This window comes from Sciurus vulgaris (genome assembly GCF_902686455.1).
Source record: "Sciurus vulgaris genome assembly, chromosome: 16".
NCBI classification, from domain to species: Eukaryota; Metazoa; Chordata; class Mammalia; order Rodentia; family Sciuridae; genus Sciurus; species Sciurus vulgaris.
Window position 1 is genome coordinate 17,579,371 of NC_136477.1, and position 270,572 is coordinate 17,849,942.

A 270,572-nucleotide genomic window follows, 5' to 3' on the forward strand; every position below is an offset into this window, starting at 1 on the left:
GACACAGACTCATCGGAACCCCAGTCCTGCCGACCTCGGCAGGAGTGAGCAGAACCGTGGCGTTTTCCAGTGGCGTTAAAGGGCACCTTGGAGGAAACCTGGGGTCTCTCTAAAAATGCATTGACTACTAGGGCCACGGGAACCCCAATACTCCGCTCGCGCTTGTGATTCCAGCAGCTGGGGAGACTGAGGCAGGGGGATCTGGAGTCCAAAGCCAGCCTCGCAACTTAATGAGACCTTATCTCTAAATAAAAATAAAAAGGGCTGGGGGCGTGGCTCAGTGGGAGAGCACACTGGGTTCCATCCCCAAGGACCCCCCCCCCCCAAAAAAAGGAAAAAGATAACCCATAACCCCAGTGCTTGCTCCCACTCCCCACGGCTGGGCTTGCTGACTGAGTTGTAGTGTCCTCAACAGAAGCATTTTGAGTGCCTAAGATTAAGACCCGGTTTTGACAAGAGGAAGTTTGCAGAGGAAGTGTGGGGGAAGGTGCTTTCCAGGAGGGGCCGGGGGAGGGAATCTGCTGTGGGAGGTCCCGACAACAGCTCTACAAACAAGTAGCTTAAAGCAACAGAAAGGTACTGTCTCGTGGTTCTGGAGACCAGGAAGTCCACAATCCAAGTGTTGGCAGGGCTGCTTCCTTCTAGAAGCTCTGCGGGAGGATCTGTTCCGTGCCTCTCCTGGGCTTGGTGGCAGCTGGCATCCTTGGTTTGCTGGCACATTCTGCAGGACCCTTCTTCCCTCTGCAGCCCTTGGGCCCAAACCACCTCCCCCCTTTTTTGCAGTACTGGGGGGGGTTGAACCCAGGGCTTCACACAGGCGAGGGAGGGCTCTACCCCTGAGCCACATCCCCAGCCCTTTTTATTTTGACACAGGGTCTCACTGAATTGCCCACTCTGGCCTCAAACTTGCAATCCTCCTGCCTTAGCCTCCTGAATTGCTGGGATATAGGCATGTGTCACCATGCCCCACTCACATGCCTCTTATGGTAACCAAATGTTCCTTGGTCTTAACTTGATCACATCTGCAGAGTCTATTTACAAGTAAGGTCATGTTCACAGGTACCAGGAGTGAGGATTTGAGGGGACACAATTCAGCATCGACTTTCTGAATTGGACAAAGAAATAGCTAGTGTGGCATTCACCAAGGCCAGGTGTGGAGTGAAGAGACGTGGCCATTAGCTGTGTCCAGAATAACTAACTGGCTGTGGTTTGTGAGAAATGCAGGAGACTGAGGCGCAAGTGGCAGGAGAAGGGCACGGAGCTCAGCAGTGCAGGATGAAGACAAGGCGGGGCGGGAAGGTGACCGGCGTGGAGGAGGCCCCGGGCTCTGTCCCCAGCACCACCACGCGGGAGAAGAGACCCATCATCTTATCCTGAGCACAGGAGGTCATTCCGCTGGGGGACCTTAAACTGAGGATTCTAGAATGAAGGCGATCCTTGATTTGTAACAGCTCGACTTGGCGATCTTTCAGCACATTGTTTTCCAATTGCAAAGGAAGGACGGGAGGGTTCGACGGAGAGGTTGGGTCCTAGCACTCACTCCTGGGGGCGTGGGCTGGGATACGATGGAGGGCCACCCGGATCTGAGGCGCTGGGGCGCAGGACAGGTGGCCTGCCACAGCGCAGCAGGACTTCTCCAGATGTTCGCCAAGTACATTCCTTTCCTTTACAACCCAGGCCGCTGTCTCCAGGTCCTCCCCCAAGGACTAGAGAGAAGGGCCGCAGCCGGCGCCCCCTCCCCACTCTCCCGCCCCCACGGCCTTTGGAGACCTTCCTATCTGGCCGCAGGCTTCCAGGGCACTGATTAGTCTTCAACCCAACAGCGCCGGCACCCGCCTCCTGTGACTTGAACCTTCGTAGAGTCCACGTGGGAACAGGATCAGGCCACACTGGTCTCTGTGCCTGCTTTCCCTCGCCACAGTGTCCTCTGGCTCTCTAAAGTCCATGACCTTAATTACATCTTCAAAATCTCTTTTGCTAGACAACAAATTATTCACGGTATCCAAGGATACTGAACATTTGGGGGAGCTCTTCTGCTGACTATAGAAATTGCCCAAACATACTCATTATTAATTCAGTGACATTTTTCTACTGTCGACCTAAAGACTACATTTTCAGCAAACTCATAAAGCTCTCATGATTTATGGTATCATGAAACCATAAAGTGAAATGCTCTCAAAATAAATCTAAGCTTGGCTTGGTGCATAGATCTGTCATTGACTAGGAGGCTGAAGCAGGAGGATCACCAGTTCTGGGGCAGCCTCCGAATCTTAGGAAGATCCTCAGCAACTTAGCAAGACCCTGTGTCAAAGTTTAAAAAAACGAATAATGAAGTTCTGGGGATACAGTTCAGTGGGGAAGTGACCCTGGGTTTAGCATCCAGTATACAAGAAAGAAGGAAAGAAAGAGAAAGAAGAAAAGAGAGAAGTCTATCATGCTGCACACTTTAAATTGTTTACGATGGTAAATTTCATGCTATGTTTGTAACCACAATGAAAAATAAAACTTAAAAAGGGATCTGTTGGGGAGCTGGGGTCGTAACTCAGTGGCAGAGCGCTTGCCCAGCATGTGTGAGTTACTGGGTTTGATCCTCAGCACCACAAAAAAACAAAGGCATGTTATTCATCTACAACTACAAAGAAAAATTTAAAACTCTATTGTTATCAGCTCACTTTATTGAACGTAACTTCATACTTTCATAACTTTTAAACAAGTTATTGAAAGTCAATGAAGTACTGATAATTCGCTTGATTCCTAGAACCAAATGGAGATTTAGGAAACAAATCATGAGAAAACTTAGCTCATACAAATTAAAATATCACATTGGCATTTTTGTTTAGTTGGTTAAATTTTAAACACCCTTTAAACAATGCCAAAAGCTCTTCTTTTCTCTTGCACTAATTAAACATCTGAGGTAAAAGGTTCCCAGCCCAAGGTGTGACTAGTCTGGATCTTTATCGGAGAAAGGATTATAAAGGTTCGTTGAGCCCCTTCTTTTTTGCAGCCCTGGGGATGGAAGCCAGGGCCTGGCCAGAGCCACACCCCAGTCCGATCCCCCTCGGTATTAAACACCTTCTCAGGTGCACAGACTCCACCTTCCTGACAGCACAGCCCTCTCAGAGTCCAAAAACAACCCGACAGGAACATGCCAGGCAATTTCATAAAAGGGGGCTGGTGCGGGAGGAGCGAGGGCAAATGGGGACGCCAAAGGAGCTAAAGTGGCGGGGCAGGAGTCTTGAGGGCAGTGGGGATCCATGGTAGGCTTTAGAGCAGGGCAGGTGGGTCGACTGACTTAGGTCCCAGCAGCGTCGCTGGAAGGATGCCTTTTGGAGAACAGATTCTCTGGTTCACTGGTCCTGCTTGTACTGCCCGCTTCCACAGCCAGGCCTGGTGTAACCAATCCTTAATATTAGCATTTTTACGCATGTGGATACTGAGGCTTAGTAAATGACACATAGGTGTCTAAGATAAACTGACGCCCCAAGCCTAATTACTTAGTAAAATGACAAAGGTGCCTGCCTGTAATCCCAGTGACGTGGGAGGCTGAGGCAGGATCACAAGTTCAAAGCCAGCCTCAGCAACTTAGCGAAGTCCTAAGCAACTCAGTGAGACCCTGCCTCTGAACAAAAAATTAAAAAACGGGCTCGGGATGTGGCTCTGTGGTTAAGTGCCCCGAGCTCAATACACATTATTAAAAAAAAAAAAAAAAAAAAAAAAAGTAGACAAAGGAAAAATCCAAATAAAGTTAAAAAAACAAAAATAGAAAAATAAAAATAAGGGCGGTAGAGTCGATAATCCGGGAGGAGAGGTCAGTAGGAACAAAAGAAGAGGACTTTGAACCGCTCGGGTTACATTTCAGCCAAATTCAATCCCTGATCTCTCAGCCTCAGTTTTCCAGCTGCACAGCGGCGGAGGGTGTTAATTTCTACGCCCGCCCCTTTCTCTCCTGTGCCCTAGCGTGGCGAGTGGGACGAAGATCTTGGACTTGGAAAGCGCTTTCAAAGCTCAAACTCTGAAGGGCCAATTGAGTCTTCCTCTAACAACCTGGATCATCTCCCCATATGGACCACCGGCGCGCCCTGGCGGCCAGGCAACTCCTGGCTGATGCCGTCGGACCGCGTGTGAAATAGAGGCCACCATCTTTCATCCGGGCAGCGGCCATCTTGGTAAAGCTAATGTTCTAGATTATACCTCATATCCACCGTCCTGGCTCCTCAGTATGTGAAATGAGAACAAATAATGAGTATTTACGAAATATCCTCGTTTATAAAATAGAAGAAATGGATGACGACTTAAGGTTGGGTGCGAGGCCCGGCCAGCATTTCCTTTACCAAGATGGCGACGGCATAAAACGTAATGAGCGCGCGCCACCGGAAGGTCAGCGCGCAGGCTTTGTAGTGACGTCACGGAGGCGCGACCGGGCCGGCGCTGGGGGAAGGAGGTAGGAGCGGCCGCGGCGCGGGCGGAGCCCGGGTGTTGGGGGGCGGACGGGCCCTGCGGGGATTGCTCGGCGCCGGTCTATTTTCGGGAAGGCTGGAGGTGGGGTGCTCGGCGACATGGGCACTTCTGGCGCCCAGTCTTGACAGCTCCGAGGGGAGCTGTGCCCATTTCTCGGACCTGGGGAACGAAAGCCAGACGGCATCGTGTTGCCACCCAGACCCACGATGCACTGAACAGCTTGCACTCCGAGGATGACCGAGCTGGATGCAGACGCCCCCTTGCAGTGGGATTAGGGGTTGGGATGGCGTGGCCCAGAGGGTACTGACTGGGAGGGCTTCTCGGAGGAGGCAGCTGTGAGCTTTATCCTCTGTTCCCTTACGTTCACCCCCAGTCAGTCAGGTGGGTCTCAGTTCCCCCTGAAGTGGATCCCACGGCCTGCCTGATCCACTCCCTGGACCCCGTCTGGCCTCCTAGTTGTGCTGGCCCTTCAGTCCACCACCTCACCCACCCCGGAGGGCCCAGTCTCACCCACAGGTGCTGCTCGAAGGCCCCCCCACACCTTCCCATCGTGCCGGAATGGAGACCCTGTTTCCCGTGGTGTCTCCTGCACACCTCTGCAGGCTCAGGGTCCCCTACTTTAGCACCTTCTCTAAGAGGCCATCAACCCAGGCTGGGTCAGAGAAGCCCCCTCCCGGTGCCCTGAGCAGCACGGCTCTGATCATATTATTATTATTATTATTATTATTATTATTATTATTATTTTGGCGGTGCTGGGGATGGAACCCTGGGCCTTGTGCGTGCCAGACAAGTGCTCTACCACTGAGCCGCAGGCCCAGCCCACCTAGTCGCATCTTGTAACTCCAGCCAGCCCTCTGTCTTCCTGCTGGGCAGGGGAGTCCCATGCACTCGGGAAGCTGGTGTCCAGCACTCTGCACAGCATCCCATGCCCACTAGTTGCTCTGTGTGTTTGTTGAATGACAGGTGTGAGGAGAAATGACCACGCAGAACACAAAGCATGTGTATTAGCTTGGGCAGCCATGACAAGAATGCCACGGGCTGGTGGCTTAAACACAGAGAGATTTTCTCTGACTTGGAGGTTGGGAAGTCCTGCCGGTTCCGTTCTGGGGAGGCCTCTTCCTGCTGTGCAGCCAGCCACCAGCTCACTCCCAGCCTGGTGGGAAAGAGGGACACTTATCACATAATCATCTAACTGGATCTAAAATAGCAACCCAGATATGTGTCTCCAGGAGAAGTTTGTGGTCTGAAAGAATCAGGAGGTCTCGGAAGGCTTCCTGCAGGCGGCAACTTCTGAACTGGGCCCTGAAGTTTCAATAGGAGTTTACTAGATAAAAAGGCACAGAGGGTATCCAGGCGCGGGGCAGAGTGAGCTCAGAGGCCCTGGGGCGGAAGCCTGCATGGCTTTGAAGAAGGACCAAGAGGCCAGTGTGGCTTCCGCCCGGTAAGGCAAAAGGAGAAGCAGGGAGAGGGTGGAAAGGGCAGCAAGGGGCTTTACCAGCCAGCGCCTTGGTGACCCGTCCGTTCTCTCCTGGGGATTCCAGGGCAGGTTTCCTGCGGGGTCTCCCGTCAGCATTCGGTAATGGTAACAAGACTTACCACTTGGCTCGGGCTGAGGAGGGCCGGGAGGGTGTGGGTCAGGGACCTCAGCCTCAGGCACACTCCAGCTTCTGTGGACACTGGAGTCCACTGTAGAATGACTCAGAAAAGCCAAAAAGCAGAAACAACACAGGTGTCCATCCCCAGATGAGTGGGTGGACAATGCCTGGCTTGTCAGCGGGACACGTGACGTGTGCCTGTCATCTCAGCTATGCAGGAGGCTGAGGCAGGAGGTCATGAGTTCAAGCCAGCCTTGACAACTTAGTGAAGTCCTGCATCAAAATGAAAAATCAAGGGCTAAGCATCCGGCACAGTGGTAGAGCACCCCTGGCTTCAGTCCCCGATGCCCTAAGAAAGTGACATATCCTTCGGTGGAATATGAGTCAACCATGAAAATGATGAAGCACTGACAGGCTCCCAGATACAGGGACGACCTGGAAACAGGATGCCAAGCGCCCGAGCCGCGCGCAGGAGGACGTGCAGTGTACGCTTCCATTTGTCAGAGCAGATCGGGCCTGGGAGCAGGTGGGGAGTGGCTGCAGGAGGGGTGGGTCTCCTTTGTGGAGGTGGAAGTGCTCTGGGCCTGGGCCAAGTGGCTCTCGCCAGCTCGCGGGACACTGTCAAGTGGTTCATTCTGCGTCTGTGGGTTTCACCTTCGGGTGTGTTTCTGTGGTCCTGCAGCACTGTGTCCCTGAGCCACATCCCCAGTCCTTTTATTTTTCATTCTGAGATGGCCTCCCTAAGTTACCCAGGCTGGCCTTGAACGTGCGATCCTCCTGCCTCGGCCTCCTGTTTCTGGGATGACGCGTGCACCACCACACCTGGCTGACCTTAATAAGATACTAGAGGGAGGGAGGGAGGCCATGAGCCTCGCCTCATAGCCACTGGGGTGGGGGATGGAAGCACAGCTGTGCGTCCAGGGTGCTGCCTCCCCTCACCACTGTGCCCTCTCTCTGCAGCCTGCTGAGGGATGCCCAAGAAGTTCCAGGGCGAGAACACCAAGTCGGCGGCGGCCCGAGCACGGAGGGCTGAGGCCAAGGCGGCAGCTGATGCCAAGAAGCAGAAGGAGCTGGAGGATGCTTACTGGAAGGACGAGGACAAACACGTCATGAGGAAGGAGCAGCGCAAGGTGGGCAGGGCACTGGCCGGCACTTAACTGGTGGCGTGAAGGGGAGTTGGCCTGGAAGGCTGGAAGCACTGAACTTGCTGGGAGGGAGGTGGAGACAGCGGATGCAGTTTGTGCAAAGGCCCTGGGGTGGCGAGCACTCGCCCGGTTTAGGGAGTGGCAGGGCGGGCCTGGCTCCCTATGGCTTGTTGCTTCAGAGTAATGCCAGGGTGGCGCTAGACCGGTCAGTCCTGCTGGGAGTCTACTCCTGAGGGGCCACTGGCATCTGCTAGGCGGAGGCCGGGGATGCTGCACAACCCGTGGTGCAGGGACGGCGCCAGGTGCAGCAGAACTGCGGCCAGAATGCTGTGATGGGCTCCACTGCCGACTGCCACCTGCCCCGGTGGTGGACAGTCCCTGTGAGCAGGGCCAGGCCCAGCTGCTCGCCTGCTGTCAGGCGTGGCTCTGGGCTGTGCCCGACCTGCTGGGCCCAGTAGGTGGCGCCAGTGAGCCGCCCTGAGCCAGCCTGCGGCCACCTGTTGTGCTCGGGCTCCGACCTCAGCGAACAGCGTCACTGGTTTCCCTCCTGCCCCCAGCCCCGCCCCCACGGTGCCTGGGACCTGCGACGTCTTCACTCTTCTATGTTTTGAGTCGGGTCTCTGGGGCTTGGTGGCCCGTGGGAGGCTCTGGGTTGCCGCATCGCCCCAGCGGTCCTGACCGCCTGGCCCCACTTCCTCCGTCCTTCCTCTCATCAGTGTTGAAGACGTCACCGTTGAAAAGGCGGAAGGGAAAACCAGTATTTGCCAAAGGCCCCATCTAGACGGAGGGGCGGCCCTGGGGCCTGGGGCCTCCCACGGCCTTCGTCTTGGGGATGAGGTGCTTCCGGTTCCCCGAGTGAGGGAACCGAGGCACAGAGAAGGCAGGAAGCGCCGCAGGTCACCCTTGCCCGAGGTGTGGGGCCCGGAGCGTCGGCTGGCCAGGCGCCTGCACAGCACGTTTCGGGAGCAGCGGAGAGCAGAGGTGGCCAGCAGTGGGGCCAAGCGGTGGCCAGCTTAGACTTCATCTAGGGGCCAGCAGAACCCTGCGGCCACTAGACTTGACACTGGCGCAGAGGTAGCACAGAGGGCAGCTTTGCAAACAGGCACAACTGCCGCTGGCAAAGCCCAGTCCCCGGGTGGGCGTGGCTCTTGAAGGCCCAGTGAAGGCATCCGTGTGGCGCTCCGCTTGGAATCAGGTGGCCCCCAACTCAGGCAGGCTACTCCCACTGAGGTTTTGGGCTCGGGGATGAAGAGGCGGGAACTCCCGCCAGGCGTGCTGTTTAGAGTGGGACCTTTGGGAGTGACTGGGTCAGACAAGGTCGACGGGCAGAGCTCAGGCGGAGAGGGGAGACACAAGCGCACACACTCCTCATCTCGACCAGTGATGCTCAGTGCCACCTTGGGAATGGCCGTTACCACAGACCTGGCCAGTGGGGCCTGCCTGGCCTTTCTCTGACCTCCAGAACCACGAGCCAAATAAACCTCTTTTCTTTATGAAGTCAGCTGCCTCAGGTGCTGCGTTATAGTCGTGCAAAGTGGACTCGCGCAGGGCGTGCCCTCTGTCCAGTGCCCCTCACTCAGAGGCCCATGCTTAGTGCTGGTTCTTCTCCACTGCCGTGTGGCTTCGAGATCTATCCGCCTCCACCGACTGGTGGGTGCCGGGCCTCTCTGGAGCACACCTGGTCCCCCTTCATTCCTCCCATGAGAGCTGCTTTTAAAACACCAGGGGGCTGCAGCAGGGCATCTGCCCAGCCTGCGCACGCTCTGGGTTCGGTTCCCAGCACTGCAGAAAATCAAAATGAAATGAAATGTGTTGTTTTGATTAAAAAAAAAAAAAAAAATCTATGCTGCTCCAGACACTGAAAACCAGTACTCCCCCCTGTGGGCTGCACTGTCATCCAGAGCCCCGGCGGTGGCATTTCCCGTTGGTGATGGGCACTGCTGTGCGCCTCTGGGCTCCGGCTCAGTCCCCCGAGGCTCAGGTCTCAGGCTTTCTTATACCTGGGACTGAACCCGGGGTGCTTTCCCACGGAGCCATGTCCCAGCCTTTTTGTACTTTATTTAGAGACAGGGTCTCGCTGAGTTGCTTAGCACCTGACTTGTGCTGAGGCTGGCTTTGAACTCACAATCCTGCCTCAGCCTCCTGAGCTGCTGGGATTATGGACGCGTGCCCAGGGCCTGGCATCGGGCTCGTTTTTGACGGCTCTGAAGTATCCCACCGAGAGGACGTGCCCTCTGCACACCACCTGGGCTGCCTATTGCCAAATGTCCTGCTCTGCATGAGACTGCGTGGCTGTGAAAAATTGTGTGTGCATGTGTGTGAGCATGCAAATGTGCATCAGGTGTGTGTGAGTGTGCGTAGTGTGCATGCGTCTCCCTGGTGTGGGGCCCAGGCCTGGCCGGTGCTGGGCAGGCCCTGCCGCTGACCGACCCCGCCCTTCCTCAGTGGCTGCCTTGGCATTGAGCGGCCTCCTGTGCGGCCCAGGCTGGCCTTGGATTCCTGTGCTCAGGTGTCCCTCCTGCCTCACGTCCTGGAGCTGGGGCCACAGGCGTGCCACCACCACAACCTAACAAGAAACGATGCATGCCAAGCGCTGCTGTCGGCCCTGTGACTCTGACAACCTGGTCTTCGTGTCCTTCCGAAGTTGTTGGAACCTTCCAGAATCCATCCATTCTTTTAGCACACTTCTGTCACCACCTGCTGGACACCCCGGGGCTGGGGACAAGTGGGCCGCACAGCCCAGCAGGCCCCCACGTGCTCCAGGCTCGCTGCCTGGAGGAGGGCGGAGTCCCTGGGGTACAGCAGCCTGGGGACGGATCTTAGACCACAGGTGCCACCGGCATCCCACCTCACGACCTTGTCTAGTCTAGAACTCTCCTCAGCTGCGCCTGCAAACACCACCAGCATCCCATCCTGGGGACTGAGTTCCCAGCTCGTGGGCTTTGGGGGACACGTTCCAGCCACAGCCCTCAGCCAGCACCAGAGGAGCCGTGGAGGAGGAGGGCACTTGGGATGGGGGCCCTCGCCTGCTTCCTTGACTCGCTATGTGGCCAGCCAGGCCCAGAAAGCAGCCAGCCACAACTGAGGCCAGGGCCTCCGCCTCCAGGACAGATGAGGCCATCAGAAGGCTGGAAAATGGATCTTTGGGGCACAGAAAAGAGCCGTGTGGTGGAGGGGAGGCTCAGAGAGCCAGAGTCAGCCAGAGAGGAGGCAAGAACACTCCAGGCTAGGAACAGCCATTGCAAAGGCCCTGAGGCAGAGTGGTGTTGGGGGCGAAGTAAGTATGGACTGTGCCTGTGTGCCGTGGGTGGGTCGAGGACCCTCAGGTTGACGTCACCTCTGACTGACGGACACTACATCTCAGAGCCTAGTGGCTACGCGTAAACACCCTCCCACTTCCCTCGGTGCAGGCATGGCCTTAGGCATGAGGACCTCTCTTCTGAGACCCTCAGTTCTTCCAGGTCTGGAGACACAGGTAGTGTCCCCAGGAATGCTGCAGGTGTCTCTGGGGGAACTCGAGCTTAAGGGGCAGATGGCAGGGTCCCAGGCAGTAAGCAGGCAGGTGGGTGTCTGAGGGCAGGGCCCCGTGGGGGTGCTGGGCAGGTGGCAGGGGCTCTTCGGAGCCTGTTGTCGTGCTATGAACAGAGCAGCACCTCCTGGCCCCCTGGGTGAGTGAGGGCAGTGGCCATGGCAGGTCCCACAGACCAGCTGCATCAGGACCTACCCCCCCACTAATACGTGCCTGAGGACATTTGAACACAATGTCCCCCAGCTGCCAAATGGGCCCAGACCTCCATGGCTTTGAGTCCAAAGCAGACCCCTCTGTCCTGGGGCTCCCCGTGGCCCAGGCCCCTCCTCCCGGACCCTCTCCCTCCACAGTGGCCCCCAGCTGCCCACACCAGCTCCAAACCCATCTCGCCAGGGTCCTTCATACCTGCCCCACCCCCACCAAGGAGGGGCCCCCATCTGGTCGCCCCTCCTGCCATGCAGGTGTCACTGCTCCAAGAGCTGCTGCTTGTCCTGGCCAGGGTCCCCTGTTGCCCACACCCCTGTAGGACAGGAGCCTCTTGCTAGGGCAGCCCCTGGGCCCATCTTCCCCCCCCCCCCCCCGTGTCCCCAGCACCCATCAAGGCCACCTGCAGCTTGGCTGGGGTTAAAAGCAGGACCCGCAGTGCCAGCGGGGTGGGGTGAGGTGGCTCCCTCAGCCTGACACCCGTCCCCACAGGAGGAGAAGGAGAAGCGGCGCCTGGAGCAGCTGGAGCGCAAGAAGGAGACGCAGCGCCTGCTGGAGGAGGAGGACTCGAAGCTCAAGGGTGGCAAGGCCCCCCGGGCGGCCCCCAGTAAGGTCACCCGTGCCCAAATTGAGGACACGCTGCGTCGCGACCATCAGCACAGAGAGGCCCAGGACACAGGTGGGCTGCCTCCCACTCTGGAGTGGCCCTTTTGGCCACTGGAGGCTGAGCCCTGGGATTACCCCAGGGTCTGCAGGTCCCCCTTCACAGTGGTGGCAGCTGGGACGGCATGGGTGTGCGCATGTGGCTGGTGCTCCCTGGGGCCTGAGTGGGGGTCCTGAGGCCAGGAACCCTAGACGTGGGTGGGCGCCTGCGTGAGGGCTGGGGGCCTGGGCAGGGCGTGGGGAGGCCCCTGCTCCCTCCCGCAGCCTCCGGGCCTCTTCCGCCCCCTCCCTCCCTGCCTCCCTCCCGGCTGCTTCTGCCACGGTCTCATCTTGGAACTCTGCATCTCTGACTGTGTCTCTGTCACCACCCACCCGACCGTCTGCCTGTCCCAAGCAGAGAAAGCCAGGAGCCATCTGGAGGTGCCGCTCGAAGAGAACGTGAACCGCCGCGTGCTGGAGGAGGGCAGCGTGGAGGCGCGCACCGTGGAGGACGCCATCGCCGCGCTCAGGTAGCCGGGCCTCCCTTGGGTCTGGGGGCAGGCGGGGCGGGGCCTCCCGGGGCTTCTGGGGGCGGGGCGGGGCCTGCAGCCCCCTGATGCCACCCCGTGCGCTCCCAGTGTGGCGGAAGAGGCGGACCGGCACCCCGAGCGCCGCATGCGGGCGGCCTTCACCGCCTTCGAGGAGGCCCAGCTGCCCCGGCTCAAGCAGGAGAACCCCAACATGCGGCTGTCGCAGCTGAAGCAGCTGCTGAAGAAGGAGTGGCTGCGCTCTCCCGACAACCCCATGAACCAGCGGGCCTTGCCTTTCAACGCCCCCAAGTGAGGCCAGAACTGGGGGCGCTGCCCACGGGCGCCCAGGCCGCGACTCCGACTCCGAATGCCCTCCCTCTGGGTCAGCTCTGAGGATTACAAAGAAGTCCGGGGACCCTGGTACCTGCCCCTGGGGCTGTGTGCCATCCCGCCAACCCTCTTCCGCCAGTGGGCCCCTGCTCTGAGTGCCACCCTCAATCCCCCGCCGCACCTGTGGGGCCCTGGGGCTGAGCACCCAATAAAGGCGGTGGGCAAGGCCTGTGTGTGCCGGTAGGTGCTGAGGGTTGGCCCGAGGTGGGGAACGCAGACACAAAGGTTCTCGTTGGGTACCTGCCCTTGCCCGAGCTGAGACCATGGCTGCAAAAGGCCAGGGCCCCACTTCAGGCCATGACATGTGTCCACGGAGACCCCCGTATGACCTTCTGCTGTCTGCCAGGACATGCTGGACATGCTGGCCCGAGGTCATGTGGCATTTCAGGGCCAGCGCTCACCTGCCATCATACTTGGGGTGAGGGGATGCTGGCTTCTCCGCTGTTATCTCGACAGGGAATGTGTCTGGGATGGATTCTGGGCTGGCGTCCCACTGGTGACTTTCTCTGAGCCTCATAACAGGATGAGTCACTGCATCCTGGAGGGAGGAAGAGGGCGCTGAGCTGGCAGGGCCTGGAGGCTGCAGCAGGTGGATCTGGGTGGGGCGGGGACGGTGCGTCTGGGAAGAGTGGAGTGGGCTTTGCCCCAGTTCTGGCTTCCAGAGTCATGGTCCCCAGAGAGGCAGACGCTCAAGAGGTGGTGGATGCACGCAGTGCTTGGGTCTTGAGGCAGGAAAGCCAGCTCGGGTCCAGGCTGCACCCTCGCTCACGCGGGCTGGCAAGGGTTGATCGTCTGTAGCACTTAACCTCGTGGGCTCAGGGACAGCCGAAGGACAGTAACTGGCCCTGGAAATGGCTATGCCACAAGGGAAAGGTCCAGGCACTTGAGAGGCTGAGGCCAGATCACAAGTTTGAGGCCAGTGCAACTTGAGACCCTGTCCCAAAAACAAAAAGGGCAGAGTGTGACTGTGGTGGAGCGCTCGTGAGCACGTGCGAGGCCTTGGGTCCCGTCCCTGCACCATGCTGTGTGCCCTGTCTCAGTACTGCAGGGACTGACGTCACCAGGATGGGGCGGGGCAGGTTGGAGGATTGCCAGGTCGCCCTGGGCTCCGTCCAGGCCTGTGCCCACTGCTTCTTGACCTCAGGCTCTCCCCGGCCGTCCTGTTCCCCTCCAGGCCTTTGCCCCCTTGGTTCCTCCCAGCAGGAGAGATGCAGTTCGCCACAGATGTCCCCAGCTTAGAGGGTCAGGGCTGGCATGAGGTGGGCTAGCCTCTGCCCAGGGTAGGGAAGGCCTCAAGGAGGAGGGACCTGAAGGGTGCGTAGGAGTTCTTCACCCAGCCCAGGGACAGAAATGCAGAAGGAACCATACTTACAGAGTCTGGCAGTCGCAGCTCTTCCTGAGCAAGGGAGAGGTGCCATTAGTAATTGAGTACAGCCGAAGGATGGTCTGGAGGGCGCCGGAACAATAACTGGCATTAAGAGCCACCCAGCAGCACTGGAGCTGTGGCCCAGAGGTGGGTCACTTGCCTAACGTGCTCTAAGCCCCGGTTCCGTCCCCACCATAGGAAAGGACTACCCAGCATGGATAGAACGGGGACTTAGTTTGGAAGTCCCCAGGAGCCAACCCTGAGATCAGGCCCAGGCTTTGTGGGGTATGCTGGAAAGACCCCAAGAAGCCTCAGTGAGGATTAAGGGACAGGAGGTACAGTGCCCAGCAGGGGGCGCCAACGAAGAGGCTCCCGGGTGGGGAGCAGGGGCTGTGCGGGCCAAGAGAACTCGCAGCCCCTGGAGGGTAGGCCCCGGCTAGGCATGTGACAGCAGCAGCAGAGTCCTGGGCACAGCCAGGTGCCGGTATGGGAGCCGAGACAGGGTTGCAGGTGCCCTAGCCGGAGAACAGGTCCAGATAACGCCCCACTGTGGAGGCCTGGGTTCCAATCCCATCTCCGCCTCTCCTAAGATCTCAGGCTAGGGCCTTAATGGTCTGAGCCCCAATTTTCGCCCCTAAAAAATGGGGCAAAAGACAGTCCTGGCCCCAGGCTATCTTGAGAATCCGTGAGCTGGTGCCTGGGAAGAGCGTGTCCTAGAGAGGCGCTTGGCAAAGGAACCTCCCGCACGACTGCGTCGGGGACCTCGTGGCGGGGGGGGGGGGGGGGGGGAGTGAGGGAAGGTCAGTGGTGATGAACCTGAAGGAAGAAGCCAAGCGGCAGCGCCGGCCTCAACCGGGAACGGAGTGGGGCTTCACCGGGACGATGGGGAGCCTTGGCGGATCGCGAGCGTGTGGGAGCTGTGCCTGGCGTGACCTCCCGGAGACGTAAAGGGACCAGAATGAAGCTAAGACTCAGGGCGGGAGCCGAGAGCATCGCCGTCAGCCCTCAGCCATAAAGACGGCGCTGATGACATTCGCTCTTTTTCACAGAAAAGCCCCTTCTCACTCCGGCCCCGCCCCTGCGGAATCCCGGGCCTGCGCCTGCGCGCCGGCGACTGGGAATCCCCGGCTCCAGGAGGGGGCGTGAGAGGGGAGTTCCGTGCATTCCCAGCCCTCCCCGCGCGCGTTGCCAGGACGACCGGGCGGGGCCGCGGGACCGCCGGGTGCGCACTGCGCCTGCGTAGGGGGGGTGCTCGCTTCACGAGCTTGGGCTTTCCCTTCGCGCCCCGGCTCAGTGCGCGTGCGCCGGTCCCCCTCCACACCCCCCCCCCCGCTCCCCTCGCCCTAGGGGCCGGGGAATCCTTTCCCGCCGCAGTGCGCACTGAGGGTGGGGTGGGGAAACCGGCTCAAACCGGAGTGGGGTTTGCCGAGGGGGTGGCGGGGGAGCGTGCGAGAGCGGGGTCTTCCCGAGGTTCCCGCTCTGGCCTCCGCCGTCGCCTTGACAACCGGGCGCGCGGGCCGCAGTGCGGGGGCGGCGTCAGCTTGGGGGAAGCCGGGCGGCTCTGCGCCTGCGCGTGGCTCTGAGCCGACGGCCGGGGTTCCCCTTGGTGCGCCCTGGGGGCGGCCGGGGGAGGGAATGGAGGCGACGGTGCAGGAGGAGAGGAGGAGGGGTGGGTGCGGGAGCGGGGCGGTGGGGGAGACGCGATAGATGCGGATGTGGGGCGCGGGGTGTAGGGGAAGGGCGAGCCTCGGGTGGGGGGCAGGGGAGGGGGCGATGAGAGAACGCGGAGGGGGAGGGGAGCCGGAGCGCTGAGAGAAGGGAAGGGAACAATGTGAGAGGAGAGGAACAAAGAGACCTACGAGGGGGACACTGGGGTTGGAGGCGCGAAGGGCGGGCAGTGGGGGCGGGGAGACGTCCTTTCAGCTCCCCCAGCAGCTTGACCTGCAGGGGTGGCGCGTGGGGGGCGGGGGTCTCTGGGCAGAAAGTCAGTGGCTTGGGTGCCAGCGAAGGAGTTCCAGATATAGAAAATAAAATAATGGGCATCCGTTTAAATTTGATTTTCAGATAAAGAGTCGTTTTTTGTTATCACTGTGTCCTTCCGCGTCCTGTACCTTCTCTGGCAACCCTTAGGTTGCTTTTCTGAACGCCTAGGGGAGCCGCTTTTGTCCTCTGACTCCCTGACGCCCCACCGCCCTGCACGCGGGGCGCCCCCACCGTCTCCCCTCGTGTGGGCCTTGCACACCTGCCCGAAGTCCAGTCCTGGCCAGCCTCCCGTACACACCCCTAGGGACCTTCTAATCTTGTGCTCCCCAGGGGCCTGCCCAGCCCAGATGACTGACATCTCCAGGATTCTCTGTTTTTGTCCGGCTCCCCCTTCTCTGATTATATAGGTACATGGCACATAGTAGGGGCTCTAGGGAGTGAGAGCTGCATTTCTCAGCATAAGACAACTGAGCCCTTGGTCCCATAGGGATACATACCCTCTCTGGGTCTTTGTCTCCTTCAACAAAGCAATTTTCCTTTTACCTTTCTGTTTGGTTTCAAAAGTGTAAGATAATAAAACATTAGGAAAAGTAGCAAGAGGGGAGAGGGCAGCCCCCCAGCATCTCCCCTAACACGGTTCTCATCTTCCCTGTTCCTACTAGCCATTGGAACAGACCTTCACCTTCAGTGGTACCACCCAGGAGGTGAAGAATTCACTCCCTGTGGGTCCCTTTATTTTGGAAATGGCCTAGCACTCCCGGGTGGGGAACATGTGGCCACCTGACTTTTTAATTTTGCTGCCCAAAGAGTCATCCCTGCAGCAGCTGGGGGCTGTGGTGGATTTTCTGTGCTTTGTCCCCAAGGCACTTTCTAGTGTGGCTCCCTGGACAGCACTTCCTTATTTGAAGCAGGGTGATCCCTGGGTGGTGTGGGTCTGCAGCAATGTCCTCTGACCATCGGCCAAGCCCAAGGAGCACATAGCTCCTTGTTCCCCTAGGGGAAGAACGAGATGAATGTACAGGTCACATCAGGGGCCGAGGGCAGTGAGGACAGTAAATCGGGTGATGTGCCCAGAGAAGGGACGCTTCTAGGCAGGAGGTGACCTTGTAACAGGTCAGGAAGAGGACAGGGTAGGGATGGAAGGTGAGAGAGCAGGGAAAGGGGATCACGGCAGAGGCGCAGCAGATGCAAAGGTTCAGGCTGGACTGGTTCGTGGAGATGCTGGGTGTGACCAGAGTGTACTGGGTGGTCTGGGGAGACCACTCAGGGACTTGGACAAGAGGTGGAGTAGGAGGAGGAACCAGACTGTGGGCCTGCGAGAAATCAGTGTCCTCTTGTTTCAGAAAACAGAGAGGGAGGGAAAGGTAGTTTGCAGGACAGGGATGTGACCTGTCACACGGGTGAGGACAGAGATCTGTGTTAGGGAGAAAAGACTGTAGGGGGACGGGGAAAATGGGGCCAGCTTTGGGACTGGAGAAGGGTCAGGGGCTCCATAGGTGATGGCAGGGTGTTGGTGTCTGCAGGGGACCCCTCAGTGAGGGGAGCCCTTGTTATGGCTGCCTTTGACTTTCTCCCTCATCATATTTGACCAGAGAACGGCCACAGGGGACATAAAGTAGCCCCGTGGAGGTGTTGGGTATGCCCGTCACTCAGGCTCCCCAGACCACAGCTGTCTGCCTGCGCCGTGCCGACCCTAGAGCCCCCCCTCCCCTTTGTTCTCATTCCCTGCACACACGGTCAGGGTCAGGCCGGCGGCTCCCACTGAGCGCGTCTGGCTCACACAATGGGAGAGGGGTGCGCTCCCAGCCTCCTCCCGTCTCGCTGTCCGAGTCCCCCAGCCCCGCCCGCGCCGCGGAATCCCGGGGCCCTGCGGGGGGAGCGCAGTACCTTTCACGACAGGCTCCCGGCCGGGGGACTGAGGAGGGGGGAGGACTATTTTTAGAATATATGGAAGAAAAGCGGGGGGGGGGGGGGGGAAGAATGGAGGTTTGTAGAAGCCTCTCGGCTCCCAAGAGGAATGCCCCCTGCCCCAGACCGCGGCAGAAGGTGGGTGGGGGCTCAGAAATGGGGAGGGGCGCTGCAAGGGGTGGCTTGGGAGGGCGCCAGGCTTCCTTGGGGGTGGGGGTGGCAGCTAGAGAAGAAAACAGCAAGATGTAGCCGGCGGCCCCACAGACTCAGCTGGAGAGACCCTGGAGGTGGGCGCTGTCCTTTGGCTGGAGAGAAACTGAGGTGCAGAAAGGGGTTTGGGCAGGGCCAAGGTCACCGAAGGAACTTCCTGTGAGTTCCCCGGGCCATCCCCCAGTGATCCAGACCCCGGGAGCCGCATTGATCTAATCTGGCAGAGTGACCTTCACAGCCCTGTCGCCCAGGCCTCTGCCATTCAGGCACAGAGGGGTCTGCGATCCGGCAGGTGAAATGGGGGAGGGGGCACATCACCGACCCAAACGTAAGATAGAGAAGTTTCTGTCGTTTGTTTTCTGGTCACCTAGACTCCCCCTTTCTCACTGGGACCTTCCAGCCAGGGCAACGTCACCAGCTGCCCAGAGCCTCTAGTCTCGCCTGGACCCTCCCCAGTCCCCAGGGCCAGGGCTTCCTCCCCTGCCTTGTGCTGGCTGGGCTCCTTCCCGGGAGACTGGAGATCGGCCCCAGAGTGCGGGGTCAGCCGCGTCCTGTGCTGCGGGGCGCCGGCCCGGCCTGGGGCGACCCCTGCCCCGGCCTCAGTTTCCCCGCTTGTGCACGCGCGGCCTTGGGCCAGCCGCCGCAGAGGGTCCTCCGAGATTTGCCGTCACGCCCCTGAGGGGAGCGGGCGGGGGCGGGCGGGAGGGGGATTCCCTGCTCGTCCCCTTGCTGGAAGAGCGCGGCGGAGAGCGCTGGCGGCCGCCCGCCCTCCCGGCTCCCCGGCTCCCCGGCTCCCCTCCCCTCCCTCCCCTCCCCGGGCGGCGGAGCGGCGGGGCGGCGGGGCGGGGCCCGGGGCGGCGGGGCGGGGGTCAGCTCTGCGGCGGCGCGCGCACACCCTCGCGGCTCACACGCCCTTGCCCGGCCGTGCACTTGTCTTCGCGCTCGGGCCGGCGCCGGGCTCCGGCTGCTTGCGGCCGCCTCTGGCCGGTGAGTGGGCGGTGGGGGGTCCCAGGGCCGGGGTCCCAGCGGCGTGCCCCGTCTCCTAGGTAGGCGAACAGGCCAGGCACTTGCCCGACCCGGGCAATCCGAAGGGGAGCGGCGGGAGGGGGCGGGCGTCCCTTCTCCTGTCCCCCTCTCGCGGAGCCCTGTGTCTGCTCCGGACCCCACCCCCATGCCTCTGGGAGGAGGGGGCTCCTGCTCCCGGGTCTGGGGACGCGGAGACACCCCGTGGGATGGGAGTGGGGACCTGGGTCGCCAGGCCGGGGGCATCCTTCGTGCCGGGACTGACCCCCATTCCCCGTCCCCCCTCCCTTGCTCCCAGTACTCCCGCTTCTCCCCCGTGCGTGGTGGGGATTCCCTCCGCTGCGGAGTGGGAGGGAACCCCCAACCTTAGAGCTCGGGCAGCTGGTCTTTTCTCCAGGCTCCCCTTTCCCTCATTTACAGGAGGAAGGAGGACTGAGGCCCAGAGAGGGTTACCACCTGCCCAAGGTCACCCAGCTGGGCAGGGCAGAGCAGATTTTGAGTCAGATTCCCTAACCCTAGAAGCTGGCTGGTGGGCTATCTCTGGATCCTCTGCTTCCTGTGTTCAACCCTGACGGGGGGTGGGCTGCGAGGGCCCTCCTGGGCGCCCTGGATCTGGGCGTGTTCCTTACATTCTCGTTCTCCACATCTCCCCACCCGCTGGAGACCCAGTCCGAGCTGAGGAGCCCCGACCTGGCTCTCCCGTTGGTTCTCTGATCTCTTCCTCCTTTGTGCCCCCTGGCTCCACTCTCCTCCAGCCTCCTTGTGTTGCCCAAGACCTTGTCAAAGGAAACCCTTGAGGTGAGGAGGGTGGCAGATGAGTGAACCTAAGCTTCCCTGAGCCAAGCGGGACAGAATCTCAGACCTGAGGGCCGACCTTGGGCCACCCTGCTGCCCTCCTGGGCCAGGGTCAACTGCAAGTCCCCTTAGCTGGAAGGGGAGGCCCCTGAGCCATTGAAGTGGCCCTTGCCCCCATCTCAGATCCTGGTGAGAGAACGGATGGATGCCTGTGACGTCCAAGTTCATGGCTGTGTTCCCCTCCATCTTCCTCAAGCCAGCCCCTCCCAACGTGCGGCCGTGTGGAGCCACCTGGGGGAGGACGGAAGAGCACGGGGAGGGGCAGAGAGAGTGGTCAGTGTCCAGCACCTGGTGGAAGAAGGAGCGTCCTCCAGGGAGGGCCCTGGGTGGGTGGGGCGACAGCTGCAGGGGCTCACCCAAGGCCCCGCTGGACAGACAAAGCCACGGATTTTAAGTTTCCTTAAAACTTCCAAGGTGACCTAACTTTTAATGTGGAGTCTGCTCACTGTGGCCGGGAGCCAGCAGCATACCACTTGCCTGGGCCCTGCTTTACCCTATGCCCCGTCTCTGCTCCTTCCAGGTCCTGAGAGGAAGCGAACAGCAGCTGCAGCACCCAGCGCCAGGCAGTGACCCAGAGGACTGAAGGCTCCTGGGTAGCAAGCAGCTCGGTGAGGAGAACCCTGCACCTCAGGGTGAGTTAGTCCAGCCTCCGGTCACCTTTTGGGGTGGGGTGGCCCAGGGTTGGATAGAAAGACTGAAGACTTAAGGAAAAACTGCCAACTTTTGAAATAATAATAACAATGACAATATAATATTAAAAGTCATAGCAGTGGTTGTGTTCTAGAGACCCCCCCAAGTCACTTGCTATTTACTCGAAACACGAGTGGAGAGAACTTGCTCAGAGGGGCTGGGTGGCCCACCCAATGTCACACAGCTAGAAAAATGGCATTGAACCAGGTCCAAAGGGCCCCCACAGCCTCCACTTGCTGGCTTCTGTCCTCCCTCCCCTGCATGGGACATCCTCATAGGGATGTCGTGGTCATTCAGTGAATCAACAAATGCTGAGCAGCTAGCTACTGTGTGCCAGGCCCTGGGGTGGGCACTGGGGACATAGCAAGGACTGAGACAGGTCCTGGTCAGTCGTGTGGAATTTCATGGGGACATCAGTTACGAAAGTGACATGCATTGATAGGAAAATGGAACGTGGTGGTGTATTAGAGAATGACCAGAGGAATGGGTAGATGCACACAAGAGCTTCTCCAAGGGGAAGGGAAAGGTCCAGGTGGGCCGAGGGGCCTCTCCAGGGGGATGACCCTGAGGAAGAGGATGCGCCAACCAAGTGAGAGATAGGGGAATAGCAGACCCGGCAGAGAGAACAGCATGTGCAAAGGTCCTGAGGTGGGAACAAGCTTGGCATGTTTGAGGAACACTGAGAAAGTGCCTGTGGCTAGAACAGAATGATCAAAGGGGAGAGCAGAGGAAGATGAAGGCAAGGAAGTTGGCAGGTGGAGGCCAAGCCCCGAGGAACTCAGGGGAGCCATGGAGGGAATGTGAGCAGGGGAGAGGCTGATGTGATTTAGGATTTTCAAAAGCTCTTCTGACTGCTGTGGAGGGTAGGGACCATCAGGGCAAGAGAGGAAGTGGCAGAAGGTCAGAGCCGTGGCTGGAGAGGTGTCTGGTGGCATTAGCTGGGCTAGACCAGAATAGGTGTCTAGAACTCCAGGACAAAGAGAACTGGTGGATTCTGGGAGTGAGCTGGGGATGGAGAAGAAACTGGGACCAGGTTTCCACCTTAGGTCAAGGAACCACAGGGATGCCTTGTGCCTGGGGAAAACCGGGAGCACATCCTGGGGGAGCCGGTCTTTGAGCCAGGAGGGGAACGTAGGAGTTTGCTGGCAGCGAGGCTGGAACTGTGTGGAGGTCTAATTGTTCAGAGGCCACAGGAGCCTGGGGGGTCACCGAGCATACAGAATTAGAGGAGCACAATCCAATTTGCAACCAAGAAAGACCTTTCTGGGGGTCTGGGGGAGTCAGGCCAGGAGGCCCTTTTGCAACAGTCCCAGTGGTAATTAGACCAGTGCCAGCGGCTGGCATCCCGGCACACTCACTGTGTGCGGGGACGGGGACATGTGATGGGGATCAACTCCTCACCCCTCTGCTCTCCCAGGGGCCTCATTTCCTTGCTGAGGAAATTGAGGCTCAGGGAGGTACAGTACATGGCCCACGACCACCATATGAGTCTCCTGTGGCTGCTGTGAAGAGTGAGCACAATCTTGTGGCTTAAAACAACACGAATTGATTCTCTGACAGTTCTGGAAACCCAGAGTCTGAAATCAAGGTGCCGCAGGGTCACATTCCCTGTGAGGCTCCAGGGGAGGACCCTTCCTGCCTCTTCCTGCCTCTCTGGAGTGCATCCTGTGCCTGGGGCTGTCGCCTGGCCTCCTTCCCGTGTCTGTGTCTACACAGGGCCTTCTCTCCTTCTTACCACCCTAATCCAGTGTGACTCATCTTAATTTAACGACATCTGTGAAGACCCTATTTCCATGTGAGGTCAAATTCTGAGGTTCTTCTGGGGGAAGGACTCGAATTTTTCAAACCAGGATAGCCGTACAGGAATATGCAGGCCAGGTAGCCAGGCAAGGGGCTACCAAGTTGGGGAGGTAGAGTGACCTGGAGCATCCCAGCCTGAGTGTGAGGAAGGAGGGGACCTGGATATCTGGTCCCAAAAGCCTTGGGTGCTTTGTGGGAAGTCCTTGCTTCTGATGGCGGGGCCTCCCGCCTGCCTATCATACCTAGGCGCCTACCTCCATCCTCCAGAGACAAGCAACGTCCCCACCCCTCAGCCTCCTTCCTCCTGGCTGCAGGGTCCTGTGTGTTTATTTATTGACTCAAGATCTGGCTCACTCTGCAGCCTGAAAACTGAGTCTGGGGGAATTTGTGTGTCTTCGCCACCACGGTGTCCCCGCCTGAGTACAAACCCTGTTTCTGTATACAGGAAGTGCTTCATAAGTGCTGACAGGTTCCTAAATCCCGGAGAATCCAGGAGTGGCCTGGGCCGCTTTCTCCCCTTCCTGCCCCACAGTCCTCAGGAGCCCAGGGAGCCCAGGCCTCCATGGTGGCTCTGTCAGTCACTCGCCCAGCCCTGCAGTGGGACTCCTGCCTGCCTGCAGTGCAGCCCACGGTCTCCTTTCCCTCCCTCCAGTGCGCCCTCCTGGTCCCCAGGGCCTCGCCTGTCTCCCAGCTCTCTGGGGCCTGGCTGTCCCGGCCCCCGTCCTGTTTCTCCTCACGTCCCTGGATCTCTTCCCGATGCTTTTGTGTATCTGAATATCTGAAATAATTCTTTTTGGGGGGGGTACCAGGGATTGAACCCAGGGCACTGAGCCACATCCCCAGCCCTTTTTATATTTTATTTAGAGGCAGGGTCTCACTAAGTTGCTGAGGCTGGCTTTGAAGTCACGGCCCTCCTGCCTCAGCCCTGAGGTTCTCTTTGCTTGCTGTGGGGTGCGGGGATGGGCCTGGGGCCACACCAGGCAGGCCTTCTGCTGTGGAGATCACGGGCAGTTTTCTTTCCCTGTTTGAAGAGGATTGTCCCCTCCTCCAGGAAGTCAACCGGGGGAGGGGTGTGGTGTGTATAGGCTGGACTGTTGCCTGCACTCAGCTCTGAGAAGGAGCCCCAGACCCTCAGCCACCGCCCAGGGATTGCTGGCCCCTAGGGAAGGACTTCCTGTCCTGCTGCCTCCAGCAGCCCCCTGCCTGTGAGAGAGGACACTGAGCCAGTGTGCCCAGCCATTTCCTGGGGTGTGAGTCCCAGGGGTGTCTTGGCCAGCTACCCAGCTCATTTGCAGGCTCCTTGGGTTCAGCCATAGGCTGATGGGAGGCTCTGCCTGGAATGGAGCCCCAGTAATCCCCACCCAGGGCCCCACCCATGTCCACTCCTGACCCCAACACCCACCACCAGCCTCGTGTCCAAGGGGCGGGAGTCCAGTGGGCAGCAGCCCCGTCTCAGTAGCTCACCAGCTCAGCTGCCCCAGGCTCGTCTCCTTGAGGGGCCCCAAGGGAAGATGACTTTCTCCAGAGGGAGAACGTGGGTGCAGAGGCTGGGGACCTGGGCAAGGCCAGAGGGATGGGGGGGCCTCCAAAAGAGGTGGTGACTGACACTCTTGTGAATTGGGCATGTTTACACACCGTTCAGTGCCGCAGCCTCCACAGGCAGGCAGGGCAGGGTCAGTGGGCACAGTGTAAGTGCTGCCCCTGCAGCTGGGACCTGACGGGGGTGGACCAGGCCGTCAGGACCAGGGGCCTTGAGTTCAGCAGGGCAGGGGTGCGTTCCTGACCTGGGGAGCAGGGCGACTCTCAATGGTGCACTTTAGAAGGACCCCCTCCAGGCAGGGACTTCCAGTGCAAGGGCGATGGGGGCGGGCGACTGCTATTCAGGAGGGAGGAGGGACTCTCCTGTCCCTCTGAGGTCCCCATGGCACTCTCGGGTTTTGGGGGGTTTTTGATTCTTATCCTGGTGGCACTCATCCAGCCCCATCTATGTGGACGTGGCAGGGACCACCAGGGTCTCCATTTCCTGTCACAGCCCTGAACACTGTCACCACATCAGGGTGACCAGAAGCAGGCTCTAGAGAGGAGAGAACAGGGCCCATCTGCCACCCTGGGCCTTGAGACATCCCCTGGCCCTGCTCAGTCTCAGTCCATCAGCAGCCCACCTGCTACCCCCGGCCTCCTGCGCAGGTGTCCACTGTCCACCGGCACCTCCTTCCTTCCTTCCTCCCTCCCTCCTTCCTTCCTCCCTCCCTCCCTCCCTCCCTCCCTCCCTCCCTCCCTCCCTCCCTCCCTCCTTCCTTCCTTCCTTCCTTCCTTCCTTCCTTCCTTCCTTCCTTCCTTCCTTCCTTCCGTCCAGCTGTTTTCCGAGAACCATAGAGGAAACAAAACTGCCCTCAGGCTGTGACAAGTGCCATCTGATGTTCCCACCTAGAGCTCTAGGAAGGAAACAGATGGGGATGTGGGGCGATGGGAGGAGAGCTGCTGCCCCAGGAAGTCCTGGGCTAGGGCACAGGGTCAGGCACCTGTCACCCCCAGCTCCAGGCACCAGGGAAACCAGGTGGGAGGATGAGCGTTCCCCACCTCTGTCCCCACCTCTGTTCCCCAAGACTCTCCTGGAGCCTCCATTAAGGTCGAATGAACGCCGACCTGGGTGCCAGGGGACGAGCACTGTTTGGGGGACCCCCAACTTGGTGATCCCAACTCAGTGGGGCTCCTGCTGCCGGCCATCCTGGGCAAGGGTATTGGGGTCTAGGGCTGGAGGGCCCGAGGCGAGCAGGCATCTCTCCTCCCAGAGAAGGTGTCCTCCCAGTTGTCCCTCCGGCCGCAGACACCCCACCTCCTGCAGCGGGCTTCCAGGCACCCCCACTTGCCCCCATCCTGCCTCCTGCCTCCTGCTCCTCTACGCTGAGCCGACCACAGAGGAGGTCGTTTAGGGAGGGGGCACGCAGCTGGTCCATCCAGCCGTGCGTGTGGCGCGGATGGCCCCGAGGCACGCAAAGGTTCGAGGGGCCACTGAAGTTAGGGGACCCATTTTGGGAAACGGGTGGCTGGGCGGTCCCAAGGCAGTGGCGAGCGGGGGTTGTGGTTCTGCCAAGTCCCCTTCCTGGACGCGGGACAAGAGTGAGAACTTGACCACCAACCGCGCACGGAGGGGGAGAAAGGGCGCCCGGGAATGTGGGATCTTTAAATATAGGCGGGGCTTGCGGGGTCGTCGGGGGCGGGGCCAACAGCGATCGGCCAATCGGCGGCGCCGCTCGCGTCGCACCGCCCCCTCCTCTCCCGGCTGGGGCGGGCGTTCGCCCCCCGGCCGGGCCCGTAGACTGGGCGGCGGGGGATGCGCCGGCCGCCGCCGCCCCCAGCCCCGCCGCCCGGGGGCCCCGTGCACGCCAGCTGCTGCCCGTCCCGGCCGCGACCCCGGCCCCGGCCTCTACCCGGGAGTCCACGGCCACGCGGGACCCTCTCCCCGCCAGCCTCGTCCATCCACCGTCGTCCTCAGGTACAAGGTGGGATGGCAGGGGAGGCGCGAGGGTCCGAGATGTGCAGCCCCGGGTACCCAAGGAGGGAGCCAGGTCCCAGAAGGGGACACGGTTTGGGGTTAGGGCCAGGAGGGAGGGTCTCGGGAGTCTGGAACGCAGGGGACACGAGGAGGGGGTGACTGTGTGTGCCCTGCCAAGCGAGTGCAGAGTCCGGACCCCCGTCCTGGAGGGCGAGGGTCTGGGTCCGCTGGAGGGGGTGCAGCAGCGAGTCTCCGGACTGACAGACACGCTGGAGGTGGAGGAGCTTGCCGGGGTGGGCAGCGAGCCCGGATGACTTGGTACGGGAAGGAGGAGCCCCTCGCCACTGCTGACCCCTAGATCCAGGGACGGGGATGCCTTGCAAAGGGTCATTGAACCCAGTCTCCCAGTTCTTCCCGGACAGAGAGGTCCCTGCACCCAGCCCAGGGCATTGCCCCTGCTGTCCAGAAGGTGTGGCAGCAGATGTGAATGCCAGAGTCTGGGGGCCCAGCAGAGAGGCTGGTGGAGATGGATCAGAGGGGAGGGCGCCCAGGGAGGCTCCCTCCGCACCCCAGGGGCTGGCAGGCAGGTTCTGGCGCTGGTGATGGGGGACCAGGCTGGCAGCCAGCACCTACTGCACAGCTCCCAGGCGCCGGGCCACAGGGCAGGAGGACAGGTTGAGCCTGCCCACCTTGCAGAGTTAGGGACCCGAGAGCACCGAGGGGACCCTTGGGGTCCTTCCTCACCCTCCACAGGGACACACGGCCTTGGGGTTGCCCTGGCTGGGGACTCAAAACAGGCCTGTGCATCCTGGAAGTTTCTGCCATGGGTGGCTCTGGCTCTTTGGAAACGCTGGGGTGGGGTTGGGGACTTGAAGGACTGGTGGATGAGCAGGGGACACCACCTGATCCAGTTCTAAGAATGAAAAGAGTTGTCTCTTACTCCCTTCTGGTCAGCATGGTGTGGGGTGAGCACTATTGGGGTCCTTTACAAAAGAGCCATTCCGGGAAGGGGCAATGACTTCCCCCCTTGGTAGGGGCACCTGAGGGTTCCCCGTGGGCAGCTGCTTCACCAACCCATCAACTGTAAAAGGGCATGTCGGGGGCAGCTGGCTTTCCTCTCTCCCCACATGCTGTTGGATAGGGGCCAGCTCCTCTGCTCCCTGCTTTTCTCAAGAGCCCTCCTGGCCCCCGAGCCTGCCAGCTTCCCACAAGTCTGTGTGTGTCTCTCCTGGGATGTTGTGGGTGCCCCTACCCCAGCCTTCGGGGAGCAGGGGTCTTTCTCCCAGACACATTCAACAATCGTCAAATGCCCAGGATGCTCAACTCCAAGTGCAGTCCACAGGGGTTCCTACCGTATGGGGAATCTCCATGGTGAACCTGGGGCCCTGGAATAGAAAAACACACCCTTGCCAAGCACAGTGGCACACACCTCTAATCCCAGAGACTTTGGAGGCTGAAGCAGGAGGCTTACAGGTTTGAGGCTAGCCTGCGCAACTTAGCAAAACCCTGTCTCAACATAAAAAATTTTTAAAAAGTGGGGCTGGGAATGTAGCTCAGTGCTGGAGCAGCCCTGGCTTCGATCCCCAGTACCACAGAAAGAAAAACAAAGGAAAAAAATACCCTTTCATACTTCCAAAGCTCGGTTGGTGTTTCAGAGGAGTTTCTGGGCCTCTGGGCATCCAGGTTGCCCTGGGGGAGGAGAAGGAATACCTGGGAAGAGTGAGGGCCTCTTGTCCCCAGGGCCCTCTGGTCCTTCCTAGAAATGGGCTGCCCCTTTTTGAAGCACGCATCTCAGGCAAGGCACTCTCCTTCTGTTCATCTGAGGCCAAGGAGGGATCTAGAACTCGCCACCCCTTGTGCTCCCAGCTCCTGGCCTCTCAAGGGCAAGGCTGGGCTGATTCCCTCTTCACATGACAGATCCTGACACCTCTGAATGACACTCACCTGGTCCCTGCCCTTCCTGGCTGTGTGACCTTGGGCAGTGTGCTCAACCTCTCTGAGCTTTGTACCTCATCTGCAGAATGAGAACAGGAATACCACCTGCCCCGTTGGGTGGGTGAAATGTGATCTTCCTGATCAAGGCTTGAAACGCAGCCAGAGCCCTGCTGCTTGTCCACGTGGTGGCTCCAGGAAAGCCCTCCACCCTCTGCCCACTCAGAAGCCACCTGTCATCTGTCCGCTCCTCCCTGCCCCCTCCCTGCCCAGGGCACCTTAGGACGCGGCTGCCAGGCGAGGAGGAATATGGCAGATACACCACTGAACTTGGCCCGGGCGTCGGGTGGCTGAGTCACATCTTAAATTGCCTCTTCAGCGGTGCATTTTGGAAGGTCGTTTGCAGTGGCCCTCTGCTGGTCCCCGGCCCCCAGCCCCCAGGTCCTGCCCGCCAGGCCAGCCGCTCTCCTGCCTGCCTGTGCTCCGCAGCTCGGGGCGGTGGAAGGGCACTTGGGGTCTCTTTGTCCCCCACCCCGCCGTCAAGCAAGGGCAGGATCCAGGGCCCTGGATGAGCGCCACCCCCCATGCAAGGCGGTGGCCTTTGCGTAGAGAGCAGGGGTTTGTGAATTTGTGTAGATAGAGACAAATCAGAGCCAAGAAAATCATGAGCCTACAAAGTTCTGAGGCGCGGGGCCTCTGGAGGCCAGGCCTTTGCTGTGAAGGGCTAGGCCGAGGTGCCCGGTGACACAGTGGGAGGAGGCAGGGGACGGGCTCTTGCAGGTCGGCCACAGGGCGGCGGCACCAGTGTCTGGAGATGCATACGTGGTTGGGGGACAGACAGTGTGGGGCTCCTGGACAAGGGCACGAGTGGACTGTGACGTGTGGGGTGGCCAAGGTCACTAATGTCCCCCCAGGCAGTCTGGCTCGTCTCCGCGTATCCCGAGTTAATGGTCCCCATATCGGCCACCCCAGTGGGAGTGGGGACTGTCCTGCCTACGTGCACGGCTGCTGCCCACCTCCCTGTCCCAGGCCTGGTGTACAGAAGAGTGCTAGTCTGTGCCAGCCACAGGACAACACAAGAACGCTACCAGGTGGCCTGGGCCAGAATCTGTCCCTTCACAACACTGCACCTCTGGGGCTCCACCTGTAAGGCTGGCCAAATCCAGGGTCACTTCCTGGGTATACCGTGAGAACTAGGGTGAACAATTGAGTGGAGAATGGAGCACGGCACATAGTAGATGCTCAATAAACCCTGACCGGGGGCAGAAGGATGTACTGATGAGGGCATGAGACAGAAGGCAGGGTGGGAGGGTCTGACCCCAGGAGAATCTATCTAGACAGTGGCATCAGGGCCCTGTCATTTCAGTCCCTATACTCACATGTGACACCACAGAACATTGTCAAGGGATCAGTCTGCCCCACAGTAACCCAGTGGGGACACTGAGGCTGGCCCAGAGTCATAGGGTCAGGCCAAGCATGTCTCAGGAGGCCCTGAAGAATTGGTTCTGGGATTCTAGAATTAAATCCTGGACCCCCGCGTTGGTCCTGGACTCCCGAGCCGATGGGAACTCCCCCTGCTGAGGCAAAGGGAGCTTCCAGGGCTCCAGCCACAGCCGTGATCTCTGACATACCCCAGGCCACACCCCAGCCCGCATGAAGGCAAGGAGGCCTTTGGAAATTTTGGGGAGAGGAAGCAGAGGCTCCACCCAGAAGCCTGCCCAGGCTGACCCAGAGCAAAACCTTCTCCTCCCGGACACCTCTCTCTGCTCCCAGGCAACCCTGCTGGGCAGTGCCGCTCACTGAGTGTCGGCTGCGTGCTGGCACTGTGCTGGGTCGGGCCAGGGTCTGGTGGAAGGGTGATCGAGGCAGAGTGCACAGCCTCTGCAGGGGCTCGGAGGCAGGACTGAGCTTGCTGGGACGGGGTCTTGGGGAGGCCAGTGTGACTGAGGGGAGCGAGTCTGGGATAGTGGGGGTGGGAAGAAGCCTGCCCGCAGAGGGCCCCTCGGCCACCACCGTGAGGACTGGTTTAGCACAGGAGGGGCGTTCAGCCCCAGGCTTCTGGATGGTGACCCCACGTCAGCATTCTGGGTTGAATGACTCTTGAGGTGGCCTGTCTCAGAATGTTCTGGAATGGTGGTGCTGATCCCTGCTCCTCTGGCCTTTCTGTGACCAAGTCCCTCTGCTCCCCACAGGTCAGCTCAGGAGCCCAGCCCCTGAGCCATGCCGGGCCCCGGGCGGCCTGCAGTGAGTTCAGCCCCGGCACCCAGGTGGTCATGAACGGCCACAGCCACAATGGTAGTGTGGGGCGGCCGCTGGGCAGCGGGCCAGGCATTCTGGGCCGAGAACCTCCGGACCCTGAAGCGGGCCGCCCCCCGTACGCCCCGCACAGCCCTGGCCTCCAGGTGGTGGTGGCCAAGAGCGAGCCAGCCCAGCTCTCGCCGGGCAGCCCCCGGGGGCAACCCCAGGACCAGGAGGAGGAGGAGGAGGAGGAGGAGGACGAAGCAGGCGGGCGGAGGGGCCCTGGGAAGCCCCCAACCGTGGGCCACCGCCTGGGCCACCGGAGGGCCCTCTTTGAGAAGCGGAAGCGTCTCAGCGACTACGCCCTCATCTTTGGCATGTTTGGCATCGTTGTCATGGTGACGGAGACCGAGCTGTCCTGGGGGGTGTACACCAAGGTACGGAGCAGCCTGGCCCAGGCCCTTGGGCCTGGAGCTGGTGCTGCAGGAGAGGCGGCCGGGCAGGGAATGCAGTCCCCACCTCTGGGGGACAGCGGGGCGGCCACCGTGAGGGAGGCAGGCTCAGCCCCTTCCCTCTGCTGGCTCGAGGTGGGGAGGGCGACCCCAGGGAGGCCTGGGCTGGGGGCAGGGTCAGGCCTTCCTCCGCTTCGCTTCTCCCGGGCGGCTGGCTACCAGCCTGGCTGGGGGCCCTCCAGTGCCAACTGTGTGACCGCAGAGAGGTCAGGGCCTCGTCCCCCCAGCCCCGGGTGCTGGAGGCTCCTGTCTGTGCTCCGGCAGGCCTGGGCGCCGTGGGGTCCCCCGGCCCGTGTGGCACCAGGCTTTGTGAATGGCGAAGCGCCGGGACTCATGTGGACCGGCCGGGACAGGCGGCGCGGGAGGCTGAGCTTGGCGGGTACTGGCCCGCCAGGTGGTGTCGGGATCCCGCAGGCCGCCGGGGCCCCTCCCGCAGGCGCGTCTTCCTCCCGCCAGGACTCCCTGTTCTCCTTCGCGCTGAAATGCCTCATCAGCCTGTCCACCGCCATCCTGCTGGGCCTCGTCGTCCTCTACCACGCCCGGGAGATCCAGGTCAGTGCCTCCCCGGGCAGGGCGGGGCCCCTCGGCCTGGGCCCAGGGTGCCCCTATCAGCCAGCTGGGACCCCAGCTCCCCTGGACACAGAGGCCACATATTCTCCTGGACCAAACCAAAGTTCTCCGCGGAGCGTCACCGGAGGTCACGAAATCTCCCTGTAACGCGTCTACTTTTTGATTTTCATGCTCATTTCCAAACCAAAGCAGACAGGTGGAAGGACAGGCTGGCTGAGGTCTGGACCGTGATTTCCACGGCCCTGCTGGCTGGACCCCATGTACTGCAGTCACATGTGCTGGGAGTGTTCCACCGGGCCGCTCACCCCCCGTCACACCCGCGTCCTGTCCCTGGACTCCTGCCTTCACCTCAGACCCCACCTCCAGACACCTCAGTCAGGCAGAATACGCATGACAGAAATCCCCATCCGGCCCTGCGCAGATGTTTTTTGGGGCATGGCTGTTGGGGACAGGTGCCTGGCAGTTCCTCAAACAGCGTCAGCACTTGGTGTCCATGCGGCACTGGTTCCAGGACCCCCAAAGATACCTCAATCCCAGGACGGGCAAGCTCCTTCTGTCACATGACATAGTATTTGCATAAAACTTCTGCCCATCCTCCTGCAAACTTCAAATCATCTCTAGGTGACTTAGAATGCCTAATACAACGTAAAGGTGCGCGTGTTGTACCGTTTGGGGAATCACAAGAAAAGAATCGGTACAGCTGGGATTTTGTTTCAGAGTATTTTCAGTCCGTGGGTGGCTGAATACGCAGGCGTGGAACTCGCGAGTGTGGAGGGCTGATTCTAGCTAACCAGGAGGTAACCCTGACCCCTAACAATCCGCTCCTAGGTTTACACCCAAGAGAAACAAAAACCAACATCCACACAAATGTTTATAACAGCACCTTTCACAATGGCCAGAAAAGAGAAACAATGTACAAACTTCCCTCAGTGAAATCCCAGCAGCTGGGGAGGCTGAGGCAGGAGGATCACAAATTCAAAGCCAGCCTCAATTATTTAGTGAGGCCCTGAGCAACTCAGCGAGACCCTGTCTCAAAATAAAATATTAAAAGGGCTGGGGGTGTGACTCAGTGGCTAAGCACCTCCAGGGTCAATCCCTGGCACCCCACCCCCCCAAAAAAAGTCCCTCAATGAGTGAATGGATAAAGAAAACAAGACGTGCTGCCTCTGTAGGATAGAGAGCCATCCAGTCGTGAAGAAAGGCTGGAGTTCTGTACTGACGAACTCCAGGGCATTGCAGAGACCCACAACAGAGTGGCTCCAACACAGATGCACTCGATCAGGGTCCTGGTGGCTAGAAGTTCAAGATCAAGGCATCTGCAAGCTGGCTCCTCCTCAGGACTGTGGGGGGCCTTCCCAGACCTCTTGCCTGGCTTCTGGCACTGCCTGCAGCCTCGGTGCTCTTGGCTGGGAGATGCGGAGCTGGTCTCTTGAGGCTCCTGTGGTGCTTTCTCTGTGTGCCTGTCTGGGTCTGAATGCCGAGTCCCTCTTGGCAGCCCTGGGGATCAAACCCGGGCTGCACTGAGCCCTCCCGCCCTGCCTTGCTCCTGTTTTATTTTCATTTATTTTATTTCATCATTTTGGCACTGCTGGGAATGGGATCCAGTGTCTTGTGGTTGCTAGGCATGCACTCTGCCACTGAGCCACATCCCCAGCCCTTTTAATTTTTTATTTTGAGACAGAGTTTCGCTAAGTTGCTTAATGCCTCGCTGAGTTACTGAGGTGGGCCTCAAACTTGTGATCCTTCTGCCTCAGCCTCCCAAGTAGTTGGATTGTAGGCATGTACCACTGCATCCCACTGCATTTAAAAAAACATATTTTTAATTGTAATGGACACAGTAGCTTTTTTCTATTTATTTATTTTTCATGTGGTGCTGGGGATGGAACCCAGTGCCTCACAAGTGCCAGGCAAGCCTCTGCCACTGAGCCACAACTGCAGCCTTAGATTTTTTTACTGAGGTAAAATTCATATAACTTTAACCATTTTAAAGGAGAACAGTTCAGTGGCCTCTCGTGCATTGTAATGTTAACTGCCATACTTCTACCTGGTTCCAGAATGTGTTCATCATCCCAGCAGGAAACCCTTCCCATCAGCAGTCACTCCCCATCCCCTCCCACCCCCGCAGCCACGCATCTGTTTTCTGTCTGGATTCACCTGTTCTGGACACTTCATATAAATAGAGCCACACAATATTAGTAAGTGAATAAAATCTATGTGAGTTCGCTGGGGCCGCCATGGATCAAATACCACAAGCGGAATGACTTAAAGACATTTGTCTTCTCACAGTTCTGGCCTTGGAGGCCAGAAGTCCAAGATCAAGGGCCAGCAGGGCTGCTTCCCCTGGGGCCTCCTCTCTTCTTGCCTCATAAATGGCCGTTTGGTTGTGGTGTCCTCACGTGGTTCGGTGTGTGTTCACCTGTGGCCCCTGGTCTCCTCTCTTATCAACACACCAGCCTTATTGGAGTAGGTCTCTCTCTTTTTTTTTTTTTTTTTTGGTACTGGGGATTGAACTCAGGGGCACTCGACCATGGAGCCACATCCCCAGTCCTGTTTTGTATTTAATTTACAACAGGGTCTCACCGAGTTGCTTAATTCCTCACTTTTGCTGAGGCTGGCTTTGAACTCGCCATCCTCCTGACTCAGCCTCCCAAGCTGCCAGGACTACAGGCGTGCACCACAGCACCCAGTGGTCTCTAATTACCTCATTTAACCTTAATTATATCTAACAGTCCTGTGTCCAATTAGTCACATTGGAGGTTGGGGCTTCCACATGAATTTCAAGGGACACAGTTGGGTCTGGGGGTATGGCTCAGGGTAGAGCACTTGCCTGGCATGCAGCAAGGCCCTGGGTTCTACCCCCAGCACCCAAAAAACCCCCAAACAAACCCAAGAATAACAATAAAACAACAAGCAGCATTTCAGATAGAATAAGATGGTTGGAGTTCGCACAGCCTGGCCACATCCTCTTGTAGATTTTGTTCTGTTTGGCGCTGGGGATTGAACCCAAGGGGCTCTGCCACATACTCAGTCCTTTTTATTTTTTACTTTGAGACAGGGTCTCCCTAAGTTGCTGAGGCTGGCTTCAAACTTGCAATCCTCCTGCCTCAGCCTCCTGAGTGGCTGGGATCACAGGCTAACCTGGCTGGGCTATATCTTCTCATAGACTTTGCATCATCCCTAGATGATTTATAGTACCTCACCCAACGTGGATCTGTGTACATAGCCGCCATTCTGCATTGTCTAGGGCACAGTGACGAGGAAAAGACTGGGCACATCTAGTATAGGTGGCATGCACCCCAATATCTTCCATTCGCAGTTGGCTGAATGCAGGGATTTGGGGCGCGCTCCACTAGGTCTCGTCTCCATCTGTCCGTGGACGGGTACACGGGTTAACCCGCTGCCGTCAATGGTGAATGCCCTGCTGGGAGTGTGGCTGATGGGGGATTGTTTCAATGTATTTCTTTGTCACGCTCTTCCTAGGGGTGCGACGGCGGGATCATTAGTAACTGTGCTTAACTTTTGGGGGACACCCATCTGACATTTAGTTTGAATCTGGCCAGAGCTGGAACTAGGGAGTGTCCTCCGAGGCCACGCTTCTGATTTTTCTTGGGAAAATCTGAGGCTGGGGTTTTCTGGCGAGGCCGCCCTTGAGGGTGGGGCCCGGGGGCGACTCGGGGACCCACCGCCCCCCGCGCATCGCCCTCCGCAGCTCTTCATGGTGGACAACGGGGCGGACGACTGGCGCATCGCCATGACCTGCGAGCGCGTCTTCCTCATCTCGCTGGAGCTGGCCGTGTGCGCCATCCACCCGGTGCCCGGCCACTACCGCTTCACGTGGACGGCGCGGCTGGCCTTCACGTACGCGCCGTCGGTGGCCGAGGCCGACGTGGACGTGCTGCTGTCCATCCCCATGTTCCTCCGCCTCTACCTGCTGGGCCGCGTCATGCTGCTGCACAGCAAGATCTTCACCGACGCCTCGAGCCGCAGCATCGGGGCGCTCAACAAGATCACCTTCAACACGCGCTTCGTCATGAAGACGCTCATGACCATCTGCCCGGGCACCGTCCTGCTGGTCTTCAGCATCTCGTCCTGGGTCATCGCCGCCTGGACCGTGCGCGTCTGTGAGAGGTGCGCCCGCCGGAGGCCCGCCAGGCCTGCGATCCCCATGCCCGCCCACGACTCCCGTGGCCTCGGAGTCCCCGGGCCATCACTTCCACCCACCCCCAAGGCCGCCGTGGTGCCCCCTGTCCCCAGTTCGTGGTCTCCATGCTCATCCTGGGGACCTTCCGCCCAGCCCAGTCGGGGCCGCGCTTGGCTCCTCCCCGGCGTGGGCGGGACTCCCTGGCTCTCCCCTCCCTCCGCAGAGCTCCTTCGCTGCGCCTCTCGCCACTCGCCACTCGAGGAGACCCTTGGTGACCTCTGGCCAGGGTGGCAAAGGCCCCAGGACGCAGTGGGCCAGGGACGGCCCCTCAGGCCCTTGCTCCCCTCCCCCCACGGTTAACCGGCTTTCCTTCCCCCCTCTGCCCGCCCCGCCGGACCGTAGGGAGAACATGTGAGTCCCGCCCTTGGCCGAGCCGCGCGCTCAGAGCTGCAGCCCGCCATGGTGGCCTCGCTGCCAGGAATTTAAGATTAGCTGCCAAGAACTGAGGGGAGCTGGAGGGTCAGCCGGGGCTGCCAGCACGGAACAGGGGGGTCGCATCAGCCCCACCCCTGGCCGGAGGGCATCTTCTCTGCGCCTGGGGTCCTGTCTCCACAGGAAGGAAGGCGCCTAGAGAAGCATTCTGTTTAGGCAGCTGGCCTCCGCGGGCTCTGAAGTCACCTCCTGAGTGCTTAGAGGATCTGGAGTGACCCAGCCTTCAGGGCTTCTGTGGGGAGTTTGTTCTGGACAGCCCCGGAAGGTGGCAGGTCATCGGCTCAACTTAAAGATGGGAAAACTGAGGCCCTGAGGAGCAACAGGACTTGCCCTGGGGCTTCCTAGTCGAAGAGAGGGTCTCCCTGCTCATGCCAAGCTGGGGAGGACCTTGGCTGGATCCCCAGGCTGGGCTCACCCTCGCTTCCCATCCCTGCCAGTCACTCTATCCTTCCTGCACCCCCTCTCGGACCCCATGGCTGGTTCCCAGTGGCTAGAGCCAGCTTCTCTGGGGATCAGGGTCTGTCGTCTGGGGTCTGGGAGTCATGCGTAGGAGTCTCCTGGGACCCCTGATGTGCCCTGGGCCTGTCCCTACAGCCCATCCCCCACATCCGGGCAGGAGTGGGATCAGGTTAGGGTCTGGGGTCACTGGGGTCTCTCCAGTCAGGTGTCCCTGAGCTCCAAGCAGGGTTACTTCAGGCTTCTCCCCAGGTGGGGGTGGAGAGAGGCAGGGCCAAGGGCAGCCAGTCCTAAATTCTGAGCCCAGCCACTGCTTGCCCCCCTGCCTCGCTCCGCCCCACCCCTGCCTCCCGCATGCTCCTGCCTCTGCCCCTGGGGTTCTCTGCGCCGCCCGGTCGCTCCAGCAGGCTTGGCCACACCACCACCGCCCTCCTGGCTCCTGGGGCTGGGGTGCTGGTTTCCCGGGTCCGGGACTGGGGCAGTTTGGGACTGAGATGCCCCTGTGTAACATGGGGTTCTGTCCCGAGCACCTCATGAGCAGCCTAGAATCCCGGACTGAAGGCGCCTAAAAGCATCCAAGCCCCAGGGGCCCGGAGACTCCCAAGGAGCTGACCTCCGGGCGCTCCCTGCTCCCCTTCCCCAGAGCCCTGTCCCCAGGCTGACCTGCCGCCCCTACCAAAGCTCCCTCAGCTCTGCCGGGCTAGGGGTCCACGTCCCCTGCCTCCCCAACGGGCTTCTGACATTAAACGCCCCAGGTGCTCTCCACAGGCTGGCCAGGCTTCTGCCATCTGAGACAGGAAGGCGTAGGTCAGCTGGCAAGGCCCCGGGCTCCCTGACAGAAGTCTTGTCAGATGGGACCGGATATCTAGTTCTTCCAGGGAGGTGTCAGGATTGCTGACCCATCTCCAAGCTGCCCCTCGACCCTGAGAATCCCCCTCCAGCCTGTATCCTGACCGACCACCTGTGCACCTCTGAACCCCTGTACCTGGGCCCAGGCCTGGCTGAGACAGGGACAAAGTTCTGTCCTTTCCAAGATCTTGGGGCTTGTCCCCTGGATTCCAAACTATAGCCCTGGGCCTTCCCCCTGTGCCAAGTGACCTGCCCACTTCTCAAACCCAAGACCCCCGGGTTTGGGCACTGGGGACTCCCTCTGCTTGCTCTCTTTCCTTCTCTTAAGTCCTGGGCTCCATCCACTAGCCTGTCCAATAGTCCTCCTTCTTTGGGGCCTCATTGGCTAAGGAAGTTCTTCCTGGTGTCTGACCTAAATCCTCACCTTCACTCCTTGCTGCTTCTGGCACCCTCAGCCCCGTCTGCCTGTGTCTGTTGTTGGGAGAGAGACTGTGTGCCCATGTGCGGGTGTCCCCTCACCGGGGCCCTTTTTTGTCCTGTCACCAGGGTTGGGGAGGGCAGTAGCTTGGGTGTCGGGCTAGGGGGGTTGGAAGGGGGTGGGGAGGGAGGGCGTGGGTGCCCTCGCCTCCTGCCCCAGCGCTAGCCACATCCCCGAGAGATCCACTTCCTGTGGCCAAGGTCGGGGACCCAGGACAGCCGGTAGACCCGGGGCCCTGCAGTCCTGGCCCTGCCCCAGGGTGTGATGGAGGCTGCGATGCCACCGTGAGCTGACGGAGGCCCCTGCCCCTGGCTCCCCCAGGTACCACGACAAGCAGGAAGTGACCAGCAACTTCCTGGGGGCCATGTGGCTCATCTCCATCACCTTCCTCTCCATCGGCTACGGCGACATGGTGCCCCACACTTACTGCGGGAAGGGCGTGTGCCTGCTCACCGGCATCATGGTAAGGGCGCAGCTGTGGGCAGACCGCGGGGACACCGCCAGCTCTGCGCTCCCCGCCCTCGCGCAGCCCCTAACAGGAGCGCCCCACCCTGAGAGCTGCGAGGTCGGCCCCCTCCTCCTCCCTGCCCCTTCCCTCTCATGTCCTGTGGAACCTGCAGCCTCGGCCTCCTGGGCCTCTGTCGGGTTCTTCCAGCTCTGGATGGGTAGCTCCCTCCAGAGGCTGTGACCCCTCTGAGCGGAGTATCGTCTCTGCCCCTTTATTCTCCACCACCAGTCTAGCCACAGCTCTGGGACCCAGGGCAAGGGACTCGGTGCTCCTGTGCCTTGGTTTCCCCAGCTGTGTCCTGTGCCACTTTCTCTACTTGTTGCCAAGACTAAGCTCATTTACGCCTGGAACACCCCTCGGTGACTGGGGGTCACAGCCCCGCCCCCGTCCTTGACCCTGCGCGGCCCTGGCCCTGTGAAGCGTGTCTGTGGGCTCGGTCCCAGCAGCACCCGGTCTCTCTGGAGACTTCTCAGATCCGCCTTCGTGGATGTGGGCGTCCTGGGACGTCGGGAGCCTTCTCTCTTCCCCAGTTCCATCATCAGTTTCCTTTCTCTCATCTCCTCCTTCTGGAACCTTCTTTTTCGCCAAGTTTCTTTCATCTCCTCCTTGAGTGCTTCTTCCTCCGGCCTCCCCGCTGCTGGACGCGAGCCCGGGAAGCCCACGTCCTGGCTTCTCCCGGCTGCAGAGCTGCCTCGGCCCCTCCCCAGCTCACTGGCTTCGCAGCGCTTTTGCTAATGTCACTTTTCTTTACTTCATGCTGGAGTCAGAGGGGAAAAGCTGGAGGCTGCCCTGCCCCCAGCAGCTGGCACAAACAGACAGCTCTGACCCCTCGGAGGGAGGACTTCGAACCCAGAGGGGCCAGGATGAAATGGAGAAGCCATGTTCCCTGAATGATGTGGCTGTGGGGCTGGGGCTCCTTCTAGAAAGTTCTGTGTCTACCCTGCAGCCTGCTCCCTGCGCTTGCCCCTGATGCACATGGAACTGGTCACACTCGGGTGGGGTTTTTCACAGACTCTAGGCATCACCTGAAGCCACACCCTGGCCGTTTCAGCCAGGTTCCTTTTCTACCTCTTCTGTCAGCCTTTCGCCTCCCTCTTACTCCTGATCACTGCCTCATGGACTCCAATTTGCAGCACCATCCTTGAACTTCTTTTTCTTTTTCTTTTTTTTTTTTCGGTGCTGGGGATCGAACCCAGGGCCTTGTGCTTCCAAGGCAAGCACTCTACCAACTGAGCTATCTCCCCAGCCCTGAACTTCTTGTTTTTAAGCTTCAGGGCATCCCAGCCTGGCCTTCTGGAAGCTGGCCATCTATTGACCAACACTGCTTCTATCCTGTATCTATGCAGCACCCATGTGCTTCAGTAGGGATCCCTCAGCTGTCCCTTTTCCTGGCTGCATAATATTCCAGAGGTTTCCAGCAAGTTGCTTTTTCCCTGTTAACAGGGATTTTCCTGAGAATAGGTTTGTGGATCCTCTCTAGACCCGGGCGTCTAGAGCCCCTGCTTACTCTTGTGCCCACCCACCCAGACTTGGCATGTTAGTATCTAAACCCATCCAGGACATTTTGTTGGTGTCCTGGCCCTTCCCCCCTCCTTCCCATAAATGTTTCCTTCTGCCCCTAGACAAACGTTGAGCCATCCTGGCCTCTCACCCTCAGTGTCCCACGTTTGGCCCTTTTCCCCCTCCAGCCTGTGACTGAGCAGTGGCAGGAGGAGTGAGCTGTTGGCTGAGTTGTGGGTGCCTTCTGGGCCCCTCAGCCACCTGACCACTTGTCTCCTTGGGGCTAGGACACCCCTGGGTGTCTGAGGTTCCCTGTTCCCTGCTTCTCAGTGGCAGAACTTCGTCCTCCCCCGACCCGTGTCACTCTTTCCTGTCCGCCTCCCACCTCAGCCTTGCCCTCCCCGCCTGCCTGGCTGCCCTGAGCGAGCGCACAGGGGCACAGGCAAGTCCTCCCCAGCCACCACGGGCAGCCCCATTCCTCCTGGGCCCTTCTGCCTTTCCCCCCCTCCTGCAGATGCCCCGAGCCCCAGCCTGTCCTTCTGACCCTGCTTGGTGGCCATCCTTACTGCATGTCAGCCCCTGTCCCCGTCGCATCTATGGCCCAAAGCCTTGAACAAGACTCTTCCAAATCCTCCCGCCTCTGTGGGCGTGGCCTGACGCTTCTGTGGGCGTGGCCTGGCGGCTCGTTCCTTTCTCCCTGGAGGAGGCAGGAGTGAGTTACGGGCCGCATGAGCTCGTTCGTTCGTGGGCTGCGCACCTTTACCAGGCAGTGGGCTCGGCAGGCAGAGCGGCCTGGGCGGGGGAGTCCTCTGCCACCGCAGGTTCTGAGCAGCTCCGCGGGGGTGGGGCCAGGCTGGCCTCCTGGAGGGGGAGGCGACCGGAGGCCGAGGCTGAGGTGCCCCTCCGCTCTGCCTGCAGGGGGCCGGCTGCACGGCGCTCGTGGTGGCCGTGGTGGCCCGGAAGCTGGAGCTCACCAAGGCTGAGAAGCACGTGCATAATTTCATGATGGACACTCAGCTCACCAAGCGGGTGAGGACCCCAGCCCTGGCCAGGGCCACCCTCCCTGCTTATCAGCAAGCGAGACCCTCCCTGCCTTGCCTCTGCGCCAGCAGGCGCGCTTAGGCACCCAGGAGTCACTGCCCTGCCCCGACCGTGTCCATTTGTATGCTGTGCACAGACACAAACCATAGTGTGGCGTAGGAGCCACCCAGGCCAGGTGGGAAGTGCGACCCTGGGCCATAGGCACATGCCTCGGTGCAGTGTGCGCCCTCTGACCTTGCCAGGTTGCAGGCTGACCTGGGCCTTGGTTTCCCCCGTATAAAATGAGGACGGTCTCTGCTGGGTGTGGTGGCGCACGACCATAACGCCAGCTACCCGAGAGGCTGAGGCAGGAGGATTGGGAGTCACGATGCCGTGAGACCCTGTGTCAAAATATGAAGGAAGAAGGGTTGGGGACACAGCTCCCTGATAGAGGGCCCCGAGTGCGAAAAGAACAAGGAGAGATCAACTTATGGGCACTGCACTGAGGTCCCCTCAGTGTATCCAAAGGGCCCGGCTGGGGCCAGCCGCCCATGTTAGACACTCTCACTACCCTCCTACCGTGTGGACATGCAAACACAGCCCTGCCTTGCAGTCCAGGGACCCCAGTCCTGGAGGGCTTCTGGAGGTTTCTAGAACCTTCCATGGCTTTGTACCTACCCTGAGACTCTTCCTTTTCTGGACCCAGGTAAAAAACGCCGCTGCTAACGTTCTCAGGGAGACGTGGCTCATCTACAAACACACCAGGCTGGTGAAGAAACCAGACCAAGCCCGGGTTCGGAAACACCAGCGTAAGTTCCTCCAAGCCATCCATCAGTAAGTCCAGCACCTTTCCAGCTCACGTTTCTGAGGCTGCCTGGCCTGGAGGCCGCCGTGGCCCCCAGGAGGAGACCAAGGACCGGGCAGCTCAGTGTGGCCTCGTCACGGTCCCCCTCCAGGCCAGGTGGTCGGTTGGTTGGGACCTGCCGTTCCGGTGCTGGGGAGGATAAGATGGTCAGGGGACAGGAGTTGGGCCCCATACCCAGCCTTAACAGTTGCCTCAGATGAGTCGTGGAAGCCACCCAATATCAGTGGCAGGAAGCAGGCCTTATTCTCTGCGGTAACCAAAATGGTTACTCTTTGACTTTGAAGCTATTTCCCCTTTGCGCTTTGCCTGGCAGGAAGCTTGGAATTGAATGTGTGGTCTGATCTGTGAGGTGGCGTGGGATAATTAGAAACTACTCAATTCTGTTGTCTCTTCACCCTGGGAATTATTTAATCTAGGGGTTCCATCCGTGGCCACTCATCAGAGTCACTTAGGGAGTGGTAGAAAGATTTACATGCCACTTCTAATACCAGTTACAGTAGCATCTGGGGTGCAGCCGGGACTCAGGTTCCTCAGGTGAGTCTGAAATGTAGCCAGGGAGGGCGTTTTTCATGTAAAGGGCCAAGTCATAAATATTTCCAGCTTTGGGGCCAGATGGTCTCTGTCCTGCCATTCAGTTCTGCCATTGTATCAGGAAAACAGGGACAGGCAGCTGGCTGGATCTGACCCCCAGACCATCACGCAGATCACTGTGCTGTTCCCTAGAATAGCCTCTGAACAGCACTGATTTCAACTTTAAAAGAAAGTGAAAAGAAACAAGAAGTCAGTGTTATTTATTTATTTATTTAATTTTTTGGTTCTGGGGATGGGCCCAGAGGTGCTTCACCACTGAGTCCACCCTCAGCCCTTCTTGTTTTTCGTTGAGAGACAGGGTCTCGCTAAGTTGCTGAGGCCAGCCTTGAACTTGCAATCCTTTTGCCTCAGCCTCCCAAGTTGCTGGAATTACAGGCGTGGGCCCACCAGACCTGGCTTTTTCATATTTTCAAAAACTCAACATAATAATTGGACATATTTATGGGGTACGGTGTGAGATTTTAAGGCATGTGGATATGTGTAAAGATCAGATCAAGGTACTTGGTATATCCGACTCTTCAAATGTCTATTATTTCTTTGCCGAGTGTGGTGGTTCACATCTGTAGTCCCAGCTACTCAGGAGGATCGCTTGAGCCTAGGAGTTCAAGGTCAGCCTGGGCAACATAGCAAGACCCTGTCTCAAAATAGATACGCTATTTATTTGTGTTGTGAACATTCAAAATCCCCTTGGCTAGCTATGTTGAAGCACACAATAAAAGCTCGTGTACCAGTTACCCTACTGTGCTACAGAATATTACAGGTTACTCCTCCTGTACCTGTTATTTTTTTTTAACTGGGGATTGAACCCATTAATATCCTCTCTTCCTCTCCCTCTCCACCCAGTTTTGTTGTTTTAATATATGTATATCACCATGACACTCACCACAGCCAAGATAGGAACATATCTGTCACCAAAGCTTTCTTTATGCCCTTAACATCCCTGTCTTTCTTTTTTGGGGGAGGGTGCCCAAACCCAGGACATTCTTATTTTTAAACTAGAGAGTTTAGTCCATTTACATTTATTGTGTTTACTGTTATCATTGGACTGATTTCTAATGACAATAGTCCCTTTTCACATGACTGTGGTAAGACTTTTGTTTCTGTTTTTGTTTGAGACAGGGTCTTGCTCTGTTGTCCAGGCTGGCCTTGAACTCCTAGACTCAAGCGATCCTCCTTCCTCAGTCTTCTGAGTAGATGGAACTACAGGCATGGGGCACAGCACTTGGCTACCCTGGGAGGGGTTTTTATCTGTTTATGTTGCTTTTTTGTTTTTCCGTGGTGCTGGGATGGAACCCAGGGCCTCGTGAATGCTAGACCAGTGCTCCCCAGCTGAGCTCCCCAGCCCCTCCCCATTCTGTAAGGACGGCAGCCATATTGGGTTAGGGTCACCCTCATGAGCTCATCTTCACTAATGACACCTGCAAAGACCCCGTTTCCTATTTGGTCACATTTTAAGGTACTGGCGGTGAGGATGCCAGCATAAATTTGGGGGTGAACGTGGCTCACCCTAAACAGGGCAGTTCCAGAGCAGCCAGGCACAGTATGGCCAGTGAAAGGCCGTCTGGGTCCTGAGCAGGCCTCCTGCTTTCTCCAGGGCTCCCCAGCTCCAGCTCTGAGCTCCAGGCCTGGGGGCGTCTTTCCCCCTCTGCTTCTCTGGACTGGGGCTCCCTGGGCGTCTCTTGCTGGGGCATGCAGGGCTGGGCTCAGATGCCCCGCGGGTGTAGGGCACCCTGGCAGGCCTGGGCCCTGGGCTGATCCAGTACCAAGGGACAGTGGGAAGTGGTGAGCACACACAGGTCAGCTCCCTGATGGGCAGCGGTCCAGGGCCGAGGGCACAGAGACCATGGGGCAGTCGTGGGTTCAAGTCCTGCCGGGGTGCCTGCCCGCGAGCAGTGGCTTTGCCCCTTGGTCCTCAGCTTGTCCAGGACAAAGGCCATCTGCAGGGCCAGGCCCTGACACAGGCTGGCACCCTGGAGGCTGTGTGGCCAGGACCGGGGACCCTGCTGAGGGGAGGGACAGGACAGGCACTTCCTGAGGGGCTGGCCCTGCGCCTTCAGAGCGAGATCAGCCCCTCTGCCGCCTGGACCCAGCGTGGCCCTGGGTGATGCATGTGGGAGGCGGGCAGGGCCGGGCACGTGCAGCTCAGCTGTGCCGAGATTAAAATTGCCTCGTGGTTTTTTCCTGCTCTGCTGGTCCTGCCAGGGCTCAAAAGTAAGTCTCCGGGGGCCTTGGGGGGCAGGGAGCCTGGGTGCATGGTGGCGCTGGGGTAGGGGCACAGTGGGCATGCCAGCCCTGCCCTCAGAGGCGGACAGGGTGCACGGCCGTCCCCTTGGCGGGTGTGAAGATCCCCTGGGTCTCGGGTCAGTTCCGACGGGCTGTCCTGCAGGGTGTGGGAGCTGAGCTGCCCCTCGGTCCTGCAGACCCGATGCATGTCCCACGGGGCCACTGCAGGTGGGTGCAAGGAAGACCCCACCCCCACTGCCGCTGCCACCTGCCCCCAGTCACCCACTGTGTCTCCCCAGGCTCCGCAGCGTGAAGATTGAACAAGGGAAGCTGAACGACCAGGCCAACACGCTGGCCGACCTGGCCAAGGTGAGCCAGCTGGGGCAGAGGAGGGACAGGCCCTGGCACGGACCAGGGGCCACTGTCACCCTGACATAGGAGAGACATGAGAGGTCTCCCTGCCTGTGTGGGGTCTCCTCTTGTTAACACTGGCTGCTGGGCTTTATTTTAAAAGATCACATGTCAGGCAGTTGGCGGGTGGGGTGTCTGCAGGCCCAGCTCCTCAGGAGGCTGAGGCCAGAGGATCACTTGAGCTCAGCAGTCTGAGGCCAGCCTGGGCAGCAAGGCAGGAAACCTGCCTCAACTATCATATTCTTACTTTAAAAATTTTGCTGTGTTGGGGACGGAACCTGTGGCCTTGAGCTAGGCGAGCGCTCTGCCAGTGAGCCTCACCCCCAGCCTGGAAATCGGGATTTGGAAAGATTAGGTTCGCCCTTTCCTCTCGGCCATGAAGTCCTCACAAAACCTTCAACAGAACCTTCTTTATGCGAGTTCATGTGAGTTTCTAATTTTAAAAAAATTAATAAAGTTAAAATATTCTTCATCATTATGTTTTTGTTTTGGTTCGGTGTTTGAAACCGGCTCTCACCATGTTGCCCAGGCTGGTCTTGAACTCCTGGGTTCAGGTGATCCTCCTGCTTCAGGGGCATCTGGGACCACAGGCACCGGCTCAGTATTAAATTTTAATGTTTTTCAAGATTTCTGACTAATTTAATAGTTCTCTCTGACAAAAATAAAATGTATATTCTAAATGTTAGGGGGTTCACTCTGAGGCTTACTGTCCTCAGAGAGAGACAAAAAGAACCGCCCATGGCTGGATGCAGGAGCCTCCAGATGTCACCCTCTCACCCAGGGTGTGGCAGTGGAGGGGAGCCCATGGCGGGCAAGGTTCCTCGGGATCAGGGTGGGGTGTGCGTATGGTCCCGACCGCCGCCACAGGCTGCCTCTAGTCTCAGATCCCGGCTGTGATTGGCGTCAGCCGCGGTCAGGCCCCGGAGCTGTGTTCTGGCGCCACCTGTTGGTCAGAGTGGCATCTGCACCCAGAACCGTCCCCACCTGGTCTGCCTCCAGTGCCCACGTGAACTGTAGCGGCTTTCTGGGTCGTGGTGAAGCTCTGGAGGTGGCGGGGACGTCCCACAAGCTGCCGTTAACAGTAATTGTTCCAACTGTCATGTCCCATGTCTCAGAATGGTCACCAATCTCTTCAGACCCCTGTCCCCTCCCCAGCTCAATGTGGGGCAGGGTGTTAGGTCATAACTGAGCCAGGATGCCCCCTCACCTTGCCCTCGGCCACGACCCTCCACGGCCCCAACCCAGCGCCTCCTCCAGGTCTGGGAGCCCCACTGAGGCCCCGCCCCCTGGCTGCATTGGTCCAGCCCACCCAGGGCAGCTCTGGCTGCGTCCACCCCGGGGTCCCCAGTCCCCTGGCTCTGAGCCTGGCGTTCTTGCTGGTTTCCCCTCCTGTCCACCCCCACCGTCCCCCGGGCTCCAGCCAGAGGTCGCGGTGCTGGGGCATCCTGGGAGTCCCCTTGCCGGGTCCCCCTCTGTGTGTCTCCCTCCCCTCAGCCTCTCCTGTCTCCGGCAGACCCAGAACATCATGTACGACCTGGTGTCCGAGCTGCACGCCCAGCAGGAGGAACTCGAGGTCCGCCTGGCCGCCCTGGAAAGCCGCCTGGACGCGCTGGGCACCTCCCTGCAGGCCCTGCCCGGCCTCATCGCCCAAGCCATACGCCCGCCCCCGCCGCCCCTGCCTCCCCGGCCCGGCCCCGGCCTCCCGGACCAGGCTGCCCAGAGCCCGCCGTGCCGGTGGGCGCCCGTGGCCCCCTCAGACTGCGGGTGACGGCTCTGCCCGCCACCGGACACCTAAATCTTGGCCATCGTGTGGCCGCCGTCTCCACGCCGTCCAGGAAGCCCTGTACAGTGTCGCCTCTTGTAATTCAAGAAGCTGAAGCTGAGTTGGGCTGCGAGGATGGGGGCCGCCCGCCCACCCACTGCCTGGCGACGAGCAGGGGAGCCCGGAGCATCCTCTGGTCACCTGGCCCTCTACTCGCCCCACGCCCCCGGCGGGTGTGGGGCAGCAGGGAGGGGGTCCTTGCCAGTTCTGAATAAAGCAGGACCCACCAAACTGTGGCCTGTGGTGGTGGCTGGGGTCCCTGATAGTCACACCATGGGAGGGGCCCCAGCCTGGAGGTGCCAAGACGAGGGCGGTACAGGGAAGCCTGATCCCTAACTGTCCTGTCCAAGTGTCCCCTCTGGGCCCGAGCACCACTGGAGACAGCTCCCTGTAACATTATGCCTTCCCCATCTCCGATGGATAGACCCACCATGGGTGAACAGGGTATGCAGTTTTCACTGGACACATATTGAGCATCTGCTGTATACATGGAATACGATGTAAATGACCACAGTGACTTCACCAGCACTTGACCAGGATAGCGTGGGGGAAACTGAGGCTCAGAAAGGTGAGGCCACCCGCCTGGGGCCACCCTGCAAGGAGCAGTGGAGCCAGGACTCCAAGGGGAAAGCACTGATGTGCTGGAGGAGGGCACTGCCAAGGGGCAGCCTCAGGAAGGAGGTGTCAATGTGGGGACACAAGGTGGCATCCTTTGGGGCAGGCATGTGGATGGACTGGTGGACAGGGTTCCAGATACAAGCAGAGTCAAAAGTTCCCTCCAGACTTTGGGGTTTGGGGCGCTGTCTCCAACATGACCAGACACGTGACAGATGCTCCCCAGGCAGGGATGGGTGGGAGCCCGGGGCCCTGACAGCCTCTGATAAGGCCATTAGCCACCTGGCTCTGGGGGATAACCTGGCCCTGGCAAGACTTGCAGAGGACCAGCTCAGACCCACGAACAAGAAGGGACTGGGGAGGTGCCACAGGACTCTTCAGACCTAGGTTCCAGTGTGGCACGGGGCTGCCTGAGCAATGGCTGTCCCTCCGGGGTCCTCTGTTGCCTCATCTTAAGGTGGAGGTAGCAGCAGATTTAACCAGGACTTGCTAAAGGCTCGGGCCTCCGTTGGGGCCCCGTATTTTCCTCTGAAGGCCTAGGTGGAAACCAGAGAAGCCGCAAAGATTCAACCCGCCCATCCTCAGCTTCAGTCGCAGCCTGTGGCCTGCGGGAAACAGTTCTACGGGGAAAGCTCCATCCCCTCTTGTGCCCGGTGTTAGATCCTGGGCGTGTGGGCAGGGCGGGTGCGCAGCCTTGGGGAGCAGCCAGTCTGGTGGAAAAGGAGCGGTAAACAAACAGCCCGCAGCGGCCCCACTGAGAAATAAACAAGGTCAGGGTGACTGGGGACTGCGGAGGTGACATCTGGGTGTGGGTGGGGCAGGTGGGAGAGCGGACCTGGCATTGAACCAGCCAGTGCAAAGGCCAAGGGGCAAGATTTGAGGTTGGTGTGTTTGGGGGGCAGCCAAGAGGTGACCGAGAGGGCGTGTAGGGGGAGCAGACTGGGGCGGCGCCCCCGCCGGTTTCTGACTCATCATTGCCGACCCTACAAAAACAGGGCCCCCCTCACGCTGGGGGGCGGCAAAGTCAACAGTTAGGACACCGGACGGCACGTCCCCGGCGGCCTGGGCGCGTCACTGGGGTAGAGGCGGGGGACCAGGAAGTTGGCCGACGAAGAGCCCTCCCACGGCCCGCGGCGCCAGTAGAAGTTAACAAACCAAAAAAAGAGCGCGGGACGCCTGGGGACCCTGGAAAACTGCTGCGCGCCTGCGCCGTGTCCCCCGCCGGGCGCACGGGCACCGTCCCGGCTGCGCGCCCTGGCCGGCACCATGCGCCTGGGCAGCGTGCGCGGCTTCGCACTGGAGCTGGCGCGGGGCCCGGGCGGTGCGTACCGCGGCGGGGAGCGGCTGTGCGGCCGGGTGCTGCTGGAGGTGGCCGCGCCGCTGCGGGTGCGGGCGCTCGTCGTGGCGGCGCGCGGCCGCGCGGCCACGCACTGGCTGGAGCGTCGCAGCGTGGGCGTCAACGCCGTGTCCAGACACTGCGCGGCTGCCGAGACGTATCTGCGGCGACGGCAACTGCTCCTCAGAGGTGAGGCACCCACTCCCGCAGGACGCCGGGCCAGACGCTCTCCCCGGGTCTGGGCGCCCCTCTCCAGGTCCAGAGCCTTTTGACTTAGAGAATCTGGATCTGGTGATACTTCTCGAAGAGTGGGCCCCCCCCCCCACACACACACAGTAGCTGAACCTTCCCTCGGGGATACGCACCCACCTTGGACCAGAACCCCTGCTCCTCAGACCTCCTGCCCAGGTTCTGGGTGTCCCCTGTTCCAGGCCTGGGTGCCCTTGATTTACAGATTATGCGCTGGGGAGACCCCTCTCAAAGCAAGGGACCCCAACGCTGGCTAGGGTCTGGGGAACCCCTACACTTGGGGGCCTCGATTCTCAAAGAAGGCCCCGGCTCACGCGCTCCTCTGCCTCGGTTTACCCCGCCGTGTCTGCTGCTCTGTGCTCCTCCCGAGTGGGGTGGGGCATCGGGTGTGTTTGTGGGTAAGGGGTAAAAATGCCTTCCGGGTGGGGGGAGGGAGGGGTCACATCAACCTGAGTCTCGGGTCTCTGACATGGCCTTACCCCACTCTGAATCTGAGTCTTACCGGGGCGGCCACACACCTGTCAGGAGCTGGCCAGGGCTGCAGGAGGGAATTCGCCCCCAGCACCCTGCTCTGTGGCTGCAGGAGAGATGTGGGCCTCTCCGGGCTGCCCCGGGCTAAGCCAGACCTCACTTATAACAGTCTGCGAGACTGGCAAGGCAAGAGGCAACTCAAACTCGCGATAGTCCCCAACAGTGGTGCGCAAAACAGACGCTTTGCCAATAGCTCCCGAGCACCAGGGTACCCCTCACCTCCGCCCAACTACCGTGGAAGCCGCGGGTAGCGCGGTGGGGCGGGGCAGGAAGGGGCCCACGAGGCACCTCCCTTCCCCAGCCCTCATGCTGGAACCGCTTTTACCCCTCAGTGCCCACCTGGCCCAAGACATTCGTTGGAGGCTTCCTTAAGTCACTGGGGGGCAATGCTGGCGGAACTACGGTGCGACCTCAAGCGAGGGCCCGCCTGTCTCAGGGCCTCTGGGGGCTCATCTGTGAAACAGGCTTAGTAGGAGCCCCCCCCCCGGTTGCCTCCTCCTAAGCCTGTGGCCTCCAAGCTTCCCATGGCCATGGGGGAAGGTCCCAGGTCCTCCATTCAGCCCACGTCCCTTCCTCTAGGTAGCTCCCCAGGCTGATCGCTGAGCCTCCAGTCCCTTCTTGCCTGCTCTGACCTGTAGGGCAGATAGCAAGGGGCGGGGCCCTGTAGGTTAACGACCGCCCTCTGCTGGTGGGCTGAGGATTCTGTCGCCCCAGTGACAAACGGGAAGGTTTGAGTAAGGGGTGGTTCGACCAGCAGCGCATCCCGCTGCCACCAGAGGGCGCGAGCGCCCCGCAGGCTGCACGGAAACGATTCCCGCCGGCTAAATTCCCATGAGGCTCTTCTCTGGGGAAACTGAGGCCCAGAGGAAGGTCACGCCAACCCGAGAGCACACTGCAGCCCTGGACCCGACGGTGCCTGAGCATGCCCTGTACTCGGCTCTTTCCTTTGGGGTATTGGAGCCTGGGGATGCCCGGATCAGGCATAGGAGGAGGCTTAGGGGGCGAGGAGGAGTTTGCCAGAAGCCGGAAGTTGGGAAGAGAAAGTCGGGTGATGGAGCAGTTTGGGCAGAAGCACCGAGGCGCGACCGAGTGGCGGAGTGCAGGAGCTGGTGGCTCGATTCTCGGAGGAATTGAGCTGGGGTTGCGCGATGGTCCAGGCTACCCTCTGAAGCTGTTTTTCTCCCGGCTCTGCAGAATTGGAAACTGAGGCAACAACAGGTTGTCTCTTGACACGAGATCACGTGGCTGAGCAGGGCTCCAATCAGAAGAGGGAGGTAGCAGACCCGAGTGGACGGAGGCCCCTCCTCTTCCTTCTCCCACCAATTTGCACGGGAGGGGAAATAGGCCTGGATTGAGATAGGCCCCCTCCCCAACTCGAACTAGGGTCGGGCCCCTCTTCCCAACTCAGACCAGACGTGTCTCCAGTCACGTCTGCAAGTGGCAGCCAGTTGATGATTAAGTCGAGAGGCAGACTGCTTTGCTAGTCAATCTCAGGCCTGGGTCCCTGCCTCTGAGCCTCGGTTTCCCTTCCTTATTCTCGGGACCCCCGAGAGACTGGCTTCGGATGCCTCAATACTTCAGTGTCCCCGCCCCGCCACCACCGGTTCAGGAGCTTAGAGAGCAGCGGCGCTGAACAGGGATGTTTGTTATTTTGCTCCACGCCTGGGCGAAGCCACGCCCCTCACCGCGCTATTGGTGGATCCCCTTCCGGGGGGAGAGGCTTGCATCTCAGGCCCCACCTCCGCCCTGCCGTATAAAAGCGGCGCCGCCGAAGGACGCGGGGTTTCTGGCCGGATCGGCGACTGCGCGTGCGTGCGCGGGGAGAGTTTGCGTCTTCAGGCTGCAGCGTCCTTAGCTCGCGTTCCGCGTCGCGGGTTCGAGGCCAGGGTCTGCGCGTGGTGGGTTCGCGCCCCGGGGCGTGATGCTGTTTGACAAGGTGAAGGCGTTCGCGGTGCAGTTGGACGGCGCGACCGCTGGCGTTGAGCCGGTGTTCAGCGGCGGCCAGGTGGTGGCAGGTCGGGTGCTACTGGAGCTAGCGGGCGCGGCGCGCGTGGGCACCCTGAAGCTGCGCGCGCGAGGCCGCGCACACGTGCACTGGACCGAGTCTCGCAGCGCGGGCTCGAGCACCGCGTACACGCAGAGCTACAGCGAGCGCGTGGAGGTCGTGAGCCACCGCGCCACGCTGCTCCCTCCAGGTACCAGCCTGGGACCCCACGCCCCATCCCGATAGCCGGCAGGACACCGGGATTCCCGCGTAGCCGCTGAGCCACCCTCTCTTGCTTGCACCTACAGACACTGGCGAGCCCACGACCCTGCCTGCCGGGCATCACGAGTTCCCGTTCAGCTTCCAGCTGCCTCTGTAAGCCCCCAGGCCCGGGCCGGCCCCTTCTCCATGGGCCCCCAGTGCTGGGTATCTGGGAACCTATGAGCACCAAAACTGTCCTCTCCTCCGAGGGACCCCCATGTCTGTCTTCCTCTATGTCTTTAAGACATCCCACCTTTGTGTCTCTGTGCTCCTCCCCTGAATCCCCTTCCCTCTACCCCCAGGACCCTGGTGACATCCTTTGAGGGAAAACATGGCAGCGTCCGCTACTGCATCAAGGCCACCCTGCACCGCCCCTGGGTCCCAGCACGTCGGACCAGGAAGGTGTTCACTGTCATTGAGCCAGTGGACATCAATACACCGGCCCTGTTGGTGAGTGGCTACCCTGTGAGAGGAAGGAGGAGAGCATTGTAGGCGGGACGCCTAAGGGACCCCAATTGACTCCCTTCAGGAAGCCGGGCTCCCAGGGGGACCCTGGGGGGGGGGGGCAGGGAGCTAGGCAAATGTGGAATGAGTCAGAGTCCATTGGCGCTGAGTGCAAATCCCGGCTGCACCGTGGTTCTGTGGCTCTGGGAAAGTGCCTCGCCCTCTGTGAGCTGCAGATGTGCAGTGTGAGCATCAGTCAGTGCCCAGCGAGCGCTGGCCACACGTGCGCTCATCACACATTGCTTCTTGCAGCTTCAGTTTTATAAGAGTCATATTCCTGGCTCCATGTGAAAGATGGTCCCTGGATTATTAAAAAGAAAGTAGACCCTGTCCCAGGTTCTGTCCCTCAGGCTGGGGGTGCTTGGAAGCCCCACAGGGGTCTGGTTTGTACAAAGTGACCTGTTCGTGGCCCTTTGCTCCACCTGGACAGGCGCCTCAGGCAGGAGCCCGGGAAAAGGTCGCCCGATCCTGGTACTGTAACCGTGGCCTGGTCTCCCTCTCTGCCAAGATTGACCGCAAGGGCTACACGCCAGGTAGCAGGTGGGGACGGGACGGGGGGCGTGAGGCAGGTGTCGGGCGGCAAGCTGGGAGACTGAGGCCATGCTCCCGGGCAGGAGAGGTGATCCCCATCTTCGCCGAGATCGACAACGGCTCCACGCGACCCGTGCTGCCACGGGCAGCTGTGGTGCAGACGCAGACGTTCATGGCCAGAGGCGCCCAGAAGCAGAAACGAGCTGTGGTGGCCAGTCTGGCGGGCGAGCCCGTGGGCCCAGGGCGGCGGGTGCTGTGGCAGGGCCGGGCGCTGCGGATCCCCCCGGTGGGGCCCTCCATCTTCCACTGCCGCGTGCTCCACGTGGGCTACTCGCTCAAGGTACAGCGCCCCTTGGTCCTGGGGCAGGGTGGCTCTGCCTGCTGGGTTCCCCCCACCCACCCCCCGGGCTGAAGCTGGGGTCTCCATCGCCGGCACTGGGAGGCACTGTGGGCACAGCGGCCAAGGCCTGTTTCCTCTATGGAGGGCACCAGGCGGCCTGGGCACCCCTCCCTCATGGCTCTGCCTCCAGGTTTGCGTGGACATCCCGGGCACATCCAAGCTGCTCTTGGAGCTGCCGCTGGTCATTGGCACCGTCCCCCTGCACCCTTTTGGCAGCCGTTCGTCCAGCGTGGGCAGCCACGCCAGCTTTCTTCTGGACTGGGGGCTGAGGGCCCTGCCCGAGCACCCTGAGGGTGAGTCCCACCCCACTCTGGGGGCCGGAGGGCGGCGAGGTGGGCAGAGGCACGTCCCAGGTCCGCTGTCCTTCCTGCAGTCTCCACGTTCCTACCTCTAAAAGGTCACAGTAATAGTTGCATTGGTGGCTGGGCGCGATGGCACACACCCATCATCCCAGAGACTCAGAGACAAGGCAGGAGGAGCGCAAGATCCAGGCCAGCCTGGCAACTTAGCGACCCTGTCTCACACTAAAGTGGCCTGGGGCGCGGCTTCTGGTGGGGCACTGGCCTAGCGTGCACGAGGCCCTGGCTTCTGTCCCGGCCCCCCAAAAAATCCCTTCAGTGGCCCCAGGACCCCAGAATCCCAGTGGGAGGGCTCCAGTGGGCAGCCCCCAGCAGGCGCAGGGGGCCCTGCTCACTATGTCACCTATGTCTAGCCCCTCCTGACTACTCAGAGGTGGTCACAGAAGAAGAGGTGGCAGTCGCTTCACAGAGCCCCTTCCCACTGCTGCCAGACCCCAGGATGAGTCTGGAAGGGCCCTACTTCGCCTACATCCAGGAGTTCCGCTACCGCCCGCCACCCCTGTACTCCGAGGTAAGCTTGGGGTCCAGGAGCCCCCTGCCCGTGCCTCTCTGAGCCCTGTCACCTCAGTGGGCGGAGACAGCCCCAGGGGAGTTCAGGCCGGTGGAGCGCCTGTAGGGACCCCGATGCCCAGCCCTGCTGCTCCTGCTCTGCCCTGGGACTTCCTCCTGCCTTTCCCCGTCCAAGGCAGCTGTGACAGACAGGATGGCTTCATTAGAATGTTTCTCTCAGGAGGATCCAAATCCACCTTCGGAGGCCATGAGGCCACGCTGCATGACCTGCTGAGTGGCAAAAAGGACACCTGGAGGGGCGAAGTTGCTTAGGAACCTCCAGCCACCATGACCACGGGGACGGCTGGGCCCACGGCCACCCGCCTGACATCGAGGAAACTGAGTCTTGGAGCAGGGCGAGGCTGTGCCACTGTCACAGGACTGAGGAAGAGCCAGGATGGAATCTGGCACATCCGGACTAGCTGTCCCCAAGCATCAGGTGCCCAGCACCCGGCCCAGGAAACCATTCGCCTGTGTGTGTGCCCGGCCTGTGGGTGGCGCTGGGTCCCCCAGGAGCCTCCAATCTGAGGGAGGCAGACAGTCCAGTCTTGTGAAGTCAGAGGGGACCCAGGGCTGGGGCAGGCCAAGGAGGCTTCCCGGAGGAAAGGCCAGTTTAGCGGCGGCCCCGGCCTGGAGTGGAGCTCCGCGGCAGAGAAGCGAGGGGTGTCAGGAGCTCCCCACCTTCACCTTTAGAATTGGGGGCTCAGAGGAGAGGTGTCCTCATTGCCCGTGGGGTCCGGCCGGCAAGGGGGCCCAGGAGCAAAGCATTCAGGAGAGCAGGTCACTGGGGCGGCCAGGGCAGCCCCGGTCTGAAGACAAGTATCCCAGGACATAGAGGCCCGCGATCTGTGGCCCAGGGAACCCAGGTTCAGGGAGGGGCAGGCCCCACCAGCCACGCGACTTAGAAAATGTGACTGTGGGGCCCTTGTTCAAGGATGATTTAGAATTTCAAGACTGTGACAACAGCATTAAAGGGTCCCAAGGACTCAAGTCAGCCCAGAGGGACATATGGGACCATTGTGCTTCAAGAGCCCCCCCTCAAGAGAAAAGAGGACAGGGGCAGCCGGACCAGCCCCAGCTGCCGAGCCCCAGGCTGGGCTCTGCATTTCTGATAGGCCTTAAAATCATCCTCTTTTATACAATTATTTTTTATCAAATAAACGCGTGGAGGAAGAGACTGTCTGCTGGGTTATTTCTCCTCCGCTGCCGAGGGGGCGGTGTGCCCTCGACCACCATCCTGGGCCACAGTTGGAATGAATTTCTGGCCCTAGTCCAGAAGGGGAGACTGAGGCCCAGAGACACAGGGACGCCGAGTGGGGGTCCAGGGCCCCCGGCCCCTGTGCAGGTGAGCACGAACCCTTAGCTCATCTACCCTCAGAACCCATGGGGTGGCTGGGTACAGGGTGACCCCACTACCTGACTGGGCATTTCTGGATTTTATTGAGGTGAAATTCACATACCATAAAATTACCCATTGCAAAGTGTAAAATTCCACAGCATTCCCCACACTACATTTCAGAATGTGTCGTCAATTACTTTTATCTCATTCCAGAAATTTCCACCACTGCCCGAGGAGACCCTGCCCGCTGGGCAGTCCCACCGAAACCCCTCCCCCAGCCCGGGTGTCAGCAGGCTGCTGCTGTCTGTGACACGCCTGTCTGGAGCATTTCACATCAGTGGGCTCACGCTGTGGCCTTCTGTGTCTGGCGTCTGCCACTCAGCATGTTTTTGAGGTTAACCCACAAGCCTCATGGATTGGCACTCCAGTCTTCTTTCAGGGGACGGGTATCAGGGTTTAACCCATGGGCTCTTAACCACTGAGCCACTCCCCCAGCCCTATTTTGTATTTTATTTAGAGACGGGGTCTCGCTGAGTTGCTTAGGGCCTCGCTGAGACGCTGAGGCTGGCTTTGAACTTGCGATCCTCCTGCATCGGCCTCCGTAGCCTCTGGGATTACAGGCGTGCACCACTGCACCTGGCTCCGCTCCTTTTTGTGGTCAAATAATATTCCTTTGTCTGGACGGACCACCTAATGCCCATCCATTCATTCACCACTGGACTCGGGAACTGTGGGTAAGTGCTGGCTGTCGCAAACACTGGCACTAGGAACACCGAAGGATTTCTTGGAACACTCACTGAGCGTTCAGCGCTATTGTGGCGGATGGAGTTGTAACTCACGGAAGTGCAGATGGGAACAGCCAGCCCAATAGAATGAGGCGACTCACCCAGGGTCCCACGATCTGGAGTGATGGAGCTGCCATTCAAAATTGCTTCTTGGGGGACTGGGGTTGTGGCTCAGTGGTAGCATGCGCGCCTAGCACGCGTGAGGCCCTAGGTTTGATTCTCAGCACGGCATAAAAATAAAATAAAGGTATTGTGTCCACCAAAAATTAAAAAAAAATATATATATATATATATTTTAAAAAGCAACAATAACTGCTTTTGGGAATCAAAGTCTTCTTCGCCCCTCCCTGTAGGACTGCGTTCCCCAAAGTCCTGCGCAGGCTCCAAGGCAGATTTTGAGACCCCGCCCCCTGGTGTCCTGGCCACGCCCAAGGGCGGGGCGGGGCCAAGTTAGAGACTGATCTGTGCCCACCAGCCTGCCCAAGGCATAGAAGAGGCTGGTAAAGGGCAGATGGAACAGAAGGACATCGGCTAACAGGTCCCCAAATACAGCTGGATAGAAGGAGCCGGTTCCAGTGTTCTGCAACAATTTTTTCCCCAGGCTGGAGTTGGAACCCAGTGCCCTAGCTGAGCTACACCCCAGCCCAGCTTATCACAACTTCTGTATTTTATAAAAAATTAGAAAAGCAGCGTGTGAAGGCCCCCATCACAAAGAAATGATCGATGTTTAAGTGTCAGAAATAATCACTGCATGTGCTGTACGAGTGTTGAAGGACCGCACGCCCTGTGAATGTGTGCGATTTTTAGAATATAATATTTAAAAATTATTATTATTATGTATGTACTAGGGATGGAACCCAGGGGTGCTTAACCACTGAGCCACATCCCCTGCCCTTTTTTGTCTTTTATTTAGAAGCAGGGTCTCAAGCTGAGTTGCTTGGGGCCTCGCTAAATTGCAGAGGCTGGCTTTGAACTTGCAATCCTCCTGCCTCAGCCTCCCTGGGCTGAGGATTACAGGTGTGCACCACCACATCTGGCTAAAAAAAAAAAAAATTAAATTAACTGGCAGCCCAGGGTGACCACTGGCAGGGTCAGGGCCCAGAGGCGAGGATCAAGCGAGGGCTTTGTGTGATTGCAGGCAGGAGACATGCCCCAGTGTCCCAGTGTCCCCAGCTGAGTGTCCAGGCCACGTCTGCAGAGCCCCAGGCCACACCCCCACTTGGGCCCCGATTTCCTTCTGCTCATCCTGGGATCCACCCAGCATCAGCCCTGGACAGCTGACCTGATGCCACGCTCACAACAGGAGGTCCCTGGAGCCTGGCTGGGGGCAGATGTCCCCACAGCACGGTCCCTCAGCTTCAGGAGGGACTGAGCTCCCCGTCCGCTGGGGCACGTCCCCCACCGAGAAGGAGCTGCGGCACTCACTGTAACCACAGGGGTGTGCAGTCCCACAGACTTCCCTCCCGCGGTGGGAGGACGAGACTCCCGGTGTCCTCGGGACTCCTGAGTCTGCAACTACGGGGAACCCGATCCCTAAAGGACTTTCTGGGTCAGACAAATGACACACAGTGGAGCTGGCTCAGACAGTCCCGATTCACTGACCCCCTGATCACAGGGAGGAGCTCACGGGGTCAAATGTGAAATGATCCCAGAGATTCCCCCTCCCCTCCCTCCAGCTCCTCCTGTGTGAGCCCCCACCCACTGCTGCTGAAACACCCTGAGCAGATTCCCACCTCAGGGCCTTTGCATATGCTATTCCTGTGGCTGAAATGCTCTTCCCTTGTGACTGGCTCCTCTTTACCTCCAGGGCCTCCACCTTTCCTCACCTCATCCAGCCTCCTGACTAAAGTTCTCATCTGCTGTCCCCTTTCCCATCCCTCTGTTCTGATGTCTTCATGGTCCTCATTACCCTCTGAATTTCCCACTTCCATATTCACTTGTTTGTCTGAGACTTTGAGGGCAGAGCCAGGTCACGACTGTGTCCCCAGCCTCAGCAGCCGGCAGGCAGGAGGAAGACTGTGGACTGATGACATGTCTGGAGGACCCCACTACCTTACTGAAGCCCAGATTGGAATGGGAGGGGTGTCGCCCCTTCTCACTGGCCCCCGGACCCTTCTGCATCAGGTGTATTGCTTGTGCAGAATCAAACTCCAGGACTCTGGGCCTTGTACTGCCTCCGTCTCTCTCAGTCTCTGTCTCTCCAGTCTGTCTCTGCTCTCTCGCCATCTTGCCGTCTCTGTCTCCCCCTCCTGCTACCTCCTCCTTGGCCCCCGAATTTCTGTCACTGTGTCCCTCTGCCAGTGTCTCACTCTCTCTCATTTCTGTCTCTCTGGGTCTCTGATTCTCTCACCATCTCTGTCTCTGGCCGTGGCCCGGCCAACCCTGGGGCACCGGGTGACAGGCAGGCATGGCGCCCAGCGCTTGTTTTCCCGCCTGCACTGGCAGGGAGCCCGGCCGGGCTGCTGTTCAGGAATCCTGAGCCACCCGCCCGCCCCAGCCACCAGGCACAGCCGACTGCCTTCCTCCCGGCACATTCTGTCCTGAGCAGGGAGCTCTGGGGGTGGGTGGGAGGGGGACACGTTCCTGCTAGCTCCAGTTACAGGACAGCTTGTCCTGGTGACCCCAAACCCCTGACCCATCCCCTCCCAGCTCTGGGTTTAGACCTTCCTGAGTAAGACCACTGCCTCCAGCTCACCCCTACCTCAGGACCTTTGTATCTGCTGCTCCTGCCGCCTGCACTCCTTCTCCCTAGATGTGCCCAGACCCTCCTCAGGCACACTCAGACCCAGAGACCTGCTCGCCATGCCCCCCTGACCCTGGCAAGAGCACCCCGCTTCCTGCTTCTGCCCTGGTGTGTCTGCTTCCTGGTCTTCCCCTCTCCCTGGCGTCCCATATTCACTGGTTCAGCGAAGGCCATGCCAGGGCCTCCCTGTGTCCCCAGCGCTCCACACACACCATAGGTGTTGGTGACTCATTTACAGTTGGCATCGTTTCCTCCAGAGCTCAGCCCTGCCCAGGGCCCCAGGTGGTGCATGTGGCTCCGGGACTGGCTGACCTGCCACATGAGCCCTGCACCCCAGGCTCCGGCACCCCCAGTCTCCGCGCCCTTTCTGCTAAGAGCGGTCTGTGCCCCGGGCTCCGCGCGCGGCGATGGGTACACAGACACACGCAGCGCGCCAGGCCCCAGGTGCACATGGAGCGCAGGGCGCGTCCCCGTGCAGAGTCCCCGCGTCGCGGAGGCGAGCTGCGCCCTCTGACAGAGGCCCGCAGCGGTGACACGACCCCGGGGCTCGCCCTTGTCCAGCCAACGCCCCCGCCCCAGCGCCACCTCGCTTTCAGTGTTCAGGAAAGTCCCCAGAAAGCATCGGGCCAGGGCAAGGGGCCCAGGAGGAAGTGGTGACAGCCCGTGGCCATCGGCACTTGCACACGGGGCAGGATCTGGGCAGGAGGCGGGTTCACAGGGACACATGGTCCAGGGCAGGGATGCGGCCGCCGCCTGTGCCCGATCCCTTCGCGCTGCCGAGCTCCGTGTGCAGTGAGGAAACAGGTGCAGGGGGACCGGACGCCCTCAGAACAAGGGTCTGGAGGACTCTGTCCCCCCTGCCTGCCTGTTGGTGGCTTGGAGCCAGCCCCCTTTCCTGGCTTCGCTTGTGACTACGAGACCCCATCCGGTCAGCTAGAGCCTTTGGTTACCAGAGACATAGAGATTGGTCCAGGGATGCACAGGTGACGTGGGTGAGGCCAATCTCTCTGGGTGCTGGGGGCTCACTTGGTTGATAAAGGCCATCTTTGCCACCACAAGGACAAAGAACAGGGAGAGTCCTGGTGGGGAGCAAAGAGGGACGCAGACACTTTCAGCCCCTTGGAGTCCGGATGGAGCCAGAGGGAAGGATGGAACTGGAGGGTCCTGGGAAGGCTTCAGGCAGAGAGGACACTGGAGCTGGGGCTTTGACGGATGCAGAGGAGTTTGCCAGGGAGCCAGGCATCTCCTCGACTGCCCTCGTGGTTCTGTGGGACTGCAGCCTGGTCCTGCGTTCAGTCCGTCTTCTGCTGGGGCTGTGCTTTGACTCCGCCAGACCCCTGAGGACAGCACAAGTCAGCTTGGTAGTTTCCAGCGGTCCTTGAATATTTGTGATGTAGGTAGGTCACGCCGGGCAGGGTCTTGAACTCTGGCTGAGCGTCAGGCTTTATTTGGGAGATACACACAGGGTGATGAATAGGGGGACTGGATCCACAGGGCAAAGAACCGAGGCTGGGGAGAGGCTGGAGCAGAGCCTGGGAGCGGAAGGCGCTGGGGCCACAGTCCCCGGAGGGGTGGCTTCTCCACGGGGAGCTCCGGATCCAGGGGCGGCGCTCAGGGAGGAGGGCGAGTCAGAGCCCGGCCTGGGCCGTCCGCGCCACCCTTTCTCCCCGGAGGACCCGGGGCGCGGGGCAGCACTTCTCTGAGCCCCGGTCTCTTCATCTGGAACCTGGGTCGCGCACCGAGGTCCGTGGGGTCTGTGGTGCTGAGCAGGCCCAGCAGAGGCGACCCTCAAGGGACCGCCTCCTGCCCCGCTCTGCTTCTTGACTCCGCGGGACCCGCGTGGCCACGCGGGTTTGCAGGTGGGCTGCGGAGCGTCAGTACGCGCGTGTGTGCGTGGGGCTCGTCCTGATGGCAACTTCCGTGGAAAGCGGCTGGTCTCAGCCACGCCGGGAGGTGACGCTGCTCCATGAATGTGCAACAGCTTGCACGTCCCTTGTCCAAAATGCTTGGGACCAGAAGTATTTCTGACTTGGGGGTGTTTTGGATTGGGGGCTATCTGCACATGCATGGAAGGATGACACCACAGTGTCACATCCCAGTCACCTGACCATGGCCTCCCAAGGGCCTCCCAGCCTCAGCCCTGGTCCCAGACCTCGGTGCCTCCCACACTGTGTGAGTGGCCTGCAGAGCAGCTTGGTGCCTGTGGGGGAGGCAAAGCCCCTGCTCAGTATGGCACTGGCCTGCCCCGTGGAGCCTGCTCATTGCAACCCAAGTGCTTCCAGATTCAGACCTGGAAAAATGCCGTCTGGCACCTCAGCCCCCGGCACAGGTTGGAAATCCAAGATCCGGAGACATCCTTCCTTCCCGGGGTCCCAGCGGAGCATGGCCCTGCTCTGCTCACGCACCCTCTATGGCTCCCCATTACTCTCAGCAGAAAGTAGTCCAGCTGCTCGGTTCAGCATTTGTGATCTGCCCAGACGTGTCAGGAGCGTGACCTGATTCTCAGTCACTCTTTCCGTCTTATCTTTGTTGTGTTTGCCAGGGGCAACTGTTGACACTCCCGGGACACATTAAGTGATCAGAGACCAAATATTCTGTCTGCCTCGGACATGCCAGGGCATCAGGCGGAACGGGAGTCTGGCAAAGGCGGGGACTGGCTGTTTGCAGTGTTGGACTCGCCGGGTCGCTGACTGTCAATAGGGTCCGAAGCACAGGACGGGGCGGCGACTGCTGCGGAGCTCAGACCAGAAGTGGGCAAGCGTCCTCCGCACGGGGCCAGAGAGGAAATATTTGAGGCTTTGCGGGCTGGACGTGTGGGTCGGTCTCTGCTGCAAACGTGAGGTCCCCCGCTGCGCCAAGCAGCCGAGGCGCTGCGGGTGAATGAGCCGCGGTGCCTGGGGCCTGCACTCCCACCCGGAGGCTGGAGTTTGAATCTGTGTCATTTCCACGTGCCGCCCAAGAGGCGTCTTCAAGGTTTTTTCCCCCAATCATTGGCAAATGTGAAATCCATTTTTACGTGGTCTCCAGTTTGCGGACCCTTGGAGGAGCACGGAGTGGGTTAGAAAGATCGGCTTCTTTTCTTTTTTGGTCCTGGGGATTGAACCCAGGGGCACTTGACTACTGAGCCACATCCCCATCCCCTTTTTGTGTTTTATTTAGAGACAGCGTCTCACCGAGTTGCCTAGGGCCTCGCTAAGTGGCTGAGGCTGGCTTTGACCTCGCCATCCTCCTGCCTCAGCCTCCCAGCCGCTGGGATTAAGGGTTCTTATTTACAGAGAATCGGAGCCCTGTGTAGAGAGGCTGCCAGCTAAGAAAACATGAAGGCAGGGCTGGGTGGAGGCTCAGGGCTGGAGCGCTGGCCTGGCACGGGTGAGGCACCGGGATCGACCCTCGGCACTGCATAAAAAATAAATAAAGAGATGTCCATCTACAACTAAAAAAATTAAAAGGAAAAGGAAATACTGAGCCAGGCTGCTAGCCCCGCCCCAGCGTCGGTAAGAGCTCGCGAGGAGTCCCGGCTTACAAAGCGTCAGAAGGAGGCCAGCGCCGGTGGCCAGTCGGGTGTCAGGTCCTGGGTTTCAATGGGGGCCTGCCCCTGGCCACCAACCGCACCCCGACAGGACGCGGCCACCCCCCGCCAGGGTGCTGTTTACTAAGTATCCAGTGACAGGGGCAAGGTTCCAGGTCACAGAGAAGTCACACCGAAAGATGGGCACTGTGACAATGTGCGTCTCTGGATGCCGGCTGTTTACAGTGACATGAGACCAGCTGTTCGCAGGGGAGCAGCCAGAACCTCTCTGGATGCCCGAGTCCAGGTGGTCAGCGGGATGAGCCCCTCCGGGGTGCAGAGGGCCCTGCGGTCCATGAGCCAGGACCCTCTCCCGGGGGGCCTCCAGCCAGGCCTGGGAAAGAGGCAAGGGCCCGGCCAGGGGGCGCTCAAGGCACCAGGCCCACGTCCAGCCTGGGTCTCCCCCTGCCGTCCTGGCTGTGCTGCCCTGGACCTGTTGTTTAACCTCTCTGGGCCTCTACTCCCTCCTCCATAAAGTGGGCATGAGAACAGATCAGGGTTGCCTGATAAAACACAGGTGACCCAATTAAATTTTCATTTCAGATAAATAATAAATCCTTTTTTTTTGTTTTTTTGTTTTTTTTTTTTGTACTGGGGATTGAACCCAGAGGCACTTTACCACTGAGCCACATCCCCAGCCCTTTAAAAATTTTTTTTTTTTTTTTTTGAGACAGGGTCTCACTAAATTGCTGAGAGCCTCAAGCTTGTGATCCTTCTGCCTCAGCCTCCCAAGTCACGGGTAGCAGGCATGAGCCGCCATGCCCAGTCACTGGATCCGGTTTCTAAAGTATAAATATGTCCGTGCAATATTTGGGATATATTTATGCTAAAAGTTATTTTCCTTTTTATGATGAACATATATTAATTGTACCAATTACTGGGGTTTCACTGGGACATTTTATACCTGCATATATGGTGCACCGGTCCTGTTCATCTCCCTTCTACTCTGTCTAAAAAAAAATGTGGCTGCTTACGTGACCCTGCGCACTGAGGCCTGGTGAGTGAGATAAAGAGGGAGTCCAAAGACTGACTGAATCTGCATTGTTTATTGAGGTCAGTGATGAACACCACTTTCATTTATCAGTGCTGGGCATGGAAGCCAGGGACTCACCCATGTGAAGCACACACCCCACCACAGACCCACACCCAGCCCCTCTGTCACCCTTTATTGAGCACCTACTGTATGCCATCTTCTAGAGATACAACCATGAATCAAATGCCCTGTCCCTGCCTGCTGAGGGCTCCCGGTCAACCAGAGGCGGATATTAATGCAGACGTCACCGGAAGTGAGGAATCAGAAGCTGTATAATATGCTCCGAGGGAGAAGCCAGAGCCGGGCTCCCTCTAGGTGGAGTTCATTCTAGAGGACTTTCTGGTGGAAACGATCCCTGTTCAAATCTGGAGGAGCTTTAGAGGTACAAATTGGGGACTAGAGTCGCAGGCAGAAAGCACAGCATGTGCAAAGGTCCTGGGGTGTGAGGGACCATGATCATTCCAGGGGCTGCCTTCATGACATCCTCGGCTCTGACATTTTGCAGAACACTGAGGACAATTGATAAGGCTGAGGCTGAGTTTGGGGTGGCCAGGGTCGCCTGGCCCATTGGGTAGGACCAGGGGGGAGGATTCTAGATTCTAATGCATCCCTGGCCCCAGAGGAGGCCAGATGCCATTGGGGGTGCTGCACTGTGGCATTTCAAGGCCACCCACCAGGGGCCAGGGCCACCAGGGATGGGGCCGGAGGATCTGAAGCAGAGAGGAGCTTTGGGGTGTCCTGGCAGGCGCTCTCAGGACCAAGAACCAGCGTGGCAGCCATGCAAAGGGCCACCAACACCCCCGAGACCAGTGGACCTTCCCAGAGGTGGCCTCGACAGCCACAAAGCCCCACCACAGGCTGGTTCCAGAAGCATCACCATTTTACAGATAGGCAAACTGAGGCTCGGGAGGATGGAGCTGCTTGCTGAGGATTTGCAGGGACCCCAAGAGCATCCTCCCTTGTGTCCTTCCTAGAGAGGGTCAGCGTCCAGGGCCAGATTTGGGTCCACCACTTCCTGGCCTCAATGGCACTAGCTGTAAAGTGGGACCAGGGGCATCAGAAATGAGCTCGGTGGAGGAGCGCCTGGCCTGCTGAGGCGCTCCTTTCCATCCCCAGCACTGGAAAAAAATGGGGGGTGGCTTTGGCCACCTGCAGATGGCCATGGGCTGACCCTTCACCCCGGCTGCAGGAATGACCTCAGTGCCCTCGCCCCCGGTGGACCTGGGGCTCTGTAAGCCAGTGTGCCCGCCCGCTGTCCAGGGTGCTCACCAAGGGTGGGGGTGCTCGGGTGGGGGTGGCCTCAGGGCCTCCAGCTGCCAGCTGGGCTCGTCCTGTGCTGATGCCCACCCCCCTCCGGGGCTGCTGCCTCCGACCGCACCGTGTGTGGGTCACACCTGAAACCCGACTCAGACAACAGCCACCTGCTCTGTGTCCCCGACCCCGCGTGTCTGCGGCGAGACCTTCTGTTTTGGAAACGCGCGCGTGGCGCCGCTTGGCACGCCTGGCCCCGCGGAGGGTCTCTGCGACCCAAGGCGCCAACCACGTCCCCGAGCCTGTTCTTTTTCTTTCTTCAAAACAACACACGTGGGTGCCGAGCCGTGTAAATATTAACCTGCTGGACTGAATACAAAGCATCCCGGCCACACGGCGGGCCGCGGCACACAGGGCCGGGCCTGCGCACTGCGCCGCGGTTTCCTCATCTGCTCGGTGGGCGCAGAGACGCCCTGCCTGGGGCCCCTGCAGGGCCAGTTGCGGGGATCTGGGGCAGTAGGCACCGGCAGGAGGGGTAAGCGCAATGCCCTCATTTACTTCCGTAGAGCCCACTCTTGCTATGTTGCCCAGGGTGGCCCCGAAATTCTGGCCTCCAGCGATCCTCCTGCCTTGGCCTCCTGAGTAGCTGGGACCCCAGCACGGACGTCAGGGCGAATCTGGAGGGATTGTGTTTCCTGGCCCCGTCAGCCGAGTCTGTTTATTTCATGCTGATGTAACCCAGCCTGTAAAGGACACATCTGCCATCTCGCCATCACCCAGGTGCCAACGAGTGGCTGATCTTCAGTTGGAGTAGCCCTGCGAATGTCGGACTAGGAAGGGGGTGTCAGCCGGGTCCCATCTACCGGGGACAGAGACACAAGAGGACCCTGGGAAAGACAGGTGGGTAGAGAGAGAGACCGTGAGAGAGACAGAGAATGGAGAGAGACGGGGGAAACATGGTGACAAGGACAGAGTTAGCTCTGGAGCCATTAATCTACCCCCAGCTCTGCTCTGTGGACCCTCCGCAGCCCAGAACCAAAGGGGTCCTTGCCCCTCCCAGGTACAGATGGGAAACAGACCCCAGGGTGCCAACCTGTGGCCCCCAAAGCTGTGACACTAGCTGGGACCCTGAGGGTGGGGAGGTGCAGCTGGGGTTCCCCTGCAGTGACCATGCCTGTCATCCCAGCAACTCGGGAGGCTGAGGCAGAAGGGTCTCAGTTCGAAGCCAGCCTCAGCAAAAACGAGGCCCTAAGCAACTCAGCAAGACCCTGTCTCTAAATAAAACACAAAATAGAGCTGGGGACGTGGCTCAGTGGTCGAGTGCCCCTGAGTTCAATCCCTGGCTCCAAGAAAAAACAAAAACAAAAATTTAAAAAACACCCAAAAGGCTCTGGCTGGGGCCCAGCTGGTCCCAAGTGCAGTCTCAGGTCTGAGATGTGGGCATGTGACCTTGGAATTTGCAAGAGCCTCATGTGGGGAGGGTCTTGGCTTCAGGGTCCACCACCTGGCCACTGTTGGGACGGCCTGCAGGTCACACGCACTCTTGAGGACAGGCCAGCCGTGTTTGGTATTTCCCATGACTCAAGCCATTTAAAAATGACATCGGGGCTCCTGGATGCAGGGAGATCTCAACTCCTCCTGGAGGGTGGCCCAGAGGACGTGCCACTGACAAGCCGAGTGCCCGGGCCAGCCAGGGAGGTCTGGCCAGAGATGGCAGCTGGCCGTTCTACTCCTGGAGACCCCGCAGGGCAGACACCAGTGCGCATCCTGCCCCCGCCAACGGGGGGCTGAGGTGACTCGAGCAGATCATAGCTGGCCACACCCTGGGGGAAGGGACTTGCCGCCCACCGGTGCACCTCGCATGGGGCCCTGGGTCTGGCCCTACGTTCAGGACTCCGGGGAGATGGGCCGGGTGCTGCGGAAGCTCCTCCTCAGTGGCCGAGCCCTGGCCTTCTTCCCTGCCATCCTTTCTTGCTGCATGCTGACAAGGTGACCAGTGGCAGCAGCCCCTAGGTAGCCTCTTAAGCAGGGGCACTAGTCACTGGAAAGAGCAAGGCAGGATTAGCAGGCTGGGACCTTCGTCCCCACCTCAGCCTCAGGGAAGGGAAGAGGGCCTAAAGATGGATTTGATCACAGTTGGTTAAGAAGATCATCAGTCGTGCCTATTTAATGAGGCCTCCATAAAGCCCAAGAAGGATAGGATTCAGAGAGCATTCAGACAGGGAACAGTCAGAGGTTCCTGCAGAGTGGCACACCCAGAAACCATGGAAGCTCCCTGCCCTTCCCAGCATGCCTTACGTCAGGTGCCTCTTTTCCACATCCCTCTTATTACCCTTTATCCTAAGCCAAGAAAGGCATGTAAAATGTTTCTCTGAGTTCTGTGAGCCTCTCAAACAAATGAACTCTACCAGAAGAAGGGCCCAAGAACCCCAATTTACAGTCAAAGCACAGGGAAAGCTCCCAGGGGCTGGTGATGGGCATGGGGAGCAACAATGGAGAACCGAGCCTCAACCTGTGGCAGCTGATGCTGTCTCCAGGTGGAGAATGTCAACATGGAACTGAATTAGCGGGGATCCAGCTGGCGTCTGCACAGGACAAGCTGTGGCTGCCCCACGTTCTCATTGGTGACCAGAGGTCACAGAAGTTTTGTTTTTTTTTTTTTTTTTTTAACCAGGAAGGGATTGAATGAGCCACATCCCCAGCCCTTTTTTGTATTTTATTTAGAGATAGGGTCTCTCTGAGTTGCTTAGGGCCTCAATAAGTTGCCGAGGCTGGCTTCAAACTTTGATCCTCCTGCCTCAGCCTCCCAAGCTGCTGGGATGACAGGTGTGCGCCCCTGCGTCCGGCCCACAGAAGTTTATGTGTTGATTTTTGTTTTCCAGTACTGGGGATTGAACCCAGGGACACTCTACCGCTGAGCTACACCCCTGGCCCCTTTCTACATTTTATTTTTGAGACAGGGTCTTGCTCAGCTGTTCAGGCTCACCCTGAACTCGTGATCCTCCTGCCTCAGCCTCCCAAGCAATGTGTCGATTGTTGAGTGAGAAAATGGGGGTGGGGATCATTTTTATTCCTACCTCTGTCATCAGAGAACCAAATGGCCAGATCTGGAGACGTCCTTCTATGCACCGGGAAAAGAGTCCATGCTGTAAACCACAGCTTCCGCTAGAGGCAGACCAGGAAAATAAACAGACCGGGGGCTAAAAAGGAGCTTGACGTGCACCCCCAAACCCTAAATCAGGCAGGGGAGAGGCTGGGCTCAAGAAAGTGGGTCCTTCAAAGACAAAACAGCAACAAAACCTCAGAAAAGTACCAGGCAGGAATGTCAAGTGTGAGGCGACTTCATGGTAGAATTAGAAACACCAAGAGAAATAATTTGGTGACATGAAAATCAGATTCAGGGACCCCTGCATCAAGGAGAAGGAATAAAGGTCAGATGTGGGGGCACATGCCTGTCATCCCAGCAACTCAGGAGGCTGAGGCAGGAGGATTACAGGTTCAAGGCCAGGGTCAGCAACTTGATGAGGCCCTAAGCAACTCAGGGAGACCCTGTCTGTAAATAGAAAATAACTGACTGGGGATGTGGCTCCGTGGTTAAGCATCCCTAGGTTTAATCCCTGGTACAAAAAAAAATTTAAAATAGAACTACCATATGATCCAGAAGAAATAAAATCAGTATATCAGTTAGACATCTGCACACCCACCTTCATGACAGCACTATTCACAATCGCCAAGAAATGGAAACAATCTAAGTGTTCATCAGTAAATGGAGGGATAAAGGAAACGTAGCACATATACACAGTGGAATACTATTTAGCCATGAATAGGAACTGAATCCAGTATTTGTGGTAACATGGAGGAACCCAGAGGACATAATGTGAAGTGAAACAAGCCAGGAACCAGCAGTGTGGAACCTAAATCTGATCTCTAGAAGTAGAGATTGGGATGGTCATTATTGGAGGCTGAGAACATAGGCAGGAGCCATCCATTAACAGGAACAGAACTGCAGTTGGATAATTGGGGTAATTTCTAGTGTTCCAATGCACACAAGGGTAACTGTGGTCAGCAATAGTGTATCCGACACTTCAAAATAACCAGAGCAGAGGGTTCTGAATGTTCTCACCACAAACAACGATAAGTGATTAGGGTGATAAATATGAGTTGATCCTTACAATGTATACATGAATCAAAGCATTGCACTTACCTGATAAATGTGTACAAGTTTATGTGTCAATTAAAAATAAAGTGAAACGAATTTTCAAAAAGAGAGATTAATGAAGGGCCTGGGAGCTGAATGGCCAAGATAAAGGTGCTTCTGGGCTCAGGTTGCCTCCTCCAGGTCAGAATCCAGACTGGCACCTGCCACTCAGGACCCACCTGCTGGGGGCCACAGTGACTGAGGGACTAAGAGCTCATGGTCAACACAGTGGCATCAGGAGGAGGCCCTGACCACGAAGGAGAGGTTTACAAGCACCAACTCCACTTAGGGAGCTGGCTGGATGGAGCTGTACACTACCAACTTGAAGGCATGTCCCTCCTCATCCTGGCCTGAGTGTGTCTCATCACCTGCAGTTGGGGAAGGTGGCTGCGCATTCTTCCCAATAAAGACTTAGTATCTCTCTTCCAAAAAAAAAAAAAAGAAAAGAGATAGAGCAAACGAGAGAGAGACTAATGAGAGAACAGGGATAGTGGTATACCATGATCATGGAGACAAGGAGATAGTGGGTGTACCATACTCATGGACAGGAAAACTGAAGTTCATAAAGATATTGATTATCCCCATTTGTAGTTTCAACACAATCCCAATCAACACCACAACAAGGTTTTCCCTGGAACTTGACAAAATGATTCAATTTTTTTCCTGGAAGAACAGAGGGTTGCACATAGCCAGGACACTTCTCCAGAACAGGGTGACACTACTGGTTCTACCAGATATTAAGACCAATTACAAACCCTATAATTAAGTCAGAGAGATATTGCCAGAGGGGGAGGCACATTAACCAATGGATTGGAATTAAATGCCCACTGACAGCCCTATGCAAATCAGGAGATTTGCTGCAAGATAGACACAGTCTGTCCCAGCAGTGGACAGGAAAGTCTACTCCATAAGAAGATCTGGGAGGTGGGAATTTGTTGGAAACAAAGACATTGATTCCCTATTTCACACCACTCACAAAACTTAACTCCATGTGGCTTAAGGGGGTTACATGCAAAAATATAATAAAATAAAAATTTTAATGTCTTGGTAGAAAATATAAGCAAACTTAAGGGAAAAAAATCTTCCCAAGTAAGAGCCCATGGGCATTGTCTGTAAGTAAGTAAAGATTAGTCACATGGGGCACAGTGGTACACACCTGTAATCCCAGCAATTTAGGAGGCTAAATCGGGAGGATTGCAAGTTTGAGGCCAGCCTCAACATTTTAGTGAGACTCTGTCTCCAAATAAAAGAAAATAAAAGGGGTTGGGGATGTGATTCAGTGGTAAAGTGCCCTGTGTTCAATCCTAGTACCAAATTTTGTTTAAAATTCAATGTGCATACATTAAGAGTAGGACTTTTTGTTCACCAAAAGTCACCTTGAAGGAAATGAAAAGGTAAGCTGCAAACCAGAGGAAGACATTGGCAGTACACTTATGGTCCTCAACTCCGATGGTTCAACTTACAATTTGTTTGGCTTTACAATGGTGCAAAAAACAGTATTCATCCTGTAGAAACTACATCAAATTTTAAAGTTTAATCTTTCCCTGGGCTAGCAATGTGGGGCACATCTTAAGATACAGGGCACCAGCAATGAGCTACAGTTCCCAGTTAACCATGAGGTCATGAGGAGGGAAGACTGGTACTATGCAGGGTACTGTGGCGGATCGAGGATGTTTGGTTACATAGACTCAATACATTTTCAATTTATGATATTTTCAACTTATGGTGGGTCTACCAGGACATAGACCCACCATAAGTCAAAGAGCCTCTGTACTGAACTGACGAAGAAGTAGTATAAACCATACATAAAGAATTCCTATAATGCATCAGAAGAGCACAAAAGAACCCAGAGTCATGGAGAAGGTAAAAACGGGTGGCACAGAGATACTCAGCAGGAGCTGGGGGTCAGAAAGAATGCAAATCATCTCGACCTAGATGGCTTTAAACAACAGAAATTTCTTTTCTCACTGAGCGTTCAGAAGTCTGAAATCAAGGGGTCAACAGGATCAGTTCCTGCTGGAGAGTTGGGATAGCTAAATGAGCACTTACTACATGCTCACGGGGAAAAAAATAAAATATGTGAATGCAGAAAAGCATCAAGTAAGCATGGGCTGTTAACTGGATGAGTGATCCAGGGTAAGGGGATGAAGGCTCAGTACGCATGCTGCCTACAGGCCCGAACCTCGGGCTGCAGCTCAGCCCACACTGCCCTCCCTCCCTGGAGCCTGCGGGCCTTTGCTGCTTCCTTCTGTGCACGGATGCCACTCAAGGGTAGGGGCGGAGCAAAGCTCCCCTGGCTGCAGCAGGCGGTAGCAGCAGGATGCTACTGTTTGCAAATCGAAACCGGCCTGTGGCTTCAGTCACCAACTTGTGAAACTGCCTGTCACTACTTCCTCCCTGTGTGAAAGTCCCTCAGTGAGGCTGTGGGCCGGGAGGGGCAGGAGGGGAGCCCTGGGGAGCCACCGTGCTGCTCTGTCCCTCTCCCTCTGTGCCTGGTGTCAGCTGTGACAGGGCAGCACGGAGGATGCAGATTCCTGGCTGGGACTTGTGACCTGGGGTGGCAGATGAGCAACTTCACTTCTCCAGCCTCAGTGTTCCCTTCTGTGAACCCATGAAAAATAATCACCAGGTTCCTGCGGGGAGCACAGACCAAGCCCATTCCCCTCAAGACCCTCCCACGTCCCGCATCCCTGTTCCTTTTTTGGTTAGTAACAGGATTGAACTCAGGGGCACTGGACCACTGACCCGCATCCCCAGTCCTATTTTGAATTTTATTTGGAGACAGGGTCTCACCAAGTTGCTCAGCGCCTCACTTTTGCTGAGGCTGGCTTTGAACTTGCGATCCTCCTGCCTCAGCCTCCCCAGCTGCTGGGATTACTGGACTGCACCACACACCTGGCTCCCTGTTCCTCTTAAGGTGAAGACCGGCCCTCTCAGGGCACATGAAGCCCCTAAGGGTCCAGCCCACCGCCCTCCCACACGGCCCCCTTCCATGGCCTCCCGCACGTATCCAAGCCTCTTCCACTGGAGGCCTGTGCATGGGTCTTGGCCTCCCCAGCCCTCCCTGCATTCAGGCCTCAGCCCTGAGGCCGCCTCTTGCAGAAAGCCCTCCCTGCCGCCCTGCTGGCCCGGGTTTGCCTGTGATGCCTCCGCTGCCTGCGCCACGGTCCCCGTTTATTTCTTCAGGTGCTGAACGTCCTCTGTTTCTCTCTCTGTCCCCAGACCACGAGTCCCACAGGGTAGAGACTGGCCTCAACTGTCAGCAGCTCTGTCCCCAGTCTCTGGCCCAGGGCCTGGTGCACCGGAGGCAAAATGACCCCTATTATCAGCATGATTATTTGCGAACACAATGATTGAGCCCCGGCTGTATACAGGAACTGGGGCAGAACCATGACCCAAACGGACTCCCGATGGCAGCGGAGGGAGAAAGGACACGTGGGTGGCAGTGATATTTGAGCTGCAACCTAAAAGAAGTTGAAGAGACGTGGTCCCAGGTGGAGGCACGGAGGCAGGGGCATGGCTGACTTGGAGAGCCGGGAGCCCGAGGTGGCCTGAGGAGGAGGAAGGGGAGGAGGCAGGGGGGCAAGAGCAGGCAGAGCCTCTGGGGAGGCCTGGCTTTTACCCTGAGGGAGCTGGAGCCACAGAGGGCTGTAGACAGGACGGGTCCCCTCAGGCCACCATTTGGGCAGAAGCAAGGCGCCCCAGGAGGTGGTGCTGCTGCTTTGCTGCTTCCGGGGAGCAATATGGCAGTGGGGGGAAGGGAACAGGGCTGGGGACAATTCTGCTGGCAGAGGGGCGCCTGTCTGGGCGCATCTCGCGGGGAAGGAAACAGGCTCTGAGGACCCAGGGGTTTGGGTAAGGAGCCTGGAAGGGCCAGTGGGAAGCTCAGAGGTGTCAGCGTCCCAGGAGGCGGGCCGCCTGCCTGAGCAGGTGCCAGCTCCCTCCTGATGCAATCCTGACCTTCCAGCTCTCTCTGACTTGCTCTCTGTGACCTTGATCTTTGCCGGTGATGAGAAGCCCGAACTGGCGTCACACAGACTCACGGCCCCACCCCAAAACCCGGGACTCCAGCACCAGCGGTTCCCAGAGGGGACACTGAGGCGCAGGGTGCCCTGGGGCCAGAGCAGCAGTGGAGGATTTGAACCCAGGGCTTGACTCTGGCCCCGCCGTGGGCTCGCTCTGCCTGGGGGGATGGTGTCTGTCACCCGCGGGCCACCCTGGACTCCTGCAGTCTTCCCACCTCCCCTGGGGCGCTGGCTGTGCTGCCGACCGGGGTCTGGCTGGGGTCTGGCTCCCGGATGTACAGGAGTCATTTTTTCATTCAGTTCTTCCTTCAGTCCCAGCCTCCAGCCCGGCCTCCAGTGGGCGAGGCCCAGGGCCCACTGTGGGGTCCACGGCGGACATGGATCCCCTCCCGCCGTAGGGTCAAGGCGAGGCCGGGAGGAGGTCCCCAGGAGCTCGGGAGGCACAGGGGGCTCCCCAAGGGCAGTCGCGCTGAGGAGCCCAGAACCTCCCTGGCGTCTGTCCCCACCTGACGCCGCAGGAGGGCCTGGAGCTCCCAGCCCGAGTCCGTGCCTGGCGTCCTGCGTGGCATCTGCGCTGTCCCAGCCCCAAGCCCCCTCAGCTGCCCGCTCTGCTCCCCGTTCCTGGCCAGCAGCAGACAGCGGGCACCACTGGGCCCCCGCCAGCCCTGCGGCTGGGAAGCTCCCGGAGGGGCAGGTGCCACCCAGCCGGCCGGCGGAGGAGCCCAGGGACCGCGGGCTCCGGGCAGCCCGAGAGCCACAGAGCCCCGCAGCTGGACTGAGGTGACCCGGGAGGCCCCTGGGACTGGGGCCGCAGCCTGGGGTTCCCCTCTAGAAGTGGCGGGGGCGGGGGTGCTGCTTCCCTGCGGGTTGAGCTACGGGGCTTCCCGGGCGGGCGAGGGAGGGGCTCCCTGGCCCTTTGGGGCTTCCAGGCCGCAGTAAAGGGGCCCTGAGGGCAGGCAGGGCTGCGGGGCGCTGGGCAGGTTTGGATCTGGGTTTGTCCAGAAGGCTGGGCCCCAACGCTGGCCAGGCCTAGTGGACTCAGGGGGCCTGGCCGGGGGGATCCTGAGGTGGAGAGGGGAGAGCCGGGGAGACAGACAGACGGGAGACAGACAGACGCAGGGAGGTGAGAAGTGGGAGAGGCTGCAGCCCCCGCTCCGCGCTCCAGCAAACAGGCGGGAAACCGGGGTCAGGCCCAGTCCCTGGGCAGAGGCCCTGGAGGCCCCTCCTGGAGGCCCCTGCTGGAGGCCAAAGGAGGTGCTGCCCGCTCCCGAGTCACTCGGTGACGCTCATTATTCTTCAGGATGGGGATGGCTTCTGGGTGCCATTCCACGGGGACTGACCCTCTCCCCCACCGCCCCCAGAAGGGCCGATTGCTCCCATTTCACCAGAGGGGAAACTGAGGCCCAAGCTGCACTGCCGGCCGGAGGCGGAGTGGAGACGCCCTGGTGTGGGAGACGTTAGGCCACCGGCCGTGCGACTCCCGCAAGTGGCGGGGAGGCGCCCGGGATGTTTTTCTTCCCTCCTCTGGATTGTTTTGGTTTTGGCAGGAAGGACCCCCGGAGGGCGCAGTCAGTTCCTGCCGGGCAGGGTCAGTCCAGGGCGGGGACAGAAGCCGGGAGGGCTGGGAGCCAGGTGGGGGGAAGGCTGGGGCGCGACCTTGTTGTCCCATCCCCACGCACGGGCCTGGGGCGGGGCGGGGGGCAGCGCACGGGGCTGGCGAGCTTCCCGCCACCCTGCAACGCTCCGCGTGCTCCGTTATTGAGCATCTATGGCCGCAGCTTCGTGGCCGCCCAGGCAGGTGAGGCTGGCCCCCGAGGCCTCGGAGGAGGGCCGCTCAGCTGGGGGTGAGGTCTGAGCCGGACAGAGGGGAGGACTGGGGGCAGCGGTGGGGGGGCTGTTTGCCTTGCCTGGAGCACACAGCAAGCGAAGAACGCGGTGGAGTGAGTGGACTCCTCCCTTAGAGGACGTTTATGTTGGGTCAAAAGATGACCCACGGAATAGGAGAGGATATCCACCTTCCTAAATCTGACATGGGTCAAACAGCCAGAATATATAAAGAGCTCTCGCAACTCAACAATACAAACGATGAAGAACCCAATGGAGGACAGGCAAAGAATCTGAATGGACAGTTCTCCAAAGAAGATCCACCAACGGCCAAGAAGGACAGGAAACAAAAATGACTCACTGGCTCAACCAAATCGTCCATGAAGGAAACAGATCAAAACCACAAAGAGCAATCCGCTGGCCTCAACCCCAGCGGCTCAGGAGACTGAGGCAGGAGGATTGTGAGCTCGAGGCCAGCCTCAGCCACTTAGTGAGACCCTAGGCAGCTCAGGGAGACCCTGTCTCTAAATAAAAGAGAAAGGGTTGGGGGTGAGGCTCGGTGGTTGCCGAGTGTGTGGGAGGTCTGGACTGAATCACAAAGCCATCACACGGGGAGGATTAAAAAAAAAATGTTGCTGTGGCCACAGGGAAACTGGAAAGCGTTTACACGCTGGCGGGGATGCGCGGAGGAGTGGCGGGTGCTCAGTGAGGGAGATGTGACCTGATCTTGCAACGGCGCACCTGCACCTGGGCATGGACCACAGGGAACCGCAGGCCGAACTCCTCCACGCATGCGCACAGCGGCCCCTGCCCCAGCAGCCCGAGGGGAAACCGCCCAGAGGTGGACCGATAAGTGAAGAAACGCACGTGGCCCATTCACACGGGCAGCATCACCCAGCCACCAAAAGGAGCGAAGCCCGACATCTGTGGCTGAACCACGAAAAAACGTGACCCCAGCCAGAGACACACAAGGCCACGTGGGGTGGGACTCCGCTGATACGAAAAGTCCCGACGCCTGAGTCCAGAGGAGCAGGAAGCAGAGCAGCGGCCTCCCTGCTGGGGCCGGGCCAGGGCGGGTCACCTCCTGCAGCCCATGTCCCCAGGGAGCCTCTGGGTGCCAGTCCCATCCCAGCTCCAGGGCAGAGGCAGTGACCACACCTCTTTCTGACCAGACCCAGAAGAAGCTGCTGGAAGGGTGGAGCCCAGGGTGCCTGCAGAGGTCAGCGGAGGCACCTGTCCCCCATTCCCAGGGAGCGAGCGTCCCCAGAGCCGTGGGGGAAGGGAGAGATGGGCCAAGGAAGATAGAGGTGGAAAGGGGAGGCGAGGAGAGCAGCAGGGACTTGCAACAGGCTTCCTCCTGGTGTCCGTGGCAGACGGGAACGCTGAGGCCAGCCGGGGAGAATCCTGCCCTCCCAGATAAGCCTAACTGAAGCTTATCTGAACAACTCACAAGTCACATCCCAAGTCTCCTGTTCCATGATCACCCCGTCCCCAGAATAAAACTCTGGCCCATTGGACCTTGAGTGCCATGGGCTGGGACCTCAAGCTCTCCCCTGTCCCACACTGCAGGAGGCTCCAGCTGCCTCAGGACCTTTGCACCTGCTCCTCCGGCCCTTCCTCACCTGATGGCCCAGCACTGCCTCTGCCAGGAAATCCTCCCTCACCCTGTTCTTCACATTCTCATCTGTCCCTCATCCTAGCATGTGCCTTCTGCTGCCCACTGGGAGTCCCCCATGACAAGGCAGAGCTGACCTGCGCAGGACACAGCCTCGTACACAGTGGGCGTTCCACACGTTCTCTTTGTGGTCGTGCTTGAGGATGGAACCCAGGGCCTCACACATGTGGGCGAGCGCCACCCCAGCCTGCACTGACTTCTTGAGTGAGTGGGTAAATAGCTGAACTGAACTTGGAAAGGGGGCGCAGCCGCTGGGAGGAGCTGAGGCTCCGTTCTCGGAGGACCCCCAGATAATGGTCACACAGCCGCTGCTCAGTGCTTACCCGGTCAGGGCTAGAGGCGCCGCTCAGTGGTAGAGCCCTCACCGCGCATGTCTGAGCCCTGGGCTCCATCCCCCATGCCACAAAAATAAATAAATACGGGGCCAAGATTCTCCTAAGCAGAGTGACTCAGCCCACTGGGGTCAGGACTCGAGCCAGTATTGTGAACCTCTTCCTATTTTATAGACAGGCAAGCAGAGGCCCCGAGAGCCTCCTGGTCATTTCCTGGCAGCAGAATTAGTCACTTGCCTTAAAAAAAGGAGGGGGGTCTTGAGTGAAATGTCGGGTTTCAGGCACGGCTGAATCCAGGTGACTGACTCTCCACCTCTGCGTTTTTGTCCTCCCTGCAGACTTCTCCCCCAGGCAGGCGCCCCATGAGAGGAAAAGAGGCTCCTGGGCGCACTGCATGCCCTCCTCTGCCCACCCAGCCTCTCCCAGCGGGAGCAGGTGTCCTCTTTCCCAACCAAGCCAACAAAGTTCTAGCCAGGACAGGCTGCCTGTCCTATGGACCCAAGGGCCTGTGCCTGGAAGTGGGCTGGTGGACAACTGCACAGGCCACCAAATGGGATCCTGGGCTGCTCGGTGGACCCAGGCGGGGCTCTGCTTCCAGGTTGCCTCCCCGCCCTCCCGGCTGCCAGGGCGCTCTCCACATAAAGTCTCATCTCCTTTTGCCACAAAATGCAGTGCCTCTGGGTTGTGACTCCTCCCCAGTCTAAAACCGGAAAAGTCTGTTTTGCAAACGCCCCGGCAGCGGGAGGGGGCAGGGCGGGCTGGGCCCGGGAGGCGTGCGCCGCTGCTGCCCCCTGGTGGCCACGGCGGACTTGACGGAGCTGGGGGTGAATGTGGGGGACCCGCCCGGCCGCGGTGGCGAGCAGCGGTGGCGGCCCCTGCAGACTGGGCCGCGGGGCCGCGTGGGCAGAAGCGGGCGGGATTAGGGTGGACACCAGGGTCGAGGGTTTTGCTGCGGGCGCTGGACCCGCAGGCCAACCGGGCCACTGTTACGGGGACCGGCCAGCTCCCTCTCCACGGTCCCTTTCTCTGCCCAGTCCTGACTTGGCAGGTTCCCAACGCACATCCGGCCAGGTCTCTCCACACGGGTGATCCTGGGCCCCCAAAGGAGAAAGGCTTCCACGTGGTGGAGTGAAGGGCGAACCTTCAGCTTCCTTTTGGAGGTTGCGAGCGGGACAGTGGAACTTCCATCCGGGAGTCACCGGATGGCTCGTTTATTAAGCCTCTGCCCCTCCAAAACCTTCGTGAGGTCGGCCTGTGTTAGCCCATTTTACAGGCGAAGACTGAGGCCGGGAGCAGCCGGCGGTTTCCCCGGAACGCTTACAACCTCCCTCATCCCGTTCTTGGGCTTCGCCAAGCTCCAGACCCCACAATACCCTGGGGAGTCCGCCACGGAGTCCCCGTCCAGTGCTCTTGGAAGAGGACCCTCTGGGATCAACCTCCGCAGCCCCACCCGCCAGACTTTCCCCCGCATAACAGGCCAATGACAGGGCCTGTCCCTGCCCGCGGGGGTCAGGCCTGGCGGGGCCCAGCGGCTGGCTTCCTGGTGGTTTCTAGGGTTCGTCACAGGATGTGTGGCAATCAGTTTGGGACCGCGAGGTTAGGGTGGAAGGCGGGGCGCCAGAGGCTGGGTGGTGGGGGCAGTTTCTGGGAAACCCGGGCTGAGTTTGAGTGTCGTCCATGCTGTGTGGCATCAGGCAAGGCATCGCCCGCTCTGAGCCTCGGTGGTCACATCCCTGACCTGCCATGGCACCTCGAGGTCAGGCGGGGAATTCAAGGGCTCAGTCAGCATGGGGAGGGAGGCCCTGGATGCCGGGCCTCAGTCACTGCCATCAGTCCTCCTGTCTGGAGCACGAGCTGGGTGTCCCCATTTCTTCCTCAGGCCTCCACCTCCACCAAGAGTCACCGAACTCCGGGGGTCTCTGCCTCACGTCCTCCAGGAGCAAGGGGAGCCTAGACGCCCGGGCGGGGCTGCTACCCGGGCCATCCTGCCTGCCCGGCCCCAGGACCTTGGTCTCCGAGGACAGCGCCGTGTCCCGGGCTGGCTTTGGGACCCCCCAGGGCAGCTCCGTCTTCGTCTTCGCCTCCAGAGGCTCAGTCCCCTCGCCTGTGTTCCAGGACACCTCCACCACCAAGGTCTCTCGACGGGACACCTCTTCAGGGACATCCACTGGGATGGGCCACTGCCAGGGCTGGGCGGGAGGGCGGGGCCGGCTGTGGGTGGAGCCATTTCCAGGGCAGAGGCCGGCAGCCCTCCAGAGCGCATGCTCCCATTTCTTGCTGGGCAATGGCCCCCTCCACTTCTCAACGCAGGAGGCCCCGCCCTGTTCTAGCGAGGAGCATGTGACCCTGGCTCAGCCAATCATAGCATTCTAGTCCCTGGTTTCAGTCACAGGCTGAGGGATCAGCATGTGACCCAAGCTGGACCAATCAGGGATGACCCTGAGATCTTGGCTGCAGCTAATGGGGACAACAGTGCTTGGTCTCCACTTCTCCACTTGGGGAAGACCCAGCCTGCCTAGGAGAGGAGCCCCCATAGGGCCTGGATCCAGCTGTTTCTGAAGCCCATCACCTTGGGATTTTTTCCCCCCACCAGTTCTGTGACCTCTCTGGGCTATTACTTGCCCTTATGTAGCCAAGAGGGTTTGGGGCAGGGATTTTGGCGTCTCTACCTCAAAAGGTTGGGGAAGAACAAAATGAGCCAATGCATGGCCGTCGCTCAGCAGAGCTGTGCCCAGAGTGTGACCAAGGACCAAGAGCTGGAATGTGAAATGGAACATTTACCTGCTTCCCTTGGCTGCCAGGGAACTCCACAGCAGTGCTGACACCAGGTGTGGGCAGGGGTGGGCACAGGTACCGCGTGGCCCTGGGTGAGGGGGACGTGTCAGAGGAGCAACACCTCCTGCTCTACTTTTTCATATCTGACTCAATTTTTTCATCAACATGAGGTCATAAAAGGCGTGAGGCTGTGGATGTGGGGTCCTGGAGGTTCAGGCCCCGCCTCTACCCCTGCTGGGCCAATCCCTGACCCTCTGGACCTCGGTGTCCTCATCTGTAAAATGGGCACCAACACCTCCTGTCCTCGAGCTGGAAGGTTTTGCTTATAACTGCCGCTCACGCGGATCGTCCCCAGGGAGAAGGTGCAAGTTACCTGTTCAGGCCGAGGTACCCAAGGACGCCCAGGAGGAGGATGCTCACGAAGCTCCCCAGAGACACGAGTGGGATGGACACGGTGGAAATCTGGACTTCTGGGGCGGGAGAGCTCGGGTTGGCGGGGGATGAGGGAGGGCCCCTCCGGGCTTCCGTTTCCTTAGATGTGAAGGGAGGGACCATGGGACCCACCTGCCCAGAAGTAGGGAATAAACACCTGACGCCAAATAAATGCACAGGGCGCCGTAATTCTGTTAACCCCAGACCGAGGTGTCAACCCAGGACAGAGGGGCAGCTGCTCAGTGGTTGTGGGGACGCTTCCTGGACGAGGAAGGTTTGGGGCTGGGCTCTGAGGGGTGGGTAGGAGTTTGGTGGAGGCAGCGGGCTGGGCGCCTCACTCACCGATGCGGAAGCGCTGGGGCTGGCTCCAGGCGCCCCGCAGCCACGCCGTGTCCGCCCGCACCTGCACCGTGTAGGCGGCGCCGGCGCGCAGGCCCCGCAGGGTGACCTGGGTCTGCGGGGGCTTCACACGATGCTCTGCAGGGGGGAGGCAGCCGTGGGTCCCCGAAGCCCCTTGCTCCCCGGAGGCTCGGGCCGGGCCGGGTCCTGGCTGGGCGCGGCAGGGGCTGCTGGCCCTCTCGCTGCCATCGCTCCCTCACTCAGCGCCCCGTGCATCCCGCTTACTGGCGTCAATATTCCCACCACATGCGCAGCGAGTGGTGTGCTTTCTACTGCCACCTCCTCTCCTCCTCCTTTGATCGCTCTGCTCCCCAATGTGCCAGGCCCCTTCCACCTCAGGGCCTTGGCACTGCTGGTTCCCGGCGGCCTGACCTTTCCCCAGGTTCCTGCATGGCTCCTCCCCCACTCCTTCGGGCCTTCAGGGTTAGGGTTAGGGTTAGGGTTAGGGTTAGGGTTAGGGTTAGGGTTAGGGTTAGGGTTAGCTTCGTCTACTTTGCCCCCACCCAGCACCCACAGCACAATGAATAAATGTGTGTGGAATTGAATGAATCAAATAAAACACTTAATACAACTCAAAATGAGCCAGGTGTGGTGGCGCATGCCTGTAATCCCAGTGGCTCTGGAGGCTGAGGTAGGAGGACCTCGAGGTCAAAGCCAGACTCAGCAAAAGCAAGGCCCTAAGCAACTCAGTGAGACCCTGTCTCTAAATAAGATACAGAATAGGGCTGGGGAGGTGGCTCAGTGGTCGAGTGCCCCTGACTTCAATTCCTGATACCCAACTCCCCAAAACGGAAAAACTCAAAATGAGAATGCAGTCACTGCACGTCACTAAGAAGGAAATCTAAATCCTGAGCAGTAGTGCACGCCTGTCATCCCAAGAACGCAGGAGGCTGAGGCACGAGGATGACAAGTTTAAGGCCAGTCTCAGCAATTTAGCAAGACTCTGTCTCATAAATAAAATAAGAAGGGCTGGGGGCTAGCTCAGTGGCAGAACATCCCAGCTCAATCCCCAGTCCAGCAAAAACCCAAAACCAACCATTGAGACCAATCCTCTTGTCTTAAAAGTGTGAAAATTGAGACCCAGAGAGGCAGCACTGTTCCAAGGGTCACACAGCAAGACGGAACCCACGCCAGGGCTGTGTGGCCGTCACGTACCTGACACCTGGTGACTGTCTTCATCTTGGCAGTGCACAACATACTCCTTCAGGACACCGGGGCAGGTGCTCAGCGGCGACGGTGACCAGTCCACGGACACCGAGTCCCGGCTGTGATTCCTCACGGAGACGTGGCGCGGGATCCCGGCCATGGAGGCTGCAACCGCACCACTGTCACGGGCTAGGGCGACACTGGCCGCGGGGCCCGGGTCACGCCCCCTCCCTGCGCCACACTCTGGCCGCCGAGTGGGACGGAGCTCCCGCCGACTTGGCCACCTTTCCGTCTGCTCCCGACACCCAGAGGCCTCTGGGGAGAAGGCCACTCACCGTTGCCCCTGAAGTAGTGGGTGGACAGGACCGTCGACCACGAGGTGGGCTTCTCGGGGCGCGTGGAGGCCAAGATGGCGATGTGGTGACACCCGCCCCGCCGCATGGCCCCGGCTGCTTGGCTCCAGGTGTGGGCGGCTGGAAGGACCGCAGCGCCGGCCACTGGGTGCGCTGCGTCGCCACCTCTGCCCCCGAGCAGCTCCTACCCAGCTTCAGAGCCCTGCGCCCCCGTCCCTCCTCCAGATCCCGACTCTGCGCCTGCTCGGGCTCCCCGGCCGCTCCAACCCAGCCGGTCCCCCAGGAGGGACATTCTCATCCGCCCTCAGGCCACCACCGCCTCAAGAACCAGGTGGCCACGCCCGTCATCCGCGCTACTGGGAGGCTGAGGCAGGAGGATGATGTGAGGCCAGCCTCAGCGACTTAGCAAGGCCCTGTCTCCAAAAGTAAAAAGGACTGGGATGTGGCCCAGTGTGAAGCGTCCTGGGTTCAGTCCCCGTACCAAATAATAATGATAAGAATAAGGGCTGGCGCGGGGCCAGCGGCGGAGCGCTTGCCTGGCAGGCCCGAGGCTCTGGCTTCCATCCCACGCCTCAAAAAGAAGGGCAAGGAGAGCAAGAAGCAGGCGGAGTGTGGCTTCCGGGGCTCCAGCAAGAGGCGCGCGCCCCGCGGCCCCCTCTCCCCCGAGACCTCATTAGTCCGCCACCAGCATCTTGCTAAGCGCCACCTTCCCTGGTGCAGACAAATATTGACCGACACCCTGCAGGTGAGAGTCGCTCCCTGCCGGGCGCCGCCCCCGGCTGAGCCCAGGATGGCGAGGCTCCAGCCTGCCTGGGGAGGAGGCCGAGCCTCGCCCCGCTCGCGCTGTGACCTGGAGTGGGTGGTGCCCCTTTCTGGGCCGACACTGCTCCGCCCGCACCTGCTCCAGCGGGGGCCTGGTCCTGGGCGGCACTCAGGGTGCAGTGGGCAGGGCTGCCCTCCGGGTCCTGCGACTGCCACTCGATGCAGTAGGTGGTGCCCGGGGCCCGGGCTGGCCAGCGCAGGGTGGTCCCCTCAGCCCCGACGCTGACATTCAGGGGCCCTAGGTCTGAGGGAGATGGCAGAGTCACGCCAGGGCACCTGCCGGGTCCCCAACCCACCTCCGTGCCTGGGGACGTCTGTGCAGCTCTGTCCCCTCACGGGGCTCCTCGGGGTGGCCGAGGGCAGTGGAGCCCTGACCTGGGCTCCCTCTGCTGCCGTCTCTGCCTCTCAGCCTCGGGGGTGGCCCCTGCAGCAGAGGCCCAGCCCCTGGCCTGCCTTGGCCAGCAGAGGGCAAGGGATGAGGCCACCGCTTCCAGTTTGGGGGACAACACTTGCCAGGTACTGAGCACCAACTGCATGCAGCAGGATGGTGCCAAGCACCTTAGGGGTACCGCCTCCCTGTGAAGCAGGCCCTGTTTTACAGAGGCCATCAGCAAAAGTCCACCCGGTGAGGCTGGGACCCAAATCCAGTCAGAGCCGACAACTCAGTGCTGTGCCACCCTAGTAAGTGCCTGTGCCTCTCTGAGCCTCGGCTGCTGTATCTCTGAAACGGCCTCATGGGCTCATCTGCACCCGCATGGGGTGCGCATGCTCGGCAGGAGACTTAAGGGAGCACGAAAGCCCAGGTGTCCGGGCCGTGGCTGCGGGACGTCGCTGTTTCTCGGTGCTGGGGTGGAACCCAGGGCCTGGCAGCGCAGGGCAAGGGCTCAGCCCTGAGCCGCGGCCCTTTCATGCTTTGAAACAGGGTCTCGCTAAGGTGCCGAGGCTGGCCTCAAACTTGAGATGCTCCTGCCTCAGCCTCCTGACTAGCTTAGTGTAATATATATTTTTTAAAAATCAAAACGAAATGCAAAAATCTGTGCTGAGATATTACGAGGGCCACGACGCGGAGGCCGCGTGGAGGTCCACCCGCAGATGAAGACGCCTCACCACGGGGTCCCTGCGCTCGGAACGGCACCAGCCACAGACAGGGACAAAGCCCTGACATAGGCTGCAGCGTGGCGGGGCCACCAAACACCACACCGAGGGACAGAGCCAGAGACAAAGCCACCCAGCGTGTGACCATTAATGGGAACCGTCCAGAACACACAGATCCAGAGAATCCAGGGCTGGAAGCGGATCCGTGCTGCCGGGGCCGTGGGCGGGGAGCATGGCTGCTGATGGGGACAGGTCCCCGCCCGGGAGTTGGGAATGTTCTGGAACTGGACAGAGGTGACCTTGCACACGTGAGTGCTGAGTGCCACCAAACTGTACCCGCTCGAGCGGCGAGTTCTGTTGTGTGACTCTGAGCTCAGCAAAATGCAGCCATATAAAACAAAATCTCAAGGTTTTAAAGACAGGATCGACCCTACCCTGTACCGTGCACCCGATCTCGGTCTCAGTCTCAGTAAAACATTTTAGAAACAGGTGGCTGACCTGGTCACCGGCCAGCTAGGAATTTTTTAACTATTGCATGTAACGTTTTGTATCCTGAGCACTGGATTGTTTTTTGGTGGGGGGCTGGTACCGGGGATTGAACCCCAGGGCGCTTCACCACTGAGCCACATCTCCAGCCCTCCTTGCATTTCATGTAAAGACCGGGTCTCGCTGAGTTGCTGAGGCTGGCCTCAAACTCAAGATCCTCCTGCCTCGGCCTCCCCAGCCGTTGGGATTACAGGTGTGTGCCACCGCACCTGGCTCGATCCCTGGATTTTGACCCCCTTTATATTCTCCGCCTCCCTGGCCTCCCGCTGACTGAGTGAGGCTCAGAACAGCCGCTCAGCTCTGAGGACCCTCGGGCAGGCGCCCCACCCAGGAGGTACCTGGGCTGGTGTAGGCAGGGATATGCCAGGTCTTGTTGGGACCCCGGCCGAAGCGACTCCGGGCGAAGATGGCCACATCGTAGGCGGCACTGGAGAGGGAGAGCTCCTTCCCCAGGCGCAGGGTCCTCAGGGCCTTGGCCTTACAGGAGCAGGACAGCATGTGCAGCTGGACGAAGTAGTTCACCTGGGCGCCAGGGGCGGCTTCGAGGCAGCCTTCTGGAAGCGCGACCTGAGGTGGCTGTGTGGGCATGAGAGATGGCTTGTGGGCCCTGAGCACTGGCCCTCGGGTGGACAACAGGACACAACCCGGGAGGGCAGACTTATCTGAGTGCCAAGGTCAATTACATGCACCAAAATTAAAAAAATAATAATAATAATAATAAAACACAGTGCTGGCGGGTTGTGGGAAGGCCAGGGTCGCCAGTGCAGATGGGCTCGAGGGAGGGCGGAAGCGACAGGTCGGCTGTGATCGCAGAGAAAGGGTCCTCAGCTCCGGGGTCACTTGGCTCAGGCCCCGACAGTCGGGAGAGGCCATTTGAATTGCAAAAAGCAGAGGAAGTAAAGGAGCGGTGCCGCCTTACCGGGACGGCCGCTAGAGACCTGGCGAAATCACCCCTGGTGACGGCAGCGGGTGGCAGGCCAGGGACCTTCCCCAGCCTCAGTTCCCTTCACTCTAACAAGGGACTCAAGGGACCACGTGGTCAACACGCCACCTGGGCGAGGCAGCTACCATCCGGCCTCTGGCTGCGCGATTCCCACGGTCTGCTGGGCCCACAGACCCGAGGGGACCCGGTGATGGCCTGGGTCCCACAGCCTCGCTCCCCGCCAGCGAGGCTCGGTGGCTCCAGAACTGAACCCACGGTTTGGCCTCTGCTGCCGCCCAGGCCACCCGCAGCCCCTCGAAGGCCCCTTACCTGCCCACACACGTCCAGCTGCCTCCTCCCGTCGTGGCCCAGTTGTTGCACCGAGAGACTCACTTCAGGCCGCGGGAGCGTCGCTGCAGAGAGGGGCGCGCGGATCGGAGCAGTGGAAGCCACGCGTCCTCCGCCACGCGTCTCAAGGGAGGCCGGAAGGCAGAGCGGCCCCCACAGCCCCTCCCAGGGTCTTGCACATGCTAAGCATACACTCTACCACTGACCCCAGCCCTCACTGCCTCATTTCTAACACCCACTGCCTCATGTCTAATACCCGCTGCCTTATTTCTTTTTTTTTTTTTTTTATCCTTCTTTTTTCTTTCTCTTTTCAGCACTAGAGATTGAACTCAGGGCCTTGCACATGCTAAGCAAGTGCTCCATCCTGAGTGACACCCCTTGGTACTTTATTTCAAGACAGGATCTCGTGAAGTTGTTGAGGCCAGCCTCAAATTTGCAATCCTCCTGCCTCAGCCTCCCAAGCCCCTGGGATTACAGGTGTTCACCACCATGCCTGGTCCTGCGAACTGATTTCTAATGCCCCTACACCCGTGGCCCTGGATGTCCTCACCAGGAGGGATGCACACAGAGCTGCTCCAGCTACTCCAAGGACCTCCTGGGGCACCTGACCCCAGCAGCCGCCGTCGCCGTAACTGGAATTCCTGGGCCATGTCCACCTCCAGAGGACACAGGCAGGACTCTGGGAAGAGGGGTGTCACATGGGCCAAACGTCAGTCTTCTGGAGTTACCCAGGCTTGGCACTATTTGCTTGGCCATCATGCACTTACTGAGCTCCAGCTGTGTACAGAGCCAGGCACTGGACCCTGGGGACACAGCAGGAGCGAGCCAGGCCCTGTCCACGTGGTTTCTCGGAATCGTCCACCTCTGTGTCTGCCCTGGGTTGCAGCCCAGCCACGCCTGCCCTTGGGACGTGACCGTGGCCGAGGTCTGCTGCCCCCCTCCCCCGTCCTTGCTCTGTTTTCTCACTTGTGGGATGGAAACGACCCAACGTGAAATTACGGGACCGGGCAACAGGCAAGAAAACTCAACAAGAACTCTGCGCGGGGCTGGGCCTACAGGAGCTGCTCGATCAGTGTCCGCCGGCAGCCGCTGCATGGTGGCTGCTGTTACTGCTATTATTCTTCTCACCTAGGCCAGAAGCATCCTGAGGTCCACAGTCACCCTAGAAAGAGGCCATATTTATATGTTGTTTTTATATTTTGATGCTGAAAAAGATAGCTATTTAAAAATCCCTGGGGTACCAGTGATTGAACCCAGGGACGCTTGATCATGGAGCCAGGTCCCCAGCCTTTTTTGTGTTTTATGTAGAGACAGGGTCTCGCTGAGTTGCTTAGCACCTCCCATTGCCGAAGCTAGCTTTGAACTCAGGATCCTCCTGCCTCAGCCTCCTGAGCCACTGGGATTATAGGCGTGCGCCGGGGCTCCCGGCCCTGGCTGAGGTTTCTTGCAGCTCAGTTCTACCCTGCCTGGGAAACAGCTGAAGAGTGACTGCACATGAGCAGAAGCACGGGGCTTCCTGGCAGATGGACATGGTGGCCTGTGAGCAGAAATCTGAAGGCTTAGCAGGATTGCCTGGGCTCAGGTGGAAAGAGAAGGTGCAGGGACAGCAGGGGCAAGAGCCTGGGTCCTGGGCAGTCATTCGGGAGCGCAGAGGCATCGTGAGCCTGGCCAGGGGCCCGAGAACAAGGGAACATTCCTGAGGGTAATGGGGAGCCATGGCGGGTGTGTGAGCAAGGGAGGTCACAACCAAAGGCAAGTGTTGGAAAGACCTCAGTGGTGGGGCAAGGGTGGAGGCAGTGGGAGGGGTGACACTGTAGAGATGGGGAGACTGCTGGGGGGACCTGAGGGTCCCTGAGAGAGGCCTATGTCCATCCTCGACCTGTGGAGAAAACTCACCAATTTCCAGGAGCTGCTGGGTGTCCGGTGCTGGAACTGCACCTGGGCTCTGTCCCCAGGGCTCTCCCACTCCATCCTCAGTTGCTCTGCTGCCCTGGACACCCTGATGTCTCCCAGAGGAGGGTCATATCTGACTGGAAGCAGAAGTGGAGGTTGAGGACGGTGGAGGGTGGGGAGGGGTGGAGGTTGGGGAGAGGTGGAGGCTGGGGAGGGATGGAGGTTGGAGAGGGGTGGAGGCTGGGGACGGTGGAGGGTGGGGAGGGGTAGAGGTTGAGGAGAGGTGGAGGGGTGGAGGCTGGGGAGGGATGGAGGTTGGAGAGGGGTGGAGGTTGGGGACGGTGGAGGGTGGGGAGGGGTGGAGGTTGGGGAGAGGTGGAGGGGTGGAGGCTGGGGAGGGATGGAGGTTGGAGAGGGGTGGAGGCTGGGGACGGTGGAGGGTGGGAAGGGGTGGAGGTTGGGGAGGGGTGGAGGCTGGGGAGGGGTGGAGGCTGGGCGGAGGGGCCCTGCATGTACATGACTTGGTGAGCTCCCAAATTTTCAAAAAATCTGCCTCAGGCTGACCTGACCCTGGGTAATCAACTGAGTACCCCAAATGAGAATCAGGGACACCCACGTCCCCTGACCTCTGGGCACATAACCCCTGACCAGGAGACTTGCCACCGAGTCGTGAGGCAGACATGGGGCACCCAGCAGGGTCGGGCAGCGTTGTGGAGACGGGGGGACTGGAGAAGCAACCGAGTGCCCAGCAAGAGGGGACGTCCAGAGGGCACCTGAAGACAGCGGCGTCCCGCACCATTTTGATGAGAGGACAGGGGCGGCCTGAGGCCCCTCCCAGGCCTGGGCTTGGGGCGGGGCTTCCGAGGGCGGAGAGGGCCAGGGACCCGCAGAGAGCTGACCCCAGTTGTACAGCTTCAGGGAGACGCTGGGCGACTTCTCTGTGCGGTTCCCCGCCCGGGACTCCACCCAGAGCGTGACGTTGTGGAGCACGGGCACGTCGTCCTGGTCGGAGAACTGCAGCTCGGTCTCCGCGCCCGCCTCGAAGTAGCAGCAGCGGCCCGTGTGCAGGCTGCGGGGAGAGAGGGCTGATGCAGAGTCTGGGGTCCTAGTGGACCTGCGAATCGCAGCGCCCACAGTAGGCGCTGTGCACACACCTAGCATCCCTTTCCGTCCCCGGTAAATTCCACTTCCCGCAGCCTCGGGTTCTCTGGGGATTGACCTAGGACTGAGGGCGTAAAGGGACCCCCAAACCTCCCAGCGTCTCATGTCTGCAAGCACAAACACAGGGGCAGGACACTGGTGGACAAGAGCAAGGGCTGGACATGGCCAGGGACCCAGCAGAGTCCTCACCAGCACCGCAGGAAGTGGCTGACCCCGGCCATGGGACCCTCATACCGCCAGGAGCATTCGTAGTGACGGGCGCTGGCTACGCGATAGCAGGCCAGGTCCGTGGGGCCCGAGGTGGAGCCTGGAAGAGACCCCAGAGGTCTGGGAAGAAGCAGGGAGGGCGGCAGGGGGCGGGGCCTCTCCACACTGACACACCCCCAGCAAGGAGACTGTCAGTTACTTAAGGAGCAGACACTCCTGCCTAAACCTGCTGTGGCTCCTGATACTCTCCCTCACCCCTTCTCCCCTCCCATCTTCCCATCCCAACCAGCCCCACCCCTCCAGCCTCCTTTCTGGGCCTCCAACATGCTAAGTTTGCTCCCACCTCAGGACCTTTGCACATGCTATGCCCTCTCCCTACTAAGCCCCTCCCCCAGATTTTATTATCTGTTGGTGGGGATGGGTGGAACTCGGTGACTTGCACATGCCAGGCAAGTGCTCTACCAATGAGCCACGCCCGCTCCTTCCCCAGACCTGACCAGTTTCTCATTCATGTCCCTCCTGGACCACCAGCTGACCCCCAGCAGCCTCCACCCCCTCTCTGCCTCCGCTGTTTTCCCATAACATGTCATCCTGTGCAGTAGGTGTGTTTGTCCACCTGGGTTCTGTCCTCCAAGAGGCTGTCCTGAAAGGACCGTTGGGCTCACAACTCATTCCCTACATCTGGAATTGTGTCCGCACATAGTAGATGCTCAGTTAAAAAAAATTTTTGAGATGGGGTCTTGCTATGTTCCCCAGGCTGGCCTCAAACTCCTGGGCTCAACGATCCTCCTGCCTCAGCCTCTTGAGGAGCAGGGCCGCCAGGAGTGAGTCACCACAACCAGATTAGCAAATAATCTCCAACGAAGGAATGGAGAGCTGGGCCAGCGCAGGCCTTCGTGGGCTCCAGCCACGCCCACTCTGAGGAGACCTGCGGCCTGCCTAACCTGGATTTGTCCCACACAGGGGGACACACAGTGACCAGCCTGATGGCACAGACACCAGTGCTGTCACCCTGCCAGGGAGCGGGAAGAGATAGGCAGAGAGGGCGAGGATGGCGCGTGGTGGTCAGGGTCCCCGAGACCTCAGGAGGGGCTGCTGGGGCCGGGCCAGGCTGAGCCCAGTGCCACTGAGGCCACAGGGACCATCTGCCTCGAACCTGAGTCCACATCTGGATACGGCAGGTCCTCAAAGCAGCACCTGCCAGTTCCGCAGGCAGCTGGGAAGGCAAAAAAGAGACCATGACAGCCGGCCTTGCACTGTGTGGGGACAGGGGCTCAGCCTGGGGTCTGCATGCAGGTGACCACCGCCTGTCCCTCCACTTTCCTACCCACGCACCACCCACCACCCGCCACCCACCTGCGTCCGTCCCCCCACCCCCACTCTATCCACCATCATCTACCATCCATCCGTTGACGCTGAGTCTGGGGTCCCAGAGGACCCCCTTTGTCCACCAGTGCACCCCATTCCAGCCAGCCGGCCAGCGGCGGCACCATCCACTCGCCTCTCCTCGCCCCTCCTCTCTGCATCCGCCCCCCTGAGCTCTTGGAGGCTGGGCGGAAATTCCACTGTGGATACCAAGATACATAGCGGGGGTCCCCAGCGTCCCCCCAGCAGGGAAGAGCAGTGAGACCTACACCTGGAGACAGGTGGAGCCAGGCAGGGCTGTCCCGCCAGCAGGCAGGGCTGTCCCGCCAGCAGGCAGGGCTGTGGAGTGTCCCTGGAAGTGGCCACCCCTCCAGCCCCACGCCACCCCCAGGCTGCCGGGCGTGGAACTGACAGGTGTGGGCACTGCTGTGGATGGAGTCGGGAGCCAGGCACCCCCACCCTGCGGGCCAGCCAGGGTCCTGGGGGAGAGGTGGCACCTTAGGACACTTCCCCAGGGACCCCGCCTCAAGGGGAGAAGGGTGCGGGCCTCCCGGGCTCCCCGGCCCTCCACTTCCTCTGTGATGTCCCAGACCTCCACCCCAGGAATCCCCGCCCCGCGCCCACCCGCCTTGCTCTCTACCCGAGAACCAGGACTGGTTCGTGAGGTCCCTGAGGCCTCGAGGTGCATAGTCAGCACCTCAAACCTGAACAGTGAGTCAGCTCCCTGCCGATCCCCAGTTTACAGAGGAGGAAATGAAAGCACAGAGAGGCAAAGAACCTGCCCAAAGTCACACAGCAGCAGGAGCAGAGCTGGTTTAGAGTCCAAACCCAGTCATCCCGGGGGGCCCCTCCTCAGCTGAGGCGTGTGACCGTATGCCCGTGGGCCTGGGCACACCTGTGCACTCCTGCGCTCTATCCTCTCCCTGGGTGTTCCCTCCCTGAGCTCTGAGAGGGGGAGAGAGTCCATCCATTCCACAGAAGAGAAGAGCAAGACAGAGAGGAAGCGCCCAAGTCTGAGCCCAGAGACCAGGACCACCGGGGTCCCTCCCATTTCAGAGAGGGAAAGACTGAGGCACAGAGAGAGGGAGCCGACCTCGAACCCCGGTCCACAGCCCACCACACACGGCTCCCAGCCCAGAGGCTCCCTGGCGACGGGTGGGGGCGTGACTCACCGCCCTGCCCGCCTGGCAAGAGGAGGAGGAGGCCCAGCACCGCCACCAGCCGCTGCATGGTCCTCGCGGGCCTCGCAGCCCGGAGCACCTCGCCAGGGCCCCTCGCCGAAGCAGAGCAAGAAAAAAGAAAAGGAAAGAAAAAAAAAAAAGGCGTCACATCCGCTCCAGGGCGGGACAGTCATGCTGAAGGAGAAACCCAGGAAGTCAGGCTGGCGGTGGTGACCCAGCTCGGCACAAGCCCACAAGTCGGGCCCTGCCCCGCTGGCCCTGGACCCTGGCTGGACGCCCAGGTGGCAGCCCTGCAGGCCGCCTGCAGCTCTGAGCCCTGAGCCCAGCCTCCAGAGTGCTTGCAGCCCAGCTCCGGAGCTGACTGGGGGCAGCGCCAGGAACTCGGGTCCTGGCTCAGTGTGGGGGAGTTTTTTTTGCAGTGCTGGGGTTCGAACCCAGGAGCACTTTACCAGGAAGCCACATCCTCAGTCCTTTTATTTTTTATTTTTATTTGGAGACAGCGTCTTGTTAAGTGGCCCAGGCTGGCCTCCAACTTGCGATCCTCCTGCCTCAGCCTCCTGAGGCTTTGGACCTCTTGAATTCTTTCTTCCAACAAGTTGTTATGAAGTGCTTGTGCCGTGCCACATCCTCCCGAGCACCCACTCCCTGTTCCCAGCTGGGTACCCTGGGCCCAGGCTCCTGAAAGATCACCTATGTCCTTAATCCTTGGCCAGGAATGGAGGTGCACACCTGTAATCCCAGCAGCTCAGGAGGCAGAGGCAGGAGGATTGCAAGTGGGAGGCCAGTCTCAGCAATTTAGGGAGACCCTGTCTCAAACTGAAAAATAAAAAGGGCTGGGGATGTGGCTCCCCTGATGTGAAGTGTCCCCCACAGGCAGGTCCACGGAGCCGGGAGGCAGGTTGGTGGCTGGAGGCTGGTAGGGCAGAGAGTGAGGCTGATGCATGCAGTTTCCTTTGGGGCATGGGAATGTTCTAGAACCAGGTGGAGCGGTGTTTGCACGACCCTGCGAATCAGCTGGACACCACTGACTCGTTCTCTTTGAAATAGTGGATGTCAGGCTGTGTGACCCCCTGAAGGAAGCGCGTCCTCGGGTCGGGCGGAGGAGCGCGAGAGGCCCTTCCTGGGTGGGGCACTGGGGAAACCGAGGCCCAGGCGAGGGGGCGCGGCCTGGGCAGGCGGCTCCTCCTGAGAGCCCGTCGCGGGGCAGCTGGGCCTGCTGGGGTCAGGCGTCCCAAAGGCGGTGAGGTCAGCATCTCCGGGACAAAGAAGCAGTGTCCTGGACCTGGCACAGCGGGGACGGCGACCCCGTGACCCCGCGCGGAACAGCCTTCACTGGCCACGGGCTAAGGGGGGAGGGGCGGGGAGGGACAGAGACAGAGACCCAGAGACACAGGGGCGACGAGCCCGGGAAGCACAAGGATGGAGCGAATGGCGGCCTGGCTGGTGCCCAGACCTGTGGCCTGCCCGGGTCACAGAGCGGAAAGCGAGTCCAGGGGCGCTGGGTGCACCAGGCTCTGGCCGCAGGTGACGAGAGAGGTCCCGGCAGCTCCCGGGCCGCCCCTCTCGGCCGCGTCCCCCACCCTGCGGAATGGGCCAGGAGAAGGCGGGTCGCTCCTGGGGACAGGCGCCCACCGGCCAGCCAGGGACACTAGCCGTTGTCGTTGGTGCCCCCCAGTGGCCTCTGTCCTGCTAGCACCTTTTCTCACCCCAAAGTCAGAGCAGCCGGCCGCTGGATAGGCGGGGAGGGAGAGAGCTGGACACAGGGGACACGGATGTCCCAGCCCGGTCGCGGGTGCGGAGGGGGCGGGGCGCCCGGAGGCGGGGCCTCGCCTGGGCGCAGAGGCAGGTGGCCTCCCCTGGAGCAGACGCTTTTCGGAGCAGCAGGGTCACCATCGCGGGTCTGGGGCTCCGTGCGGGCAGGTGACGCTGGAGGCGGGCAGGGGGCTGTGAGCAGGGCGACCCCGGCCACGTGTGAAGAGGCATTTCCACCCTCGTCGAGGCCACACGGAGCCACTCGGGCCTCCCCTCTGCCCCTGCCCCTGCCCCTGCCCACCCGGCGGCCCCTTCCAGCTGCCAGAGAAGCTCATTGGCCATAAGCTCCCAGCGCTGCTCCGCTTTCAGATGCCGGGCAGACTGGAGGGAGGGGAAGCCAGAAAGAAAGGTCACAGGGGCCCAGAAATCATGACAAGAAGAACCACAAAGTGTCTCCACCCCCTCGGCTTCCGCCTTCTTGGGAAAGTGGCCTTAAACCCAAGGAGGGCAGAGTTTCCCTCCCTGTGGCCAAGAGACCCCGAGGTCCCTAAGGGGCAGCTAAAGAGGGTGTTGCAGGCTGTGTAGGAGTTCGCGAGGACACAGTCCGTGCATTCATCAGCAAATGCATCATCGCCGACAAGAACGGCTTCCACTACTCAGGCAGGACCTTCTAATGCTCAGAGGCTCACAGTAGGAGTCTTAAAGAACACACAGGTTACCAGAAAAAAAGTCACTCAACAACCCCCTCCCTGAGGCCCTCTATGAAAATACTTGAGGGGAGTTTTTTTGTTTGTCTGTTTGGTTGGTTGGTTTTAGGTTTTTGTTTGCTGTTTGTTGCCTGGTACCAGGAACTAAGCCCAGGGACACTTAACCACTGAGCCACACCCCAGCCCTTTTTTAGAGACAGGGCCTCTATCCTATTTAGAAACAGGGTCTTGGTACAGTACGTTGCCTAGGGCCTCACTAAGTTGCTGAGGCTGGCTTTGAACGCGTGATCCTCCTGCCTCAGCCTCCTGAGCCACTGGAGGCTCCTGCCTCAGCCTCCTGAGCCATGTTGCGCCACCACACCTGGCTTTGAGGAGAGTTTGATGATGCTCTGGTTTGGATCTGGAGCGTCCCCCAGGAGCCTGTGTGTTAAAGGCTCCGGCAGGTTGGAACCTTTAGGAGGCAGGATGCAGTGGAAAAAAGACCGTTGGGTGCACGCCCTGAAGGGATTATGGGACCCCAGATATTGGCACTCCCTTGCTTCCTGGCCACCATGAGGAGAACAAGCATCCCTGTCCCCTGTTCCCACCATCATGTAATTTGTTGCCACAGGCCCAGAGCAACCACGGACTGAAGCCTCTGAAACGGTGAGTCAAAGTAAACCTTTCCTCATTTTAGGTTGATTATCTCAGGTATTTTGTCACAGTACTGGAATGCTAACAGATGGATATGTAAAACTCACAAGAAAAATGTATTTGTTCATTCAATAAATGCTTGCGGTAAGACAGAGAATTTGAAGAGGATTTTGAAAGACTGGGGTGTTCACCATGGAAAAACTGCATTTGGTCAATCAGTCAATCAATGAACACTCCCTGTTCCCCCTGAGAAGTCATTTGGAAGAGAGTACTGGGTGGGAATTCTCCAGGTAAGGCAGGGGCATTTAGGACCTCTCTAAGGACTCCCTCCAGCAAGTCCCCATTTACTGCCCACCCCAACAACCTCTGGTTCAGTGAACCTCTTTCCCCAGGACTCCAACCAAAGTCCCAAGAAATGCTGTGATTGGCTGAGAGTTTGGGTTACAAGCCCACCTTGAACCGAACCAATCACATGACTGATAAAGGTAAAAGGCTCGGGGTCAGGTGTGCGTCCCAGCCTGGACTAAAGGTGAACTTGGAGACAGAACTTGCCAGAGTCAGAGCAGCTGTCCATTAGAGGACATGAACTTCCCGTCACTTGGGGTAAGCCAGCCACAACCTGAAGTTCACTTGTCCTCCTTTGCTAAATGAAATGGGACAGCCAGTTTAACTAGAATTGCAGCACATCATTTTTTAGCATAACTATGTCCCAGCTATTGAAGGGGACATAGTTATGCTAAAAAATTATTCAGTGTTTGTTGAAATTCAAGTTTAACTGGGTGGCCGCTTTGGAAAACAGTCTGGCCTTTTGTCATAAATTTAAAACATAGATTAACATACGACCCAGAAAGCCCTCTCTGAGGTGTGTGCCCAAGAGGACAGAAGCGTACAGCCACACCAAACCTTACACTCTGCCCTCATAGCAGCTCTGTTCCCAAGAGCCAGAAAATGAAAAAAATTGTTTATGGCATATAAACCAAATGTGCTCCATTCACACCACCAACTATCATTTGATCATAAAAAGGAATGAAGTTCTGATGTTTGCTACAATGTGGATGAATTTTGAAAACATGATTGTGAGTGGGAGAAAACAGACAGAGAAGACCACCAGTGATCTGCGGACTGCGTCGGTATGAAGTGTCCAGGAACCGCCATCTCCAGAACAGAAAGCTGATGGGTGTCCCAACGGTTCGGGAGGCCGAGGCAGGAGGATGGAGAGTTCAAAGTCAGCCTCTGCAACTTAGCGAGGCCCTAAGCAACTCAGCGAGACCGTCTCTAAATAAAATACAAAATAGGGCTGGTGGGGTGACTCAGTGGTTAAGCACCCCTGGGCTCAAGCCTCCATAGAGAGGGGGAGGGAGGGAGAGGGAGAGAAAGCTGATGGGTGGTAGTAGCCAGTGCTGGGGGCGGAGCATGGGGAGTGGCAGCTACTGGGGTTTCTTCTGGGGTTGGGGAAAGCGTCCTGGGATCAGATGGTGGTGTTGTTTGTGCAGCCCTATGAATATGCTAAAAGTCATTGCATTGCCCATTTTCAAAGGGTGTATCACTACCCCTGAGACATACCCCCAGCGCAAGTATGTCAATTTTACAATTGTATGAGAAAACTAAGCGTTCCCCGGGCATCCTGTATTTTTATATGCTCGGTCAGGCCACCATAAGGAGGTGGAATCTTATAGCATTCTTGAGACAAGTGACACTTCCTAGGATCCCCTACCACCTGAAAATACACTCCAATGTCCAGTTTGAATGGGAGACCGGTGTGCCGGGAGCCACAGGTAACGGAGCTGCAGAGACGGTGGGTCCCAGGGAAAGAGAACGCGGGAGTTCTCTACGGACATGGGGTTTCTCCCAGCCTCGGTTTCTCCTTCTGCAAAGTGGGGCTGAACAATTTTCATCAATTGCCTGTGAAAGCTGATGCTCTTGAGGCCAGTAGGCAGGTGCTCGGTCAGCCTTCAGTAAAGGGAGCCGGCCTCAAAAAGAAACCGGCAACTACGTGGCCATCCATCTGTGTAGAGTTTTGTCGGAACCAGGGCTAGGAGTAGGCGAGGTCGGGAGGCAGGGTGGTACAAGAACACCTGTCTTTAAAATGTCAATGTTTGGGGGGCTGGGGTTGTGGCTCAGTGGTAGAGCACTGGCCTAGCATGTGTGAGGCACCGCCTATAAAGAAATAAAAATAAAGGTCCATCAACAACTAAAAAAAATGTTTTTTAAATGTCGATGTTTTGTTCATCACGAACATCTTCATTTCGATTTTTAAAAAATGATTGCAAAATATTATTCCGAATATTATTACTGAGTTTGGGGGAGTGGGGCTTAATTTTTGCGCTTGCCAGTCTTGCTGTGTGCCCTGGGGCCCATTGATTAACCTCTTTGAGCCTCAGTTTCCCATCTGCAAAATGGGAATGAATAACGCTCACTGAGTTCTGGGAGGATTCATTACAAAATACTCACTTTGGTGTTTTGCGACTGAGCTGAGCCTGGAGGGGCGGGGCCCGCTAGCCCAGTGGGGGCGGGGTCCTTCCAGATGGGCTTCCCGGGGAGGGGTGGGATCAGATCGCATCAGCTGACCAACCTGGCCAATAGAGTCCGGGGGCGGGGCCTGGCGGGCCGGGGCGGGGCCGGGGGCGGGCCCGGCGGCTCGGACTCGCTGGCCATGGACGAGTCGAGCCTCCTGCGGCGCCGCGGGCTCCAGGTGAGGCCTTTGCGCGGGCGGGCGGAGGGCGAGGTGGAGCGGACCCGGGTGGGTGCCGGGGGCGGGGCCTCCGCGGACCGCGGGGAAACTGAGGCAGAGGGCGGGGCGCTCTCGGGTCGCGCCCTTTGCCCGGTTGCATCTCCAAGTGCTTTTTTGCCTGATGGGAAGAGACTGCCCCATTTGATAGATGGGGAAACTGAGGGTCCGGGAGATCGCGAGGAAGGAAGGGACGGAGGGACCGCCACTCCCCACCAGATGCTCCAATAATAATATGATCCACAGCAGTCCGACAGCCGAGCGCTCACCATATGTTCATCGTTGTGTAAATCCTGTCACTACTGACATACTTCTGACATTAGTACACGTTAGTGCCTGCCTGGGTCGTGGTTGTGCCACCGTACCCCAGCCTCAGGTCACTTCTAGAGCCTGTCGGGGAGGTTGGGCTGTCCAGGCATCCATTTATCAGATCAGGAAACTGAGATCTAGCCTGGGAAAGTCAATAAGCAGCATTCGCCCAGCCGGGATTCCATCCGGCGCCCTTCAACAGCTCCCTCTGGGCACAGTCCTCTGTGTGCCAAATACTCGTGCGACCTGGAGAGTGGGGGGGGGGCTGTTCTCAGGACTCAGTTTCCCTGTTCCCCATAACATTCCTGCTTTCCAAGCTTCAGGCACCATGTTTATGTTGGGAGGATGCGTCACTGAGAAGTAAAAACAGAGCTGTTGGGACAGCAGATCCCTAAGCTGGAACCTACCCTGGGGGGACATGACCCAAGAAGGCAACTCTTTTGACTTTTCTGAGCCTCAGTTTCCCCCTTTATACCATCTGTAAAATGGGAATTTAGATGTGGCTCTTGCTGTCTGGGCTCAGACCAAACCGTTAAGAAGATACCAGATTTGCAGGTGAGGATCTGGCGGCCATCATCTACCAGACCAACATTTATTGAGCACCTACTGTGTGCCCAGTTCTGGAAAGGCAGCAGGGTATTCCACAACCTCTGGACCACATAAGCTGCAGGGGAGGTAGATGCCTGAGCAGCGCTGACCCCACAGAGTGGTGAGCTCTGATGGGGGACTTCCAGGCACAGGGGATAGAAAGGGTGACCTGGGGCAGCAGAGGCAGCTGCGGGTGGCAGGGTATTTGGGGAAATGAAAAACGCTGAGGAAAGCTGGAACCTAGGGAGGACAGATCAAGTGGTGTGAGGGTGGAGGGCCGAGGCCAGGGTGGGAGAGGGGCAGGCAGGTCCCTGGTCCTCCAGGCTGCAGGCCTGGGAACTTGGCAGAAGGTAAGGAGAAGACACCTGGTGGGTGGGCAAGGAGGGAGGAAGCAGAGCAGGTCAGAAACACTGCCCTCCTGGGGCAGGGAGAGGAGGGGTGCAGGATGGGAGGGGAGAAGGCCAGAGACAGGACTGGGGGACCTGGACAGAAAGGAGGGGGCGGGGTGGGACTGGCCGGCAGTGGGGTGTTGTGGGGGTGGGGCAGGCCCTGCCTGGAGCGCCAGTTAGATGCCAGCCCCGCCCTCGGCCTCTTAAAATAGAGAAACCGCCTCCGGGTAGGAGAATGGGGGCGCTGCTGACGTCAGGCAGTGGGACCTGTTCCATGGGGGGGCAGACGTTCCTGCAGAAGTCCTGCAGTTACCAAAGGAGAAACTGAGGCTCAGAGAAGAGTAACCACGGTCCCATTCTCCCAGGACAGGTGACAGTCAGGATTGGAACCCAGGCAGGTCCTGCTCCCCGTACAGAGGAGCCTGGCCTGCATCCCAGCAAGTGGGGGGATCAGCACGAATTGCCTGGGCACATGTTGAGGGTATTCAGGTAGAGCACAGCATGTGCAAAGGCCCAGAGGTATGAAGCCACACTGCCGTGTGGGGAAGTAAACAAGGAGTCAGTTCTTAGCGCTAGAACCGAACCAGAGGTGGGAGCGGGCAGCACTGATTTTTAAGAGGTTAGACTTTCTCCCTAGGGTAATGGGGAACCATGGGAGGTGCTGGAGCAGGGAAGGACCCAGACATATCTAGGGACTGAAAAGACTCTCTGGAGACAATGGGGAGCAGGGACAAAAGCCAGGAAGGGGACTGAAATAAAGGCCAAAGTGGGAGAAAATTATAATAATTATAAAATGGCAATAACTGTTCATATTAACAGACTAAGCGCTGTTCACGCCTTTAATTCTCTTCCAAGCTAGAGTGGTTCGTGCTATTAGTCGCATTTTTCAAAAGGGGAAACTGAGACTCAAAGAGGGAAAATAACATCTAGGCGGCCAAAGAGACGGGATTCTAACCCACGTGGCCCATGACAGTGCAGGAGCGCAGGTGTCTTGGGTCTTTGATCCCGTCAATCTCCTTCCTTACCTGGAACCCCTGTTCAGGAGGTAACATCCCAGCCAATCAGGTGGCAGGCTGCTGATGCGAGCCAATCAGATTTCTAGGAGGCCCAACATTGCTGAAGGTCAAAGAATCAATTCATAAAAACTCAGAGAAGCCCGGTGGACTCCAGTCGGGCGCTGACTGGCCAATTCAGAGAACAGCGGGCGGCATCCTGTCCACTTAGACGGTGACCCAGTGAGGGCAGCTTCTGACCTGGCTCGGGAGCAGTGGGTCAGGGCAGGAGCGGACCGCTCCTTCCTGGTTTGGGCTAAGCTCAGCTACTGCTCCCATTACTTACGCCGGCTCCTTTGCTTCACACACGACAGAATTTCAAAACTCCAGATCCCCAAATAGAGCATCCCCAGGACAGAAAAGGTGACCAGGACCTGTAACTGGACTTTGTCTCCCTTGCTGCTGGGAGATTCCCTGGAACGTCCCTCCTTCAAGGCGACTCTGATTCTCCTCCTCCAGGAAGCCCTCCGGCTGGAGCCACGAGATCCTTGCTGATTTTCCATTCCTGGCTCCATCCCCACCGCCACCCTTTGCACGCGCTGTTTGCACACCCCGCGCGATCCAAGATCCCCAGCTCCAGCAAGCCCTTGGGTCCCCTCTCTGGATGCCTCCAAACCCTCCTCTCCCTCTGGCCCCTCCTAGTCCCTCCAGTATGGGATGCCCGCGCCCTGCTCCCTCACCTCCAAATTGGGGGATTCTCAGGGTGGGACCGAGGCTGGGGGGCAGCATCACCCAGCCAAGCGGACGCCCTAAATAATACGTTTAAAGGGCAGTTCCAGGGTCGCGGTGGGAACCGCATTTGTCAGGAGCCATTCGGTAGGGGAACAGCCGGCGAGGAGAGGGCTGCGGAGAGCAGACGGTGCGGGAGCGGAGGGTCGGGGGCGGCGCAGCAGAGGCTGCGTGGGTCCGACTCCCTGCGGAGCCCTGGGGGGCTGGCGCCTTTCCCTCCGTTCTCTCTGCCACTTCGCACCCTCGTGTGTTTGGGAGGGAACTGAGATGGCGCTTATCATCGCCGTCACGAAATCATCATCTGGGTTCTGGGGTGTCGGGTCTCTTCTCCCAGCGCCAGAGCCTTAACTGGCTACTTCTGGATTCTTCCCCAGACTCGACAAAACTGCGCCTCAGTTTTCTTTCAGATGAGAAAACCGAGGCACAGAGGGGCTAAGTGGCTTGGCGGGGGTCACACCGTGCAGGAGTAGGCGGCTGGCCTGGGAGCCACAGGAGCTTTGGAAGGAAAAGGCTGACTTGGGGTGCCAGGCAGCTGGCAACCCCGGGTTCGGATCCTTCCGTTGCAAGCCAGGCGGGGTGCGGGGGGCGGTGAGGTGGTAGGAGGTCCCACCGCGATCGGAGGGGACAGAAAGGAGGTCCTAATGCCCTTGGCGATGGCGAAGGCTCCTGGATCCGGGACTGCTTGCTCGAACGGTTGTGAGCTGTCCCGGGGGTGTTCGGGGATACCTCTACGGGGTAGATCCTTCTCCCAATCGGTTTTCTGGGAGCGGGCCTGAGGGGGACCACCCAAACCCCACCACGCCTCCTCCTGTTCCCTGTGGGAGACCCTGCCAACCCCTCCCAGCCGGGTCGTCCAGCGCCTGGCAATTTCCGGCCCCCTCCAATTGGCTGCGGGGGCCGATGACGTCATTGGTTGCCATGGCGAACACCCCGCATCAGGACGTGGGCAGCCTGGAGCCCACCAAGGTAAAAATAGTCGTGTGTCCCCAAGCAGCCGCCCCAATGTGTTTGTTTGGGGGGGGGGGTGTCCCGAGACCCAGTTTCCCACCTCCCGCTCCGGAGAGACGTGGGCAGCTGGCTTCCCTCTGCGCCTCAGTTTCCCAACCAGAAAAAACGGCCCTGCATCTGGTGCATAGTAGGCGCTCAGTAAGAGGGAGTCAGATTTACCAGGATTGATAGCTTCCGCATAGGCCCTTGCTGAGTTCAACGCGAAACACAACAACAAAAATAATGCTTGATCATATGACCCCAGAGTCCTCCTAATGTAGTCTCCAAATTCCAGATGGAAAATTGAGTCTCACAAAGCACTCACACCATCAGAAGGAAACATGCTAGAACTGGAGGCAGGTCTGAAGGCCCCTAGAGTCTGAATTTGTGCTTTTACAGAATTTAAAAAAAAAAAAATCCTCTTGGATAAGAGCCCTCTGAGGGTGAACTCTGGAGTCACAGTGGACCACAGCTCAGGGCTTTCTGCCTGCCTATGGTAAAGGCACCCAGAGTTGGTGCAGGCTGCTTTGTTGAGCTCTAAAAGGGAAGGTGAGGCTGGTGCAAAGGCCCTGAGGCAGAAGTCTGAGCCCAGTATGTGGAATGAGTAGAAAGGAGGCATTGGCCAAGAGGGAAAATTGAAGGGATGATTTGGGGGTGCTGCTGGGTCAGGGTCAGGGTTCAGGCTGGATTGCAGCTCAGTGGTACAGTGCTTGCCTAGCACTCGTGAGGCACTGGGTCTGATCCTCAGCACCACATATAAGTAAAGTAAAGGCATTGTGTCCATGTATGACTAAAAAAATATTTTTAAAAAAGGGTCAGGGTTCAAAGGGCTTGTCTTCCTAGGGATAAGCCCCGTTTTATTGTCATTTCAGAAGGAGCTGAGCCTGCCACGCCGAGGACGTGGGTGAGTTCATCTGGGATGGTGGTGGGGTGGGCTCCTGTCCTGGGCACAGACCTGGACTACAATGCTTCTCCCCTCGGTCCTGCCCTGGTGTGTATGGAGCTTCCTGAGCATGTGGGAGGCTGTCCAGCAACCTGGAGGCAAAAGGCCTTGATGCAAATAAGGAACCTGAGCGCTGGGGGGTCTGGCCTCAGGGCTTGGGGGCGCCGAGTTGGGACCGGGACCCTCCTCTGCATCTGGAGTCCAGACTATGGAAGGCCAGCGCAGCACACCGGAAGCAGCCTGGGCGCCTCCCCAGACTCGCAGCTGGCCTCTTTTCAGAGACTGAGGTGGAAAGTTGTCTCCCTAAGGGTGGCGTCGGCATTCCTGTAGGTTGCCAGTTTGGGATCCCAGAGCTCAAGAGCAGTTGGTTCCAATCTTGCCCCACTTAAGGTGGGAGAAACAGAGCCCAGAGGGAGAGGGGTAGGTGAGGTGGCCCACCCTCTTGGTGAAGCCTTCGCCTGAGTGGGGATGGGAATCACTCAACAAACATTTCTGGAGCACCAACTGCGTGCTGGCTCCTGTGTGGGGCACAGGGCTCCCAGAAACAAGGGAATCGCACACCTGCCCCTGGAGCTCGTGCTCGTGGGGAGGGAAAGTGATGTGCGCTAGGAAGAAATTAAACGGAGAAAGAGACAGAGGGGGATGGCCAAGATCTAGCCTGAGATCTGGGGGCTTTTAGGAGGAGGTGGCCTTGAGCCTACATCTGGAAGAGGAGGAGGAGTGGCCCAGGAAATTCTGGGAAGAATAGCACGGCCAGGTGGAGGTTAACAGCATGGGCAAAGGTCCTGAGGTGCAGAGCAGCTTGCATTGGAGCAAGAGCAGGGAGGCCCGAAGCTGAACGGAGAGAGGGAAGGGGAGATGGGGAGACAGAAAAAGGAGGAGGTTCTGAGGATGGGGTCAGAGTGGCGCCCTCGCCTAGGCCATCTGCTCTTGTTGGAGTGGGGATGGTGCAGCTGGTGGGGAGGGGCCTCAGGGCCCCAGTAGGGACGGGACTCAGACATTGCCCGGAGGGCGGGCACTGTTCCTGGCCTTTGCCCAAGCTGGGGGCAGGGTAGTGGGCAGTGTCGACCGCGGAGGGCAAAGTCCAGGGCCCTGGGGCAGGACGGCGCCATAGACCCCCTGAGGAGTTGCCCCCTCCCTGCCACCTGTCATGTGCCTGACCGGGTCCACCCAGGGCTCAAGGGGACGCAGAGCGGGACCCTCCTCCTCAGATCTGTGCGGTCGGGGCTGAGAGGGAGGGGCAGCTGGGCTGGGAGCGCCAGAGGGGGGCGGTGCAGGGACAGCTTGGCGGAGGAGGGGACAGTGGTGCTGAGCTCGGATGTGGATTCAGGGACCGAGGTTTCTAGCAGAGGCAGCCGCACGAAGCTACGGCCTGGAGGTGCGCGCGGGCCTCGGGTCTGCGCGGCGATGCTGAGAGCAGTGGCGCGGGCGGGGGACGCGGCGACGGGGGCTGGGCGGGCGCGGGGATCCGGGGTGCCGGACTCCCCGGGGCCGGGCGAGGGCGGAGCCCGGCCGGACGCAGGGGCGGGGGCGGGCGATGGGGCAATCGCGCCCGCTGAGGCGGCGGTGACCGCCCTTCCGCTGGGGCCGCGCGGCTGGGGACGCGGGGACCCCGCGGCCTCCGAGCCCTCCGGACGAGGGGGCGGCGCCCACCGCACCTTCTCCCAGCCGCGCGACCCCTCCTGCTGGCCCGGCTGGCGCGCAGGTGCCGCGCTCCCAGCCCCGCCCCGAGGCGGAGAGAACCGCCCCCCGCGCCCCCGGCGGCCCAGCCTCCGCGCCGGGTCCGCCGCGCCCGCCAGGCGTGCGGTCCCTCCGTCCGTGTCTGTCCGTGCGTCCGATCGCGCCACCCTCGGGGCTGGGGGGCCGCCAGGAGGGCGTCGGTACCCGGCCGCGTAGACGCGGCGCCAGCCTCGGCATGAAGTCCCGCAGGGACAAGCTGCACATCCCGGCGCTGACCCTCGAGTGAGTGCGGAGCGGGGCGGGGAGGGGGCCCGGCGAGACACGATGACAGCCTCCCTCCCAGTCACCCCGCGTCTCGGTTGGTGTCGCCGCCTCCGAGGAGCCTTCCCGGGTCATCCGTCCGGCCCCTCCCCCCGGCCTGCGCTGAAACCCAGAATCCCGGGCCTTGGGCCCCGTCTTGCCAGGCAGCCACAGCCCTGGTCTGGTCTTCGGATCCGGCCACACGCAGGGGCAACCGCCAGGTTCACCGTCCCCGGCCTCTTCCTTTGCAGTCTGTCTCCGAGCAGCCAGAGCCCGTCGCTGCTGAGCCCCAGCAGCCCCTGCAGCCCCTGCAGCCCCTCCCTGGGCCTGCACCCCTGGAGGTAAGTGACGGCGCTGCCGGCACCCCAGGGTCTTGGCAGGCTGGAACCCAGCCCTCTCCCCGAGGTACCGCAAGCTGCCGACGCCGCCTCCCCGGCCTCAGTTTACCCCTCTTCATGTGCTGCCAGGGCGCTGGGGCCAGGATGGGAAATCCCATTTGCAGGCCTGGCCAGCAGGCCCTCCACCTGACAGGTGGCCACACGAGGCCAGACTTGAGCTGTTGCCCAAGGACTTCCCCCAGACAGGTGCTAGATTCCCAGGCTGCTCAGGGCCACTCTGGGCAGTGACCTCGGGCCCTACGTGGCCATCTCCTCCCTCTGAGCATACACACACACCCACCCTAGGCCTGAGCCTGTGCAGGAGCTGAACCAGACAAAGTGGCGGAGGCACAACAGCTCAGCTCCCCTGAGGGCCAGCCCTGTTCCAGGTCCTGCCTTCCCTCCCCAACCCTGGCAGGGAGGTCCCCTTCTCAACCCCATTTCCCAGCTGAGGAAACTGAGGCCCAGAGGAGGTGCTTATTCTTCTGATTTGTATGGTATGTCTTGGGGCCAAGAATCATGGCCAGATATGACGCCAGAGTCTGTCAAGAGTTTGAAGCACTCTGACTGGGCAGACTGGGCAGGTCTCAGGGTCTTGCCCCTATACCCAGGGGTGCTTAACCACGAAGCCACATCCCACTCCTTTTTAATTTCTTTATTTAAGGACAGGGTCTTACTAAGTTGCTTAGGGCCTCACTAAGTTGCTAAGTTGTTGGCTTTGAGCTCAAGATCCTCCTGCCTCAGCCTCCCAATTTGTTGGGATTACAGGTGTGCACCACCTCCCCTGGCCTTCCCACAGGCGTTTAACAAGAGAGGACAACATGGAGCCCACACTGGATGCCCGGCGGTGGGCAAGTTACTGTCAATCAATCAGCAAGTGCTTATTAGACACCTACTGTGTGCCTGGTGCTGAAGGCCTAAATGCAAACAAGGCCTTCCTTCAGGGAGCTATCTTTTGGCATGAGGAGGTGGCAGTGAGCAAAGGAGTGGGCAAACAAGACACAGTCAAGTGGGAGACTCTTGGGGAGTTGCTGTTGGAGCTCAGGCATGGACAGATCTAGGGGAAAATTGGCACAATGCAGTAGGAACTGGATATGCAAAGGTCCTGAGGCAGGATGAAAAATCTTAAAGCCTCCATCATTGTTTGGGGGGAGGAAAAGGTCTTCTGGGGACAGGAGTAGATGTTGCAGAGACACAGAGGTAGGTAGGGCAACATTTGGACAAAAGACAGTAGGCAGTGGAGCAGGTTGACCCATCCCGTGGGAGGAGGGACTGCTGTCACCCCACAGAGTGGAGAAGAAAATAGGCAGGACGTATTGCCCAGGGTCGCCCCGGGACAGTGTCAGGCCAGATCGGATTCTGAGTCCTTGGCCTCAACCCCAGTGAGGACAGGAAGGGAGGGAAGAGCCCTGGGCTGGGCTGCTGACCAGGGTTACCAGGAGGAAATGGAGGCAATGTGGGGTCCAGGGAAGGCCACCGGCCAACCTCACTCACCACCAGAGGGCAGCAGAGCCAAATCACCTTGGGCCATGCAAGGAAATGGGTCCCTGCCTCCCTGCGCACCATGCACCCTAGGAAGAAACCTTCATTTGTCCCCTTAGCTCCCAAGATCCTGGAGGCCCTGGTCCCGGTCTCCCTGTCCCGTTTCCTTCTCATAGTCTCCCCGCGGCTCACTCCACTCTAGGGGGGCTGGTCCAGCGCCAGGACCTTTGCATCGCTTCCCTCTGCCCAAAGCTCCGTTCCTTCCTTTCTTTGTCTGCCAGGTCTCCATCAGACTCTCAGGTGGGAAACTGTGCCGTGCCTGCTTCTCTCCAGACCCTGGTCTGTCCCTTAGGCTTGTGTTTCTCGCCCCTGAGCCCAGCAGGAGTGTGGCTGGCCCATCTTCTTGTGTGGTCACGCTGTTTTTTCCACTCAGAGGTTTGGGAGCCCCCCAAAGTCCAGACCTGAATTTGCTGTGGTTATGCCGGATCCTCGGGCAGGGCCTGGTGTACAGCAGGTGCTCAGCCTAAAGCTTGTGGCATGGGTGAATGGGAGACCGCTGGAAGGGTGTCTTCCTGTGATGGTGGGGGTCGAGAAGTGGTGTTGAGAGAGACGCGAGTTTGACCCTCGCGGATGAAGAGGCCATTCCAGGCAGGAGCAGCGTCACAGAGGGACGCTCCCCGACCTTGAAGGCTGAGTGCTGGAGGAAGGGGGCTTCTCCCGGGGACACTGGGAGCCCTAAGGGATGTGGGGTGGGGAGAGGCCAGGGGCCCCAGGGGAGGGCAGAGGTCTGGGGTGGCCCGACTAACCGCCAGTCAGGCTGAGGTCTGCCAACCCCCTGGGGGCTCTGCTGTCGACACAGTCCCTGACCTGAGCAGAGGGAGGCAGAGGCTGAGGTCACAGAGTGGAACAGGGTTGAGAGCTGAGCCTGCAGAGGGGTTCGCTCAGCCCTGCTGTTCTGTTTGGAGCAGGAGCCATGGTGGGGGGTGGCCCAGGAGGGGCACAGTCTGCCGGGCAGGGGGTGGCACCTGAGGACTGACATTTATACCCATGACTTTTATACCCATGTATTTACTGGGGACAGAACCCGGGGCTCTTCCACGGAGCCATGTCGCCAGCCATTTTTCTTTTTTATTTTGAGACAGAACCTCACTAAGTTGCCCAGGCTGGCCTCAAACTTGTGATCCTCCTGCCTCAGCCTCCCAAGTAGCTGGGATGACTGGGGCGTGCTGCTGCGCCTGGCCAGAGACCAGCCTTTCAAGGCGGGCCCTGCGCTGCGGTGGGAACTGAGGCCAGATGGGCGCTGGAGAAGCGGCTGCTGGGGAGGCCAGGGCAGTGGGTGAGTGTGAGGGCGGTGGGGTGGCTGGGAGTCCCTGTGGCTGGCGGCGAGGGGCGCCTTGTGTGCCAGGTGTATGCAGAGGTGTGTCCTGCACACCTGGGTGGGGCCAGTGGCTCAGATGCAGCGACATGATGTGGAGTCTGTGGCTCCATCCCCAGGATCAGGAGACCCTATCCCCTGTGTCAGGCTCTGGCCAGGTGTGGCCTCCCCCATCCCTCTCTGCACCTGGAGCCCCTGAGTGACTTACCTCTCGCTCTCAGAGCAGGTCCAGATGCATGGCCCGCTCTTCCTGGCCCCGCCATAATCTAGCCCCAGTGGTCCCTCCCAGGTGCTATCCCTCACTGGCCTCCTGTCCCTTCCTACCCTGTCCCCCACCATCCCTGTTCCCCATGTCAGACATGGCAGGTTTGCAGACGTACTCCAGCTGCACCCCTTCCCTGCTCCGATGCCCCCCTCCCTGCTCTCCCTCCTGCAGCCCGACAGCCCCTCCCTCATGGCCGGCTGCTTCCTTCCCAGGGTCTCTGAGAGGTCCCCAGCTAAAGTCACCATGTGCCCTCGTGACACCCTGGCTCTCTTTCTTTCTCCCCTTTGGCATTTGGCATTATCTTATTCATTTCATCGGTCTCTCTTTGTCCTCTGCCCCCCACCCCCAGGCTGGGGACCCCTGAGGGCGATGTGGTGTGGCCTGGTCCCTGCTGGGTCTCCAGAGCTTGGCACAGGTGTAGGCATAGAGTAGATGCTCAATCTATGCTTGTTGAGTGAATGCACGACCTGATATGGGTGTTTGAACTCCAAGTCTGGGAAGCCTGGGGAAACACTCCAGGGTGGGGCACCTGGGAGTGGCGCTGGGGATGGAGGGGCCCTGGCAGAGTGTCTGGGAGTGACTTGTGAAGAGATGAGTCAGGGCTCTACACAGGGTGCCAGCCCCCAGCTGTGCTCCTGTCTCCTCTTCTCAGATATGGAGTCTGGCTTCAGAGTCAGGCCTAGGCTGAGCTTCAAACTGTCCTGGCCCAGGAAGAGGCAGCCCTTTGAATGGCTTCCTGGCTTCCAACACCTGGCTTCCTGGAACTGTCCTGAGAGGAGGAAGGAGCCATTTCTCCTTCCGTAGTGGCATCCATAGCGAGCACACGCAGAACCCCAGCCCAGTGCCAGGCACTTTTCCTGCATCTCCAGTGCAACTCTGAGTTCCCTCCAGGGTGTGCGATAGATGCAGAAACAGGCCCTGGAGTTAGTGTGATAACGTGTGGAACACGTGTGGCATTGGTGAGTGGGAAGCACTGTGGGCTTCACCTGACATCTCATGCCGGAAATCCTGGTGTCCGCTGTTTTCCTCCCATTTTACAGTTGAGGAGGCTGAGGTTGATGGGTGACTAGCTGCACTGAGGCCTTTTCCCATTACACACAGGCTAGGAGGTCAGAAGCCCTGATTCATTCTGCTAAACGCTCCCTCTGCTAGTCCAGCGCTGGGAGAGGCTGGGACTCCAAGGAGCCCTAAGCCAGCAGAAGAAAACACCCGGACAAACCCGGACAGGGCTGCCTAGAGGAAGGGAAGCTGGATTTTGCCACGCTGGATTCCAAGTGGTGGAGCCAGAGTGGGCGTGGAAGCCTGAGCCAGGCCAGGACGCTCGGGTGGGTCTTGAGTGCGGCACTCAGAAGGGTTTAGCGCTCGGGGAGAGGGAAGGGGACAGTGATGGGATTCACTTTGGGGGAAAGGAGGCAAGATCCCCCGCCCACGGTGGAAGTGCCGCCAACGCCCCGCCCCCGCCGCCTGGAGCCCTAGCAACGCCCCGCCCCCGCCGCCTGGAGCCCTAACAACGCCCCGCCCCCGCCGCCCGCGCCCTTGGTAACGCCCCGCCCCGCCGCCCTCAACCATAGCAACGCCCCGCCTACTCGCCGGCACGCGGGTTCGCCGGCTTCGCTTCCGCGTCGCTCGCCCCGCCCCTGCGGGCCAGGCCCCGCCCCCGCACTCGCCTGGGCGGGGTTCCCGCCGCGCTCCTGGGCGCGCGTTTCCTCCTCGCCCGCCCCCCGCCCCCAGCCCCGCGGCGCCCCCTGCCCGGCCCGGCTCCGCGGGGCTCTTGGGGCTCATCCCCGCCGCCGAGGTGCGCGCCCCGCCGTTGCCGGCTGCGCCCCCGCGCCTCCCCAGCCTCGGGCGGCGGCGGCCGCACAAAGGGAAGCAGCATGTCCGACCCCAGCTACTGGACGGCGGTGGCGGCTCCCGGCCATCGGAGCCGCCTGGCCAAGGGCGCGCTGCTGCAGCGCTCCAAGAGGTAGGGGGCACCGCGCGGGCAAAGGCGCGGCAGGCGAACGAGCAAGTACGAGTTGCTAGACGTGTGACCCGGCGGCATGGCAGGGGCCACGGAGGGCCACCGTGTGTCTGGGGGAAGCGGGAGGACGTTTTGGGATCGACTGTTCCCAAGGGTCCCGGGCATCTTCCCTTCGCTGTCTGTCCCCGGTGTCTGTTCGCTGGGGTCGCAGCTGGGGTGGTGACAAAGGCAGCACCAAGTTGGGACCCAGTCGGGATTGGAACCCCGGTCTCTAGGACTGGGCAGAACTGAAGAGACGCTCGGAAACACTGAAACTGGTCTGTCCCAAGGACCCATTCAACGGAAATGTTGGCTCAGAAACAAATATTTTCTGCAGGAGGCTGGCTGTGGGTAGGATGTCAGGACTAAATTGCTGGGGTTAACCCCAGGCAGAGCTGGGTCTCTCTGGGAGGGAGCTGTGGACTCCGAGGACCTGGGTTCAATTTCAGCTTAGCCGTCTCGGGCTGTGTGGCTCACTATGATCCTTCACCCCTCTGTGCTTCGCTTTCTAGTTGCTGTTTGTTTGCCCAGATAGGCAAAGTCTGGGCAGTGGGACCAGCTGCTGAAGGACCATCAGTGCTGAGTCCAGGGCTTTGACTCTCCTCAGAGATCCTGGGGGCACATGGAGTGTTTGTGTGTGTCATAGAGATGGGGTACAGTAAAGGGGCCTCAACGCCCCATTTCTTGCCAAACTCATTCTCTGTTGCGTCCTGGACTCCATATGGATAGTTACTGAGCGCAGCTTCGCAAGGTCCTGAGCCTCCCTTCTCCAGGGAGGGTTGTGTAAACAGTTGGTTTTCGATAGATGCTGGGGAAGTGAATGGATAATGCCCAGTTCTCCTTTGAGACCTCGGATTTGGCTGAGTTTCCAAGGCCTCGCCTGGGAGCCGGAGGGAGGCCAAACGAGTGTTTTTTCCAAATGCCATTGGAAGTGGCAGCCGGGGCAGCAAGCGCGGTGGGCCACAGCCATGGGGTGGAGGATGTGGTGACTGGCGGGTGTGTGTGTGTACATGGGGGTTGGCAGGAAGTTTGGCAGAAACTGCTGGTTTCACTTTTGTCTCTATACCTCTCAGGCTAGGGGACAATCTCTGTGGCTGTTGATATCTGTGGGCCTCAGTTTCCCAGTCTGGGAAATGGGTGCAGCTAATCTCTCCTACCTTTTGGGTATGTTGGGATGGGTACACGTGGGCGTCTGGATTCTCTCCAGAGGCATGGCCTGCGTGCCCACTGTGAGTCAGGGTCCTAAGAGCGTTGTCCAGAGAAAGACAACATGACAGGCACCCACCCACCCAGGGCCTGCAGCTGAGCAGGCGTGTGTGGGTTTCACGGAGTCTTCCCACCATCCTTCGAGGTATACAGATGGGAAACGGGCTCCAGAAGGAGCCACACGTGGGCTCTCGTCCCTGCCTGGGTGTTGCCTGTGTTTACTGATCATGCTGGCTCATGCCTTGGCCAGCAAGGGCTGTCCCTCCTGCCTGGGACACCGTTCTCCTTGCTCCGAGAGGCCCAAGCCTGACTCCCTCCTGCGGTTCTCCTGCTGAGCTGCGTTGGTGGCTGCGTGGGGGTGCTGTGCTGGGAGCAGAGCAGCGCGTTGCCGGGCGACTGCCAGGGTGGGGGGCAGGGAACTTGTCACTCCCGACTTCCCTCTGCTGGGGCGGGGGCTGGGCCAGGGCCCAGGTGGGTCGAGGAAGGCCAGGCAAGGTGACAGAGGCCTGTGCCAGGAACCTGGTGGCCAGGAGGGACATGGGGTGAAGGCAGGAAAGCAGGCGGGGGCGAAGTGAGGCGTGCCCAGGGAACCGGTGGACTCCGGTTCTTGGTCATGTGCCACTGGCACTGGGGGTCCTGAGGAGGATCGGGCGGGGGCAGTGTCCTGGGTGTCTCGGTCCAGAGGTGTGGGTGCCCAGCTGCAGATGCAGAAGCCGAAGGCTCTGCTGGGTCTCCTGGCCATGTGCAGTGTCCACCACGAGGCCGGAAGTCCAAGCTAAGGACCATGGGGGACCAACTGGTTGGCGGGTGTTGTGGGAGTGGTCGGGCCCCATTTCCGCCCTGCGGCAGGCAGAGCTGGCCACACGTGTGCTCCCAGCTGGGCATGTGGTCCTCTGAGCCTGCCGGCCTGGGCCAGCCATCTGACCTTGTCCCTTGCTACCCGACAGCTGCCGCAGTGGGAACCGCAAAAGCTTGGTGGTGGGAACACCCTCACCGACTCTCTCCAGGCCCCTGTCGCCACTGTCCGTCCCGACCGGTGAGTGTGGAATGGGGCGCCACAGGGGTGCCCAGGACTGTCTGCCCGCTGACTCAGTTTCCTGGCCTCCTCCTCAGCAGGCAGCAGCCCCTTGGACAGTCCCCGGAACTTCTCCGCTGCATCGGCCATTAATTTCCCCTTTGCCCGGAGGTGAGTGGTCGCTGGCTGCAGGGGACGGGTCAGGAGGGCCGTGCTGGGTGGCGGGATCATTCTCCTCATTCGCCTTTCCCCCTCCCCTGACCCCTGCCTGATGGTGGGGTCTCCCTCTGGCTCCTGCCCCTGGCAAACAATCGGCCTCCAGCAGCCACGTCCCCTATGCAGACAGGTAATTGCAATGAGCCCCAGGGAGGGGGAGGGGCATCGGCCTGACCCAAGAATCAGAAAGGCACTCCGAAGTCACCGATTCACTGATGAGCTAATGAGCACCTGTAACGTGTCAGGGACTTGGATTGCACTATTCATTCAACATTTATTGAGCACCTGCTGTGTGCAGCACCTTCATGTGTGAATGGGAGGCTGGACTTTGACCCTGGAGGAGTCCTTGATCTGCAGGGGCAGCCAGCGTGTCCCCTCGCAGCTACAACTCAGAGGTCAAGGCTCAGATTGGGGGCACAGTGGCAGCAGTAGCCAGGGAAGGCTTCCTGGAGGAGGCAACAGAGGCCAGGAAGGAAGCGTGCCGTGGATGGGCCGGCCGTGTCCCTTCTCAGCCTTCTCAAGTTCCTTCTTCCAATGGAGCCCTGTTCTGCCAGCCCCAGTACCAACCGAGTCCCCGCAGGCTTCGAGGACTGGGCCATCCTGCCACCTATTCTCGTTTCCCTTTCCAGGGCAGACGGCAGAAGATGGTCCCTTGCGTCTCTCCCGTCTTCTGGCTATGGAACCAATACGCCCAGTTCCACGGTTTCGGTACCCACGGCTCCACCTGGGTTTGGGGGGCAGGCAGGTGCCGGGTGGGGAGCACATCCTTGGTATTTTTTCAAGATGTCAGTTGTCCACTGAGCAGACACCTGGTTGTCCCCTCCAGGCCCCAGTCTGGTCAGTGGAGGGAACAGACCCAGCTTTGGCCCCAGTTAGCCCCCAGTCTGGGGGACACAGATTCCAGGCCTGTGAGGTCAGGGTCTGACCAGAGGGAGATTTGGGGATGGAAGCAGGGTGGGCTTCCTGAAGGAGGGGCATCGGTTGGGTTTTGAGGGATGCCCAGGAGCTGGGTAGGAGCCTTGACCTTGGGCGCTGGCGGCTCCAACCCTGATCTCCCGCCCACTAGTCCAGCTCGTCCTCCCGGGAGCGCCTCCACCAGCTTCCCTTCCAGCCCACGCCAGACGAGCTCTGCTTCCTGTCCAAGCACTTCCGCAGCTCCGAGAGCGTGGCTGATGAGGAGGGCGGCCACCGCTCACCCCGCCTTCGCCCCCGCTCTCGCAGCCTCAGGTGGGCCTTGACCTCTGGCCCCGGGGCCCAGCTCTTTCCTGGGCTGGCTTGGGGACCCACACTGTCACTCCTCTCCACCTCTGGCCCTCAATTTTGGCTCAGAGCCAGCCCCCGGGCCTCTTCCTCTGGGCTGGGTCTGTGTCCCATGTCAAACTGTCCACCTGTCCCCCTTTCAGCCCTGGGCGCACAACAGGGACCTTCGACAATGAGATCGTCATGATGAATCATGTGTACCGGGAAAGGTTTCCCAAGGTGAGCCGCGCCTGGTGGCCAGGCGGGCCCAGCACCCCCACGCTGCCGTCCATCCACAGCAGCCTGTCTTTCTGGACCTCCTGTTGCCTGCCCGCCTGTCTCAGATCCTGGGACACTGCTTCTCTGCCCGTCATCCCCACCGTCACATCGCTCCCACTCCGCTTCTCGGCGCACAGGCCGTTGCCTGGCTCTGCGCTCTGACCCGGTGCCCCTGTCATCCAGGCCACAGCGCAGATGGAGGGCCGCCTGCAGGAGTTCCTTGTAGCCTACGCGCCCGGCGCGCGGCTGGCGCTGGCGGACGGCGTCCTGGGCTTCATTCACCACCAGATAGTCGAGCTGGCCCGAGACTGCCTGGCCAAGTCCGGCGAGGCCCTGGTCACCTCCCGCTACTTCCTGGAGATGCAGGAGAAGCTGGAGCGGCTGCTGCAGGACGTGGGTGGCCAACCCGGGGCGGGGTGGGGGGAAGGGGGACCCGCGCAGGGCGAGGGGCGTGGCCTGGGCTGACGACACACCCACTCCCTAGGCTCACGAGCGCTCGGACAGCGAGGAGGTGGGCTTCATAGTCCAGCTGGTGCGCAAACTGCTCATCATCATCTCGCGGCCGGCGCGGCTCCTCGAGTGCCTGGTGAGTCCCCTCCCGCACAGCAACGCGAGAAGGAGGCCGCGGCCGTCCTGCCGGGGTCCAAGAGACGGTGCCCAGTGCGGACTTGAAGGGGACACAGGGAGCTGCCCTGCTCGGGTGGGCGACGGTGGAGGGGTCGGGGTGGGAGCAAGGAGCTGCAGGAGCCACGTCTGGCGGCCTGCTGACCCACTCTGGCCCCCAGGAGTTCGACCCGGAGGAGTTTTACCACTTGCTGGAGGCCGCTGAGGGCCAGGCCCGGGAGGGCCAGGGCATCAAGACAGACCTGCCGCAGTACATCATCGGGCAGCTGGGCCTGGCCAAGGACCCCCTGGAGGGTGAGTGCGGAGGGGAAAAGGGCCCAGGGAGGCCAGTGGGAGCCCCGCTAGACCAGCACACTGTCCTGCCTTTCTCTGTGGGGAAGTGCCCCAGACGCTGCAGTCAGTTGTGTCCTGTGTCTTCAAGTGCAGCCTCCCATGAGCCACGGCAGGGCCCTGGCTCAGTGGTAGGCACTGGACTGGCCCGTGCAAGACCCCGGGTTCCGTCCCAGCACTGCAGGGAAAAAAGTTGTGCTTCAGCCTGTGCCAGGTGAGCTCCCGGAGTCCCGGGCACTGGGGAGCCAACGGGAGGGTCGGTAGCCCGGGAGCCCGGGGCTGGCCTGGGCAACAGCACGATGCCTGCCGTCTCACAAAACAAACAAGAGGTGGGCCCGGCTCCCTGGGGACTGGCACCAGCAGTGGCCTTCCTAGTGTCCTGCAGGGTCATGAAGTATGCCCAGGAGGAGGACCCGTGAGCAAAACAGTTGATCAACGCCCCCCCAGTACCTGGGGCGGGAACCCCGATCTAGTGCCAGGGGAGCATGGGGCTTGGGCCTGGCCAGGCGGAGTGCTCGGGGGAGACTGGGAGGAGGTGACGGTGTTGAGGCTGAAGCCTGCAGGCTGGGCAGGGGGCACTGCACCGGCAAAGACCCAGGGCTTGGACTCTGCCTGGGGTGGGCAGGAGCCGAGGGCAGAGGAGACCTGGAGGGAGGCAAAGGGGCAGGCAGGGGCTGGACATGGTCATGACATTGGCCAGTGTCCAACCCATCGTTGCTATGGTAACCCTGTCATCATTCCCATTTAAAGCTGGGGAGACTCAGGCTCTGGGAAGATGAGGTGGGACAGAGGGTCAAACCTGGGTGTGCCTGAGGCCGGACCACATGGACACTGGCCGCCACTGTCCTGCTGGGCCTCTGACCTTCTGTCTGTGGAATGGAAATGCAGCAGGTGGCGGTGGGGGGCCTGCCCCGTGGGGGTGGCAGTGAGTGGCCGAGGGTTGTCTACCGAGCACTCTGAAGCGAAGGGCACCACGAACAGGAAGGGGCTAGGCCCGAACCCAGGCCTCCTCAGCCCGAGGCTCCGTGCCCAGTCCCAGCTTTGCTCTGTGACCACGAGACAGTTAGCCACCTTCACCACTCAGCAGGGCTGCCCCCGGCCACGCCCTGAGCTGGGAATCCTGAGGCCTGCCCATGAGCAGCCTCCGAGTGGAGGAGACATCTCAGCCTGAGGGTCAAAGCCCTGAGCCATCTGGAGCCTGGGCTACCCGCTGACCCTTCTAGAAGGTTCCTCAGCCATTGCTTTGTCCAGCTTCTGGGTGTGGCTCTATGGGATCTGGATCCTGGTCAGGATGTCCCTAGCCCCATGGTTCCCTGGAGATGCTGAGTGAGTGAGGGGCAAGGTGCCAAGCCCCGTTCAAGAGTCTTCTCTTAATTTGTAGAGATTGAGCCTCTGAGTCACCTCGACGAAGGACAGCCCCCAGCACCCGAGTCCCCAGAGGTCAGTCACGCAGCACCGGGCTCCCCTCCTATCTGCTCTTCCCAGAGCAGGCCAGGCAGTGACAGGAGGGCTGGACTGGCTGGGGTCTTGTGTTTAATAGTGCTTAATAAACACCTGTGACCCGGGGAGAGGTGGCAGCAAGTGGGCCTGCCCCTCCGTGGAGCTTGGGGCAGGGCTGGGCCAGAGCGGGCACTGGCAAGGTGAGCCTGGACGGAGGGGTAGGAGTCTGGCAGGGGAGGGCACCAGCCCCACAGGGAGGAGCAGGTCCTGATCCCCTCCTGTCCCCTAGAGCCGAGCCCTGGTTGGCCCATCCCGAAGGAAACCGTGTGAGAGTGACTTTGAGACCATCAAGCTCATCAGCAATGGGGCCTATGGGTGAGTCATCGGGTCCCAACCCATTTCTCAGATGGGCAGGCAGATGGCTGAGGCCAGGCAGCCCTGTCCCTTGGCAACTGGACTCTCACCCTCATACCTGGGCAAAGACAGGAAAGCTGAGGGCTGCAGAAGCAGGAGACGCACGGCCAGGTGACTTGCCCCAGATGAGCCCTGAGCAGGCTGTACCCGCCCCAGGGCAAGAGGACTCCAGGGGCTCAGGAGGCCGATGAAGGAAAAAGATGACCTCAAGGCAGCAATAGCCTGCAGCGAGCATCACGCAGGTGGCGCCTGGACAGCTTTGCCCAGAGCAGTCCCTCATCGCAGCCTGAGACCTCTGGACACGAGGGTTATTTCCTTCCTTCCTCCTGGGGGTTGAACCCAGGGGCAGCGACCACTGAGCCACATCCCCTGCCCTTTATGGCTTTTATTTTGAGACAGGGTCTCACTGAGTTGCCCAGGCTGGCCTCGAGCTTGTGATCCTCCTGCCTCAGCCTCCCGAGTTGCTGGGATGACACAGTTTAGGGCGTCACCATGGAGATGGGGCAGGGGGGCAAGGGGACTCCCAGGGAGAAGGGTGCTGGAGCGGGGTCTGTGTGGCCTGAGGCTCTGGGTGAGAGGTGCAAAGGGCAGCACCCGCAGCGCCTCCACATCTTTATCTGACCTGGTCAGGAGCCAGGCGGGTCCCGCGGCCTCTGTGGCTCCCTCTTATTCGGACAGTGTTCCAGTCAGTCAGATGTGGGAAGTCTAAGTTGGATGCCAGTGGGCTGTGGCAGGAGGGTCTCAGCCTGGTGTGAAAAAATAACCAACCCAGGTGGCGGGGAGGCACAGGCAGGCCAGATGACAGGTGCCAGTTAGATAGGTCTCAGGAAGTTCCAGCACCACAGTGGGTGGTGGCAGCTTGCAACAGTTTATTAAATATTTTATATACATCCAAAGACAGAGGAGTTTACATTTATGTATTTTCTAAAAAAGAAGAGTTCTAAGGCTCCCAACACAAAGAAATGATCAGTGTGCCCAAGTGCGGTGACTCATGCCTGTAATCCCAGCTACTCAGGAGGCTGAGGTGGGAGGATCACAAATTTGAGGCCAGCCTCAGCCACTTAGCAAGGCCTATCTTAAAATAAAAAAGGGCTGGGGATGGAAGTGGGTAGCAAATAACCCTGGGTTCAATCCCCAGCACCACACACATAAAAATTAAAACTAAAAGAAGAAATGATGACTGTTCTTCCATCTTTATGAATTGTGTACACGCACCCAATGATCACACCGTGTCCCATAAAATAAGTATAATTATGTGTCAATTGATAATAAAAAATCAAATAAACAATCCAGGGGCCAACACACGGGGCCCTCTTTGGCTCATTTGCATGACAGCCTCCGTTGGTGGCCTAAACCCACAGTGGCTTCTTTGGGAGGGGCCTGGTGGAGAAAAGGGTGTGGCCAGGAAGGCACAGCCCAACAGGCTAGGTTCTGGGTTGGGGTTGGGCCCCGGCACCCATTGGGACCTGGGTCTCAGCAAGCCGGCCCCACCCGCAGGGCTGTCTACCTGGTGAGGCACCGCGACACGCGGCAGCGCTTCGCCATCAAGAAGATCAATAAGCAGAACCTGATCCTGCGCAACCAGATCCAGCAGGTCTTCGTGGAGCGCGACATCCTCACCTTCGCCGAGAACCCCTTCGTGGTCAGCATGTTCTGCTCCTTCGAGACCCGGCGCCACCTGTGCATGGTCATGGAGTACGTGGAAGGTGCGCTTCCGGGGCGGCCTGCCTCCAGCCATGCGGGCTCGCCCCACACCCGCCTGGAGAAAATGATTGTGGGATCAAGCCGAGGTCCGCCCGGCCCTCTGTGGGGCTCCAGCCCGCCTCGGGGAAATTCTCAGGAACCCCATGCTGGGAGTGGGCTTGGGGAGTCGGGAGAGAAGGGCCGTCCGCGGTGCTGGGGGCCCCCCCTATCCGCAGGGTGCGGCATTGACTGGAAGGTAGGGAAGGGGCACTCGTGGAGTCGGTGGTGTGCAGAGAGAACAGGCACTTAGTAGGCGCCTGCATGTGTACATGCACCCCTCCTCCAGGCGGTGACTGCGCCACACTCCTGAAGAACATGGGCCCGCTGCCGGTGGACATGGCCCGCATGTACTTCGCGGAGACCGTGCTGGCGCTGGAGTACTTGCATAACTACGGCATCGTGCACCGTGACCTCAAGCCAGACAAGTGAGCACTCGCCAGGGCCCCCTCCCCCAGGGCGCTGGGGGTAGGGCCTGACCATCTGTGGGCGGGGCTTGGAGCCCTGTGGGCTGTGTGGCTGGGGCGCAGGCTCCCTTGCCCAGGGGCCCCACCCATCTCAACTACGCAGGCATGATAGGGCCCCTCTTGGCAGGATGGCAGAGAACCTGCACATGCAGAATACCTGTTGTGTACAGAGGAGAGGACAGGCACTTAAAAGGCACCAGCTGTATGCAGGGAAAGGTCTGTGTGTTTGTGGATATGCTGCCACTCAGGGAGAGAGGTACGCAGTTGGATGCACAAACGGCATGGCAGGAGAGAGCGTGCACTCGGAGCCGCTGCCACAAAAGGAGAGAATGTGCACTATGAGGCGCCAGCTAGGGAAGGACACACCCTTTGCAAGACTTTATGTGTAAAGCAGGTAACTGGGTGGGTTAGTCTAGGGAAGAAAGACAAGGTGTTCCCTGAGAGCCTTAGGGTGCTGATTTCCTTTTTGTATCTAGTAAGAACCTGCTACATGCCTAGATGACGGGGAACTACCGTCATCTAGGGTACTACCTTCTTTGGAACCCCTGTATGATTTTAAAGCATTTATTGAGCACCTTTGCTTTATTGAGCATCTGCTGTGTAGAGGAGAGAGCCACCTACTTAGTGAGTGCTTTGTGTGTGGGAGGCAAGAATCCTGTGTTCCCAGCTTCGTGCTGTGTGGAGACGCCTGCCTAGTGTTGAGAGCCCCGTGCGTTTGGGCATGGCGGTTTGTAAGTGGCCTAGAAGACGAAGCAGATGCAGTTTGACGCCTGCTCTGTGTCTGGCCTGCTCTCTGAGCTCTAAGGAACCCAAAACGGAGCTGGAAGAGCTCTGCGCCCTGACGCTGGGCTTGGGAAGCAGTTCAGGGCGGGGTGTCATCGTGGGTCACCTGCCTAACCTGTGCAGGCCCGGGCCATCCCCAGCACCAGGAAGGCAAGGCAAGAAGCAGCCGTACTGTTCACAGTAGGCGCAGACTTGCTTTAGAGAGCCAGGGCACACAGTAGGTGCCAAATAAATGCTTCATTAGACCATGAACATACATAATGAGCTTTCCAGACATGTATTTTTAAGTGGCAAACGTGCCCAGAAGGTGCATCAAAATGCGACTCTCTGGAAGGTGCACATGAGTCTGACAGACTCAGCAGACTCAGCAGAACCCTCAAGTTCAAAGGCATACAGGCAGCCATGCACACGGCGAGTGCAGGTTTGTAGCAAGTGGGTGCATGCACAAAGTGCACAGAAATCGCTGTGTATACAGAAGTTGCATGCTATGTGTTCATTTTTCCCCTGGGGATGTGAATATCAGGTGCCTGCAAAGGGGTTAACTCATCTGGACTGTGAAGCGTGTGCAGACTATGCGCAGACACACCCGGGGGGCGCTGGGGTGTTTTAACACACAGCTGTGATGCTTAGGGAGTTTATTTTTTTTATGTTCTTTTGTGGTACTAGGGACAGGACCCAGGGCCTCACACATGATTGGCAAGTACTCTACCACTGAGCTGTGTCCCCAGTCCCAGAAGTTCTTGTTTTCGTTTTTTTTTTGTTTTGTTTTTTGTTTTGTTTTGTTTTTGTTTTTGAGAGTGGGTCTCACTGTGTTGCCCAGGCTAGCCTTGATTCCTGCCCTCAAGAAATCCTCCTGCCTCAGCCTCCCATCTCAGCCTCCCACCTCAGCCTCCTGAGTAGCTGGGTCTGTAGGTGTGCACCCCAGAAAATTTCCTTTTGAACCGCGAAGTGCAGTCATGCCCTGGTGTCCCCTGGCAGTAGAGTCCAGGGTTCCTACAGACACCAAGCTCTGCAGACCCTCAGCCTCTTTTATAAAATGGCAGCATTTCCAAATAACCTGCACTCATCCTCCTGGCTACCCTGAATCACCTCTAGGTGGCTTACAAGACCTGCAATGTCCGTGCTGGGTCGACAGTTGCTGTCCTGTGTTGTTCAGGGGACAAGGACCAGAACATGCCTGTGCATGTCCAGGAGAGGCGTGTGTTTTTCAGATATTTTCAGGCCACAGTTGGTGGAATCTATGGGTACACAGGGCCAACTGTATACAGAGGCTCCATAGTGACACCAGGCACACCCAGTGGGGGCACAGAGAGCTTTGTGATATGGCCTGGGACCCATTAGCCTTTCAGGGACCTGGCTGCGGGATCCCTCGGGGGCGCACAGTGCTGCAGGCCTGGGCCTGGCTGGGGAGCGCGTTGGGTGGTGGTGGCCGTCGGGGGCGGGTGCCTCAGCCTCGCCCCCTGCCCACAGCCTGCTCATCACCTCCCTTGGCCACATCAAGCTGACCGACTTCGGCCTGTCCAAAATTGGGCTCATGAGCATGGCCACCAACCTCTACGAGGGACACATCGAGAAGGATGCCCGGGAATTCGTGGACAAGCAGGTGGGTGGCTGGCCAGGGGCAGCCCTGGGCGTGAGGCCCAAGCCCCGGATGCCGAGGGACTCTGCAAGAAAATGGGGAGAACTGACCCCTGGAATCCTGCCTGCCCCGATCCCTCCCAGCCCCTCTGGGCGGGGCGAGCTCACTCCCGTCCTGCCTGGCAGGTGTGCGGGACGCCTGAGTACATCGCCCCCGAGGTGATCTTCCGCCAGGGCTACGGGAAGCCCGTGGACTGGTGGGCCATGGGCATCGTCCTCTACGAGTTCCTGGTGGGCTGCGTGCCCTTCTTCGGGGACACCCCTGAAGAACTGTTCGGCCAGGTGGTCAGCGGTGCGTCCCCTCGCGGCCCTAGGCTCAGCCTTCCTGGGTTCCCCCTTCGGTGTTGGGAGGGGATCACTTTGCATGAGGACTGAGCACCCAGTGTGTGCTGGGACACAGCCTAGGGTGAGGGACGGATGGCTCCACGGTAGGGTGCCCACTGTCCACCAAGGAGATGGGCAGTCAGGGAGAGAGGAGTGGTGTGTGGCTCACTCCTCTAATCCCAGCGACTCGGGAGGCCAAGGCAGGAGGAGCTCAAGTCTGAGGCCAGCCTCAGCAACTTAGTAAGGTCTTGTCTCAAGAAAAACAGAAAGGCCGGCGGGGCTCAGCAGTGGAGCCGCCTAGCCGAGCCCTGGAGGCAAAGAGGAGCCTCCAGAGGGGAGGCGGGCGGGAGGGCGGCGGGGCGGCTGCCTGGAGTGAGCCCAGGGGGCTGGAGGGTCAGAAGACAGAGGGCATTGTGGGAGGAGGGCATGGCCGGGCCCGGGCTGCAGGGGAACCCAGGGTGTTCAGGGGCCCAAGAGCTCAGTGAGAGGAGAGGTGGTAGAAGGTGCTGGAAAAGCCTGTCCTCGCCCTCCCCTCGTTCTAGATGAGATCATGTGGCCAGAGGGGGACGAGGCCCTTCCAGCCGATGCCCAGGACCTCATCACCAGGCTGCTCCGGCAGAGCCCCCTGGACCGGCTGGGCACTGGTATGTGGGCACGGGCGTCCAGCCTGGGGAGTGAGGGTCCACTCGGGAAGCCGCCTGGAGGAACAGGGCGGGCTTTGGAGTCTGCCGGCATCTGGCTCATGACCTGGGAGCGGGTGGTCGGCCTGGTGCTCTCGGGGGTCACCGAGGCGGAGGAAGTGTGGAAGCCTGTGAAGTCAGGGGCAGGCTCCTAAAGTCCTCCAAGGCCCAGCCCCGGGGATCCGCCGTCTCCCTGCCTCGTGGAGTGCAGATGTGTGGAAGTCCTTAGGTGGTGGGACCCAGGGTCCGGCCAGGAGCCCGCATGGAGCAGGGCTGGCCTGGCGGGGCGGCTCTGTGGGCTCCCGCGTGGCAGCTGGTTCCTGCCGGGTTTCTGCTCCTGCACTGGCCTGTCCCACGTCCAGCGGGGGAGGCTGCAGGGCATGGCGGGACCCCGGCTCAGCCACAGTGTCTGCAGGTGGCACCCACGAGGTGAAGCAGCACCCCTTCTTCCTGGCCCTGGACTGGGCAGGGCTCCTGCGACACAAGGCCGAATTTGTCCCCCAACTCGAAGCCGAGGACGACACCAGCTACTTCGACAGTACGTGGGTCCCGGGGTCCCCAGGGCGGGCTCTGCTGGCCATGGTCCCCAGTGCCCAGGCTGTTGGCTGGGGGTCCGCCTCAGCACGGCCCTGACGCTGGACTGGGGCTTCCACTTCCTGGGCTTGCCGAGGTGTCCCCAGGTTCAGCAGGGGACACAGGGTATTGAGCGAGACTCGCGCAGGCTCAGCCTCCTGGATGTCCAGCCTTGACCAGGCAAGGGCCCTGTCGCATAGGAGACGGGATTCCATGCTGAATCTTCAGGGAGGGGACCCCTGGGGCACTGCCTGAGGACTCTCCCTCCCCATTTGAGGCTCCAGCCAAATACAGAGAAATGCCCTCAGCTTCCCACCCCTCCAGAACTCACTGCCCGGCAGAGGTCTGCTCTGAGCATCCGTTTCCTCTTTGGCGAAATGGGGGAAATCCTCTGCCTTTGAGAGACACAGTTCTACCTGATGCTGGATGATTCGGAGCCGAGAACCCCTCCTGTCCACGGTCCCTGAACACACCCAGCACGGTTCTGCCTTGGGGCCTTGCCTCTGCTGTGCCCACGTCCTGCGACACCCTCCCTACGTGGCCCCCCAGCCCTTGGGAACACCTCTGGGCGATGGGCAGCTGCACGTGCCTCTCCTTCCACAGCGCGTTCGGAGCGGTACCGCCACCTGGGCTCTGAGGACGAGGAGACCAACGACGAGGAGTCCTCCACCGAGATACCCCAGTTCTCCTCCTGCTCCCACCGGTTCAGCAAGGTGGGCTGGGGCCCGGGGCACGGTGCCTGGAAAGTGTGGCAAGGTGTCTGTCGTCTGCTGGCTTTTCTGTGTGTGGGTTTGGCTGGTTTTGGTTCCAGGCATTGACCTCAGGGGCACTTGACCACTGAGCCCCAGCCCAGCCCTATTCTGTTGCATCCTTAGAAAAGGGTCAAACACCCCGACCAGACGCACAGGCTCTCGCTGAGCTGCGTGGGCCTCGCTGTTGCTGAGGCTGGCTTTGCCCTCGCCATCCTCCGCCTCGGCCTCCCAGCCGCTGGGATGACAGGCGTGCGCCACCGCGCCGGCCTGTGTGTGGGCTTTTAATTGTAGTAAAATCCGTAACACAAATCCCCATCTCAGTCGTTCTGAGGTGCCCGGTTTGGTGGCTTAGCAGTCCCCCCCGGGTGAGCCCTGCCCGTCCAGCTCCAGCATTGGTACCGACCCTGCTGGCACCTTCCCCACGCGCGGCCCCTGCAACCCTGACCTGCTTCCTGTCCTCGTGGATGCATCTGCTCTGGACACTCCATGCCACGTGGCCTTTTGCTGGCTTCTGTCACTCAGTGTCATATTCCCAAGGCTCATGCAGGCTGTGGCCTGTCGGCGCTCCGCCCTCTGCAGCCGAGCGGGTCCCGCTCTGTGACTAGACTGCATTCTGCTGCTCAGCCAGCTGCTGATGGGCACCAGGGGTGCTTCCTCCTGTGCTGGCTGCTGTGCTGGGTGTTATTCCTCACCCCACAAACTTAGGTTGAATTCCTCCCCTTGTTTCAAATTTGATCAAAAATCCCTCTGCTCTGCTTTGGGTCTGGGCCCTGGGTGGGACTTTGTGGTCAGAAATGGAAGCCCTGCCCCTGACCTCAGTGGCCAGGCCACTCTGAGCCTCAGTTTCTTCTTCTGTACAGCAGGCTACAGACAGGTCTCTTTGGGGATGTGGGACGGAGGGAGTGAATGGAAGTGCCTGGCATCTGGGCGGTGCGCAGCCCAGCTGGCTCCCGCCGTGGGTGGGCTACCCTCACCGTCCTCATTCCTGCCGTTTTTTGCTGCCCCTCAGGTCTACAGCAGTTCTGAGTTCCTGGCCGTTCAGCCCACCCCTACCTTCACTGAAAGGAGCTTCAGTGAGGACCGGGAGGAAGGGTGGGAACGCAGTGACGGGGAGAACGGCCGTCGGGCGAGCACCGATGTCCGGTAGGTGGGCCAGGGATGTAGGCAGATCCGACTTCTCAGCCTGCTGGGAGGTGGAGACACAAAACCTGATGTTGAAAGAGCTTCCCAGTGGCCCAGTAGAAAAGGGTCAAACACACTGTCCAGTCGATCGGACCCTCACCACTTCACTGCCTTTGGCTTTGCATTGCTTGACCACACCAAAATGTAAAGCCACTGTGCACCACCACACTGCTAGGCTTCGGCGTCCACTGTTCCTTCTGTCCAGGAGGCCCTGCGGTAGCAAACTCCTGTTCATCCCCAAAGCCCGGACCCAATGGAAACAATCACTGTCTCTAGAGCAAGGGAGTTGGAGGCCGGGTTTCGGAGGCCAAACAGGAGCTAGCCAAAGAGGGAGCTACGGAGGGCACTCCCCAGCACTCGCCCCCCGGAGTTAAGAGGGAGCCAGAAGGGGCAGCCGAGTGCTGAGGTGCAGGCATGGTCCCCTGGCAGGCTCAGGTCCTGGACGTCCTCCGGTTCCTCCTGCCACTCGTCTGCATCTCAGCCTGAGCGGGGCCCCAGCCCGTCTCTCCTGAGCACCATCAGCCTCGACACGATGCCCAGGTTTGCCTTCTCTTCAGAGGACGAGGGAGCAGGCCCGGCCTCTGTGGACCCTAAGAAACCCGTCTTCATTCTGGGGGAGCCCGACCCCCCTCCACCAGCCACCCCAGTGACGCCCAAGCCCTCAGGCCTTTCTGGTTAGTGGGGCCCGGGTACGGGAGGAAGCTTTCCCAGGGGAGGGGCTGTTTGTGTGGGTTTTTAAGAACCAGTAGGCATCCTCCAGAGCTCAGACCGTGACAGCGGGGGAGGGCAGCACCCCCAGCTGCACAGGGTCAAGATGGGGTTGGGGAGCCCCAGAGGAGGAGGTAGGGGTCCAGGAAAGGGAGGGGCCTCGAAGAGTGGCGTTTTCCCCAGAGCAGAGATGGGGAAGGGTGTGCAGGAAGAGGGAACAGCATGAACGATGGCCAGGAGCCGGGGGCGTGTGTATACACGCCAGGAAGGGCGGGCCCAGCCCCCAGGGTAGAGGGGACCAGTGGTGAGATGGAGGGGCACCGGTGACCTCCCTGACCCCCCTCAGCTGACACAGCCGCCCTAAGCCACGCACGCCTGCGGAGTAACAGCACCGGCGCCCGACACTCCACGCCCCGGCCCCTGGATGCCGGCCGGGGCCGCCGCCTCGGGGGCCCAAGAGAACCGGCCCCTGAGAAGTCCAGGGCCTCCCCCGGCGGCGGGGGCAGCGGGGGACGCGTGCCCAAGTCGGCATCCGTCTCGGCCCTGTCGCTCATCATCACGGCAGGTAACCCGGGTCTGTTTAACCGACAGGCTGGAGCAGCTTTAGCCAGAGGCTTGGGAGCTGGGAGGGCCCCTGAGCTGGTCGCCGTGGGCTGAGCCCTGCTGAGCAGACACAGCCGGGCGCCTGGGGGACAGTGTCCCGGTAGCACCACCTGCTCAGAGGCCTGGGAGAGGCTGCTGGGGACGTGGCAGCAGCTGCCAGGGGCCAGAGTGCCCATCGGGGGAGGGAGGCTGCCCGCGGGGACTCACAGGGAGTGACCGTGATGCCCTGCAGATGACGGCAGCGGTGGCCCCCTCATGAGCCCGCTGTCCCCGCGCTCCCTGTCCTCGAACCCGTCCTCCCGAGACTCCTCGCCCAGCCGAGACCCGTCCCCGGTGTGCGGGAGCCTGCGGCCGCCCATCGTCATCCACAGCTCGGGCAAGAAGTACGGCTTCAGCCTGCGGGCCATCCGCGTCTACATGGGCGACAGCGACGTCTACACGGTGCACCACGTCGTCTGGGTGAGTCGGGCCAGCCGGGGTGAGGGCGGACAGCGGGGTGTCGGTGGGGGTCTGGGCGCCCGCCGGGCGGGTCAGTGGCCGAGGGGCCTTCGGGAGGCAGCCCTGGGCGTCCCCAGGAGGGGCCCCGCGCTGACGCCTGCCTCCTGCGCCCCCAGAGTGTGGAGGACGGAAGCCCCGCCCAGGAGGCGGGCCTGCGCGCCGGGGACCTCATCACCCACGTCAACGGGGAGTCGGTGCTGGGGCTGGTGCACAGGGACGTGGTGGAGCTGCTGCTGAAGGTGCCCGCCCTGCGCCGCCGGATGGTCCCCCGCGGCCGCCCAGGGGCTTCATTGTCAGGGCCAACTCTGGGCCTCATGGGTCCCCCCTGTGCCTCGAGCATGTCACTCTGAGTCCCCTAGTGACCTGCCAGAAGCCGCCTGCCCCAGCCAGGGCCAGCGCTCTGGGCTGAGGCCCGGCAGGGAGAGTGGCCCCAGGGCGAGGAGGGCGAGGTGACGACCCAGTGAGCTGTGGCTGGCTTGCCCGGTGGCTGGGTGGAGACGCGGGCTGTCTTTGGCCGCCTGGGTGGGAGGCCATGAGGTCAGGGTGTGTGGACAGGGAAGGGGCGGCTGGGCGGTGACGGCTCCTCTAGCAGGTGCAAGGCCCCGGCTCCATCCTAGCAGGTCCTGGGAGGTGGTGGGCGTGGGGCGCTGGGGGTGCACATCCCAGCTGGCCGAGCACAGAGGCCGCAGGCGACCCCTGGCATCTGTCCCACAGAGTGGCAACAAGATATCCCTGCGGACCACGGCCCTGGAGAACACGTCCATCAAGGTGGGCCCGGCCCGGAAGAACGTGGCCAAGGGCCGCATGGCGCGCAGGAGCAAGCGGAGCCGCCGGCGGGAGACCCAGGACCGGTGAGCGCCGGGTGGGCGGGCAGGCAGTGGACTCGGTGGCCCCAGGCGCCCACTTCCTGCCTCTCACCCACGTCACCCCCTTGGTCCCCAGACGAAAGTCGCTCTTCAAGAAAATCTCCAAGCAGTCCTCCGTGCTGCACACCAGCCGCAGCTTCTCCTCCGGCCTCCACCACTCGCTGTCCTCCAGCGAGAGCCTGCCCGGCTCGCCCACGCACAGCCTGTCCCCCAGCCCCACCACGCCCTGCCGCAGCCCCGCCCCCGACGCCCCAGCAGGTAGGTGCACACCCAGCACCTCGAGTCAGGACCTTGGGTCCCCAGGAGGGAGGCAGTAGGAAAGAGGTGACCGCCTGGAGCCTTCCCGCCCCCAGGCAACCTGGGGTGACCAGGGCAGATGTGGGGGACGGAGGGGCGTGCCGAGCTGGGGAACTTGGGGAGTCTGGGGCCAGACAGGGGAAGTGAAAGCCGGAGGAGTCTGCTGGCGGCTTAAGGAATAGATCCCGCCAATAAATAAATCCGCTGGATTTAAAGGGGGTGGGGGGTGTGGTGTGGGGAGCCATGGAGACTGAACTAGGGAGGGCCCCGTCGGAGTGTTGGAAAGATTGCTCTGGAACACGAAGAGTGTGACTTGACCTGACCTTGAGAGCCCCTAGTCTTAAAAAGATAGAGTGGAGCGCAGTGGTGTACATCTGTAGTCCCAGCTGCTCTGGGGGCCGAGACAGGATCATGAGTTCAAGGCCAGCCTGGGCAACTGAGCAAGACCCTGTCTCAAAATAAAATTGAAAAGGGCTGGGGTGGGCTCAGTGGTCCATCATTTGCCTAGCATGTGAAAGACCCTGGGCTCCATCCCAAGTACCATTTTTATAAAAGCTGGTGCAATGGCACATGCCTATAATCCCAGTGGCTTTGAAGGCTGAGACAAGAGGATCACAAGTTGGAGGTCAGCCTCAGCAATTTAGCAAGGCCCTAAGCAACTTAGTGAGACCCTGTCTCAAAAAAGTAAAAAGGGCTGGGGATGCGGCTTAGTGGTACAGCACCACTGGTTCAATCCCCAGTGCCAAAAAAAAGGATAGCCAGACACACACCACTGGCAAAGGGTCAGACCTAAGGGAGGGAAAGGCTGAGGTGATTCAGAGGGGAGGGGAGAGCTTCTTGAAGGAAAGGGTGAGGTGGCTAGGGCTTTGATGAATGAGTAGGAGTTCACCCAATCTAGGCCAAGGGAAGGGCTTTGCGCAGATGGGTGGCGGCCATGAAGGCAGCTTTGGCAGGTTTGGTCAGTCCCAGGGCCCCACCTGCAGGCTGGGGACATTGAGGCTGGGAGCCCTGACCTGCACCTGTCACCTACAGATACTGCGTCCCCACCCAGCGTATCCCCGAGCTCCAGCAGCCCCGCCTCCCCAGCTGCTGCTGGCCACACCCGCCCCAGCTCCCTGCATGGCCTGGCTGCCAAGCTAGGGCCGCCGCGCCACAAGACTGGCCGCCGCAAGTCCACGAGCAGTATCCCACCCTCCCCGCTGGCCTGTCCACCCGTTGCTGCACCTCCACCCCGCTCGCCCTCGCCCCTGCCAGGGCACACCCCCACGCCCCGATCCCCGCGGCTGCGCCGGGGCCAGTCGGCCGACAAGCTGGGCACGGGTGAGCGGCTGGATGCGGAGTCGGGGCGCCGCAGCCGCGGGGCAGACTCGGAGCTGGTGGTCATGCGGCGGCTGCACCTGTCCGAGCGCCGAGACTCCTTCAAGAAGCAGGAGGCTGTGCAGGAGGTGAGCTTCGACGAGCCACCTGAAGAGGGCGCTGTGCTGCTCGCCTCGGTGCCACAGATCGCCGTCGAAGGCGCCGAGGCGGTGCCGGGAGCCCTGGGGCCAGCTGGAAAAGACTGATCCCCCATCTGGTCTCTCCCTGGCCTTGAAGCCATGCGTTTTTTCGTGCTGTGTTGTTTTCCATCACGTCACGCCTGGATGGCGACTGAGCACATCAGCCTGCGACGCTAGAAGGCAAGAAGCCATCTCAATCCTTGCTACAAGGTGGAGACGGGCGTCCCTCGAATTCTGGTGTCCATGGGGCAGGAAAAGCAGGAATGGGAGCTGCGGTGACATTGTAAATAGCAGCAAATCCTTGCAACTAATTTATTACTTTTTATAAGCAATAGTCAGACTGAGCTGTTCCTGTGACGGCGGCTGCCAGGTCTCGCCCAGGCCCCTGCGACCCTGACTGCAGACCCTGCGCTCTGGGCTGAGAAGGAAGCACTTTGGACAAGTCACGTGTGTCTGTGTTTTCTAGTTTTTCTGTACTTTTAAAGTTTGTGTGTGTGTGTGTGTGTGTGTGTGTGTGTGTGTCCTCATCCCACGTCCGACCCAAGATTGATTTGAGGGGACACAACCAAGCTCACTGGTCCAGGCCCAGTTTGGATATGACCTGGAGGGCCCACTGTGTGCTTCCCCCAAAACAATCTGATCCCAATGATGGACTGGACTCTGAGGGTCACCTCCCACTGTCACAGCCGCCATCCAGCCCTTCCTGCTAGGGTCTGCCTCCAATCCTGCAGGCTCCAGCCTGAAGGAAGTGGTGTGGGCTTTGATGGCTGAGGAGGCGCTCACCAGACCTAGGCAGAGGTCTCCTCCTCCACCGGCAGGGGCCTCGAGGCCCTGGGAGGCTCAGGCCTTAAAGGGTACTGCCACGGTGGGAGAAGAATGTCTCCTCTGGACAAAATCCCATGTGTGTGAGGTCCACCAGAGTGAGCCCTTGACCATGATGTGTCTGACATCCTCCAGCAGGTCTCCATGTGTCAGAGCCTCCCTGGGATGAGGCTCAAATGAGGAAGGCCAGCTGGGGGGCAACAAGACCCAAGTTTGAATTTCAGCTTCACTGTGTGGCTCTGGGAAAATGGCTTTCCCACTCTGTGCCTGAGTTTCCTTGTGTTTACAAGACTAATCCCAATGACTATTTATTAAGCACCTACTGTGTGCCAAGCGCTTTTACTCATGGCTTCTCCCTCTGCTAGCCTTGAGAAGGCTGGAGGTGGTATGGTTATCTCACTGTACAGCCCAAGCAGCTGAGGCCCAGCAAGGGGCAGAGACGTGTCCCAGGATGGCCCAGTGAGTCTTGGCAGAAGTGGGCATCAGCCAGGCCCTGTTGCAGGCAGTGTCATCGAGGGTGCTTGAATGGTGTCCGATAGAGCACAGTCTAGCCCCAGTTCTTTACCAATGATGCTGCACCCGCTGGGCATCTTGGAGGCGGCTGGTGAGATCGCTGCGCGCCCCTTGGTGAGGGAGACTTCCAGGCACTGCAGCCCGCTCTGCATTCCTCCCTGCGCGCCCCCAGCTCTGCCTGGTGTTGAAGGGCAGACCTCGGCTGTGCATGACTTGCCCCTCCTTCCATCCCGGAGCTGGCCCTGAATAAAAGCCAACATTTACAAAGAGAAGTTCTGATGTCTGGATTTGTGAGGTACCCAAAAGAGGGCAGAAGATGTGAAGGGAATGGGTTCATTTGAAATGGGTTATGAAAAGTGAAGTTTGCCCTCCACTCTCCCTGACATCTCCTCTGGCCCTGTCCTCCTGCTGCCATGATGGGGGGTACCCATCATGGGCACTACCCTCAGAATCATCACCCCACCCAGGGCGCGTAGTCCCTGCTACTCAGGATGTTGGGGCAGAAGGATTCCTTGATCGCAGGAGTTCGAGACCAGCCCGGACAACACGAGACCGCCCCCCCCTCAAAAAACACCTTCAGACACTCGTTTGGTGCCCTGAGCTATGTTAATAAAGAAAAATAAGCCATCCTCTTATCCTTCCTAGTCTCATCTTTGCTTGGGCCGTGCCATACACTTTCTGCCCCACCCGAACCCAGCCCGAGCGCTATCGGCTATTTCCGGAACTCGCCTCAGTCTCAGAAACACCCGTGGTCACGCCCCCAGTTCCGAGTGCCTTCAGCTGTTTCCGGAAACAATCACGTATCTGTGCCCAGGTCCGTCACGTTCCCGCACCCGCGAGGCCCCGAGATCTTTCGGCTGTTTCCCGACGCTCAGGGTTGCCATGGAAACGCCTCCAACTCCGCCTCTTTCTCCGAGGCTATTCGGCTGTCTTGTGGCAAGCCCTTTCCCGGTTCCGCAGCCCTCCTCTTTCCCGAACCTGAGTCGGCCTCACCCGTCGTCTGGAACCGTCCATGCTTCGGCAACTTCCGGAATCTGACGGTAGCCTCTAGGCCTAGATTCCCGGGGTCTCCATTTGGGACTGGGCACGCTCAGTTCTTTCCAGCAACTCCCCGCGGTCTCGGAGCTCAGCCTCTGTTTCACCAGACCAGCTGGAGTGCGTTCGGCTATTTCCGGACCCGCTCGGGCGTCTCTGGCTCCCGCTTCGACAGACCCGATCTCGCTCGGCTACTTCCGTAACTGTTCGGCTGTCTCGCCTCAACCTCCAGCCTGCTAGTCCCGCGGGAGTACGTTCGGCTCTTTCCGGAATCACTCAGGCGTTCTCCCCGCCCTGGCTCCGCCTAGGTCTCTGTTAACTCGCCGGGCCCGAATGCGCTCGTCCCTTTCCGCCGGGGGCGGGCCCGGCCGCTCGGAACCGCGGCGGCGGCTGACGCCGGGATCCCGCGGCTGCGGCGACGGCGGCCGCGGTGGAGCCACGGGGCGGACTCAGCTCAGCGTGACGGCGGCCGCAGCGGCGGCGGTGGCGGTCGCGAGCAGGTGAGTCCCGACTGGCCGTCGTGGCAGGAGGGATTGTGGGAGTGCGCTGTATGCGGGCGCCAAGGCAGATTACAGGGCCCTGTGGAAACCAGACCACGGCCGCGGGCTGCAGCGGGCCCCGCGGGAATTGGGGGGCCGCAGGGACGGGCAGGCCTCGGGCTCATCAGCAACCGTGCAGCCTGCTCGGGACGGTCAGGGCGGAACGGGGGACTCCTCGACAGAGATACGGGGCTGGAGCCGCGGCCCCCCATGCAAGAAGGCCCTGTCTGGAGTGGGGCCTCGAGTAGTAACGAGGGGCGCCCAGGCACTGGGGCACAATGGGGTGCAGGAGGGTCCGGGGACGATCCCACTTCCGGTCTCCTGGCTGGCTGCAGGGTCCATGCAGGCCCGAGTGCGCGTCTGCGTGAGCACGCAGGCACTCGGTCCACCCGCGGAGCCCCCAGCCCGGCTTGGGCTCCCTCACCTCTTGAATTCAGGGAGCGCAGGTTCCCCGGCGTGTGCAAACGTGTGCACACCGGGGCGCGGGGGCGGACAGGCAGGAGGATCTAGGAGATTTCCTAGACGTTTCTTAACTGGGCCTCAGTTTCCCCACCTGTAGAATGCGGTGACATGGTTCAGAGAGTAGTTAACTCGGGCACCTGGGAACGTGGAGCCCCAGCTCTGTGAGCAGACACCTCCTGACAGCCCCTGTGGCCTGGGGATAAACCCCAGACCCTCGGCGCCAGGCCGTTGTTGGATGGCGCCCTTTCTTCTGGCCACCTGAATTCTTGGCAAGTGACTTGCTCCTGCCAGCCGTAGCATGTACCTTTACAGAGGCCGGGGAGGCCTGGTGCACCCTCCTTGCTCCCAAGCCGCGTTCTCTAGACTGCACACCCCGCCCCTGCCCCATCCTCACAGGAGAACCAGCTCTGCAGGACTGGGGCTGGGGACGTGGGGCCCCATCTCTGCCTCCTCCAGGCCGGGGCTCCTGGGGGGCCGTCATCACTCAGCATGTGGCAGCCTACCTCCCTGGGCAGCCACAGTGCCCTCCTCCTGTCCCCCTCCCCTGGCTCCCTGTCCTACCCTGCAGCTAAGGGCCAGCTGGCTCTTTGCCACACTTGCCCTCTACTTTTTACACCTGCTGTGGGCGCCAGGTTCAGCCAGCCTGGGGACACCCCCAGCTCCCTGCCTGCCCCCCCCACCCCCGGCAGGGACTTGGACTTACCTTTAGTCCTCTGCAGGTGCTGAGGGCTCTCCCTGCCCCTCCCGCCCTGTCCCTGTGTACACTCTGCTGCTTCCTGCCCTGCTCAGCCAGCCCCCATGTAGTCTGAGTGCACCCCATTTCACCCTGCTTGCTCTGAGTACCACCGGCCTCCTCAGCTCCGTCTGAGCCTGGGTGCGAGTCCTTGCTTCCCCCTGGCCCATGGAGTGGCCATACAGGCACCTCCCTGCTCTGAGCCTGCTTCCCATCTCTAATGAGGATGAGGAGGAGCTTGTTCAGCTCCCATCAGCCTCAGGGAGGGCTGCTGATGCACCCATTATACACATGGGGAAACTGAGGACAGGAACTGCACCCAAGGCCACCCAGTGCTTAGGGGATTCTGACCCAGGATTTGGATCTGGGCCCATCTCTGTTGGGGATACGAGTCAGCTGACAAATGCTGCCCCATCCCTCTCCCTCTAGGTCAGCAACCCTGGCCAAGCATGGTGGCATCCTGCGCTCTTGGCTCCCCTGGCTCCCTCGTCTGGCACGGCTGGAGGAGCTGCCAGCCTCGGGCACCGATGGCCCCTCTCCGGAGGGAGTGATCTGCCTGCTCTGTCACCCCTCTCCCATGGGGACCGCAGTGGCCAAGTGAGCCGCGATCACCGCCCCAGCCCCTGGCCTGCAGCTGACGCATGGTGGACACAGCACCAGTGGCCCTCATCGGGTCCCGGGATGATGCTGGGAAGCCGGGCGTGAGTGGCCCCCGGGTGGCCAGTGACTTCTGTGGAAACTGAGCCCTGAGCACCCCGAGCCAGCCCAGCGGATGGGGCCATCAGGGCCCCGAGCAGCTGCCTGACCATCCAACCCCGCTGCACCCGGCCATGGCTGGTGCCGAGGGCTTCCAGTACCGTGCGCTGTACCCGTTTCGCCGGGAGCGGCCAGAGGACCTGGAGCTGCTGCCCGGTGACGTGCTGGTGGTGAGCCGGGCTGCGCTGCAGGCGCTGGGCGTGGCGGAGGGTGGCGAGCGCTGCCCGCAGAGCGTGGGCTGGATGCCTGGCCTCAATGAGCGCACCCGGCAGCGAGGTGACTTCCCTGGCACCTACGTGGAGTTCCTGGGGCCTGTGGCTCTGGCCCGGCCAGGCCCTCGTCCACGAGGCCCCCGCCCGCTGCCTGCCAGGCCCCGCGATGGGCCCCCCGAGCCAGGTGAGCAGCAGGCAGAAGCCTAGAAGGAGGACGTCTGCTTGGACCCTCAGTCTTTTCTTCTCTGCAGTGAGGCAACGGGGTCTCTCAGGGGTGGAGGAATAGGGACACTGGGTCATTTCTTAGTTGTTGTTTCCGGACACTGCTGTCAGCTCAGCTCTGGACACAAGCTGGCCCTGCTCTCACAGGATTCTGATTTGAGATTTGGTGGGACTGTGATATAAATGGTGACGGAGGCTGTGAGGACCGAGGCTTGCAGGGAGGAGCTGGAGGTAGAGGGACCTGGGCAGTGGGCACAGCAAGGGCGAGGGTGGTGACGTAGCAGGGAACACTGGCAAGGCGGCCCACAGCATGGGGACGATGGAGTGGTCTGTAGGGCTCAGAGGCCCAGTCCAGCTTTCCTCGTGTACAGATGGGGTTCCTGGTGGGACCCCTTTATTAACACTGATTTTACCTGGTTTCTAAAATAAAGGAGCCTCGAAACCCCATAGTGTGGGCTGCTCAGCCGAGGGGAGCCATCCCGCTCCCCAGGAGGGTGCGGGGAGTGGAGAGGCCGTGGCACTGAGCTTACGCGGGGCAGCAGGGCTGTGGGTTCCGGGCAGGGAAACTGAGGCCCCGGTGGTGCAGAGGAGGCCGAGGGGCGTCAAGGACCCGCCAGTCTGAGCCTGCCCTCCCAGCAGCCCAGGGAGGCCCCAAGTACAAGGGGAAGAGCACTCGCGGGGGTCAGGCCCGGGGTGCCCCACACACTCAGGCCGGTTCCACGGCAGGGGGCAGAGTGGGCCGTGGGCTGCGCAGCCTGGCTTGGGCCTCACAGCATCTGGCGTCTCCAGGGCCGCGGCCGCAGGAGCAGGAGGTGGCCCCATCCGGGCTCCCGGCCAGAGTCTGCCTCTCCCCCTGGTAACAGCCGCCTCCCTGCTCAGCCTGGCCGGGCTCCAGCCTCCACACATCCCGCTCAGGCCGCGGCCCAGTCTCGCCCTCCAAACCTCCCAGCCCATGACCTCGGCCAGGCCTGCCCTCCGCGCAGCTTGGTTTCCGTCAGGAAAGGGCGACGGGGTCTGTGTGCACTGTGGGCCTCGCCGCTCTGGATGCTGGGGCCACCTGGGAGTGTGCAGAGGCCCATTTCGCCATGAGCCCGGGCAGGGCGCTGCCGCGGGGTTCCAGCCTCCTGGCCCTCCTGGCCTGCACCCTGGGGGCCAGGCCCCCTCAGAGCCCAGGCTCCTCATCTGCAGGTGGGGGTGGGGCCTGATCCCAGGGCCGCCCTCTGCATTTTGCACACAGGTCCCTGGTGGTCTCTGGGTTGATTCTGCAGAACTGCAGCCCCCGCCAGCCCAACCGGTGCCCACCCCCTCGCCTGCTTTTTCTTTTTCTTTCTTTCTTTTTTTTCTGGCGTCTTCCTTGCAGCTGGGTGTCTTCCAGCTCCAGGAGCCGCCTGGCCTGTCGCTCAGAGGCCCCGCAGGCCCCAGCTTGCCCCTGCCCTGTGCCAGGGCGTCCTGCTGAGGGCCAGAGCCGCGGCAAATGGTGGTGCAGCAGCAGAGCCCGGAGGAGGCAGGACTCCTGCACACAAAGGGCCCTGGAGCGGGAACACCGGCTGGGTAGGGGCTGGCCCGCCCGGCGCCCGCTGGGAGGGGTTTCAGCCTTTTCAAAAAGGACAGAGAATTTAGAAGCAGAATGACTTAGAGATAAGGAAGGGTCCCTAAAAGAAGCTGTTCACACTCGTGAGGGTTACTTTCCTTTAATCCTTCCCAACCTTTTTTTTTTTTCCCATTTACATCAAGAAAGGAGAGGCTGGGGTACCGCCCAAGGTAGAGTGCTTGCCTAGCACGAGTGACGTCCTGGGTTCCATCCCAGCACCTCAAAAGAAATAGAGAGGGAAAAAAGAGACCACACCATCTACTTGTTTTTCCCTTGAAAAAACTGATGCCCAGAGACTACAGGTCAGGTACCCAAGGTTGCACAGCAACTGTGACAGAGCCCAAAACCTGCCATGCGAGCTTCAGTGACTGCCTTAAGGAACCATAAATCAGGTGGCTTTAAACAATAGAAATTTATTCTGTTGTGTTTCTAGAATCCCGGAGTCCGAAGTCAGGGCCTGCTCCCTCTGAAGGAAGTCAATGATGAATCTCTTCTGGCTTCTGCCACCTTCCGGTGTCCCCAGGCATTCCTTGGCTTGGAGGTGGATTACTCCATCTCCACGTCTTCACGTGGCCTTCTCTTAGGGAGACACCAGCCATTGGCTTAGGGCACCCTAAATCCAGGATGATCTCATCTGGGGTAGCCTTACCTTTATTCTACCTACAGAGACCCTATTTCCAAATAAGGTGGCAGCCACAGGCTCTCGGGGCCAGGCCTCAGACATATGTGTCCACGGCCACTGTAGAGCCCACTCCGGGCCTCTGAGGTCGTGTGACTTCTCCATGTCTCACTCCAGAAAGCTGCTTCCCATCAACCCCCCAGCCCCTCCGACAGGGCCCTCTGCCCTCCCAGGGTGCTCCCGATGCCCAGTGCTTGTCTGCGCTGGCTCCTGCCTGGAGCCGTTGGGACGGAGCTTGCCCGGGCAGAGGGACTGGGGTCCTTCCAGGGGCCTCACCAACATGCTGTCTCCACCAGGCCTCACACTCCCTGACCTGGCCGAGCAGTTCTCCCCACCTGACGTGGCGCCCCCCATCCTGGTGAAGCTTGTGGAGGCCCTTGAACAGATAGGTGAGCCCCAGCCCACCCACCCCCCAACCTCTGCGTGCTCACCCCCTCACAGGGCCGCCGAGCGCCTGCATTGAGGAGGCTAAGCCCACAGGGCCTGGCATCCTTGTTACACAGGGGAGGGTGGCCTGGTGGGGGAGGTGGGCTGGACCCTCCTTACCCGTGCAGGGCCCTCTGTGGAGGTCTCCCGCTTTCCTCCTCCTTTAATGGTATCTCTGGGTTCCAAAGCGAGAGTGCCAGGGTTGAATGGCCACCCTGTCCTTCCATGGGGTTGGGCAACATTTAAGAGCTGACTGGCCTGTCCCCTCTCTCCAGGGCTGGACAGCGAGCCCCACTGCAGGCCTGAGCTGCCTGCCCCACGCACAGGTGAGAGGCGCCTCCTTGGGCAGGGATGGGGGAGGAGCCGGCCTCCGCAGCCCAGCAGGGACCCCAGTACACAGCAGCTGGGCATGTCCCCCTGTACCCACAGACTGGTCCCTGAGCGATGTGGAGCAGTGGGACGCTGCTGCTTTGTCGGACGGCATTAAGGGCTTCCTGCTGGCGTTGCCCGCGCCCCTAGTGACACCTGAAGCTGCTGCCGAAGCGAGCCGGGCTCTGCGAGGTGAGCCTGATGGGGAGCCAGGGATGGGGAGGGTGGGTAGGCGGTCATCTGCCCTGGCTCACCCAGCCTTGGCCGTCTGTTCTCAGAGGCTGCAGGGCCTGTGGGGCCGGTGCTGGAACCCCCGACGCTGCCGCTGCACGGTGCTCTCACGCTGCGCTTCCTACTCCAGCACCTGGGCCGCCTGGCCCGCCACGCCGCGGCCCAGGGGCCTGCCATCCGCGCCCTGGGGGCCACCTTTGGGCCCCTGCTGCTGCGCATGCAGCCACCCTCACCGCCGCCAGGGGGCGCGCCTGACGGGTGAGCCAGCAGCGCCGTAGGGGCGGGGCTGAGCTCTAGCAGGAGGGGCGGGGCTGGTGGGCGTGGCCACGCCTGAGGAGGCGGGGAGGAATCCAGGAAAGGCCGGGGGCGGGGCGTGTGGGCGGGCCTGCACCCTCGCCTCTGCTCCCCGGTGGCTCTTGGTCTCTTGTTGGTGACTACACACAGTAAGCAGGACTTGGCCTCGCATACCCGAGTCTGTCACCTGCCCCTCTCCCCTGTACATACCTTTGTGAATAGTCACCCCCCAGTGTGCAGGCACCAGCAGGAGTGTGTACTGCGTCTGGATGTCTGGACGGGCCCAGACCTCACCACGCTCCCATTGCCCCCAGGAGTGAGTCCAGCCCAAACTTCCCCGTGCTGCTGGTGGAGAAGCTGCTGCAGGAACATCTGGAAGAACAGGAGGTTGCACCTCCAGGTGAACCCCCCTCCCAAAAACGATCCTCAGTTCTTACTGCTGGAGACCGTGATTGCTGATTCTGGGGCCCTGCCAGTGCAAACAGGCCCCGTCGCAAGGGGAGATGGCTGCTGTATACAGTTGGTGCTTATTGTGCATTTGTTTTCCTGTCCCCCAGCACTGCCACCTAAACCCTCCAAGGCAAAGCCAGCCACGACAGGCCTGGCCAATGGGGGGAGCCCACCTTCACTGCAGGACGCTGAGTGGTACTGGGGGGACATCTCCAGGTAGGGTCTCTGGGGTGGGGCCAGGGACTCAGGAGGTGCCACGTGTGTCCAGGTTGGCAGCTCCAACCCTGGGTGTCCCCACAGGGAAGAGGTAAACGAGAAACTCCGGGACACTCCAGATGGAACCTTTCTGGTTCGAGATGCATCCAGCAAGATCCAAGGGGAGTACACGCTCACCCTCAGGTGGGCCTGTCCCCTCAGGGTTCTCTAGGTGTCGTACAGGGGCTGGGATGCCAGAGGGCTGGGGCTGGGGTCCCACCGGGTGCCAACAGCCTATCTTTCCCCCAGGAAAGGGGGCAACAACAAGCTGATCAAGGTGTTCCACCGGGACGGCCACTATGGCTTCTCGGAGCCGCTCACCTTCTGCTCCGTCGTGGACCTCATCACCCACTACCGCCACGAGTCCCTGGCCCAGTACAATGCCAAGCTGGACACGCGGCTCCTCTACCCCGTGTCCAAGTACCAGCAGGTCTGCACCAGGCCGAGCCAGGGTGGGCAGTGCCTCTGTCTCGGTCTCCTGGGGCTCCCCTGACCCCACCCCTCGTATCCCCAGGACCAGGTCGTCAAGGAGGACAGTGTGGAGGCTGTGGGTGCTCAGCTCAAGGTCTACCACCAGCAGTACCAGGACAAGAGCCGCGAGTATGACCAGCTGTACGAGGAGTACACACGCACCTCCCAGGTACCTCCGCGGGTGCCAGGGTGCAGAGGGCCCTGGCGAGGCCAGCAGCCAGGGACAGCTTTGGGCCAGGGAGGTCAGGCAGCCTAGTGCACGTAGTTTTAAAAAGTAAAGAAGGCATAAGTGAGAAGGGACCAACAGGCTCACAGGAGTGGCTGTGCCAGGACCTGGGGTCCCCCAGGGCCCCTGCTCTGTCTGGCCTGGGTTTCCCCATCCTGCAGTGGAACCAAGGATTTTGATCACTTCTCTGTGTCCTTCAAGCAGGGTGTGATTCTGAACTGTAATAGTAACCTGATGCAGACTTGGCTGAACCAGAGGGCCAGGAGGTCACAGGAACGAGTGGCATTTTTTTAAAAGGAGGTTTTGTCACTGCATTGGGGGTGGGGGTGCCAGGGATTGAACCCAGGGGTGCTTTACCACTGAGCCACATCCCCAGCTCTTTTTATTTCTTTTTTTTATTATTTTGAGACAGGGTCTCACTAAGCTGCATAGGGTATTGCTAAGATGCTGAGGCTCACAATCCTGCCTCAGCTTCCCAAGTGGTGGGGTTACAGGCATGTGCCACTGTGCCCAGCTCAAGGACTGTATTAATGTGCCTTTTTGCAAGTTGAGAGACAACAGATTCAGATAGAATGTCCTGTCTCTGAAGATTGCTCAGTTGTGTGTGTGTGTGTGTGTGTGTCTCTCTTTCTCTCTCTCTCTCACACACACACACACTGCCCGGTAGTCTCCAAAGTTTTAACTTGCTGTCCCTCTTTTAGCGATGGGGCACCTGAGGTCTATTTAAGTGGACAAGTTGCCTGTCCAGGATTAGTGAAGAACAGCGTGATCTCAAAAGTAATCCAGGTCCCCTGAACCTCAGTTTCCCCAATAACAATTCCAGTTTTGTGGGGGGCTTTGGGAGTTCCTAAAATACAATGCATCGAAAATGCTGTGTAGCATCCACCCCAGGAAGCCCCATGAACTGAATAATTCTCAGCAGTGCTAAAAGTCCAAGGGTTTGTAAGGTGTCCAAAGGAGGATGAAAGGAAAGGAGAAGTTGGGGAGTGGGGTGTTGAAGGCTGAATAGGAGTTCGTTTGTCTGCCACTAGAATTACTTCTCCAGGACTGGTGCTTCTGGTGCAGGAGCAAAATCTCCACATCAGAGATGGGATGGCCCTTCGTCCCTCATGAGGGACTTTTGAGGAGTCCCTAGAGGTACTCAGATGTGTCCCCTCCCCAGGAGCTGCAGATGAAGCGCACAGCGATTGAGGCCTTCAACGAGACCATCAAGATCTTCGAGGAGCAGGGCCAGACTCAGGAGAAGTGCAGTAAGGAGTATCTGGAGCGCTTCCGGCGTGAGGGCAACGAGAAGGAGATGCAGCGGTGAGCAGCGCCCGGCGGAAGGGAATGGAGGGGCGGCCGGGAGGAAGGGAGGAAGGGTGTCGGTTGAGGAGCTGGCCAGAGAGCAATGGCGGGGCGGAGCCCAGGCACAGGCTTATAGGCTGGGAGCAGAGAAGGTCCCCAGGAGCCACCTGAGGCCTCTGAGCCATCCCCCCAACAGGATCCTGCTGAACTCGGAGCGACTCAAGTCCCGCATCGCAGAGATCCACGAAAGTCGCACAAAGCTGGAGCAGGACCTGCGGGCACAGGCCTCGGACAACCGCGAGATCGACAAGCGCATGAACAGCCTCAAGCCCGACCTCATGCAGCTGCGCAAGATCCGAGACCAGTACCTCGTGTGAGTGGCCGCGCTGCCAGAGCCGGGCACCTGGGCAGCCCTACGGGCCCCTTCCCTCTGTCAGGCCGGGACCGCTCCCCCTGGACCCCTCCGAAGGGCCCCCACTAGCCCTGTCTTTGACTTAGGAGCGCTGGTCTCAGGCAGGTGCGCTCTGCCCCCTGGCGGCAGCCCTGGCTCCCACCTCTCACCTCTCCCAAGGCCCTGCCCTCCTGCCCGGACGCAGACGCGCATGCGTGTTGTGCCCGGCAGGCCCCAGCCAAGCACCGCGTGCACATTAGCTCATTTATTCCTGACCAAGTTCTTTGCCAAGTTTGCCCTTCGCAGCTGGGGAAGCTGAGGCACAGGGCTGACAGCTTTCCTGGACACAGGCCAATGGCAGTGCCCTGCGGCCCCCAGGACTGAGCCTCTGGTGGTGATCAGGCCTTCCCTGGGCTGGTGGGTTCTAGGGGCTCCTAACCGTCAAGGCCAGGGTCAGGAAGGGCGGCCCGCGGGCAGAGCCGGGGGACCGCCTCGGTTCAGGCTGCCCCTCGCCAGGTCAAGGCCACCTCCTTGTGGGATAGAGAATTCAGATCCCCTCTCCTGGCCCTGCCGCCCGGCCTACTGTGCTTCGGGCGCTCACCTCCCCTTCCCTTCTTGCTCCTCAGGTGGCTTACCCAAAAGGGCGCCCGGCAGAAGAAGATCAATGAGTGGCTGGGGATCAAAAACGAGACCGAGGAGTGAGTGGCCTCGCGGAGGGAGGCGGGGGGAGGGCCTCTAGAGCGGCTTGTTCAGCGGGCTGGTGGGAGTGGGGCTGGCGGATGAGCCACCAGGCCTGCTCGCTGCCTCCCGCAGCCAGTACGCACTGATGGAGGACGAGGAGGACCTCCCGCACCACGAGGAGCGCACGTGGTACGTGGGCAAGATCAATCGCACGCAGGCCGAGGAGATGCTGAGCGGCAAGCGGGACGGCACCTTCCTCATCCGCGAGAGCAGCCAGCGCGGCTGCTACGCCTGCTCCGTGGTGTGAGTGCCTCGCGGGAGCCGGCGGCCTGCGGGCGGGCGGGAGCACCTGCTGCGCAGGACAGCGACCCGGGAAAGCCACAGCGCCCTCTGACCTGCCCTTGCCCCTCCCAGGGTGGACGGCGACACCAAGCACTGCGTCATCTACCGCACAGCCACTGGCTTCGGCTTCGCCGAGCCCTACAACCTGTACGGGTCGCTGAAGGAGCTGGTGCTGCACTACCAGCACGCCTCCCTGGTGCAGCACAACGACGCGCTCACCGTCACCCTGGCGCACCCCGTGCGCGCCCCGGGGCCCGGCCCGCCGCCCGCCGCCCGCTGAGCCTCCGGTGGCCTGCAGACAGACCAGCCCAGCGGGGTCCTGGCGGCTCGCCGCCTCCCTCTCCTGCCCTCCCTCTCGGTCTCCGTGTCTCCCCGCCGGGCGTCCTGCCCTCCCCCTGTCCTGGACATCGCCCCCTGGTGGCTCTGGCCGCCCCGACGCCTGCCCTCTGCAGGCCCCAGCCCCAGGCGCCCCTCCGGCCGCACCTCCATGTTTACAGAGGCTCCTGGGCTGCGCGGCCCCGGCCTGGGGGCCCCATGTGTAAGCCATAGACCTGGGATGGGGAGGAAGGAACTTCGCTCGGCTGCTTCCAAGAACCTCGGCCGCCACACTCGGGGCCGGGCGGGACCCGCCCCACAGACCCCAACTTCCCTTCCAAACGCTGAAGTGAAACCGCGGCTGAGTCGCCCCGTGATGGGGCCGCTGCCCAGAAGTCCCCCCACCAGAAAGGAAAGAATTAAAAATAAGCTGGTGAGCTGGCCCTGCCCCCAGGAATCCAGGCCACCAGGGCCGCGCTGCTGGGTGGCTTGGCAGACTGCCCACTGTACCTCCTTTGTCGCGATTCAGGGCTCCTCCCCGATCATGTTGGGTTTTGATTGGTTTCTCCTCGACTCTGAGGTCCTCTCTTTTGGGACGAGAGCCCTGGTTTTCTACACTGCCTGGGACCCGCTGCCTGCCCGCCTAGGCTGGGGCAGCTTTTGTACGGTACGTTGTTATTGACGTGGATATAAACCTTTGAACACGGTGGCTGAGTGAGTCCTTGGGGACTGGAATTCTGCGCGGGGACTGTGGGTTTCACTTCAGCCACCTCTGAGTGCTCAGTGCCTTTACCTTTCCCCGCCTTGGGCCACTCAAGCCCAGAGAACCCACGGCCTGCCTGGGGCCAGTAGGGTCCTCCAGCTCCTGCTCAGGAGCTCCCCAGACCCCCATCTGGCTCCGGTCCACCTTCCAAGTGTGAGTCCCTGCTGGGCCCCCAGTTGTACCCTCGGAAGTCACCTCTGCTCCTGCTGCTCTGATCCGCAGCTTCATTGTCAAGTGGCATCGACAGTCTCAGGCCACCAAGAGAGTGTCCCATGTCCTCAGCTGCAGCTCCACAGCTCCCATGAGGCCCTCCCCATCCCCCTCTCCACATCTACGCAACACTCACGGCCCAGGGCCTGCCGGGCAGCATCTTGGACCTAGACGTACTTACCACTCTCCAGGGGACAGAATCCCCCCTCCATCCCCACAAGACCCTACATGGCAGCTGGATGGCCCACACCTGTCATCCCAGTGGCTTGGGAGGCCGAGGCAGGAGGATCGTGAGTTCAAAGCCAGCCTCAGCAACTTGGAGAGGCCCTGAGCAGCTCAGCGAGACCCTGTCTCTAAATAAAATATAAGGGCTGCGGTGTGGCTTCATGGTAGCCCTGCCCTCAATCCCTGGTGCAAAAACAAAAAAAGAAAAGAAAATCAAAAACCCCTACATGCCTGGGCAGCTTGGAGCAAATGAACCAAAACCCCCTGCCCAGGCTACCGCTGTCCTCTTGGGACAAGAGGGCCTCTGAGTCCCCACACTTCCCAAGCATCTCCCTGTCACATGCCCAGCTGGACATGTTCCATAATGACTCCATCCCAGATGATGCCTCCTGTTGCTGGGTGGACACTGGAAAAAGGCCCTCGTCCCACCGCCCCAGGCTGACTGAGCTGGGGTAGGAGGTGGTCGATGACAGCCTACGATCTTTCTATATTCAAGTCGCCATGCAGCTTGCTGTGCATCCTTGACAAAGTTACCTTCTCTCTCTGAGCAATGGCTTTCTCATTCCCAGGTGGAGTCTGTAGTCACTATCCCTGGCCATGACTAGATGCCTCTGAGGGTTCAAAGATACAGTGAGTTTATCACTTGACTGCCTGGGTCAGCCACCAAGCATACAAGTGGTAAGTGATGAGGTTATTTGACTTCCAATAGGGAAAGTACCTAGGAATCACAGGAAAAACCAAAGCAATTATATTTATTATTTCTTCAATCTTGCCCAGCATATGTTGGGGCAAAGTAATGTCCCAAAGATGAAGTACTGAATCTTGGGAAGAGCTTAAGAAGTAAATAGCCAGGCACAGTGGGGTGTGCCTGTAATTCCGACTTGGGAGACTGAGGCAGGAGGATCACAAGTTGGAGGCCAAACTGCATAACTTAACAAGACACTGTCTCAAAATAGAAACGGGGTGAGGTGTAGCTCTGTTAGAGCACCCCTGGGTTCGATCCCCAGTACCACACACCAAAAAGGAAATGGGGCGGGGCTGAGGATCAGTGGTGGAGCCTGTGCTTGGCATGGGCGAGGCCTTGGGTTCCATCCCAGCCCCACAAAAATAAAAAGGAGGAAATAGACTTTCTTAGTGGCTGATCCTCCTAGGGTCAGGACAGGGATCATTCAGTCTCTGGGACTTGGGGGAATCTCCGGCTCCTGAGTTTCCTGCTGCTTCATGTAGGCACAGGGAGGCCGAGACCTCCACAGAAATGAGGGGACAGGGCTGAGGTCCCCCGACACTGAGCTTTGTCTCCCAGCAGGACCTGGTGTCTCTTTCTGTGGAACTGGGTTGTCTTGCCAGGGTTGGAACTACTGGGACGTCTGAACCTCTCAGTTATCCAAAACCCCTCCAGCCTCCATCCAGGCCTATGGAGGCTGCCCTTTGCCAGCACCGCTGGGGCTGCTGGATGGTTGTCCCGGATGGCCTCGCCCAGGCTCATAGGACCCAGCTGTACCACCCCCAGGCCCACCGCGGATAACATCCTTCCCTGCCTCTGAGACCTCTCTGGTGGCTTTATCCCCTAAACCTCTCTTCTCCCCAGTTTACAGAAGGGGAAACCGAGGCTCCCTTTCCTAAAAGATCAGTCGTGTCCTGGGGGCAAAGCTGAGTCCAGCCCAACGCCAGGCTGTGGAGAGTAAAGGGCTTCCCTCCTCCAGCAGGGCCAGGACTTCCCCCATCCCAAGCCTTGGCTGGGGAAAGAAGGAACCCAGCCTTCCTTTCCCCCACCCCAAGTAGGGGTGGAGGCCCCCCTGGGTCCTCGGTTCTGCTTTCTGGCTGAGCCACCGCCAAGCTTGGTGGTGGTGGTGGGTTTGGAGCCCCAAGCCCTGAGGGAGAAAGGGAGAGGGGCCAGTCCCAATGGTTGGCCAGGAGCGGGGATGGAGACCAGGCTGCGCAGCCCCTGCTGACTCCAGGCTATGACCTGGAGTGGGTCCCAGAGGCCGTGGAGGGGCTTTGATTATCCTGGGGATCCCCAGAGTGTCCATGGATGGTGGTGACCGCCCACGTTGCTCGGCCTCTCTGTGGGTCACTGAAGCCCCCGGACTCACGGGGACTCACAGGGCTCTGGTCCCCCGCTTCGCACGGCTGGGCGCGGCTGGCCGCCAAGAGGGAGCTCGGAGGTGGCCCGACCGCCTCGTGATCTGGGGCGCTGCACCTGGCGGGGTTGGCGGCGTGGGCAGGTTGGAAAGCAGGCGCAGGGAAAGAAGGAAAGAGCCGCGCAACACTTGGCCTGGGCCCCAGGGGCGTGGGCACCCGGAGAGTGGCCCGGCCTGGAGGCGGGGCCACCGCCGGGTTAAAGCCGCCTCCTTCCCCGGGGCAGCCACTCGAGCCGTCGCGCCTTTGCCCCTGCCGGTATGGCCCTGTCGCCACTCCCGCCGCTGCTACCGCCGCTGCTGCTGCTGCTGCTGGAGGTCCCCGCTGTGGCGCGGGCGTCCTCACTGGAAACGTCCTTCCAGAGGGCGGCCGCCTGCAAGGTAGGGACGGCAACGCGGCAGGCGGGCCAGAGGGCACCGCGCCCTAGCGGCTCCTCCCCTCGCCCGAGCCTTTGCTCGGGAAGCTCCGGACCCCCGAGGGGACGCTGTCGGGGTCGTGGCTGCTCCCCCGCCCCATTCATTCCCCTGGCACCGGGTCACACTCTTACCGAACCCTTTCGCTTCCCCTTCGCCCATCTGAGACCCGCAGCAGTCACTTGCCCGCCCCTCCCGAGAGTTCGCTCAACACCTACTGTATACCTGTGGGCTGGGAACCGGGCCGCCCGTGAGGCAAGGGGAGGACCAGCTGAGCCAGCGGCGGCTGGCAGCCTGCGAACGGTCTGGTCAGCTCTGCGCGCCTTCCTGCCGGGGAAGGAGGCCTAGCGTGTCTGTGATAGGGAGCAAGCAGATGCCCCCGAGGCTGAGCAACTTGCACATGGTCCCCCAGACATGACCCGCCTGCCACCCTTCTGCTGAAGCCGGAAGTCAGCACATATTAGGCGCGCCTCTGTTAGTGGGGCATGGGTGAGGTTCACGTGGGTCCCCGGAGAGGAAGAACAACTAAGGAGTCTGCGTGGGTGCACATCCTTGCTCAGCTCAGGGCCAAGGCTCTGGGGGTGAAGCGATGAGAAATGAGCATGCATTAGGCTCCTATGGCATGCACCTTCAGAAAAGTGGTGCTGAGGCTGGGTGCTGTGGCACACGCCTGGAATCCCAGCAACTCAGAAGGCTGAGGCAGGAGGATTGCAAGTTTGAGGATGCCTCGGAAACTTAGCAAGGCCCTAAGCAACTTAGGGAGACCCTGTTTCAAAATTTAAAAAGGACTGGAATGTGGCTCAGCGGTAGAGTGCCTGCCTAGCATGTGTGAAGCCCTGGGTTCGATTCTCAGCACCACATAAAAACAAAATAAAGGTAAAGAGTAAAACCGGCTGGGATGTCGCTCAGTGGTTAGCGCTCCTGGATTGCATCCCCAATACAGTGACCAGAAATACATGTGACTTGGCCCTTTACAGTACCCAGCCTTTGTGAGAGGGGTTTTACCTCACTTGGAGGAAAGCAAGGGCTGTGCATACATTAAATGCCTACTGTTTGTAAGACTGTCCTGTTTTGTAGACAGACTGAGATTAGAGACCACGGAAGGACACTATAACACTTCTGCTGCTGGAGGTGCAGCGCAGTGGTAGAGCACTTTGCCTAGCTCGTGTGGGACCCTGGGTTCCATCTCCAGCACTGCAAAGAAAAAAGAAAAAAAATGCCTCGGAGACAGGGTTCCGCCAGCAAGGTCTGGTCCAAGTTCAAGGTGCACCTGTTGCTCGCCCTTTCCCTCCTGCAAGCACGTGGCGGAGCTCAAATTCACGGGGAGCTAGCTACCCAGAGGGCTGGGTCTGCTCACCACCTCCCTCTTGGCAGGTCCAGGACCTGTGCCTGCGGCAGCCCCTCAGGAAGTCCTCGGAGCCGCCCGTGAACGTAAGCCTCTACTACGAGTCCCTGTGCGGTGGCTGCAGATACTTCTTGGTCAGAGATCTCTTCCCAACGTGGCTGATGGTCATGGAGATCCTCAACGTCACCCTGGTGCCCTACGGAAACGCTCAGGTGTGCAGGCACCGGGGATGCCCGGGGAGGGGTCACCAGCGAGCCCCCTGCGCTCACTGGCTCTCTGCTTGCAGGAGCGGAACGTCAGCGGCACGTGGGAGTTCACGTGCCAACACGGGGAGCAGGAGTGCAGGCTGAACAAGGTGGAGGTGAGCGGGACCCGCCAGGGGCGGCAGCAGAGGCATCTTCCTCCGCTGCATCCATAGTAGGCACGGTGGTTGTTCCCAGAAGCCCTGGCGTCTGGCCCCCTCGTGACCTTGCGCCCCCTCTCTGGCCCAGGCCTGCCTGCTGGACAAGCTGGAGCCCGACGTCGCCTTCATCACCATCGTCTGTCTGGAGGAGCTGGACGAAATGGAAAAAAATCTGAAGCCGGTGAGCTGCACCCGTGGCTTGCGGTGGGGAGGAGGAGAGGAACCGGGGCCCTGGCCTTTCCTGGACCCGGCAACCCAGGGTCAAGTCCCAGCCCCACTGTCCTGTAGCCCCAGGAAAACAGCCTCTCCTCTCAAAGCTCCCCTCTCTGAATCAGGGGGACACAGGTCTCTTGGGGGTGCAAGTGTATCAGGGAAGACCTCCTGGAGGAAGCATCTCTGAGCTGGACAGGGATGATGGGCTATGGGGACCATAGCTAGGACAGGCCCCACCTATTTCCCTGGGGGATTGTAAAATCTAATCCCCAAAGGGTGATTCACCACCCGATCATTTATTCATTCATCAAACATCCAGGACACCCGAGAGGCCTCACCCCAGACACTCCCCACCTTGCAGGATTAGAGTGGGGCTGGGGAGTGAGGAGGAGGAGGGAGCTCTCAGGAGAATGGGGGAGGAGGAGGAAGGGAAGGGTGTTCCTGCCAGTGGGAACAGCACGTTCCGAGGCTCTGAGTACAGGAGAGACGGTGAGGAAGTGGAGGCTGCAGATCTGGTCTCAGCAGGGTGAGCCAAGGGGTGGGAGGCAGGAGCAGCCAGAACGCCCACCCCAGGGTCCTCCGCTCAGGCACATGCTGAGCACCTACTGTTTACGGGCACTGTTGCATTGCTGTGGAACCAACTGTCCCCACTTGCCAGTGAGGAAACAAGCCTGGTGAGGGGCTGGGGAGAGGGGACCGTTAGGTCAGGGAGATAAGAGGGAGGAAGCTGAGCAACGTGCTGGCCCGTGCCTGCCCCCAGTGCCTGGAGCTCTATGCCCCAGAAGTGTCCCCAGAGAGCATCCTGGACTGTGCCTTAGGGGAGCGGGGCACCCAGCTCATGCACGCCAATGCTCAGCGGACCGACGCGCTGCAGCCGCCCCACCAGTACGTGCCCTGGGTCGTCGTCAACGAGGTAAGACTGCACCTGCAGCTGGACCCCGGGAGGGGCTGGGTGACCCAGGTGCCCTCTGGGCCAGGCCGGCTGGGGAGCTTCGGCAGCCCCTTTGGGGCCCAGCCGGGATGCCAGCACGATGGGGCTGGTAGGACAGTGGGGTTTCTGGTTCTGCTTTGTGCAGAAGCCGCTGAAGGACCCCAGCCAGCTGCTGAGCCTCGTCTGCCATTTGTACCAGGTGAGCTGGGTGGTAGGCCCGGGCTGCACGGTGGCTTGGGGTCTCCTGCCGGATCCCAACATGGACTCCCACTCCAGGGTGAGAAGCCAGATGTCTGCTCATCCGTGGCTGCTGCCCCCAGGGAGGTCTGCTACAAGTGACAGTTAGGTCCAGGAGGGAGCAGCCAGGAAGAGCCAGAGCCAGCTGCCACACTTTCCCAGATCCTCAGCCCTCAGCAGAGGACCCACCACCTGCATAACTTCTACACATTCCGCAAAGCCCAGACCCCAAGTTCCAGCCCATGACCCAGAACTTTGCCTCACTGAGAAAGGTGCGAAATTGAAATTCACTTAATAAATAATAAATTCTGGTTGTGGTGACTTATTTTATGGCTTTTTAAATTTATTTGATTTCATTTTTTGCAGGGCTGGGAATGGAACTCAGGGCTCTGCAGGGGCTAGGCAGACGCTCTCCCACTGAGCCACACCCCAGCCCCTTGGATAGTTGTCAAATATGGAAAAGTTAAGCCAGGCAGTGTGGCGCATGCCTGTGATCCCGGCAGCTCAGGAGGCTGAGGCAGGAGGATCGCAAGTTCAAAGCCAGCCTCAGCCACGTGGCAAGATCCTGACTCTAAGTAAAAAATAAAAAGGGCTGGGATGTGGCTCCGTGGTTGAGTGCCCCTGGGTTCAGTGCCTGGTACCAAAATATCAGCAGCAGCAGCATTTCAGGGTTTGGGGTCGTGGCTCAGGGGTGGACGCTCTTGCCAAGCCTGTGTGAGGCCCCGGGTTCCATCTCAGCACAGCAAAATACTACTATAACTACTACCGCTGGTGCTACTACTAACAATAATGCAGGCTCTGATTTTCACCATGCGGACTTCGGAATGAAGCGATGTGATGACTAAGTGCATCCTAGAGGGATCCTGGCCAAGTTAACGTTTCAGTGATTCACTGAGGTTCTAGCTGCTAATGGACTGTTACTGCCTGACATTGCTCGGAGCACCATCAGCAGTAGGGTGCGAAAGACATGTCACAGACACGAGGGCGTTGACCAAGCTCCCCCCTGATGAGCTCAAATCAAGCCATTAGACACTTTGAGGACATCTGTAAAGTCCCAAATAGGAGCCAGGCACAGCGATGGGCAACTGGATTCCCAGCCGCTCTGGGGGCTGAGGCTGAGGAGGATCCCTGGAGCCCAGGTGTTCATGGCGAGACCCTGTTTCAAAAGAAAAAAAGTGTTGTGAGGTCTGAGATCTGTAAAAGGAGAGAAAACAAAAACTGAAGCAAGCGGAAGAGAGGGACTCTGAACAGACGCGCTTTGGTTACGCGGAGGGCTCTCGTTTTAGGGCGGGAGGCACCGCCAGCAGAGCTGCACACTGTGACAGCCATCAGGCTGGGCCCAGGGGCTCCCCCTGCAAGGCAGGCGCTCCACCGCGGAGCCACCCCCACTCCCATCATGCACTTCACCAGGATTATTTCTCTGGAAACACAAGAATTGCTGGGCGACTTGGCTCAGGCCTGTCATCTCAGCAGCTCGGGAGCTGAGGCAGGAGTTCAAGGCCAGCCTCAGCCATTTAGAGAGGCAACTCGGCAAAACTCTGTCTCTAAATAAAATATTTTAAAAAGGGAAGGGGGTGTGGCTCGGTGGTTAAACGCCCTTGGTTCAATCCCTGGTACAAAAAAAAAAAAAAAAGGCAGAGGTTAATGATTAGAACAGGTTATTTTGTTTTCTCTTCGCAGTGCTGGGGATGGAAGCCAGCGTCCCACATACTAGGCAGGGAGGCACTTGAGCACTGCACTCCATCCTTAGCTGTAAACTCAAATTTTTAAATCTACAGGGCAGTAAGCAGAGATTTTCACACGGTCTTAAACGGTCTTTAGATGGCGTAGAGAAGACGGGGGACAGCAGTGCAATCCGGGGCGGAGAAAGAAATCCAATAGGCCACATGGTTTGCGGTTCAAATGTCTTCAGTGATGACATCTGGTGTTCACGGAATTTTTTTTTTTTCACTACTGGGGATTAACTCCAGGGACACTCTACCACAGAGCGACAGCCAACCCCTCCTGTTTCTCTCTTCTTCCTCCACCTTCCCCTCCGCCACCACAGCTGCTGCTGCTTCTCCTCCTCTTCCTTTTTCTTCTCCTATTTTCAGAAAGGGTCTTGTTAAGTGCTGAGGCTGGCCTCTAACTTGCAATCCTCCTGCCTCAGTCTCCCTGGTCGCTGGGATTACAGGTTTGTGTCACCATGCCCAGCTGAACTTTTTCTTTGTTCTTTTCTTTTCTTTAGCTGTAGATGGACACAATACCTTTATTTATCGACTTTTATGCGGTGCTCAGGATCGAACCCAGGGTCTCACCTGTGCTAGGCAACTGCTCTACTACCGAGCTCCCACCCCAACCCCAGAGGAAATTTTTTAGATAAAATGTTGAATATCTTGTGTAATTAATTAAGTATAAGATGCTATAAGGTTCTTATAATGGTTCAACTTAGTATAGATCACCTTACAATTTTTGACTTCTCAGGGCAGTGACCGAGACCGCCGGGGGACCGCTCTGGTTGTCTTCCAGTACACTGTGTCGGTGGTTCCCTCCTGATCACGGGACTGGCTGGCGGCTGCTGCTCGCTGCTGCTGCCCGGCATTCAGAGAGGACTGGACCGCATACCACCTGCTCCAGGAGAGAGCCAAGTTCAAAGTCCAGTGAACGCTGAGTGGCCCACAAGAGCACATTCATACACGGTCTGCTGTGATGCTTTTTGTGACACTTACGTGAAGTGGTTGCACTCGGGCTGGCAGAACCTGGGAAGGGGCGGTCCTAGGTGTCAGTGATCCAAGCCAGGAGGGTGGCAGGGAAAGTGGAACGTCACTAAGGAGATAAACAAAGGAGGACCCTAAAGACCAGGTGCAGAGATACCTACCTGGAGCCCCGCTACTCTGGGAGCGATAAGGGACAGACAGACATGAGCGGTGGGAATGTGAGTTAAGGGAACAAGTCTATAAAATGAGCCTGCGGTGCTGACCTGACATGCTTTCACTTAAAAAGCAATTTACCTGCGGTCCTGCTTGACTTAAATCGGCAGAATATGTCATATTCCTCAGCAAACTATCTTATCTACAGGAGAAATGCAGACCTGGAAATGCCGATAAGAACCCAGTTACCCCGAGCCAGGGGCTTTTCACGTACACAGAACAGATCCCAGAATTCAGGCAGAGAAGGATAATTCCACCTAGCCATAACATCTGTAAGAATAGGCTCCAGTTAGAACCTGGGCCAAAGTGACCTAGAGTCCTCATGGCAGTGGTAACTTGAAAGTTTAAGGTCATCCTGCTGCCAGTCAAAAGTCAAGGGGCAGCTGGGCATGGCGGCGTACCCCTGTAATCCCAGTGACTGAGACAGGAGGCTAAGGCAGGAGGATTGCAAATTCAAGGCCAGCCTCAACAATTTAGCAAAACCCTGTCTCAAAATTAAAAAAATAAAAATGACTGGGGATATAGCTCAGGAGTAAAAGCCTTTCCATTTTCAGTACTGGGTTCAATCCAGGATGCCTCAGTGTCACAGAAGACCTCTGTCCTGTAACAGAAGGATCCCTTGAGTCCTGGAGTTTGAGGGTAGCCTGGGCAACATGATGAGACCCCATCTCCAAAAGAAAAGGAAAAAAGTTAAAGTGGATTGACGGTGTTTGATTTTTCCTCCTTGTCATTTAAGGAATGAAGGAAACAAGCTGAGTCCTAGCAACTTTGCATCAAAAGTTCAAGTTCAAGACCAGCCTGGCAAACTTAGCAAGACGCTGTCTCAAAAACACAAAAAGAGTTGGGGATACAGCTCAGTGGTAGAGTGCTACTGAATTCAACTCCCAGGATCAAGAAAAAAGAAATGTAAGAACCATTTTACTTCGAGAGCCACACAAAACCAGAGAGCAACAGGATTTGGTCCGTGGGCTGTAGTCTGCAACATGGCACAGGTTTCCACTGAAATTCACTTTTTTGGGGAGATTTGGGGGGGGGGGGGGCGGTTACCAGGGATTGAACTCAGGGGCACTGGACCACTCAGTCACACCCCCAGCCCTATTTTGCATTTTATTTAAAGACAGGGTCTCACTGAGTTGCTTAGCGCCTTGTTGTTGCTGAGGCTGGCTCTCAACTTGCTGTCCTCCTGCCTCAGCCTCCCTAGTGGCTGGGATTACAGGCGTCCACCGTTTCACCCTGCTGAAATTCACATTTTTCCCTACAGAAACATAGGAAGTAAAACGAGGATATCCGTTTCTACAACAGCACGACGTTGCTGTGATGTGATTAAGTGCGCGTAACATGCCCAGAACAGTGTCCAACGTTTATTATTCTTGTTGCTCTTAGGGAACTGAGGTCTGAGGCCTGGGTAAGGTCAGGACCAAGGTCAACATCTGGACCAGGTCCAATTGTACTGCCCACGCAGAGCTGTGGCTCCTTTCCCCACCCACTTCCAGAAGACTTTGCAGGACTGAACTTCGGTCTCCTGTGGCGATCAAGCCCACCAACTCCAGGAGCATCTGGAAATCTGGAAAGCCCCAAAACGCAAAGACTGTAGTACCTGCCTGAGATTGGTCATCTCAACGCGGGAGGCGGGGCAACAGACAGCGAGATGCCGGACAGCGATTGGCCAGTAGTGGCATCCGGGGTGTGGTTACTGTTATCCATAGGCCGGCCCAGAAAGGGGCGGGGAAACATGGTGTGACGTCACTCTTCGGCCCGGAGGACAGAAGGGCAACACTTATTTGCGATTGGTCCGCGAGTTCGGGAGGCGGTACACGGCTGCTTTCGGAGACCGACCCCGGGAGAGCTTGACTGCTTTTTATTGGTCAATACTGCTCGGGGCGGGCAAGTGCAGCTCCGCGATGATCAGTGATTGGTCGGGGGCGACTCGGGGCGGGCGTGAGGACTGGTGAGAGAGTGTGGATTGGTCGCCAGCCGCTTGGGGCATTCATGGAGCGGCGGAGACTCGCGGTTGGCTGGCGCAGCTCCGGGCGGGGCAGAGCGGCGCGCCTGTTTCTGCGCCCAGGGTGGCGATGGCGCCGGGTGGCTGGCAGAGGCTGCGTGGTCTCTGGGCAGCCGGGCAGCCTCTGTTCCAGGGCCGTGCGCTTCTGGTCACCAACACTCTGGGCAGTGGCGCACTCATGGCAGCCGGTGATGGCGCACGCCAGTCCTGGGAGATCCGCGCCCGGCCTGGACAGAGGTTCGACCCGCGGCGCTCAGGTGAGGAGGCCGGCGCTGCTGGCCCTTCAGCCTCGGGGACCTGTGTCCCTTCCCAAGATTCGGAGATCCTCGTATCCGGCCAGGGGTCGGTCTCCCCTGATCGTAGCCGCCGCCTCCGTCAGGACCCGACCTCGGCGTGCTCCCGAGAAGCCGATATTTCCTCCCTGAGTCTCTGTCCCCGAACACCCCCGGGTCTCCGTCACCCCCCACCCCCAGGATCTCTGTCCGCTTCCATCACCTCCCAACCCTGGAATCAGCCATTCACCGTGGAGCCTGGAACGGCGTCTGTCGGGCGGTTTTCTGGCTGAGGCTTGGGGAGGGCACCGGGCTTATCACATCTTAGCCAGGGAGATGTGGGGTTTGCTGGCCTGATCTGGCACCCTGTTTCTTATGCCACCTCAGCCAGCATGTTTATGGTGGGCTGCAGCATGGGCCCCTTCCTGCACTACTGGTACCTGTGGCTGGACCGCTTACTCCCCGCATCCGGCCTCCGAGGCCTCCCAAACATCCTCAAGAAGGTCCTCGTGGATCAGCTGGTAGCCTCTCCTATGCTGGGCGTCTGGTACTTCGTGGGTAAGGAGCCCATGAGCTTGGGTTTTGCGCCTCATACATTGGGATGGGTGGAGACAGCTTTGTATTAAGGAGGATGCCAAGGTGCGATTCTGATGTGCTTCTGTGTGGTGACCCTGGACTGGGAAACAGATCGCATAGGTGACAGAATAGATAGGGAGCCAGTGGGGTTTGGTGTGAGTGGTGGTGAGTGTAGGGGAAATGAGGACTTTGTCTGGGGGCTGTTCTGGCTGACACCGAGCTGGCAGACAGGAGGGTCAGCCTATGCAAAGGCCCTGAGGCCTGGAGGAAGAAGAGTGGGGACTGGGATGAATGGGGTACAGTCACCCCAACCCTAGACTCTGTGGAGAGTCTTGGCAGAGCTGCTCATTCCCCACCCTCCAGGCTCAGTTTCCTTGGCTGTAAAGAAGAACTAATAAAAACAGATTCCACCTCAGGGTGTCTCCTTCTTTGGGGAATGTGCTTATATCAATTCATAAGTGACTTATTCTGTATTCCCTCCACCAGCCACCCTGCTGTACCACCCATCTCACCAGACTGCCCCATACCCTCTGTCTAGGAAGCCCTGTCGCTTAGAAGTCCAACCCCGCCCCACCATCATGGGTCCAGTTCATCTCCATGGTACTGTGTGGCCTCTGACACTCATTTGTTGGTTTCCTTACCAGGCCTTGGCTGCCTGGAGGGCCAGACGCTGGACGAGAGCTGCCAAGAGCTGCGGGACAAGTTCTGGGAATTCTACAAGGTGGGCATCCTCCAACCCCGCCCCTTATGCTACCCTGGTCCACCGTCTCAGCGCTGCTCCGCCCCTTCGAGGCGCTGTCCCCGCCCCTTATTCTACCCTGCTCCACCCTCTCAGCGCTGACCCCGCCCCTTACCACCCTCCACCCCTCCCCATAGGCTGACTGGTGCGTGTGGCCCGCAGCGCAGCTGGTGAACTTCCTCTTCGTGCCTCCCCAGTTTCGGGTCACCTACATCAATGGTCTGACGCTAGGCTGGGACACATACCTGTCCTACCTGAAGTACCGGGTGAGTGTGGTGGGTAGACCAGGCACCCAGGGGACTCCCCTGGTGCCATCTCTGTGAGCCCCAAATGGGAGTACAGCCACCAGTAGAGCATGAGGGCTTCCTCTGAGGGCCCCTGAGGCTGCACCCCGTGGGCACATGGGCGCGTGGGGCGCTCCTCAGTAATGGAGAAGATGCAGCTCTGCCATCTGATGGCCCGTGCCCGGTACTGGTGTGACCTCCACCAGGTCCTGGCTGCGCGTTGAGCAGGGCTGAGCCCAAGCCTGAGGACAGGAAGTGTGGGCTCAGGGGCAGGGGATGTAGCTCTGAGAGCACTTGCCTCACTTGTGAGAGGCCCTGGGTTCAATCCCAGCACCCCCAAAAAAGAACCATGGGCGCAGGAGGAACATGGAGGGACGAACAGGATGTGACCAGACGCTCTCGCGCTGACAGATCCCAGGCCCTCTCACGCCCCCAGGCTGTGTGGCCCTGGGCACCCGAACTGACTGAGCTGCCCAACAGCCAGGACTAGATGCAAGACAAGGCAACATCAACGAGGTGCTGACCGCCCCTCAAGCCGGAAGGGGAGCAAACTCCCTAGCAGCCAGCGTCCTGGGGCCACCGCCCAGGCCCACCCGACTCAGAGGCTCCCAGCTGAGCCGCCCCTTTGACGCTCACGCCTGGCCTATTTCCCCGTCTGGACAACCACGAGATGGACAGTCGTCTCCCAACCCTTTCACTGGAAGCCTAATAAGACCTGTGACCGAGATGTCCCACCCACAGCACGGGACCTCAGCCAGGCAGCCGGTCTCAAGCACCAAACCCTGACCACTGCCAAGGCCTGGCTGGGGGCCACACAGCCACACTGGGGCTTTCCCAGGCGCTGGGACCAAGGCAAGGACATGGCCGTCCCCTTAGAACAGGGTCTGACCTGGAGTTAACTCCCAAAAGCTTTAGGCAGGACGAGGGAGCCTCCCGGTCTCCTCTTTCCCTCGTCAAGAACCATGGAAGTGCCATTAAATTCTCTCTGTAATTGAAAATCTTGTGACTGTCCAAAGAGCAGGGGAGGGCAGGACGGCCGCAGAGGGACACAGCGCGGTCCATTCGCTTTATTGGATTGTGTGTAGTGTGTCATTACATCTCCTAGGGGACTGAGGGGCACGTTTGACACTTGTGACATCAGACAGGTCTGGAGGAGTGGTCCCAGGGTGGTGAATACACTCCCAGCACCCCACCCACCCAAAAGATAAGACGCTGGGGCAGAGGAGCCCACCAGAGGCGCCTGGAGCCCACCCCTGTGGTCCCGCGGAGCCACCCCTATCACCACATCAGCCTGCTCTGGGGTGTCATCTGGTCCCCTCTTCACAACCAACAACTGCTGATGAGGGTGACTTTAAAAAAAAAGGTAGGGTCTCCAAAGGAGGGTGAGCAGTGACCACGACACGCCACAGCGGAGCAGGGGCAGGGTTCTATGTACAGGGCGGGGAGGGCGGGGGGCCCGGGCCCCTGGGGGGCATCTTCAATAAATAAATAAATAACTACATAATAAATAAGGGTGATGGGCTGTCAGGGACGGGGTCCCGCGGCCCTGGGGGGCGGGGCGGGGCGGGGCGGGGGCGGGGCCGGGGGCGGGGCTGCCCTCAGCAGGCGCAGTCCTGGTGCGGAGGCGCCTGCTGGTCGGTGAGCTGCGGGCCCTGCTTGGCGCCGGTCACGGCGGGGTCGGCCGTGTCCAGTGACTCAGACATCTTCTCGCAGATGACGTCCACCAGGCGCTCAAAAGTTTGCTTGACGTTGATGTTGTCCTTAGCACTTGCCTCAAAGAACTCGAACCCTGTAGTCAGGGGAGGGAAGGGTAAGGACCCTTCCTCCCACCTTGCTCCCAGAACCCAAAGGCCCATTAAAGGCACTGACAAGTCCCTCAAGGAAGCCACACTGGACTGGGACAGTCCTGCATTTCCCATCCTTTCTTCATCCGGAAACCGTCTCCAGGGCCCTAGTAAGATGCCTCCAAACTCCACTACCCAGCCCATCACCGTGCACTGGCCCTGGAAATCTGACATTCAGATCCAACTGTGCCCACCCCTCCTCAAATACCCTCCATGGCTCCCTATTGTTCTGAGAAGTTCTGGCCTCTCAGCACGTGGTGAGGCCCTGCACCACTGGCTGCACTTTCTGCAGTCAAAGCTCATGTTCCAGCCACGTGGAGCCACGGCCTAAACACAGGATGGTTCTCATCTCTGGCCTTGCCGCACTGTCTGCCTGAGACCCTTCAGGCACCAGAAGCACTGTGGCTGCTCCAGGAAGCCCTCTGCACCCCCCATGGCCTCCTCTGGCCCAGGTCTCAAGTGGAAGCCTTTCAGGGGCCCTTAGCCCAGCATGAAGCCAAACAGCCCGCAAACTCCTACACATCCATCAGGACCCCCTCAGGTAGCTCAGTCTGCAGAAAGCGCGAATCTGCAAATCTCATCATGCCTCTGCTGCGAGCCTTTGGGCATGTGTCCTTCCCTTGTAGGGCCTCAGTGTCCCTTTTCTAGCCTCATGGGTCCCCCACCTGCTAGGCACTCACCGAGATGGTCAGCCAGCTGCCGGCCACGTTCCGATGACACCACCCGCTCGTCCTCCATGTCACACTTGTTCCCCACCAGCAGCACCTGGGCATTGTCCCACGAGTAAGTCTTGATTTGGGTTGACCTGCACGGGGCAGCAACAGGGTTGGGTTAGGGGCTGGGGGACCCTGTCGCCATCCCCAAGTTCTGGTTCTCCCTTGCTCTGGGGAGAAGACCTTGAGCCTGGCCCACCAGCCCCCCACCCCGGGTCCCCTCCAGCCACCGCTGCCCATATTCCTCCGACATGGCCGGCTTGGTCCTTGCTCACTGCCTCTGTCTGCCGGGTGCCCACTATCCTCTCTCTGACGACCAGCCTCCTCCTCCAGGGAGCCCTCGAGGCCATCTGTCCTGCTGAGAACTCACACGCTCTTTCCTCCCTGTGGGTCTTTGCTCCCGAAGCTGCCTAGCTTCAAACTTCCGCTCTCTTGGGCTGGGCTGGGGCTCAGGGCAGAGCGCCTGCCTAGCACGTGTGAGGCACTGGGTTCAATCTTCAGCACCGCATATAAATAAAGGTCCATTGCCAACTAAAAAAATATTTTTTAAAAATTCTGCATTCAAGCAACCCCTCCCAACTCCCTCACAGCCCCCAAAATTACTTCCTCTGCGAGAAATTCAGAAATTCTCTGAAAGTTTACCATTATGTCTAAGCAGAACATTTATTTGTTTACTTATTTTGCAGTACTGGAAATTTAACCCAGAGGCATTCTACCATACAGCCCTTCTTAATTTTGGAATTTTTTTTTTTTTTTGGTACTAGAGATTGAACCCAGGGGCGCTTACCCACTGAGCCACATCCCAGCCCTTTTATATTTTATTTAGAGACAGGGTCTCACTGAGTTGCTTAAGGCCTTGCTAAGTTGCTGAGGCTGGCTCACTTGTGATCCTCCTGCCTCAGCCTCCCAAACCACTAGGATTACAGGTGTGCCACCGTGCCTGGCCCCTTTTTAGTTTTTATTTTAAGACAGGTTCTCACTAAGTTGCCAAGGTTGGCCTCTAACTTGCAATTTTTGTGCCTCAGCCTCCAGAGTCACTGCAATTTACAGGCATGCATCACTGTGTCTGGCAGTTTTATTTTTGAGATGGGGTCTGGCTATATGGCCCAGGTTGGTCTCAACTTCTTGGGCTCAAGTAATCCTCCTGCCTCAGACTTCCAGCAGCTGAAACTATAGGCACCTGCCACTGTCCCTGGCCAGGGAGAACATTTAAATGGTTCCAACCTCAGGTCTGGGAATGTGGTCAGTGGTAGTGCCTATACTTCACATTGACAAGGCCCTGTATTTGACCCCCACCACCTCCCAAAAAAAAATAAGAAAAAAGAAAAAGCAATGTTGCCAGGCGCAGTGGCGCACACCTGTCATCCTGGGAGCTCAGGAGGCTGAGGCAGGAGGATCGCGAGGTTGAAGCCAGCCTCACAACTTAGCGAGGCCCTAAGCAACTCAGTGAGACCCGTCTCTAAATAAAATATAAAAAGGGCTGCGGATGGGGCTCAGTGGTTAAGCGCCCCTGGGCTCAATCCCTGGTACCCCCCCAAAAACGAAAAAGAAACACAACCTTTAACCTATGTCAACTGCTTTTCGTTAGTGTTCCCGTCCCCTTCAGATCCCAGACTTTCCCTTGATTTTCCTAGAAGGGTTTCCATCTGAAGTGTCCCCTTCCGTTTGGTTTTGCACCAGGCCTGGGTCAGAGGTCTGAGATGAGTGGGGCAGGCTCACCAGTCCTGCACGGCATTGAAGGACTCCCCGTTGGTGATGTCGTACATGAGGATGAAGCCCATGGCACCCCGATAGTAGGCGGTGGTGATGGTCCGGTACCGCTCTTGCCCGGCTGTGTCCTGGGGAGGAGGAGACGGCAGTCACAGACCCACACATGAGCTCCTCGCAGAGAAAACTTGCTCTGAGATTATCCAGTCTGGTCCCTTCACAGCCCAAGAGGGACAGGCTCTTGCCCAGGCCTCAATGGTTCAGCCGGGTGGGTCACTGTATCCCAAGCTCTTAGTCCTCTCACTCATCCTACTGCAGAATCCTTCCCTACTTATTCCACAAACACGTACTGGGCACAAAGCACACACCGTGAGCGACACCCTATCACAGTGCACAGCTGATGACCAAACGGACAGAAACCCCTTCCCTGTGGAATGCACGACACCTTGCAGGAAAAAGATGAGAACCAGCCAGGTGTGGTGGTGCCTGCCTAACCAGCGATTCAGGAGGCTGAGGCAGGAGGATCACAAGTTCAAGGCCAGCCTCGGCAACTGAGCAAGACCCTAACTCAAAATAAAAAGGGCTGGGGGTGGAGCTCAGTGGTACAGCACTTGCCTAGCACATATGAAACCCTGGGTTCTATCCCCAGCACTGTGAAAATAAAATTAAATAACCACATAAACAGAGCCTGGTGGAGGGTAACAAGGACTGAGGAGATAAATAAAGCCCGCCCAGGATGGGGAGTGTGGAGTGGGGGGCAGTTTAAAAACCTGAGGAGGGGAGGGAGGGAGGAGCAGCCCACACTGACCACGCAAAGCCCAGAGTTGGGGCTGTACCTAGCATGTTTGAGAAACAGTGAGCAGGCCATAGGGAGAGACCAGGCAGGGTCTCCTGGGCTGGGTGAGGGGTGCAGTGGAAGCCATGGAGGGTGGGCAGAAAAAGGGCAGTTGTAACTTAACTGGCTCCCTCTGGCCTCTATAAGCTTGAGGGAGGAAGCCAGGAAGCCCTAGGCAGCTAGAGCATCTGTCCCAGGAAATGAGGATAGGGGCCAAGATCTGGCTGAAACCTCATAAGGAATTCCAGAAAAAAACGGAAGATGGGGAAATAGGCACCAAACAGACTGAACGGGGGTGCTCTATGATCCTCTACACCCAAGTACACAGTAGGCATCTGATAAATGCCCAGGGTGTGAATGAATGAATGAATGACTCTAACCAGGAAAATAGACAACCAAGCTGGGGTTGCTTTGCCAGCAGGGGGAGAAGCCCTACAGCCCAACCCACCCAAATTTGCAGCTTGATCCTCTTGTCGTTGCGGTAGATGGTCTTGACCTTGAAGTCAATGCCCACAGTGCTGACGAAGGCGGGCGTAAAGGAGTCATCCGCGTAGCGGAAGAGGAAGGACGTCTTGCCCACGCTGCTGTTGCCAATGATGAGGATCTTGAACATGTAGTCGAAGTTCTGATCCGAGGACTCCTTCTGCCCATAGCGGGAGTCTGTGGCGGATGCCATCTGGGGGTGCGGGTTGTAGGACAGCATGAGGGGCTCTCTCCATTCCCAACTGCCCAAGCCCAGGCACAGGATAGAGAGAGTTGCAGAGGAGTACTGATGTTGGGAGACCCCTCTTAAACCATCAGGAGCCCCAGTATTAATGAGGGTTGCCCCACCAGAAGCCCAGCCGTGACCTTGAAAGGCCCAAGGTTTCAAAGGAGGAGCTCAAGGGGAGCGCATGGGGTCATCCCTGCAGCCCCTCCATCAGGCTTGTGCCCCAGGTCAGAACTGTAACCCTAAACCGTATGGCTCTACTCTGAGGGGTGACTGTGGCCGGCCCCGCCCCCCATCAATCTTTCATGGTCCTCAGAACCGGGCTGCACGGACGCACGTGCACACGAGTGTATGGTCCCGCGGGGACGCGCATGGTGCATCTGCAGCTCCCCTTCCCCGGAACGCCTAGGTCGGGAGAGCTCAGGCCAGGGGAGCTGCATCACGTGACAGTGGCAGGGCGCGCACAAACTCAGGTGTACAACAGTCCCACACACATCTGTACACGCTTATACATAGAGTGTGCAAACACAGGTACGCAGGGCAGAGTCACAGGCACCTGTCTGCATACCAGTTCACACACAGAAATGGCAAACCCACCTGGGCGCACGGCTCCCTGCAGGCGTGTGCACATTACTCACATGGACACAGATCTCTGTGCACGTATGCACAGAGCAGAGCACACATATGCATAGTCCATGAATTTCCCTTCACATGTGTGCGTTACGCGGATCACACGGAGTCACGTGAACATACCCAGGTACACACGCAGCTGTACACAGACCCGCTGGCACAGGCGGGCGCGCACACTCGTGTGCACACCACGCGCACGCGCACGCAAGAGCCTCCCGCGCGCACAGCTCCCGCAAGGCACTCACCACCCCTCCCCCTCCGCCGCAGCGCCTGGGGGTTGGGGGTACTGGTGAGGATCGGGCAAGTGGGGGGCCTCTGGACCTACCCCTTCCCTCGCCCACCACCGCCGCTTCTATCCCCCCATTCAACCCTGGCCAACCTCATCCCCCTCCGCCAACCCATCAGTCAAATGAAGGTTATGCAGGTGCTCAGAGCAGGAGCACACCAGGACGCCCGGGAGCTCACCTTGCCTTGCACCAATGTGGCAGCGACCCGAGTGGCGGCGACTTCTTTGGCGGTGCGGTGACGGGGACCCCCAGTGAGCTGATGTGGGGATGTGGGGCTGCGCGGCAGCAGCAGCAGCAGCGGCGGAGGCGGCGGCGGCAGCGGCGGCGGCGGCGGTGGCAGCAGCTCAGGCCCCTGCAGTCCTTGGTGACGTCCTGCAAAGAGTGGGGCGGGGCCGCACATGCAGATACCGTCGTGACGCCATCGGGGCGGAGCCGCGCATGGAGATGAGGCCCACTGAAGCTTGCAGAACCAGAAGGGGCAGGGCCCCTGCTCAGATTGACGCGTGAATGGGGCGGGGTTAGATGTGTACCAGCAGTAGGGGCGGGGGCGGCTCCAGCTCCCGCTCCGCCTCTCGTCCTGTTCAGGAAAGGCGGGGCTGATTGGAGCCCTCTCACTGGTTTAGGTGCTTGAGCGACGGACCATGTAGCCAATCAGTGACCGTTGACTCCCTTCTCCTGTCCAATGGAGGCTCTAAGGTTTTTGAAGGGCCGAGAAGCTGAGGCCTTGACTTAGCCCGGGTCCTAGGGGGGCGGTTCTTTTCTCCTCTAGCGCCCACCCAGGTCCGGGTCTCCTACAGCCCCCGCCTCGTCCGAAGTGCTGGAACTTCCTGTTACTTGTCCCCTAACTCCCATTTTCAGAAAAAAGGAACTGGGGTCCGAAAGATGCTCCATGCCCCCCCCCCCCACCAATTTTTAGGATTCAAATTAAATAAAAAAGGAAAAGAGGAAGGAGGGCTCAAGAGAGACCCCAGTCCCATTCCCGATGTGCGAGACCTCTGAAGGGGACCCGACGGACAGAGGCCACCGCTGCCCTGTTTATGAGTTTAAAAAGAAGGAAAGAAGAACTAGGGATCGAAAGAGCCACCCCTCTGCACCGTCCCCCAGGAAGGACGGACTGAGGGACGCGCCAGACTCTTCCCTTCCCGGGGCCCCATTATCGAGAGAAAAATTCGAAGACAAAAATAGGGACAGAGAAGTGTCCTGTCCCCTAAACCTCCAAAACCCGCGGTAAAAACCCAGGAGACAGGAAGGTGCGAGAGGGTCCCCCTACCAACCCTTCAATGAGCCGGTGCAGAGACCCTGGGGACTGGGCGACCCCTGGCTCCCCGGGAAGCAAGCCCCACACCCAGGGGAGGACGGGAGGCCGACGCGCTGCAGACCTTAAGGGGGAAAAGTCAGGATTTCGGGGAGGGGAGCCCCAGCCCCCACCGTGGGTCTCCTGTCACCCACCCACTCCGGTCTTCAAACATGGGGACTTGTGGCCCCCAGAGAGTCCTGGTCCCCTGGATCCCCCACCCCCCGGAGGTGGAGTGGATGGCGGTGGGGGCGGGGAGGACTCATCCTGTTTATAAAAAGCTCGCCAGCTGCGGAGGCGCCGGGAGACCAGAATAACTTCGCGCCCCGAGGCCGGGGGCCCCTCCGCCCCCAAACCCAGCCGCCCCAGCGCCCGGGAAGGACCGGGACGCCCCTCCCCCTCCGCTGGCATTTGGGAAATTTATTTTTTCCAAGGGTAACGCGTTTGTCGCCCTCTCCCCCTTGGACTACGAAACTATCACAAACCCACTGCAGAGACTTGGGAAAATTCAGAAAAACAAAAACTAAATAACAAGAAACCCGGCTCTATTCTCCCGGGCTCCCGGCCCACGCGGAGACCCGCAGTCAAGTCGGCCCCCTGGGTGGGGAATGCGGCGGCGGCCCCGGGAGGAAGTGAGGACTGGAGGCTGCTCAGCTCCTAGACTTCCAGGACGCTGGATCGCTCGCTGCGGGCTTCCTCCATGGTTGCTCCCAGAAATACCAGTCAGCCAGGAGAATGCGCATTAGCTTCTGCACTGACTTTGTATTTTAAAATAATAGTCCGGCATGGTGGTGCACACCAGTATTCCCAGCGATTCAGGAGGCCGAGGCAGGAGGCTCACAAGTTCGAGGCCAGCCTCAATAACTTAGCGAGCTCCTTAGTTCCCTGTCTCAAAAGAAAAATAAAAGGGACAGGGGATGTGACTCAGTGGTCAGGTGCTTCTGGGTTTAAACCCCAGTACCACTAATAATAATAATAATAAACATTTTTATTAAGGAGCAGCATTCTGGGGCTGGGGACAGAGCTCAGTGGCAGAGCACTTGCCTTGGATGTGTGAGCCCCTGGGTTCCATCCCCAGCACACATGAAAGGAAGGAAGAGAAGGAAGGATCCTGTTGACCTATTTACCCATTAGCCATTCTTGAGCTCTGAGCAGCAGGGATTGGTGTCCCCAGTAGTTAGACTGTGATGCCATACCCATAGTGGTGTGACATGAAGGAAGGAAGGAAAAGAGAGTGAGGGTCCAGGGAGGTTAGGGGAAGAAGGAGCTGCCTCTGGGAGAGCTGGGGAAAAGTGCTGAGTAGGAACAACAGGTGCAAAGGCCCTGAGGCCACCACTAAGCTGAGCTCAAAGGACAGCCCCCTCCACCCTGTGGAGCCCGCTCCAGCTCTGGGAGGGAATTGGGGCAGGTGACGTTTTCTCTCTTAACTGAGGCCCTGAGTTCCCCAGGAGTTCACAGGGCTGAAAATTCCAGGGGCCCCGCAAGCCCTCCTTTGACCCCCTCTTTGAGTCTAGGAAAGACCATAAAGGTAAAGACTGTGAACTTCAGGGAGAGTCCCAAGCAGAAGAAAATGTGAGACCTGTAGGTGTGAGCGGTTTCATTTGCCTCCTTTGTGGACCTCAGTTTCTACATCTGTGAAATGGGAGAGTGAGGCCAATTGGTTTGAAAGCCAGGGATCACTCAGTTCTGGCTCAGGATACATTCTCTTCAAACGTTGTCTGTTCTAATTATGTGATCCTGGCAAAGAGTTCATTTTACCCATGAAAGACTAAGACCCAAGAAGTTTAAAGGATTTATTGAGGTCAGGCACAGTGGCGTACCCCTGTAGTGCCAGCAACTAGGGAGGCTGGGGCAGGAGGATTGCAAGTTTGAGGCCAGTCAGAGCAACTTAGTGGGACACTGTCTCAAAATAAAAACTAAAATGGCTGGGGTATAGCTCAGTGGTAGAGCCCCTGGGTTCAACCCCAACTACCATAAATAAATGGATAAAGAACTTACCAAAGTTGCCAAGGCCCATCAGCAAGGTGGGAAAAGGACAAGGCCTTTGGGGATCACAGACTGGAGATGGTGGACAAGAAAGGATCCCAGCCTGCGGAGCTTCTGCTGGGGTCAACTTAGGTAGATGATGAGGGAGAGCTTCCAGGAGACCCAAAGGGTGAGGAGTGGGGCCAGGAGAGACGAGCTCCTGGTGGTCAGTATGAGGTGAGAACTAGCTCAGCGTGTGAGGCCTGCGGAGCTGAACGGAATCAGTAAGAGTGAGAGGCCCCAAATTGAAAGAGAACATTTATTTTCTTTTATTTATTTTATTTTACTTATTTATTTTGGTACCGGGAATTGAACCCAGGGGTGCTCAACCACTAAGCCCCATCCCCAGCCCTTTTTAATATTTTATTTAGAGACAGGTCTCACTGAGTTGCTTAGGGCCTCACTAAGTTGCTGAGGCTGGCTTTGAACTCATGATCCTCCTGCCTCAGCCTCCTGAGCCGCTGGGATTACAGGTGTCTTCCACCACGCTCATCTTAAATTTATTTTAAAAGTTCAGAGGCTGGGGAGATGGCTCAGTTGGTAGAGTGCTTGCCTTGCAAGCACTAAGGCCCTGGGTTCGATCCCCAGCACCCCCCAAAGAAATTTTTTTTGCACTGATGCAGATGGAACTCAGGGCCTCAAGCATGCTGGGCAAGTGCTCTGCCCCTGAGCCCCGCCCCAGCCGGGATGCATGTTCTTATAAACATGTGGAGAAAGGACCAGAGGGAAAGAAGTTGAAAAACGAAAGGAAGACAATCTGTAGCAGAGGGGTTGTAGTAATACTTTATTTTCTTCTTTATGTTTCCATTATTCCCAAATTCTCTGCAGCGAAGACATACTACTTTGTAAGGAGTGTGGAGAGAAAAATTTAAAATAAAAATCCCCTAAGTCTCTGCCTTTGAAAAATCTGGAGGAAGTAGGGTGGAGCTCAGCGCTGGACCAGAGAGGAGAAGGGAAATCTGGAGGTGCTCGTACCAAGTTCACGACCTTCTAGTTCTTCCTGGGTGGGAGCCTGGCATTAATCGATGATGATGAATTACCAGTGGTCATAATATTTACGAAGAAGGCCAGCTGTTCTCCGGCCAGGGCTGCAGTGCTGACGTGCATCGTGTACACGTTTCCAGGCGCACAGGGAAAGAGGGAGCGGGGAGCACACTGAATGCTTCTGGAAGGTTTCGAAGAGAGGATCCAACCTGAGCCTTGAACACAAAGCCCAACGCCCAGGATGAGCTTGACCCAGCCCAGCTCGGGAGTACCTCGGAGCGTGCCTGCCCGCCCGCTGCACCTCCAGCTCCTACCGCCAGGGGGCGCCGCTGGCTGTTATCCGCTTCCGGACTGTGTGGCCTTGAGCAGGCAACAGGGCTTCTCTGTGCCTCAGTTTCCCCATTCGTGAAATGGGCAGTACACTTTTTTGGGTGGGTTACTGGGGATTGAACCCAGGAATGCTCTACCACTGAGTTACGCCCCCAGTCCTTTTATTTTTCATTTTGATCTCTATGACCCGGGCTGGCCTCAAACTTGAAACCCTTCGGGTCCCTGGGATCGCCGGCGTGCACCACCACACCTGGATAGGACCCGATTTTGGAAATCCGGGTATCTTAAACTCAGAAGGGTTTATCGAGTCCCAGAGAAATGCTCAATGCTGCCTGATGCCTACGATACTTCAGGGAGGTCACAGACACCATAGCCTCAATCAGCCGTTAGCAGCATACTAGGGCCAGGTCACAGAGGCCCAGAAGGAGCTGTGGATTGCAAGAAAGCATCACAGGGCTCCCTCCTTCTAGGGACAATCTTAGGCAACCTGGGGACTCGGGAGGCACAAAGGCGAGCTGGGCATGGTGGCAATTCTGCAGTTTTGTTGTGTATTCCAACAGGGAGACCGTGTGGGGGACCCAGCCCAGGGTCCCGAAGCAGCCAGAGGAGAAGGCACGTACCTCCCGAGACGCACTATGAAGATAGGAGACTGGGGGCCGGTGCAGCTCGGTGGGAGAGCGCCCGCCCGGCATGGGCCCTGGGCCCTCCCTGCACCCACTGAGAAAACGGAAAAGGCAGCCATTTACACGAGTGGTGTGCAGTTCAAATCAGTCTCTGGAGACGGTCCCCAACAAAGGACTCCCTTTTCCTACGCCTCCTCCATGACTCCAGGGCTGCAGCTGGGTCTGGATGAAGCTTTGGCCCTGAGAATCCCCCTGTTCAAATACCCATTCTCCTGCCGTGAGCTGCCTGGCAGAGGGGGATGGAGAGGCACCTGTGGGGTGCTGACTCCCCACCCGCACCTTGAGGGGGCTACCCCAGAGGCACAGAGCAGGCACAGGCCTGGCACACAGTAGCTGCTCAATAAATACTTGGAAAGAAAGAATCAAGGGATATATGTGGGTCAAGAATGACTAAGGGGACCTGGCAGGCCCCCTTCTCCATGCTAGGGTCCAGGAGGAGACCCCAGTGGTGCTACAAGTAGCTGCCCCCAGCCCAGCCCCTTAGAGCCATTTCAGCCAAGCCTGAGGTCAGAGTGGACCCAGTCAGGTGCCTCCAATTAGACCCTGAGACCTGCCTATCATTAGGAAGTTGGTTGTCTAGCTCAGTAGGCGGGAAAGTGAAGCAAGCACCCCTGGAACCTCTTCCTGGCAAGTTCAGCCACCAGGGGCCATCAGGGGCCACGGCTTGGCCATTACATTGCCCAGGGATCCACGCAGGGCCTGCCTGGAGGCTTCTGGTGGTCCCAGGGCAGGGCCCTGGGATCTGGCAGGCCTTGGGTACTGGAGCTAAGTGTTAGAGGACTCTGAGGTCCCCCTCTCTCGGGCTTCCTCCTCCTCCTCCTCTTCCTCCGCTTCCTCCAGAGTCAGCTCAAACGGGAAGCTGTCGGGGCCGCGCTCGGGGCTGCGGGTGTCCGAGGGGCTGCGGGGGATCCTGCTTTGGTACCACTCCCGGTTGTCCTCCAGCGTATCCAGCAGGTCCTGCGCATCCGGGTGCACCAGGTCGGCCCAGGTCTCCCACAGCGGGTGGGCGATGTAGTCGATGAAGCCCACCTGGGAGACAGGAGGAGGCAGGCAGGCAGGCGGCGGGTCACCTAAAACCCAGCCAGCGCCAGGCCTTTGGCCGTGCTTCCCCTCTCCCTGGAATTCCATTTCCCAACTCCTCTTCATCCCTCAAAACCCTCTTCAGCGTCTGGGAGTGCAAAGCGCCTGCTCGGCGTGGGGGAGCCCAGGGTCCATCCCTCCCCCACCCCTGCGGCCAGGCTCAGGCAGCCTCAGACCTGGGACTTCTCCACAGAGGCTGTGTGCTTATCACACATGGGGCTGACGTCCAGGCCTGACTCGCGCTCCCGATCGCCCTGCTGGAAGAACTCCGCCATGATGCGCTCCGTCCACTGGCGGTACAGGGGCAGCGGCTTGGTGGGGTTGCTGAGGTCAGCACAGTGGACGAGGTTCTGCAAGACCTGGGGGGTGGAGACAGGCGGGCACTAGCTGGACCTGCCTCTCCAAACCTGCCCAGGCACAGGCCTGGCCCATAGTAGCTGCTCAATAAATACTTGGGAAGAACTAAAAACCTAAGTGGTCTGTGTGGCTGGAGAATGGCTCCTGGAGAAGGTGGACGAGGGACCCGGTAGACCCCCTTCTCCATGCTACGCATAGAGGCCCCCAAAGACTCATGCCGCAGACACCATCTCAAGTGGGGAAACAGGTCTGGGAGGAGAAGTGGCCACGACAGAGCACGTGACATCATTTCTTCAGGTTGGCATACAGTTGGTGCTTCATAAATGCAATAAAATAAGAACTTCGGAATCCAAGGCCCAGGGACCCACCTGGCCACATACCTGGATGCGGTCAGAGTAGTTGTCCAGGAGCAGGACACCTAGGCTGGTCACTTTCTTGGTCTCAACCATGGTCTTGAGGTCGGCCAGGAGATTCATGTGTTTGGACATATCTGTGGCCAGCACCTGGGGACAGGCCAGGGTGGGTGACAGGCATGAGGACCCGGCTGCCCTGCTTCCCACCTCTAGAGAGGCCACCCCTGCTCAGACTCCTCAGCCCTCAGAGCCCCAGTGTCCTCATCTGTGAAATGGGAGGGTATAATAAGATTCATTGCAAACCAGCTCAGAAGAGGGACTCGATCAGTGGCCCCTTGCCTGGGCTCACTGGGCTCAGCCATGCATCCCACATGAGTGCCAGGGTGTGGGGACAGGCAAGTCCACTCAGCAGCTGAGATGACTTGCACCAGAGGGTAGCCCAGAGACTTTGCAGAGGATGTGGCCTGTGCAAAGGCCCTGGGGTTGAATGCATTGGGTGTGAACATAGAGGAGGTTGTGGCTGGAGCAGATGAGCACAAGAGAAATGGAGGCAAGGAGGCCCAGGAGGTCGAGGGCCTCAGAGGGTGGGGGGTGGACACTTATCTAGAAGATCATGGGAGTCGTGGGAGGGTTTGGATCTGGGGACCTGACTTGATGCCCCCAAAACATCCCTGGGGCTACTTTGTGCCCCAAAGGACTATTTTCAGCCATTTGATGGGAAGTTTAGCCCCAGGCATGGCGGTTTAAAAGTCACGTTAATGGGACCTGTGGATGCAACCCGGGAGTGAGCCACGCAAGGCCCAGGAGTCTCTGAGGATTGGATACAAGTCTCAAAACTTCCCCCTGAATGGCGCCCCCACTGTGGATGCACCGCCAAGAGCACTTCCCTCACCAAACCTTCAGCAGCTCCTCACCCCAGGCCCTGTCTTCCTCTGAGCCATCCCCACATGCTGTTCTCTCTGCGAGGAACATGCCTCCCCATCCGTGCCCTGGCTTCAGTGTCCCCCACGGGAGGCCCTCTTGGACCTCTCTGCCATCCACAGCACCCTGAATGCTAAGCAGCGCTGTGTAGGCTCCATCTCCCCGGGGACGTGAACCTCAGAAATTAGGCCAGACCTGTCTAGGTTATTGGCTCAGGCCAAGCACACAATAGGGTCTCAATAAACGCATGTTAAATGAACAAATGAGAACTTCCCAAAACTTCCCAGAGTCCTCCTGGCTGAGGAAAATCAAATGCATGGATGTTAATGTAAGGCTTAGAAAAAGCTGTAGCCACTGGGTGCATAATCCCAGCGGCTTGGGAGGCTGAGGCAGGAGGATCGCAAATTCAAAGCCAGCCTCGCCACTTAGGGACGCCCTAAGCAATTTAGCGAGCTCCAGTCTCAAAATAAGAAAATAAAAAGGACTGGGGACGCGGCTCAGTGGTGAAGCAGCGCTGGGTTCAATCCCTGGCACCAAAAAAGGAAGAAACCGTGTCCCCAACCCCCCGGGGAGTGCGGTTTGCACACTGGCTACATGGAACCGCATGGCGGAGGAGCCGCGGGATGCCCCCAGGGGTTGGGCGGCCTCGGCCCCATTTTGCAGATGAGGCAGCTGAGGCGCAGAGCGGGGACGCGCGGGGGTCCCGCGGAACGCCTGGACGTGCCGGCTCCCACACAGCTGGACTCGGACCATAAGGAAGCCCCCCTGCCGACCCCCGCGGCGGCCCCACCATGTCGATGACCATCCTGCGCAGGCTGAGCCGCTGCTTGGCGCTGAGGTTCTGGAAGATGTCGCAGTTGTGCGCCTGCAGCAGCCGGAAGCCCACGGCCAGGTGGTGGTTCTCCAGCACCGAGGCGTCGTTGTACATCAGCGCCAGCTCCGAGTCTGCGGGGAAGCGAGCCTGGGACCGCCGCCCACGCCCTGAGGCGCCACCCCGACGCCCCTCCCCAGGCCACCCAGGGCCCCGCAGCTCCACGGACTTCGCAGGCTGGATGTGTCTGTTCGGCTGTCCACCCCAGGCTGGCTCCTTAGGGGCCCAGCGCTGCCGAGGCCAGAGAGCCCGGCTGAACGACTGGCCCAGTCTTGGCCTTAATGGAACCCAGGCCAAGTGAACGGACCCCGCTCTGACCCCAGCACACCAGAGCCTGCAGACAACAGGTGCCCAATAATTGCTGGTTACAGACTCCTCAAAGTTTCCCAAACCCAAGGTTTCACGCCTGTGATCCAAGCGGCTGGGAAGGCTAAGGCAGCAGGAGGACAAGTTCATGACCAGCCTCCACAATGTAGTGAGGCCCTCACAACTTCTGGAGGCCTTGGCTCACCATTACAGAAAAGGGCTGGGGCGGGGAGCAGCGGTAAAGGCCCGGGTTCAAGCCCCAGTGTCGCGCACGCGCACATCAGTGGACCCACCTTGGCTGTGCCTAAGCTCATTCCCCCATTTATTGAGCACCTACCGTGTGCCAGGCCCCAGAGCACTTGCGCAAGGGCAGACTGGGCCCAGAGCAGAGTTGGGACCAGCGCGAGACCACATGGTGGACAGGCCCCGCCCCCTCCCCTGCGCAGACTCACTGGTGTTAATGAGGAACTGGTTGGAGACCCCCGGGTGGTCCACATCATGGATGGCACTTGCAAAGATGGCAGCCAGGACTTCCAGGTCTGTGAACACCGCCTGAGCAGGCCCGGCCGTGAGAGGCGCAGGCTCTCCGCTCCCTGCACCTGCCCAGCCTCCCAGCCGCCGGCCATACCTCCAGGGCAGGCGTGGCCAGCAGCACGTGCGTAGACTGGGCCACATCGGCGGCATGTAGGCTGTTGTGGTAGGACACATCGGCCCGATAGTGACCCTCCAGCGTCAGCAGGTAGGTGGCCAGGGTGTCGGCTGGGATCTGGAAGGTCTTGAACAGGTCCCGCTCCTGGCCCGCCACCGGCTCCAGTCAGGGCTGGCCCGGGGCCCCAGCGCACGCCCTGCTCCTCTTCTGGACCCCCGCCCAACCTCGAGTGCGCCCTCCCCATGCCCTCTGTTCTTCCCGGAACCCCTTCACCCTCTGTCCTTCCCACTGCTTCCCATCCCCCAGGACTGGGCGTGTCTGTCCAGATGTTCTCTCCAGATGGAGTCTCTTCAGGCCCTGGCCAGATCGGGGCTCATTGACTATAAATTGTTCGACTGAGTGAACTCCTATCCACCCTGCAGTACCCTGCTCCGATTGCCCCCCGCAGGGCGTCAGATTGAAGAAATGAGTGTTCCTGAGATGGGGGGATAGGGCCAGGGGAAGGAAACCCCAGGGGCCTGGGGAGGCAGGCAGGGGTACCTGAAAGATGCTGAACACGATGGCCGTGAGGGGCCGGTGCCCGCTCAGCTCCGCAACCTTGAACACATCAAGTCCCCACTTGTTGGTGTCCTCCAGCTCCTGAGATGTGAAGGGCCGAGCTTACCCCAGCCCCACTCCCCAGGCGCAACCCCACCCTCCAGCAGCAGGTGGAACTCATCTTGCCCCGGTGACGGGGACATCCAAGCAGAGCCAGGGCTCAAACCTGGGCCTCCACCTTGCAGCTGGGCACCCACCTTAGCCAGTTGCCCCTCCTGGTCAGTCTGGACCCCAAAGCGTGGGACGGTGGCTGCTGAGAGGCTGGTGCTGTGGGGGAGCCCGCGAAGGCCACTGATCTCTGACACGGGCCTCTGGGGTTCCTCCGGGGTCACCCTGGGCAACTCCACCTCCGTCGGCTGGTCTGTGGGTGGGGCGGGTTGAGGCCCAGAGAAGCCAGTTCACCAGCTGGGACTGTCCGGCTCGGCTCTGCACCAGGCCAAGCCCTGGGTCTACCTACTGATTTTTAGGCGAGGGGTGGTAAGTCTCTGTCCGACTCTGAGCAGCCTCTCCTCTCCCAAGGCCCATGGCAGAGCCCTCTTGTGCCAGCATGGCTCCTGAGCACTGGCGATCAACAATTTTTCCCAAACAGACCAGTGCCCCGTACAGGTCCCAACCTGGAGCTCCAAGTGTCTGACTCCCTGCAGCTTCTCCTCGGCAAACTTCTACGGAAGCCTCAAAGCCCTAGCGGCAGAGTCCTCTCCTCCTGGAAGTCCCCGTTCTCCCCTCTGGCCCCGCCTTGGGGTCTGGCTGTGTCTCCTGCATGCGGAGGTGGGTCACGAAGGCCCAGCCTTCTCTTCTTTCTTACCCCTGGTAGCCCTGCCCAGGCAGTGACCCTCCCAGCTCACCCAGGAACGTCCTGGAGATATACTCGGACACCTGGTTCCCAGAGCGGCTGGTTTCCGACAGGTGGGTCAGCTCCCGGTTCAGCATCCGCTTGAACTGTGGGGGAGGCCAAGTGGTGAGGAGGGGCTCTGAGGGCAGGGCTGGGGCAGGCGCTCTGCAGGCCTCTCACCTTGTTGGAGGCCATCTCCCCCACCGAGTGCCGCGTCTGCAGCGTCTCCAGCTGATCCAGACACCAGTCCAATTCCTCCAGGGTCTCCAGCGCCAGCTTCTGCCCAGTGTCTTCTGAGGGCCAAGTTGGTCAGGGGTCTGTCCCACCCCTCCTAGGGGACCCAGGGCCCCTTATGCCTCCGTCTCTGCTTCTGGACCCTGAAGCCCTTCCCACTGGGGCCACGCAGGACCCCAGGTCCGGATCTATCTGTAAGTGGCTGTGTGACCACAGGTAGGTCTCTTACCCTCTCTGAACCTTAGCCTCCCCATCTGTAACGGGGCTTGGTGGACTCCATTTGCCAGGGAGATTCTTTGCAGGAGGGGGAGGGGTGTCGGAGTTACAATTAGCCACAGTGCAAGAGCTCATGGACTGGGGAGGTCACGACGGAAAGAAAGTGACAGCTGTCTCTCAGTGGGGGAGGGGTGGGAACGGGCATTACCTGCAGGTGGAGGGGGTTGACTGCTGGCTGGAGGGTTCCCGACAGATGCCTGCCTAGGGTGACAGTAGGCTCAGGGGTGGCCCGCCCCGTCTGGCCCCGCCCCCAAGTCCTGGCCCCGCCCTCAGCCCCACCTGAAGGTGCCCGAGCCCCGCCCCTACTTCTCTCCCCTTTAAAAAAATCTTTTGCTTTCTTGCGGCGTTGGGATTGAACCCAGAGCCTCGTGCGGGCCAGGCCAGCGCTATCCCACTGAGCTGCGGCCCCAGCCACCTGTCGCCCGCTTTGGGGGCTTTTCTGCCAGGCTCCGCCCCCGCCCGCCCCTTCGTACTTGGCCGCCCCGCGGACTTGGCGGTGGGCAAGGGCTGCCACGTTGCTCCGAACCGTCCGCAGGCTGGCGAGGACCTGTCGGTGGGAGGTGGTCAGATGTGGCAGGGAGCGGAAGCTCGCGCGTGGTGGGGTGGCTGGAACCCACCTGGGCAAAGGGCGTCACTATCATGTCTTCTCCGTGCCTGCGGGGAGACGGGCCATCAGAACATCCTCAGCCTGAGTGCACCTGCCCCGAGACTCCCCCGAGCTCTTGTGGCCCCGGGCTCTTCTCCCCAACTCTCCCTGGGAACCCCACGGCGCTCCTGCCAGCGCCTCGATTTACCCACTTTTCCTAAGTGGTAAAACTGAGTCTCCAGGGCAGTGGGGATCTTAGTACAGTCTGGACAAAAACAATCGTATTTCCCTTTTCATTACAGATACCAGGGAGCTCGAATCAAAGTATCGTTCGCTTACTGATAACTGGCCTTAATGTTTCCACAGTGCCACCCCCGCCCCTGCCCAGGCTAAGGCCGCGCACAGAAGATGACCTGATACCACTAGCGGCGCCCTCGCCTGCATAAATTAGCTGCCGGGAGACTCCTACTTAAACTTCAAAATCTAGCTCGAGTGGCTCCTTGAAGGAGTTTGCTGAACGGAGAAGACGAAGGGCGGAGGAGGCGTCATCCCACCAGCCCCGACTCACAGGTCGCTGGCCACGGAGGCGTTCCGGGACGTGGCCTTAGGCGAAAGTTCATAGTCGCTGTCCGAGCGATATAGGAAGGACTCTCGCCGCTGGCTGTGAGGGGCGGGGGCCTGAACCCCACGGCCAAGGCTGGGCCCGGACTGAGGCTCCAGGACAGGCCTCCCACACGACAGCCCATTTTCGAGGTCAAAGCTGAAGGCAGAGGAGATACGGTCAGAGCAAGGACCCTGTTAGCTGGGTGCCCGGTGGCGGTGGGGACCTGTTCTGCCACATGCTCCCTGGGGATGCGCTGCGCCAGCAGGTGTGGTTTCCAGCTTGCCCACCTGCCCCACAGCCTCATGCAGGGACCTGGTGACACTCACACCTCCTCTGCGTGTCTACCCTCAGTCTTCCCACTCAGTCCTGGGTTCCGGCTGCTCCTCAAAGCGGCCGTGTGACCATGGGCAGGTCCTCTTTCTCTAGACCTCACCCACCCTGTCTCTAATATAGGCATGTTAAACTCCGTCCCCAAGGGCTCTAGGGGGTCACATCTGAGCACCCCAGGACCGTGGATGGGTGACCGAACTGCAAAGATGAAACTTAAGTTAGATCACATGTAAGTCCACCTGGACTGAAAATGGCTCCTGGGCTCTTCCACCTGGGGCTCTGCCTAGATTTCACACGCTCCAGGGCTCCTCACACCAGAGGCCCGGCCTTGAGCTGCCTTGACCGCACCCTTAGGCCACCCAGCAACTCTCAGAAGCCTCCAGGCTCCACCCTCATCCCTCAGGGCCCCGCCCCTTGGTCATCGACCACGCCCCATCGCCAGTTTGCGCTCAGCCTGTTCCCCTCCACCACCACCAGCCCCAGGGCCTTTGCACAAGCCGCACCCGCTGTCCTGAGCACCTTCCTTCCCAGCACCACCTGCTCCATCCAAACTCCAATTCTGTGTTTTCCCCCCACGACCACACCCTTACTGGGCAGGGGGATCTATGCCTCTCCTTTCGGGGTCAGCGTCAGAGAAAGAGCGTGGGACAAAGGCTGAGATGTAGGCGACCTTGGGGGTCAAGGGCTTTTGAGAAGATGAGAGTGAGACAGCAGAGACAAGGAGGAACGGGCACCGCCCAGATTCAGAGCTTCTAAGGGCCTGCGTCCACCTGGCCCCCTGAAGTGACTATCCTGGTCCAAGGGCCGAATCGACACCCAACCGGAGGCTTTGGGCAGGGGGCAGCAACATTTGGCTCAGTGGCGGACTGGGGCATTCTGCACGATTCGGTCCTACTTGGCCAGATTCGGTCGCGTCTGAGTTGGGTCAGATCTCTCAGGGTGGGACCTGTTCCGGGTGAGTTGGGTGGAGTGAGTTCGGTCATCTTCGGATACTTCCGGCAACCCTGGGCAGGTTCGAATGAGTTCGTGCATCTTCGGCTAAGTCCGTCCACGCTCGGCCAGCTTCGATTAAATCCGGGTAGCGCTCAGGCCAGGTCGGGAACATTCAGCTCAATCCGGACATACTCGGGGAAGCTCGGCTTCACTCGGCCTTTTCCGCCTGATTCCTTCGGGTTCTCGTGTTTCGACAGGTCCCGCGGGGCTGGGGAGACCACAGTCTCTTCGTGGTGTCACGTAGGGTCGTGGCTTGTAACCCTTCCGAGCCTTGGCACCCGCGCGGTGGCGGGCTGGGAGACACTGCTGGCAGGCGGCGGATACCCCAACTTGCCCTCCGAGCGGGAGACCCGCAGATGGCGACCCCTTGTCCCTCTTTCACCTATCCCCAAAGGTTATGGGAAAGCGTGCCTGGAGACAGAGAAGTTGAGGCAGGGAACAGTTGTAGGGTGCTGTGTTCGAATCCGAGTCCCGGACGCCGAGGGTTAAGGCAGGGCCTGGCTTTTCCTGGGGCGGGGGATGGCTGTTTTTCTTTCTGCTCTAAACTTAGACGGGGGCGGCGGGGTCAGGCGGCGGGTTCCGTGACGCGAGAGGTTCGGGCTAAGGTCGCTCTGGCTGTGGGAACTGCCGGCTGCCCAATGGTCAGATCGGTAAACCGAGGCATGGAGACTCAGAGTCCCGGACCTCGGAGCTAGGTTTGGGTTCAGCTTAGGCAAGCGGTCCTCCTTCATCCTCACTTTCGCCTACCCGGCGGGGTGTTCCCTTCGAGCCCTCGGAAGGTACCGCTCTGCGTTGGTGTCTGGTACCCTGAGGTCGCTCTCTAGGATCCGGAACCCCACGTCAAGTCTGAAATGGCACCATCAGGGATCACAGTCACACCTCCCTCTTCCCAGTTTGTCACTCTCTGGCGATGTGACCTTGAAGGAGCCTCTTGTCTCCGAGCCTCTGGGTGCCAGATTGCCGATACGAGTTCGGTGCAAAAAGCACACAGGGTGCCAGCCACAGTTGGCGCCCACAAGCCCCAGCCTCGATCCACTGCCCCACGAGGTGACATTTGCTTCGAGAAGGACGGGATATGTACTCAGAGCCGGGGACCTTGTCAGAGATGCAACTGAACCGAGCTGCAGGGAACGGGGCTCGGAGTGGGTGGGGTTCGCTCTCAGCCTGGGAAAGGGACCCTCGCCCTCCTTACACTCCCGGGCATCCTGACTCCGGAGCCTGCATCAAATCAGGTCTTCCGTGGGCACCCGGGCTCATGGTGAGGTCCCCAGATCATCTTGTTGCTGGCGCTGGGCTGGACGGTGGGGTTGGGGGAGGCCAAGGGTGGAGCCTTCCTCTCCTCCCTCCCCAGGGCGCTCAGCCCTCGGGTCCCAGGCCAGCGAGGGTCAGGAGAGACGTGAGCCTCAGCCCGTCCTGCTCTGGGCCACACAGCTGGAAAGGGACAGCCGGCTGGTCCCCTGGGCATGTGTCTAGGCGGTGGGTGGAGGGAGGGAGACAGAGATGGAGAGGGAGGGAGGGAGGGAGAGAGAGTCACCAACTGACGGAGAGCGAGGGCAGCGGGAGAGACACCGAGAAAGGGAAAGCGGCCCCAGCTGCCCTTGTATCTGCCCTTCGCACCTCCAAGCCCCCCGTCCCGCCTCACCACAGCGGATGGGCCACAGTGAAGCGCCGCTGCAGGCGGATGCTCTGGTTCACCAGGAGCTTCCTGAAGAGCCCGGGGGAGCCTCGCGGGGAGCCCCGAGGGGAGCCGGGCCCAGGGCCCGGGGCTGGCGCAGGGGGACCCTGCATCGCCAGGACAGCGTGGAGGCTGGAGCCAGCGCGGGCGGCTCGGGACCTTTTCTGGACAGCCTGGGGGCGGGGCCCCGCGGGGAGGGAGCAGAGGGCGCAGCCGCCCCGCCCGGCGCTGGACCGCTCCCTGGTGCCCCGGGGACAGACGGAGAAACTGAGGCACGGAGTCCGACGAGACTGCTCCCCCTCCTTAGGGGGTGACCCCTTGGGGCGCAGAGCCACTTCCTTCGGCACGTCCCCCATCGGCGCGCCTGGCTGGGCCGCTAACCGCCAGGGAGTGAGATGAGGAAGTGCGAAGGGGCTGTCTGGACGCGCAGCCGCCCTGCTCCCCATCAGGGAGACGGAGCTCATGGGGGCTGCGCGACCCATCACGCCCGTCCGTCCAGCCTCCCCTGTCCATTTGCCAGACGGAGGAAGCTCCGAAGGCTGCTGGGAATCTAGGAGCCCTCAATCCTGTGGCAGGTGGGGAAACCCGGAGCTGGAGAGGCGGTGGGACACAGCCTTCCCTGCAGGGCCCGAGGCTCCGACCCAGCTCCCTCTCTCCCAGCACCGTAAGTCCCCACATGACCCCCGTCTGCTCTGACACTCCCCAGGCCCTGTCTCTGGAAGCCTCCTTCTCTCCTGCTCTCTTCCCAGGACAAACATCCGCAGTCACCTCCCGCCAAGCCTTCCGCCCTGTGACGCTTCAACTCCTGTCCCCCATCCCAACTGCAGAAGGACTCCACTAGAATGAGAAGATGGGGCCTTTGGTGTCTGGGGTGTGCCAAGCGTCTGCGCCAGGTGTTCTACCCAGGGATATGCGGCCAGGCTGGCCCCGCTCCAAAACTGAGTCTCTGTTGGGTGTCATAGGCACAGGAAGGACATGGAACATCCATGTGATAGGCAGGGGCCAAGGTGACCTTCCAGCTGAGGCTGCACAGAAGGCTCTGGGCTTGACAGTGCCCCTTGCCGAGGGGGAACCCCATCCCCTCAGCCTAGGCCTGGCCCTGGGTGCCCCAGTGAAATGGCAACCACATTTCTGGCATCCTGGAGAATTGGAGATGATTCCATTAATCAGCGAGAGAGTCCGAGGCAACCAGGCCAAGCTGGAAACACTATTCTCCCCATTGCACAGATGAGAAAACAGGGGCCGGCCCCCTCTGGAGGTCGGAGAGTCTCAGGGCTTTGGCCAGAAACCCCCTCCAGTCCACCAAGCCCTGAAATCAGACACCTGGTAGAAACTAACCTCACTGACCCCAAGACAAAAATACCATCTGTAGCTGCTGGGCCGGACCTAATTATAGCCATTCCCCAGGGGACAGAGGCAGCCAGGCTCTGCCTGGTGGAGAGCTGAAGTCAGAGTCCAGGGAGTCTTGACACAACCCTAGCCCTGTGGGAGGGGCTCACCCGGCTTCCACACCCCCAAGGAGAAACTGAGGCCCAGTGACCCCCTCCCCTGAAACCACACACACAAAACCGTAGGTTAGGACTAAGTGTGATGTGACCGCCGGGCCCGGTGGCGCACCTGTAATAATAGCAGCTTGGGAGGCTGAGGCAGGAGGATGGAGAGTTCAAAGCCAGCCTCAGCCACTCAGTGAGGCCCTGAGCAACTCAGTGAGATCCTGTCTCTAAATAAAATGTGAAATGCGGCTCAGTGGTTGAGCATCCCTGCATTCAATCCCCAGTACAAAAAAAGAAAAAAGAGTAAATGAAATCATGACATTTCTAATGTACCCAGCACTGAGCCAAGGGCCGTGAGGCCCAGAGAGGTGTGCTCAGGCCCGAAGTCACACAGAGATTATTTGAGCCAAGCCAGTGGGCTCCCCAACTTCTACCCTCTCCCACTTAATTTGTTAATTGGGTTTATCCCCTCGGCAGTCCCAGAGGCGACCCTGGCATTAATATTTTATCAATAGTTGTATGATTAATGTTTCCTTAGTAGATTTGATTTTAAATATTTCATTAACAGGTTGAACAGTCATGTGTGATTGATAGCTTTTAAAACAGAGAAACCGACTGGGTGCTGCGGAGCATGCCTGTAATTCCAGCAACTCAGGAGGCTGAGGCAGGAGGATTGCAAATTTGAGGCCAGCCTCAGCAACTTAGACCCTGTCTCAAAATATTTTTTTAATTGGGGGGGCAGTTTCCAGGGACTGAACTCAGGGGCACTGGGCCATGGAGCCACATCCCCAGTCCTATTTTGTATTTTATTTAGAGACAGAGTCTCACTGAGTTGCTTAATGTCTTGCTTTTACTGAGGCTGGCTTTGGACTTGAGATCCTCCTGCCTCAGCCTCCAGAGCCACTGGGATTATAGGCATATAAAAAATTTTTAAAGGGAGGTTGTGGGGGCTGTAGCTCAGTGGTAGAGCACTTGCCTAGTGTGAGGGAGGCCCTGGGTTCCATCCCCAACATAGGAGGTGTTGGGGGGGGGAGAGAGAGCGGGCGCCAGTCACAGAGTGGTCTCTTTAGCAGCACATTAACTAAAATTGGAATGACGGCCACAGAGGGGGACGCCTGCCCACCTGAGCTTGGGAAGCCCCTAGTCTTGCTGGCTAAGCAGCCAAGGCTGAAAGGTGATAGGAAGGCCGACTCTGTCCCGTGTTGGTGTCAAGCGAGGAGGAGCCCAAGGGTCTCAGTGCCCTCAGCACATCGCTGCCTGGGTTCCTGCTGTGCGAGCGGCCCTCCCCTGGCAGGCACTGTTCTCTGGCTACCAGGGGCCAGAGAGAGGAGGGAAACAGGTACCGGGCGATATCCATCTCGCTGAGTCGGGGGAGGAGAGACCACCCGCCACAGCCCTGCGAAGGGTTCCCGCAGTGCTAGGAGGCGGAGGTTGAGTTCCACGTGGGTCAGATCTGACCCTTCCCTGCTCCAGAGTCTTCCGTGGCTCTCCGTTGCCCTCGAACTTGATTTCATGCCTCCCGGAGGCCCCTCCCGCCTCAGCTCCACTCTGCTCTGCTTCCCGCCCCTCCTAACTGTTCTTGCTGGGCGCCTCACTCTGGCCTGTGGCTCTTCTCCACAGCTGGAGCATCGCCCGCTCCGGACCCCTCCCCAGCCAGCCAGGGATGTGCCCTCAGCACACCTTCCTGCCAGGAGTACAGTTTCACGTTTCTGGTTGTGATTATTTGATCTGCATTTGCCCTGTGGCCCAGCCTATGAGTCTCTTGAGGACAGGGCCAGGTCTGTCTTGCTTCCAGCTCAGTCCTCAGCACCTAGCACTTAGTAGGTGCTCAACAAATGCCTCCCCTCCGCAGTTATCTGATTTCAGCTCCTTGCACACCCGATCCTCTTGAGTCTGAGGCTTTGCTCATTCTATTCCTTCTGCTTGGCACACTCTTCCTGCACTCACTCTGCTTGGCTTCTTTCATGCTTCGGGTCAAGTTTAGATGCTATTTCTTCCAAGGAATCCTCCCTGACTCCCACTCCTGCAGACTGGGGTCGCCTTCTGGTCTCCTTGGCGTTCTGATCTCTCCCCATCACAGCACAGATCACCTTGTGATGTCTCCATCTGGTATGAGTCTGTCTATACCACCAGCCTGTGAGGCCTGTCACACAGTAGGTGATTAATAAATGCTTCTCACTCCAGATGTTTGGACCCTTCCAGACCCACGTGATCCAACGGGAGCTGAAGGGAGGCACCAGTTGGGAACAGTGCCCATGCTGAGGTCCGGTGCGGTTGCTCAAGAGCACATAACAGGTTGGCCTTGGGCTTGGCCTTGAACTTGATTTCCCTGGGCTTCCCTGAGGGTCGAGGCCCAACCCTCACATCAGCACTTTTATGTAGAGGCAGGCCACACACAGGGGCACACAGGCACACCCACTTACGCACCAGGCAGAGCCATGATGTGTAGTGCAACGCCCACACACACACCACACATTCTCCCTCCCTCTCCCTCCCTCTCTCTCTCCCCCAGGGATATAGGTTCCGCCACTCCTATCTTCCAGAGCCACGTGGGGTCTCCCCCTAGACAGGCCCAAATCGTCCGTTTGTTCTTTCTTGGAAATGGAAAATCATGAGTCACCAGGAAGGCTGGGGAGAGAAGAGCCGGGACTGAGGAGGGGGCAAGAGTCCTACTGGTCACCTGGAAACAGCTGTGGGAAGTGGACTCAGCTGGCCCAGAGGGTCCCCAGGGTTCTTAGAGGACCAGGCTGGAGGCAACAGGCCCTGCTTATTGATTAAAAAAACCAGTGGCCCCAGATGGTCCACAGATGGGAGAACCCCAAGCTCAGAGAAGACAGTGATTCACTCAAGGTCACACAGCATGGACTTGAACCTAGAAGCCCATCTGGCCTGGCATGGCTCCTCCTGTACTCCAAAGAAGCCTGAGGTTTCTGGCCCCTCTTCCTCTGCCTTCCAGCCCCCACCCAGCAGGTGGAAACCCCACCTCTAGCCCCAGGGATGTAGCTCACCTCTCCCTCCCTCCTCCTCCCTTCCCACCCCCACCCTGCCGTGAGCACCAGGTTATAGGAAGCTCGAGAAGCAGCCCCTCCCTCCTTAAGTGGAAGAATCGTCCAGGGCTCTGGATCCCTGGGGGCTCCCCGCCTGCTGCAGGAGAGCTGGGAGGACAAGACAGGCCGTGGAGACCTGCCCTGCCCCAGCACTGGCCGGCCGCCCTGGTCTTGCACACATATATCTGAACACCCTAGGCTCACCTTAGATGCCCAAAGTGGCCACACTGAGCCCCCTGTAGACACCTGCAGACATTCCAGGGCCTGAAGAACATCCAGACATCCAACTGGAACAGAGCCAGGACAGTCACACCCAGCTCCACACCCAACAGACAGACACCACGAGAGGAAACTCAGGCAAGTACACGCCGCGGTGGGCACCGGGATCCCAGGCACAGGCACCACACAAACACATAGGGTCCCTCGGAGGCACGGTTAAGGGGTGGGATCACACAGCAGGGGGGTCACATCTGCTGCTACTCTCTGGCACACACACATGCAAGTGTGCACAGGGACCCAGCCCCACCTGGGCACATGGTGTCACACAAACCCACAAGAAATCATGCCACCCCCGCCCAGCCCCAGGTCCGCTTCCTGCAGAAAGAGTTCTGTCCTCCCAAGCGCCGCCTCCCCGCAGCGAGCCCCCCGCCCCAGGAACAGGACCCTCCCCACTCCCGCCAGGCCCCGCGCGCCCCGCCCCCGCCACCTACCGCGAGTGCAGGGAGGTGGGCCAGGAGCGCCGCGACCTCCCGAGCCCGGGTCGTGGGCTCGGGTCCGGCTCTCGGAGGCCGGCGGGCTGGTCCGGGTCGGAATGGAAGCGCTGCTGGATGCGGATGGGGCGCCGCGGCTGCCGCCACAGGTGCTTCGGGGGCCTGGGTGCGCTCGGGCGGCTGCGAGCGCGGCTCAGCCGGCCGCACGCCTCCGCCCCTCCGCAGACCCCCGGGGTCTCCATGCGTCCCGGAGGGACGCGCGGAGGGCAGGGCGCACGAGCTGTCCCCGCGAGCAGGCGCCCAGGAGCCTGTGTGCCCGGGTCCCGCCAGGGCCAGGGGTGGAGGCGACAGCGAGGAGCTGTCCGCACCGGAGGTGCTGAGGCGGGAGGAGGTGGAATCAGGGGCCCGAGGTGGGTCAGCGCCGAGAAGCTGCCGCTGGCCAGACCCTACTGACGGGGGACAGGGGAGAAGATCGCGGGGTGAGGGGGTGGCGGCAGGGGCTCGGGGACCTCGGGCACCCAAATCGGTCTGCGTCCCCTCTGATGATGGATGGAGGGAGAGTGGAGAAGACGGAAACCGTCTTCCTGGAGGCTGCAGAATGAGAGCGGGGACTCAGGGGCTCCGGACACCCCCGGCGCCAAGGCGCTGTCCCTTCTCCCGGGGCTCGGGGTGGACCAGACAGCGAGGGGCTGCCTGGGACCCACGGTACCGAATCCAGGGCCGGAAGACAGAGATCCCGAGCACCCGGGACAGGTGCCCAGAGAGGAGCCCCGCGGGGTGACGGTGGCCACGCGAAGGGAAGCAGTCAAGGGTCTGCCCGCGGAGGGAGGTACAGATGGCGGTCTTCCTGCCGAGCTCAGCAAGGAGCTGCGGCGCCGGGCTTCTGACTGAGTCTCTCCTGAGCCCTGCAGCCCGCGCCCACGCAGGACAGGGATCCCAGGAGAACTGGGGAACTGGGGGGCTGAGGCAGGGCCCCGCGGTGCCTGGTGGACACGCGGAAGCTGCCTCTGGCTGGGAATTAGGGGACCACCACGGGGGGTGGCAGAGAAGGGCAGTGGGTTCCCTGTCACCGACACCCGGTGATGCCTCTGCGACCCCCGCCGCTGCCCCCGCCCCTGCGCGCAGCCAGGCGCAGAGGAGCTGAGACTGAGTATCAAGCAGGAAACCCACCTTTCTGTGGTGGCCCAGGCAGGCAGCAGTAGCACTTCTGAGACCCGCATGTTTTTATAGCCACGCCGGCGCTCACACCCTCCGCGGAATCGGAGGGATCCCATTGGCCCCGTGACGCCACCCCAGGGCCCTCAGATTGCAGGCCTGCCCCTCCCTCACAGTTCTAGAAACTCAAGCGTCCACCCACCAGGCATCTCAGTCTCAGGGGTAATTTCCTGGGAAGTGGCAGGGAGGAAGGAGAACATTTTCCATCACGGTTAACAGGAGTAGATTTGTGCAAGAGCAGGGCTGGGTGGTGGGGTGGGGAGGAAGGAAGTGGGACTTGAGAGTCTCTGCTCAAAGCCTAGCAGAGAGTCCCTGTGGGCTCTCTTAGGGCAGGAAGGCATTTGGAGCTGCTAGAGATCTGGGAGACAGGAAGAGCCCCAACATCTTCAGAAGGCTCAGAAGCTTTCAAGAGTGTTATTTCCAGTCAGGTGCTGTGGTGCATGCCTGTAATCCTAGTGCCTCAGGAGGCTGAGGCAGGAGGATCACAAACTGGAGGCTAGCCTCAGCATTTTAACGAGGCTCTTAGCAACTTACTGAGACCCTGTCTCTAAATTAAAACTAAAAGAGGCTGGGGTTGTGGCTCAGAGGTAAAGTGCCCCTGGGCTCAATCCCTGAACCAAAAAAGAGAGAGAGGGGAGAGGCGTCTCCCCCACCCATGTCTCCATGGGGAAATGGAACATGCCAGGACAAGGGCATCAGGGAAACGGAGCCCAAGCCCAGGACCCCCATCTTACTGTGAGATGCATAACAAGGGTCTCCCCCTCTGCTCCTGGCTGACTCACTGTCTTCTACCTCCCAGAGCTGACAGTGAGAGACAACTGTCCCATGTCACTGGCCAGCTCTGTCCCTTCTCCCAGAGCCCATTTGTTATTGTGGAAAATGGAGATGAGGACAGCACCGGCGCCTTCTGGCATCGTCACCAGAATTAAAAGGGAAATCACACACCGAGGACCAGAGTCGCGCACACCAGCCCCCTGCATCCCTGCTGGCGTCCGCCAATGACTGGGGTGTCTACTTTGTACATATCTGCCCCTCAACCCACGGCTCCTGCGGGGACCTTACCCAGGCCTCCTCCTGGGTGTCTTGCTGCTTCCACTCCTGGCCCTGGCTGTCAGTTCTCTTCCATGGCAGCCTCTCCCTGCAGCCTCTCCCTGCAGCCTCTCCCTGCAGCCTCTCCCTGCAGCCTCTCCCTGCAGCCGCAGGGAATTTAAAATTCCACCATGACAAATCCTGTGTCCTAGAAGACACCATGATTCCCCATTGTGCCCTGTGAGGTCCTGGGTGGTCGTCCTCTGCCCCTGTCCTGAGCTCCCTGTTCACTCTCCCTGTTCACCATACTGGTCTGCTTTAACTTCTCACACAACTGATTTTCTTGAGTCCGAGACTTTGCACATTCTGTTCCTCCAGCTTGGCACGCTCTTCCCTGCTTGATGTCTTTTATGCTTCAGGCTAAGCTGAGATGCTGCTTCTACCAACCTGTCCTCCCAGTGCTGCCAGGTCACAAGCCTCCGTGGGATCTGAGCAGAGATCACCCGACACTGTCTACACCTAGGATGACTCTGTTCTCACACCAGCCTGTGGGCATCTCCTATGTCTTTAGAGCCTGGCACATAGTAGGTGCTTACTTAGTAACTGCTTTTTGCATAGGTAAAGAACAGTCCAGGGCTGGGGTTGTGGTTCAGTGGGAGAGCACTCGCCTTGCACGTCTGAGGCACTGGGTTTGAGCCTCAGCACCACATAGAGATAAATAAGTAAAATAAAGGTATTGTGTCCATTTGTAACTAAAAAATATTAAAAAAAAAAAAAAAAAAAAAAAGTCCAGTATGTGAGGTGCTCTCTCTTTCCTGGGACTGACCCTCTTGGCCCCCCGCTCTTCCTCCTCACCTGCCTGGGGACGGGCTGTTCCTTGAGCATCAATGGTGAACACCACACAGGCACTGGGCTTGACCTCTCCGGGAACACAGTGGCTGCAATGGAGTCCCTGAGAAACGTCTCCAAATGACACCACCACCAGGGGGCCCCTGGGAGCCAAGCCGAAGTCTGCTGACTCCCAGACCTGCTGGGGACAGAGATGCCACAGGATCTGAGCAAGTTCCTGGTCATGGGCTCTCACTAGGACCCAGGGGACTGAGGGGCTCTGAAATGCCTTCACCCTGATACCTGGATGGTCCAGAGAGCTATAGCTCAGTTCTACTTCTACCCCGAGTGAATTTATATCTCTGAGCTTCCGTTTCTGCATCTGTGGAATGGGGACGTGGATCTCAACCTTGGGGGGATGCTTGTTTATTTTGTGGTGCTGGGAATGGAACCCAGAGTTTTGCACCTGCTAAGCAAGCACTCTACCACTGAGCTGCACCCCCAGCCCAACCTTGGGGGATACAATAGTTCCTGACCCCCAGTAAGAGTTTCAGAAATAAGCCAAGCACGGTGGCATATGCCAGTAGTTCCAATGGCTTGGGAGGTTGAGGCAGGAGGATTGCAAGTTCAAGGCCAGCCTCAGCAATCAATTAGTGAGGCCCTAAGCATCTTAGTGAGACCCTGTCTCAAAATAAAAACTAACAACGGTTTGCTCAGTGGTTAAGCACCTCTGGGTTCGATTTCCAGTACCAAAGAGAGAGAGAGAGAGAGAGAGAGAGAGAGAGAGAGAGAGAGAGAGAGAGAGGGAATATGAATCCCTTGCTGATTGTCTCACAAGCCCACAATGAAGCCATTGCCCACCATCATCCTCATTTTAAAAATGAGGAGCCCAAGTCTCAGAGGTGAAGTAGTTCAAGGTGCTGTTGGTAACACATGCAATTCTGAATTCTGAGCTTCAGCCTCATTTCTCAAAGGAAGGACTGAATTGGAGAAATTAAACAAGAAAAAGTTTGCAAGCAGGTTCGGGGTCAAAGCTGGAGGCGTTTTAAAAACTCACAGAATCAGGTCGAGCTGATCGGATGGGTGTGTGAGCTCCCCAGTATGATGGACCGGGGTTCGATCCCGCGTGTGGTCTAAGGCTAGCATGCCTCAAGTTCCCATCTGTAAAACGGAAATGAAAACCGTAACAAGTGGAGCAGAGTGGCCCGTGCCTGTAGTTCCAGCTGCTCAGGAGGCTGAGGCAGGAGGATCGCTTGAGCCCAGGAGGAAGGAAGGATCAGTTTCTTTTCTTTTGTACCAAAGATTGAGCCCAGGGATGCTTAACCACTGAGCCACATCCCCAGCCCTTTCTTTGTATTTTATTTAGAGACAGGGTCTCTCCGAGTTGCTTAGCGCCTCGCTAAGAGGCTGCAGCTGGCTTTGAACTTGAGATCCTCCTGCCTCAGCCTCCTGAACCTCTGGGATTACAGGCGTGCACCACCGCGCCCCGGAGGGAAGGATCGTTTTCTCAGGGTGTTGGGGCCACGCACCGCAAGCAACGTGGGGATCTGTCCGCGGTGCTGACCACAGGGTGGTGCATAAAACTGGAACGCGTGGCCTTAAGATAGGGTGGTGGGGACTGGAGGGGACAGACGGGGAAGTAGGAGAAGTGGGGTTCAGAGGGGTGACCCAACCTGCCACGGCTCTGCCCCCGAGTCTCACAAGAGCGTCTGTCTCCACCATTAGACTGAACATTCAGATGGGGAAACCGAGGCTCCAGACCACGCCTGCAGGGCCCGAGGCGGAGGAGCAAAGGCGGAAGAGCGAGGGCAGAGGAGCTACGGCTGCTTCTCCACTGTGCGCAGGCGCAGCAGTGCGTTTTCCAGCCTACGGGCCTCTTACTACCTTGTCAGGCGGAAGACACCAAAACTCAGAGAAAATGACCTCTGGTGGCGGGGGCGGGGTCTCATGGCGTGGGGCTGAGGGTCGCTCAACTCTTTGCAAGATCTAGTCCTTCCAGGACCCAGGACACGTGACAGTCCTCCCCACTGGAGCATAAGTGTCCCCACCCTCTCCCAGGGCTCCTGAACTCACGCAGGAATCCAGTTTCTCAGCCGGAGGGCTCTCCTGGGAGGGCTCCGCAACCAGGAGGGCGTGTGACAGGAGAAGCAGGGGAGGGTGCGCGGGGACAGAGGGTCCTCCATTTTCTGTCTGGGGGGATAGTTCCAGAGGGCAGAATCACCTTCACCCACTTTCGCTCATTGACTTGTTCAACAGCTGCAAAAGGGGAGCTCAAATTATTCCAGAAAGAAAACAAAATATGTAAGGGCCTGGGAGGTGACTGGGGGGTGCTAATGTCCCCAAGGGTCGGTAGAGACTTTTGGGGGGGTCCTAGGGCTTGATCCCAGAGGCATCGTGCCACTCAGCCACACCCCCAGCCCTTTTTATTTTTATCTTGAGATAGGGTCTTGCTAAATTGTCCTGGCTGACTATGGACTTGCTATCCTCTTGCCTTAAACTCTTGAGTGGCTGGGATTATAGGCGTGTGCCAATGTGTCCAGCTGTTAGGGACCCTTCTGAGGAGGTCCCTTCAAAACAAGACCCGAAAGAGAAGGAACTGGCCAGGAAAGAGCCTGCCAGGCAGACTGAACAGCATGTGCAAATGTCCTGAGGCAAGCAGGTGGGTGGATTATGGAACAGTGAGGAGGCCAGAAGGGGAGGAGGTGAATTGGGCCAGATCTGACCAGGCAGGCCTCAGGGGCCAGGCAAGAAATTCGTGTTGGATTTTGAGAGAATGAGTTTTTGAGGAATGTAACCTGCTTTGGGGCAGGGACTGTCGGGTTGGCAAAGACTGGGGCAGTGTCTATGGGGGACGTGGACCAAAGGCTCATGGGTGGATTTGGTACATTTTTTTTTCAGTGCTGGGGTTGGGGCCCAGGATTCGTGCGTGTTGTGAAGTGCTCTACCCCTGAGCCACATCCCAGCCCTGGGATATATTTTGGAGGCTGAGAGATGGACTGAGGCCGTGGGGTGTGAGGGAGGGAGGGTTCAAGGGTAGCTATGGGATATGATTGACAAGTCATATTCGGAAGCTGGTGCTCAGGGGCCTGGGTGGGCGGGGCATCTTTACCTGGCTGGGGAAGCCAGCCGCGGAGGAGGGAGGCTTTAAGCCTCGGGTGGCTCCAGTTCGGTTTGAGCTTCGTTGGACTTCCAGGGAGAGCCTGAGGAGGTGGCTGGTGTTGGACTGGGGTTCTTATTAAATCTGGCTGGTGCCGGGGGGAAGCAGGCCCCGTGGGAAGAACGTGACCACACCTGCTAATGGGTCAGGCAGAGGTTTCTTTTTCCTTTTCTCTCTCTCTCTTTCTTTTATGTGTGGTACTGGGGGTTGAAACCAGGGCACCTACCACTGAGCTTCTGATTTTTGAGATAAGGTCTCACTAAGTTACCCAGGCTGGCCTCACACTGGTGATCCTCCTGCCTCAGCTTCCTGAGCAGCTGGGACTGATACCCTTATCGGTCCCTAAGCCACCCCTAGAACAACACCCACACCCCTCACGTCAGCCTCCGAGGCTGAGTGTGCCCCTGACCCCTGCCCACTGCCGGCTCTCCCCACCACACTGCCTAGGTCATGCTGCTTCAGCTCCACCAGCCCTTCATTGCTCCTGAAGCCTGCCTCAGGGCCTTTGCACATGCCGGGCCCCCTGCCGGTGATGTCTTTCTCCCAGCGCTCCCCAGTGGCTACCTGGCTTCATCCACTCTTCAGCTCACCTATCACCTCCACCGAGAAGCACACGAGGCCAGGTGCATGCTCGCCTACCCCTGTATGTATCCCTTTTCCTGATTCACACCCGGCTCTGCCCCTCACTTTATTTAAGGGGGAGATCAATATCAGCAGTGCCCAATTCAGACAGTATGCAATCCTAGACCAAATAGCCCCTATGAGGACAATAACAAAATTGTTATAATAAACAGAATGAGTTCAATTATTATCTTCAGTATAACAAACAGATTTGCAATAAGGTCTGCCGTTTCTAATGGAGGACAAAGAGGATGCAGAGGGATGTAGGATGTAGCTGTTAATGGGATAAGAAAAGAATATACAGAAGTTCTAGATAATAGAAAGAATGAGAGTATAATCAAAAGAAATTGGTTGTTAGCATGCAAAAAGGGAGAAAGAGACTCTGAGGGAACAGGTAAACAAAAGGAAAAAAGAGCAAGAAAAGTAAAAAAATAAAAAGTCAAAATTTTTCAATAAGGAGAAAAAAGAAAATCTACAGTCTAACAGTCATAGAGTATTCAAACCTCCCAGTCTCCAGTAGCCTGATGCATGAGAGGTAGCTGACAATGAGCTTCCAGCCTCCAGCAGGCGTCTGGGGATGGGATTTGCCCCACATAAAGATGGGAGCTCCGGCTTCCAGGATTATCCAAGATGGCCACTCTGGCTTCCAAATGTGCTGGCAAATGGGGAGCTGCAGCTCGGGGTGTGGACGTGGTCAGCTGGAGGTCCTGCAGGCGGGGTGCAGTCAGTCGATGTGAGGGCCCCGGAGGCAGGGAGTGATCGGCCAAGCTGAGGGGTCCTGGAGACGGGCTCAGTCACTTGGGCCAGGGGCCCTATAGGCCTGGCTCTTGTCTCCCCAGAGTGTTCTTTACACAAGCCAACGCTGGGTCTCAGAGAGGCCAGCAGCCACTCACCCGCAGGAGGCACCTGCAGGATGCCAGCCCCTGACGGCCATCATGTCCACCCCGGTCTTTTTCTCCTGCCTCAGCTTCCCAGAATGGGCTCGCTGGTTCTCCACCTGGGTGGGCCTCGCCCCATCTGCCTGGACTGGAGAGCCAGGCTGCCATCGTCCCTTGGGTGGACACTACCTTGCATCCTGGCCTGAGGGGTCGCATTCCCAGACGGGTCCCCAGACTCCCTCGCCAGCCTCCCGGCTTCAGCCAGCTCTGGGGATTTCCAAGAAGGAGGTGCTGGGACTCCTTCCCGGCCTGGCCAGTGCCACCTACAACTTACCTCCGAGGGTAGGAAGGGGAGCGAGGTCCTGCTGCGCCTCACCTGTGCCAGGGAGGAGGTCAGGGCCCTCTGGGGTGCTTCCCTCTGCACCCTGTCCCACCCCGGCGCCTGGACAGCCAAGGTATCCTGAGTCACAGCGCCATCACCTGCACCGTGTGGGGACTCTGAGGGCCCTGCCCAGGGTCAGCAGGCCCCAGGGCCCGCACAGCCTCCTCCCCAGGCCAGGGCTCAGCAGCCAGGGATGTCCAGGTCCCCTAGGGGCTCCTGCAGTGCCCAGGACAGCTCTGCTGGTTTCAGGGCAGCCATGAGTCCCCAGTCCACCACCTGAGACCCTCTCGAACTCACAGGAACTTGCTCTGTGTGGCCTGGGCAGGCCTGGAGCTCCTTCCTGCCACCCACCCAGGCCTGTGACCTCCCAGGGAATGGGGGAAGGGAGGTCCAAGAGGCCAGGTTCCCCACACACAACAGAGCCCCTGATGGTCTGAGCAGCAGGCTGCAAACAACCCAGGGCAGATTGGTGGGCAGAGTGACTGGGAGGACATGAGGGGGGTTGGACAGGGCAGCTCATGACCCAGTGGGGGGATGGGGAAGGAGCTGGGAGGTGAGGGGTGGGGAGGGAGGGAAGGGTCAATGAGCAGCCTTCTGCTCAGCTGGCCATGTTTGACAGGGACAGACCTGGAGAGGGGACCAGAGCGGGGGATGGGGAGAGAGAGGGAGAGGGAACAAGGTCCCTTCAGGGGAAGAGCCAGGAACTTCACCAGCTTCAAAGCAGAGCCCAGGAGATGTGGCCTCAGGAAAGTGGGGGTGCCACTGGGGTTCCCCGGGGCCCCAGGAGCCCGCCCACTTCCGCCCTGCCAGGCCCGCAAGCACCTGGGCTGCAGGCCGGGGTTGCCTGGTGAGCCCCGCTGGCCCCTCTGAGATCATCAGAGCGTGACCCTGACTCCTGGGGGCTCTCCCTCCATGTGTGCAGTGAACTTGACTTCATGGCCTCTGGGAGGGTCCATGTCACAACCTGGTAAATCAGCCTGAGGACGTGGTCAGGGAGTCGCGTGGGGACGTGTCCCAACCCAAGGCTCATGGCCAAGACCCATCCAGAGCCTCGGCTTCCCCTGCCCCCAAGCTGGGGAGGCCAGGCTGGTCCTGGAAGTGTGCAGGCAGCAGGAAGGGTCCCCAGCCAGAGGCTTGCCCCCACTGCACCCTGTTCCCTCCTGTGTCATGGGAGGAGGCAGACCTCACCTCAGACCCTGAGAACTGGGATCGAGATAGTTCAGAGAAGGAGGGGGCGGGGAGCCTGGACTTCTTGCTCTCTGGACGTTTTCCACACGTTCCTGCCTCTTGACCTTTGCACAGACCATCTAGCCTCCTGGAAAGATCCTCCCCACCCCTGGCCCAGCCCTGCTGCCCGGAGCTGATCATTTTTCCAAAGTCTCCAACAACTAGATTCTGATATTTACAGGCTGGAAATTCCCTCATGGAGCTCCCAACTTTGGGGTGAAACCCATACTCCCTCCCACAGCCCAGTGACCCCCACAGCTTCTCTCACCCACTCTGACCCTGCTCACCCCTTGATTTCTGTCAAATACTTCCAAGTTTTCCTACCACAGGGCCTTTGCACACCCTCCCTGGCTTCCCCCAAGGTGGCTCCTTCCACCTTTCAGGTTTCTACTCAGTCATCACCTTCTCAGACAGAGCTCCCCACCCTTCCTGCAAACCCGGGTACACCAGACCCTTCGTGGGAGGTTGAGGAGATCAGCAGCTCCAACCTGTGACCCCATGACCCTCTGACCCTCACTGACATCTGAAATGATCCCATAGGATCCCCTGTTCTTTTTTGGGGGGTAACTGGGGTTTGAACCCAGGGGTGCTTAACCACTGAGCCACATCCCCAGCCCTCTTATATTTTATTAAGAGGCAGAGTCTCCCTGAGTTGCTTAGGGCCTCATTAAGTTGCTGAAACTGTCCTCTGACTTATAATCATCCTGCCTCAGCCTCCCGAGCCACGATGCCTGGCGATCCCATGGTTCTTGTCCACCTGTCCCTTGAATACACAGAACTGGCGACAGACACGGTACCCAGCACTGCGAACGCTAAGCATCCATTTAATGTTCGTCACATGAATCCATGACTCAGGAAGTCTCCGATGAACCGCTGGGACTTTATTTTTGAGACGGAGGTCTCACTATGTTGCTCAAGCTAGCCTCGAACTCCTGGACTCAAGCTATCCTCCTGCCTCAGCCTCCCAAGCAGTTGTGGCTACAGGTGCCAGCCACCACGCGCAGTGCAGTAGGGGCATTATTTCTTCAAGCGTCCCAGCCCCACCTCAGCCCTGGTCTCTCCTGGCTCCGACAGCCACTCTGGTGGTTGGTGGGCAGAGGATGACCTTTGGCTCGCGTTTTCCTAGAGGCAGAAGCACAGTGGTAATGAGGCCTTGCGGTGGTGGGAGGCCACTGTCCTCCCCGCCCCTGGCGGTCGGAGCCCCAGCCCAGCCCCCACCTCACCATGGACTCTTCATCCAGTTTATGGAACCTGGATGCGTCTCGGTGACAGGACTTCACGGCCATGACCACGGACCCGATGAGAAGAACTGATACCAACAAACACACGGCCACCACCACGCCTGGGTTTCTGTGTGATGAGGGGACCCCAGGGTCACCTGGAGAAGAAGCTGGAGTCAGCCCTGAGCCCCACCCCCCAGGTCTGAGACACCTGCCAAAGCCCAGAGCTGGGTTTTTTTTTGGTGCTAGGTGTGAAACCCAGGGCCCCAAGTGCTTCCCGGCTGAGCGGCGCCCATCCCTTATGTCGTTATTTTATGGTAACCTGTCTCTTTTGCACATAGGCATGGTTGTCTCTCCAGCACAGAGCTGTGTCCCCAGGTCCTGGTATATGCTGGACCCTTAATTAATGTGCACAGACTGCAGGCTACAGCGCCCGGGGGAGATGCGGTGGGGGAAGGGAGCCCTTCCCAGCACACGCCGGGTCTGCGCCGCCCCCTCGTGGCCAATCCCAGAACTGCATCGAGGTACCCCGGTTAGCCTCCCGGCGGAGCCCGGATTTCTTCATACTCACTCTGGCCACCGCTGGGGGAAATGGCAATCCAGTGCGAGGCCAGGTGTGTGGAACTGCTGTGAGTGGAATGGGTGAACCCTGAACTGGGGGAGCCGGAGCCGGGGTGGGGGGCCGTGCCTGGTGGTGCAGATGTGGGGTCTGTATTTGGATTTGTGGAGCTAGGGCTCTCGTGGCTGGGGGCGCTGGACTCTGCACTCTGACTCAGGGGGCTGGTGGCGGTTACCCCTGTACTTGAGGGGCTCGCGTGGCTGGGGGCACTGGACTCTGCACTCTGACTCAGGGGGCTGGTGGCGGTTACCCCTGTACTTGAGGGGGTTGTGTGGCTGGGGGCGCTGGGCTCTGTACTCAGGCTCAGGGGGCTGGTGGAGGTGGGTTTTAAACTGGAGAGGCTGCTGGGGCTGGAAGTAGCATTACTCCCTCTGGTTTTTGGCATCAATGCAAAGGCAACACCTGAGAACAAAGCACACGGGACAGAAGGCTGTGATTAGCATCCAGGTTGTGCTGGGGCTGGGGGTGACTCAGTGGCCGAGCAGGTACTGAGCATGTGCAAGGCCCTGGGTTCCACCCCCCAGCTCCCAAAAGAGAGCCAGGGGAGCGGGCACGCAGCTCCTGGGAGTCTAGGGGAGAAACAGCTCCCGCAGAGGTCGGGCTTCTGGCGTGAAGTCCCACAGCCAGGATTCAAGTTCGGCCGGAGGCAGGGGTGGGCTTTCCCAGCCATGCCTCTTGCCTCAGCGCTAGAAGCAGGTGGAGGGGCAGGGTCACCCAGGCAGCGTGCCGAGTGACACCCTTAAGCTTTGCGGGACTCCAGCAGGGCCTGGTGGTGGCGTGCGCCCATGACCCCAGCTACTCAGGAGGCCAAGGCAGGGGGATTGCAAGTTTGAGGTCAGCCTGGGTTCAATGCCCAGTACCAAGGGTCGGGGCACGTTCTGGGACTCAGTTTCCTTTTCTGTAAAATGGAGATCATAGAAAGTCACTGCCTCGGACAGCTGGCCCAGGACCGCCGCGGTGGTGCACGGTGACTCCGCCGCACAGCCACCTCTGGGCTTCAGGGAGGGCCAGCCCTTATCTTCTGCAGGTAACTGCAGGGTCTCCAGGGCTAAACTCAGGGGGTTTTGCTTTGATCTTTTTTTTTTCCTTTGTGGGGCTGGGGGTGGACCCAGGGCCTCGCACATGCCAGGCAAGTGCTCTGCCACTGAGCCACATCCCAGCCCTGAAGAGTTGTCGTGGGGAGGCAGAGCGACCTGGACCTGGGCACAGTCAGTGAATCAAGACTCTGAAAAGCCCCTGCTTCGCTCCAGTCACTCCCTGGTCCCCACCCTGTCCCAGGCACGGTGCCCAGGGGCCAGGCTGAAGGTGGCTAAACAGTTCAGGGCATCTCCCACAGTGACTTCCTGCTCAGCTCCAGGCGGCTGGGCACCTCTCTGCTCCTTCACGGGTGACCTCTGGCCACACCCCAGCTCACTCTGCCTCGGGCAGATCTCTGCTTCCTCCCTGAGTCACCAAAGGCAGCAGAAATGCGGAAATAACACTCACACTGGCCCTGGGGATGGGGGTGGATCCGCATGCCCTCTCCCCGTCCAGCCTCCCAGGCCCCATGGGAATGACAAACTAGTGATAGCCTGACTTCACCCTACAACCTACTTCCCATTAAGGACCTTCTGGGAGTCCAGGAATACAGTCCAGCTTCCTGAGCCACCTCCCACCGTCCTCTGAGAAGGAATCCAGACTATGAGAGGTTTCTGCTGAAGCGAAGACGACCATAGTGAACCCCAAGCCTTGCCAGGACTCTGGAGGAACTGAGGTTTTAAAGTGAGCTGAGAAGAACCAATGGGCTTCAAAGGAAGAGGTGAAGGCACAAGCCCTACTAAGCACTCGGCACACACGGTACTCATGAGCTACTGGAAGTTGACCAGAATCTAACAGGGCTGCTTCTAGGCAGTATGCCAGGCATTCTCTGTTCTCAAAGACTCCTAGATCGGAGGCTGGCATGTGCCAAGTCAGCAGGGGTCTAGTCTGGGTCTGGGACTGAGCCTCAGTTTCCTGAGCTATCCAATGGGAATGAACCTGGTACCCTTGGAATGAAACTCTGGTCTGTAATAAATACACCAACCCTGGTGACCTTTGCTCCGGCACTATAGTTTGGGACTGGAACACAGAGGAAGCAATGACGTGGTGGAAGGATGACTGGGGGAGGGGATGCACAGGACTCTTCTCCCCACCAAAGAGACTGTTTCATAGGGCAGCAGGAGGGAATTAAGTCAGACACTAAGAACTTCTGGGAGTTACGGACGCTGAATGACCAGGCAGTAAGCTCCTGATCCCAGGCCCTTTCTATGGCCCTGGGGTGGGGACAGGGGTTCTCTTAGCCCCTGTCCGCACCAATCTCCCTTTGGGACAGGGGCAAAGAGAAACAGGTGTGAGACAGAGCTTCACACCTGCTGTCTGGTAGGTTCCGGGCTTGTCCCACAGAGGTGCTGAAGGTGTTCTCACTTGTTTCTGGGAAAAGGGAGGTATCCCCGGGAGGCTGGGAGTGACCTCAGAGGAGGGTCCAAAAATCAGGCCTGGCCCTGGGCAGTGTGCCCTGCCCCACACCGCCCCCCAGGCTTCTGAAGACGCGGACTCGCTCTTACCCGCGCTTACCTGTAAAGGCAAATGCAGAGGGATTCCCTGGAGGCTTCCGAAGCAGTGCCAGAGCCAGGAGCAGCAGCAGCAGCTGCTGGGAGCTCGCCATTTCCGCCGGGGGGAGGGCCACAGCAGGCTCCGCCAGGTGTGTGGCCAGGTGTGTGGCCAGGTGTGCAGCCAGGTGCGCCTGATGCTGCACGCCCCCCCTGCTGGTGGCCACCAGTACTGCGCAGAGACCAGGCACAGACAGGTGCTCAGACAGGCACCTCCGGACTTGCTCTTCTCCAGGGGCCCCATTCCCACCCCAGTCCTCCCCAGAACCCGGCCTGGACTGTGATCCTGAAGCCCTCCAACTCTGCCAGACCCTCATTACAGCCCGCTCCTCTGCTCCCCTCCCTCCTGCAGCCCCTGCCACGCCGACGGCTCCTCCGTGGCTCCCCCAACCCATGCGTGACTCTCCTCTGTCCAGCTGCCCACTCTGAGCACCCCCAGCCCCTTCCCTTACCTGCATCTCCATCCTAGGTCCCATGAGGCTGGGAATGTCATCGTCCCCCTCTTGTGGGTGGGCCCAGCACCCCCCCCACCCCCGGTCAGGATGCACCTGGAACCTTCTAGTGCTTCCAGAACCAGGTGCCCATGCCTGCACCTGTAGAGTTCTCCAGGGCCATGGCATTCAAGTGGCTGCTCTGAGCCAGGTCTCCAGATGGGGGTTTTTGGAGTAGGCTGGGGGTAGCTCTCACCTAAAAGTCACCAACTGCCACCCTGGCAGCTATGGAAGGATATGGTGGCACTCGAGGCCACACCAGCAGGCCGTGACCTTCAGGAAAGACCCACGTGGTTGAAGTGTGAGCCCCCCCCCCCCCCCGGGCTGTGCTAGACTCCCTCCCCTAATACCCCAGACACCCCCATTAACTCAGAACGCATGACCCGGGACCCAGGCTGTGGAGGACTTTATTCATTAGACCCAGAGAGCCACATGGTCCTTCCCAGAAGTCCCCCTGCTGGCACGATAGCAAGGGTCCTAGACGCCAGGCCAGCGCGAGGGCCGGGTGCTGTGTCGCGAGGCGTCCCTCGAGCAGTCCCGAGGGGCTCCTGACCCCAGGAGCATATCCGTGGTGAGGCAGCTCCGGGTGTAGTGGCCTCTCCAGTTGGACTGAACCATCTTGGCCGCTGTCTGCTGCTGCCGGAGCTGGCGGCGGGTCTTGAAGCCCCTCCAGGCCGACTGGATGGCCATGGCCGCCTTGTTCTGGCCGGGCGACTTGCAGGGGCTCTGGGGAGCCTTCTGGGAGGCGCAGGCCCACAGCACGGCCCCGTGGCTCGAGATGCTCTGGCCCATGCCGTGCACCACGCGCGTGGGCAGGCTGTGGCCGCACATGTGGCACGTGCGGGGGCTGGAGCCCACCAGCATCACCACGCTGGGCGGGCTGCCCAGCCCGGGGCTCAGCGACTGGCAGAGGCTGCAGACGTGAGGCTGGCAGGACTGGAAGCAGCGGTGGTCAGAGCCCAGCCTGGCCTCGCTACCCTGGAAGCAGCGGCGCTCGGGGGTGGGCCTGACCTTGCTGCCCAGCTCCACCCACACGGCCGGGAGCAGCATCTGCTGGGCACAGTCCCGGCGGGTGCAGTATCCTCGCCAGGCGGCCTGTATGATGGTGGTGGCTCTGTACAGCCGGGCCAGGTTCCGCCGCACGTGGAAGCCACGCCAAGTGGCTTGGATGATGGTGGCGCATTGGTGCCACGCCCTGATGGTGCTGCGGACCAGGTAGCCGCGGGCGTAGGCCTGGATCACCACCGCGGCCTGCACGATGATCTTCTCCATGGTCTGCACCGACACCAGCAGCTCCCCCGGCTGCCTGAGGTCCACCGCCGCCACGCTTCCCACGGTGTCCCACGGCACAGGGCCCCTGGCCGGCTCCCACATGCTCTGGGGGGGCCACCGTGTGGTCCATGGGCCTGACGGCCACGCTGGGAACGCCGCCGGCCATGCCAGCGTCCACAGGGCCCTGGAGTACAGTGGGGATCAGGGATGGCTTGTGAAGGCCAGCTATAAGACCCAAGACGTGACGGGAGAGCTGGCCCTGGGGGATGGAGGGGGCAGGGGATGACCTGTGATGTCTAGCGGCAAAATGCATGGAACTGTGGGAGTCCTGTTCAAGGAGGGGCTTCCAGACGCCACTTGGTGACGACGCATAGCCCAGAGACACCCTCCGAACCTTGGGGGCCAGTCTAGGGACACTTGGGCCATGTGCTGCGTCACCAGAGTGGACGGCGGGCATCCTGTCCACCCGCAGTTCACCAGGGGGGTGTCTGGGGCCGCCCAGGGAGGACTGGGTTTCCTGCCTCTGCACCTGATTGGAGGGTACCACCTTGGTCATAGAACCTTCTAGCAGTTCAGGAATAAGTTTGCCATGAATGAATCGGTAGTATTTTTTAGGGCGGAGAGACCTGTGGCTGGTCTGGGTGGGGTTCCCGGACACTGGCTCCTGGAATGTACCGGGGACGACTGCCGTCTGGCCGTGACCGGGCACTGCTTTTTTCATGGAGGACTGATAGGGCTGCACATGTGAGACCACGCTGCCCGGCCCTGACCTCTGGAGAGGACGTGGGCTCTCCATCCTGGCCACAAGCCCTGGATGCAAACTGGGTGTCACGGGACAGCCAGGAGCCAGATGGGAGGAAATCAAGATCACATCCGAAGCCAGCGTCTCCTGGCTTGGAGACCCCACGTGAGCCGAGTGGTCTTCAGAGACCCCTGGAGCCGGGGGCTGAGGCGTGGCCCTGTCCACTGGAGGACCCATCTGCATGCTACGGACCCTGCTAGCAGTGACCAGGTAGGAGCTGGGGGCTGAGTCGGACTGTACAATCGTGGTGATGCTGCTGACCATGGCGTGCTTGCCTAGGGTGGGATCCTGGAAGGGGACCGGGGCCACGCGGCTGGTGTGGCTGGGAGCCCTCTCCTCCAGCAGTGGCATCTGCTCTTTGGGAAGAGTCTCCCCTGCAGGCGGGGGTCCCTGGGGAGAGGCGACATGGCTTCCCATGGGGCTTTGGTACGTCCATGGGGTCACCTCAAGGACCTTGGATCTGTTGGATTCTCTATAAGGTCCCGTTTCTTGGGTGAGGGTCTCACATAATTCTCTCGCCTTCAATTTGGTTTGGTCATCTATGGCCCCAAATGTCACCATCCCAGGATCTTGGCTAAACTGTGAGGCTTTGGACAGAGTGGTGGGCTCTCGGGGCTGACCCTTGGTTGTGTTCTGGGCTCCTGAGGCCTGAGGACGGGCTGGCGCCAGGCTGCTGGGAGGGGAGGCCTGGAGCAGGGCGGTGGGGCCCTCCCCAGCTCCGTGGTACGGCCGGGGAGTGAGGCCTATGAGCATGGACCCCTGGGGGACATTCTGGCCCCCGGTTTTTACAGAACCGAGAGCTACACTCGGGCTCACCCCCTTTGCCACCGAACCTGGGGGAAGGCTGGTGGCAGCAAAACTGGCCATGGGTCCCACGGACAGACTCAGCCTCTGCCCTTCGGCTCCCGGTGACGCCACTATACTAGGGGCCACCCGACCGGCCCCACTACCTGTGGGGAGACTGTGGGCCACGCCACTGGCCATAGTGTCTAGAGGGCGACTCTGGGCCACACCAGTGGCCATGGGCCCCGGGGAAAGGCTCTGACCCACACCCCTGATCACAGACCCTCGGGAAAGACTAAAAGCCACATAATTAGCCACAGCATTTGGGACCATGGCTGTGGCCAGCTGACCATCTGTAGAACTTGATGCAAGGGCACGACTGGCTGTACCCACCACAGAATCCTCAGGGACGATACCTGTATATTGGTAACTGGAGGGGACAACTGTGGCCATAGCAGGGAGTTGGTGGTCTGCAGGCACTGAAGGTGGGACGGTGGACTGAGGGGGTCTGGGGCCCAGATTGTACATGGAAAGTGTGGACTGGTTTGTGTCCAGCCTGCTGGGCACTGCCGGGTGGGGAGGACTGGGGTCCGTCCCTGTGGCCATGGAGGTTCCCTCATGAATCAGAGACACACCTGTCTCCAAGACCTGGGTCGCCATGGGGGCCAAGCCATCAGCCACCTGGCATGGCCCAGGGCCCAGTGCAGGGGCCATGTTCTTCTGGAATATACTCCCAGCCAGGCCAGCAGGGCTAGCCCCCTGAGACAGACTGAGGAGCATCCTTGCATCCTGAGACGAGCAGGCGGACATGCCCTTGAGCCAAGTCGGATGGAACGCACTGGGTCCCTGGGTCACCTCCTTGGTCATGTCAGTTTGGTAGAGATTGGGAGCTGACACAGAGACCGCGTTTGGGTGCCTCCCACAAACACCGGACGGCGGGTGGAAGCCGAGGGACCCCTTGCTGAACGGGGAATCCTGGAGGTCTGAGACTAGCCTGTCCGCCATGACAGAATCATCACAAGGGTGCAACACAGGATCCAGGGGTGGCTGGACAGGCCCCAGACCCATCCTGCCAGGTGCACAGGCGTAGGACTTGCCTGGGCCAAGGGCGATGAAGACGGGCTGCTGGCACAGGCCAGGGGCGCCCGCGCTCACCCTTGAGGCCTGCAGAGTCGCGTCCACCCTGGGCCCAGGGGCGGGCTGACAGAGGCCACGACCCACCCCATAGATGACCGATGGCTGGGACAGGCTCATGGACCCCAGACTGGCCATGGAAGACTCAGATAGAAAAGGGGACAGGAAGGGGTGGGCGAGTCTGGGGACAGCTGGACTGGGTGAAGGTGTTTGCATAAGACTGGGGGCCATCCCACTGGCCATGGCCTGGTGGGACAGAATGGGATACCCCCCGCTGGCAACTGATGGATGGGCTAGGCTTGGGGACACCCCACTGGCCACAGGTGGCTGGGCCAGGCTTTGGGGTACTCCCCAAGGCATGGAGGGCTGGTTGAAGCTTGGGGAGGCCCTATTGGGTATAAAAGGTTGAGCTAAGACTGGGGGGGACCCCGCTGGCCACGGGTGGGTGGGCCAGGTACGGTGGCATCCCACTGGCCATAGAGGGATGGAGGAAGCCTGGGGGTGCCCCACTGGCCATAAAAGGTTGGGCAAAGCTTGGGGACACCCCGCTGGCCATAGGTAAATGGGCTGGGCCAGCGGCCGGATGACTGGCTACAGATGGATGGGGCAGAACGGGGGAGAAGCCACCTGCCATCAGCGGGTGAGTTAGGCTTGGGGACACCCCACTGGCCATAGAAGGGTGGACCAAGCTTGGGGACATCCCAATGGCCATACACAGTTGGGCAAAACTTGGGGACACCCCATTGTCCACAAAAGCCTGGGCCAGGCCTGGAGCTGCTCCATAGGCTGTAAGATGGTAGGGTGGTCCTGGGGACACCCCACTGGCCACAGGAGGTTGGGGCACTCTTGGAGTGACTCCACGGGCCATAGATGGTTGGGGTGGTCTAGGGGACACCCCACTGGCCACAGGTTGAGCTAGACTTGGAGCCCTCCCACTGGCCATAGAAGGCTGGCCAAGACTTGGGGACATCCCACTAACCATAGAAGGCTGGGTAGAGGTTGAGGACATCTCATTGGTCATAGAAGGCTGGCCAAGACTCAGGGACATCCCACTGGCCATAGAAGGCTGGCCAAAACTTGGGGACATCCCACTGGCCATAGAAGGCTGGCCAAAACTTGGGGACATCCCACTGGCCATAGAAGACTGGGTAGAGGTTGGGGACATCCCACTGGCCATAGAAGACTGGGTAGAGGTTGGGGACATCCCACTGGCCATAGAAGGCTGGGTAGAGGTTGGGGACATCCCACTGGCCATAGAAGGCTGGGTAGAGGTTGGGGACATCCCACTGGCCATAGGAGACTGGCCAAGACTTGGGGACATCCCACTGACCATAGGTGACTGACCAATACTTGGGGGCATCCCACTGACCATAGAAGGCTGGCCAAGACTTGGGGATATACCACTAACCATAGGAGGCTGGCCAAGACTTGGGGACATCCCACTGACCATAGATGACTGACCAACACTTGGGGACATCCCACTGACCATAGAAGGCTGGCCAAGACTTGGGGACATCCCACTGACCATAGAAGGCTGGCCAAGACTTGGGGACATCCCACTGACCATAGAAGGCTGGCCAAGACTTGGGGACATCCCACTGACCATAGAAGGCTGGCCAAGACTTGGGGACATCCCACTGACCATAGAAGGCTGGCCAAGACTTGGGGACATCTCACTGACCATAGAAGGCTGGCCAAGACTTGGGGACATCCCACTGACCATAGAAGGCTGGCCAAGACTTGGGGACATCCCACTGACCACAGATTGGTGGGTGGACTTGAGAATACCCCACTGGCCATAGAAGGCTGGCCAAGACTTGGGGACATCCCACTGACCATAGAAGGCTGGCCAAGACTTGGGGACATCCCACTGACCACGGATTGGTGGGGTGGACTTGAGAATACCCCACTGGCCATAGAAGGCTGGCCAAGACTTGGGGACATCCCACTGACCACAGATTGGTGGGGTGGACTTGAAAATACCCCACTGGCCATAGAAGGCTGGGTAGAGGTTGGGGACATCCCACTGGCCATAGAAGGCTGACCAAGACCTGGGGACCTCCCACTGACCACAGAAGGCTGGCCAAGACTTGGGGACATCCCACTGACCACAGATTGGTGGGGTGGACTTGGGAATACCCCACTGGCCATAGAAGGCTGGGTAGAGGTTGGAGACATCCCACTGGCCATAGAAGGCTGACCAAGACCTGGGGACCTCCCACTGACCACAGAAGGCTGGCCAGGACTTGGGGATATCCCACAGGCCACAGAAGGCTGGGCAAGACGTGGTGACATCCCAATGGTCATAGAAGGCTGGGCTAGGCTTGGGGTCACCCTACTGGCCATAGATGCATGGGGCAGGCTTGGGGTCACCCCAATAGTCACAGATGGTTGGGCAAAGTTTGGGGATGTCCCATTGGCCAGAGATGGGTAAGCTAGGCTGGTGGATACCCCAGTGCCCACAGACGTCTGGGCTAGGCCTGGGGATACCCCACTGTTCGTAGATGGCTGGGTAATGTTTGAGGACACCCCACTGGTCATAGGTGGCTGAGTTGGGTTTGGGGACAACCCATTGTCCATAGAAGGCTGGACGAAGTTTGGGGACACTTCACTGGCCCTGGATGACTGGGCTAGACTGGGGAACGTTTCAGTACCTGTCGGTGGCTGAGCTAGGTTTGGGGACGCCCCACTGATCATAGATGACTGGACTAGGCTAGGGCACATCCCTGTGGCCACGCCTGGCTGGGCTAGCCTGGGGGACACCCCACTGTCCACAGATGACTGGGCAAAGTTCAGGGACACTCCAATGGCCACAGAAGGTTGGGCCAAGTGTGGAGATACCCCACTAGTCAAAGGCGGCTGTGCTAGGCCTGGGGTCACCCCACTGACCTCAGACAGGTGACTCTGGGTCACACCGACCTCATTGGTCATAGCTATAGGGGCCAGGCTTGTGGAGACCCTACTGGCCGCAGATGAATGGCGTGACCTTGGGGTTATCTCACTGGCCACAGATGGCGGGGCTGGACTGTGGGTCTCCCCACCTGTCACGGATGCGCATCCTCTTCCAGAGGCCACCTCACTGGCTGCGGGCCTGTCAGGTATTACTAAGAGCACCCTGCCACCCGCTCTTGGCTGGGGTGGGCTCGGGGCTAATCTAGTGGTGGCCGATGGCTGGGCTCTGCTTGGGGGCACCCTAATGGATACTGTAGGCTGGGATAGGCTTCGGGTCAACCTGCGGCCCACTAATGGCTGGCTGAGGATTAACTTCGCCAGTTTTGGGGCTACCCTACAGGCCAGCGCAGACGGAGACTGGGTAAGAGCCAGCTTGGTGGACAAAGATGGCTGCTGGTGCCCAGGAGGGACCACAGAGCCCAAAGACTGGCTCCTCCGCAGTCCTGGTCTGATAGTCTCCTGAGACATTCTCTCCACCAGATCCATGGAGCTCTGGCATGGGGAGAGCCTATCCTTCTCATCCTCTGAGTCCCAGTGGACACTCAAGGTCAAGTGACTGGACACTGGGCCGCGGTACAGAGCTGGCGTGAGCTCCGGGGTGGTCGAGGGGCGCCAGCAGAGGTTTGGCATCGCCTGCCCGGGACTCGCTCTTTCTAATTTTTCTGCACCCATGAGTCTCTGGGATCTCCCTCTGTCCTCCTGAGAGAGGAGGGAATCTGGCTGAGGGTCCTGATCCGAGATGCCCTCCTGGACCTTGTCCACAAGTTCTACAGTGGTCAGGCTGGTCACAGACATGGTGGAGAAGCTGGGCGAGCTGCAGCTCTGCAGAGAGCTTTGGGACTCGCTGTCATTTGGTCCAGACACCACGAAGCCCGGGGAGAAGTTTTTAGCCAGGACATTGTCTGGATGCTGTGGCAAACTAGACACCAACTCATTGAGAAGGGACATTTGGTGACTGGGCACATGCTCCCGGGGACGGGGAGGATTCCGTGTTAGAGTCCCCTTCTGTCTAGGGGCGGGTGCCCGGGGAAGGACTCGTCCCAGCCTCATGGCTGGGGGAGCGTGGAACAGAGCGCCCCCTGCCGGGCACTTGGGAGCCTGCACCTTGCTCACCACAGTGGTCCTCAGGGAACTGGAGGTCATGTTAGTGATCATCTGCCTGGGACCCTGGAAGGCCTGCTTGTGGTCTGGAGGCTGAGTCCTCCTTAGATTCTCCTCAGTGGCCTTGGATAGCTTGTTTGGACCCCTGGTCACTGAGCGGTGAGAATGTTTAGGGGACACCTTGCTAACCCCTGAGAACTGACACCAGCAAGCAGCATCCCGGCAGACAGGGAAAACTGGTTGGGACTGGACGGCCCTTCTACCACCCACACTACCCGGAAGACTACCCAAGGCCCCTCTGCCCTCCCCTGACGACGTCCACGAATGAGAGGCCACCCTGCTGACCATGTGTGGCTTGTGGGGGCTCGGGGCATTGTCACACGTCACTGATTGCTGGCTGGTGCTGGGGCCTATGCCGTTGGTGACCAACGACTGCCAGAGGTGGGGGGGTGGCTGAAAGCGGGACGGCGTGGGCAGCGGGGGGCCCTCCACGCCCACCGCCCGGCTGGCGTCCGGTGCCGATGGGCCAGGCCCTGGGGTCAGGCACCTGTTTCCCATTCTGATCCTGGGGCCCGGGTACGAGACCCTCCTGGGCCCCCTCTCCCAGGGCTGTATGAGGTCCAGGCCCATGACCAGGGGATACTGGTAGAGGCTGGGGACCATCCTACGGGCTAAGGACACACCCACAGGCAACAGTGACAAGCAGGGTGACCCCTCCAACGTGGCCCCATCCCCCATCTCCTCCAAGAGCCCGGCGGACTGGCCCATGGTGAAGTCCTCCCAGGCTCCGACCTGGGAAACCCTGACCTTGCTGGACTGTAGTCTCACGGGGCCCGCGGAGGATGCCCACGCGGCCGACGGGGTCCCCCGGCAGTCCGCCTCCACCGGGGTGGGCAGCAGAGTCATCCCACTCCCCACTGATTTCGAGGTGGCCTTGGGCAGGATGGCTGCAGTCCTCAAGGCTGCCTGGGACAGAGACTGGCTGAGGACGGCGCCCAGCTCCCCCTGACACAGGGCTTGGCTGAGGGCGGCCCGCTCCTCGTCCGTTAGGGCCTTGCTGAGCACCTGCTGAGCCAGCTTGCCCTGCATGACCTTGCTGAGCTCTGAGCGCAGTTCACCCCGAGACAGGGCACGGGACAGGGTGATGCCCAGTTCACCCCAGGACAGCGCCTTCACCAGGGCCATGCCCAGCATGCCCTGAGGCAGTGCCTTGGTCATGGAGGTGCCCAGGACTTCCTTGGACAGAGCGTGGTTCAGAGCTGCCCGTACTTCCCCCTGGGAGAGGGCTTTGGCCAGCAGGGCGCGGATGTCCTCCTGGGAGCCCAGCACAGCAGCCAACTCCGCACAGAGGGAGGCGATCTGGGAGGCTGCCGCAGCCTCCTGGCAGGACCCTGCCTGGCTGGCCATTGGTGGCTGGGCCCGCGGGGTTCCGCTGTCGCCCCAGGATTCAATGTTGCACGTGGGGTGTCCAGCAGAGGTCAGCAGAGGTACCAGCATGCCCTGGGCCTCCGAGGCCACCGGGCGTGGGCCCTGGATGGTCTTGCCCTGCGTGTGGCCCTGGGGCTGGAGCTGGGTGGGTCTGTCATCTGGCTTGGCTCGGGTCAGGGAGCTGAATGCACCCAGGTGGCAGGACGGGGCAGACACCCTGGACCCGGTCAGGAGGGGCTGGGACTGCGTCTTGCTGTTGAGGTCAGTAGGCTGGTGTGCTGCGTAGAAGGACTTGGCTGTTTCTGTGACCAGCTGGGCCTGGGACTGTGTCTTGGTCAGTCCGATGGGCAGCTGCGCTTGGGACTGGACCTTCATGGCCCCTGTGGTCAGATGCACCTGGGACTGCGTCTTGGTCAGACATGTGACGAGATGAGCCAGGGACGGGGTCTTGGTCAGCTTGGTGGGTGGATACACCTGGGCTGGGGTCTTGGCTGAACCCGTGGCCAGATGTGCCTGGGACAGAGCCTTGGTCTGCTTGGCGGGCGAGTGTCCCGGGGATGTCGTCATCAGGTGTGTGGTCAGCTGGGGCGGGGGCAGGACTCTGGCCAGATGTGTAGACAGAGGTCCTTGAGCCAGGACCTTGGTCTGCTCAGCAGACAGGTGGACCTGGGATGTGGTCTTTGACAGGCGCGTGGCCAGCTGTGGCTGGGGCATGGCTGTTGGTGGACATGTGGCCAGATGTGCCTGTTGGGACAGGGCCTTGGTCTGCTCCACGGCCGGATGTACCTGGGACAAGGCCTTTGTCAGGGGTGTGGCCAGCTGCTCCTGGGCCGGGGCCTTGGCCTGCCTAGCGGCGGGATGAGCCTGGCACAAGGTCTTGGTCAGAGGGGCGGCCAGCTGAGCCCGGGGCATGGTGGCAACCGTTTCTACAGGCACGTATACCTGGGACTGCACCTTGATGATCTCTATCCTCTGGTGTGCCTGTGGCGGGGGCCTGTTCCTGTCCTCAGTGACTTTTGTCCATGACGAAGGCCTGGCCATGTCCGTCACCACGTTGGTCTTTGATGCCGTTTCTCTTTTTACCTGTTTTTGGAGGCTGGTCTTGACTTTCTCAGGTTCCAAAGGACCCTTGGCTATTGGTCTGGGAGCCCCAGCTTCAAGATGTGACTGGGGAACACATCTGACCTTCCCCTCGGCCAAGTATGAGTGGGACGAGCCTCTGACGACGCCAGCCGTCTGCTTCATGTTCATCATGACCTTGGCCTTTGGTGCGTTCAGGTGCATGGTGGAGGAGGTGTTGGCGAGTCCAGCTGCTCCAGCTGTTGGGGGTGGACCTCTGAGATTGCCAACTGCTGGAGGAACCAGGCACAGGGTCCTGAGCACAGCTGCCACAGAGCGGATCTGGGCTGGGGTCTTGGTTATCATGGCTGCCAGACGCGTCTGGGGCGGAGGCTTTATCATGGAGACACCGGGGCATATCTGGGATGGACTCTTGGGCACCGTGGCTGCCTGACAAGTTTGCATCTGGTTTTTGGCCGGGGCAGTCACCAGGCGCATCTGGGGTGGGGGCTTCGTCACTGCAGACACCGGGCACGTCTGTGGCGGAGGCCTGGCTGGGGTGACCACGGGGCGTCCTTGGGGCGGGGGCCTGATCACCGAAGCCAACAGGCACACCTGGGGTGGGATCTTGGCCATGGTGGCTGCTATACGTGACTGCAACGGAGCATTGGTCAGCGAAGGTGTGGGTCGCATCGGAGCTGGAGTCTTGGTCACAGTGGGCGACGGACATGGCTGGGGTAGGGTCTTCATGACTGTCATCATGGGTCCCGGACACGTCTGAGGTAGAGTTTTGGTCACTGTGGACACTGGGCACACCTGGGCCTGGGTTCTGGCTATGGAAACCGCTGGATACGTCTTGGGTGGGGTCTTGGTCAGGGTGGACACCGGGAAGGCCTGGGGTGGGGTCTTGGTCAGGGTGGACACCGGGAAGGCCTGGGGTGGGGTCTTGTGGATCTCTGCTTCCATGTGAGCCTGGGTCTGGGTCTTGAATGATCCGGAAACTGCCTGGCCGTACCTTCCAGATGGGGGTGGCTCCGGGGCCCCTGCTTTGGTAACCCTGGCAGGTACGTTCTTGGTCTTCACTGTGTCTCCCTCTATGTGCCTGACGAGGCAGGCGCTCCTGATGGTCTTCGTCAGCAGGCATGGCGGGCATTTTGAGTCTAGACTCACCGGACTTGGAAGCCTGATGGCAATCGCCTGGTGTGGCAGGAAGGCCACCCCGTGGGCTCCAGGGGAGTGAGGAGCCTGTATTCCAGACTCAGGAATGCCCTGGGCTGCTGGGTGCTGCAACAGAGTCAGCTGAGGGCTGCAGGGGGCCAGACTGTCGGAGGAAGGGAACTGGGTCTCCTTGCTCATCATGACAGGCTGCGCCGGAAGGGGCTTCTCTTCCGGTGGCTGGAAGCGCACCTGCTGTGGGGGGTGGTACGGGATGTCTCCTTCCTCCTTGCTCACTCTCTTCACCATGGCCTTGCTGGAGCGGAGGAGGCGCCTGGTGTTGAAGCGCCGCCAGGCCTCCTGGATGGCCTTGGCTGCCATCATCTGCGAAATGAGCTTCTGCCGGAGCCGGTAGCCCCTCCAGTTGGCTTGGATGAGGGTGGCTGCCCGAGATAGCATCATGTCCATCTCGTCCACCAGGATGTTCTTGAAGGCCTGGCTCTCGACCACAGCCCGGAGGCGCGGGATACGGCGAGGCTCTGTCTTATTCTGAGCTGGCTGTTGCAGAAGCTGCTCCTTGGACTTGTGGGCCTCATGCTGCTGTGGAAACGGTTTCCCCACTTTGTCTTGGAGACAATAGACGGGCTGGGGCGGGGGGAGGCACTGCCCACTAGGTGACAACTGGTTTGTGAACTGGAGCTGTGTGACTGGCTGCATCATCTTGGTTCCTGAGCAGGTCAGCTAGGCCTGTGGGGGAGGACAGACAGATGCACAGGTCCATGAACAGAGAGGGGGTACACGGGGGGTGGGTAGATGGATGGTAGAGGGGCCGAGGCGATTACACGAGTGGATGGATGAATTAATGGATGGGGAGATGAATGAGTGGATGAATGGATGGATGGTTAGATAGAGGGATGGAGAGACGGATGGAGGGATGGAGAGGTGGAGGGATAGATGGATGGATGGATGGATGGATGGATGGATGGATGGATGGACAAGTGGATGGAGAGATGGATGGTTAGATGGAGAGATGGATGGTTGGATGGTTAGATGGATGGACAAATTAGATAGATGGAAGAATGGATGGATAGATGGATGCATGAATGAATACAGATGGATGGATGGGAAGATGGATGAATGGATGGATGGAGGGATGAAGGTATGGATGGTTGGATGGTTGGATGGATGGATGGATGGACAGATGGATGATGGTTGGATGGTTAGAGGGATGGACAGCACAGGTGGGTGGATGGATAGATGGATGGATGAATGGGTAGATGGATGAACGGATGGATGGACTGATGGGTGGGTGGGTGGATGGATGGACGGATCGATCGATGGATGGATCGATGGGTGGGTGGATGGATGGACGGATCGATCGATGGATGGATCGATGGGTGGGTGGATGGATAGATGGATTGATGGGTGGGTGGATTGATGGGTGGGTGGATGGATGGATGGATGGATTGGTGGGTAGGTGGATGGATGGACGGATCGATCGATGGATGGATCGATGGGTGGGTGGATGGATAGATGGATTGATGGGTGGGTGGATTGATGGGTGGGTGGATTGATGGGTGGGTGGATGGATGGATGGATGGATCGATGGGTAGGTGGATGGATGGATGGATCGATCGATGGATGGATCAATGGGTGGGTGGATGGATGGATGGATGGATGGTTGGATGGATGAATGGGTGGGTGGATTGATGGGTGGGTGGATGGACGGGTGGGTGGGTGGATGGATGGGTGGGTGGATGGATGGGTGGGTGGATGGATGGCTAGGTAGATGGATAGGTGAGTGGATGGACAATGGAGAACTGGGATGGCTGGATCAGTGCATGACTGGTAGATGGAAAGATCAACTGCAGGTGGAAAGATGAGTAAAAAGAAGGATGAGAGGATGACTGTGGCCTTCAGAAGAAACTTGGGCGCACAGCGTTGGGACACTATCCAGCAGTCCTCACACATAAGCTATAGCCTAACACACTTGCTTAACAGAACAAGTGTGTTTTTCTTCAGGTTGGATCAGCCAAAGCCCTTGGCCGGCCATCTGCTTACCTTGAAGGGTCATAGAGTTGGAAGAGGAGCAGAAGAAGAAGGTGCAATCTCAGAAGCCGGCCTGTAAGAGGAGGCTGCCTTCAGTTCTTCATCACATGCAACGTGCAGCAACACTGCTCTGGGCTGGCTCTGTCCTCAAGATCCACACAAGAAGAAAAGTCAAAAGCAAGAAACACTTAATTCTTTTTTTTGTTGTTTTGTTTTTTGTTTTTTGCAGTGCTGGGGTTTGAACCCAGGGCCTTGTGCTTGTGAAGCAAGCACTCTACCAACCGAGCTACATTCCCAGCCCCTCAATTCTTTTTTTTTTTTTTTTTTTTGGGTACTGGGGATCGAGCCCAGGGCCTTGTGCTTACAAGGCAAGCACTCTACTGACTGAGCCATCTCCCAGCCCCCTCAATTCTTACAGAAGAAAAAAGAGTTCATATGAAAACACAGTCAAGGAAATAGGGATTCGGATGAGTGAGGATGGTGCATGCTGAAGGATGATCATCACTGTTGCTTAGGAGAATAAAAACCGAAGAGAACCCAAAGGCCGAGGAGGAACGGTGTCCAGGGTGGCTCCCCCCAATGCTGTGGATGAAACTCAGACCCCACCCTTGCGAGGCACGTGCTCTGCCACTGAGCCTCAGCCCAGCCTGTCTACAGTATCTTGCAGGTAACCCAGAAATTCCTCTCTGATGAATGAAGAGTTCCAACATAGGCCACACAGCAAGACCCCATCTCAAAAGAAAGAAGTGTCCATTGTGACAATCCATGATCTTCATAAAGAAGTCACGAAATAAATTTTAAGGGACATTGAGGTAATAATCACAACACAGTCTTAAATGGGAAATGTAAATTTAAAAACCACACACACCACGACTATTCTTTTCAGTGCTGGGAATGGAACCCAGGGCCTCAAACATGGTAGGCAGGTGATAAACCCCTGGGCTCTATCCCCTGCTCCCAATCAAGCAGATTTTTTTTTTTTTTTTTGAGATGGGATCTATCTACGTTGTTGCCCAGGTTGGCCCCAAACTCCTGGCTCAAGTGATCCTCCTGCCTCAGCCTCCTGAGTAGCTGGGACTACTGGCGTGCTCCATAGGCAAATTCTTAATGGGGAGATTCTCAGGCATTTATGAGCCTAGCCTACAGGTAGACCCACAGAAGGGTTAAATGTCTGGTAAAAAGCCCTCAGTCTGGGTTGGGTGCAGATTAGTGGTAGGGTGCTGGCCTAACATGTGCCAGGCTCTGGGTTCTGTCCCCAGAATGGCCCAAGCCCAGTGCAGTGGTGAACACCTGCAGTCCCATTGACTTGGGAGGCTGAGACAGGAGGATGGCTTGAGCCCAGGAGTTTGAGACCAGCCTGAGCAACCCAACAAGAACCCATTGCAAACATATACATAGAAAATAAAATGGCCAGGCGTGGTGGTGCTTGCCCGTAATCCCAGCAGCTGGGGAGGCTGAGGCAGGAGGATTCCAAGTTCAGAGCCAGCCTCAGCAAAGTGAGGTGCTAAGCAACTCAGTGAGACCCTGTCTCTAAATAAAATACAAAATAGGGCTGGGGATATGGCTCAGTGTCGGAGTGCCCCTTGGTTCAATCCTCAGTATACCAAAAAAATAAAATAAACTGGCAAAATCATGACAGCACCTTTGGACTATGCCTAAGTGGGGCAGTTTATAAGCAGTCCAGGTAAAAAATAACAGAACTAAACTGAGATCAGAGCTGTCTTCCAAGAGTCAGTTTGCAGTATGAACCCAATCAAGTCATGGCTGCCCATGGTCACAAAATTGCCTTCTAAAACAAAAACAACTTTTTTTTTTTTTTTTTAAGTATAGGACTGGGGATATAGCTCAGTTGGTAGAGTGCTTGCCTTGCAAGCACAAGGCCCTGGGTTCAATCCCCAACACCGTAAAAAAAAAAAAGCATAAAACTGAACCCAGGGGCTGGGGTGTGACTCAGTGGTAGCTTCATGAGGCACTGGGTTCCATCCTCAGCACTACATAAAAAAAATAAATCAAATAAAGATTGTGTCCATCTACAACTAAAAAAACTATTTTTAAAAAAGCAGAACTCAGAGTCTCCCAAACAATGTTTAGAATACAATCCAAAATTACTAGACATGAAAACGAGAAGAAGTGATCAATGAAGTGTGAACCCCAGGTGCTGCAAATTCTGGAATTAGCAGATAAGGATTGTAGAACAACTCTTATAATTACAGTTGTACCTCTGCATCCACAGGGCCCCATAGATACCAAAATCCACGCACACTCAAGTCCGGTCTATAGAATTGCGTAGAATTTGCAGAGAACCTATGCAGTCTTCCCAGAGACCATAAATCATCTCTGCATGACTTGGAATATCCAATACAATGGAAATGCTATATAAATAGCTATTACATTGTACTGTTTAGGGAATAAGGACCAAAAAATTCTGACCTGTTCAGTATACCTTTAAATATATTCAATCAGCAGTTAGTTGAATACACAGATGCAGAAGCCATAGACACGGATGGCCAACTGTATACTAAATCAAAAACTAGGCTCATAATGAGTGAAGAGATAGACCACCTTGGCTGAGAAATAGACCAAAGAGATATTAGAAGTGAACCAGATGGAGAGTCTGAAACTGAATAAAATCCAACATCTGAAAAATTTAGAATTCACTGGGTGGAACAAAACCAAGTACAGGTGACAGATGAGTCAGTGAGTGTGAGCAGAGAGAGCTGGAGATTACCCAATCTGAAGAACATGGAGGAAACAAATGGACCATTAGCCAGGCCTTAGGGACCTGTGAGATGGTATCAAAAGGACTAACATACATGTACTTGGAGTCCCAGAAAAAGGCGGAGGACAGAAAGATATCTGAAGAAACACTGACGGAATTCAGTGGTGGAGGTGGGGCGCCTGCCAATCATGCATGAGACACTGGGTTCAACCTCCAGAACCACATTAAAAAATATAATCAGTATTTTTTAATACTGTAATCCCAGTGACTTGGGAAGCTCAGGCAGAAGAATAACAAGTTGGAGGCCAGCCTCAGCAACTTAGCAAGACCCTGTCTCAAAATAAAAAAGGGCCCCATGTGGCTCAGTGGTCAAGTGCCCCTGGGTTCAGCCCCCCAGTACCAAAACAAGCCACAAAGACGACAAACACAAAATAAAAACCCAGTCAAGACGTTGATGATCTGAGACACTCTCAACCACTCAGGCTTACTTGGAATTTCCGGACTGAGAAACGGAGGATCAGAGAGGCAAGATCACCTGCCCATGGTCACATCGGGGGTCCCCCTGGTTCGCTGAGCCTTTACCTCTAGATGGTCCAGTCGGCAGGGCTGGTTGGAGAGACCACCATCCCCAGCTCCAGGGGGAAGTGCCCTCTGCCGTGAAAGGTGAACCCTGCCTCCTGAGGCCCTTGTGACGATGCCTGGCCTCAGCGCCCCAGCAGCCTGGGGTAGGAACTGGGCTCTCGGGCTCTACTCTAGAACCAGGCCAGGCCCTCCACAAGTCTCCCCTGCCTTACCTGTCAGGGCTCAGTACAAGGCCCCCATGGCATGGTGGGAGGGGCTGAGAGACGCAATCACAATAAGTTATTGTTGCTGCAGCCACTGGTTTCCAAGTCCCTGCTGCAAAGGGGAAAGCGGGGCTCAGGTCCCAGGCACTGGGGGGCAGATATTGGTAGAAGGACCCGGTTGGGGACTCTCCAGCTCCCCAAAGGGCCCGCCCAGTCTTTGGCTCCACTTCAGAGAGAAACTAAAGACCCAGATGAAGCAGATCGCATGGCACCTTAGTCCTCCTGCTGTGCCTCAGGGCTTCCCCATTAGCCCAGGAGCTGCTGGGGGCCGTCGACCTATGGTTTGCTGTGTTTAACAACACAGAGAAGAGTGCACACAGTAGGTGCTCAAGAGATGCTTTATGAACGAATAGATGAATGGGTGGCTGGGTGGCTGGGTGAATGAGTGCAACCCAAGCTGGAGAATGGAAACCAGCAGTTCCAGAATCCCACTGCGTCCATTCCAGGGTCTGAGGTTTCATTAACCACATATGTGACCAGTGAGAGAGTGAACAGATGACCAAGTGACAGAAACAGGACCATGGGACCTGGGGAGAAGGAAGGGGGTCCCCCCAGGACGCAGAAGCTGAGCCTGGTTCAGCAATACAGAGTCAACCCCTCTGAGCCCGTTCCCCCCTCTGAAACATGAACTAAGACCATTGTCCCTAAGATCACAAGGACACAGCAGGCTCCTCAGGATGGGCCCCCAGGCAGATAAGGCCACCATCAAGGCTTTGAGGAGTCAGGTTGCTGACCTACCACTCCGAGAAGCCCAGAGGAACCAGAAGGATTTCAAAGGCACTGGGGCTAGCGAAGAACAACAGGGTCCCCTGTATACCCCCCAACAAGCCCCTCTCTCCAAGCCCACTCACGTGCCCCCGAAGCTGAACCCACCAGCCCGAATGGCCAGCCCTGGGACCCTGGTGCCATGGCAGCTTTGTGACTCATAGCCAAGTCCCAGCCAATCCCCATAAGCGCTTGTGAGGAGAGGGTTCTAGAAGGCAGAACCAGGTTGGGGGGGGCAGGATGTGGGCCAGGGCCAAAGGTCATGGTGGTTGCTACCTACGGCTTGCTCCTCCTGAGCAGAAAGTCAAGGCTTTGAGCTCAGAAGACCCCAGAAGTCTCCCCATCTGTATATCCAGAGGCAGATGCAGTCTTTTTGGCCCTTGAGTATTTGCTGAGCACCTACTGTATGCTGGAAGAAAGCCCTTGATTTGGGGACATAAAAAACAACTCAAATAATTTGGGGGTTTAAAACTCTTAGGTAGGAGAAGGGCACAATGGTGCACGCCTGTAATGCCAGCCACCCGGAAGCCTGAGGCAGGACGATCTCAAGTTGGAGATTTAGCAAGAACCCTGTCTCAAAAACAACAAAATAGCAGGGCCGAGACTGGGGCTCAGTGGTAAAGCGCCCCTAGGCTAAATCCCTGGTACCAAAACAAAACTGTCAGGGAGCGGGCAACCCCTCCTGGACCCTCTCACCCTTGGGAGCGCCTCCTCTTTTCCTCTTACTTGAATAAATCCCACTCTTTTTGCTCACCAAAAAACAACACAACTGTTAGGAAGAAATCAAACAGGATGGGATGGGCCAGGCAGGGAGCGGAGCTGGAAAAGGGGAGAAGGAACTTGGGAAGAACCTGGGGAGAGTTGGGAGAAGGGTGCCCCAGGTGGAGGGTACAGCACGAGCAAAGGCCCTGAGGTTGGAAGGAGCCAGGTAAGGACGAGGGGCCCCGGGGAAGACTGGCGTGGCCGAGGAGGACAGGGTGAGAGATCAGCAGAAGACACAGGAGATTTGGGGGGCAAAGTGTCAAAAGAAGTACAAGAGTTTGAGTTTTATTGAGAAAGCACCAGGGAGCCACTAGAGGGCTCAGAGCAAAGGAGGAAAGAGTTCTGACCTACAGCCTAAAACGCGTGGCTGGCATCCGGGTCTCCGTCCAAGTTTGAAGACTCCTCAGGGCCCAGCCAACGCTGAGACCTCTTGGGATTCCCGTAGAGCAAGAGTGGGCACCAACCCTGAGCCACAGCCCTGCTGGGGGAAGTGAGGCCAATGCCTTGGGTCACCTCCCGGGGTTGGGCCAGGGCCCAGTGTGAGTCACAGCTGGCTAGGCCAAGACTGACACACACCTTGGCCTCAGCACAGCCAGCCACAGCCAAAGCCACACAGCCCGGCCTCCCTTAGGAGCCACAGGGGGGCACCAAGGCAGAAGAGCAGGAGGGGTGCCCTGCCTCACCCATTTAGACCCTCTCCCAAGTCTTCAGACTGTGGCTGTAACTTTGAGCAAAATAAAGAACATGGCAGTTGGACAGGACTTACTGTCCTTCATCTGTCTCGACAGTGACCAGGAGACCCTACGTGTGCCCTTGAGAAACAGAGCTTGAGTGGTCAGGGCGTTGATGGCAGACACGGGGCCCGGTATGAGCGGGTAAGGTGCTGGTCCCACCAGGCATCTGAGGCCGGAGGCAGAGTGGTTGGGGGGAAGGCAGAGGCCCAGAGGGAAAGGACACTGATCTTTTGGGTAGGAGGTCCCTGGGGGAACCCTGGCCCGTGCAGGGCCTAGTGTGGCCCAGGACTTCTTTATTCCCCAGAGAAGTTTTCAAGTTGGGGCCAGATCTGGGGTTTTGAATAAGCACCCACAAAAAAACTAACCCTGCAAGGGGGCTGGGGCAGAGGGCCTGCTTGGCATGCAGGAAGCCCGGGGTCTGAGCCCAGCACTGCAAGCAAGAAGGCCGTCCGGTCGCGCCGCTCAGCTTGCCTGCCCGCTCTTCAGACTAGCCGGCCTCCTGGCCGGCCACCATGGGGTGCGCACGGAGGCCTGGGTTTGAATGGCCCAGACGTCCCCAGTCCTCCCTGGGCTTCCCCTTCCCTGTAAGTTGGGGCTGCATGGAGCATCTTACTGCCATCGCCCTCTGTTCCCTGAACACCTGACTTGCCCACCTGGGAGATGTTCCTACGTGCGCACACTCAAGCACACCCATTTCACAGGACAGGACACGAGGGGAGGGATGCGGCTGAGGTCACACAACTGTATACCCAAGTCAGCGCTCGGGACTCCCAAAATCCCGTGTCCACACAGAACCCCCACCTCAGCATCGTAAGCACCCCCACCTTGAAACATCGCCTAACCCTGACACAAGGCAAGGTGGCATGGTTGAAAGCAAAGCCCCCAACAGTTCTTGAAGACTTGCCAAATGGCCAGCCAGGGTGTGAGGGGGAGGAGGAACCTGGAGTTAGTGAGGGCTCTACTCTCCATGGTCAAGGGGCTATGGTCACCTGGTGGCCCTTCTTCGTGCTCACTTCATATGTATAATGGGCAGAAGGACCTTCCTTCCCCAGCAGGTCAGACTGAGTACACCTGCCACCAACTCTACCTGGCTCCGTGTGAGCCCAAGGCCCAGAGTTTTAAGAGCAAAGGCCAAAGCTGGCAGGGGAAGTGGGCAGCCTGGGGTCAAGCCTCTGGTGTGAAGCCCAAGGTCCAAATGTCCCTGCACAGCCCTCTAAACACGCTGACTTGAGTCACTTGTTCAACTCCTCCGAACCGAACGGGAGAACAGGATGTTGGGAGGAGGTCGTGTTTTGTAAAATCCTGACTTTTAAGTCCATGTGACCACACCTCCAGTTCTAGAAGCAGAACACTTGGGTCACATGCCACACCTACCACCTTCCTCCTGGTCCTTGGGGCCATCAGGTCGCCCTGAGTTGCAGAACCTTTACCCGCTTCCAGCAAAGGATAATAAACATTTACACTGTGCACCAACCTCAAGCCAAGTACACTCTGAACGTTGACTCTCTAAAGTCAAAACAATTTTAGGGAGCAAGATCATCAGTTGTTCTACCCATTTCACAGACGGGGAAAGAGACCCACAAGGTTAAAAGTCTGTTTCCTCCTTCCCATATTGGGCTGGAGCAACCCACCTCCCAAGCTCTCCTCCCAACAAGGCAAAGAAAGGGTCTGACCAGAAACTGGTCAGAAAAGCTTAACTTTCCCTCCGCAACCCGACATCGGCTGGCCCCCAGCGCCTAGGTGGCGCTAGCTGCGCGCCAGATGTGCAGGCCCCTCCCAGACGCCCACTCCCTGCTCCCTCCCCAGGAGGGGAGGAGCCGCGAGGGGGCGAGGGGAGCGGGCCAGGCTCCGCCCAGCCCCTCAGGCCCCGGCGGGGGAAGAAGGAGGCGGACTGCGAAGCTGGCGTAAGGAGACTTTACTGAAAACAGAAAACCGGGCGAACGAAGGATTACAAACAGGAATGTGGACTCGTAGCAAAACAAAAACAAAAACAAAAGAACAAGGGGCGGGGGGGTCGGAAGGACAGAAGGGGGTAGCGAGAGCGAGGAAAAGGAGTAGTATTTTTTTCTTCCCATTTCTTTAAAAAAACCAACACAAGGAAACACACACGCACACACAACCGTTTGTTCCCGAGTAGAAACATAAATAGGGCAGAATCGAACACTCTGTTCTTCTCTCTTCCAAAGGCAAAAAAAAAAAAAAAAAAAAAAAAAGTAAAAGAAAAGGCAGGCTGGAGGCTGCGCCCCACGCAGCCTCCTTCCGCAGCGGTGTGTACGAAGAGGCGGCCGGGGCGCGCGGGTTTGTGCAACACAGGGCGGCCGCGCGCGGGGTACAGAGGCAGCGCGAGGGGGGGGGGTCATGCGCTCGCCCCCCCAGGGAGCAGGGGGTCCAGCTTGTCGAAGTCTAGGGCGCCCTCTCCGAGTTCTGGGCACCCTTCGGGATATCCCTGGGGACCGCGCCCTCTTCAAGTCCTGGGCACCCTCGGGGAGGGGGTCGCCGAGGCCGCACCCTCTCCAAGTCCGGGGCACCCACGCCCCCCCCGCGAGCCCGCCCCTCGAGGAGGGGGGCCGCGCATGCGCCCCGTGCTCGGGCTCAGTACGCGGGCACCTGGTGCTGGGGCAGCAGCTGGCAGCCGCTGTTGACGTGGCTGAGGACTTTCTGCTTGAGCTGCGCCACCTGCTCGCGCAGCAGGCTCGCGGTGGACGCCAGCTCCGTGTTCTGGCTCTTGAGCGTCTTCACTTTCTCCTCCAGGCGCGAGATGCGCTCTAGCTTGCGCTTGCGGCACTTGGAGGCGGCGATGCGGTTGCGCAGCCGCTTGCGCTCCGCCTTGATGCGCTCCTGCGTGTCCATGTCGATGGGCGACAGCGGCGGGCTCTCGCCGAAGCTTGGCACGTCGGGCACCGTCTGTGGCTCGTCCTTGAGCGCGGCCAGGCGCGGCGGCCCCAGTGCGCCGGGGGGCGGCGGCGGTGGGAAGGGAACGGGTTCGGCGGCGAAGGCGACCGTCGCAGCGCCCCCAGCACCCCCGGCGCCACCAGCGTAGCTGCTCAGGTTCGCGTAGACGGGCGCCTCCGGCGCGGCCGCGGCTGGGGCCAACTCGCCGGGGGGTGCGGCGCCCGCTGCCGTACCAGAGGGTCCCCCGGCGGCGGCCGCAGCAGCGGCGGCCGCACCCGCGCCAAGCTGGTTCTGCTTGTGCAAATCCTCCAGGGCCTTGACAAAGCCCTCGGCGAACTCCTGCTCCTCGCTGGCCGCCACCTTGGGGTAGAGGAACTGCGTGCTCGTCGGCGTGGTGGTGACCAGCCCGTTGGACTGGATGATGAGGCGCTCGAGCTCAGGAGAGGCGAGCTTAAGCAGCCCCAGGTCGGGCGACGACAGCAGGCCGTCGGGGGGTGCCGCGCTGGGGGCGCCGTCTGCGCGCAGGGGGGCCGGAGGTGGCGCCGCCGCCGGCTTGAGCGCTGCCGCCACCTGCTCGCTCAGGCTCAGCGTCAGCGCGTCCTTCTTCATCATGCTGCCGGCCGTCGCCGTCGGGGGCGCCCCGGGGAACAAGCGGCCCGGGGACGCGAAGTTGCCGCCGCTGCCACTGGCGCCGCCGCCCAGGCCGCTCAGCGCCTCATCGCCGTAGAAGGGTGTTTCCATCCTCCGCCTCCCCCGCCGCGCCGGCCCGGGGGGGAGTGGCCGCGGCCTCCCGGGGGGCCCGCGCCCCCCCGTCCGCTCGGCCCTGCGCCCGCCCCGGCCGCGGCCGCTGCGCCCGGCCCTCCGCTGGCGGCGGCTCCTGCGCCGCGCCGTTTGGGCGCCCCCTTATAGCCTCGGCCCGGCGCGATGAGCTCACCGCCCCCGCTCGCCATTGGGTACGGGTGACGTCGCTCATTTGCATGAGGGGGCGGGGCCAAGGTGTAGGCACCCGCCTGGCCGCAGTTGCCCCGGCGACGCGCGGTAAACGGCACAACAGCGCGCTGCCTTGTGGGTTGACGTCATGGGGGCGGGCCGCACGCTCAGGCCCGGTCACCCCGCCCCGGGAGCACTGTGTACGACCGATGCCCCCAGCGCCGCCTCCCGCCAAGGCACGTCCCGGGTGGCGTGATGGGCTCGGCCACCAGACACCAGCCCGTCGGGGCCCCCGCCCTCCCCGAGGCCCCGCCCCGCGTCCGCGCGTGGGGCCCCAGCCGGGCGGAGGCGGGGGTGGTACCGGCCTCCTGGGACAGGAGGGGGATGGGATCCCGGGCGGATAAATAAGTCCTTGGCTCCTCCAGCCCCGCTGCGCCCACAGTGCTTGCCTCCCTTCTGGCGAGGTTTAGAGCGCACAGGGGGCTCTCCCATCCCCGTCTCCCTCGCTGTTTCTCCCACAAAAAGAGGGAAGGGAAGAGGAGGGTCGCCCTAAGTTTCTGGAAGGGCTTCGAACCTGATTATTTTCACTGCGTGGAGTCTATAGATACCAGGAGTCGGATTTCTTGCCTTTACTGATGGGAAACTCCGGCTCAGCAAGGTGGGAGCGACCTGCCAGCCCGAGAGGTAGCTAGGAATCATGGCAGGGCCCGGGCTGTGACCCCATCCTGTGACCCCGTCCTGAGTGTTTCTCTCCAGTGGAGCCCGAGAACCTGGGAGTCCAGGACCCAAGGCTGCTGCTTCCCTCAGCCGCCCACGTTTTTAACCTGGAGCCTGCCAGGGCCTGATGTGGGGCCTTGGGCAGGGTTCCCGACTCCAGGGGCTGAGCTGATGAGGCAGGAATCCCAGCTATAATTATTACCTGCTTATTAGTAGATCATGGCTGTTAGGGCTTAATGGGCCACCATTAAGGCTCGCTGGGAAAGGGCTGTAAGGGAGATGGGAAGGACGGCCCCACCAGCACTCCAGATATCCTGGAAACATCTGGATCTCACAAACAGCCCCTCCACACACCCCCTCAGGCTCCCCACCACCCTCTAGATGAAGCCACTCCTCAGCCCCTTGACCCCTCTTTGACCTCTGTCAATCTCTCTAAGCTGTGGATTCCCAATTGCAGGACCCAAGTCTCTCTCACCTCAGCTGGGGTGCCCTCTTGGAGTCCCCACCCCCAGGCTGTATTCCCACTGTAGCCTTGGAATCATCCAGAATGATGGGATGGGCCGCATGACCCTGCAGGGGACCTCAGGTAGGACTGTGTGCTTTCCAGGATCTCCTGCAGACGTTGGGATCCCTGGTGAAAGGAGATCCAGCCTCAGCCTGGCCTGAGGACATCCCTGGCCTGGGGACTCCGACTAGTGGGACTAGATTGGAAGAGATGGGTCATGCTTCTCCTGGAGGCGGGGGTGATAGGAGGCCTAGGGAGGTGCAGCCCGGACCTTGGCAGGTGGGAGATGGTCTGGTGAACTGGGGGCCAAGCCAGCCTGAGCCATATGCCCTTTCCCAAGGCAAGTAGGCTTTCACGGGCCAAAGTGAGTTGCCTCGAAGCGCCTCAGTTCCACCCTTACGAAAAAGGAGTGAATGAGCTTCTACAGCGTGGACTATTGGGGTGGTCGTGTTTTTGTTTTTTTAATTTTTTCAGTTGTAGATGGACCCAACACCTTTATATTAACTTATTTATATGTGAAGCCAAGGATGGAATCCAGTGCCTCACACGTGCTAGGCAAGTGCTCTACCACTGAGCCACAACCCAGTATTGTGGTTTTTATAGGGAGGATTTGAAGAAATAGTAAAGACTCAATAAATGTTTTACTTCATTATTAGTTGGCCAAGCCTAACTGCAGTTATTTGGTTTTGTGTTCTCTTAGCTTCGAGTGCCCTTACTTAGCCTATCGGCAAACTCCTACTCATCCTTCAAAACCCACTTCCAGTGCCTCCTCCCAAGAAGCCTTTCTCGACCATGCCTCCTGGGACTCCCCTAGACTCCCTTCTGTTGGCTACCCCCTGTCCCCTGTCTGCATCAAGCATTGTCTCCCCAAGGCAGGGGATGGGGGGAGATGGGCGGCCCTGGCCCACCTACTCCTTCCCAGCTAGGGAGTCCTCCAAGACCCTCAGTTTGTCACTCATCCCTCCATTTGTCCCAAACCCAATCCCACAAAGTTGAGAGCAGCTGTACCCAGCTTTAGACTCCCAGACTGGGCACTGATTCCTCAGAGATGGGTCTGGGAGTTCCTTGGGGTGTGTGGGCGTAATCCACACAACACATGAGGGGTAACTCGCGTATTCCACAGGCACTGACTTGGACACACACTGAGAAACCCCCATTCCTTCCAAGCACCCACACTAACAAACTTCTTAAGTGCACCTTTGGGACAATAAATGGTAACTTCCCTGGTGAAGAAGAGGATGTCTTCGGGTCTGTTAATGTGGTGAGGGCGACCTAGAAGGTGATGCTGAAAGAGACGCTGGCGCAAAGAACCACGGAACAGGGGATCAGATTATCCCAGGCAGTTGGTACAGCAAGTGCAATGGCCCTGGGGCAGGGCCCAGCTGCTCACCTTGATGGTGAGCTGGGAGACAGCAGGGTCTGGACTGAGTTGGCAGCCACAGGAGCCAAAGGGGGAGAGAGAAAGGTGGTGAGGCCTTCACCAAAGACCAAGTGGTATTCGTCCTGAAGTCGATGAGGTTCCAGATGAGGCTGGGGGAAGGGACACTAAGCAGCTCAGCCCTGGACTCCACATTTTCACTTTGATCTTCGCAGCAAGCTGAGAGATTTTAATCTTACTTCCTAGAGCAGCATCTGTAGAGGACTGGCGTCTGACCTGCCTGGGGTCCCCCAGCCCAGGCTGGAGAGGACCTGGCCTTCCAGACACTGAATCTGATGTGCACCCCCCTCCACCTTTCTGCGTACCCAGTCTAGGTCCTAACCTCTGCAGCACCCAGTGCCAGGACCTTGACTTTCTGGTTTAAAGTAACCTGCAACTTGGCTTAATTTTCAGTCTTTATTCGAATACCCAGAAACCTACAATCAACTTGATAAAACGGAAAGCCCCAGAGAGAGAGAAAATAGGAGTGAAGGTGGGGATGGGGGTCCTGGGGGCGGGGCTTGCTGGGGATGCCCCCCAAGAGCTCAGACCCTGCAGGGCTGGGACAGGGCTTGTGGTGACTGAGTGCCCTGAGAACAAGCTGGCTAGTGGGGCATGGCTGCGGGGGCGGGCGGGAAACAGCCCCCCAGGTGGCAGGCCCCGCGGGGTGGCTGGGGGAGGGGCGGCCTGGGGCGGGGGGCGCGTCTGGCCTCGGCGCATTCCTGAGGATCAGGTTACCGCGGAGGGCTGCGCTCCCCGCTCCACACTGCCCTGCTTCCGCCCTCCCCTGGCGCCGCAACCGCCGTCCTGTCCCCGCCCCTGTGCAGGTGTCTGCCTAGCCACACAGAGGGGACCAGGTTCAGCCCTTTGGATGCCACCGGCTCCTTCAGCCTCCTAAGAGCGTTTTACAAATAAGGAAACCGGCGCGGGCAACCTGGAGGAAACTGGATTGAACCTGGCACATCCCACTTTGATGACAGCAGAATCCAGTTGTCCCTGAGACTGTGGTGTCCCCAGCCTCCTCGAAGGCCTCACGGAGTGGCTCAGAGCAGGGTTTGTTGAGGGACTGACTGACTCCAGCCTTAGCTCTGGGAGTGGAGGGCTCCGGCCGAGATCCCCGTGTGCAACGAATGTGCACTTGCTGTATGCACCGGTGGGGTTAGGTCCAGATGTGCATAGGGTCAAAAGGTGAATCACCTTGCCAAGTAGGTGTGATTTGGGATTGGGGCAGTCTTGGTTCACTGGACCACATGCCTGGGTGTGCTGTGCTGGCCCCGGCCCTCTAGAGCTGACGTGGAGGAGTTACAGGAAGTCAGTCATAGTAAAGAAGCGCCCCCCAGGCCGATGTCACTATCTGCCCCCTTTTCTGTTTCTATTTCAATAGAGATATTTCAAAAGGGAATCTTCGTGTCACCAGCAGGAATGGAAAATCAGTTTCTCTTGCCATAAATAGACGGAAACTGAAAAAAAAAAAGATGAAATGAGCAAAGCCCCGGCATTCCCTCCTCAGGGACACTTGGTCTAGGCCTGGATCTCAAGCGTCTGAGTGGCATTAAGGAACAGAGGCCCCAGTCCAGGAAGGGTGGGGGTGCACAGCCCCAGGGGTAAGAGTTCCTGGCCAACGGATCCTAGCCTGAAGTAGGTCCTCAGGAGTGTGACTAGGTGACACTGGAACGCTAGAGGTGTGGGAGCCCTCTGGTGATCTGGCCTGCATCAGCCCCAGGTGCCTATGGATGGCTGAGGAGGTCCGGGACCCATTTCCAGAGTGACAGGCAGCTGCCTCTGGCAACCCTGTGGGGCCTCTCTGGGGAGGATTCAGGTTGGTTTAGTAAAATGGAAGATCCCACCTCTGGGCTTGGGGCTGTCCCCACCCACATATCTGTGGGCCAGTCCTTCCCAGGCTGCCTGTGGGTTGTGAATCAACGAGTGAGTGAATGAATGAGAAGATAACATACAGAATGAAATAGTGTGCAGGAGGGAGAGAAGGAATGAATGGGCAGATGTATTCCTGCTGCCAAAATGGGAGACGGTTTCTAGATGCTGTTCCTTTGGAGGGGTGCTTGCCCCCAGCGGAGAGGCAAACTCTGAGCAAAGAATGCCTCTGATCTTTGGAGGGCAGACTGAATCCAGGTCCCCCCCGCCCCGCACCAGGAGGACCACATCTCAGCAGGACGGAGCCCGTGCAGCTCAGTGGTCCGCACGAGTGCAGCACAGCAGAAGGCGGACCTCTGGCCTGCGGGACCTTATAGGCCCACCCGAAGAAAGGATGGGAGGATCTGGGACCCAGCTGGGGAGTAGACCGAACAAGGGAATCCGAACGGACTCCAGGTCAATTAATAAGGGGGCCCAAGGAATGAGCAGATTTGCCACCCGCCACCCCAAGCTCATGGGGCACTTAATGCGGGTCTTCTACCAAATCAGGGGTAGGAGCCCAGAGACCCCATCCCGACCCAAAGCAGGTTCCCTGAACTCCCATACCAGTCCTCTCCTCCCCCTCCCTCCCCGCCGCCGCCTCTCCCCGGGAGGAAGTGGCGAGAATGCGGGGGAGGGCTCCCAGTCTCACTTCCCCTGGGGCAGGGCGGGGCCTGCGGGGTCCTCTCCCGCTGCGAGACAGTCCCCGCCACCGCACGGGGTGGGGGCGGGGATCCGCACGAGCTGGGCCCCGGTGCGGGCCCGCAGCCCCTCGCTGGGTGACGTCCTTAAGTTCTCTGGACTTTGTTGGTTCTTATCTGAAAAACGGGGGAAGAAACTGACCTTGAAACAGCGAGTGGCTGGGGAGAGGACTCACCCCGGGCCCGGGAGAGCCAGCCAGACGCGGTCACGCCCAGCCTCGGAGGGGTCAGGGCCCGGCCGCAGGGAGGGATGTCACAGTAAACACGGCTTGGACAGGGACAGGAGACGCATTCCAGGCGAAGGGAACGGCACGGCCAAGGGGCCTGGCCCAGGTCTGCCCAGGGCACTTCCGACGTCGGGGCCCCCAGCCTGGACCCCCTCCTGGCAGGGCGCGGGGAGAAAGGACCGGGGGTCTCGGCGTGGCAGCGTAAGGGTTAACCACTCTGGGACGCAGGACCCCGCGGGGAGGGGGGCTGGTGGCGTCAGCGCGACGTCAGGGCCAGGCGGAGCGGCGTAGACGCGGACGTCTCGGCCTCGGGGCCCGCAACCCACGCGGCGCTGGAGCCGAGATAGCGAGTGTTGGGGGATCTGGTCTCCAAACGTGCCGTGCGCGCCACGCAGAGGGGCGGCCGAGGCACAAGGAGGGCGCTGCCTGACGGGTACTCAGGCCCGAGCCGCAGGCCACCTGGTTCCCTCCGCCGCCTCCTGTGCCCCCAGCTCCCGGGGCTGGGAGGAACTTGGGGCGGGCACTTGGGGGTTCGTGCTTGTTCTCCAGTGTGCAGACGCATCCCGGCAAAACCACCCCCATGAACCCCAGCTGCGTCCTGGCTAGCGCCCAGTCTGCGCGAGCCTCAGTTTCCCCAGCACAGCGACAGGGGGGAGGCAGCTGGTGACGTCTCCTGCGGGCGCGCGGCTCGGCCTCGGAGAGGGGATGGCAGAGAACCGAAGGCCGAGGCTTCAGTGGGGGAGCCAGCCAGGCGGGACTCGGGTCCATCCAGTGTGGGTTCCAAGTTCCCGGCCTCGCCAACCCCCACCCCTCCAGCCGCCTCTTCGCCGCCTCGTCCCGCCCTCCGCCTCCCCCTCCTCCCCTCCCCCTCCTCCCCCCTCCTCCCGGCCCCCCGCCCTCCCAGCCAGGGCTGCTAATTAAATGCAGGGCTGGGGGGAGGGGACTGCGCGCAGTTAACCCCATCCCGGGTTAACTCCTTCCCCACCGGCGCCCCGGAGGGGACCCTGAGCAGGGGAAGGGACTGGGTTTTGGCCGCTGGAATTCCCCCCTTCCCCCGCCAGGCGCGCTTCGCGGCCCAGGCCAAGCCCCTGGGATGAATGGGCAGATAGGTGGAGGCCGTGGCTGGCGCCCCAGGCCCTGCGCCAGGCCGGACTAGGTAGACCTCCTGACTGGAGCCCCAGAGCCCAGAGGTAGCGGAGGGAACAGCTAGATAGTGACCTGGAGATAAAGAGCGAGGAAAAGCAGGCGATGGAGGGAGAGAGGAGAGGAAGGGAGGCAAGAGGGCCCTAGTGCCAGGAAACCGGGTGAGAGGAGAGAAGGCTGGAGAGGGCCGCGGCAGGAAGGTGGGGGAGCTGGGGGCGCAGGGCCCTGAGTTCCATCCCCAGCACCAACAGGTAGATAGAGTGAGATTCGCCAGTGTTTTTTAACCAGATCCATGTTTTTCACAGGAACTGTGGCCTTATCTGAGGACAGGACACCACCCCTTAGCAAAAAGAGGTGACCATATAAATACTTCTCTACAGCCAAGATAACGTGACCTAACCAGGGCAGCACAATCAGGGTTGGTGGGGACCCTGTGACCCCAGATGATCAGGGGGAGCTGTAGGCATCAGGAAGGCTCCCTGGCAGAGGAGTCCATGGAGGTGCCTCCCGCCCTGGGCTTGGTGGGCTGGCATGATCCGATCAACTCTGCCCAGGGAGCTATCCGTCTCCTTAAGTGCTGGCCCTGGCCCCACAGCTCTGGGTCATGCTGGAGGAGGCAGACACTGTGCTGCACTGCCTGGTTGCCCAATCCCTGCTGTACACCTGGCTGCTGCTGAGCCAGGGGCCCAGGAAGTGAGCAGGGCAGGGGCAATAAGCCAGACTCTGCAAGGCTTATGTTCTTAGGGTGGGAACAACTGAAATGATGGGCAGTATAAAGTCAGATGAGGACATCACAGCAGGGAGGGAAAATCTTGGGGAGGGGATTCAGAGAGTCCTTGACATCAGCAGAGAGGGTACCAGGAAGATACCAGAGGAGAGGATGCTGTGGCGCTGGAAGAGCATGTGCAAAGGTCCTGGGGTAGGAATGTGAGGATTGTTGGGATATTAAGGAGGGGTCCTGGAGTGGGGTGAGGAGAGATGAGACGGGGTAGGATCACAGAGGTGCCCTGATCCTCTCCAGCTGGGATGGAGGGCAGTTTGAATCCTTGTGAGCCCAGGTGTAGCCCGTGACTGCTCTCGCTGCCTCAGTTTCCCCAAGAGTATCCATACCCTAGAGGAAGCAGGGGAGGCTCAGGTTTGGGGATGACTGAGTGCCACCCCGGTCTCTCTACACCTCTGCGGCTCCTTACTGGGGCCCCTCTCCCCACCGCCCCCCAGCATTGCTCGCTGCATGCGACACCCTGCCCTGTCCACTCCCAGGGACCCTCGGAGCTGGTGTGGGGCTGGGGAAGGCCGGCGTGTGGTCCCTGAGTACTGCCCGAAACCTGGGTGGAAAGATCTGCTTCCCTGTCCCCGCCCGGCGAGGAGGCGGCCGTGGTGGTGGCTGCGGTGAGGGGGATGTGCCCGAGGAGCATCCTGCGGGGCCCGGGTTGCCATGGCGACACTGACTCAGCGGCAGAGGCAGTAGCAGCATCTGGTACCCGCCGGGCCGCCCCTGCCTAGCCGGTGCGCAGCTCCCTGCTCTGCCCACCCGGCGGCCTCCATCCGGACCTCGTGAGGCTACAGAGGCGTGGGGGGACCCGAGGCTGGCTTGGCCAGTCCCTCCACCACCACTGCATCGCACTGCCCGGGCTCCTGCGGGAAGGTGGGCGGTGCTGCTTCTCAGGGCGGCGGCCTTGACACCACGTCTAACTCCGCCCACCTGCCCACCCACCCCAGCCACACCCCACGCCTTCGGTCTGTTCCTCCGCTCACCGCCAGCCGCCCAGCCGCCCAGCCGCCCAGCCACCTGCGTATCCACTGCCCATCTAAATCCATCCGCCTACCCATCCACCCATTTGTCTGTCCATACCCACTCATTTGTCCGTCCCTCTGTCTGTCCATTCATCCAGCATCTACAGCGTGCCTACTGTGTGCCAACACTGTTCTAGGCACAGGGGTGGGTTGCAAGATGAGGATGAAGCCTCCGTGGCCACTGAGGCCAGGGTCCCTGGACTCAGTCCCATCTCTTCCTTGGGCTCCCAGGCTCTCTCCCCTGTCCTCTCAAGTCTTTGTCCCTGAGTACCTCTTTTACTCTTTCCCACAACAGGCCCCACAACAGCTGCCATTCGGCCGCCTCCTCTCGTCTCCCCAACCTGCCCTACTCAGTCATAGCAGCTCCCGCCCACCTCAGGGCCTTTGCACGCCCCACTGCCTAGAAGATCCTTTGGTTCTTCGCCTGGCATTTATGGTATTTCATTCTTGCTTTCCTTATTTTCTGCCTCTACCCCATCTTCAGAGTATAAAAGCCTAGGAAATGGCCTGTGTTTCCTTTCTGGCTTGTGACTTTTTTTCCCCAATGAAAACTGTCCTAAGGCACATTCGATAAGAGTATGACGTACTAGCTGGGGAGGGGTTGGCCCTTAGCACTGCACCTAGTGCTGGACATACACTTCCTTCGCACAGCCCGAACCTCCTGGAGCCATCTGGTGGAGGAGAAACTAGCAGGGGCCAGGGTGCAGCACGGTGGCCCAGCGCTTCCTGGGCTGCACGTGGCCCTGGGTTCCGTCCCCAGCAAGCAGAAACAAAAGCGAAACCTGTGCTCCAGCCTTAGGTAGAATATGCTTCAGCCATAAGAAATGAGGGCACCATGGTGCATGCCTGTCACAAAATAAAAAGATAAACAAGGCTGGGGACGTGGCTCAGGGGCAGAGGGCCCAGGTTCAATCCCGGGTACAAAAAAAAAAAAAAAAAAAAAAAAAAGAAGGAACGGAGCGCTGGCACTTGCCACAGTGTGGATGGAACCCAGAAGTGTCGTGTTGGAGACCTGGGTGGGGCTCAGTGGCAGGGCGCTTGCTTGGTTCCTTCCCCAGAGCCAAAAAAAAAAAAAAGTTAATTTCATGTTGAGACTCTGAGCCTTGGTTTTTACAAACAGAAACATTACATTTGCTGTTAAAACTATGGAAATCTTGTCAGGCACAGTGGCACACACCTGTAAACCCAGCAACTGGAGAGGCTAAGGCAGGAGGACCACAAGTTCAAGGTCAAAAATGAAAGGGCTGGGAATGTAGCTCAGGGGAAGAGCGCCTCTGGGTTCAGTCCCCAGTACTGAAGAAAAAAAGGCCAGGCACAGTGGTTCTTGCCTGTTATTCCAGCAGCTGAGGAGGCTGAGGCAGGAGGATCGTGAGTTCAAAGCCAACCTCAGCAACACTGAGGCCTGTGCAACTCAGTCTAAATAAAGTACACAATAGGGCTGGGGGTGTGGCTCAGTGGCAAAATGCCCTTGGGTTCCATCCCTGGTACCAAAACCAAAAACCAAAAAACCCTGACTTCGTAAGTGTTAGCACAGGGGATCAGGGACCTGGCTCTGTCCCTGCCTAGCGAGGGGTAAGGAGCAGGGAGGCTGCTGGGGGCACTTGCTGCGTTTCCAGCCCAGACAGCTGGCATCTGCTCCAGGGCTTCTGCACCTGCTGCTCTCTCTAGCAGGTGGCCCCAGATGACTGAGACCCTGGGTCCTCCCTGCTGGGCTGAAAGGCAGGAGGATTCTGTGTGCTAGCCCCTGCCCGACCTTCTTTGGTCTCCAGGAAGCTGAAGTCCTTGGTGGTTGGCCACTGTTTGGGGCCACAGGGGCTGCTAAGTGTGATCAGGAGGTTGATGATGGTGAGGACATTGGGTGGAGGGGACAGTCCACACACCCTGGGGAAGGAACAGGACTTTCGATCTATGTGGGATCGAATAGCAAGTGGGTGGGCAAAGGGGTGGAAATCAGTCCAGCTGGGACCTGCTTCAGGTCCTCTCGTGAACACAAACAGAACCATTTTTCAGTTTTATTTATTTACTTATTTTGATACTGGGGATCAAAATCAGGGGTACCTAACCACTGAGCCACATCCCTGGTCTTTTTATTTTTTGAGACAGGGTCTTGCTAAATTGATGAGGGTCTCGATAAGTTGCTGAGGCTGGTTTTGAACTCGAGATCCTCCTGCCTCAGCCTCCTGAGCCACTGGGATTATAGGCGTGCGCCACTGTGCCCAGTGTCATTTTTCAGTCCTTAAGGAAAACCTCTGAGCAATACAGTTCTCCCAGGACAACGTCAAAGAGGCCAGCCCTTCTCTCCCCAGCAAGAGAGACTTCTGGGGGTTTCACAAAAGCCTACGTGTAGAGAGGGCTCTGGGAGAAGGGTCTGGGTCGCTCTACAGCAGCAGGGGAGAGGCAGGCCCGGGCCAATTCTGTTTGCTGGGGACAGTCAACGTGCCAAGGGGCGTGGCGTGAAAGGTCCTGGCCCATGGGGTGCAGAAGAGGGAGTGAGGGAGGGAAAGACACTGGAGGACGCGGGGATTATTTTTAGGCATTGAACGCAGCCCTGAAATATTTCCACGGCCACTCCCGAGAGCAGCCTAGGGTGACTATTTCGGTGCCTGGTTCCAGTGGAGGTGGGGCAGGGGTGAGTCATAGCTGTGTGGCCACAGAGCCTGGGCCTGGCCCGCAGGGTGTTCTGGAGGCAGAATCCTGGGCCTGCAAGGGGAATGCTCACTGGTCCAGGGTCAGGCTTCCGGTCACAAAGGACAGGGACCTGGCTGTTGCTTCCAGCAGGGAAATCGCCCGAGTTCCGCTTGGACAAGGAGTGCCTCTCACCAACCCCCTAGCATTAGAATCAAGAACGGGTGCACACACTGCAGGTGTTCTCAAGTTGCCAGAGGGGCTTATGCATTTATTGAACACTTGCTGTATACCAGGCTGGTCCTGTGGTGGTTACCGGCCTCTGTCCCTGTAAGGGAAGCTGCTGGTGTCCCTGCTGACTAGGGAGGAAACCAAGGCGCAGGTTACGCCTGTCAGGCACCTTCCCAATGGGCCTTGAACCCTGCGCCTCACTGATGACTGATGCTCTAGCCAGAGGAGGAGGACTTCTTTCTTTCTTTAACCTTATCTTCTGAGGCGCTGGGGATGGAACCCAAGGCCTCCTGCTAGGCAAGCCTCTCCTCCAGAGCCTCACCCCTACCCAAGGGAAGGCATTTTTAGGCAGGAGCCAGTCTCTGATCTCACCTGGCCCATCCCAGCCCCTTCTGGACTCCTCATTGCCTGACACACCTAAGGCAGGAGGAGGTCACTGGATCGTCCGGATTCAAGAGGCAACAGAGGGAGGAGCCCTGAGGCGGCTCTGGAGCCCAGGGCTGTGTGACCCAGGGCGGGTTGCTCACCCTGTCTGTGCCTGGGCGAAGTGGGGATGCCTCCCTGCGGTTCGGGAGCTGCTCAGCCCACGGTTGGTCAGAGAGCAACACTGTCCAGCGCTGCCAGGATCCACTCCTGTCCCTGGAGCCTCTTTATCTGTGGGGACCCTCGGAGGTGCCAGGTTGAAGTGGCTTTGGGTGCCCACAGGGACTAGCGGGAGGGCCCAGTGGCTGCAGGAGGGGCTCTTAAGAAGTGGCCAGGAAGACAGGCCCACTCTGGTGGAGGCTGCAGACCACAGCTCAGCTCGGCCCCAGCCCGCTGGAGCGGGCCGCCCCTCAAGCCTGGTGTGGCAGTGATGGCCCCTCAAGGGCTCCCCTCCGGGGTCGGGGAAGAGGTCCCTGCCTGCGTGCTGGACCCCATGAACCTGTGTTCTCCACCCTGGACTGAACCCCTGGCCTCACCTACTCTGGTCTCGGGATTTCTTGCCTCCAGCGGTTCCAGAAGGTTCCTATCTCACCCAGGGCTGTCTCTTCCCCATTTCCTGCCCCTCACTCTGCCCCCATATCTCTGGGGAGCAGGGCCCTTGCACAGGCCGTTCCTCGTTTGGGACATTCTCCCCTGATGGCTGGCCTCCTGGCCTCCCTCGAGCCCTTCCCAACTTGCCTCCCCCCTGCCGCGTGCCCTGCCGCCCGGCTTCTCCGTTTCCCAGGCCTGCGGCGTCCCGGGAAGGGCAGGGCTGCGGTGAGGCTGCGCCTGGTTTCTGGATGTGCTGCCAGTGCCTGGGGACAGATCCCCTTGGCTCCTGTTGTGGTCATCAGTCTGCCCTCCACCAGACTTCCGTCCCCAGGGAGGGATGGCAGGGGACCCTCGCTGCCCATCAGGATGTGCAGGGCCAGACCCAGCCACGTGGGCGGAGGAGGGGATGCGGAAGAGACAGTGGCTGGAGCCCAGCAGACGGCCCAGGTGAGGCAGCGCAGGGGGCGCTTCCTGCTGGGCCTTCGCACTGTCCCTGAGGCAGGCTGTGCTTCCTGGTCTGCAGGGGTGGGGGCGGCCGAGTCACGCTCAGCGCAGGAGTGCAGGGCCTCCCTGCCAGAAACCCGCTCCAGGGAGAAGGTGCTGGGGGGCACCGCCCGCGGGGGGCGCTGCTCAGGCGACACACAGACCCTCGGGAGGAACTAGCTGGGCTCTTGGTTTCCCTTCTCGAGGAGGAGCCGTGGCTGTGGCCTCTTAGACCTGGGCCCTCCCCACGCAGGCGCAGGAGGACCTGCGTCCTGGAAGCCCGCTGTCCGAATGGGCTGCACCACCTCGGGAGGGACGGCGCGGGGCAGGCCAGGGACTGTGCTCACGTCACAGGCCAGGCGAAGGGGAACTGGGCTGGGAGCTTGCGGCTGCCTGGCTGGAAAGGTCAGAGCGGCTCTGCGTCTGGCCACGCAGGCGAGAAGCCGCGATTACGCAGGCTGAGCACCCGGGGGCTAGCCCGGCTCTGAGAGGCCTGCTGACAGATCCGGGAGGCCCACAGGAGCCAGAGACCCTGGACTGCAAGGCACCCGGGGGCCCCTGGACACTCTGGGTTCAGAGCTCCGTGAGCGAGGACAAAACCCAGAAGAGGCCAGTGGGCAGGGGCAGCCTCCAGGACTCCTGGACTCTGCCATGGCCTTCCCTGACGAGCTGACCCTGGCAGGGAGGGCCCCGGGAGTGGGGCTGCCAGGGAGCCCCGTCCCCACTCTCCGCACAGCGGGGTTGGGCCCATGCCAAGGGCTGTCCGTCTAGTGAGCAGGGGGGCTAGTGGCCGGTCCACCCTGATCCTTAGGCCAGGGCCACAAGTACTGCCCACGTCCCTATGGGGGGAGGTGGCTTTGTGAGGCCTGGGACTGGCCACGCCCCCCCTAACCTGCTGACCCCGCAACTCCACCTCCATCCCTCACCAAAGTGTTGCTGTGACCACAAAAGGAGTCCCAGGTGTCAAGAGGGCCAGGCCAGCGCCCTGGGCACCAGGCTAGAAGGACCCTCAAGGTAGAGATGTGTAGGCACAAACAGAGCCCCAGGGTCCCAGAAGAGCCGGGCACAGGGCAGCAGCCCTTGGCCTCAAGGGTCCGCAGAGCAGTTTCAACAGGGCCGGGAGCGCCCGCGAGGCCCGTCTGGGGCCCTCCCTGCTGCTCCTTCCCTTTGCTCGCAGGGAGATGGGCCCAGACAGCGCGACTGCAAGCGGTTTCCAAAAGCGCTGACTCCACGTCTCAGGTGGACGCGGCACGCAGGGCTGTGCCTTGGAAGGGCGGCCGCGGTCGTGGCTTGCCTCTCCCGACCTCCGGGGTGGAGTGCTGACCAGACAGGCAGAGGTGGCAGAGTCCAGGCCGCAGGGGGCACCACGTCTGGCTGCTACCAAGACCACCCCCTTGGGCTCCCCGGGGCACCCCCTACTCTACAGAGGGGATGGGGCCCCAGGACTCCCAGGTCCAGGCGCCAGCCTGCCTCTGTCCCCTAAGGGTGAGGGGAGGCCAGGAACCCATGTCCTGGGGAGATGCTTCCACTTGAAGGGAAGTGGCCTCGTGGGAACTGACTTCCTGAGTCTGGGGACAGCGGACACAGCACACAGGTTGCCTAGTGGCTCAAAGGGAAGGATGGATTCGCATTTGTAGCTGTACTTGTTTTTATTTTTATAACACAAAGAGAAAGGAAGCGAAGGGAACAGGCTCTGTGGCGTCCGGTCGTGCCTGTCTGTTTGGAAAAGGTGACTTGGGGGCTCCAAACAAAAGCTGGCCAGTCTGGCCGCCATCAGGAGGGGCTTGAGCGAAAGGCCAAACAGACCTGTGAGAAAACACGCCCAGAGCGAGGGCTTGGGACATGACACCAAGACCGTGGGGTGACATTCCCAACAGCACACAGCTGGTTTAAAAAAACAAAAACACCCCGTGGGGGGACTTCACTGAAAGAGGATCCCCAAATGCAGTGGGCACTGTCCCCAACGCATCTGTGCCTCCCCTTCTCTGCAGCTCCGGGAGCTGCTCGCGGACACCCTGCGGCTCTCCGTGCGCTCACTGCTTGCCTGCCTGCCGGCCTGGCTTCTTCTCAGGTTGGCCTCTGCCGGTGCCAGGGATCCCGCCTCGACCCCGGCCACCGAACACACCTGTGGGGCAGAAAGGGGGCTGCAGCTGGGTCCAGCGCCTGTGACCTCTGGTCAGGTCCCAGAACCCCCAAGCCCCAGCTGAGCTGTGAAGTGGGGACAGCAGTCCTGCCCCTAAGGTCCTCCACCAGGGACTGGGCACCTGACCGGGCAAGTGAGGGTGGGACAGAGACGCGGGCAGCAGGGTGAGGCTGGGGGAGCACCGTGCCCACGATCTGCCCGCCTGGAGAGGAACAGAAGAGGGATCCTGTGCCTCCAGTCCCAGCGACAGGATCCGGGAGGGAAGTCTCCCCACAGGCAGAGGCTGTGGCAGAAAGGGTCTGAGTTTTCAAATGACATTTTGTATGAAGCCCCCGTGGTGGGAGGGACCTCTGCAGGGAAACAGGGCAACTGTGACACTTCCTCCCCAGGGAGGTCCTGGTAGGATGCAGGTCATATAAGGACTTGCTTAAGACTGAAGGTCCTGGCCTCTGACCTCCCGCCTCCCGCCTCCCCCTCAGGGCTGCTGCAGGCCCCAGGCTGAGCTGAGCAGGTCCCCCTGCACCATGCATGCCAGGCACCCCCTCAGGCCACAGCTGCGTGCCTCCAGAGCAAGCTGTGCGGAGCGAGCGCTCGAGAAAGCCAAGCCAGAGCCTGGAACACCAGGAAAGCTGACATGGACAGTGCCGTGTCAGAGCACCTGGGCCGCATGCAGTGCCAGCCTTGGGCCCCTCTGCAGAGCCTACTGAGGTGGAGGGCACAACCTGAGGTCTGAGGACAAGAATCACCACCTCCTTGGTGACCTTCAACCTATGAAGATGGGCTCGGCCCGGCTGTGCTGAGACTCTCAGGAGTCCAGCACTGTGGGGACAGAGGACGATACCAGCACAAGCTGCTCCACCTCACGCCTCGCCAGGCAGACCAGCTCTGCCAGGGGGCCAGGCATGGCGGGGACCGCTGTGAGTGGCTGCTGCAGTCACAGGCTGGGCTCTCCTCTGAGTCCTCCCTGGGCCCTCCCCTGCTCTCCACAGTGGCCAAGCTCAGAACCAGGCTCCACACCAGGGGGCCTGGGACCCCAGGAGCCTGCTCCCCTCGCCCTCCCTGCCCCTGCTCCCAGCCGCTCCTGACCGGCCCATGAGCCTTGGCTCCACGCTGCTCTGGCGTCCTCCCAGCCTGTGGCCCTAGCGAGCCCGGCTTGGCCTGCAGCCCGCCAGGCACACAGGTGTCCAGAGTGAAGACACAACCCAGGTCCCTCCTGCACAGGCTGGGATGGGGCGGTAGGAGGGACATGGTCTGCAAGGCCTGAATTTTATGCCAGATTTCCAGTCTCCAGCGGGGGAAGAGGCGAGGCCAAAGTCTAAGTCTATTCGAAAGGGCACAACCTTGGCTTTCTAGAGTGGTCAAGAGCACCAAGAGGGACCTATGCCAGGCCTGAGCCGGGGCCCGCCAGCAGCCAGAGAGGTGGGTACTGCAGAGGAGAAACTGAACGTCAGGAGGTGACCCTTCGTGCCCACCCCACCTGCCAGGAGGAGATGGCAGGATCCAGGCTGCGGGAGCAGGGCTCAAATCCGAATGCCCACAGCTGGGTCAGGAGCAGCTGCGGGCTGGACCTGGAGCAAGGGGCTCCCCACCACAGCTGTTCCCTGACAGGCGGTGCCAAGGACCACTGCCAGGAGAAGGCTGGGTAGGTGGCAGTGCCAGGGGTGACCCAGACTAGCACCATCAGCTGCTGCCCAGAGGAGCCCTGGCAGTCGTAGCCTGTCCTGACCCAGCTCCCTGTGGGGGCAGGAGGCCTATGATGACACAGGTCAAGAATGTCAACACCAGGCAAGGACAGACACCACAAGCCACTGTCCCTGCAGTGGGGAGGCCCGGCAGCCCCAGACCCAGTGCCTGAGGCAGCTCCGGGTAGGCCTACCTCGCCCAGCGCCCCCCATGCCTCGGCCTTTCTGCTGCTTCTGCTGCTGCAGGCCACCACGGCCCCGGCCCTTGGCCACCACCTCCTCCTTGACCATGTCAATGATCTCGTCGGGGATGCGCAGGTACTTGATGGTGCTGCCTCGAATGTAGCACTCAGGCATCCGCCAGAACTTGTCCCCGTCCTGTGTGAGGAGAAGGTCGGGGTCACTCACCTCTGCAGGCCCAGTTTTGGTAGGAGTCTCAGATCTGTTAGGGGATGGTCCCTGCAGAGGGGGTCAGGAAGCCCTCGTCCCGTACGGAAGCTGCCAAGTATCAATCCCAGGAGAGAATGGGGGGCCAGTCTCCAGTGGGCACTCTCCCGACTCAGCGATGCTTCATCCACCAGGAGGACCCCAGAAGCCGCTGACGTCGCCTCCCGACTCCTGGGCCTGGTTGGTGGTGGCTGGCTGGGGCTCCCGCAGTTGGGGACAGAGCCCTCTCCAGACTAAGCTGAGGCTCCTGCCAACCTGAGCTGGAGCTTTGCAGCTCAAAGCCTAGAAAGGGGTGAGGGGCTCCCCTACCCAAGATGCTGCCCCAGCCCCACTTCCCTCTCTATGGGCCCCCACCCATTCATTCATCCAGGACTGACCAGAATTCTGACAGGGTCTGAGCTGGGCACGGAGATGAGGGGGCGCACTACGGTGACCTGTACGGTTCCTGCAGAGCCCCGAGATGGGTGGGCAGTTTTCAGAGGAACCAACTAGGGTGGGGGAGGGGTCTTGTAAAGTTGGGCCTTAACCCAGGGTCAACCCAGAGGACCTAGTGGCCAACTGCCTCCCTCAGCAGGACACGCCAAGCCAGGCACACAAGGCTCCCACCTGCCCCCTCTCCCACTGCCTGAGGGCAGAAGCCTGCAGCTGCTTCTGTCAGAGGAGTTCCCAGCCCCTTTCCCTGCCTGCCTGTGGACAGATGCAAACTAGGTGGCCGCCTCCCCTGCCCACACCTCTAGATATCAGACCACAGCGGCTTCCTGCTGAGCGCCTCCCCGGAACCAGGGAGGAGGTCCAGATCCTCAGCTGCAGAGGTCTGAGGCCAGCCCCACCCAGCTGCCCTCCCCAGAGGCGGCTCCTGCCTTTCCTCGCCCAGCTAACTCTAGCCCCCAAGCCCTCCGTGTCCTGCCTGCCACCCACTCTCCCTGGTGCCTGTGTCTGTCTGGTCCAGCCCAGTGGAGGCGCCTGGCAGGGACACGTGGGCAGCACAGGCACCCAGTCTCCCCGGAGACCAGGACTCCCGAGGCCTCTGGTGTTCGCCCTCCTGGAGGGGTGACGGGCTGTCTCTCCCTCTCGAAATGGCCCTGTTCTCCCTTGAACATGCACTTCTTACTTCACCCCAAAAGACATGTCTCCCCGACAGCGTTCACATCCCCCTTGAACTTGTATTGCATTCCCAAACAAATATGTAGGAGTCTGGGGGCGGGAAGGGCAGGTGGGAGGCCAAGTCCACGGGGATACTGAGCCCAGGCAGGTGGACACAGGCTCTGAGGAGTTTGGGGTGCAGGCTGGCTGTGTGGCGCTCAGCTCTCCCTGGGCCAGGGCAGGGCCAGGCAGGGACGGTGTCCTTGTGCAGATGGAAAGCTGGGGCGCTGGGCACAGGACCTAGTGACAGCAGGGAGACCACAGCCTCCCAGCCCCTGGGGTCCCCACAGAGCGGGCCTGCCACCCAAGGGAGGCCAGTTCTCATCAGCCCCTCCTGCCCACTGAGGGGCAGGCCATGGGACCTGACCAACAGTGGGGATAAGGGCACTGTCGTGTCCCGTCTGGAACCTGGCGGCATCCACAGAAGCCCAGCCCTCACGCCCTCTGACGCACCCAGGATCCCAAGGCCTGAAGGGCCTGCCAGCTACACGCAGGAGGACCCCAGGCTCAAGCACCTGGCACTGCTGGTCACGGCCGGGAGGACCCAGCCAGACACCTGCTGACAGGAGCACAGGAGAAAACCAGGAGGCAGCGACTAGTAGCCACCGGGGAGCCCCCACCCAGTGCCCCCACTGACCAAGGAACCTGTCCACAATGGGCGGGGCCACCCATGCCTGCCTATCCAGATGACAGAGGCCCCTTCTTTTATTTTTATTGGTACCGGGGATTGAACCCAGAGGCACTCAACCCGAGCCACGTCCCCAGGCCTGCTTTGTGTTTTATTTAGAGACAGGGTCTCTCTGAGTTGCTGGGCCTAAGTTGTTGAGGCCGGCTTTGAACTCCCGAGCCACTGGGATCACAGACGCGCACCACCCGGCCTGGCAAATGGCCCCCTCCTGTAGCCTGCTGTCTTCTGTTGAGGCGAGCCCTGCGTGACACCCTTGCTCCCCACTCTACCACTTCCTCCCCCAAACTACAGGGAGGACAAACATGGGCACCAGTTGACGGGAAGGAGCCGCTGTCCCCCACCCACCCCCGTCCTCCTCAGTGCCATCTGGGTTACGCCAAGGATGGGGGAGGCCTGAGCCCCCCAGGGGAGCTGTCTCCCCAGCCAAGCTCACTAGCCAGCACTCCTAGCCAGGCACTTCCTGGTTCAGGGTCTGGCCAAAGGCTCCTGGTCGGCTGGGCTTTGGTGTTGCCCTCGCCCCCTGGTGGCTTGGACACTGCCTGGCCACACAGACCCTCAGAGTCCAGACAACATCAACAGCTGAAGGCAGCAGAGGTAGACAGGGAAGGTCAGTCCTCCCCTGGAGGTGGCTGCCCCCTGCCACACAGCCATGCATGTGCCATGAGTGCCCCCAGGCCTACATCCTTCCAGGCCAGGGTGGCATCCACAGACACACAGCAGCGGAGGCGGGCTGGGTAGACTGACCTGTGTGTGGTCAGCAGCCCTCAGGACAGCTTCCCTGTGCCACAGGTGCAAGGCCCTGCGTGCTGTGGACAACAGAGGTCTGGCCAGCACACTCACTCCCACCGGTCCTCTTGCCCTTGGCAGGGTGACCAGTACCTGACCCCTCCCACCAGGTCCAAGCAGGGCTCCTGGCCCCACTTGAAAGTGAGACCGTTGAGCTGCAGCGTGCGCCCCTGGTCAGGCTGCGTCCACTCCAACACCCACCCCAGCCCCCTATCCCATGACAGCACTGCCAGCTCAAAGGTGGCCCTTCCCAAACTGCTCGCCCGGGGGCAGGGCCACCCCTCGCCGTGCCACAGCCCCCGAGGGCCCCAGGGGTGGGCCAGGGCCCCCTCTCACCCTGGAAGTGCAGATCACCTCCCGCAGGTTAATGTTCATCCAGTTGTCACAGCTCACCAGGTGCCCATTGTATGTCTCCCCATTTTTGAGCTCCACCAACTAGAAGCAAAAGGGACCATGGTCAGCTGTGGCCTGCAGCCTGAGGCCTGCAGCCACCACCAGGGCCTTGCTGGGACCCCTCACGGGACACGGCCTGCAGCACCAGACCCCAGAATGGTCCTTCCTACTGATGACAAGCTCGGCTTCCTCTGCCCTGCAGCCGGTGTCAGGCTCTCTATAATGAGCCTGGTTTGGTTGGTTTTGATAACTTTATTCATATGCGGCGCTGAGAATAAACCCAGGGCCTCTGCATGCCAGGCAAGTGCTCTACCACTGAGCCACAACTCCAGCCCAAGACTGGCTTTTATCTAATTAAAAACGTTTTTCTTTCTAGATGGCCTTTTTAAAAAATATCTTATTTGTTCTTTTCAGATATACATATCATACATACGAGGAGTATAACTTCCCATTCTGTGGTTGTACATGATGTGGAGTTTCACTGGTCATGTATTTATATATTTGTTTAAAAAAAAAAAAAAAAAGCTGGGGAGATAGCTGGTGGGTAGAGTGCTTGCCTTGCAGGCACAAGGCCCTGGGTTCAATACCCAGCACCACAAAAAAAAAATTTAAGCCCAGTGCAGCAGTGAATGCCTGTAATCCCTGCAACCTGGGAGGCTGATGCAGAAGGGTGGCACATTCGAGGCCAGCCCCATCCCCAGTGCCTCAGAGAGAGGGAAAAAAAGAAAAAAAAAAAAAAAAAAAAAAAAAAAAAAAAAAAAAAAAAAAAAAAAGGCCAGCCCCAGCAACTTAGCAAGACCCTGTCTCGAAATTAAAAATAATAAGGGCTGGGGATAGAGCTCAGTGGCAGGGCATTTGCCTGTCTTTTTTTCCTTAAACTTGTGGTGCTGGGGATCAAACCCAGGGAGTTAGGAGCACAGGTCAGTGGTAAAGCATATACTCAGCAGGCCTGACACCCTGGGTTCGATCCCCAGCACCACAAATATATAAAAACAAACAAAACTTAAAACTTCATATTGAATGTTTAATAAAAATATTTTAAAACTTTAAATATACTAAAAAATTTAAACATAGACACACAAATTCTTCTTCTTCTTCTTCTTTTTTGGTACCAGGGATTAAACCCAGGGGCACTTAACCATGGAGCCACATCCCAGCCCTTTTTAATTTTTACTTAGAGACAGGGCCTCGCTAAGTTGCCGAGACTGGCTTTGAACCCTCAATCCTCCTGCCTCAGCCTCCCAGGCTGCTGAGATTACAGGTGTGCGCCACCTCGCCCAGCCACGTATAGATCCTTAGAGGAATGAATAAAGTTAGGGCAATGGTGGTCACTGTTTCAAGGTGGCAGGTGCCAAGCTGGCATGCCTGAGCTGGTCCTGACTGTACCAGCTACGTGGGCTTTGGTGGCCTGGAAATGGTGTTTCTCACAGCAACAATAATGGCCTCCTCAATGTGTTCTGAGGACAAGGGTAAGAAGCACATCGTTCTGAGGGTACGCCAGTGCCAGGAAAAGGCTGGGACTGGGAAAGGACTCAGAGTGGTGGGCCCAGCTCAGGGCTAGCTCTTACCAGCAGCAAGGCCCTGGGCTCCCCCCAGCACTCCCCACCACCAAAAACACCCACCTGTGACAGCTGCCCCAGAGAAAGAGAAATAAAGGTGTACACCTTCAGGGCTGGGGCTGTAGCTCAGTGGTAGAGCTCTTCTTCACACGTGCAAGGCCCGAGGCTCGATTCTCAGCACCACAGAAAAATAAAGATACTGAGGCCATCTCCAACTAACAAATACATTTTTTTTAAAAAAAAGATATATACTTGCAAAAGTGCAAAAGTGGAAACAGCCTGAAAGCCTATCAACAGATGAATGTGTAAACACAACATGGTCCATCCACACAGAATCTCATCCGGCCGCAGGAACGAAGCACTGGCACTACAAGAATGAACCTCGAAAACATGAGGTCCACAAGGAGGGCCAGACGCGGGAGACCTCGTGTCTTCCATCCACGTCCACATGGGATATCCAGAACAGAAGGCAAGTGAGCAGCTGTCACAGGCTCAGGGAAGGGAACAGGGTCTCCTCCTGGGGCAATGAAAATGTTGTGGAACTAGACGGAGGGGCCTTGCCCAACACTGAATGTGCTAACCACCAATGAGTCGTGCACTTTAAATGGCTGGACATGGGACCTGCTGAGTGGTTAGACGCACAGGCCTGGCGTGAGCTGCAGCACGGAAGAAATGCACACGAAGAAAGGGCTGAATCATGTGGTGTATCACTTACACTTGCAGAAGAAAACTTAAAAAGAGAAACGACTAGTGGATGTGGACAGAAGCCATCACATATTATTAAGGACAAAAGTAGTTTTGGAAGCAAAGTTCACTACAGGATTCCCTTGTTGTGGTGGGGACTGACCCCGTGGTGCTCTGGAGCTACTTTGGCCAGTTTCATTATTTTGAGGAAGGGGCTTGCCAAGCTGCCCAGGCTGACCTTTATCCTGCAGTCCGCCTGCCCGGCTGCTCAAGTCACTGGGATTACAGGGTGCTGCTGCGCATGGCAGCACGCATCACTTTCCCAAGGAGCAGAAACGACTTGGGTCACATGCTTGCGAGGGAAGAGAGAACAAGCCACTGTGTTCGGAGAAGCAGGAAATCCTCTACCCAGAGGGGCCTGTCCCTGTCCTCAACAGTGTCCCCTCGGAATACACCACCTGGACCCAGCACCTACTCACCATGGGATGGTTCTGAGCCGTCTTCAGCAGGGACAAGGGAAGCTGCAAGGCAAACAGTCACGTGACTTGTCTGACTGGCACCCCAATGCCTTTTGGGGGCACAGGAGTGAACCTGGGCCACCCCCAGATGAGAGCGCCTTCTCCTCCCTTGACCCAGGGGCCTCTCGCCCCTCCTCTCACAGAGGCAGCTGCTGCCTGGCCCTGGCGCTGACTCTTCTGGTCATTTCTTGACACCTCTTGCTACATTCATCCACACCCAGTACCGAGCAGGGCGCTGCCCCGTGTTTACAGGCAACATCACAACACAGGTCCTTCTGTTGCTTGCATTTCCTACTCAACTACACAGTTTCTCTGAGATGCCTCCAGGCCTGTGACTGGCCTCTGCGCCAACAGGTTCTGCCGCCAGGTCCCCAGCAAACCGCAGATGGAAAATATGAAGAAAATAAAATGGTGTCTGTATTGAATATGTACATTTTTTTTGTTATTCCCAAACAACAAGAGTATAACAACTGTGCACACAGCATTTCAATTGTGCTAGGTACCCTACCTCTAGGAAGAATTCAATGTCCTCTGTTCCATGCAAGTCCTGTGCCACCTTACAGAGGGATTCGAGTACCCAAAGGGGCTTGAGTGTCCAGGAGGGGCCTGGACCCCATGGCCTGTGGACACAGCTGGGGCTGCAGTCACCACACCCAGTGCAGGACTATTCCCCCTGCCCAGAACAGAAGGATGGAGGTGAGGCTGCCCAGCAAAAGGCCGAGGGATCTGCAGCACAGTTGCAGAGAGGAGGATGCAGGCCCAACTTGACCCTGTCTGTCCTAAGGTGGCATAAGGCCACGCCTCACCAGCCCACAACTGATTCTGCCAGGCCCTACTGAGGAGCCAACCCAACCTGAAGGAGCCACATCTGAGCTGGGTGTTCAAAAACATTCACCAGGTGATGGCAGAGGAATATTCCAGAAAAAGTTGGGTTCTTTTGGCAGGCACTGGCAGAAAAGAAATGGAATCTTTAAACACACTCAGATAATTTGATTTTTCCTTTTTCTATTATCACTGAATTCCTCTTTCATGACAAATATGTAATTTTTTTGTTTTAAGATGGGGTCTTGCTGTTACCCGGGCCACTGCACCTGGCCTGGGAGTTTTGGGTTTTCTGGTCTCCAGCTCGCCAGGCAAGTGCTCTACCCCTCAGCCCCGCCTCCAGCCCTTGGGAGTATTTTTATAACCCGGGGAAAATAATCAGCTCTTTTCATTTTGGAAACAAGTATGACTCATTCCCTGGGGACTGCCTCTAGGCTTCCAGAAAGAAGGGTGACTCAGGTGGCAGTGCTGGAGTCCAGAGTCCACTCCAGTGTGGCTGTGATGGAGGTTCTGGCTCTGAGGGGCCCCATGGCTGAGAAATGCCTCACAGAAGACAGAGGCTTCAGTGCGCCCTGCCCTGGTGACTTTGGAATCCCACTCAGTCCCAATCCCAGAAGTCTCTGCAGGGGCGTCCTAGCCCCCACCAGCAAGGTGGCTACTCCTCCAGGGGGCGGAACTCGAAGGCCTTGGGGAAGGAATCCTACATCCCACAGGCCCTTCCAGAGAAGAGCTGCCGGGAGGAGGTCCCAAGCCAGCAGGAAGCCAGGCCCAAGCCCACTTCCTGTGCTGGCTTCCTGGAATGGCATGATAAGGAGGAAGAGGCTTAGTACTAAAGGAAAAGCTGCTCAGAGTAACCCAGTGGGTGGGCTGGTGCCGCGGGGCTCCTGCCTTTCCTCTGGAATGCATCCCTGTGACACTGCCAGCCAGCTGTGGTTAACTCGGAGCCTCGCACTGGCATGGGCTTTCCTCAGCAAGCCTGCTCTTTTTTTGTGTCCACAATGGGAACCTGGACCCAGGAGAGGAGATACATGGGCCTCCTCCCAGATCACTGGAAAGAGGGCAGGGAGCAAGCTGGCCCTTGAAGTCAAGAAAAATGGGCTTGGCAGCCACTCATTTCATCTAAAATGCCAACACTCGTCATGGGAGGGCCCTGCCCAGGAACACCTAGCATGTCTCTGGTGAAGTCCAGCAGGGACTGATGCTTACTGCCAGCAGGGGAGCAGATGTCATATTACAGGGTACACACACCTTCCATGTTGGGGACAGTTCTTGGGACATCACCTGTCCCAACTACCAGAAGCACAGCTCAAGAGGACCACAGCTTCCTCAGTCATGGCTGGCAGGTCCCTATTCACGACGTATGCAAGAGTGGATCTGGAGATGGGGCCCAGGAGTAGGCCGCATACCTAGCATTCACCAGGCCCTTGGTTTCAACCCCAGCACCAAACAATAAAGTTAAATAAAATAAAAAACAAACAAAAAACCCATCTGAAACCCAGATGGGACAGGAACAGCCTGACAGCCCACCCCCGAGTGAGCCCAGCAGCAGAACCTGGTCTATGAGGCCCCAGCCAAAATGGCCAACCTTCGCGACTGCGATTGCCTCCACCCAGGGTGCCCTTCCCGTGGCTGGTGGTTGCTACAACGTCACCATCTTTGGCCAAGCCCTCCTAATGGCCACCCTCTGCTGTACAGCTGTTTGTTTCCATTATAGGCTACAGTCAGTCTCTAATTATCTTGTTTATTTACTACCTGCCTCCCCGGCTAGACTGGAAAACTCACAGTGGGTGTGGGCTTTGTCTAGTGCCAAGTACACATGGGGCCAAGGATCAGGCAGAAGAGCGGGACTCGGTAAATGTTTGCTGAATAAATACAGGAGAGAATGCACACACCACCCAGGGAGGCACACAGGGCAGGCAGAATACTTGCCCCACCCCACAGGTAAGGGAAAGGTGGCTCTGATGGAGAGGTGGCTTTGGGACAGGGAGCCATGACTGCTTGGTCAAGGATCTCTCTGAAAGACTGCAATGGCCTGCAGCAGTGCCTGCATCTTGCCTTATTCTATGTCCTCATTCCCAAACCGTGCTGGAGACAGAGATCAGAGGAAGGGGTGGATGGTGGTCAAAAGACGGATGAAGGGGTGCAGCTCAGTGGCAGAGCACTGGCCTAGCAGGTGTGAGGTCCTGGGCTCTATCCCCAGTACCACACACAAAGCAAATCAAGTCAAATTAAAAAAGCATGAAAGTGTCTAAGTGAGATGGGAGTCTTCTACTACCCAGGTGACGAGAAATGTTGAGCTAGAAAAGTTGTTTAGGGTAAGAGAATTCCTTTTTCTAGACTTTCCTAGCACTTCGGAGGTCTAATCCTCTGGTCTGGATGGACTGAGGACTAAAACCAATGGCTCCTCATTCAGGATCACCCACCACGATGGCTCACCAGGCTGTTCCTTCTGACTCCAGCCTGACCACAAGGAACTGGGAATGTGTATAATGAATGGTGTTTCGCTTGTCTGCTCTTGGCATGCCTCCAGGAAACTCCTAGAAAGTCAAGACATGGGGACTCTCTCTGGATGTTCAAAAGGTGAAAAGAGGCTGAATGAGTCTCAAGTCTGTGCCTTGTGCAAATACTTTGTAGACTCTGGTGATGTGTTGGGGATAAAAATGAAGACCCTGCTGTCAAGGAGCTTAAAAGAGATGGATCTTTCTGGTGCCAATCCTGAAATGCCAACTCCACCCTCTGGATGGTATGCAGCAGGAGCTTTCGCTAATCCTTAGTCCTGAGAAATGTGCAGCCATCCCTTGGGGATCTCTTCTGGTTCTCCAGAATCCCCCCACCCCCTTCTCACAGAGTGACTGGAAGTCACTTCCCTACCAAGGTCCTTGGTTTCTCTCCCTAAACACAGAAAGTCTGGGTGCTGATGGGCCAAGAAACTTCCAGTTTTGAATTCCTGTCTCTCTATCTAGATATATCCTGTATCTTTATCCCTGTTTCACCAGGGTCACCAGAACCTTCCTACCCAGACCCAAAATTTCCAGGCCTTAATTTTTCTTTCAGTGAACTAAGAGGATTCACTTTGTCCACCTCTGGCTTAAAATGCGCCTTTGTTGAGCGTGTTGGCACACGTCTGTAACCTCAGGTACTGGGGAGGCTGAGGGAGGAGGATCACAAGTTCGAGGCCAGACTGGACAACTTAACAAGACCCTGTCCCAAAATAAAATTGAAAACGGGCTGGGGATGTAGGCCAGCGGTAGAGCTCTCATCCAGCGTGCGTGAGGCCTTGGGTTCACGGGGTGGGGGCAGGAAACCCTGCTTCCCCTGGAATGAACTGCTGTGACCCAGGGAGAAACGATTCCCCTCCCTGCACCTGTTTTTCGGTCCGAAGCATGTAAGTGTGTGCTGCTAAGATTCTACACATTCGCAAACCCCCTAGTTCCCCAAACGGGCTTCATCTGAGAACTCAGACTACTTCTCCGCCCTCTAGCTTTCTATACTCCACGAGATTGGCCTGGGCCACTTCGCTCCCCTTCACTCACGGTGCCCTTCGGCGGGTCCCTTCACCCCACCGATAAATCGGGACGACTGCCGCTAAGCTGCTATATTGTGACTATGTGTCCATTCAATCCCAAATTCCTGATAGCGACGTACCGGGTACCCTGGAAAGGCACCTGCTGCCCCTGGCCTCAGTTTCCCCGCCTCAAAGAGCGAGACACGAGGCTTGCAGTGCACGTTTATCCCAGCCCCTAGCGCCCGCCCCGAGGGTTCCCAATGGCCACGTCCCCCGCCTCGAGGAGAACCCACCGTCGACCTGCCCTCACCATGTTGTCGGCGGGGACCGGGCTCGCCGGCCACTTCCGCCGCTGCCACAGCCGCTCACGCTCTCACCGGTAGCCGCCCCGCCGCGCGCCACCAAGCTGAAAAGGAGTGGCAGAGACGCGAGCCAGTCAGCACCGGGCTTGAGGAACAGACAACCAATCCTTGTTGAGTAGGGCGGGGCCTTCCTGGCATGGTGGGCGTGGCAGGCCATGTTCCCGCCTGAGAACCCGGGGAAAGGGCCGTAAAGTGCCCCGGCGAGTGATGCAAAAGGGGGTGAAGCCCCGCGCGCCCGCTCAGGATGCACTGTGGGTAAGAACGCATGCGCAAATGAAACCCGCGGCGGGTCTCCTGGGCTCCTCGCTGTGGGCAAAGCCCGTAAATGCCTCCAAGGTTGCTCTGGAGAGAGAAATGGAAGCCCTGCGGTTATTGGAACGTTCCTGATGTCACCCTTGGGGATCCTAGTCTTCTGATTCTCCTTATTGTTATTATCCTTGTTATTATGAAGTAAAATAAAGGTCCCTTGAAAACAGGCACTGGCGTGCAGTGACCGTCGGTCTGATAATCCTGATGCTTAACAGGGCAGGCGGAGAGGGCGGCGCGAGATCTCGGCTCGCTGCTCAGAATGGCGCACGATTTAAAACTCATGAGTTGTTTATTTCTGACATTTTATTTAAAATTTTAAATGATTTTTTAAATAGTTTTTTTTTCCCATTAATAGTGGAACTGCAGTTGATCATGGGTAACTGAAACTGGAGAAAGCAAAACCGTGGTGAAGGGAGCTGCGGTGCCAACAACCGGGTGGCTTTCCACCAGAGAACTCGAGCCGGGCGCGGGGGCGCACGCCTATGACCCCAGCCACTTGGGAGGATCCCAAGTTGCAGGCCAGCCTTGGCCATTTAGTGATACCCTGTCTCCAAATAAAAAGGGCTGGGAATGTAGCTCAGTGGTAAAGCGTCCCTGGGTTCAATCCCTAGTACCAAAACAAAATAACAAATGGGTTGGGGGGGACCAGAAAAAAGCCTCCGATATTCTCACAGTTTGGGAGGCCAGAATTCTGCAAAGCGTCAACAGGGTTGACTCCCTCCTGGCCTCTCTCTCCTGGCTTTTCTGGTTATCTCAGAAATCCTTGTTCTTCAGCTTGTAAATGTCACTTTGATCATCTTTGCCTCTTGTCTTCACACCTCTGCCTTCTCAGTTTCTCTTCTTTTCTTGTAAGGACACTCTTTTTGTCTCACTAGGCCCACCCTAAATCCAGAGCAATCTCATCTCATGGTCCTTGGTTACACTGCAAAAGCCCTAGTTCAATTAAGACCATATTCACAGGTACCAGAACATTAGGATTTGGATATATTTTTAAGGGATACCACTCAACCCACTACCTCAAGTGTTAGCTACGATGCCTTTAAATGTAGCCATTTTGGGGGGATGGTTCAGGTCTCCAAGGTGACCACAAGTGTACAGGTGTCTCTTGGCATCCACAGGATTGGTTCCAGGACCCCTTGGAGATACCAGACTCCACAGATGCTCAAGTTCTTTATATAAGATGATGTTGTATTTGCATAGACTACACACATCCTCCTGTAGACTCCTGGTCATCCCTAGATGGCTTCTGCCTGAAACAATGTAAATGCTGTGTAAATAACTGATACAATGTATTGTGGAAGGAATAATGGGGAGAAGAAAGCCTGTGCATGATACAATTTTTTCTCAGATATTTTTGATCTGTTTGGTTGAATCCATGGATGCAGAAGCTGCAGATAGTGAGGGGGATTGTAGTTTCACACCTGTGGGTACCTAACTTCCTAGGAGAGACACAACTGGGTGCCTATGGAAGGTTTGGCCAAATGCTTTGATCTTCAGGTCTATAAACGAGCACTAGGGGTCCTTGTCCTAGCCTCCCGAATCTTAGGACTGGCTATAGACCCTCTTCTTAATATACCCAGGACTAGTAGCTTCCTGTCGAAAGAAACCTTTGTCTCTCTGAGCCAGATTGGGGCATCTTGATGCTTGACTTCTCATTGAGGTCGACCAGACCTCCTAGATGGGGGAGAAAAGAACAGGAGTCCACATACCTAGTTGCCTCCCACCAAAGGGCTGGGGTACTACAGTCTTGGTCAGGGGAGAAGGAACTGGGTGCCCAGTTCTTCTGTGACGGAGCCCTACAACCAGGGGTGCTGTGCTGATCCATCAAGGAGAAGCTCGTAGGAAGTACAGTCCCCTGTATTCCTGGACCAGCAGGGGCTTGCTGAAGTCTGCGAATGAAGCAACCTCCAGAAGGAGGGAGAGGAAGAGAGGATGCAGCCATGCCGGAGGCCATTTCGCCTTCATCTTTGCTGTTCTTTGAATCATGAAATTTTCTTCTTTGCTTAGGCCAGTCTGAGTTGAATTTTCTATCAAAACTGTAAGAAAAATCCCAGCAATGGTAGATGGCAGTAGAAGCGACAACACAGGGCTGGAGAAATCAGGTCCACTCTGGGGCCGAGGGAGGAACTTCCTGGTGATCCCGGCTGGATCAGGAGTGTGGCGTCAGCTTCCTCAGGCAACTGGCACCAAAGGGAATTTGTGGGGAAGATGTTGGCAGAATTTAGGCAACATCTGCACAAGTAAAATCAGGAAATCAGAAGATGGGCAAGACTGGAGATCCAGTTTTGGAGCACCTGACCATAAAACTTAGGTTTTTTTTTTTTAGTTGTCAATAGATCTTTTACTTTTACTTTATTTATTTCTATACGGTGCTGAGTATCAAACCCAGGGCCTCACACATGCGAGGTAAGCACTCTCTACCACTGAGCCACAACTCCAGTCCAAAATTTAGGTCTTAAGTTGGGGTTTCCCCCACCCCCAGAAGCCAATTCTGAGGTAAAGACTCAAGGGCGGGGCTGCGGCTGCAGCTCAGTGGTGGAGCCCTCACCTAGCACGGGTGAGGCTCTGGGCTCGGTCCTCAGCACCCCATAGACATAAAAAATAAAATAACGGTATTGTGTCCATTGATAACATTATATATAATTAAAAGACTCAAGGGCATGTGGTTTATTCTGCAGGTGATCCCAGGCCCCAGGGAGCCCCCTTGGAGCTGAGGACCCTAGACAAAGCAGGAAGGTGGATCAGGAGAGGTGGGAGATGGAGTCCTCATCCACGTCCCGCTTCCGTGGAAAGGTCTGGGGGGAGCAGGGGTTCCCCAATTCCAGGCCTGAAAGGTGAAGCCGACATTCAGATGAGCCCCCGCGGGCCGCCCAGACCTGCTGGCGGCTGAGGTGAGGAGGATGCGGGTGGGACGCCAACTGGGGTGGAGGGGTCCAGGCCCCAGCCCAGCCCTCTCTGCCGAAGGCAAAGCCCGCGCGATGTCAACAAAAGAAACCGGGTCCGTGAGCTGTCCCAGCATCAATATGGCGAAGGAAGTCGAAAGAAAATTGAGCGCTGGTTCACCATTTTATGACTTTTTCTAGACTTTTCTATGCGTAAAGTCTTCATTTCACCCAACAGGCAAACACGGATTCATTCTTGAAACCCTAGCTGGGGTGACACCGTGTGGCAGCTTCAGTCACTGCAGTTCTTGTTGGCTCTTTCAACGCAGGCGGGCCCCTGCGAGTTCACCCTCCCCTGGCCATACTGACTGGTTAAAAGAGGATTTATGGAGCCAGCTGAACTCTGTCCTGGGAGCGGGGTTCAGTGGTACAGCCCCGGCCTGGCATGCGTGAGCTCCTGGGTTCCATCCCCAGCACCTAAAAAACAGCAAGAATATTGAGAGCTGGGAGGAACAAGAGTTCATTGTTAAAACGAGATGATGAAAATTCAATGCCATCAAGACCAATCTTGTGGTTGAAACTTTCTGCAGAAAGAATTCTATATTTATAAGACCGTGGAGTTATGCCGTGGAGGGCATAGGTCGAGCCCCTGGATCCAGCTATACCTGAAGTCATGCGTTGTAACCTTCCACTTAGACGAGCCCAAGAAGTTTTTAATCCTCCTCTGGTGCTGGGGATGGAACCAGGATTTCATGCATGCTAGGCAAGTGCTCCACCCCTGAGCCACATCCCCAGTGCTAAGTTGAATAATCCACTTGGAGTTTGGAGCTTCTTACTTGGCGCTTAGAAGAACCCATGATGTCAGGAGTGGACAGGGTACCAGGATCTCATGAAAAATGAAGAGAGATCAGTAGACAAGAGGAAAGGGACTAGGAGAGAGGAGGGGAGGGAAAGGGGAAATACTGAGAAACGATATTGGCCAAATTATATTGTGTACATGTACAGATATGCAACACCAGGTCCCGCCAGTGTACAACTATAGCACACCTAGAAAAAATGGGGGGAGAAAAGAACCTACAGAGTCGGGTTCTGTGGTGCACACCTGTCATCCCAGCAACTTAGGAGGCTGAATCAGGAGGACTGCAAACTTGAGGCCAGCCTCAGCAATTTAGCAAGACCCTGTCTCAAAAAGAATAAAAAGAACTGGAAATGCAGCTGCCAGTTTGCTCCCCAATACAAAACAAACCAAAAACCCTCAACAGTGCCTACCTGCCTCATGATCTCTTCCCTAGCTGCCCTCCCAAATCCCATCATCCATCACTACTTTGAACTTCAGGACCTTGCCCTGATTTCCAGCATTGCTTTCTGCTACATTGCAATTACTATTTCAAGTCCTCTGGACCCTGACTGGTAGGAGCAGAGTGTGAGAGTTCCTGTGGGTCTCCAACAGGGGTCTCTTCAGTAGTTTCCCTTCTGCCTTCATGGACACATGACCTAGGCCTGGCCTGTCTGGGGGCTTCCCTGGAAGTGTTCTAGAATTGTAGAATTGGAGGGATGTGGTTCATGCACAAGACCCGACCATTTCCCTTATTTAACCCTGGATCTAGCCATACCTGATGCTTCGTAAATCCTCATCCTTTCTTTTTCTTTTCTTTTTTTTTTTTGGGGGGGGGGGTTGCTGGGGATTGAACCTAGAAGTGCTCTACCACTGAGCTACATTACACCCCCAGTTCTTTTAATTGTTTTTTTTTTTTTTGTTTTGAAACAGGGTCTCACTAAGTTGCTGAGTCTGGCCTCAAACTTGGAATCCTCCTGCCTCAGCCTCCTGAGTTGCTGGGATTATAGGCCTACACCACCATACCCAGCAATCTTCATCTCTTTTTTTTTTTTTTTGGTTCCAGGGATTGGACCACTGAGCATCCTCAGCCCCTATTTTGTATTTTATTTAGACACAGGGTCTCACTGAGTTGCTCAGTGCCTCACTTTTGCTGAGGCTGGCTCTGAACTCGCGATCCTCCTGCCTCAGCCTCCTGAGCCATTTGGATGACAGGTGTGTGCCACCGCAAGCAGCCCCTCATCCATTCTTATATGCGAGTTTGGTCCTGGAGTGTCCCCCCAAAGTTCATGTGTTCAAAGTTTAGTTTCCAGCTTTGTGGTGGACCCCTTAAAAGGTGGGATTGAGTAAGAGGCCTTCCAGTTACTAGGGCGTGCCTTTGAAGGGGACAGTGGGACCTTAGTTACTTGGTCTCCCTTAGTCTCTTTCGAGTCTCAACCATGAGGTGAGTAGTTTTGATTGGCCACCTGTGCCCTCCCATGATGCACTGTGGCCTCTCCCCAGGTCCAGAAGCAATGGGGATGACCCACCATGGGCCGAAATCTCTAAAACAAAAGAATGGACATTTTTTTAAGCTGTCTGTTTTATCTCAACTCCCTAAGGTCTCCCTCCCAGTGATGGGAACAAAGCCCTTAAAGCTGTTCCAGGAATCAGCCCCAAACAGGGAGTAAAAGGGTAAATTGAGCCTGATAGCCAGATAGTGCTCAAACAGTAGGATTACCAGAAACTATTGACCAGAATCTACGCCCTGTTGTAAAACATTGTGAAACATGTTGTATGTTATCAGCAAACCCAGACCCCCTTTGAAATTTCCCGGCAGCTTTGTCCCCCTTTTCCCTTTCATGCGCGACCCCTCCCAATGTGTGGTTTCTGCCTTTATAAACCTACAAGATTTTCTGCTAGGGACTCGACTCCTGGGCTCCTGCGTGAGTCACGAGTCGGGTCCCAGCGCGCTGGAATAAACACCTCTTGCGGTTTGCATCAAGTGACGCCTCCTGCGGTTGATTGGGGTTGCCGTCGATCCATGGGACAGAGTTGGGGTTTCCTTTTTGGGGGCCTTACAAAACCATGAGCCAAAATAAGCCTTTCTCTTTATAAGTGAATTATCCCAGGTGTTTGTTACAGTCACAGAAAGCTGGCTAGCACACTATCCTCCAATATTTTGGTCCAACGTTTTTATATTTTACTTTTTTGTACTGGGGATTGAACCCCAGGGGTGCTTAACCACCAAGTCACATCCCCAGTCCGATTTTTATACTTTATTTAGAAACAGGGTCTCACTAAGTTGCTTACGGCCTCCCTAAGTTGCTGAAGCTGGCCTTGAACTTGCAATCCTCCTGCCTCAGCCTCCCAAGCCTCTGGGATACAGGAATGCACCACCTCACCCAGCACTCAGAGCGTTTTCAAGGTTCACCCGCATTGTGGCATGTGTCAATACTTCACTTCTTTTTTAGGGCTGCGTAATAGTCCATCATATAGAATATGCCACCATTTACGTCCTCATTGCTAGGAATTTGTTTCGCTCAAAATTTTAGCCGTTGTGCTGTCATGAACATTTCTATACAGGTATGTGAATGTAATGTACAAAGCTGCTCCCCTGACCTTTCCGTTGCAGTCATTTTCCCCACCTCCCAAACACTTGTCAGTCTGTGAACATCCTAGCTAGCTATTGGTGAAGCCAGAATTAAGGACAGGTAGTTAGTGTAGAAATAGGGAATCGGGTCAATTCGAGGAAATGAAGCCATGAAGCCGATCTGCCTCTGGAAGTTGGAGACGGCCCCTGGAAGAATGGAATGTCAAGGATCTCCGGAGCCCACTGATTACCAAATTGACTTGCCTTTATCAAGGACTGCAAACCAGGAGCTGCTAATTAATGCCCCCTGGGCCCTTACCTGCCTGAATCACCTTGGCCCTCCCCCTGCCCATCGCTGCTCACTTAATGCAAAACCAGGCCTAGCTGTAGGCAGGAAGGAGAGATAAGGGGGGAGAGAACTGGAGAACAAAAGACTTTAACCTATAAAAGATGTAGGTGCGCTCACTTCTGGGGACTTTAGAACATCAGCCATGGCCCCCTTCTTCCTGCCGGGAGAAGTCTGTATTATTACCTACCTTTAAATAAAACCTGCTTAATATGCCTGCCTTGGCTGCTTCTCTAGTGTTCAATCTTCAACATTAGAAGGAGCAGAACTCGGCACCGGTAAACGGCGGTATCATTGGTTCATCAGTCAGCTTGCAAGTGTCCTCCGATACTGGTTCCCTGTTAGCCCTGCGGAATTCAACTGCTTCACGGTGGCTACCCCGCCATCCTTTCTCATCCCTCTCTCTCTCCTACTCACTTTCTATCTCCTCCTCACTTTTCCACTCTCTCTAGCACGCGCCCTTTCTCGTTCCCTTTCTTTTCCTCTCATTTTCTCTCTTACCCCTCAGGGAGACACTCTGTTTGCTTAATAAACTCCCTTATGTGATTTCCTGTGTCCGGCGTGGTTTGCGTGGGATTCCTCACACTGGCAAGCTCCTACCACTGAGCCTCACCCCCAACCCTGGCTTTTTTTTAAAGAGTGTACCAGCCTTCCAGTGCCCACACCCTTCCTGCACGGCCCTCCACCTGAACCTGCTCAGGAGCACTGTTGCAGGTCACCCTGGAACTTACATCCTGGCAGCTCCAGTGAGGACTTCTGGGGGGAGCGTCTCCCCTCAGCATGTGTCTGCTCACTTCTGCTCCAAATCCCAGCCCCACCAGTGTGTGACCTGGGACTCAGCTACTCTGGGTTTCAGTTGCCTCGCTTTGCAGAATGGGTTAATAGTAGTCCCTCCCAGCAGGGCGTGGTGGCGCAGGCCTGTCATCCCAGCAGCTCAGGAGGCTGAGGCAGGAGGATCTAGAGTTCCGAGCCAGTCTCAGTAACTCAGCCAGACCCTGTCTCTAAATAAAAAAAATAAAATAAAATAAAAAGGGCTGGGAATGTGGCTCAGGGGTTAAGCACCCCTGGGTTCAATCCCTGGTTAAAAAACAAAACAAAAAAACCTCCCTCCAAGAGCAAAAAAAAAAAAGCACTTTTGTGAAGTGCTTAGAATCAAGCCCATGTGTGGTCAGTTCTTGAACATTAGCCTTTACCAGCGGTCACACGGGACAATAGTGTGGGACTCAACTTCTCCCACTGAAGCCAGAACTGGGGACAGGCAGTTAGTGTAGAAATAGGGGATCGGGTCAAATCAAGGAAATGGAGGCCATGAGAGCCATCTGCCTCTGGAAGTTGGAGGCTGCGCTGGGAGAATGGAAGGTCAAGGACCTCCGGAGCCCATTGAACACCAAATTTCCCTGCCCTTGTCAGGGACTGCAGGAAGGAGCTGCTAACTAACGCCCCGGGCCCTTGCCTGGCGGGATCACTTTGGCCCTCCCCCTGCCCACTCGCTTCTCACTTTCTGCATCTCACCTGCAAAACCAGGCCTAGTCACTAGGCAGGAAGGAGAGATAAGCGGGGAGAGAACTGGAGGACCAGAGACCTTAACCTACAAAAGATGTAGGGTGCGCTCGCTTCTTGGGACCTTAGAACATCAGCCATGGCCCCCTTCTCCCTCGGGGAGAAGTCTGTATTATCGCCTTTAAACAAAACCCGCTTAATGTGCTTGCCTTGGCTGCTTCTCTAGTGCTCAGACTTCAACAGGAGAGGGAGCAGGACTGTCACCGGTAAACGGCGGAATCACCTTCACCTCTGACTCTGGGAGTTTTGCCTCCTGTCACCCCTCTTTTTCGGTGCCGCAGGGGCAATGGAAACCTGCCTGGGTTCCCTGTCTGCCTATCCCTGCCCTAGCAATGAACTCTGCCCTGGGGCATTTATTACAGTCCCCCTCATTCTGGGCTCCAGGATCCCTTGTCTATACCAAAGTCTGTAGATGCTCAAGTCCCTCATATAAAGGGCATAGTATTTGCACAGAATCTACACAACCCTCCCACAGATTTTATTTTATTAATTTTCCTATGCAGTCCTGGGGGGTCGAACCCAGGGGCACTCTACCACTGATCTACACCCCCAGCCCTTTTATTTATTTTGAGACCAGGTCTGGCTAAGTTGCTGAGGCTGATCTTGAATTTGTGATCCTCCTGCTTCTGTCTCCCAAGTAACTGGGATTACTGGCGAGTGCCACCAAGCGCAAGCGCGCCCATAAATTTTAAATAATCTCTAGATGATTTGTAATACTTAATGCGATATAAGTGCTGGGTGAATAGTTGTACCGCACTGTTTAGGGCATAATGAGAAAGGAAAAGTGTCCCTATGTGTTCCATACTGTTCTAGTGAAAAAAATTTTTTTTTCCAAATAGTTTTGATAAGGGGTGGGCTGACTCTGTGGATGCAGAAACCGTGGGCAGGAAAGGCTGTCTATAACTACCGGAGTTATGAGCCGTGACTTTGGGTGAGTGTTTTGGTGGGCTCTCTGCTCCTGTTCGGCTTGGGTGTTGCTCTCACAACCGGCCTAGGCTGGCTCCCAGGTTTTCTGAATTCTTCCTTAAGCTGCCAAACACCGAAATAGCTTCTGAGCATGTGACCTCAGGCCTGAGCTTGCAAATAAAGCCCCGGGGCAGTCTAGAGAACTCTGGCCTGGATGTTGGGTGGGTGCCACGGGGAGACAGTCCCCGCCCAGTGTCCCGGTGAATGGGGGCGGGGCCAAGGCCGTTGGAATGAGGTGTCAGAGATCCAAGTCCAAGGTCCAGCCCTGTCTCTGAGGACATGGCCAGAAACTCCGTTTTATTTTTCTGGCTGTTTCTGGAGAAAATCTGCACATGGGCAGGGGACTTCCTGTGTGCTCGGGGATGTTGTGGGTACCAGGACGGGTACCAGGATGGAGCTCTAACACTTCCTGCTCTGGAAGTTCTAATCTCCTTGTCAAAGGAAATAGGAATCAAAGAGAAGCAGAAAAAGGAAAAAAGAAGGACTTCTGAGCTTCACTGCTATTAAGAGGATAGAACCAGGAAATGGGAAGGACCCACGGGGTGGGTGGGGTCATTTCAGCCTGGGTGGGAAAGAACCCTTACGGGAGTAGACGACCCTCAGAGGAGGTGACAGCCAGCCAGGTGGGGAGGTCCCCTAAGAGGGAACTGAGGTCTGAAGGAGGAGACACAGTTAGGTTTGCAGGGAACCGTGGGGCTGTTCAAGGCAGCGGGAACGGCCAGTGCAAAGGCCCTGAAGTGTTGGCCCTTGGAAGGCAGCTGGGCTTGGAGGCCAGCGTGGGGAACAGGGAGGAAGCTGAGGTCTCTGGGGCCACGTTAGCTTCCTCAGCAACAGCCAAATGTACTCAGTGTTTTTCCTCTTTAATTCCCTTCTTTCCCCCGCCTTTCTGGTCTGAAGGCAGCGTCTGTGACCCCTCCAATTCGAGAAGTGGCCTTGGGCAAATGGCCTTCCGATCTGTGCCTTAGTTTCCCCATCTGTAAACTGTTGTGACTAAGCGGAGCGGTGATCTTTTTCCCGTTCCTCCCGCTCCCAAATTTTGGCAGTGGGTATTCAGCAGGCGCTCCATGTACACCGGCAGGATAATGATCTGCGGGTCCACAGCCCCAGGCTCCTTGCGCTTAGCGGCCACACCCCACCGTGCGAACCATCCCCCTCGCAGGTAGGGAAACCGGCTGAGAGGACCCGGCGCCGGGGTGCGGGGTGCGCGCGCGGCGTCTGGCGCCCGGGGGCGCGCACGCCGGCCGGGCGGGGTACGGCTGGGACTGCGGGGACGCGCACGACGAGGGCCGGCCGGGGCGGGACTGGGGCGTGGCTGGGGGCGTGGCTGGGGGCGCGACCGGGGCGTGGCCGGGGGCGCGCACGCCGAGCGGGCGCCTGGGGGCGGGGCCGGGGGCGGGGCCGGGGCGGGGCTGCGCGGAGTCCCGGCGGCGGCGGCGGCGGCGGCTGCGGACTCGCCAGTCCTAACGCCGGCGGGTCCCAGGCGCAACCGGATCCCGCCATGGAACAGCCCAGGAAGGCGGTGGTGGTGACCGGTATGCGGGCGGCAGCAGCCGGGGGCTGGTGGGCGGCCCCGGGGTGGCGGGCCGGACCGGGCAGGTGCTTCGAGGCGTCCCAGGCTGGGAAGATGTCATCGCCTGAGGGAGTCCAGCTCAGTTCGGGAGACCTAGAAAGTGGAGGAGGGGGCGCCTCTACGGTCCCGGGTTCGGGGGTCAGGACAAGCGGGACTTGCTGGGAGAGGGCCCGGGCAAGTGCCGCGTGTGGAGCAGCCCCTCGCCCCCGGCGTCCTTACTTAACCTCCGAGGACAGTGACCCTCCAGGGACCTACCTGCTTGTTCTGTCTGCCCAACCAGCCGGCGGGGCTGGACCCCGCCTTCCTGCCCCTCCCGAGACCGAGCCTGTCCCCACCCTCTTGCCCCAGGGGACAAAGGCTGACTTGCGGGCAGGAAGTGCCCCGTGACAAATGAACCTCCCACCGCTGCTCCCTAAGCCCTGAGTTAATGGGGGGCTGCTCCCCTCGGGCAGGAGCTGGTAGAGGTTCAAGGTTCGAGGTCGCCGGGCTCTCCCCTGGCTGTCCCAGGGACTGTCTTAGCCAAAACCTTTTCTGCCTGGATTGTTTGGGGTGAGCCAGGCCCCAGCTGTCACCGATTCTCTTGAAACCAACTGTTCCTCCTCGCTGAGACTCCACCTCGGGGCCAAATGGCCCGTCAACATCCTCCAGGCCCCAGAGTGTGTGTGTGTGGGGGGGGGCATTTTGACTTGCTCTCTAGAGAGGTTCAGGGGAAAATGGAATGAGAAGTTCCAACAGGTGTTTTGTGACCCAAGGAGGTTGGAGTAGGTCCTACTGTAAGTCCCAGGAAATTGGAGGAAGCCACTCACTCACCTGCCTAACAGGTGTGGAAGGGCCCTGCCCCTGGCTGCCACCGCCATCCTCTGCCTGGTTGTCCATTACTCTGGTCCTCACTGTGCAGGCACCAAGCTGGACGCTTTCTGTTCCGATTTTTGTCCGTGCTGTGCTGGAGAACCATCCCGGGCCTATGCCCGTCCATCACTGAACGCATCTCTAGCCCCAGCGCGTTTTCCTTCATGGGTTCTTGACACGTTCACAGTCTCCATTTTGTAGAAAGAGAAACTGAGGCTCACAGAGGTCACCCCATTTGTAAGCCACTGAGCTGGGACTCAAAGAATCTGTAGAAAGAGGGAGTCAGGAAGTCCCCACCTGAGCTGGCTGCCCGTACCTGCTGTTCCAGGGCACTGTGTCTCTCCTGTGATGTTGACATCATACGGGACCCCTTCCCAGCTGGCCCATGCCCTTAGAGACATTTAGCTTTGAGGCAGTATGACCCAGTGATTAGTAGCGGGGGGCGGAGGCTGGGAACCCCCTGGATGTGGGTCTGAATCCCAGCTCTTCCATCTTCTTGCAGTGTGACCCTGGGCACCTGGATTCACCGCTCTGTGCCTCAGTCCTGGCTCCTGTAAACCGGGGCCAGGCTATACCCTTGCCTACCAGGAGCTGCTAAGAGGCTGAATGCTAGATCATTTAGTACAGCCTCAAGTGACTTTTTTCTTTTTTAAAAAAATATATTTTTTAGTTGTAGATGGACACAATACCTATATTTGATTTATTTATTTTTATGTGGTGCTGAGGATCAAGCCAGGGCCTCACACGTGCTAGGCAAGCGCTATACCACTGAGCCACAATCCCAGCCCTCAAGCAACTTTCTTGATTGAGAAAGGGTCCCTGGGGTTGACCCCACAGAGAGAAGGGTGATGGGATGGTGTCTGGACAGGGTGGACTGGAAAGACAGTCATATCCCTGGAGGGCCATTCCTTATTCAGTGGTGACCCATGGAGTGTATCCAGTTGGAGGAGATGCTCACTACAGAACAGTGATAAAATAAATATAGGTTGGGTCAAGGATGATGAAAGAAATCGAGAAAGGAACAGGCCAGCTTTTTCTGGGTCCAAAGTAGGCCCCTAACCCCTGGCTGGCCATGAGACTCAAGTGGTGACGAAGACAGGACTCCTTGGCTTCGTTTGAAAGCAGACGGGTGGAGGAGGGGGACTCTGAAGGGCTACTGGGTCCTCCCTAGGCCCCCAGGCCTTTGCAGGTGGTGGCTGCTCCCCTCTGCTTCCTGCCTGGGGCAGACTGGGAGGGACTGCTCTGTGGGTAACACCTTGCTCTTACTACTTTTCAGGGTTCGGCCCTTTTGGGGAACACACTGTGAACGCCAGCTGGATTGCAGTCCAGGTAACTCAGATCCCGAGGGTAGGAGTCCGACTTGGAGCTGGGCTCCTCCAGAAATGCTTGGCACTGAAGAAAGTCTCCTTGGAAATATTGGAGGCTGATACACACACCTCACTGTCACCGCCATTGCTTACACTTCCTGAGCACTTGTGCCTTTTTGCACCTGGCACTCTCGAATTTTCCCGATTGTCCCTGCATGGTAGTTGCAGTTATTCTTCTGACCACTTTATGGATGTGGAAACTGAGGCCTGGGAAAGAGATCAAGGGAGTTATCTGAGGTCACACAACCAGGAAACGGGAGTGGCATGCTTCAGAAGCCCCCTCATGCTCTGGGGGGGGGGATCTCCAGATCTGGGCCCTGGGGGTTTGTGGCATGGACGTAAAGGTCACTTGTTTCCGGAGCACAGGTGCATAAGTGGGGTTGGCCCCCTCTTTACCTAAGAGGCATCCAAATAGGGAGTCTCCATCTCTTTGATGAAAATCATTTGTATTTACTCAAACTGGGACTGGTTGGTCTCCAGATGGCCAACCTGAGAAGCCCTGGTGTTTTGGTCAGGTGTCTGCAAGGTTTGGGAGACCAGATGGGGCTGTGGAGGGTGTCTTAAACTTGTAGGAGGGCACAATAACCCTTAGTGTCACCTCCCAGTACCTGGGGAAGGAAACAAATCTGCTCGTGGAGGCAGGGAAGCGGGTGTCTCTCCCGGTGTCCTGAGCAGGGTGCCAGCCTGCAGACTCTTCCTAGTTTGTGTGCCAGATGGAGCATTCGGAGGCAGGCTAGGGAACAATGAGTGGAGAGAAAGGGAGATGTTTCCTCCTCAGATAAATCAGCCCATTAGCTGCCTGATTTAAAGTATTCCATGCTTCTCACCCAGACTCCTGGATTTGGAGAAAAACCCAAATTGAAATCTCAGTGTACTGCTCCCCAGCTACCTCCTCCTCTATTTTATCACCTCCTACTCTAGACCTCAAAGTCCTGGCCGCTTCCCCCCTTCTTTTCCCACCCCACTTTGCAAGCAGGATGGAGGGCCAGGGTCCCGGGACCCTGCAGATGGGAGCGCGTCCGAGGCCCTTCTTGTGCACCCGCTCCCCGGAGCCCCAGACAAAAAGAAACAGCGTGTTTCTGAAGACTTGTGTGTCTGGCTTTGTACGAGTTTCAGACAGGAGCCTTCACGGGGCTGAGTGGACACAAAGCCGAGTGTCTGAATTCCTGGGCCCCAGACACTGCGATCTGCATCTAAATAGAAGAAAAATCAATTAAACAATCTTTGGAAATCCCTCTGAGCTTCGGGGCTCCTGGTGGAGGCTGGCAGCTTTTCATCGTGTGGCCCTGGGGAAAGACCCCTTTCTGCTTGGTTCCTCCTCTCTCCAGATCTGAACTTCCCGTTTTCTACTTTGTTCCTGATGTTTATGAAATAAGATCTCCACCATTCCCCGGATTCAAAGATGCTGATCGTCTTAGAGCTGGTTGTTTCCCTTTAAAAAAACAAACGGACTAGAGGCTATTGTCTATGTGATCAGCGATGTTTCATATATGTGCACCCCTGAGTCTGGACCAAGATCTAGAACATTCTGTCATTCTTCCATGTTTGCTTGAAGAAGCCCTCACCTGCCTTGGCGGTTGGGCACACCCAGGTATTAACTTCTCTGTGGGCTCGCTCGCTGCTTGGTGAGACCTGCCTCTTCTAGAACTTGGCAGCAGTAGTGATGCTATCGACCGTGGCTCTTCTGTGGCTGCTCAGGATCTGTTTCAGGGGTTACTTGCAGCTGCTGTGGGTTCTTTTCTGTTGCCCCCATGAAGGCAGATTTGACTGTTAAAAAGGTGTCACCTCAGATGAATGGTCCGATCTAGACCCCAAGAAAATATGCTTTAGGCTGTTCTTGTGTAAAGTGGAAGCAGCTGCAGGCAGGCAGCAGGGGACATCTGTCTCCTCCACCTGAAGGTGCCAGCTGCGGTGGCTTCTTTGAGGTCTAACTGCATTTTCAGAAGCCCAGTTGTCCCCGCCCCCGCAGGGACCTGTGGCAGGCTTGGCTCCCCTTCATTCTCTTTTCCTTTTCTCTTTCCCTCCTTCTCTGCGGACTCCATCTTTCTCTCTCTCTGCATCTTTTTCTGTCCGTTTCTCTGGTTCTCCTTTTTTCTCCTGTGGGGAGGACTGAACCCAGGGCTGAGCATGCTGTCCCCAGCTGCACCGCCAGCCCCTCCACCTCTGCTCCCTGCCCCTCCCCCGCTGCTTCTTTAACCAGCTCTTCCCCCAACCCCAGTCCTCCTCCTTCGGTCCCTGGGGTTTGGGGGGGCGGTGGAGGGGCTTGTGCCCCAGTAGAGAGTGAACTGTTTCCCACCAGCCTCGTATGGGAGGTGGCAGTTGCTGGGGGGCGAAGGCTCAGCTCCCCCTTTAATTTTTCCCCAGGTTGGTGGCCGTCCCCCAGTGCCATGCCCCCAGTGCTGGGGATGGAATCCAGGGGCTCTGCCACGGAGCTACAATTTTTTTTTTTTTGGGGGGGGACAGGATCTGAGTTGTCCAGCTGGCCCCAAACTCGTGATCCTCCTGCCTCAGCCTCCCCAGGGGCTGAGATTACACCCCGCCCCTCCCCCAGCTTCTTTTGCAGGAGGGACCCGACCCTTCGTGTGTCCCATCTCCCCTAGATCCTGGGTGAGGGGCTGGAGCACCAGGTGGTGCGGCTCTCTCTTCTTAGAGGCTCAGGTGGGTGTGGAGGGTCAGGGAGCCCCAGGCTCAGGGCTGTCTGCAGCATTCCCTGCCTGAGCGGGTCACAGAACGTGGTGACATCCCGGGACAATTACTGCCACAGTGAGTCTAGACAGACCTGCTAAGGATATTACCAGCGAACAAAGAGGGTCTTTGTCGTGGGGTCAAGGGAATCGGTCAGGCGCGGCCGCGCGGCGGGGTCTTGTCAGGTAGACGGGGCGGAGACAATGCCGCGTCTGGGGCTCCCGAGCCCAGGGCCTTTGACCGTGCGCCGGGCGCGGGCCACGCCCGCCGCGCTGCTGGAAGGGCTGTGGGACTTGGGGTGCGCGGCACCCCTCCTCCCCGGGAGACCCGCCCTGCCCTGTTGGGACAGGATGTGTCCACAGGCAAAGAACATGTCCAGACCTGGGCCACCCCCTTCCTCCACAGCGGCCGGCAACTCCAGACTCTTCCTCTGCCCGGGACCTTTTGAAAGTTGAGGAGTAATTCACATAAAACAAGGGCCTAGACCCAGAGCACTCCCACTCCCTCAGAACTTTCCCTCCCTGCCCCTGCCCTTGCCCATCACTCCTAGCCTGCCCCAGAGGAGTGTCATCCTGAGCAGGGCCACCAAATGTGACATTTTCACTGTAACTGAGTGCTGGGAGGGAACCCAGGACCTGCACATGCCAGGCAAGCGCTCTACCGCCGAGCCGAGTTCCCAGCCCTTTTATTTTTTATTTTGGACAGAGTCTCATTTAGTTGCTTAGGGCCTCACTAAGTTGAGGCTGGCCTTGAGTTTGCCATCCTCCTGCCTCAGCCTCCCACCTACTGGGATTGCAGGCGTGCATCCCCATAAGGCTTGATGGGGGTTTTCTTAGTTGAGATTTTCCCTCCTACTTGCAGGTGGCTATGTAGAGGTGGGATCCAGAGACCTGAGGAGCAAAGATTAGGCCAAGAAGATGACTCCCTCCCTGGCTTCTTTGACAGGCCACCCCATTTTCTATCTACCTTGAAGTGTGAATCAGGCAATTTGGTGCATGTCTGTAATCCCAGCAGCTCAGGAGGCTGAGGCAGGAAGATCGCAGGTTCAAAGCCAGCCTCAGCAATTTAGTGAGATTGTAAGCAACCTAGCAAGACCCTGTCTCAAAATTTTAAAAAATAAAAAGGGCTGGGGATGTGGCTCAGTGATTAAGTACCCTTGGGTTCAATCCCTGGTACCAAAGCAAAAAAAATTAATGTGGGCGAGGCCCCAGGTGCTTGGGAGACATCTCCCAGTGGGGACGACGTTTGTTTTGCAGTGGGCAGGTAGTCATGGGGCGGGTCGCGCTCACTTCCTAGAGGAAAGAGAGGCCAAGAGAGGGTCCGTAGGCATCACCTGCCACCCGGAGCTGGGCACCTGGCCTCGGCAGGTCACATGTCTGGTGGCCTCGGGAAGGTTCATAGAGCTGGCTACCTTCGTGTTACCTGCATCCGTGGTTCCTCCACCCACCCAGGTCGTTGGTGCCACTAAATTGAGTCGCCTGGGCTGGCTGGGCTTTCAGGTGGCCAGGCCCATGGGCAGCAGGCTTCATTAAGGGACAGATCTCCCACTGAAGCTCTGAAAGAGCAAAACAATTCTTTACTGTCCTCGGCCTGGGACACTAGCATGCTTCCTGTCACCAGGAAAGTCCCCCAGGGCCACAGAGAAGGCCGGGGAGGACAGGGTCACGGCTGGCAGGGTTCAGAGACTGGCGAGAACAAACCTGGTAGATGATTTACCTGTGCCTCTTGGTTGGTGGCTCATCAGGGACCTGGAGGAAAAGTCTTTGTTTGTTTCTTCTCTCTCTCTCTCTCTCTCTCTCTCTCTCTCTTTTAATCTTCAGTCTCTGTAGAGACTGTCAAAAATCGCCATTCTCTTTTTTTTTGCAAGTCAATAAAAGTTAAAACTATTTTCTGACTCTAATAAAAATCAGAGAAACATTCGTAAAATCGCCACCATGTCCTTCTTCCTAGCAGGACTGAAATCTCTGCGTGTCCCCTGGGCGCGGTGCCCCCAGTTCCTCGCGCCCTGAGGCCCCCTGGTGTTAATCTTCTATCACACTTGCTCTTTCTCTTTGAATAGAATTTTTCTGAGTCATGGAGGGGTCACTGCAGACGTGCCGCCCAGTGTCCCTAAGCGATTCATGGTGAACTTCCTAAAACGGTCCCGCGTGATGATCAGAATGCGACTTCCCGAGCGTCCGTCCACTTCTGTCACCTGCAGGCTTCATTCAGATCTTGCCACTGTCCTACGAGTACCCCTTACAGGGAGAGAACCTTCCGGGTCACGCGCTCTCATCCCTCATCCCCTCTCTAATCTGCCATCTGCACACCCGCTCAGTCTTCCCTGCCGTCTCGGGGTGTGGACACGCTTGGGGGCTTTGTAGACTCCCTGCAGGCAGGTTTGTCGCTGTGTCCTCATGCTTAGACTTGGGCAGGGATTCCACAGGGGCTGCGCCATGACCTTGGTGAGTCCTATCAGGAGGTACCAGGTGTGACCATGTCTCATCCCTGGTGCCTTGACCTTGACCTCTTACTTGAGGTGGGGTGGGCTGGATTTCTCCCTGTTGCCCTTTGTGACTGCAGGGTATCCCGTGACACAGCTGGGCACTCCTGAAATCCCAGGAGGCTGAGGCAGGAGGATGGCAAGTTTTAGGCCAGGTTGAACAGGAAAAAAATTTAAAAATTACTTGGTATCTAAGGAGTAACATGAAAAATCTTTTTTTTTTTTTTTTTTTGCTGGGGGAGGGGAAAGGGGAAGTGCTATAAAGTAATTTTTAAATATACGTGAAAAGAACATGTGCACATATATGCCGTATGCAGGGCAAATATAAAATTAGGTGGTTATGTGTTTCATATAATGTGTTTTAGGAAAAAATCTCACTAGCGCATCAAGTCCAGTATTCTTGGACATTGTCACTTGGCACAGGCTCTCTGTCTGTTTTTATTTATTTTGCGGTGCTGGGCTTGGAACCCAGAGCCTTGTGCATGTTGGGCAGGTGCTGTACCACTAAGCTCCCCCAGCCCAAGGCTAAATTTATTTAAGGAAAAAAAAATCAAGTGTGAGTTTAAGAAACACGCTGAGCCCAGCCCTGTAGCTTGGCTGCCCTTTAGGCGCCTGGCCCCAGGGTAGAGGAAGGAGTCTCCTAACTTGGCTCACATTTGATTGAAAATGAAAAGTTCTCGCAGCCCCGCTCCCCACACAAGTCACAGGTCCCGTGTAGAGGGACTGAGGAAAGCCTGGGTAGGCGGCTTCGCACATCTGGCCCTTCTTGGCCAGGCTGCTGTGCATTTGAAATTCCTGCGACGTGGGGGGCGGGGCGGTGTGGAAGCTCGTGTTGACTCTCCAGGTTTTAGATTTCCCTTTGGGATTCAGTAAAAAGGGCAAGGCAAGGAATTCCAGAATGTTCTAAAGGCTTGAAAATGGGAACCGGATAGTTCCCAGCCTCTAAGACAGGAAGAATGCAGTTGTAGAGTCGGATTCTGAGTCTCTAAGCAGTAGACTTGAGGGTGCGAGGAACAGTGTGGAGCTGCGGGGAACAGCACGGGGTGGGAGGAATAGCCTGGAGTGTGGGGAGCGGCACGTACTGTGGGGAGCAGGTTGGGACACGAGAGCAGCATGGGGGGCAGGCAGTGTGCTCAGAACCTAGACTCCAAAAGCAGGAATCCAGGGGCAGCCAGCTGTCCTGCCGTCCTGAGGCCCCGTGCTGCTGGCACCGAAGCAGATCCTGTTGCTGTGTGTTCTCAGGAGCCTTTCAAACATAAGGCCACCCCCTTCTGCTTTTTTCTTTCCTTTTGTTTAATTGTGATAAAATTTCTTAGTGTTAAGAGACAGGGCCTCGCAGTTGCTGAGACTGGCTTTGAACTCCCTATCCTCCTGCCTCAGCCTCCGGAGCCTGGGAGATGACAGGCATGCGCCACCACACCAGGCCCCGCTTCTCTTCGATCCTGATTTGTCCTGATTTTAAAAGCAGCACCTGTCACCTGGGACTCAAGACATGACTTTGAGCTCATAGAGGGGAAGGGCAGGCAGCAGTGTGGCCGTGCCCAGCGGGGGTGGTTGGACTTCCGGATTTTGTGAAACACTGCATGGTTCACAGCCCCAGGTACACAGGAGGCTGCAGCCAGAGGATCACAGTTTCAAGACCAACCTGGGTACCATAGGGGCACCCCATCCCAATATAAAATAAAGGGCTGGGGATATGGCTCGGTGGTAGTCTCCCGCAAAAAGGAGGAGGAGGAGGAGTCCAAAACCTATCACGTTTCTGCAGACAGCCCACTCTGTGCCTCCTCCCTGCTCTGTTCCCTCACTGTCCAGAAGGTGGCGACCTCTCCCCGTTTATTCCTGGAATTCCTCCAGGTGACTTCAGAGAAACGACAGTCTCCCTGTGTTTCCCAGACTGGCCTTAACCTTGCAAACTTTCTGCCTCAGCCTCCCAAGTAGCTGGAAATACAGGCGTCCACCATGGCTCACATTTGATTGATCCATTGGTCAATTGATTTTGAGGTACTGGGGACTGAACTCAGGGGCACTCGACCACTGAGCCACATCCCCAGCCCTATTTTGTATTTATTTAGAGACAGGGTCTCACTGAATTGCTTTGCCTCACTTTTGCTGAGGTTGTCTTTGGATTGACATCCTCCTGCCTCAGCCTCCTAAGCTGCTGGGATTACAGGTGTGCACCATTGTGCCCAGCTAAATAAATACTAATCTTGCAGGACAGTGATGCCTCGTCTTGGTATTTGTGCCTCACACATGGGTGTGAGAAATTTGCACACATACACTTACTGCAGCATGGCATACAATTGAGGAAAAGTGGAAGTCACTTAAATGTTCCAGCACAAGAAAATGGTTAAATCATGAGAGCCAGTTTCTCAGGTGGAATATTATACAGCAGAGAATGTAGAAATGTAGACGGATCTCTGAAACAGACTGCACAGTGGAGAAAATACAGTTTCTGAAGTTTATAATCGATGTAAAAATAAATAAGTGCCCCTTATTTGCGGTTTTACTTTTCCTTGAATTCAGTTACCCACTGTCAATCATGGCCCAAAAATATTAAATTGGAAATTCTAGAAATAGACAATCCATAAGTTATAAGGTGTATACTATTCTGAGTAATTTTTTTGTTTGTTGCAGTTCTGGGATTGAACCCAGGGCCTTGTGCTTGTGAGGCAAGCACTCTACCAACTGAGCTAGATCCCCAGCCCCTATTCTGAGTAGTTTGATGGAATCTTTTGTTGTTCTACTAGATCCCACCTGGGATGTGATCATATTTTTTGTCCCGTGTATCCACACTGTATATGCTGTCTGCCCATTGGTCATTGTAGCCATCTCAGTTAGGAGATGAATGGTGGCAGTATCGCAGTGCTTGTGGACCCTCCTTTGGTTTGTCTGTCTGTTTTGTTTTGCTGGGGGCTGTGCCCTCATGGACTTCACAGTGTTCTCAGAGCATAAGAGCAGTGATGCTGGAAATTCAGCTGTGCCGTAAAGAAGCAGTACGGTGCTGCCTTGAAGTGAAAAGGTGAATGCTCTCTACGTCATAAGTAAAGAAAAAATCAGATAGTGAAGCTGGGCGTGCTGGCACATGCCTGTAATCCCAGCAGCTCAGGAGGCTGAGGCCGGAGGATCGCGAAAGCCAGCCTCAGCAACGTAGCGAGGTCCTAAGCAACTTGGCAAGACCCTGTCTCTAAAAAATAACAAAATAGGCCTGGGATGTGGCTCAG

General features: G+C 58.7%; 15 protein-coding genes and 2 long non-coding RNA genes across 49 annotated transcripts in view; 9 read left to right on the forward strand and 8 right to left on the reverse strand.

Moving 5' to 3' along the window:
* Positions 1-572: 572 nt before the first annotated feature.
* Positions 573-188,541, reverse strand: PDE4C (phosphodiesterase 4C). Of its 7 annotated transcripts, XM_079114983.1 has the most exons (17): positions 178,470-178,548; positions 176,338-178,296; positions 175,469-175,660; positions 174,932-174,968; positions 174,788-174,861; positions 174,463-174,515; positions 173,985-174,097; positions 173,818-173,911; positions 173,170-173,333; positions 172,916-173,014; positions 172,355-172,519; positions 172,179-172,278; positions 171,340-171,494; positions 169,656-169,778; positions 169,095-169,277; positions 167,367-168,867; positions 576-914 (listed from the first exon to the last, which is right to left on the reverse strand). In XM_079114983.1, exons 4-16 carry the CDS (start codon positions 174,953-174,955, stop codon positions 168,604-168,606), a joined length of 1,611 nt encoding a protein of 536 aa, XP_078971109.1. In that variant the 5' UTR covers positions 174,956-174,968; positions 175,469-175,660; positions 176,338-178,296; positions 178,470-178,548; the 3' UTR covers positions 576-914; positions 167,367-168,603. The 7 variants fall into 7 exon arrangements, with proteins under 7 accessions (XP_078971108.1, XP_078971106.1, XP_078971107.1 ...); XM_079114982.1 differs by lacking the exons at positions 176,338-178,296; positions 178,470-178,548 and adding an exon at positions 187,882-188,541 and having other exon boundaries at positions 573-914; XM_079114980.1 differs by lacking the exon at positions 176,338-178,296 and having other exon boundaries at positions 573-914; positions 173,985-174,094; positions 178,470-178,862.
* Positions 4,287-12,660, forward strand: CCDC124 (coiled-coil domain containing 124). Of its 3 annotated transcripts, none has more exons than XM_079115994.1 (5): positions 4,287-4,441; positions 7,014-7,183; positions 11,424-11,610; positions 11,989-12,103; positions 12,212-12,660. In XM_079115994.1, the coding sequence occupies exons 2-5, from the start codon at positions 7,025-7,027 to the stop codon at positions 12,414-12,416; spliced, it is 666 nt and encodes a 221-aa protein (XP_078972120.1). In that variant the 5' UTR covers positions 4,287-4,441; positions 7,014-7,024; the 3' UTR covers positions 12,417-12,660. The 3 variants fall into 3 exon arrangements, with proteins under 3 accessions (XP_078972120.1, XP_078972122.1, XP_078972121.1); XM_079115996.1 differs by having other exon boundaries at positions 11,992-12,103; XM_079115995.1 differs by lacking the exon at positions 4,287-4,441 and adding an exon at positions 4,566-4,974.
* On the forward strand, positions 17,808-47,176 carry KCNN1 (potassium calcium-activated channel subfamily N member 1). Of its 6 annotated transcripts, none has more exons than XM_079115848.1 (10): positions 17,808-17,888; positions 20,359-20,470; positions 29,949-30,431; positions 30,963-31,058; positions 34,786-35,204; positions 37,814-37,955; positions 40,419-40,529; positions 41,227-41,354; positions 44,499-44,568; positions 46,124-47,175. In XM_079115848.1, the coding sequence occupies exons 3-10, from the start codon at positions 30,030-30,032 to the stop codon at positions 46,376-46,378; spliced, it is 1,623 nt and encodes a 540-aa protein (XP_078971974.1). In that variant the 5' UTR covers positions 17,808-17,888; positions 20,359-20,470; positions 29,949-30,029; the 3' UTR covers positions 46,379-47,175. The 6 variants fall into 6 exon arrangements, 5 of the variants coding, with proteins under 5 accessions (XP_078971974.1, XP_078971976.1, XP_078971975.1 ...); XM_079115850.1 differs by lacking the exon at positions 17,808-17,888 and adding an exon at positions 18,009-18,037; XM_079115849.1 differs by lacking the exon at positions 17,808-17,888 and adding an exon at positions 18,845-18,947.
* Positions 48,068-54,562, forward strand: ARRDC2 (arrestin domain containing 2). 2 transcript variants are annotated; one of them, XM_079115853.1, is made up of 9 exons: positions 48,068-48,572; positions 51,050-51,358; positions 51,456-51,522; positions 51,711-51,858; positions 52,343-52,445; positions 52,527-52,783; positions 52,974-53,136; positions 53,556-53,713; positions 53,933-54,562. In XM_079115853.1, the coding sequence occupies exons 1-9, from the start codon at positions 48,314-48,316 to the stop codon at positions 53,984-53,986; spliced, it is 1,518 nt and encodes a 505-aa protein (XP_078971979.1). In that variant the 5' UTR covers positions 48,068-48,313; the 3' UTR covers positions 53,987-54,562. The 2 variants fall into 2 exon arrangements, with proteins under 2 accessions (XP_078971979.1, XP_078971978.1); XM_079115852.1 differs by lacking the exon at positions 51,050-51,358 and having other exon boundaries at positions 48,074-48,572.
* IL12RB1 (interleukin 12 receptor subunit beta 1) lies at positions 77,339-91,543 on the reverse strand. 2 transcript variants are annotated; one of them, XM_079115854.1, is made up of 16 exons: positions 91,161-91,536; positions 89,780-89,839; positions 88,606-88,723; positions 88,155-88,324; positions 87,259-87,392; positions 86,491-86,524; positions 85,913-86,041; positions 85,345-85,427; positions 84,431-84,668; positions 82,528-82,695; positions 81,612-81,749; positions 81,286-81,441; positions 80,074-80,208; positions 79,673-79,769; positions 79,306-79,387; positions 77,340-78,713 (listed from the first exon to the last, which is right to left on the reverse strand). In XM_079115854.1, exons 1-16 carry the CDS (start codon positions 91,216-91,218, stop codon positions 78,354-78,356), a joined length of 2,160 nt encoding a protein of 719 aa, XP_078971980.1. In that variant the 5' UTR covers positions 91,219-91,536; the 3' UTR covers positions 77,340-78,353. The 2 variants fall into 2 exon arrangements, with proteins under 2 accessions (XP_078971981.1, XP_078971980.1); XM_079115855.1 differs by lacking the exon at positions 79,306-79,387 and having other exon boundaries at positions 77,339-78,713; positions 91,161-91,543.
* Positions 96,884-131,287, forward strand: MAST3 (microtubule associated serine/threonine kinase 3). 14 transcript variants are annotated; one of them, XM_079114954.1, is made up of 29 exons: positions 96,884-96,953; positions 101,916-101,947; positions 104,218-104,307; positions 111,618-111,706; positions 111,784-111,856; positions 112,531-112,609; positions 112,728-112,814; positions 112,968-113,128; positions 113,305-113,380; positions 113,603-113,812; positions 113,904-114,005; positions 114,205-114,337; positions 115,755-115,813; positions 116,103-116,188; positions 117,725-117,933; positions 118,257-118,395; positions 120,688-120,820; positions 120,982-121,147; positions 121,722-121,823; positions 122,275-122,397; positions 123,036-123,145; positions 124,194-124,327; positions 124,796-125,040; positions 125,421-125,639; positions 125,910-126,136; positions 126,292-126,414; positions 126,890-127,026; positions 127,118-127,299; positions 128,371-131,287. In XM_079114954.1, exons 1-29 carry the CDS (start codon positions 96,915-96,917, stop codon positions 128,898-128,900), a joined length of 4,095 nt encoding a protein of 1,364 aa, XP_078971080.1. In that variant the 5' UTR covers positions 96,884-96,914; the 3' UTR covers positions 128,901-131,287. The 14 variants fall into 14 exon arrangements, with proteins under 14 accessions (XP_078971080.1, XP_078971074.1, XP_078971075.1 ...); XM_079114947.1 differs by lacking the exon at positions 96,884-96,953 and adding an exon at positions 100,696-101,022; XM_079114953.1 differs by lacking the exon at positions 96,884-96,953 and adding an exon at positions 100,696-101,022 and having other exon boundaries at positions 111,787-111,856.
* PIK3R2 (phosphoinositide-3-kinase regulatory subunit 2) lies at positions 131,430-142,845 on the forward strand. The gene is made up of 16 exons (XM_079114986.1): positions 131,430-131,704; positions 133,368-134,090; positions 136,695-136,787; positions 137,100-137,150; positions 137,254-137,385; positions 137,472-137,682; positions 138,033-138,118; positions 138,276-138,384; positions 138,469-138,567; positions 138,673-138,853; positions 138,938-139,063; positions 140,283-140,425; positions 140,604-140,780; positions 141,425-141,496; positions 141,612-141,782; positions 141,894-142,845. Exons 2-16 carry the CDS (start codon positions 133,769-133,771, stop codon positions 142,099-142,101), a joined length of 2,181 nt encoding a protein of 726 aa, XP_078971112.1. The 5' UTR covers positions 131,430-131,704; positions 133,368-133,768; the 3' UTR covers positions 142,102-142,845.
* Positions 145,681-149,326, forward strand: IFI30 (IFI30 lysosomal thiol reductase). Its single transcript, XM_079116541.1, has 7 exons — positions 145,681-145,853; positions 147,261-147,443; positions 147,518-147,592; positions 147,723-147,815; positions 148,608-148,760; positions 148,924-148,977; positions 149,055-149,326. Exons 1-7 carry the CDS (start codon positions 145,734-145,736, stop codon positions 149,115-149,117), a joined length of 741 nt encoding a protein of 246 aa, XP_078972667.1. The 5' UTR covers positions 145,681-145,733; the 3' UTR covers positions 149,118-149,326.
* Positions 151,480-153,839, reverse strand: LOC306647316. Its single transcript, XR_013760083.1, has 3 exons — positions 153,522-153,839; positions 151,724-151,820; positions 151,480-151,622 (listed from the first exon to the last, which is right to left on the reverse strand). It is a non-coding gene; the product is annotated as an uncharacterized lncRNA (long non-coding RNA).
* Positions 153,948-156,795, forward strand: MPV17L2 (MPV17 mitochondrial inner membrane protein like 2). Its single transcript, XM_079116542.1, has 5 exons — positions 153,948-154,183; positions 154,586-154,756; positions 155,419-155,495; positions 155,651-155,779; positions 156,209-156,795. Exons 1-5 carry the CDS (start codon positions 153,997-153,999, stop codon positions 156,263-156,265), a joined length of 621 nt encoding a protein of 206 aa, XP_078972668.1. The 5' UTR covers positions 153,948-153,996; the 3' UTR covers positions 156,266-156,795.
* On the reverse strand, positions 157,067-162,911 carry RAB3A (RAB3A, member RAS oncogene family). Its single transcript, XM_079116540.1, has 5 exons — positions 162,701-162,911; positions 161,345-161,572; positions 160,074-160,192; positions 158,322-158,446; positions 157,067-157,586 (listed from the first exon to the last, which is right to left on the reverse strand). The coding sequence occupies exons 2-5, from the start codon at positions 161,570-161,572 to the stop codon at positions 157,396-157,398; spliced, it is 663 nt and encodes a 220-aa protein (XP_078972666.1). The 5' UTR covers positions 162,701-162,911; the 3' UTR covers positions 157,067-157,395.
* Positions 188,542-192,439: 3,898 nt separating the features above from the next.
* Positions 192,440-197,716, reverse strand: CIST1 (colon, intestine and stomach enriched 1). The gene is made up of 4 exons (XM_079116147.1): positions 197,521-197,716; positions 194,881-195,330; positions 194,313-194,467; positions 192,440-194,211 (listed from the first exon to the last, which is right to left on the reverse strand). The coding sequence occupies exons 1-4, from the start codon at positions 197,609-197,611 to the stop codon at positions 194,107-194,109; spliced, it is 801 nt and encodes a 266-aa protein (XP_078972273.1). The 5' UTR covers positions 197,612-197,716; the 3' UTR covers positions 192,440-194,106.
* Positions 197,717-198,441: 725 nt separating this feature from the next.
* IQCN (IQ motif containing N) lies at positions 198,442-212,000 on the reverse strand. The gene is made up of 4 exons (XM_079116148.1): positions 211,794-212,000; positions 203,084-210,479; positions 199,848-202,228; positions 198,442-199,423 (listed from the first exon to the last, which is right to left on the reverse strand). Exons 2-4 carry the CDS (start codon positions 210,450-210,452, stop codon positions 198,524-198,526), a joined length of 10,650 nt encoding a protein of 3,549 aa, XP_078972274.1. The 5' UTR covers positions 210,453-210,479; positions 211,794-212,000; the 3' UTR covers positions 198,442-198,523.
* Positions 212,001-219,506: 7,506 nt separating this feature from the next.
* JUND (JunD proto-oncogene, AP-1 transcription factor subunit) lies at positions 219,507-221,387 on the reverse strand. The gene has a single exon (XM_079115440.1). The coding sequence runs from the start codon at positions 221,237-221,239 to the stop codon at positions 220,199-220,201; it is 1,041 nt and encodes a 346-aa protein (XP_078971566.1). The 5' UTR covers positions 221,240-221,387; the 3' UTR covers positions 219,507-220,198.
* Positions 221,388-225,353: 3,966 nt separating this feature from the next.
* Positions 225,354-230,700, forward strand: LOC306646937. Its single transcript, XR_013760009.1, has 3 exons — positions 225,354-228,403; positions 229,310-230,279; positions 230,495-230,700. It is a non-coding gene; the product is annotated as an uncharacterized lncRNA (long non-coding RNA).
* Positions 230,701-235,826: 5,126 nt separating this feature from the next.
* LSM4 (LSM4 homolog, U6 small nuclear RNA and mRNA degradation associated) lies at positions 235,827-249,008 on the reverse strand. 3 transcript variants are annotated; one of them, XM_079115441.1, is made up of 5 exons: positions 248,877-248,993; positions 244,201-244,242; positions 241,422-241,520; positions 238,216-238,399; positions 235,827-236,321 (listed from the first exon to the last, which is right to left on the reverse strand). In XM_079115441.1, the coding sequence occupies exons 1-5, from the start codon at positions 248,877-248,879 to the stop codon at positions 236,230-236,232; spliced, it is 420 nt and encodes a 139-aa protein (XP_078971567.1). In that variant the 5' UTR covers positions 248,880-248,993; the 3' UTR covers positions 235,827-236,229. The 3 variants fall into 3 exon arrangements, with proteins under 3 accessions (XP_078971567.1, XP_078971569.1, XP_078971568.1); XM_079115443.1 differs by lacking the exon at positions 238,216-238,399 and having other exon boundaries at positions 248,877-249,008; XM_079115442.1 differs by lacking the exon at positions 244,201-244,242 and having other exon boundaries at positions 248,877-248,900.
* Positions 249,009-259,797: 10,789 nt separating this feature from the next.
* PGPEP1 (pyroglutamyl-peptidase I) overlaps positions 259,798-270,572 on the forward strand; it is a 22,275-nt gene continuing 11,500 nt past the window's right edge. For 2 of the 3 annotated variants that reach the window (XM_079115008.1, XM_079115010.1), the window contains exons 1-2: positions 259,798-259,930; positions 262,094-262,146. In XM_079115008.1, the coding sequence (XP_078971134.1) occupies positions 259,897-259,930; positions 262,094-262,146 (87 nt within the window). In that variant the 5' untranslated portion in view covers positions 259,798-259,896. Of the gene's footprint in view, positions 259,931-262,093; positions 262,147-270,572 lie in introns of those variants that run through there. The other variant, XM_079115009.1, reaches the window with a different exon arrangement.

Bases quoted from the DNA above. Each gene is read 5' to 3' on its own strand.
- CCDC124 (XM_079115994.1), top strand. From the start codon at position 7,025: ATGCCCAAGAAGTTCCAGGGCGAGAACACCAAGTCGGCGGCGGCCCGA. The intron at 11,611-11,988 runs GTGGGCTGCCTC...GCCTGTCCCAAG, and splicing joins CAGAGAGGCCCAGGACACAG to CAGAGAAAGCCAGGAGCCAT. The intron at 12,104-12,211 runs GTAGCCGGGCCT...GTGCGCTCCCAG, and splicing joins GACGCCATCGCCGCGCTCAG to TGTGGCGGAAGAGGCGGACC.
- KCNN1 (XM_079115847.1), top strand. From the start codon at position 25,663: ATGCGCCGGCCGCCGCCGCCCCCAGCCCCGCCGCCCGGGGGCCCCGTG. The intron at 37,956-40,418 runs GTAAGGGCGCAG...CTCTGCCTGCAG, and splicing joins GCCTGCTCACCGGCATCATG to GGGGCCGGCTGCACGGCGCT. The intron at 40,530-41,226 runs GTGAGGACCCCA...TTCTGGACCCAG, and splicing joins ACACTCAGCTCACCAAGCGG to GTAAAAAACGCCGCTGCTAA.
- ARRDC2 (XM_079115853.1), top strand. From the start codon at position 48,314: ATGCGCCTGGGCAGCGTGCGCGGCTTCGCACTGGAGCTGGCGCGGGGC. The intron at 51,859-52,342 runs GTGAGTGGCTAC...CCACCTGGACAG, and splicing joins TCAATACACCGGCCCTGTTG to GCGCCTCAGGCAGGAGCCCG. The intron at 53,137-53,555 runs GTGAGTCCCACC...ACCTATGTCTAG, and splicing joins CCTGCCCGAGCACCCTGAGG to CCCCTCCTGACTACTCAGAG.
- IL12RB1 (XM_079115854.1), bottom strand. From the start codon at position 91,218: ATGCAGCGGCTGGTGGCGGTGCTGGGCCTCCTCCTCCTCTTGCCAGGC. The intron at 80,209-81,285 runs GTACGTGACGGC...TCCCCCCTGCAG, and splicing joins AGACAGTCACCAGGTGTCAG to AGCATCGTGTGAAGCCCCCG. The intron at 78,714-79,305 runs GTAAATGTTCCA...CCTCCCGCCCAG, and splicing joins CTGGCAGCCAAGGGAAGCAG to CCCTGGCAGTGGCCCATCCC.
- MAST3 (XM_079114947.1), top strand. From the start codon at position 100,957: ATGACGTCATTGGTTGCCATGGCGAACACCCCGCATCAGGACGTGGGC. The intron at 101,948-104,217 runs GTGAGTTCATCT...CTTCCTTTGCAG, and splicing joins CTGCCACGCCGAGGACGTGG to TCTGTCTCCGAGCAGCCAGA. The intron at 116,189-117,724 runs GTGAGTCATCGG...CCCCACCCGCAG, and splicing joins ATCAGCAATGGGGCCTATGG to GGCTGTCTACCTGGTGAGGC.
- PIK3R2 (XM_079114986.1), top strand. From the start codon at position 133,769: ATGGCTGGTGCCGAGGGCTTCCAGTACCGTGCGCTGTACCCGTTTCGC. The intron at 137,683-138,032 runs GTGAGCCAGCAG...CATTGCCCCCAG, and splicing joins CCAGGGGGCGCGCCTGACGG to GAGTGAGTCCAGCCCAAACT. The intron at 140,426-140,603 runs GTGAGCAGCGCC...TCCCCCCAACAG, and splicing joins AACGAGAAGGAGATGCAGCG to GATCCTGCTGAACTCGGAGC.
- IFI30 (XM_079116541.1), top strand. From the start codon at position 145,734: ATGGCCCTGTCGCCACTCCCGCCGCTGCTACCGCCGCTGCTGCTGCTG. The intron at 148,761-148,923 runs GTAAGACTGCAC...TGCTTTGTGCAG, and splicing joins CCTGGGTCGTCGTCAACGAG to AAGCCGCTGAAGGACCCCAG. The intron at 148,978-149,054 runs GTGAGCTGGGTG...CTCCCACTCCAG, and splicing joins TCGTCTGCCATTTGTACCAG to GGTGAGAAGCCAGATGTCTG.
- MPV17L2 (XM_079116542.1), top strand. From the start codon at position 153,997: ATGGCGCCGGGTGGCTGGCAGAGGCTGCGTGGTCTCTGGGCAGCCGGG. The intron at 154,184-154,585 runs GTGAGGAGGCCG...ATGCCACCTCAG, and splicing joins GTTCGACCCGCGGCGCTCAG to CCAGCATGTTTATGGTGGGC. The intron at 155,780-156,208 runs GTGAGTGTGGTG...TCGCGCTGACAG, and splicing joins TGTCCTACCTGAAGTACCGG to ATCCCAGGCCCTCTCACGCC.
- RAB3A (XM_079116540.1), bottom strand. From the start codon at position 161,572: ATGGCATCCGCCACAGACTCCCGCTATGGGCAGAAGGAGTCCTCGGAT. The intron at 160,193-161,344 runs GTGGGTTGGGCT...CCTCCTCCCCAG, and splicing joins GGATCAAGCTGCAAATTTGG to GACACAGCCGGGCAAGAGCG. The intron at 157,587-158,321 runs GTGAGTGCCTAG...CCCTGACTACAG, and splicing joins GCAGCTGGCTGACCATCTCG to GGTTCGAGTTCTTTGAGGCA.
- PDE4C (XM_079114979.1), bottom strand. From the start codon at position 178,858: ATGGGGGACGTGCCGAAGGAAGTGGCTCTGCGCCCCAAGGGGTCACCC. The intron at 169,779-171,339 runs GTGGGGCCGCCG...GCCTGTCCCCAG, and splicing joins GCAGGATGGTCATCGACATG to GTGCTGGCCACAGATATGTC. The intron at 168,868-169,094 runs GTCTGAGGCTGC...CCTGTCTCCCAG, and splicing joins CCTCTGTGGAGAAGTCCCAG to GTGGGCTTCATCGACTACAT.
- CIST1 (XM_079116147.1), bottom strand. From the start codon at position 197,611: ATGGCGAGCTCCCAGCAGCTGCTGCTGCTGCTCCTGGCTCTGGCACTG. The intron at 195,331-197,520 runs GTAAGCGCGGGT...CTTTGTTCTCAG, and splicing joins CTCTGCATTTGCCTTTACAG to GTGTTGCCTTTGCATTGATG. The intron at 194,212-194,312 runs GTGAGGTGGGGG...TTCTGCCTCTAG, and splicing joins AACTGGATGAAGAGTCCATG to GAAAACGCGAGCCAAAGGTC.
- IQCN (XM_079116148.1), bottom strand. From the start codon at position 210,452: ATGATGCAGCCAGTCACACAGCTCCAGTTCACAAACCAGTTGTCACCT. The intron at 202,229-203,083 runs GTCCCTGAGTCT...CACCCAGTCCAG, and splicing joins CCTTCTATGGCCAGTGGGAT to CTGTCCCCAGACTCGCCCAC. The intron at 199,424-199,847 runs GTGCAGAGGCAG...TGGCCCCCCCAG, and splicing joins AGGTGGTACCCTCCAATCAG to AGCATGTGGGAGCCGGCCAG.
- JUND (XM_079115440.1), bottom strand. From the start codon at position 221,239: ATGGAAACACCCTTCTACGGCGATGAGGCGCTGAGCGGCCTGGGCGGC.
- LSM4 (XM_079115441.1), bottom strand. The intron at 241,521-244,200 runs GTGAGTAGGTGC...TTTTGCTTCTAG, and splicing joins CGGCTCAGAACCATCCCATG to TTGGTGGAGCTCAAAAATGG. The intron at 238,400-241,421 runs GTGAGAGGGGGC...CTCCTCACACAG, and splicing joins AGGTGATCTGCACTTCCAGG to GACGGGGACAAGTTCTGGCG.